The 256,144-nt window shown below is 47.6% G+C and overlaps 4 protein-coding genes, 87 non-coding genes and 2 pseudogenes across 91 annotated transcripts; 6 read left to right on the plus strand and 87 right to left on the minus strand.

Moving 5' to 3' along the window:
• The first annotated feature begins 11,097 nt into the window (after nucleotides 1-11,097).
• Nucleotides 11,098-11,883, plus strand: LOC135903176 (ubiquitin-conjugating enzyme E2 Z pseudogene; annotated as a pseudogene).
• Nucleotides 11,884-40,655: 28,772 nt separating this feature from the next.
• TRNAA-CGC (transfer RNA alanine (anticodon CGC)) lies at nucleotides 40,656-40,727 on the plus strand. Its single transcript has one exon. It is a non-coding gene; the product is annotated as a tRNA-Ala (tRNA).
• Nucleotides 40,728-43,585: 2,858 nt separating this feature from the next.
• Nucleotides 43,586-43,657, plus strand: TRNAA-CGC (transfer RNA alanine (anticodon CGC)). Its single transcript has one exon. It is a non-coding gene; the product is annotated as a tRNA-Ala (tRNA).
• Nucleotides 43,658-60,074: 16,417 nt separating this feature from the next.
• LOC135903194 (somatomedin-B and thrombospondin type-1 domain-containing protein-like) lies at nucleotides 60,075-78,906 on the plus strand. Its single transcript, XM_065433596.2, has 4 exons — nucleotides 60,075-60,503; nucleotides 70,326-70,520; nucleotides 72,602-72,731; nucleotides 75,974-78,906. Exons 1-4 carry the CDS (start codon nucleotides 60,197-60,199, stop codon nucleotides 76,245-76,247), a joined length of 906 nt encoding a protein of 301 aa, XP_065289668.1. The 5' UTR covers nucleotides 60,075-60,196; the 3' UTR covers nucleotides 76,248-78,906.
• On the plus strand, nucleotides 64,371-64,445 carry TRNAP-CGG (transfer RNA proline (anticodon CGG)). Its single transcript has one exon. It is a non-coding gene; the product is annotated as a tRNA-Pro (tRNA).
• A 7,983-nt stretch (nucleotides 78,907-86,889) lies between the features above and the next one.
• Nucleotides 86,890-86,961, minus strand: TRNAA-CGC (transfer RNA alanine (anticodon CGC)). The gene has a single exon. It is a non-coding gene; the product is annotated as a tRNA-Ala (tRNA).
• Nucleotides 86,962-87,260: 299 nt separating this feature from the next.
• Nucleotides 87,261-87,332, minus strand: TRNAA-CGC (transfer RNA alanine (anticodon CGC)). Its single transcript has one exon. It is a non-coding gene; the product is annotated as a tRNA-Ala (tRNA).
• Nucleotides 87,333-87,631: 299 nt separating this feature from the next.
• On the minus strand, nucleotides 87,632-87,703 carry TRNAA-CGC (transfer RNA alanine (anticodon CGC)). Its single transcript has one exon. It is a non-coding gene; the product is annotated as a tRNA-Ala (tRNA).
• Nucleotides 87,704-88,002: 299 nt separating this feature from the next.
• TRNAA-CGC (transfer RNA alanine (anticodon CGC)) lies at nucleotides 88,003-88,074 on the minus strand. The gene has a single exon. It is a non-coding gene; the product is annotated as a tRNA-Ala (tRNA).
• A 299-nt stretch (nucleotides 88,075-88,373) lies between these two features.
• TRNAA-CGC (transfer RNA alanine (anticodon CGC)) lies at nucleotides 88,374-88,445 on the minus strand. The gene has a single exon. It is a non-coding gene; the product is annotated as a tRNA-Ala (tRNA).
• Nucleotides 88,446-88,744: 299 nt separating this feature from the next.
• Nucleotides 88,745-88,816, minus strand: TRNAA-CGC (transfer RNA alanine (anticodon CGC)). Its single transcript has one exon. It is a non-coding gene; the product is annotated as a tRNA-Ala (tRNA).
• A 298-nt stretch (nucleotides 88,817-89,114) lies between these two features.
• TRNAA-CGC (transfer RNA alanine (anticodon CGC)) lies at nucleotides 89,115-89,186 on the minus strand. The gene has a single exon. It is a non-coding gene; the product is annotated as a tRNA-Ala (tRNA).
• A 299-nt stretch (nucleotides 89,187-89,485) lies between these two features.
• On the minus strand, nucleotides 89,486-89,557 carry TRNAA-CGC (transfer RNA alanine (anticodon CGC)). The gene has a single exon. It is a non-coding gene; the product is annotated as a tRNA-Ala (tRNA).
• Nucleotides 89,558-89,856: 299 nt separating this feature from the next.
• On the minus strand, nucleotides 89,857-89,928 carry TRNAA-CGC (transfer RNA alanine (anticodon CGC)). Its single transcript has one exon. It is a non-coding gene; the product is annotated as a tRNA-Ala (tRNA).
• A 298-nt stretch (nucleotides 89,929-90,226) lies between these two features.
• Nucleotides 90,227-90,298, minus strand: TRNAA-CGC (transfer RNA alanine (anticodon CGC)). The gene has a single exon. It is a non-coding gene; the product is annotated as a tRNA-Ala (tRNA).
• Nucleotides 90,299-90,414: 116 nt separating this feature from the next.
• LOC135903175 (uncharacterized) lies at nucleotides 90,415-91,680 on the minus strand. The gene has a single exon (XM_065433576.1). The coding sequence runs from the start codon at nucleotides 91,624-91,626 to the stop codon at nucleotides 90,415-90,417; it is 1,212 nt and encodes a 403-aa protein (XP_065289648.1). The 5' UTR covers nucleotides 91,627-91,680.
• A 2,357-nt stretch (nucleotides 91,681-94,037) lies between these two features.
• On the minus strand, nucleotides 94,038-95,015 carry LOC135903174 (uncharacterized). The gene has a single exon (XM_065433575.2). The coding sequence runs from the start codon at nucleotides 95,013-95,015 to the stop codon at nucleotides 94,038-94,040; it is 978 nt and encodes a 325-aa protein (XP_065289647.1).
• A 552-nt stretch (nucleotides 95,016-95,567) lies between these two features.
• TRNAA-CGC (transfer RNA alanine (anticodon CGC)) lies at nucleotides 95,568-95,639 on the minus strand. The gene has a single exon. It is a non-coding gene; the product is annotated as a tRNA-Ala (tRNA).
• A 299-nt stretch (nucleotides 95,640-95,938) lies between these two features.
• On the minus strand, nucleotides 95,939-96,010 carry TRNAA-CGC (transfer RNA alanine (anticodon CGC)). The gene has a single exon. It is a non-coding gene; the product is annotated as a tRNA-Ala (tRNA).
• A 299-nt stretch (nucleotides 96,011-96,309) lies between these two features.
• TRNAA-CGC (transfer RNA alanine (anticodon CGC)) lies at nucleotides 96,310-96,381 on the minus strand. The gene has a single exon. It is a non-coding gene; the product is annotated as a tRNA-Ala (tRNA).
• A 299-nt stretch (nucleotides 96,382-96,680) lies between these two features.
• Nucleotides 96,681-96,752, minus strand: TRNAA-CGC (transfer RNA alanine (anticodon CGC)). The gene has a single exon. It is a non-coding gene; the product is annotated as a tRNA-Ala (tRNA).
• Nucleotides 96,753-97,050: 298 nt separating this feature from the next.
• TRNAA-CGC (transfer RNA alanine (anticodon CGC)) lies at nucleotides 97,051-97,122 on the minus strand. The gene has a single exon. It is a non-coding gene; the product is annotated as a tRNA-Ala (tRNA).
• Nucleotides 97,123-97,421: 299 nt separating this feature from the next.
• On the minus strand, nucleotides 97,422-97,493 carry TRNAA-CGC (transfer RNA alanine (anticodon CGC)). Its single transcript has one exon. It is a non-coding gene; the product is annotated as a tRNA-Ala (tRNA).
• A 299-nt stretch (nucleotides 97,494-97,792) lies between these two features.
• TRNAA-CGC (transfer RNA alanine (anticodon CGC)) lies at nucleotides 97,793-97,864 on the minus strand. Its single transcript has one exon. It is a non-coding gene; the product is annotated as a tRNA-Ala (tRNA).
• A 298-nt stretch (nucleotides 97,865-98,162) lies between these two features.
• TRNAA-CGC (transfer RNA alanine (anticodon CGC)) lies at nucleotides 98,163-98,234 on the minus strand. The gene has a single exon. It is a non-coding gene; the product is annotated as a tRNA-Ala (tRNA).
• A 298-nt stretch (nucleotides 98,235-98,532) lies between these two features.
• On the minus strand, nucleotides 98,533-98,604 carry TRNAA-CGC (transfer RNA alanine (anticodon CGC)). The gene has a single exon. It is a non-coding gene; the product is annotated as a tRNA-Ala (tRNA).
• A 299-nt stretch (nucleotides 98,605-98,903) lies between these two features.
• On the minus strand, nucleotides 98,904-98,975 carry TRNAA-CGC (transfer RNA alanine (anticodon CGC)). The gene has a single exon. It is a non-coding gene; the product is annotated as a tRNA-Ala (tRNA).
• Nucleotides 98,976-99,274: 299 nt separating this feature from the next.
• On the minus strand, nucleotides 99,275-99,346 carry TRNAA-CGC (transfer RNA alanine (anticodon CGC)). The gene has a single exon. It is a non-coding gene; the product is annotated as a tRNA-Ala (tRNA).
• Nucleotides 99,347-99,645: 299 nt separating this feature from the next.
• TRNAA-CGC (transfer RNA alanine (anticodon CGC)) lies at nucleotides 99,646-99,717 on the minus strand. The gene has a single exon. It is a non-coding gene; the product is annotated as a tRNA-Ala (tRNA).
• A 669-nt stretch (nucleotides 99,718-100,386) lies between these two features.
• Nucleotides 100,387-100,458, minus strand: TRNAA-CGC (transfer RNA alanine (anticodon CGC)). Its single transcript has one exon. It is a non-coding gene; the product is annotated as a tRNA-Ala (tRNA).
• A 298-nt stretch (nucleotides 100,459-100,756) lies between these two features.
• On the minus strand, nucleotides 100,757-100,828 carry TRNAA-CGC (transfer RNA alanine (anticodon CGC)). The gene has a single exon. It is a non-coding gene; the product is annotated as a tRNA-Ala (tRNA).
• Nucleotides 100,829-101,497: 669 nt separating this feature from the next.
• Nucleotides 101,498-101,569, minus strand: TRNAA-CGC (transfer RNA alanine (anticodon CGC)). Its single transcript has one exon. It is a non-coding gene; the product is annotated as a tRNA-Ala (tRNA).
• Nucleotides 101,570-101,868: 299 nt separating this feature from the next.
• Nucleotides 101,869-101,940, minus strand: TRNAA-CGC (transfer RNA alanine (anticodon CGC)). The gene has a single exon. It is a non-coding gene; the product is annotated as a tRNA-Ala (tRNA).
• Nucleotides 101,941-102,238: 298 nt separating this feature from the next.
• TRNAA-CGC (transfer RNA alanine (anticodon CGC)) lies at nucleotides 102,239-102,310 on the minus strand. Its single transcript has one exon. It is a non-coding gene; the product is annotated as a tRNA-Ala (tRNA).
• Nucleotides 102,311-102,608: 298 nt separating this feature from the next.
• On the minus strand, nucleotides 102,609-102,680 carry TRNAA-CGC (transfer RNA alanine (anticodon CGC)). Its single transcript has one exon. It is a non-coding gene; the product is annotated as a tRNA-Ala (tRNA).
• A 299-nt stretch (nucleotides 102,681-102,979) lies between these two features.
• On the minus strand, nucleotides 102,980-103,051 carry TRNAA-CGC (transfer RNA alanine (anticodon CGC)). The gene has a single exon. It is a non-coding gene; the product is annotated as a tRNA-Ala (tRNA).
• A 298-nt stretch (nucleotides 103,052-103,349) lies between these two features.
• Nucleotides 103,350-103,421, minus strand: TRNAA-CGC (transfer RNA alanine (anticodon CGC)). Its single transcript has one exon. It is a non-coding gene; the product is annotated as a tRNA-Ala (tRNA).
• Nucleotides 103,422-103,719: 298 nt separating this feature from the next.
• Nucleotides 103,720-103,791, minus strand: TRNAA-CGC (transfer RNA alanine (anticodon CGC)). The gene has a single exon. It is a non-coding gene; the product is annotated as a tRNA-Ala (tRNA).
• Nucleotides 103,792-104,090: 299 nt separating this feature from the next.
• TRNAA-CGC (transfer RNA alanine (anticodon CGC)) lies at nucleotides 104,091-104,162 on the minus strand. Its single transcript has one exon. It is a non-coding gene; the product is annotated as a tRNA-Ala (tRNA).
• Nucleotides 104,163-104,461: 299 nt separating this feature from the next.
• TRNAA-CGC (transfer RNA alanine (anticodon CGC)) lies at nucleotides 104,462-104,533 on the minus strand. The gene has a single exon. It is a non-coding gene; the product is annotated as a tRNA-Ala (tRNA).
• Nucleotides 104,534-104,831: 298 nt separating this feature from the next.
• On the minus strand, nucleotides 104,832-104,903 carry TRNAA-CGC (transfer RNA alanine (anticodon CGC)). The gene has a single exon. It is a non-coding gene; the product is annotated as a tRNA-Ala (tRNA).
• A 298-nt stretch (nucleotides 104,904-105,201) lies between these two features.
• TRNAA-CGC (transfer RNA alanine (anticodon CGC)) lies at nucleotides 105,202-105,273 on the minus strand. The gene has a single exon. It is a non-coding gene; the product is annotated as a tRNA-Ala (tRNA).
• A 299-nt stretch (nucleotides 105,274-105,572) lies between these two features.
• Nucleotides 105,573-105,644, minus strand: TRNAA-CGC (transfer RNA alanine (anticodon CGC)). The gene has a single exon. It is a non-coding gene; the product is annotated as a tRNA-Ala (tRNA).
• Nucleotides 105,645-105,943: 299 nt separating this feature from the next.
• TRNAA-CGC (transfer RNA alanine (anticodon CGC)) lies at nucleotides 105,944-106,015 on the minus strand. The gene has a single exon. It is a non-coding gene; the product is annotated as a tRNA-Ala (tRNA).
• A 298-nt stretch (nucleotides 106,016-106,313) lies between these two features.
• On the minus strand, nucleotides 106,314-106,385 carry TRNAA-CGC (transfer RNA alanine (anticodon CGC)). The gene has a single exon. It is a non-coding gene; the product is annotated as a tRNA-Ala (tRNA).
• A 299-nt stretch (nucleotides 106,386-106,684) lies between these two features.
• TRNAA-CGC (transfer RNA alanine (anticodon CGC)) lies at nucleotides 106,685-106,756 on the minus strand. The gene has a single exon. It is a non-coding gene; the product is annotated as a tRNA-Ala (tRNA).
• Nucleotides 106,757-107,055: 299 nt separating this feature from the next.
• Nucleotides 107,056-107,127, minus strand: TRNAA-CGC (transfer RNA alanine (anticodon CGC)). The gene has a single exon. It is a non-coding gene; the product is annotated as a tRNA-Ala (tRNA).
• Nucleotides 107,128-107,426: 299 nt separating this feature from the next.
• Nucleotides 107,427-107,498, minus strand: TRNAA-CGC (transfer RNA alanine (anticodon CGC)). The gene has a single exon. It is a non-coding gene; the product is annotated as a tRNA-Ala (tRNA).
• A 298-nt stretch (nucleotides 107,499-107,796) lies between these two features.
• On the minus strand, nucleotides 107,797-107,868 carry TRNAA-CGC (transfer RNA alanine (anticodon CGC)). The gene has a single exon. It is a non-coding gene; the product is annotated as a tRNA-Ala (tRNA).
• A 298-nt stretch (nucleotides 107,869-108,166) lies between these two features.
• Nucleotides 108,167-108,238, minus strand: TRNAA-CGC (transfer RNA alanine (anticodon CGC)). The gene has a single exon. It is a non-coding gene; the product is annotated as a tRNA-Ala (tRNA).
• Nucleotides 108,239-108,537: 299 nt separating this feature from the next.
• Nucleotides 108,538-108,609, minus strand: TRNAA-CGC (transfer RNA alanine (anticodon CGC)). Its single transcript has one exon. It is a non-coding gene; the product is annotated as a tRNA-Ala (tRNA).
• A 299-nt stretch (nucleotides 108,610-108,908) lies between these two features.
• TRNAA-CGC (transfer RNA alanine (anticodon CGC)) lies at nucleotides 108,909-108,980 on the minus strand. The gene has a single exon. It is a non-coding gene; the product is annotated as a tRNA-Ala (tRNA).
• A 299-nt stretch (nucleotides 108,981-109,279) lies between these two features.
• TRNAA-CGC (transfer RNA alanine (anticodon CGC)) lies at nucleotides 109,280-109,351 on the minus strand. The gene has a single exon. It is a non-coding gene; the product is annotated as a tRNA-Ala (tRNA).
• Nucleotides 109,352-109,649: 298 nt separating this feature from the next.
• On the minus strand, nucleotides 109,650-109,721 carry TRNAA-CGC (transfer RNA alanine (anticodon CGC)). The gene has a single exon. It is a non-coding gene; the product is annotated as a tRNA-Ala (tRNA).
• A 298-nt stretch (nucleotides 109,722-110,019) lies between these two features.
• Nucleotides 110,020-110,091, minus strand: TRNAA-CGC (transfer RNA alanine (anticodon CGC)). Its single transcript has one exon. It is a non-coding gene; the product is annotated as a tRNA-Ala (tRNA).
• Nucleotides 110,092-110,390: 299 nt separating this feature from the next.
• TRNAA-CGC (transfer RNA alanine (anticodon CGC)) lies at nucleotides 110,391-110,462 on the minus strand. Its single transcript has one exon. It is a non-coding gene; the product is annotated as a tRNA-Ala (tRNA).
• A 299-nt stretch (nucleotides 110,463-110,761) lies between these two features.
• TRNAA-CGC (transfer RNA alanine (anticodon CGC)) lies at nucleotides 110,762-110,833 on the minus strand. Its single transcript has one exon. It is a non-coding gene; the product is annotated as a tRNA-Ala (tRNA).
• Nucleotides 110,834-111,132: 299 nt separating this feature from the next.
• TRNAA-CGC (transfer RNA alanine (anticodon CGC)) lies at nucleotides 111,133-111,204 on the minus strand. The gene has a single exon. It is a non-coding gene; the product is annotated as a tRNA-Ala (tRNA).
• Nucleotides 111,205-111,873: 669 nt separating this feature from the next.
• Nucleotides 111,874-111,945, minus strand: TRNAA-CGC (transfer RNA alanine (anticodon CGC)). The gene has a single exon. It is a non-coding gene; the product is annotated as a tRNA-Ala (tRNA).
• A 5,162-nt stretch (nucleotides 111,946-117,107) lies between these two features.
• On the minus strand, nucleotides 117,108-117,179 carry TRNAA-CGC (transfer RNA alanine (anticodon CGC)). Its single transcript has one exon. It is a non-coding gene; the product is annotated as a tRNA-Ala (tRNA).
• Nucleotides 117,180-127,005: 9,826 nt separating this feature from the next.
• On the minus strand, nucleotides 127,006-127,077 carry TRNAA-CGC (transfer RNA alanine (anticodon CGC)). The gene has a single exon. It is a non-coding gene; the product is annotated as a tRNA-Ala (tRNA).
• Nucleotides 127,078-136,370: 9,293 nt separating this feature from the next.
• On the minus strand, nucleotides 136,371-136,442 carry TRNAA-CGC (transfer RNA alanine (anticodon CGC)). The gene has a single exon. It is a non-coding gene; the product is annotated as a tRNA-Ala (tRNA).
• A 5,188-nt stretch (nucleotides 136,443-141,630) lies between these two features.
• TRNAA-CGC (transfer RNA alanine (anticodon CGC)) lies at nucleotides 141,631-141,702 on the minus strand. Its single transcript has one exon. It is a non-coding gene; the product is annotated as a tRNA-Ala (tRNA).
• A 297-nt stretch (nucleotides 141,703-141,999) lies between these two features.
• Nucleotides 142,000-142,071, minus strand: TRNAA-UGC (transfer RNA alanine (anticodon UGC)). Its single transcript has one exon. It is a non-coding gene; the product is annotated as a tRNA-Ala (tRNA).
• A 297-nt stretch (nucleotides 142,072-142,368) lies between these two features.
• Nucleotides 142,369-142,440, minus strand: TRNAA-UGC (transfer RNA alanine (anticodon UGC)). Its single transcript has one exon. It is a non-coding gene; the product is annotated as a tRNA-Ala (tRNA).
• Nucleotides 142,441-142,736: 296 nt separating this feature from the next.
• TRNAA-UGC (transfer RNA alanine (anticodon UGC)) lies at nucleotides 142,737-142,808 on the minus strand. The gene has a single exon. It is a non-coding gene; the product is annotated as a tRNA-Ala (tRNA).
• A 296-nt stretch (nucleotides 142,809-143,104) lies between these two features.
• TRNAA-UGC (transfer RNA alanine (anticodon UGC)) lies at nucleotides 143,105-143,176 on the minus strand. Its single transcript has one exon. It is a non-coding gene; the product is annotated as a tRNA-Ala (tRNA).
• A 5,429-nt stretch (nucleotides 143,177-148,605) lies between these two features.
• Nucleotides 148,606-148,677, minus strand: TRNAA-UGC (transfer RNA alanine (anticodon UGC)). Its single transcript has one exon. It is a non-coding gene; the product is annotated as a tRNA-Ala (tRNA).
• A 296-nt stretch (nucleotides 148,678-148,973) lies between these two features.
• TRNAA-UGC (transfer RNA alanine (anticodon UGC)) lies at nucleotides 148,974-149,046 on the minus strand. Its single transcript has one exon. It is a non-coding gene; the product is annotated as a tRNA-Ala (tRNA).
• A 292-nt stretch (nucleotides 149,047-149,338) lies between these two features.
• TRNAA-UGC (transfer RNA alanine (anticodon UGC)) lies at nucleotides 149,339-149,410 on the minus strand. The gene has a single exon. It is a non-coding gene; the product is annotated as a tRNA-Ala (tRNA).
• Nucleotides 149,411-151,816: 2,406 nt separating this feature from the next.
• On the minus strand, nucleotides 151,817-153,012 carry LOC135903173 (uncharacterized; annotated as a pseudogene).
• Nucleotides 153,013-153,370: 358 nt separating this feature from the next.
• Nucleotides 153,371-153,442, minus strand: TRNAA-UGC (transfer RNA alanine (anticodon UGC)). Its single transcript has one exon. It is a non-coding gene; the product is annotated as a tRNA-Ala (tRNA).
• Nucleotides 153,443-166,527: 13,085 nt separating this feature from the next.
• Nucleotides 166,528-166,599, minus strand: TRNAA-UGC (transfer RNA alanine (anticodon UGC)). Its single transcript has one exon. It is a non-coding gene; the product is annotated as a tRNA-Ala (tRNA).
• A 298-nt stretch (nucleotides 166,600-166,897) lies between these two features.
• Nucleotides 166,898-166,969, minus strand: TRNAA-UGC (transfer RNA alanine (anticodon UGC)). The gene has a single exon. It is a non-coding gene; the product is annotated as a tRNA-Ala (tRNA).
• Nucleotides 166,970-172,658: 5,689 nt separating this feature from the next.
• On the minus strand, nucleotides 172,659-172,730 carry TRNAA-CGC (transfer RNA alanine (anticodon CGC)). Its single transcript has one exon. It is a non-coding gene; the product is annotated as a tRNA-Ala (tRNA).
• Nucleotides 172,731-178,285: 5,555 nt separating this feature from the next.
• On the minus strand, nucleotides 178,286-178,357 carry TRNAA-UGC (transfer RNA alanine (anticodon UGC)). The gene has a single exon. It is a non-coding gene; the product is annotated as a tRNA-Ala (tRNA).
• A 306-nt stretch (nucleotides 178,358-178,663) lies between these two features.
• Nucleotides 178,664-178,735, minus strand: TRNAA-UGC (transfer RNA alanine (anticodon UGC)). Its single transcript has one exon. It is a non-coding gene; the product is annotated as a tRNA-Ala (tRNA).
• Nucleotides 178,736-183,263: 4,528 nt separating this feature from the next.
• Nucleotides 183,264-184,268, plus strand: LOC135903172 (uncharacterized). The gene has a single exon (XM_065433574.1). It carries the CDS (start codon nucleotides 183,264-183,266, stop codon nucleotides 184,266-184,268), a length of 1,005 nt encoding a protein of 334 aa, XP_065289646.1.
• A 323-nt stretch (nucleotides 184,269-184,591) lies between these two features.
• On the minus strand, nucleotides 184,592-184,663 carry TRNAA-CGC (transfer RNA alanine (anticodon CGC)). The gene has a single exon. It is a non-coding gene; the product is annotated as a tRNA-Ala (tRNA).
• A 19,040-nt stretch (nucleotides 184,664-203,703) lies between these two features.
• TRNAA-CGC (transfer RNA alanine (anticodon CGC)) lies at nucleotides 203,704-203,775 on the minus strand. Its single transcript has one exon. It is a non-coding gene; the product is annotated as a tRNA-Ala (tRNA).
• Nucleotides 203,776-204,075: 300 nt separating this feature from the next.
• TRNAA-CGC (transfer RNA alanine (anticodon CGC)) lies at nucleotides 204,076-204,147 on the minus strand. Its single transcript has one exon. It is a non-coding gene; the product is annotated as a tRNA-Ala (tRNA).
• Nucleotides 204,148-209,752: 5,605 nt separating this feature from the next.
• Nucleotides 209,753-209,824, minus strand: TRNAA-UGC (transfer RNA alanine (anticodon UGC)). The gene has a single exon. It is a non-coding gene; the product is annotated as a tRNA-Ala (tRNA).
• A 2,048-nt stretch (nucleotides 209,825-211,872) lies between these two features.
• TRNAA-CGC (transfer RNA alanine (anticodon CGC)) lies at nucleotides 211,873-211,944 on the minus strand. Its single transcript has one exon. It is a non-coding gene; the product is annotated as a tRNA-Ala (tRNA).
• A 5,166-nt stretch (nucleotides 211,945-217,110) lies between these two features.
• On the minus strand, nucleotides 217,111-217,182 carry TRNAA-CGC (transfer RNA alanine (anticodon CGC)). The gene has a single exon. It is a non-coding gene; the product is annotated as a tRNA-Ala (tRNA).
• A 300-nt stretch (nucleotides 217,183-217,482) lies between these two features.
• On the minus strand, nucleotides 217,483-217,554 carry TRNAA-CGC (transfer RNA alanine (anticodon CGC)). The gene has a single exon. It is a non-coding gene; the product is annotated as a tRNA-Ala (tRNA).
• Nucleotides 217,555-227,795: 10,241 nt separating this feature from the next.
• On the minus strand, nucleotides 227,796-227,867 carry TRNAA-UGC (transfer RNA alanine (anticodon UGC)). Its single transcript has one exon. It is a non-coding gene; the product is annotated as a tRNA-Ala (tRNA).
• A 5,197-nt stretch (nucleotides 227,868-233,064) lies between these two features.
• TRNAA-CGC (transfer RNA alanine (anticodon CGC)) lies at nucleotides 233,065-233,136 on the minus strand. Its single transcript has one exon. It is a non-coding gene; the product is annotated as a tRNA-Ala (tRNA).
• A 303-nt stretch (nucleotides 233,137-233,439) lies between these two features.
• On the minus strand, nucleotides 233,440-233,511 carry TRNAA-CGC (transfer RNA alanine (anticodon CGC)). Its single transcript has one exon. It is a non-coding gene; the product is annotated as a tRNA-Ala (tRNA).
• A 303-nt stretch (nucleotides 233,512-233,814) lies between these two features.
• TRNAA-CGC (transfer RNA alanine (anticodon CGC)) lies at nucleotides 233,815-233,886 on the minus strand. Its single transcript has one exon. It is a non-coding gene; the product is annotated as a tRNA-Ala (tRNA).
• A 296-nt stretch (nucleotides 233,887-234,182) lies between these two features.
• TRNAA-CGC (transfer RNA alanine (anticodon CGC)) lies at nucleotides 234,183-234,254 on the minus strand. Its single transcript has one exon. It is a non-coding gene; the product is annotated as a tRNA-Ala (tRNA).
• Nucleotides 234,255-239,436: 5,182 nt separating this feature from the next.
• TRNAA-CGC (transfer RNA alanine (anticodon CGC)) lies at nucleotides 239,437-239,508 on the minus strand. Its single transcript has one exon. It is a non-coding gene; the product is annotated as a tRNA-Ala (tRNA).
• A 6,147-nt stretch (nucleotides 239,509-245,655) lies between these two features.
• On the minus strand, nucleotides 245,656-245,727 carry TRNAA-CGC (transfer RNA alanine (anticodon CGC)). The gene has a single exon. It is a non-coding gene; the product is annotated as a tRNA-Ala (tRNA).
• A 305-nt stretch (nucleotides 245,728-246,032) lies between these two features.
• On the minus strand, nucleotides 246,033-246,104 carry TRNAA-UGC (transfer RNA alanine (anticodon UGC)). The gene has a single exon. It is a non-coding gene; the product is annotated as a tRNA-Ala (tRNA).
• Between the last annotated feature and the right edge of the window lie 10,040 nt (nucleotides 246,105-256,144).

Here is a 256,144-nt window from a genome sequence, read left to right on the forward strand (position 1 = left end):
TCTGCTACGAACCAAAAAGGCGCGCGCTAGCACGTGACCACGGCGCTGCGGCCACTAGGAGGGTCGACTCTCCCGAATCGTGGCAGGCGACAGAGAAAGCGGCTAAGTTCAGAAGAAGTCGTTACTTTTAGATCATTTAGGGGCTGACGCCCCCCGTTCCTTGCTTGCAGTCCGCATTCCTTGCTCGCGCACGCGAGATTGAACCACGTTTGCCGGCTCACCCTCGCACGCTTTCAATCGCCCATACAGCATACGGCGCGCCGAGGCTTTTATCACCCTTGCATTTTATACAGAACCTCACGGCGACGGCGACGGTGACTGCAAAAATGCGCCTGGAGTGTCCATATAACTGATATCGCAATAAAAATTTGAGGTCGCTTAAGCTTCGCCTTTAAGGGAAGAACGCTCCCTGACTGCTTTTCACGCTTCCCGCCAAATGCAGCTTATGTAACCGTAATGTTTACCGGAAAACGCTGGCAGCGAACGCCAAGCACGAAGGTGAACTTTCTGGTAGAAAAGTATAGCCTCTTGCGTGGGCCGATTTCCTGTTATTCTTTCGCACTGTTATTATTTCAGTCTGGGAAGATCTAACATAAAAGGTGTGCGCTGCCGGTGTTTTGTTTTTATGACATATATATTCTCAACATTTATAGTAACCCCATGCTACATAAAAACAAATTCAAGAACCTGTTCCAGAAAACACTCAGACTTGCTGGAGAAAATCCGGTAGTTATAGGAGGAGACTTTAATGCCCCACACACCACGTGGGGATACTTATATACCAGAGCAAAAGGAAGGGACTTATGGAACGACTCGCAAGAATTAGGCCTCACGCTCGTCACAGACCCCGCCACTCCAACCAGAGTAGGCACGGCGCTAAACAGGGACACAACCCCAGACCTAACTTTTACCAAGAATATTGAAAAGGCGACGTGGCACAACACACTGGAAGATTTGGGTAGTGACCACCGCATATTGGAGTTACACGTCAGAGAAGGGCCGAATAGACCCAAGGAACGACAAATCAAATTAGTAGACTGGGAACTGTTTCGTAGAACGCGAGAGAAGACACAACAACGATCAATCGCAGACATAGAACAATGGACTAAGGAGCTCAGTGATGACGTCAAAGCTGCCACAAAAATAGCACCACCTGAATCTAACTTGGATAAATGCGCCAGCAGACTTCTCCACATGTGGGAAGCTAAGCAGTCTCTTCAGAATAGACTTAGCGGTCAGAAGCATAACAGAAAGTTAAGAAAGCGCATAGCATGACATGACATGACAAGAACTTTATTTGAGTCCTGAGGGACTGAGACCTCGGGGAGCCAAACCGAAGGCTCCCGAAGATCAAGTCGGTGGCTCCGCCCACGATGGAACCGGGAGATCAAGTCCCGCGGCAATGTCGTGGGCCCTCTGGACAGCCTGGAGTTGGATGTTGAGATTGCTGCTCTTGAGAGAGTCCTGCCATTGTTCTTTCGTGATGGGTGGAGAGGCGTTAAGGGCTGGGCACAGCCAGAGCATGTGGTCAAAGGAGCATGAGTCATGACCACATTTGGGACACGACTGTGAGTGTTCAGGATCTATCCTGTGAAGAGACCGAGGAGTGGGAAATGTACGGGTTTGCAGGAGTCTTAGTGTGGTAGCCTGGGGTTTGTTCAATTTGGGGTGAGGGGGTGGAAATGTCCTCCTGCCTAGTTGATAATGAGAAACAATTTCGTGGAATGTACTTAATGGATCTTTGTGGATGTTGACCTCGTTCCAAGCCTGGCTACCCGCGACAGCGCGGTGCGTGAAATCGCGCGCTCTCCGGTGGGCCTGCTCGTTAGGATTACATCCAAGCGGGTTAATTGAGCTATCTAGATGGGCTGGGAACCACGAGATTTGGTATCCTCCTTCGGTACTCTCCCTAGTCCTTTGTAGTGCTTTGATGACAATACTGTACGCCTGTTCAGATATGAGGGCGGACGAGAAGGATCTAACCGCGGTGCGCGAATCCGAGAAGATGATAGCGGGAACTTTTGAGCTGTGAAAAGCCAGAGCGATCGCCGCTTCCTCCGCCACATGGGCAAACTTAGTATAAACAGAGGCTGCATTGACCAGGTTGCCCCCCGCGTCTACTACCGAGACAGCGAACTTATCCCCACTGTCATATCTGGCAGCATCGACAAAGAGGGCATCTAGCTTCTGCTGATTGATCTTTTTAAGGATGGACTTGGCTCTCGCGAATCTTCTGCCTTGGTTATGCACTGGGTGGATGTTTCGCGGGACGGGGTCAACCGTGATGTGAGCTCTGGTTTCCCGGGTCAAGCTAACTTTGGTCGCCGGTTCATGTCTGGGTTGGATTCCTGCTTCTTCTAAAATCTTAATCCCTGGCTTAGTGGATGAAAGTCTCATAATCTGAGCCGCTGTGTGAGCTTCTATTAGCTCATCGATGGTGTTATGCAGTCCTAGCTCCAGCAGCTTCTCAGTGCTTGTGGACTGCGGAAGGCCGAGCACGCGCTTGAGGCCGGTTCTGATTAGGGAGTCGAGCTTGGCCTTTTCCGCTTTACCCCAATAAGGTACGGCGCGATGTAGGTGACATGACTCAGGAAGAATGCCTGATAAGCTCTGAGCAAATTATCCTCTTTAAGACCGCCTCTTCGATTGGAGACGCGGGCTACAAGTCTTAGGACATTACTAGCCTGTCCAGTGAGCCTGTTGAGGGCCGTCGAGTTACAGCCCTTGGCATCAATGAGGAGACCTAGTATCTTGACCGAGTCCTTCCTCGGTATGGGATGCCCATTTTTAGCTCGAATTTCTACCGGCAGAGTTTCCAGAGGCGCAAGATTTCTGACTCCCTGTCTGGACTGGCGGTATAACAGTAGCTCTGATTTAGCGGGGGAAAGTTCAAGGCCCGTGTTTGAAAGAAAATCTTCGGTAGCCTCCAACGCGCTTTGCAACGAGTGTTCGAGCATGGATAGCGATCCGTCCGGCGCCCAGATCGTAATATCATCCGCATAAATGGCGTGACCCACGTTCGGAATTGCAGCGAGGCGAGTGGAGAGTTTGTGCATGGCTATATTAAATAGGAGTGGGGAGAGGACTGAGCCCTGCGGGGTGCCGCAGGTGCCTAGTTCGTAGGGTCCTCCCGTGACCATGCCTAGTCGAAGGTGTGCCTTGCGATCAGCGAGGAAGGATCTGGTGTAATCATGAAACCGCTGGCCCAGGTTGAGAGACGAAATCTCTGTCAGGATGTGTTTATGCTCGACCCTGTCGAATGCCTTGGAGAGGTCCAGTGCGAGGATCCCTCTCACGTCGCGAGTAGGGTTATTAAAGATTGCTTTCTTAAGCAAAAGCATAGCGTCCTGCGTGGACAACGCCTGTCTAAAGCCGATTAGGTTGTGTCTAAATAGCTCCTTGTTTTCAATATGTTCAGCGCATAGCACTCCTCAACAAAAAAATAGAAGAACATGCTAAGCAATTGACCAAACAACAATGGGACGAGATATGTAATTTCATGGACGGACAATTAAGCACCGGCAAAACCTGACACATGCTCAGATTCCTGCTTGACCATGACAATAACAAGAAAAATCACATGCAAGCCATTAATAAGTTAATACACGCGTATGAGGGTACAGAAGAGGAATTTCTCAATGAATTACAGCAGAAATACTTAAAACAGGCACCCCCTTGCATCTATCCTAGCTACAACGGGAATACAAACGCAAAATTAGACGAGGAACTCACGGAGGCAGAAATCCGCGCGGCCCTACAAAAGTTAAATACCAAATCTGCCCCAGGCCCGGACGGTATAACCAACAAGACTCTCAGGAAACTGGATGATTAATCGATAGCCAAATTAACAGAATACATAAACGAGTGTTGGGTAAAGGGAGAAGTGCCAGCTCAATGGAAGAAAGCGACGATAACGCTTATTCCAAAACCTGGTAAGAAGCTTGAGATTGACAACCTCAGACCAATCTCCCTAACATCCTGCGTCGGAAAATTAATGGAACATGTAATTTTAAACAGACTAGACAACTTCTTAGAAGATAATAACATATACCCAGATACAATGATAGGATTTCGCAAAAATCTTTCGACACAAGATGCGATGCTCCAACTTAAGCATCAGATAATCGATTATAACACGCGCTCGACAAGGGCCATCTTGGGCCTTGATCTTAAAAAAGCTTTCGATAATGCCAACCACGCAACCATATTGGAAAACATCGAACGAATAGGACTAGTACAAAGGACGTATAACTACATCAAGAGCTTCCTATCAGATAGGAAAGCAGTCATCTCCGTCGGAGGGCTCAAGTCGCCCGAGATCGACATAGGGGGGCCGGCACGCCGCAAGGCGCTGTCATCTCGCCGATGCTGTTTAATCTCGTCTTGATGGGACTCCCCGAAAAATTAAATCACATAGAGTCCCTGAATCACACAATCTACGCGGACGATATTACTATCTGGACCTGTGATGGCAGCGACGGATCAATAGAACAACGACTCCAGACTGCAATTAACACAGTAGAGGAACACCTCATAGGAACAGGCCTCACATGCTCTGCAGAGAAATCTGAACTTCTATTGTACCGCCCCACACTTAGAGGCAGGCCTCCCAGAGGATACGACAGAAACAAGGCTCATGAGGAAATCAAGCTACACACCAAGAACGGGCGGAATGTCCCAATAGTCAACCAGCTCAAAGTGCTGGGTCTGGTAATCGAGAACAAAGGCACAAATAGGGAAACCGCAATGAAGTTAGACACAAAGGTAACAAACACCATGAGATTAATCAAACGAATTACTAACAAGCACCAAGGTATGAAGGAAGAAAGTATCATACGGCTGATACAATCATTCGTAATCAGTCAGATCACATACATAGCAGCCTTCCACAATTGGTTTGCAGCTGAAAAGCGTAAAATTAACAACATGATAAAAAAAGCATACAAACTAGCGCTAGGGATTCCCATCAGTACGAGCACGGATCTCTTGCTAAAGTTAGGACTCCACAACACACTGGACGAACTCATAGAAGCACAACAAACATCTCAAGCAGAGCGACTAACCAAAACCAAAACGGGACGGCATATACTAAGCAAACTAGGAATGAATTATCACAATCTATACGGGGAAAAGATGACGATAACGAGAGAAATTCGTGACAAACTCCTAGTACCAAATATACCCAAGAACATGCATCCAGGTTACAACGACGGCAGACGCAAGAGTAGAGCAGAGAAAATTATCCGAAGCTTTGGGTCAGACGACATAGCAACCTTCGTAGACGCGGCTGAATACCCAGACAGAAATAGCTATGTAGCAGTAATCGTAGATCACACCCAAAAACCCCTTACAAGCGTATCAGTTAATACCAAACGTTCCGAGACCGCAGAGGAGGTAGCCATTGCACTAGCATTGGTCTCCACGAATGCTCAGTACATCATTAGCGATTCTCAAGCGGCCATTAGAAATTATGCAAAAGGTAGGATCTCTCCTGAGGCATGGCATATCATCAGAGTCAATGAAGCAACGTTCTCCAATGCAGAGAAGAACGGCAGGTAATTGATCTGGTTCCCAGCGCATACGACTCCAGACATTCCCGCAGTCAACCTCAACGAGGTAGCACACCGCGAAGCTCGAGGTCTTACTCGCCGAGCTGAGCGAAGAGTGACTTCCATCGCTCAGGAGAACGCGGAGGAGGAAATCTGGAGAGAAAAAGACATATTAACAAGATTTAGTGACATTACCAAATTCTATCAAAATCGGAGGCGAGTATTACCACCGCCTCACACTAAACTGAACAGAGCTGAGTCCGTTACTTGGAGGCGACTACAAACAGAAACTTATACGAGTCCCGTGCAACTAAAAACTTTCTACCCCGATATATACGAGAGCGATATGTGCAAGCTATGCAAGTCTGTTAGAGCCACCCTTCAACACATGTTGTGGGGATGTGAAATATATCAAAATAAAATGGCAGTCTCCCCAGAAAATCTACGGGCGCGGTGGTCGGCCGTGCTGCTCAGCTCAGAACTCCAAGACCAACTTTGGGCCGTCCAGCGAGCCAAGGAAGCCACACAGGAGCAGCAGCTCCCAGTGGCCATCTAGGCGGCCCCAGGCCCGGGCCTCTCAATCGCCGGATTCCAAATAAAGTTATCGCATCGCATTGCTCAGCTCGGACCTGCAGCACCAACTCTGGGCCGTGCAGCGAGCTGAGGAAGCCTCCAAGGGCCAACAACTCTTGGCCGAAACCTAGGTGGGTTACAGGCCAAACCCACGAATACGCAGGGCACTGAATAAAGTTATTGGAATGAATGAATGAATGAATGAATGAATGAATGAATGAATGAATGAATGAATGAATGAATTCGTGGGGTGTTATTCTCAAAATTCCCAGGAATAACTTTGCAAAGAATGAAAAACGACGTATAAGCAACTTGGGTGACTGAAGAGTGGTTGGGTATGCGTTATCCTGAAGGCGTTTTGCCGAAACAACGGTAGACGCTGGACGCAGGACGCCGACGTCGTTTTTAGTGCGACGCGGGGCCCTTAACGCTGTCTCTAAAAAGGCCTAGTCATAGAGAAACGCAGTCAACAAGAGCGGACCCCCACGTAGAGCCCAGCGGCCGAATTGGCTGTAGCGAAGCAAGCAGATTGGATTAACATCTTCCGATCTTGGTTTTAGGCGCGCGCGTTTTGAACTCTACCTAGCACGCGTTACGCCGGCTGCGCTAAACTTGGTGGCATATACTTTTTTTTGCTTCTGTTGCTCAAGCGTGCGCGGTCTTATTACCGAAGCGTATTATTATTTAGTAAGAATGATTGCGAACCCTCTTTACAAGCCTCCGTCGAATCTGTACCACATCCAATTTCATAGAGTAGACGCATGATACCTTGTAAATGAAGAGATGTTTATTTTGCTCTATATAAATGCTCGCTCCGGGATTTTCGTGCGTTTTTCCAACGTTGTGGCACCAGGTAAGCAGTGGTAGTTCCCGTACGAAGCTCCACCGGACGCCATCAGTTGAGAAAGTAAATTACAAGCATGTGTCATTTCGGTATTTAGCCCTTGTAGGAATAGTGCGTGTAGATGGGAAACGTGTGAAAGTGGCCGAATATGGGCGGCCTCACAAACCAAAAGCATTCGGTTCTACATTCGCATGGCGTAGGAGATACCCGACTCGTTCGAAACAATACCATAAAACATGTGAAGATCTGATTTCCAAGCATTCCCCATCCCCGAGCATTATTTCCTGCACTTTAAGAGCACAAGTGCACCGGCGACTACACGTTTCCAGAGGAACTTGTCCTCAGCCGACGCGGTAGGGTACACTGCATACGCTTTCAGCCAGCCCATCCTAGACACTCGCAGAATGCCTTCTATTCGCACTCAACACACATGCGTGGGTGCAAAGCCTGTTTTCAGTCGTTCAGAAGACAGAATTTTCCAGTTCGTGGCTTTTGAGCTCCTCGGCGTCATTGTATGCGTCTTCTGCCGGCGCAAGCAACACACTCGCGTTATCACTCTTGGCAATCGCTAGTCGCGCTTTCGACAAGCGGGAGTGCTGAAAGAAGCCATATGTTGTTGCGGGGCCATTAAAAGCGGTACAAACTTGTCTCAGTAAATTCAGTACACGCCAAACTGTCACGACGGTGGAGATGCTTTTTGCTAACTGCGTCACAACACCCGACGTGGCGAGTGTGCCTCAAAAATATCCCAAAAAGTAACGAATTTAATTACAGTAACGTTGGGGCTCAGATTATGCGTCGCGAACTTGTCCCAGTAAGATTAAGTACACGCGAAACTAACTGCGTCACACTGCCAAGCTGCTTTTCGCTAACTGTGTCACAAAGCCAGATGCGGCGAGCGTGCCCAAAAACTACCGAAACGAGTTAAAATAATGTTGGCTTCATAGAAAGCGTCGCGAACATATCCCAGTAGGAGCCATAAACTCGGATTAACTACGCCAGGATGGCCGAGCTGTTTTTCTATAACTGCGCCACAAGTCTTGGTTGCGTGCTGTGAAAGCCAAGAGTGCTTGAAACGTGTCAGTGACTGTCAAACAGAATTTCTCCCCTCGCCGTTCTCCAATAGTGCAGTGGTGGCATGATGATATGCGGAAGGTACGCAGGAAAACGCCGGCGGCCCAACACACAGGCTACATCCAGAAGAAACGGCTTGCCGAGCAGGCGAACTTCACATGCGCAGCCGTCCTCGCTCGCTTCGCTGACGTGTCTGACGCATGACGCATGCACCTGGCGCGTCTGACGTGCCGTCAGCTTGTTAGGTGCTAACAAGCTAACAGCTTGTTAGCTGTTAGCTTGTTAGATAGGCGCTCTGTCCCGTCTCCTTCCTTGTGTCGTGTGTGTTTTCGCGCCTAGTAGCCAAGATGAGTTGTTGGTAGGTTATGCAAGAAAAATAAGTCGCAATGTATAAGTTCATTTAGACGCAGGATTTTCTAGCTTTAGCGAGAAAGAAGACAAAAAATAAAATGTCTGTAAATTCATTTCACATTTTTTTTTTTCTGATGCTTGCGTCAGCTAACGGATGGGGTTACCCTTAGTCGTGACGTCTTTCCTGCTGCCAGTTTTCGCCGAGTGTCCTCTCTTGCTGAATTTCTTTCACTATTGCCTGGTTTCGCAAACCTGACCTTCAAGCTATCCCAAGGTCAATTCGTTCGCGTCTCACCTCGCGCGCCATCGAGGCGCAACTCCCGCAACGACGCTGGTGGCGCTCCTCATCCGTTATAGCTTCAGTTACTGTATATGGCTCCATGTGTTAGCCATATGCAGTAACTCTAGTTACAGTCATGGAGAAAGGAAATAATAGGAGGGAGCATGCCGCAACGCGTTTGAAGCCGATGTGGTGGCCCAACACGTGGTGAGGTTAAACATGGCAGGCCTCTCCGAAAGGTGTGCGGCGTTGCTATACACTGCTGACTGCTTTTGCGGTAGGTGTGCGCTGCGGTTCGTGTTGCTGTAAATTGCATAGTAATGTCTGTTGTCATTTCAGAAGCTAAGCACGCATATCCTTCATTTCTAAAGGGAGGCTAAAAACTGCTTTGTAAACTGGTCAGTTCTCATGCGCTGGACAAAGTAAAATTTAGTTTATGAGTGGGAGTGCACCTTTTTCTTTTTTTCTTTCGCCGATACATGTTATAAGTTCTATCCGTCGTGGCTGCTCAGTGGCTGGAGTTTTGGGCTGCTGAGCACGAGATCGCGAGATCGAATTCCGACCACCGCGGGCGCATTTCAAAGGGGGCGAAAGGCGAAAGCACCCGTGTACTTACATTTAGGTGCACGTTAAAGAACTTCGGGTGGCCCGAATCGTTCCGGAGTCCTTCACTACGGCGTGCCTCATAGTGAGATCGTGGTTTTAGCGCGTAAAACCCTATAATTCTTTGTAATGAGATCGTATGCCTCCAACGACCTACCACCATAACACTTGTTAGTGTTCGCAGTACGCAGTGTTCGAAGCAGGGCCAGTGCACATGAACAAAGCGGAGACCGCATCACCGTATATGGGTCTCAAAGTCCAAAAGCTGGAACAAGCGCTGTTTGCAGTTGCTGCTGTTTTTCATGGGAGCTTGATGAAGTGAAAATTTAGCGCGTTTCAAGAGAAGACAGCATAGCACGTACGTGGTAAATGCAACTCACCGTTTCTCGCACGAGTCAGTGTCTTCCAATGCAAATAAATAATGCTCGCATGACAGGGAAAAGTACACACGGGCAAGGCCTCGGCCAAAAATGTGACGAACACATATCGATTATCATCGCCCACAATGGTCTGTTTAATGCGGCAGGAGTATACCTGCAGCCTCAATGCGCTGACGTTGGATTGGGAACCTTTCACAACTCGCCCAAAGTGCGGAACACATGCCTTGAAGGAAACGACCGGAGCGGAACAAACATTCAGAGAAAATTGTGACCACAGATACACGCACAGCAGCTGAGCAGCGACGGAGGCCTCCATAGTTAGCAGCTCCCGGCCGAGTGCGCACCGAATGAAAACAACCGCCAACCAGACGTCACGGCAAATCTCGAATTTGCTCCGTGTTCTCGACGCAGCGGGTCCGTCTTAGGCCACCAGCGTTCGCTTGCCAAGTCTGGCTGCATGACGTAATGCTCCCTCGTAGCTCCTTCCTTCATCCATGGTTACAGCGCGCTGAGACGCCAGGTTACGGCGCAGCTGCCAGGGCTGCTGCTTTTACTGCTACACAGCAGCTTTTGGATCGGGTGCTGCGTCGCGCCACGTCTCCCCCGTGTATTGATAGAACAGTCTGACTAAATATTGATATCGCTGTCAATGCTTCGCCATGCTGGCGCAACTTCCCACTCATTTTTGTTTACGGGGGTATGAGCCATTGCTTAAGGGTAAAAGTCATTCATTGTGTTACGTGCCGGACAAATTTCTCGTTGGGTAGTTATAGAAATGCTTACGCATTAAATAGCAGAGGTGATGCGACAATGTGTGTGCGTACCTATATCGTAAAGATGACCACCGATTAGGGCACTTAATATGTTCGTACGTCTGTTCAAGTTCTGTGTTACCTCTCTGTCGTGTGGTAAACAGCTCAGCTAGTCATCCAGTTCCAGAGTGGAATGGCTTATGACTTTTCTCCAGATATTGCGTCACTACTCCCAGTTACGTGGAAGTGAAATTTTCACGCGAACACCGAGCGCCATTTCAACATTTTTCACGAAACCATGCTTTGTTTCACCTGTCCTTGCCTCTATGTCGTTTTGTTTTGGTCAATATCATTTCGGCCATCGTTGTCTCGACGGCAGGCTTACATTACAACTGCGCGCGATTTCTATTCCAGTAGCACTGATTTATAATTTGCATAAACATTAGATTTTGAGTTTCAATATTCCCCCCTAATTAATTAAATTCTCCTCTATATTACCGCCCAATTCACAGCAAATGCCCAGTTGCGGTTCCGTGCTAATGTTTCGGTGCATTTCTAAGTTAATCATTATCATTATCAGCGAACTCGCGCTCGTGCCAACCTATTCGGAATTGGTCCCCATCCGCCACGGCAGTTTAGGGCCACGTCAGCCCCTCTCCAGGCAGGCAGCTAGGGTCGACCGCGCCGAAAGATGACGTCGTGGTGGAACGTCAACGAGAATCCTAGCCAGCAGTGCCTGGAGAGGGTAAAGCGTGATCTTGCCGAATTCCACGCTGACCCGGCGCCGGGAGTGTTCATGGCGCCCGACGAGAAGGACATGACTACCGTTCACGCCGTCGTGGTGGGCGCCGCAGGCACGTCGTACGAGGGAGGCTTCTTCCACCTGCTCATCAAGTGCACCAACCAGTACCCGATGTCGCCGCCTCGTGTGCGCTTCATGACCACCGACGGAGGACGCGTGACGTTCAACCCGCACATCTCGTACGGCGGCCACATCTGCCTCAGCCTGCTGGGCACCATAGTCGGGCCGCCCTGGACACCCGCGCACAGCCTGTCCTCGGTTGCCGTGTCCATCCAGTCGATGCTGGACGACAGCGTCGGAAACGTCGACGGCGGATTAGACGCTCTCGAGCACATCATGTTTGGCTACTGGAATCCGGGCAGTGCAAAGGCCATGCGCTACCAGACACTCCGGGTGGCCGTTTGCAATACCATCGAGTCTTGCCTCGCGGACAACTGCCCCTTCCCGCCATCTCTGCGATATCAGTTGCTCGTCAGCTTCACGGAGAACTACGGCAAGTACGAAGAGGTGGCCAAAGCGGAGCTGGCCCGCAACCAGGGTGGGGTGCTTGCCTGGCTCGGCTTCGAAAACAAGTACGAGGTGCTGCTGGCGAGGCTGCAGAACCTTAGAAAAATGGTCGAAGCGCACAACAATGCCGCCACGAACGCTGCTCCTGATGCGCTTAAAGACCGCTAAACCCTTCTCGTCTGCACAGCTGTGAAATCGAAGGCGGGGCTTTTCAAGGATGCGCAGCGTGCCACAAAATTTTCATCGTGCTGACGTTACCCAGTGATTTTGGTATAGAATAAAGAAATTGCTCTTCCAGAGTGCAATTTTTCAGTGTCCGCACCAGAGGTTTCCCTGCTAAAATCTGTATTCACAAACAATATTTCCGGTACCCGTACTTTAGCAACCATATATGCTGGGTGAACTGGTCGATGTTGAACTTCTTTTTCTGAACTATTTCGTGCAGCTACTTGACCAAAGGCGAAGTACCAATTTGGTTTGATTTATTTTATAAGCTTAACTTTAATCACCAGAAACTATGCAACTGCACTAGAAAATATTTTACTGTGATGCTGTTAGTGTGGCTAGAGAGGTTATGTACGTTTCATGGGACGTCTCGAAATACAAAGTTTCGCGAAGCCTTATGCAAAGTAAATGGCAAACATGTTACGCGTGATGTGCAAAGCAAATTCTTATGTGTATGGCTTAATTAAAGGCTCAATGAAAATTCCTTTTGGCGTCTCCAAGCAAATGCTCGCAAGCTAGCGGCCGCGCGGAGAAACAGTTGATCAAGGTTCAAGTTTCAAACGAGAGGGAGTCTCCTGTTACGGCATGCGGTGAGTGCCTCGTTGTTCTCAAATCGTCGTTCTCAGACGCTGTTCAACAATACGCGTTCAACAATACAAGGCGCGACGATGAGTGTGAGGCTATTATCGGTTATCTTACAGCAACCTGCTGCTGCGAAGCAAGAGGTGTGCCCTAGCGTGGACCAGGCGTCACGCACTGCTGGCGTATACGGAGCAAGCGTTGACGTGATGAGAAGCACCTCGAGCGGCGTCACAGGCGTTGCACTTCGATGGTGCGCGAGATGCAGTTGAAGGAATACCGTCGGCATTCGTAGCTTGAAGTCGCTCTCTGCGCCTGTCAGACCTACACCTCCTAGGAAGTGTGGCTGAGACCACCGTATGCACGTTTGTGGTAAAAAATGGCTGTGGCTTAGCTAAGGTTAAGCCCAGGATGCGAAGCATACTAGCCTTTATTTTAGTTGTTGAACCACTGTTTAGCCTGGTGAACTGCTGTTGCTTGGCTATATTTGGTTCGGTTAGACGAAGAAACAACTCATGCAGGCTAGCGCACGAGCTGAGACCCGGCCATGTAGCTACGCGGCCGCAAGCGAGCGCATGAGTTGAGCCTCCGCTTTTGCAGCTGTTATGACATCATATGGTAGCTACGCGGCCGCGCGCGGCGCAGCAAGGAAGAGCGTGGTTGTGCGGCTAGTATGCTTCGCATAACAGACAGCTGCTCAGTTTGCAGGAACGCTTATCTCGCGCATAGCCGCGCTGAGACGCCAACACAGTGGAAGCCAGAACGCTGTCCCGGCTGCGTTCTGGCTAAGCACAGTATGACAGAGTCCATTTGCCGTTTTCAAGCGAAGCCTGTATTGTTTCACAAGTTTCAGTGACGATGTAGTCACGCAAAAACTTGAACGACGCTTAAGCTTCGCCTTTAAGAGTGGAAGGCGATAGCATTCAAAGATCCTCCACTGCTCACGCTTCCCGGCAACTGGAGCGTATGTAGCCGTAATGTTTACCTGGGAACGCTTGCCGCGAACGCTATGCACGAAGGCGAGCTTTGTGGTGGAACCACGGCCTCTTGCGAGGGCCGCGATGCGGTTTATGATGCGGCGGAGACGAGCGCCAGGCTGAAGTTTATGCAAGGAACCGGACGCGCCGCACCATGCCACCTCGCCCCCCCCCCCCCCCCCCCCGAAGTACGGTTTACTACACCGTGGTTTACTAGAATACAGTTGAGTGGGACGAATAGCTCGGACGAGACGTTCATTTGAGGAATCGCCAGCCATTTGTGCGCAGGCGCGAGTAAGAGCGGGCGCGAGAGTGAAAATCTGGGGGCTTTTGCTAACTCTGCCTAGGCACTACGGAGGAGGTTTCTTAGCGCGCGTTGTATTTGTTTGTCCCCAGACGTGCCGGCATTGCGGAGTGCTCAGCCGCTGTAGGAAGCTTCTAGGCCGCTGGCTGCCGCGCGGTGAGGCAGTGGGCGCAGACGCTCCTTCGTGATCGCTGTGTCTGAAGGGCAATATTATAACTTGTCTTGTATAAATCGCGGGTCGCTTTTTTCGTCGCGACTATAGATCGGATTTTTTTTTACAAGCACTGCTCCAGGAAGGCACATGTAACCGGCAAACGGAGGCCTCAGGAGAGCGCCTGAGGTTATAATAAAGCAGGCGACGCAGGATCTCCAGGGCACCCAAGGGGTAGCGGGGTGATCAAAGGTGGAAGCAGGGCGACCCGTGGGTTGGCGCCGCGGAGGCCGAAGCGTGCAAGGGAGGTGTTCGCATAAAAAAATTGGCTGTCCGCTATCGCGGACAGCCGATCTTATCCACCCCTGGCACGCGCCGGCCTCGTGGAGCTCCAACCCACGGACTAGTTAGGGTTCTAGCTTTGGTGTCCCCGTTGCCGCTTTGGTGTCCTGGAGGCGCCGCTAATAATTCGAAATAATGACACGTTGTTACAATTAGTAAAAGACACTATTGAATATATATAGTTACGCCCAGCCGCCAACTTGTGACGCTAAGTTCAGCACTATTGCGCCCGCGACTTTTTCAATATATGCGGCCCGGGCTCTACTACGGTCGCTGCTGCTCCCACACAAACATCTGTGATGTTATTTACAAGGTACATCGCTGGAAGGCGCGATAAAGCTATGATCCGCCACGACTGACTTAGCACGAGCGCCGCAGGCGCGAGACAGTCTGTCCAAAACAGCGGTCGCCAAATCGGGCGTAATTACCCGCTGCTTCACCTATTTTACAGCGCCGGCAGCCAGCGTCCGAGCGTAAACAAACTCGACCCCACTACACAATGCCGGCACGCCTAGGGACGAACAACTAGAATACACGCTAGGAAACGCTAGGAAATACACGCTAGGAATACACGCTAGGAAACACGCTAGATTTAAGGAGCAAAAGCCGCCAAATTTTCTCTCTCACGCTCGCGCTTACTCGCGCCTGCGCACGAATGGCTGGCTATCCCTCAAATGAACGTCTCGGTAGGCGGCGCTTGCTTTGCGGTGGGGTGCGCGACGACGAAAAATACTGCGGTGGCGCTGCGATCGAAGTGGGCCGCATCAAGGTCGCGCTGTTGGAAACTGCTGGCGATACTTGTCGGAAGGGTCACTCTCACTACTACGCGCGCTTCTATATGCGCTCAAACTTCTCGAACGGTGTTTATAATTGCATATCACATGTATTTATGCCTTACGCATAGACAGTTTTTTTTCCTCTTCTTTAGTTGATTTTTTTTATGACGCTCGGAGATTGCGGCCGCAGTGTCGGCTTTCTTTCTACATATGTTATTTTACGGTTCCCTTTGGAGAAGAAATATTTTTCTCTTTCTTGAACAGCATCTATGTATCCTGTGTATTTTTGCGCACACAGTTTTTCATCAGTAGGTCTTGCGAAACGCAGACGGAAAAGCTTATGTAAACTTCCTGCTTGCCGCTTCAAACAAATGAATAAATAAAACAAAAACCCCCTCCGGCGCTCTGTACTCAGATTTACAAGAAGCATTCTTTACAAAAACTAAAGAAAGGTGCCAGTGCAACATTCCATTCATGTCTTCGTCTTCCTTGCGTAACACAACGCGGAGTAGTTAGTACGGTTTTTTTTTATATTGCGGTCGGACCTCGGGCGCCAAAAACAGGTTTAGATAGCCATTATATATGCTAATATTTGACCTGTACACCATGTGAAGTATTTTGTCCGGTCCATGCTTAACAGCAATGACAACAACAACAAAGGCTGCGCGGTAGCCTAATTAGCGGGTACATATTGGATATGGCGTTTGCCTACTAAACTCGAGCTCATGGTTTCAAACTAGGTCGCCGGATTCCATGGGAACGAAATGGAAAAAACACTCGTATACATCTTTTGAGATGCACGTTAAGGAAACCCAAGTGGCAACAGCTATACAGGGTAGCTCCTAATCATATCGTAAGAAGTAAAACGCAAGAATTTTGTTTAATTAAAGAAAGGTAGGTGCGTCCTTCGGCTTTTTTCTATGGGTGTAAACGAAAGAAATTATTCTCGAGTCTGATATCAGAAAAAAAAAGAACATGTTACGCTTACCGCATATTTCATACCTAAATGTAATGCCATTCCCAACTCTACGTCCGCGCTACTAAGCAGCTTCTGTATTAAAAGCGGCTGCTTTATGCTATCCGGGGCACTGTCATAAGGACAATAATGAAGCAATTGAAGGAACAGCATGTCTCACATACATGTAGAGACATCTGTAGATTTGCTGTCTTCGTTGACGAAGAAAAGTGCAGTACCACATTGGGCACCAACTTTTAAAGGGTTGCACATGGTGGTACTGTGAAAAAAATGTTTTCCTTGCCTGAATCAAGTTAGCACATTTACAGGTTGCCCCAAAACGGGGTATTCACGTTGCATGTCAGCTAGGAATTTCTTCAGTGGAACCGATTATCACCCGTTAATTCTCTCAGGATCTGGTGCGCCTTTGCGCCACAGCCACGACTTTCCAGTGGCGCAACCATTCGGAATAAAAGTCCCCACTTGCATTGGTCCCTCATCTTCGAGACCTCAAAATTACCGCTGTGCATTACATTCGAACGGAAATGGCTATTCGATAATGTTTATTAGCGAATTCTAAAGTCGAATACGATCTGAATAACAAATATCGTTGCATTAGAATATATGTTTCTACTTCATTTCTCCTGCTAGCTGGCACGTTGAAGGAGACGGCCTGACAAGCGACGGAGATAACATCGGTAAAGACTACCCGGTCTCCCCGATTTAGTCTGAGCACATCGCAATATCTTTTCCCTAACACTGTTTGTTCAGATTAACATCAAATAATTGCCGTGATTCCTTTTCTCGGAAAGTCAACTGGCTCACCTTGGGCAACTGGAACTTTTAAAGTAAACGCGCTTATTCCGGGTCGTGAGTTCTCACTTTTTCAATCAGTGCAGTTAGAATATTTGTCAATTTTTCTCTTATATATATATGTCGTGGATATATAATCTTATGCACCCTTAGATTTACCCAGAAGTGAATAGGTCATCTCAATTTCAATTCAATCTTTATTTTCTCTTAGACGAAGAAGGAGATAGGACTTAAAGCTCGCAAGCTTAACGGAGGTCCTGCCCCCTTTATGAACTTGGCAGTACAATACACAAGCAGATATTGTCATTTTTCCAAATAAACAGTGAAACAACATAACAAAACACTTTGTAAAAAGCAGCGCTGTGCATTGCAGCACAAACACAGGCATTAGAAAAAAACTGGTTACGGGGAAACGAAATAAACGGTGTAGATTTAAACTGAGTGCGATATCGTTACATAATTTTGTTAAGAAAAAATTCCTTAATAGCATCACATGAATGCTCAAAGGTGTCAAGCAATTCTGTGTATAACTTCTTTAATAATACTGGAAGAGTATAAAAAGGAGACTGCTCTGTATAACATGACCTAGGTGTCGGCACTAACCAAATTTCTTTATGTCTAGTCTGCAGGATATGCGTGTTTATCTCAAGTTTTGCCAGATAACAGATATAATGTTCATCACTTCGTGAGGAGCGTTTATAGATCATTAAAAGTCTACAAATGTATAAACTGTAGATTGGCCGGATTTCATGTTTTAAAAAAACAAGTCATGTGTGGGAGAACAGTAAGATAGACCAGCAATGTATCTTACAGCTTCTTTTGAAGAAGGTGAAGCTTGGATAAATTTGTGACACCCGTAGTCCCCCAAACGGTACAACACAATTGTAAGAGCGAGAACTAAGCAGTTGTATAGCAACAGCCAAAACTTGACAGGAAGAATACCGCCCAGGTGCAACATAACACCTTAAAAGGACGTCTTGTTGGGCGAGTTGGTCACAATTCATCTTGGCTACTAGGCGCCAAAACACACACGACACAAGGAAGGGGACAGGACAGAGCGCCACTTACAACTGTTTTTATTCGGAGGTTTAAAAACAGTTGTAAGTGGCGCTCTGTCCTGTCCCCTTCCTTGTGTCGTGTGTGTTTTCGCGCCTAGTAGCCAAGATGAACATAACACCGACAGCCGAAGACACTTTTGTCTAATATAGTCAATATCGTCATTCGAAGTCAAATGCTTTGAAAACATAACGTCAAGGATTCTAACAGAATATACTATTTCAATAGTATCAGAGCATAAGGATACGTTTAACGGCGTAGAAATTACTTTTCTTTTTGGAAAGTACAATATTATTTTCGCTTTTTAGAATTAATCTTCAAACTATTTTATTTTGACCATGTATTTAATGCATTTAGTGCATTGATTGCTTTCTCTTCAATCACACTTTTTGGTCTTCGGGATATGAACACCGAAGTGTCTTATCCGTCTGCATCTCTTCGCGCCACGCATCTCTTCACACCATGTGGTTTTATGTCATATAATATTGTTTTCTCCGATCATTGTCTCTGATCAATATTCCGCCTACATGATGCGTGCGTAAAATGACGTGATATCAGCAACGTTTTCTTACGTAGCGTCTCCTTGCAAATAGGCGGCATCTGTGGCAAAAATTAGGTGTTACCTTTAGAAAACATTGTTCAAACAGCAGTTCACCTAGGTAAAGCTACAGTTGGTACCGGGCGACAGGAACCACGGGCACAGCTAAGCAAGAAAACCATATAAAATGTTACTGCAAAGACTTTCTGCGAGAAAAGCTGCGCGTCCGCCAGCGCCCACGCAACGAACGCGCGTTCGCTAGCAGACGACGCACTTGACAACAGCAAAATTAAAGACGTCATGTTGTATAACGCATGCCTCAAATATCTATACGTAAGAAACTCGTGTCAATATAAATTTGCAGTTCAAAGAAAGCAGCATTTTAAGAGCGCCCGCAGCGATATCTTCTTGAATATGCCGCGAAGCGCGTCTCCGCCCCAATCCAGTAGTTAAAGCTTCTTAAACTTCGTAAAGTAGTAACACTCTCCACCCCAGCCTTCACTCATCCTCGTTTCTCCTCTTTTCACGCTCCCTCCCAAAACGTGGCGCCGCCTACACTGCTCGAGCGCAGCAACGGCGCTAACATGTGCTCCTCGCCACTCTGTAGCTTCTCGAGTAAAAATGGCGCTGATGCATGATGCGATGGCCCACGTGATGCTATTCGGCCAATAGCGACGCGGCGTCGGCCTCGGCCAGAGCGCGCGAGGAGGAGGCGGCATTCTTCAAAGCGTGGCACTACATTCCGATGTTTAAGGGGTTTTAAACCCAGTTCGCTCGGGGCGCCCTCACAATTTTTTTCCACACGCGGTGCCTCAGCGGGAGAGCGTCATTCGGCCTACTCGACTATAGTCAAGTACACTCTACCCCAAGGCACCCATCGCGCCGGTGTGCACAATATGACGAACGCCGTGGCCGGTTTGTGTGTGTGAAGGGATTTGTTTGAGTTTTCGAGTGACAGAATTATGTTTTCGAGTATATTCAAATTACAATGCGAGAGCTATCATGTGTGTAGGTTGTGTGCAAGTCATAGTTTACAATTTTTCAACGTATTTTAGCTCGGATATTGAATTAGTTCAGTCAATTCGTGGCATCATATGGAAGGCTTGGGTATACCTGGTTCGAAAATACTTTTACCGATGCGACGTCCGACGTGGGACACCAGATTTTCTGCAACGCGGTTTCCTTAACGCTTTCCTGTTAAAACGCAGTTTCTCTCAGAGCACAGCAGCTGTGGGAAAGGGCAGCTTGATAAGGTGACAGTTGCGCCGATGCCGGATCGTGAGTCATTAGGAAGTATTTCAGGTGCATATATAGAGGAGCGCGCTCACGCCACGCGCGCAACCAAACGGAGTCCAATTCTCTTCCGCCCTGGTGGGAAAGGGCAGGACAGGGGGTCGCGCGAGCTGCGCCGGCTTCGTTTCCATTCAGTTAATTCACAGAAAATGGATGGGATGGCCACGCATTGTGTGTTCCCCCGAGGAACTGGCAGCCTTCGACGAGTGGTGTCGAGAACTCGCCCGTGAGTGGGCTCGTCGTCGGCGCGCCGACCCAGCCGTCAAGACCTGCATATAGTCCGACGCAGCGTGAGCGCGCGCACACGTTACGTCACGTTCGCGAGAACAACAGCTTCTATACTTCCACCGACGGTTCGACGCAGTGGCGCTACGAACGTGACTGCATGGAAGCGGCCAACGCGCTTCGATGTGCTCGGCGTCAAACAAAGCTCGCCCACGCGCCGACAACGTGGGTCTATAAATGCACCTTTAGAGCCGCCCGAGCCCAGGCGATACGACAGCAACGAGAACCTCGCGAGCTGAGGGAGCGGGAGGCCGAAGCAATGCGGCACCGTTACCTAGGCGGCCCATGCAGTAGCTGATAAACATAAGCACGTGCTTGAGCTCCAACACTAGCACGCCGTCGTCGACACTCCATCGCGTTCGTGCCATTGTGATCCTTCCTTTGTTGTCTTGTCGTCGTCATACTTCTGGCACGTTCACTCAGTTGTCAACGCTGCGTTATCATTTCGTCTTCATTACGCCACTGCCATCCAGTCGTCTTAGTCATACCGTCCTCATCGTTGTACTGTTACTATCGGCGACGTCTTCATAGATCGCCATGTCTACGTAGACGTTCCCTCATTGTCAATCTGTCGTAGCGATATCAACGCTTTCTTGCGATAAAAAATATGCAGAGCGTTTAAGGTAAATTGAGCCAACTATTAATGAAGTTTGGAGGACGCTTAGTCTTGGCCTTTAATAATGAGACGCGAAAGCATTCACAAATCCCTGACTGCTTTTTATGCGAAGCATATTACGAGGGCTCAACCCAGCTCCTCAGGCGCGGCGGTGACCATGAAATCACGTGACACCGTGACGTCACGACAGAGGAGAAGTGGCTTTGGCTCAACTCTTGCAAGACGGGCTGGGTGGGAATCGAACCAGGGTCTCCGGAGTGTGGGACGGAGACGCTACCACTGAGCCACGAGTACGATGCTTCAAAGCGGTACAAAAGCGCCTCTAGTGAATGCGGTGTTGCCTTAGAAACGAGCTGTTTCTAAGGCTCAGGCGTGCGACGCTTGCTCAGGCGCACATTTCGTTGCCGCGCCGAACGCTGCGTTGCTCGACGCTCACCGCGTCCAATGCGGGGCGCGTAGTCGCTGGCGGGTCGACGGGAACGCTGTCGCGTTCCACTCTTGAAGGCGAAGCAGGGTAACGCATGAGTTGTTTCTTCGTCTAGCCGAACCAAATATAGCCAAGGAACAGCAGTTCACCAGGCTAAACAGTGGTTCAACAACTAAAATAAAGGCTAGTATGCTTCGCATCCTGGGCTTAACCTTAGCTAAGCCACAGCCATTTTTACAGTTCCCGGCAAATGCAGCCTATTTACCCGTATTATGTTTACCAGGAAACGCTTGCGACGAACGCTATTTACGAAGACGAGCTTTCTGGTAAAAACGCGGCCTCTTGCGCGGGCCGATCTGCTGCTGTTGTTTCGCATCTTAAGTATTTCTTTATGAGAAGATCGAACATAAACTCCGAGGAATAACTTTGTAAAAAATGAAAGCTCTGGCAGTCTGAGCAACTTTGATGATAGAAGAGAGGTTGGGGATGCGGGGTTCGCATCGATTTCATAGTGAAACGATGGTTGGCGCTGGACCGGAACGCCGACACCGCATTTTGCGCGAAACGGGGCCGTCAACTCTGTCACCTTAATAAACGTTTACTCTGCGAAACAACGAGAAAATGTTCTTTCTTCGCCCTATAGGTGGGCGGCTCTCTCAATTCTGAAAGCCGTTGGGTAATGCCGCGGACTTCGCTGATTATCCAGGCTCTGTGCCGTCACCATTGCCTCCCAAGTTTCTTCGATGGCGTGTAACGGTTCGGAAGCCTCATCTTGTTTTTGTTTTTTTCATGCGGTGTGGGCACACCAGCACCATGTGTCGAAGGGTGTCCGGTACGCGTATTTCGAATATCCAGAAAGTACAACGCATGGCAACCGCAGCACCACGCTATTGGATTACGAGCCTGCGGGACGCCGTGATGTCACTCCTAGCAACGGCGCCAAGCGATAACTCTCGTTCCCGGTGTTCTCCTGTTCACGCGTGCGTCTATTATGCGAAGCATATTACGAGGGCTCAACCCAGCTCCTCAGGCGCGGCGGTGACCATGAAATCACGTGACACCGTGACGTCACGACAGAGGAGAAGTGGCTTTGGCTCAACTCTTGCAAGACGGGCTGGGTGGGAATCGAACCAGGGTCTCCGGAGTGTGGGACGGAGACGCTACCACTGAGCCACGAGTACAACGCTTCAAAGCGGTACAAAAGCGCCTCTAGTGAATGCGGTGTTGCCTTAGAAACGCGCTGTTTCTAAGGCGTGCGTCTCTTGCTCAGGCGCACATTTCGTTGCCGCGCCGAACGCTGCTTTGCTCGACGCTCACCGCGTCCAATGCGGGGCGCGTAGTCGCTGCCCTGTAGCCCATTGTCTTACACCCCTTGGCGGGTCGACGGGAACGCTGTCGCGTTCCACTCTTGAAGGCGAAGAAGTAATGCATGAGTTGTTTCTTCGTCTAGCCGAACCAAAGATAGCCAAGCAACAGCAGTTCACCAGGCTAAACAGTGGTTCAACAACTAAAATAAAGGCTAGTATGCTTCGCATCCTGGGCTTAACCTTACCTAAGCCACAGCCATTTTTTTTGTCGTACCACGGAGGAAGGAAACTAAGGAGAGGCCCTGACGTCACTCTTTGTGAAGCAAAAGTGAAGCCGGAAGTTGGCGTTGCTCATGGCGATGCTCTGCCTTTTGTGCCACCCTCCTCTCTTGTTTACATCTTTCGCGAAACCACGCCGCGCTGCGCGTGGTTTCGCGCGCGGAGCGCTCGCGCTCGCGCAACATCCGGCAGAGCACGGTGCAGGTAACACAGCGCAACAAGACACGGTGACTAACGCAAACCCGCCCACACAGCGCCTTTGCCACGGCACGAAACCTACCAGAGCAACACGTGTGAGCGCTCAAACAACGCCGCCATTGGGGCCCAAAAGGCGTGGCCATACAGCAAAAAAAAAAATTAAAAAGCAGCAAAAAAATGAGAACCTACCACGTCATTTCCGCCACACTTTTCTCCTAGCGTGCGGAGGGGGTAGGGCCTCTCCTTAGTTTCCTTCCTCCGTGTGTCGTACCAACATCCTTCACGTGACCTGATCCTAGGTGCCTAGGGACAGCATCGTTTAGGGATTTTTGAGAAGGCGCGATGCTGGCGCCGAGCGATGCCGTGGCGTGTTCGTCCTCGGCGTGATCATTCTCTGGACCGCGTGTTGTTCAACATTGCTCATGTGATTGTACGTGCGTTGCTTGTGTGTTAGTTGTAGGTTCTGTGTTACTTGGCTGAAAGCCGTGAGTAGTAGCGGTGCAGCACGGCGGCTTTGGCCTAGGTGAGCTCTGGCAGTACAGAATCTGCAGTTGTGTGACCCGTGCTTTCTTGAGAACCCGAAGGTGGTGACAATTTAAATATCGAAGTGGCCTAGGGCTTCGGCAGCGAAGTTCTGCGAACCGCCAAGTGGCGTCGCCGTGTCCGACTTTGCTTAACGGATATCGAGGGATGTGCTGCTCGCTGCAAGTCATGTAAATGCAACTGCATCGACCGCCCAGTGTTTAGCGCTGAATGTGTGTTTGGTGTGCTGTGCTTGAAACGAGTGGTGCAGCCGTGCAGCGGGGGTGGTGGAGGAACAGAGCGGCTTAGGGGCTCCGTTTGCGCGTTCACAGACATGTGCTCCCATCTTCGTCTCATTAGCGGCTGTCGAGGCATTGGGGTGTGCTAGCTCCTTGCCTAGTGTGAAGTGTACGACGCTAACACACAGTATGTTCATGTTTTTCCGCGCCATATGTCATTTGCATGACGGCTGAATTGAAAACGAGACATATGTCTGTGTTCTTTGCGTTTTTATGTTGTGAATTACTTTCTGTTGTGGAAGTTCTGAGAGTCTTATTACGCAAGGAGTGCGAACATAAACATAAGCACATATGTGTGTCTGAAATTTTGAATTATCCATAATACCCATTACGACTAATAAGTTGGCTACACGGCCTGTGTGAATCAGCCACCGTATGTTGCGACGTTCTTCCGTGTGGTAGACGGATGCATGGTGTGCTTTTATTGCTGTACTGTTGTAAAAACCATTGGTTCATTCACTCAATACAAATGTACGGCTTCATCACCGCAGTACATTTTAGTTACGTGGTAAAGCATACTAAATGTGGGAGGCGGCCGCTATGGGCCAGCATAGTATCTCCACTTAGGTGACCTGAGAGGCGGCGGGTGCGCGAGTGTGTAGTTAAAGAACTCTTATTATGTCCAGTGAGAGCGGCCACTTTTCACTTTTAGTATGCTTCACCGCAGTACACTGCTTAGGCTTCACCTCGAAATATTAGTGTATTGCGAGAAAGAATCGTAAAAAGCCTAATTATGCAAGGTTTCTTTTGTAGCTTGCTACACCGCAATACAGGGATGTAAATAAGCATCGTGCAGTAAAGCATACTAAGAGTGGAAAGGGCACATAGGTTTACACTGTGCTCATTATTTTCAATTGTGACATAATTTGCAAGTGCATCTGTGCTCATGGTAAGCTTCATTGACAATTCTTCATACATTACAAATTTATATTGCAGGGAAGCTTACTAAAGCACATTCGCCATTATGGTATGTGTTATTCACCTTCAGTGCAGGAGCACAATGCGGATTCTTGCCCCTGATTTTGGCTCGACTGCACATGCTGTTTGACAATTGATTCATTGTTGAAATGTGCACTGGTACTTTACTCTAAACTGGAGGGCTCAAGTTGATATGAAAGCACAATTGTTATTAAGGGGACAAGATGTTGCTGAGATGGTTGCAGCACATCCTTTCTTTTTCTTCCAGGCACCTTTTCTACTTGAAGCTTCCGTTGCAGTGTTTCGAGCCTCTTTGAGCCAGCACATAGTGTACATAATAATTGGACACTGATTGGGAACATCACCTAAGTTCATGCCTATCTATAGTAAAAAAATGTAGCACGACCAGACAAAATTGAAGAAGGGGGTGGGCTGCAGCAATACTAAGTGTTAAATGGTGCTTTATCCTTTCCCTTGAGGGTTCTGTTTTTGTGCTTTTTATGTAGCCTCCGCAGTAACCACGGGAGTGCCGAACTTGAGCTTGTTGGTTTCAAGTCTCATGGTTGTTACTAACAGAACAGTGTGTTAAACGAACAAGGGCTTCGAGGCACCCGTTCACCTTGCTTGCCTCATGGTGCTGCTTCATAAGCACCGTGAGCATCCAGGCCAACTAGGAAGGGAGGTTTGTAGTAATCGCTTCTGAACTGTATTGCCGCCAAACCAACAGTGCTCTCAATGACAGCTTTTGGACAGTGGAATGCTTGCACCCAGCAAAGTCGTAAGAAGGAAACAAGTGGGCTTTTGAAGCTGGCGGCGTTACTGAAGGGGCTTTGCCCATCTGCCCTCTTTATGGATACACAAAGATGATTTCCTCTTTAAAAGGGATGGTTTCAGAGGTCGTTACATGGCAACAGTGTTTGGTGTTTAGTAGCTTGTCTTTGCCCACTGTTAATAATCTGTTCTTTCTCCAGTGCCCCTGTGAAGTGCCTACTTTTTGGACACAATATGCTCTCCATGCATGCATGCATTTTTAGCTTGTAAAAATGTCTATTACCCCTTGCCTCAGGCTGGTCCTTGCTGATGCCACCCAAGAAGGCATTGGGGAGTATGGCAATGTGCACTTACAAAACACTGTTGACACCAGTGAAACCAAATTAATGGAGCTGCTCTTTTTTTTGTCCACTCCATCCTTGTTAGTTACAATGAGCAATGTCCGAACAGAAGGCATATGTAGTTGGTCGTGCATAGCCTGCGCACCAAGACTTGTTGGCATGTTATCACCTTAGCACAGTGTTTATATGTAAAAACCTCCTGATGTGTTGATGACTTTCCTCTCTTTATCACACTTTGCTTGATGAAGCCAGCAAGTGGGTCAACCAGATGTTCAACAGGCTTCCCGCTAGTTTTCCCAGAGTCTCTTTAACAGGGTGCTGCCAGGGTGCTGCTCCTAGATATCTGTTTGCTTGACCTTGCACTGCACATCAACCACGGCCACACCTGCTAAACCTATAGCATGCGATCAAAAAAGTGTTGTACATCATGTTGCTCCAAACTCGTGACATGTGCTACAAGGCCTTGAGGAACACCCTCATTTATTTAGGCCCTCATCATACTGCATGAAGCTTCGCATGATAAGTGCGACGATTAACATCTGCTGGTTTTTCACTGTTATTCCTGTCCGGCTTGCTGAAAGCTATCCTGAGTGTTTCAAAAGCAAAGGACCGCTGCTGGACAAGAAGTGCTTAAAACAAGGATTGCTATGACCACATATGTCACACGAAATGAAGAAGGCCACTGAGTATACAGGCGGTTTACTTCATATCCAACAAGCTTGGTTTTCCCTTTGCTAGTGAGTAAACTCAACTTGCCCCGAATAGATGGCCTCTGACAAACTTTGTGCCAGATGCTGTGCCCGCTGCAAAACTGAATATGTGTATGAGATCCTGACACCCTGCAGCGGCTTCTACACTGGGCAAACAGGCTACTATAAGAACGACTGTCTTTACTAATATGCTAATAACATGACAACGGGCAAAAATTTGGCCATTAATTGGACGTAACTGCGGGTGCAAGCCACTCTTCCACCAGATGTGTCTTTTTCACAGAAACTGGAGCTATACAAATGTAGATGAAAACAATGATGTTTGAAAGTAGTAGAGTTGAACTATATTCTGCACAAGCAGTGCTACCTGCAGCACTGGTACCTTATAGCCACAATTCATGGCTGTACCACCGTGCAAAGGCACTATTCTTGAATTATTAACATTTATTATATTTATGGTGGCCATATATTGCAATTACATATCATCCACATTGTGTGCAATATGGTTAAATGCCAATTATGATAGCCATTCCTAATCTGAAATGCAACAAAAGAGCAAATATAGGCAACAAATTGTAGTTCAAAAAGACAACCCGTTCACAGGATAAGTGACAGACTTCCTTTTATTGAACAAAAGTCACATGTCACCAGCAGTGGGTAGCAAACTTGCAAGCTTGGGTGACAGAGGCAAAACTTGGCAAAATGCTACACTCATACTCAAATGTAAAACGGCCTATGACACAAAAAATGACATTATATTGTACTGAATGAAAGGGCAAGACTTCATCCTAGAAGACATTATGGCACCATATAATTGACATCGTGTAAAAGATGTTAACACGCCCTCCCCATAAAAAGAGAAACACTGAAAACATGCCTTAAAAGACAATGTGCAGTGTCTGAAAGCAAAAAAAACAACCCAAAAAAGGTTTCGCTAAGTCTTTCCATGATTAAAATTGTCAAACTGTCTTGTCACTTCTTAATGGATCTGCATTGTGTACTAGGGTGTTCTGATAAGGCAGTTTCAGCAAGTGTATTGGAAAGCAATGTTCCCAGTCTGTGTCCAATATTTCGAATTCAAAGCGGGTCAGGCTGCCTTTCAAAGATGTACATTTTAGTTTATAAAACAGAAAAAGGCAAACAAAATTGCTGTGCTTTAGAAATTCACTTAAAGCAGTGCTTTTAAAGTATTAGCTTCCATAATTCCATTATAACAGCTTCCCACCTCTAACATTTTTTATCCCAGTTGTAAAAAGATGGGAATTTCTTTCTGAACAGAACTTTTTAAACTATATTTAACAGGCGAACCAAATACATCATAAAAGTGGCACTTCGCATCTGCAACAACTTCAATGTACTTGAAATTCAGCATATTGGGACATGGAGGAAGCCATAAAAATGCAAGAACGGCCCGAGAGAGTTCTCTGCAATTAGGTGAAGAAATTGCCACATACCTACAACATTTATTGATATCTAGAGTGAACTTTAACATCCAACACAATATAGGCTCTTTCGGGACTGTTTATAACGTTTTGTGCCAGCGCACATACGTTAAAACACTATTCAGCGCTTTCACGCCATGTCGATGTATGCCGAATCGCATTAACAGGACGTGAGCAGCACAGTAATCGCAAGGGCGTTTTGTTTCCTCTTGAGGGCATCGCGCTGCGTATCATTAGTAGTAGTGGTGGAATACGACTCCATCTCACAGGTTCAGATCTTGTCGGCATGGGTTTCGCCCAGCGATCCTCGCAGCGTAAACTCGCACCGGCGTAGGTCCCGATTCCTATCAACCGGCAGGGCGCAGAGGGCGCTTCGATGGATGGGACGGAAAGTCGCATCACCCTCGGCTCGCGACCACGCCAGCACACAGTTACGCCAGTTTCACGTATCCGCGTCTGCGTGCCAGCCACGACAAAACGCTGGCCACGGCGTTGGCCATGACCCACAACAAGCTACGCGAAACCGCTGGTGATGAGAGTACGTTGTTAGGCATGACGCCACGGCGCGTCCCCGCAGCCGGCAGCCAATAGCGTGGCGCTGCGGTTGCCATGCGTTGTCCCTTCTGGATGTTCGAAATACGCGTCCGGTACATCACCAAATCGTCATAGGTATGACAATTTTGTGGGGTACATCCTTTACATGATCCTTCAACGGACATATGTGTTCGTTTGTACTCTGCTAAGGGTGAAGACCTTATGCTTGATTAATTTTGGATGTGATAGTGTATATTATCTTCTCCAGTCGGTAGCGTTGAAATATTACGGCGTAGTTGATGGGAATGTACTCCACCATCGTCGCTATCCGGAGCCTATGCGGCAGAAAATCCCGGCTGGTAAGTTTTCGCTGGCAGCATATGCTGCTTCGTTTCCTGCCAGGTGTTCGTGAGCTGCGGTTCCAGTAAAGAAACTATGGAAATATGGAAGGAGCCCAATATGATGTATGTCAGAATGAGTCACTTTCACTATTGTCACAATAAAACTGAGCAAACCAATAGAACAAAACTTGGTGCACATAGGAGGTGTGCAGCTACGTGCATCAGCGTCATGAGCAAAACCTGGTACACAATTTATAAAACATTCAATAGGCTATTTTCATCTAGGCGTATTAATATTGCAAAAGCAGTCTGTCTTGCTAATAGTATTGCACCGTAAAAGCACAGTTACAATCGCTAATTTGCCTTCACCATCGGTTCATTGCAACAGAGGGAGAGTTTGTGAAATTTTCTCAGTTTTTGTGGCCATCTTTTTAGTTAGCTCTTTCGTTTGCTCTCCTTTATGCAAAATCACTTGTTTTCTGGGTATATGTAGTTTCATGTGTGTCCGAACGACCACAGTTCTTAAAATAGTTATTCCTTCTCTTATATCACTAATAAATGTTATTTGCAATAAGAAATCCACGCACCGGCCTTGAGCAGAAGTAGAACAGGGTCATTTGAATGAAGATAAAGTAGCATAAGGACAAAAAAGAAAACACAAGTTCTAACACATGAATCAGCGGTGCACTAAACATTTCACGCGGAGAAATTGCTTGATAATACACCTAAGAAAGTAAGTGAAAATGGACGAATGTGCTCGTATGATAAACAGTACCTATGTGTCACTAGTGTGGCCTTTTACCGCCATACGTCACAACAGTTCATTGTTGAGCACTATAAACTATTTTCCACATTTATTTCCAACTGACTCTAGATTCCAAAATTTTTCTTGTCGGCATTAGCAAGTTTTCCCTGAGCGTCTTGGGTCACTTCACGAATGAAATTTATAGTTATAGTTCGATATTATATTTAAACCAAATTTTACATATTAATAAGAAAAGCACTCTGGAGCCAAATTATTTTATGCAGTATGCTAATTTCACGTGCTATAGCCGTGATGAATGTTTTCCTTGTGGTCATGTGTAAAGTGTTTATTTCCACATCTTGAAGTCATTATTGGCCTCGTGCGCTAGAAATGGCGGCGCTCCCGTGACGTCCGACCTCAAACCCCTAAATCAAATAAATGTAGCGCCATCTCATCTCTCCTCCTCCTGCATCGGTGTTGGCTCCCCCTAGGCGCTGCGGAACTCGCAGGCGCTCTCCGAAGACGGTCTCCGTGTTCTCCGCGCGTTTCTCTTCAACATCAAGTAAGCGGCGAGAACACAAAGCGCGAAGCTATATAGCAGTCGACACTCTTTGTAGGCATCGCAGATCGCTTTCAAGGTACGGTTCCCGCGCCGGTGTCACCGCCGGAGTACGTTTGGTCGCGGTTCTTAACGGTTCAGCCCGGATGGATGAGACGCTGAAGACCGGTAACTGCTTGTAATGATCGGAAAGGTGATGTTCGCTTACATTCAGGCCAAGCAAAGACAACGCCGTGGAATGTATGATTGAGTCGACAAAAGGCACGTTCGTTCGAAGACGACTTGATTGATGTCGGGCCCGAAAGTTGCAAATAAACGCAGCGGGAACATGCGGCACTTAGGAGAGCGAAAAACTGATGAAGCCGCATACAACAAGCGGCAGCACACGAGATTAGTGATGAGCGAAGAATCGCTCGCTTTCTTCACAGAGCCGGGACCGTTGCGTTGGGTTATTGGTTATTGGAATTATTGGAAGTCAGACCTTCCTCCTTGCCGCGTCTCGCTTGGCAGATGGATTACGAAATAGCCGCTTGCCGTCCCTTTCACTTGTGCTGCACCCGAAGGCACAGCAACGCGGCATCGCAATGACGAAACTAGGCTACAAAAGCACAAAGGAGGCGCGAAACGCGGTGCCTGCGTACGCCGCTCGCAATGGTTCGCACCGCGATGGCGGCCGCAGCAAAAACAAGCAAGAAAAAAAGCGCGCGAGAGCACGTGACGGCGTTCGGCCAATGGGAGGGTAGAGCGTCGAGGGAAATCGCAGGGGACGAGGACGGCGGCAATCTTCAAAGGATAGCGCTACTTTTGATTTTTATTGAGAGTATTTATTCAGAGGGAGGACACGCCTTCGACGGCTGCTACGCTCCGGGTGGAAAGTTTCACCCTTCATGCATTTGCTTGCACTATGAGTGTGTGCTCGCGTAGCGTGGTGCTCTCCGTTTACCATGTGTATTTGTTTCTTATTGTTAGTTTTATTATTGCCCGAATTATAAGCACAACAAACTTATATATTAAATGCATGTTCCAAATAACCGCCCGATATGATCACCCAGTGGCTCTGACGTAGTTATCCTTAGCTCTAGGTCGCTGATTCGAGCTCCTCCGCGGCGGCCGCATTTCGATTGCGCGTGATGCAAACGCGCTCTTATGTACTTGTGCTCCGTTTCATACATAAGTGCAAGGCTGTGGAGGCCAGAGATACTTTTTGCAGTGGCTGCATTCGCACTTAGAAATAGTTCGGTGGCTCCTGGCCGATCTTTATAATAATGGTCCTTATATAAGGTAAGTTCTGAACGAAAACAAGACTTTACCCTTCAATGCAGAGAAACAATGCGCTCATTTGGCTGCTAATACGTTGTTTTATATCGAATCTCTTCTCGGTGTTTTTTTATTTGCATCCCGTCGCGGCAGCCTCACATGCATGCTCGCACGATCAAACGCCGCTGGCTCCCAGCGAAGCATAGACGGAACTCACGGAGTGACAAATTTTGAAGACCGCACTATTTTCGTAGCTTCGACAGCGTTGCACCTCATATATGAAACGGAGTATAGATTTACGTGCACGGTAACAACATCATGTGGTCAGAATTAGTCCGGTCTTCCACTGCGTGCTTGATAATTATGCGGTAGTTTTGGCACTTAAAATCTCAGAACATATTTTCTTTATAGTTTTTTTTCTGTTTCTGTTTTTAATATGACCCCTATCTCTCGCGAACAGGGACGCGATCCCGTCAATCAGTTATAAGACATCGCGCCGAGCGAGCAAATGAGAGTTTACGCAGCTTCGAGAATAATGCACTATAGGAGGGCTCCAGGGCAAACTTTTGCGCTTACAAAGCTACGTTGGAGCATAATTCTAATTTCACACTTCGCTCGTAATTCCATACAATTGAGGTTGCAAATATAAAACATTTTCTGACAAGGAAAGTGTCGTTACTTTATTAAGTATCGGTTTACATTGAAAATTAGTGGGACGCCACGCGCTTTTTTCCCAATCGTCAAGCATGCTTCGCACTATTTTCTTGAAAATAATTTTCATTATTTTTAACAGTATTATGTTGTTAATATAATACTAGTTCTTTTCAACGCACTTTCCAACTTCGGGAAACCATGCGGGAAACATTACTTTATCGGCATAATAATAATAATAATATTAATAATAATAATAATAATGATAATAATATGTTAAATTATGCAGAAAAGCTTGTGCATTTATACGTCGCCCCCGCCCCCTATTTTCTGTCTGTGTTTAGTGCTCCTGCGACTTATTCGGTCAAGTTCCAGCAAAGCTAAACTTATGAATTTTCTTGTTTTACTTCTAAATAGTTATGACCCGCTTACGGAGCAAAATGTATTGGAAAGGGCGACATAATAAAACGTTGTCGCCTGTTCTTGTTACGCGATAGCACTAATTATCATCGCCGGATGAATCTAGGCCGGGGAATGTGCACGCTGGCCGCGTTAGCAGCAAGTAAAGAAATGGTTACCTTGAGCCGACTAACATACAGGCGCGAGCTGTGTCACGGTGGAAGTAATCCATTTTAATTAAAAATTATGTGAACGTCGGTACTGCAGCAGAAGTCTTTAATTTTGTTTTGCTCACTAATTTTGTCCGCCTTTGTATCAAGCGTTCTAGACCACATTTTGCTGGAATTCTGCTAAAACAGTACATTGATCACCTTTGTGAGCCATCGCCTAGTTTCTTGAGAACGGCATCAAACTTCTTATGTAATTCGCTTAACGCGTTAGGCAGCAACAAAATCGCAATGCCTGTGGTAAATGCACTGGGCGACCGAACACACACGCATGCACAGACAAACACACACCTGCACTATGCGGTCAAAAAAAGGGCCGACGAACCATTATTAGTGCACCACGAAAGCGGAACAGGAATGGCGAGAAGCCAACGCCGTACACGTACGTGTGCACACTGATGACTAGCTGACGACACCAGGAGCAATCTACACTGAGCCTGACGATGACGACTGCTTGGCTCGGCTTCGGAGGGAATAGCGTCTTGGAACATTCCATACATCCTGGTCGAAAGAACCTGAAGACCCGCATTTCAAAAACTCGATCACGCCAGGTCGTCCTACAGTTTCAAGTAGCGGCAGCGGAGTCCTCCATGCAGTGCCATCGCTCGCGAGAAGAAGCTGCTCAAAGGCCTAGGGGCTAATAGACCGTGAGACTTTATTCTTAGGTGCTGCTGTGTGGATACATTCTGCTGTAAAATATTTTCTAGAATTTATTAGCAGTACATGGAGGTATAGTGAAGCAAATAGAAAATATATTGTCCACACAAAGTGGTTAAAGCAGGAGGAGGGGGAGTCCTGCGTCAATTCCACCATTTTCGTATTCACGGATTGCTGCGCCACATTGCGCTAAACGGAGGGGAAAATGGCGGAAATTGCGCCACTTTTATGCTTTGCCTCCGGCAGGCGTCAGCAAAAGATCGCCAGCGCAGCGCAGAACGCTGGGGCGTTGGTCTCGGTCATGAGGAAAGAACAGATGAGGTGCCTGAACGAGGCGGCCGCGCCGACGACTTTTTCTATCGTGATTTACGTCTCGGTTGTTAGCGCGGCACGCTGGCCTCCTCAAACATGGGGCTTCTCCTCAGCAGAATCGCTAGTGAATTATCCCCTATATCCCTGTGGACCAGTTTAAACGTTTGGCGAGTTTTCTGGGAAGAAACCTTAGGTATAACCTCCTTGAATAACTAAGCTTACTAGCCCAAAAACAAGAAAGGGGCTGAAAGATGGAATGGCACACTGTGGTATAAATATTGAAAACAGGGATCAGGTGCCTCAGAAAGGCTGACCAATGTTTCGATAGGAGGACCTATCTTCGTCAAAGGCGGCCTCGTCATCCTCGGGCATGGTAGTATTAAAGGGTTAGTGCAGAGACGTCACGTGCGGGTGTTGTCGCTGGCGGCTGGTTTTAAAGAGAGTGACTTCAGAGGAAACGAGCGCTGTCGTCCGACTTCTGTGAGCTTTGTTCGAACAAAGCTCACAGAGAGAAGAGCCCACAGAAGAAGCCTGTGCTTGTTCCGGTAAAGGTAGGGAAACGGTTAAACATGATTTGTTACAATGCGAAGATATCTGCCAACTGTATGTTTAGGCTCCTCTGACCTCCCTTAAGCCTTTGGGTTTAAGCATAGCAGGGGGAAGTAAACATTCCATCTATAGATATTACCAAGAACTGATTGGACGTTTGTGGCAGAAAAGTAGGGAGACCGCAAACAACGGAGCAGTACAAAAACAAAGTTCCCAGTAGTGGTTGAAAAAGTTTGATACTGGAAATTATATGTTTGTTCTCCTTCTAAAATACAGGTAGGACATTAGAAAAAATATGAACAAGAGCTTGGTCGCGCAGCCCACTACCCCGTTTGAGAGGGGACGCTCATAGCATCCATCCATGCATCCCTCCTCTAACGAGTGGCAAAGCGAAGCCAGTCACGAGCAGAATCTTGGTTTTAGTTAGTCGGTAATGAACTGTATTTGTTGGAGAAAGGACGTCTCACGCTAGAGACAACAAGGCGACCAGATTAATCCAGCCCGAGACATTCCTTCTTCGACCAGAGAAGTCCCTCTGTTGAAACCTTTGCTCTAGCCTGAAACATATATTCCTTGTTTGACTAGTATAAGTCAACAATTGGCGGATACCAATTGGCAACCTATGACAAATAGACAAACACATGTTCAAAGGGTGCGAACGTCTTGTGCACCCCGCAATGAAGCACAACGGCGTTTTACTTGCATGTAACACAGATTTCCTTTCCAACTACCTTACTTTTTACGAGCCTTTTATAATTGCAGAGCATGTTTGCTCAGATAGAATCAGTGCTGTAGTGCAGATAATTTGAAGCTGACACAGCTTTGCTCCGTTATATCTGTTTCAATTGTTCTGGCTGCTGTTCTACCAGTCCTGTCTGTGCAAATGCATAATGGTGCTTTGAGTACGCAGCCCTATTCAGAAGAAACGTACAGGCTCTCCCACAGAAAGCGTGCTGAAGCTTTACATCTGGGTGCAAACGAGTACTTTATACGTGAATGGGGACTGCTATGGGATCTGGCCGTTAAATAAGAGTGATATGCCGTGGGAAGTGCTATTTAAATGTAATCCACTGCCCAGAGAACAACACGATGAGAGACTGAGACATTTTCTCTACTCCTGAGAAAAGTGCCTCCGCCAAACAGGGAAAATAATAATTTGATTATATTTGTTAGATTGGTAATATAATAAGTGTATTTTTCTTTATCGATCCATGTGCCTCATCAATTTTTGGTTTTAATGACCTGCAGCTTCTCTCAAGGGCACTTACTAGCCTTGCAGGCACTGCTGACCGCTTGCATTCTTGTGAACTTGTCTTTCGAGCATTAGGAAGTGGATGACAGCTTGGCAGCCGAAGGTTTGGAAACAGGGATCCTGCGATAAGTGAAACGAAAAGATGCCAAAGATGACAAACTGTGACAATCGGCTCATGCACAAATGGAACACGTGTGCGTGTGAATTTTTGTTTAAAATCAGCGATGGCCTTATTTCATCCCGGAGGTGATTGTTCCACGATTGGGCCACGTGTGGCCAACACGCGGCAAAAATCCTTGGTGCCGAAACGCGCGGCTATACAGCGACCGAGGTAATGCAGCAGGGCGAAGTGTTCGCGCGGCAGTATTCGTGCGGACGAAACACTTTCAGCGTGCGCGGGAGATGGGCGGGCGGCTGCTCCGTGGACGGCCGCCTTACCTCGAGCCTCGAACTCCGAAATCTAATATTTCGGCCTGTGTTCTTCCGTTTCCGCCTGTGTAGGCTCGTTTCCCGGCACGCAGCATTTGGATACGGGCTCGCCGCACGTGGCCCAGTCGTGGAACGACGCATCTCGGGGGCAACACAAGGTCATCGCTGATTTGACGAAATCACGCGCGCGCGTAATCCTATGACTAATGAACCCATCGCCGCACAGAGTCGTCCTAAACAAATCACCTTAATTTGACCGAAAATGCTCCAATGTGGAAATGATAAAACTCCTAATGTGGCCTCCAGAACGTCCCAGCCATATGGTATCAAAGTGGGCATATTGGGGTAGCTAGTTTGTATACATGGTCTTGAATATTTCGCTACGCGTGTTCGAGTAAAGATTTTGCGCTCACCGCTGCGCTGTTCTTGCTCATATATTGCAGAACAATCGCATTTCGGAGTCGACTTCGTTTAGAATTACACTTGGCAGAGTTCATTACCTGGTTTTTAAGACAAGTGCAAATTTGCCTGCGCTTATGAAGATACGACCTGCTGCGCGATGGCGCAATTATAAATTTGCGTCGCCCTCTGTCGTCATCTGCAGAAAGCAGCGTTTCAGGGAGGGATGTCGCCTCTTCCAGGCATAGAGTTTGGTACAATAATTCTCCCAGGAGCGGGCAACACGGGCAGCCCACACTGAAACGCTGCTTTCTGAACATAACGACAGGTGGCGGCACAAGTTTATGCTCGCGCCGTCGCGGCGGCAGCTCGCTTCTCCATAAGCGCTGGCAAATTTGCAGTTTTTTCCTCAAAAGGCAGGCAATTAACGGTGCCTAGTGTTATACTAAACGTAATCGACTCCAAAATGCGATCGTTGTGCAAAATTTGAGCGAAAACAGTGCGTCGGTGAGCGCAAAATCTTTCTTTTTTTCAGACGCGCGCAGCGAAATATTTAGGACCCTGTATAACTAAAGAAATGCCCACAAAGGTGCAGTTTTATTGTACGCCCATTTACACATTTACATATGGGAATGCATTACAGCGCAAGCGACAAACGTGTTTACTGTGTATCTCCTTCTCGCCATTCTCAAATCTCGCCAGCCTTCCAGAAGCCAAGCACTCTCGAGAACCGTACAAACACTATTCCTTTTCAGGTTCACAACTCGCTTAGCAACATGCACCGTCTTCGGAAATGTATGTCCTGTTTGACGCCCAGCAACCATAATGACAGGCAAATTCTTGCGTATTTGCTGCTATATTACGTTTCTGCAGCTAAGGTAGTGTTTTCTCGAACTCGTTGCCGAGCACTACGGAACTTTCAGCAGATGAGATGGAACACGAACGCGTCTAAAAATGTATACGTAAACTCGGCAGCCACGAATACGAGTGCGCTAAGCATTTACACTGTAATGTGCACCTTACATGACGTGCACGCTTAGAGTTACCAGCCATCCCGAATTTATTGGGACAGTCCGGATTTCTTAGTACTTTTCCCGTTTTTTCTATTAGACCTGTTCGATCTCCTAATCTTTCACAGCGCCTCTCTCTGTATGGTTAGCCGTTTTAGCCAGGCAACTACTACACCTTTTTTTTTTAATTGCGACAGGGTAGGACTAAACAAACATTCTGGCATTTGAAGGATCGGTGACCTCCGGTGACCTCCCTCCCCCCTCCCCCGCTTCAAATCTCGTTCCGACTTCGTCTACAAGAGTGTTGACAATCCTATAGCAAATCTAGTCATACAAGTAAATATACGTTTGCATAAGCAATACTCAAGATTCGTCTTCGCTTGAACACCACTGTCTGCAAGTTGTGAATTTGTGCCACTCCAAGCGGGAAAATTCATGCTAAGCTTATTTGATTCCGATGCTTTGGGCTTTGGGCGATGCTTTGAGCCGAGACGCTCAACTTCTGGGGTCTTACGTGCCAAAACCACGATCTTACTATGAGACACACCGTAGTGGAGGACTCCGCAATAATTCTGACCACCTGTGGTTCTTTAACGTTTACTTAAATAAGCAAAGTATAGGCGAGCGTTTTTGCATTTAACCGCCATCAGAATGCAGCCACCGCGGCTGTGATTGAACCCGCTACCTGAAGCTCAGTAGCGCAACTTCATAGTCACTGGGATGCGGTCGCAGGTATGAACTACAACGACGTTACAAGCAGCCGCGATATAGGAGAGGTTGGTGCCAGTAGGTAGCCCTGGCTACCACTTTTCGCTTAGCAACGAAAAATATTTTCACAACACTTGTAACAAAATTCGGCACAAAAAAAAATCAAAAACCAGTCAGTCAGCACTATAACAACGTTCTGTACATCAGTCTAGGGACCAACAGATAATGAACTTGTATAAATTTGCACGTGTAAACACACGTGCTTCGATTGTGCGATGACACATAAAGAAGTTCAATTTCGCAACTGATAATGATATGGTTTTATTAAACGATGTATGGTTCGTTGGCCTATTAAAGGTAATGGAGTTGGGGAATTCGGAGATGAGAACAGTGCCAGCTACCCAACAATGCTTCCTCGCACGGTTACACCATGCGAAGATAGCCACATTCCGCAGAAAATGGAAACAGTGCTAGCCATAGATTTTCACAGACGAGAGTACAGACCGTAAGTATACCCATACGTAACATACTGCATAGGCTTTGGATAAATTAACAGGACCTGGCGGGATGGCGTCGCACAGCTATGCACGAGATCGCGGTATTAAATCCCGGCAGCGACGGCCATATTTCGATGGGGGCGAAATGCAAAAACGCCCGTGTATCCTGCATTGGGCGCTCGTTAAGGAACATGGATTGATCAAAGCTAATCTGAGCCTTCCACTATGGGGAACCAGCGCTGGAGTTTTCACGACCCCTACAGCGCCGCCCTGGCGGTCAGAACGTTCCCAACTCAAAACCCGAGTCCGGAACAGTGGGAGAGGATGCTATCCAGCGGCATCCTGAAAGTCCAACAAGGACTAGTAAGGCGTGTACGCAGGGCAGCTATCCTCAGCGAAGCCCTGGACTCAGGGAACCGACCCTGGAGAGAAGATGGAAGACTCCGTCTGAAGCCGCAAAAATCACTGCAAAATAGAGCAAATAAACGTTTTTCATCATCATCATCATCCCGCGGACGAAAATTGCTACTGGTAGTGGCGTTGCGTGCGCTGAAAGTCGAAGGAAAACAAAAGGACGCCAACGATACTGTTGCGTATACAAGTGCCGCAACTGCGTGGGGATGAGGGAGGATGTATCCTTCTGCCTCTTTCCATCTAAACCCTATACGAACAAGAACGGAAGCGCCTTTGGATCCAAGCATTCAGGCCAGCGGTGTAAGTTCCTGTCTTGTCGCCCTGTCAAGCCGTGTCGGGCTGGTTTCTAAATCGAATTTCGCGTGTGTGCTTGGTTTATCCGATATTGAAGACGGTCAGCCGTGGCAGCCAGTATGAAACAGCAGAATGTGCAGTCGGCATTTCGTCGGAAACAAAATTAGCAATAGCATGCACCATCCGGCATATGTACCAACAATTTTTCCTTCGCAATACCACCGCCAAGCCCCTTCCAATGCCACCGCACGAAGCGAACGATACGAAAAGTAAATATTATCCATTCATTGCCAAGAATTATGTGGGAGGGAAGCTGCCTTGTAATACGAGTTGCGTGCGCATATTGCCGGCGCACGCACGTCTAAGCCGCCTATGTGTTTTCTAAAATGCGCATGCGGAGGAGGACTCGGCGCTGAGATGCATGCGGTAAATTTATGTAAGTAGTGCTAAATGTAGCCAGCGTTGTTACGGATCCAGCAGCGGAGCACTCAAACCCTTGCTTGCGCGAGTCAGCTGATGCGATAAAGCTTTCTTCTCCATTGACTGCTGTGACGAAGTAACATCAGATTTTTTTATGCCTAGCCAGAGAAATATGGAAAGTCTTCAGGCCAACTAATACTTCCGAAACCATAGCGCAGCACGACCGGAGCCATAGCGGCTAGATTTGCGAGGCAGGCTGCCCCGCACGCATGGCAATGGCACACGCGCAACCATTAAAGAAACACACGTGCTCGCCGCGATGCACTGTGAAAAATATGTAAAGCTCAAAAAGCTTCTTTCGTCATTTCTTCACTTGATGGCGCTAGCTTCTTTACGAAAACTGTCCACTCGAAGCGGCGCGAAAATGGAAACATATACGAACTATAATACGGCCGCGCACGTGTGTGTCGTCTGGTCGAACGGCTGAGATATGCTGCGTTTCGTCGTCAGGCGGCGTGCAACGCACTCTTTTCGACGCACCGCCTATCCAGCGCTGGTTCCCCATATGGCGTGCCTCACAATAAGGTTGTGGTTCTGGCACGTAACACCCCCCCAATTAAAAAACAATCTAACAAGCATATACTTACATTATACATATATCTTGAAGTGGACACTTAATTTTAATATAGATCTAAGATATTCGTGTTTCCTACAAAAAAAAAAGAAGTTTTAAAGTGACAAGTGCTTTTCTTAAAGCCCCGTTATTGGCGAGGGGCCAAGTACCTTTTAGGGTGAATGGTCGTCGATCTATAGATATCCCGATACCTACAACTCATTACTCCTTAGCGCCGCAAACGAAAGCGACCGTCATTAATTAATTAATTTATTTATTAATTTATTTATTTATTTTCCGTTGTTTTGCATCAGCTTGTGCACGTCAAGCATAGTCAACATTATCGTGCTAGTGACAGCTTCTACCGTGAGTCGGGCCACTTGGATTGTATTGAGATTCCGTCACGCAATCGGAAGTGTGACACATAATGAAAGCGCATTGGCACATGCTCAGATAATATGAGCGATTGGACATCGCTTCGTCTTTACCAATAGCCGTGGGTCTGTAGTGATACCTGAATTGACAATAATGGGAAAGCTTGCACGTCCCGGGGGTGTAGCTCAGTGGTAGAGCGCTCGCTTCGCATGTGAGAAGTCCCGGGTTCAAACCCCGGCACCTCCACAATATATTTTTTTACTTTTTTTTTCATTCACCTTGTTAGGGTCCACTCGGCAGACTTTCTAAGGGCGCCTAAACAGGCATGCTTAGTTGAAAAGCTGTATCTTCTTGAGAACTTGAAACTTGAAAATCATAGCTGCTCGTGCACGTTAGGTGGGGTTCTTTTTTTTTCTTCTGGTCATATCAGGAACACGTGGCTAACACTACCAGGATTAGTTCTAGTCGGCAAACGTAAATACCCCATAAGATGGACGGGAAAATGGCGCCGCGGTAGTTCGTTTGGTAAGAGCATCGCAGGCGTATTGCGAACACGTGGGTTCGTATCCCACCTGCGGCCAGTTGTTTATTCATCCGCTTTCATTGCGATAAGTTTATAATTTCTATATTTCAATGGGTAAGTGCCAGTAATTTCCTCTATGTTGTCCTTGGTGTGTTTTGTTTGTTGGCTTCTGATGCTATCATTAATAAAACCGGGCCGCTCGGTTCCCGTTCTTGCCGCTCAGTACACTTTATACATACCAATATATATAAATACCCAATAAAGCGGAGGGGAAAACGGCGCCGCGGTAGATCAGTTGGTTAGAGCATCGCACGCGTAATGCGAAGACGTGAAGCAAAGACGAAGTTGTGATACTACATATATATATATATATATATATATATATTATTTATTTATTTATTTATTTATTTAACAGTGTCCTTACAGGCCTCGTATGAGGCATTGGGTAAGGGGGGCGTTACAATAAGATTAACAGAGTATATAGAACATATAAAAACATAATAGACATACATTATTAATTGACAGTGAAAAACTATATGCCTATCTTATACAAGTATTAAAAGCATTGTACAACATAAGAAGGTCTGGAGTGTACATATTAGAAAAGAACAAACGATACAGTTTGTTTAATGAACAATGAAAAATAATGTTGCCACTCTAGTACAAATACTAAACAATACTAAAGAATACAAGAATAATAAGCGAAATGAGCTCATAAACAAGAGAGCACATAACTGGAAAAAAAAGGAAAAAAGCATCGTGCACTTTATTGAAGTTATGCGGTGGAATATGAAATGGTGAGCTGGCGGAATTTATCGGGATTAGGTTCGGAGACGATGAAATCAGGAAGAGCGTTCCACAATCGAATGTCACGAGGAAGCGCCGACCAGTTGAATGCATGCGTGTTCCCGTAGATGCGTGTGAAGCTGAGGTGATTATGTAATCTGTGAGATGTGAAAGGTGCGACTTCAAGCCATAAAGAAGATTTTCTATCCGCATGAACGTACTTGTGAAATAATGATATGAGTGCAAAATGGCGTCGAGTACTTAGTGGCTGAAGTGAAATATGAAGTTTTATGTGTGAGATGCTTGAATTGTAAGTGTAGGTACGCGATATAAGCCTGGCGGCCCTATTTTGAATTGATTCTAATAAGCTGATTGGGTTGTTATGATGAGGTGACCAGATTGGGGAGGCAAATTCGAGCTGGGGGCGAACAAACGTCTGATAAGCTAGCTTACGGATGTTACAGGGCGAATTACGTAGATTTCGGCGTAAGTACCCCAGTGATTTTGAAGCATTAGCACATATAGTAGTAATGTGATGGGCCCAGGAAAGGCTTGGTGTGAGATTAATGCCTAAGTATTTCTAGGAAGTAGCTACAGAAATTGGCTTATTATTTACGTTATATTGGAAGGAAGAGATTGAGTGTTTACGGGTGAAAGACATTACTTTGCATTTAGACGAATTAAGATTCATTAACCAAGTGTTACACCAATCGAACATGAGATGAAGGTCGTTTTGAAGAATGAGGTGGTCATCGGGGCTGGTTATAGGGCGGTAAATAATGCAGTAATCTGCGAATATTCGCACTCGGGATGTTAAGTTATTAGGAAGATCGTTAATGTATATTAAGAATAGCAGCGGCCCAAGAACGCTACCTTGTGGCACGCCGGAAGTGACATAGGAAAGGGGGGAAGAAAGGTTGTTAACGATAGTAAATTGTCGGCGATTAGAAAGAAAGTTCCGGAGCCAAGTTAGTGTCAGTGAATCCAATTTTAGTGCATTTAACTTTGAAATTAGGCGGCAATGGGCTACGCGATAAAACGCCTTGGAAAAGTCAAGGAATATGCTATCAATCTGTACATTATGGTCCATGTGTAAATGCAGGTCAGTCGTGAATTCTAGAAGCTGTGTCTCACATGACAAACCCTTCCTGAACCCGTGCTGATTAGTGAAAAAAAAAGTTGTTTGATTCCAGATGGTTGTATATATGAGAAGCTATTATATGTTCGAGCATTTTACAACAAATACACGTGAGCGAAATTGGCCGGTAGTTATCTGGTGAGTATCTGTCACCGTTTTTGAATATGGGAACTACTTTGGTAGTCTTCCGATCTGACGGGAGCGCTCCTGAAGTTAGTGACTGTTTGAGAATGGGATGTAGTATTTTGCTAGAAGTCATAACAGTGTTCTTTAGTATTTTGGAATTAATCCCATCGACGCCACAAGAATTAGATAACTTAAGGTTGTTTATAAGAGATACAATGCCGTCGATAGTAATGTCGATGGGTGTCATGTACTGATAGTCTAAATCGGGAACGTCAGGTAGGGTGGAGCGATCTTCAGTACTAAATATAGATGAAAAATGTATGTTGAAGCATGAAGGACATTCATTGTCTGGAAGGGGCACATAGTCGCTATCATGTAAAAAAATGTGATTACTGTCGCGGTTCGGAGAGATAATTTGCCAGAACTTTTTAGGGTTGGATTTGAGAAGAGATGGAAGGTCATGTGAAAAATATTTATCTTTAGCAGCGGATAACGCCTGAATTGACAATAATGGGAACGCTTGTACGTCTTGGGGGTGTAGCTCAGTGGTAGAGCGCTCGCTTCGCATGTGAGAAGTCCCGGGTTCAAACCCCGGCACCTCCACAATATATTTTTTTACTTTTTTTTCATTCACCTTGTTAGGGTCCGCTCGGCAGACTTTCTAAGGGCGCCTAAACAGGCATGCTTAGTTGAAAAGCTGTATCTTCTTGAGAACTTGAAACTTGAAAATCATAGCTGCTCGTGCACGTTAGGTGGGGTTCTTTTTTTTCTTCTGGTCATATCAGGAACACGTGGCTAACACTACCAGGATTAGTTCTAGTAGGCAAACGTAAATACCCCATAAGATGGACGGGAAAATGGCGCCGCGGTAGTTCGTTTGGTAAGAGCATCGCAGGCGTATTGCGAACACGTGGGTTCGTATCCCACCTGCGGCCAGTTGTTTATTCATCCGCATTCATTGCGATAAGTTTATAATTTCTATATTTCCATGGGTAAGTGCAAGTAATTTCCTCTATGTTGGCCTTGGTGTTGTTGGCTTATTATGCTAACATTAATAAAACCAGGCCACTCGGTTCCCGTTCTTCCCGTTCAGTATACTTTATACATACAACTATATGTAAATACTCAATAAAGCGGAGGGAAAAACGGCGCCGCGGTAGATCAATTGGTTAGAGCATCGCACGTGTAATGTGAAGACGTGAGGCAAAGACGAAGTTGTGATATCATACATATATATATATATATATATATATATATATATATATATGTGTGTGTGTGTGTGTGTGTGGGTGTGTGTGTGTGTGTGTGTGTGTGTGTGTGTGTGTGTGTGTGTGTGTGTGTGTGTGTGTGAATGAAGAGGAGGGTTACAGAGCGGCTCGATCTTTGTTAATCACAACCACAGAAAGGCAACAGACAATTAATGAAGCCAAGGAAGCCATAGGGGCACTTATACCCCTGTGACACCGGTTGTTTTAATGTCATTAGATGCGAATGACATTCGGTGACACGAATACCATTCTACCCGTGGTGGTGCTACAGAGGAAAAATTGAAGTCTATCGGTCATGATACCAATGGCGATCATTTCAAAAAAGTTACTGCGAAAGGAGACGCTGGAAACAGACATGCACACTGGCGCCCTATTGTTTACAGTATGGCCGACTACTAACGTGATGGAGGCCAGAACCAGCCAGATAAGGCCGGTTCTCCCATATCTCCATGTTGGTCGCAGGTTCGAATGCCTTAATCAACTTCGCCGTAATTACCACCAAATGTCGTGGGTTCGACACTCATGAAAGTCGAGAGTTCGACTCACTTCATAGCCAGCTGGTCCGACTCTTGACCGTCACGATGTCATTTGGAATCGACCCTGCAGATATTGTGATGGAGGCGAGATGTAGGCGAAGGATATATTTACAAAATATTTACAAAACAGCAAGGGCAGGAGGAGATGACTGACCCGGCCAACTTGCAAGCGACCTCACCGTGTCCATTGTTCTTCCCAAACTCGGGTTCATCCATGTATCAATCGCCCCGTAACATCACCCCCCGGCAGCGGAAGCGCCGCCCTGGTGCTTGCTACGAAGGTGGGGAGCTAGAAGGACAATATGGCTTCAGCCGGGAAACGTGAACATCCGTTGGTAGCAAGGAGGTCCAAGAAGCAGGGTATAGTGTCGTAATTGATGTCACCGAGTTCAGGCAGAACCTTGTAGGGTCCGGTGTAACATATGGGAGAAGCTTCTTTTATAAGCCATCGTGGCGGCATGGCGACCATCGGAGGATCAGAGAGTCAGGCATGAAGTGCACACTGTGTCGGCTATCGTAACGGGACTTTTTGTAGTCTTGCGAAGCACGGAGTCGGTCGTGGGCAATTTCGCGAGCTGCACGGGCTCCACCAACGACATCACTGGCATATCAGTCGGCGAGTGAGGAGCCGACGGAAGGAGAGTCTCGAATGGAATTGCAGGGTGTCGGCCAAACAGTAAATAAAATGGGGAATATCCGGCGGTGTCATGCCCTGACGAATCCTACGCAAAGCTAACAAAGGGTATTGTGCTGTCCCAGTCATGGTGATCAAGTGAAACAAACATGGCCAACATCTCAGTCAGCGTTCGGTTCAGGTGCTCGGTCAGTCCATTCATCTGTGAATGATGAGCGGTCGTGAGCTCATGTTCAGTGAAGCAGGCTACCACTCGTGAGAGGAAGTACTTCCCACGATCGGTGAGGAGCTGCTGAAGGGCGCCGTGATGTAGAATTACGTCGTGAAGGAGAAAGTCAGCGACGTCTGTGGAACATCTTGTTGGCAATGCCCGGGTTATTGCGAAGCGCATGGCGTAATCTATCGTGACCGGAACCCATTTACTTCCCGAGATGGACGTAGGGAAAGGGCCTAGAAGATCAAGGCCTATGCGGAAGAATGGCTCTTCACGGACATCCACCGGTTGTACCTGGTCTGCAGGCAGCGCTGAAGCAGCGCTGCCTGAAACAAGCAGCGACTTACCTGCGCACAGAGCGGTACATGCCTGGCCGGAATAACCGATGCCGGGCGTCTGTGCTCGAGACATCTAGGAGAATGACAGTTTGTACGTCGTGAGGCACGTGAAGAACGCTGGAGCGTAGATGACGAGGTAGGACAAGCAGGAGCGCTTGGCCATATGAGCTGAGATTACGACGATACAGAACGTTGTTGCGTAGCTTGAACAGGCGCACAGAATGATCAGGCGACGAAGCACTTAGACGGTCGATGATGAGCCGTAAAGGCGTGTCATCGCTCTTTGGTGGGTATATCATCCAAAGCAAGGATGGACATACGCAGGCGTCGTAGTCAGGGTCAGCGAGGTCGTGAGCATCGACAGGGTGGCGGGACAAGCAATCTGCGTCTTGGTGCAATCAAGCAGATTTATAGTGCACAGCAAACGAGTATTCTTGGAGCTGTAGTGCTCAGCAGTCGAGACGCCCAGACGGATCCTTGATCCACGAGAGCCAGCAAAGGGCATGATTATCTGTAAGCACAGAAAAATTTCGGCCAGACAAGTAAGGTCTAAATTTGGTGACAGCCCACACTAAAGCCAGGCGCTCGCGTTGAGAGATGGAAAAGTTCCGTTCTGACAATGAAAGAAAGTGACTGGCATAGGCAATGGCACGTTCCTTGCCCTGCTGTTATTGCCCAAGGAGAGCCCCAATTACATGACCACTGGCATTGCTGCGAAGTTCTGTAGGCGATGAGGGGTCGAAATAGGCCAGTATTTGTGGTGTAGTCAGAACATGGCTTAGGGCAGAAAACGAAGCTGCATATGAGGGTCCCCACATCAAAGGGACGTCCTTCTTCAAGAATTGTTCTTGTCTGTTGGCTGCCTAAACGTCAGTAGTTTTCATTGGACGACAAGAAATATTTTGAGCAGGAGTTAAAGCCTGCTAAATACCTTCGCAACTGGTGCCTGTGTGTAGCACCCGCGACAGACAATAACAGCAAAACTCTTCAAAATAGTCACCGCTTGTGTCTGTCTTTCTCCATGTGGGCTGTGCAAAAATATTATGTCTTATAATGGAACAGAAACAAACATTTCGATTATCTTCCCAAATTTCGAGCGTTCGCGCAACCATATAGTTAACACACATCGAAGTGTCTTCTGCACAAACCCCACGTATAAACGTCGCGCATTGCTAATACAGGCGCAAGAAGGTCGCCCTTGATCCGTGATAGAAAGCAATACCCTTCAATGGCCGGTTACTTGTCGCTTTCGCCTCGCAGCTAGCGTTGCCAACCGGACAAGCGGCAGGAAACTGCGCTGCTTGACACCCGGCCTCTCCGAGTTTTCCGTTTTTATTTATTGATCATTCTCTTTTACGTCTTCATGAAGGAAAGTAAAAAAAAATGTTCTTTACGAAAGACTGAAGGCCTGTTTCTGAGATCTGAAAAAAAGTTTTTGATAGCAGAAACCCTTTTGACTTTTGCCAATAACTCAGCCAGTATTTCATCCTTAGCTCCTTAATTTCTCGAGGAAATACATACTTTAAATATAGGAAAGGTAACGAAGCCGGTTTGAGCTAGTTTGCCCCGGTCTGCTACTCTATAGGGGATGTTGGAAAGTGCACAAAGTGCTCAAGGAAGTGTTATGAAGAGGAAGATATAAGAGGGGATGGAGGGGCGCGCATATAAAGTTACTACGTCACACAGTGGTTTCCTCAATTTTTTTGTTTGATTCGATTCTTTCCATATAGACCGCACCAGCCACTATCGCAGGTACTCATGGCAGTCGCCAAACACATATTACAGAGCCTCAGGCACTTCGGTGTATACACCGTTCGAGGTGTCTGTTCGACCGATGAGATTCGCTTATAGCCTTGAGTGACTGAGGCGCCGTCCAGGTGAATTCGACGCGGCATGCTTGTTTGGATTTTCTTGGCTTCGATTCGGTGGCAGATCTATCGATGATCTGGTTGAGCCCAGTGAACTACTGATCGCTGCTAAATTGCATGTGCACATGTCATTATGGGTTAGATGAGCGGAGACTACGATAGCATACATATCGTGTGGCTGTTAATGGCGAATATGAAATAGAGTTTATATAGTTTGCTAAGAAACTATGGGACGACAGCAAACCAATTTGCTTGGATTCGTGTATTTAGGTTATGTTGCGAGCTCTGCTTATATAAGCGTTTTCTCAAACTTTAAATAGACAAAATGACCACGCGCGCATCCGTCCATGCGTTAGCGCGTGTATTCGTGCGCACGTGGGTGCGTGGTTGTGTGCGTGTACCCGCTTGTGTTAGTTTTCTGTAGCACAGTGTTGTGAACCACCATTATTTGCTGCAATTTCTGTGGAACAACTAGTTGGTTAGCTCCCCGTGTTGTTCACTTTTTTGCGCAGCATAAGTATGCTTGTGTATTTGTGTGTTCATTAGGCCGGCCATAACGCTGCGCATCTTCCTATTTTTTTATGTTACTGTAGTTGTGACAACCTCAGAATAAAAGATTACATGCGCGCTGACCAATTCAAATACAATTTGCGTCAACGCGCCAGCTAATTAAGTTCGCTGATTTGTGACGTGAGGCAATTTTGTGTTTAAACAGGCATTTTTCGCACTCTACAGGTCCATCTATTTCTAACTGAATTTAGGATGAAATATGGGCGTCCTGGCAACCTTTACGGGCAATCCTGATGCCACTGCTCAGCCCAAGGTATTCCTTTAGGTTGAAACAACGAGCCTTTATTTTCCAATTACCCTAACACTTACATTAGCTGGGCAAAGTCCAGCTTGCTTAAGGTTAGCTGCGAACTTCCGCTTGCTCAACTCTCTTTGAGAGGTGAGAGGCATGTGCATGGCTTCGTTCAGGTGGAGGCTGTACTGAATTAGGTTGTACTGAAATTTAGGTTAGACTCCACGGTATCAATGAACTAAACAACGGCAACAAGTGTATGGTGAGCACATTAAAATTGTGCTAATGCTAAGTTTCCTACATAAAGGAGCAGGCATCGTTGCAGTATATTCAAACTGAGCCATAGACGCGGCATGCTCTAATTGTATTTGTCTCTAAAATAAGCCAAACAGAAAGGAAATTGTCATAAATGTAACTTTAAATTTGCCTAATTTGTTGCCTTCTTTAGATATCCAGTTGTCTCTTTACAATGGTTCTCTAATGTTTGTCACTCGAAGCATCTTCCAAGCGATCGCATTATGACAGCTGCTCTGCACACAACCAGTGATGCAGCTAACTGTTCTCTATCCCAAACAAGTTAAGCAACCCCGCAGCTACAAGGGAGGCGCCCCACAACCCCGCGCTCCGAAAATACGTTCGTCCAGCCGCCAGGCGGCGTGCCCTTTGAAAGGCGGGCTTAATGTCCTCGGCCAGCCTTTAATCATAGTAATTAAGCGCAAGTGTCGAGGCGGTAGAATGCCCTTGAAGATGTCCGCTCTCGCCTCATCGGGCAGCGCGACCAAGGTCACGGAATGTGACGCTTCGACCAAACGTTTGTGCGCTCCAAACTGATCGAGTACTGCGAAGACTACCTCGAACCAAGCAGCCATTGAGAAAATACTAACTAGCTGATAAAACAGGGAAAACGCCTGCTCGAAATGCTTAGCTTCTTGCATGCGCGGATCGCTTCACTGCACCGCAAACAAACGGTGTAGTCAAAAAGCGGCGACACTGAATCACTGTCGTTCGCAGAAGGAGTCGGCGAAGCTATGCTCGAGCCGGAAATTACTCAAGCAGCTTGGCTCCGCGTGGGCGCAGCCGTAGTTAAAAGTGTTTCGCGGCTCTCCTCGGCCTGTTTGCGTCTTCGTGTGATGCACTATGCGCGGAGCTCTGGATAATTGAGGCTCCGAAAGTAGAAGCGCGAACCCAAATAACTGCATTGAGGGAGCCTCTGCGGAAGTGCGCTACATACCGGCTAGCCGACACGTCGTCGTCCACGAGAGAAAACAAAATTTGGTTGACTGGTGGGGTCGGTCTAAGCGCCGTGCACTCCTAATTTTGTAAAAGGGGTTACTAAGTGCCTAGCGCCGGTAATTTGCCTTAGATAGAGCTCAATTTCTCTCTTGCAAGTGGCCTCCGTATGGAGGGGCGAAACGTGTTGAAAGAATATACAATTTAAATTTACGACAAACTTCATGCTCTTATTATTGAGAAGCGATATCAATGTGGAACAAAACGAAACAATGGCCGTTGGTTCGAGCCAAAGCCGCAGGGTCCTCGTGGCGTGGCCTTATATTTAAACGGCTGACATAGATAATCGTGCATTTGGGATGCGCTAAAAGCCGGAGGCACCTCCCGGACAACTTCAACAACCTATTTTCTCCGTCCGCCAAAGCCACTCCTAAAGCGCTAAGTTCTTGATCCCACCTGTCCTTCTCTGTAATGTGTTTTTTCTCATTCTTTGTCGGACACTGCTGCGTTCTGTTTTGCATCTTCACAGAGCCGTGGTTACTTGTTTTACAACTTAAGGATGCAGCCCCACCTAGTGCTTACATTTTATGCAAGCTACAGTGCAACCAAGGACACTTCGATCTCTACTTCAAACGTACTATTGCATTCACGTACATTTTCGTATAGCGTTGGGGATTATTCTTCGCTTTCCATGTTAATCTGCATGTTGCTATACCACATACAGTGATTAGGTGCTTCCTTTCATACCTTTTGGTAAGCTGCGGTTCATGAATGGGTTTTGGCCAAATATGGCCAAGCTTGTTTTTATCATTTATCCATTTCTATCATGAATATGGGCGTAATATTTCGCTCGTACTCTCTTTTCTAAAGGTATAAGGGGGGCGAGCTATAGACTTCCCCCTCCCCCCACCGAAAAATAAAAATAGCTTTGAGGGTATATGTTTTCAGCGTGCTAAGGCATAACAACAATGATTACACCGTTAGTCGACTTTACCATGCGTATTCGAAGTATTCACTGGGCCTATTGAATTATAGCTCTGCGTTTCCAAAAAAAGTAATGTTCATATCCACGGCTCCTGAAGTGACTGCTGGGCCGATATCTTACTTACGCTCCGCTCCTAATTTCCTCGCACTCCAGACCACCACAGTCCATCTTCATCCAACAAGTTATCACGAAGGTTTAGCTGATCAGTGTTTCCATAAGTAGACCAGGAGGTGGTGCACTAACTTTTCGGTCCGTCAATTCGGCTTTTCGGGGAAGTGCCTCTATGTAGCGAGTAGTTTCGCATACTGTGGGCATCGTGAATGACGAAATTTGAAATATCGCCTGTACTTTTGTGAGTAAAAATACAGGCTTAGGGGCATTTAACAATACAATACAGGGGCACTTAACTGAACTGGCGCAAGGCAGCTTCAAGACAGGGAAAATCAAACGCACTCCTATATCACCGTATCGTTGCACCAGTTCATGGCGTCATGAGCATCCAGCCGCGAAAACTGGAATAATCATGACATAAAATGTACGGCTGGTCTAGTTGGCTCGGGATCACAAGGTTGCAAGAAAGCGTGGCAAAGAGAGGCAAAAATGTACTGCCGCGTGCAAAAATTACAGGGTATCTCCCATTAATGATTGTTTATGGTGCAGTCCTATGACTTAACACACACCCAATTAAACACAACAACGGCATTCATAGCTGATGCAAAAAATGTAGATCAATACCGAACTTTTGCATGCGATAATACGTAGGGAGCTGATTGCTCCTCCCTCCGCAAAAGTACACTAAGCATGATTCCTCGATCAAGGCGTTTTTCATCTGCACCTGCGAATGTAAATTGAAATTAAGGCCTGCAGTACGAAACTGGGCATGGAGAGCTCTTCAGTGCACGCGTCCATTTCAGTTCGTGCCTCTGAATCATGAAGAAAGTACGTTCTTTATTTTTTTCGACGACCCTGTGGTCCCGATTTTCTCGTTTATGGGTGTTTGTCTGTGTTTGTTTCTGCATTGTTCTTGCGCACCGCAAGTACTTAGAATTATGTACCCGCCATCTTCTCGTCACCTCCCTGCCGTTCTTCTCGGTTTAGGACCCGCCTGAGCGTCCCACCACAACTTCCCCGACCCACAACGAGGGTGCAGGAAGATGCCCCCTGCCTCGCCCTTCTTCCCTGTTTACAAGACGAGTACGAGCCGTCCGCCGGAGTGTATAGCTGGCGCGCTGCGATGCGCGACGCATCCAGAAGCGTCTCGACCCAGCTTGGCCGTCGTGCCGACGGCCGCCAGTGTAAACACGAAACTGCCGAGCATCGAGGGAGAAGAGTCCGCGAAAGACGTCTTAAGATGCTCCCCCCCCCACCCCCACCCATATAAGGGCACAAAGCAAAGCCTGTAGTACGACATGGCAGTGTGGGGACTGCCTGAGCTGGGCAAGGCACGCGTAACATCTCTCGCCGCTGCCGGCGGCGCATTCGAGCGTTCTTCCTTCCGGCGCCGCGAGAGGAAAATGGCCCCGTCTGTGGCGCGCATATGTGGGCGTGCTTAGAGGCGCCTGCTCTGCGTGCGAGAAGAACCGGCGGCCAGATGAGGCCACGCGTTCGCGCGTCCCTCTGGCGTGTATCTTGTTACTCTTTGCTTTGTGGGCGCTTTCCTGCGGCGCGCGTCTCTTTTGAGCCCTCCACTCGATGCGGCGTTCGTGCCGTTCGCGTCCTCCTCCTTTCCGTGCTGCCGTCGCTTTCTACTCCCCTCCGTTGTTCACGCTGCAGCTCCACCCTCCGTTTACGTGACGCCTTCCAAGCATCCTTCAAAACCATTCCGCCGCCTTTGTTCATCTGCACCTTTGCTCTTCGATACCAAGCCGCTACTCGTCCCGAGAAGAGCTCGTCCTTTTTTTCTGATTCGCGTCTGTGGTGAAAGTGTGGCCCCATAGTAAAAGTCTTTCCGCAGCTCAGCGCAGCGGGGATGCCCCTTCAATGGCGTCGAGTTCCCAATGCACATAAGCGTTTTTGTTACGTGCCATCGGATAACACTTGGGAGCGAAAATTTAAGTGATTAGAAGATTCCACAATGATCGACAAGGGCTCGAAATTGCTGTGCACGAAGGAACATGCGAATGCTTCGCCCACCACGTGGAGTTCTTTTTTTTAAGCATGAAGTTATTTCAGCTCCCGTTGTCGGTGACGTTCAAGTGACCTTGAGCCAAAAGCCAGAGCCGTTATCCAGGCAAGTGACGTCGTTTAGAAAAAGTTTTCAGCATGAGACGATACGAGCACCGAGCTATAATCACGGCACAATAAAGCGAGATCATCCCAGCAACCAGTCAAAACTTAAGAAAACATGGTCTCTGGCCCCCAACCCTTTGTAAAGGACTGCATTACATATGGTAGTTACTGACTAAACAAGTTACAAAAAAGACTGCTTCCAAGTTCTTCCTAATGTTCAGTCACAATATCACTCAGGCTGTAAATTCTAGTACGCTGAACATCTTTTTGTCACTTCCAACAGTGACATTCAAAACGCGTATGCAGGGCACCATACGTGAAGGTATGCCCGCTTCATCGTAATCTTTTGGCGACGAGACAGGGGTTGCCTGTACGGTCCGTGAGCTCCTCAGCTCGGGTTTCGCGTCGCCTGAGTGATGGCATCACGCTGCGTGGCGCCTCATTCACGGGCTTGTCTTCTAGATCGGCAGTACGCTCTGTCTTCCTGACGCGTTTCGCTGAATGTCGTGCCTCCTTCAGCCGGTTTTCTTCTTCTAGCTGGGTGGCGTCCATGTGGACCAGTGCACAGTGTAGCGTGGTGCGGTGTTGTGCGGCGTGGTGTGGTGTGTTGCACCATTGCGAACATGCACTTCACGCTTTTTAAAATTGTCGCTAGTATCATATCAAAGCAATCAGCTTTGCCCGCTGCCATTTAATGCTTACATGTACTCTCAAATACGGGAGCGCCATTAATTCTTTTTCTGCGGTTTGCAACAACTCCGTGTTTTTCTGTGTCTCTTATTTTGCGACGATGCTCTATTGGATAATTATAAAACTATTTACATACGCCAGCGACTTACTATGGCCACTGTAGACTGAGCACAGGTGTTATCACCGCTATAAGGGGACGTTGTAAAGAGAACGGCATAGTAAGTGTACGTTGGGAGCGGACAGTTTGGAGAAGTATAAACTTTTGCACAGCGAAGCGTTTGAATGTGTTTTGCGAAATCTATCACGCAGGTATATAGTGACACGGTCCAGTACTTGTAATTGAGCAGTTTGTCGCTTGCAACTGCAAAACACTGCCGCGTCATCATTTACCTGCATGTCTTTGTTCGCACAAAACGACAGTATCTTGTATGCAGGCAGTGCATCGTTAATGTCTCATGATTCAAAAGCATATCCGATTTTGGTGATCAACTGGGCTGAATATGCGATGCCTTCCTTGTGGTGACTTCTTCACAGGCCGTTTCTTCGACCCCTGCTACTGAATACTTCACATTAGCGATTTTAAACAAAATAGTGATTTTGATGTACATAATAAAAGGTTTTACAATTTCGTAATCAATGTTCATGACTTCTCAATTCTTACTCACTTACGGTTTGCATATTAAAATTAATACCAATTTCCGGATATCTTCAGTCAAGGTCGCGTCGAAGTGTATCTGCCTCTATACATGCTACGTTGAAAAAAGAAGATTGAATTAGGAAATGCTATGGTCGAACGGCGCACTTATGACGCCGAAGGACCCCGTTGTGTTCCCGTCAAGCTAATATTCTAGACACCTTTCATGGTTGTTGCACGGCTGACAACAGTTGAGGAAGGGAGGGAGGAGCACCCATTTTTATGCAAGTCATGGCCGCAACCGGAGGCACTTCGCTTGGTCCGTGCTTTTAACATTGTCTCTAAATTATTGTTTACAATTGAGAATAGCTGTTGAATTGAATAACAAGCAACATTTTACGCGGACCCCATCACCCCGAATGCTTGAGCACAGGGGTCTGGCTAGGCCACTAAACAAGTCTCATGTCCCGTGGCCTGTTCTGCTGTCTTTGCAGTGTACCTGCCCGGATTTCCGGCCTCAATCTTGTCTTGGAGAACTGGCCTCATTTAATTGGCCATATATAAACTTACACTGGGTAAGCTACATCGTTTACCCAGACGCTACAACTAGTTTTGGACGTCGCCGTTGTTTATTGACAACGCGATGCATCTCGTTAGTTATGTTCAATGTTAACAAACTTCTACACGATTATCTGCCGCTATGTTCGTCGATTAACTAAAAGCAGCATAGGGCAACGTGTTTGGTAGTGAGGACGATAACACCGTACTTGAGGTTCTTCAAACGGCTGGCCTTGGTAGACGAGTGCAACGTGAGACTCGCAAGTACTTAGGTATGCGATCTTCGCGAACACAGAAGATGCCATAGCTATTCAACAATACGCGCATGGTGGCACACACTCTTCTGTGTTGTACTTATCAGTGTCGCAGAATGCCCACCAAGTGCGATAAAGTTGTCAATATACGGCTGTAATATCCATGTCTCCGATTGTACAGCTTGAGCAAGCCCTCAATATCATTCTACCTAAGCGAACAAGCAATCAAAATCTTGCCGTTGAAAGGCGCACCTCATGGACACATTTGAGATTATACTTCCTGATGGACAAAAAACTCATGTCTGGATGCAGATATTTCTAGGCGTAATCATTATACGTGACCTCTGTTGCAGTGCTATGTGTCGCACATGAAATAAAAGATGCAAGACACGATGATACATTTCTACAGCACGATTTTTCTTGGGTATCTATGCAGAGCTTGCCTTTAATGAACAATACCTGCAAAACTAACATCCGTTCCATCGAATGCGCTCAAGACCCAAAGCTAAGGGTTCTTCTCGGGTTACAAATGTGTGCGATCACCAGGAAAAACCATTGTAATTGCGCTCATGACTACCTAGTCAGGATTCACATAGGTAAGGGCGCACTCAGAAACACACAGGCACCTTGCACGCGCCATTTCTCACCATGTCGCCTCCAGCCCGAAAGAGGGACCATGTGCCTACTTTCGTGAACTGATATTGCCTTATCGCTAGTACCTTCAAACAGACCATGCAGCTACAGCGAGAGCTCCGGTTCTTCCTTGATGATTGGGTCATCCACAAGTTCGACTGACAGTATACCAGATATTTGGACGAAAGTACAACACGCATCACCAGCTCTCTAGCAGCTCTCTCTGCTCTTGCTGTAAAAGGTAGACAAAAGCCGTGCACATTAAGCTGTACACTGTTACTGCAATCATCGGGAACGAGCCCGCGAAATCAGTTCTTTTTTTTTTTTTGCAAAAGACACCCCTGTAACGTTCAGTGCTTTCAACCGCACAACATCGGCAGCTGCGGCCGAAAAAGGGTCAGGACACCAGTGAACTTAAGCCATGTTGGCGTTTTAAGCCAATCTGAGGGGTCGTACACAAGCTGTTAACCTTAACAGGCGAAGCTGTTAACCAAGCTGTGCCTGTCAACCAATCACACCTGGCGAGATGGCGAATTCGACATACGGCGCAGTTTTGCTGCGTCCGGAACCAGTAACACCGATGGCGCGATACGGGTTCGTGCATTCAGTCGCCACTATGTCGCGACTAATTATGCAGGTTCTATACCAGCTCTGTTACTTGCTGCAACTCTACGTGCAGCTCTGTACGGCTGCAGTACAAACCGCGGTTTATTATTTTTTGTAAATTTTTACGAGTTGCGTTTGTTCTTTGCACTACCTTCGCGATTGACACACGAGAACGCCTAGATACACGTCAAAAAACTGGGTTGACTCGGAAAAAAATGTTTTGCATTAAGAAAGGGGCGCTATAACGTAAAACTATTCCAATTTTTTCTATTCCAGTACTGCAATCAGCCCACCGCGATTGGTCAAAAACTCTTTTGGACCACCCCCACTTCACCTGTCTGTCACGCGACGTCACGAAAACCGCGATAGCTCCCCATCTCATATGACGTGCACACAGTGATTACGCATAACTTGACCAAAAAAATAGTTATTTCTGATTCCACGCCTTTCTGCCATTAGCCCTCGGCTATTGGTCAAAAGTTTTCGGGCTGCACCCAGTTCACCTGCCTCTCACGCGACGTCACAAAACTGCAATAACTTACTGCGTCAATGTGAGGCGTACGCGTTAAAGATGTATTAAACTGCCGAACAAAACTGAATTTTCTTCTGAATAGCCGCAGGCTGCCCCGTTCCGAACTGAATAAAAGATGGCTGCCGCCGATCGCTCCGGCACTGGACTTGCCCCTGCCGGAGAGGATGGGTTTATTTGCATGTATTAAAACATTTTGCGTGGCCGTGTAACGTTTTCGAGGACTTTCGGCACGTTTCCGACCTCGTTCTGCCGAGTCTTCTTTGCTGAGGATCCTCTTTAGCGTCATTCTTAAGCTTCCGTTGCATGCCGCTGCGATTGTCGACAAGCCACCGCAAGCTACGTAAGAGAAAGAGGACCAATCGCAGACGCCGGTACCACCCTCTTCATCCGGTTATAGATATTCCGAGCAGTGGCTCGGCCCCATCGAATTCCTCTCCACTTGAGCATGCTCCTCGCCTCTTGTGAGCCAATTAGATAGGACAAGCCGCTCAGTGCAGGCTATGTTATTCGTTTTTCAAGCAAACAAAAGTGACCTCCTATGAACGAGGGGAGCATTTGATTGGTTTGCGCAGACAACCCTGTGGGTGACCGCCCGGTGCTTGCATCGGCGGTCACGCAAGTTTGACGTCAGAAGATTGGAACAAAAAGATATTGGAATAGTTTTGCGTTATACGGCCCAGGTGTTTAGCTTGGATACGAAAGATACCGGCAATTTTACGAGCGTGAATGAATTGGGAACAATAAAGAACATAAAGAACAATAAAGAACATTTTTCATGTCCCCGGACTGTCGTACAGTTTGACAAAGATTGCGCCTCCGGTAATCTGCATTTTGACAACAGGAGGAGACGACTGGCCAGGGCTCGTATGTATGCATTTAGCTGCTGCGGACTACGCATGCAGTCATGATTGTAAACATATCTTGCTATGTTGTGGCAAGTACACGTATTAAAAAAGGCGTAGTTTCACTGAAAATATCGTTCTTAGTATGTAAAGCATAACAAAATATTCTCAACAAGTTTCAGATTCATTGAAGTGAAAAGCACGTAGGCGCTTTGGGCGCAAAATTTTAATTTCGTCTATTTTTTGTGGTCTGAATTACAAATTTAGTTAGCAATAAACTAATAGAATAATAGCATAGCAAAGTGGGCAGAGATTGATGTATATATCGCGCATATCCGGGGTCTGTCAGCTTCGAAAAACGAATGGTTGCGAGAGGCAACAGGGAAATTTTAATGGCACCGAAACAATATTATCTACAGATTCCTCCCACGCAAACACTGTCACAACGGGTTACACAGTAATAAGGTGAAATACAACCATCGCCCGGTTAGAGAAAAAGAAGAAAGAGAAAAACTCGCCGTCGTGTACCGCTTGCACCGAGGAAACTCACGTGGCGAATTGGAGTCCGCGTTAGCACCCCGCCATAAGGAGAAAATAATGCGGCGTATAAATTATCTGCAGCCCTAACGTTCCGTGTGTGCTTTCGGTTGAAAGCCTTATATCCCTGTCGAAAAATAGGTCAACCGTAAGACTTCAACTGAGTATTTTCTGCATTTATTCAGCACGTCGCTCGCCAAAGGAAGGGGAAGCCAGAAGGCGCTCAACGGCGGCGCGGTCACGTGTTCAAAGATGGCAGTGCGGGAGCTTAAAGTGAGCCTTCCTGCTCTCAATAAACTTAGTTGCGAGTGATGCTCTTTTCTGTCCTGTTCTTGCATCCTATTCTTTTTGGGTCCTATTGCACCAATAATAAGTGCCAACCAGCTAACCCAGCTAAACGTACTGAAATTTTCACGCATTGATTGATTGATTGATTGATTCATTGATTGATTTGCCTCGTCACAGTACAGCGTAAAAGGAGGCGGAGGGAAAAGCCATTCAAGCGAAGGCTTGAGGGACCCTTCGCTCCCTTTGTCAACAGTGACAGCAGCTAAAAGACAGCACAATATCGCAGCAGTGTTCTTTAAACTGACGCATTGTTTTAAAAAGACCAAGCCATAAAAGGAAACTGAGAAAACAGCTTATATATAGGTTATACAACAAAGGAAATAATTGTTTTGCATTGTTAAATACATTGTTTCTCGTACCCGAAAACTTGACTTATCCGCGTTCGTCTAACGGTAGTCTACTCTACAACAGCCGCCTTCGACATGGCGCTGCATGCAATAAAAAGGGCACATCGAGTGTGAAGAAAGTGTGCTTCGCTCTTTCCAGATAAGTTCCTGGCGATGACTGACGGAAGAACACAATAAGCGTGATGAGAGGCTCCTTGCGGCAGCAGGATAATCCAATATTCCATAACAATAATAGGAAAAATACGATTAAACTGTCATCTAAGCGAACAGTCACCCTTGATCTGAACATAGCTCCTGGTGATTATCGCGCTCTCCTTTCTCATCTTTGACCCCTTCATTTACGTGCCACAGATATTTGGAGGTGAAACTACCATGTACTTCTGCAACGATTTACTTTACAGGCTTTTTTAAATCTGCAGTCACGTGAGTCTGAGAAAAAATTGTTCCCCGGCTAGCTTTCTTTCCTTGCTCACGCCTCTCTCCGAATGCGAATGCATTGTTGATGGGCGGTCCGGACCTACGCGCGTGACACAGGCTTTCGACGGATTTTGGGAAACCGTACGGGCGACCCTCAGACTTTTGTCCCTACACGAGCGCACTAATGGCCCCGTCGCTGTACCAGCCCCACCCCCCACAACCCCCCTACCCGCTGTGAACCACACGAGGCGCACACTGGCACACGCAAAACACCCCCGCAGCGGCGAGGAGCTCCCCTCCTCTACGCCACCGCGGTTCCCTCCTTCTTGGTGGCCAGCTGTAGCAAAAAAGCATAGAGAGGGATGGCACAGCAGGCCTCGAGACCTGCGTGGAGACCCCCCCCCCCCCCCCCCGTGTAAGTACCCCCTCCAGTTACGCCCTCTCTCCAGCCAGTGCGCACGAACGAATAGGCGAGAATGAGGAGGAAGAGGTGAAGGAGGAGGGCGATCGACGTCTTCCAGGCGACGACAATCCCGCGACCACACACCCGCCGACTTGGCCGCGAGGCGCAGACGTCGAGAAGCCGGAGCCAGGAAACGCACACAAGCAGTAGCGCCGACAGGGCCACAGCGAAAGCAGGATGACACGCGTATCGAGTGGGCTCGGGCCGGCCCTCGGCTTCTGGCTGCTGCTGCTTTGCGTCCAGGCTGTGCGGGCTGCCCCGGAGCGCAGGCACCACGGCGACGGCTCGTGCCGGGCCGCGGGCCTGTGCTGCCCCGGGCGCGACGCGTCGTGCGTGGTGCGCAAGATGATGTCGCACTCGTCCATCGCCGCCACCGGCGGACCCAACGCCCTGGTCGAGGAGCGAGACGAGCAGTCCTGCTACTGCGACCACGCCTGCATGCAGCTCGGAGACTGCTGCCACGACTTCAAGGAGTCCTGTGGAGGTGAGAGCACTTTCTCTGCAACCACGCGTACAATTCCGTCACTGCTCGGTTTTACGCCCCGACGCTTATATTAACCGTCGCAGAGCACTGAACGACATCGTTTTAGAAGGGTTACGATTTCTTAGTTTTCATTAGTGCGCCTAGAACACACGAGTTGCCAAGTCGCTCGGCTACCGGAGGTAGCCTGCTTCATTGGAACCAAAGGCTTTAATATTGCTCAATAAAATAAATGTAGAAACAGTGGCGTACTGCAAGGAAACAGACATACTTCTAAGATGAGTGAAGGCATACGGATGTCAGATGTGCTGCCGTTGGTATACGCAGTGATGCAGTCATTTTTGACGTGTACCATTCTTCCACCAATATTCTTTCTCCACTTGAAATACGCCCTTTGAGGCACGCGCTTTCCTATTGCAGTACACGCCTTCAGGCAAAAAGGACTCTCCGCTCGCAAGGGCGAAAATATTGAAATAATGAGAATGGCAACAGCCCGTAGAAATAGTCTAGATGTACAACTGCGACTGTCTTTTCCTTTATAACGCACCTTCAGGACATTCCCTGTCATAATAAAAATTGGCAAGCAGGTTCGATTCACTGAAATGCGCAGCGCAGTTCTTGCTTGCGCGCGAGTGTGCGAGCGTTTGTAGAGCCCCCGTAACATTTCCGTACAGATTACTCCTCAGTGAAATTATCAATTTATTTATGAAGGGAAAGAGTGCCTGTCATTGCAAAATACGGGAAGCAGGTCAATTAAATAAAGGTGCTACTGTAAAGCACGCTTGTTTGCGTTAGTGCAAGTAATACATTTCGAGAAATGCATGCTGTGGCTTCTATAAAAAGTATTGTTAAACCTCAGATCAATCAAGTGCGCCTTTGTGCTGATTAACATTTTCAATCAGGCACGCAATGTACGCTTTATACCAAAATGATTCAAAATGACCTCAAATATCCGAAAATTGAAACTAAATATTTCGAGCAGATCTAGAATGTGAAGTTACCTGTTCTAGATTTCACTTCAGCATATTTGCCTGGATGTACCCGTTACTTTCAATGCAAGACGGTTCTCCAGGAGACCATTAGCGCACTCTTTGCCTCCAGCTGTTCAAGCTAAGACATTTCGTTCTGCTATGTGGTCGCTTATCAACTTTGTACCGATAGGAACGTCGTTCTGATATTCAAGCTCTGCGAACGCCACTCAAAAGCACATAATCAGTTGGCCGCTGTTCAAATTCGTATTGGGGACAGCGCGTTTATCTATGCAATTTTTTTTAGCGGATATCGGTTGGCACTATATCTCCAGAGCACATAGCACGAGATCTCTCACGGAAAGTACACATAAACCTGGAACCCATGTGCTTCTCACGCCAAAAATCGTGTTATGCTAGATAGTTTTAGATTTAGGGCCAAAAGACGTTTGCGCTTCACTTGCATACGTAAGCTACTTGAGTCCCAGCAATACCCAAGCGTACTTTGGGTCCTTGGGTACTCAAACCGCTTGTGTTCCCAATCTAAAGCTCTCTTCTACGTTTTTTGTTATTTTCTTTCTCTGCTTTCTACGTTTACCCTCAACCCCTCTTTAATAAATTTGTTTAAAGAGACATAAAGCGTGTACTAAATTAGGCTGTATATTAAGTTACACTTTACGAGGAAACGAGAGATCCTGAAATAAAGAAAAGTGAAAACAATATACGACTGGCGAATATATCCTTGTGTTGGCGCACTGCAATACGAGGATGTCATAGATATTTATAGCGCATGCATAAGGGTTCAGCTAACTGCTTGTCGATAAAGAAGAAAGACTACACTGCATTTTCAAAGGACAAAATACTTATCCTAGTAAGTTTCGAGAACTTTCCTACTGCGAAAATGATTCAAACAGGGAAAAGGGCTCTGTAATCCATAACGTCACACTAGTGCGAAATAACATTTAAAAAAAACAGAAGTTGGGCGTTAAGCTCATCCACACAAATTTATTCACCCCTCCTCTTTCCCCAAGTAAATCACAGTAGCATGTTGATAGAATTTTCCTAGCAGTTTAACTTCATTTAACGTTGCGCTTTAGTGTTGAATATGCCATTTGAAGGGGAGAAACTAGTAGAAATGGGGAGGCGTTTGCAGCCGCATCCCGCCTGAGGTCGCCTCATAATTGACTCAAATTTTTCTTACGAACAATTCTAGCGTAAGTGGTTGATCGTGAATATGGGCCTAGTCCGGCATGGGAACTACAATGCACCGCGACAATTCAGTCTGGCGGTGCGCCGGTGAGGGCAACATAAAAGCAACGTTCGGGACTGCGATTTATTCACTTCCATGGTCCTTGCTCCTTCATCGGTTTGTAGCCCCCTTCAAGTTGTTCGCTTCCAGCTCGCCACCTAATTGAAGATACGAGAATGAGAGCACGGTGGTGTTTGGCAATACAAGGGTTGAAGTGAGTGAAGAAGCACTATTTAATTGCCCTAACAGACGGTTTTCTTCAGTATAGCTAACTTATTCTGTAAGAGTTTTAAAAGGCAGAAAGGGGAGAGGACAGTAGGGAACCGTCCTTCTGAGCCACGAATTGCGACGACTGTTGATAAAGAGTTATGAAGCTACGCAATTACATAGTAACACGGTGGAGGCTGTGGATCAAAAAAAATATTTCAACACATAAAACGAACGTTTAGGAAATTTCTCTTACGTACTTATATTAAGAAACAGCGTAATTTTTTTGGACATATTTACTACCAGATATCCCCCTCTTTACTCGAGACAAACCAAATTTTTATTGAAAGCAGGCTTGATGCAATTGATCAGTACTGGGCATTCTCTCGCAACCCAAAGCAACCCATTATAACAACATTTATCACGAGCAAGACGTCGAACGAGCAGCCAAACATCGTACTGTCTCGCTATAGACATTATGGCACAATCTTTTGTGCACACTAACATCGGGTACCTAATTTCACTAATTTTCTCATTTACGCTAGGAAACAGGTTCATTTGTGATTTCCGCTATGTTCCACTTTCTTATTTCGTAGCCATTAACTTAAGAAACAAAGAGAAGTTGAGTGTGCATATGCGTGCATAATGACTAACGACGTCTCAAGGAAAGCAAGGTAATGAAGTCCGGGCCCGTGTTCACACACACACACATACGCAAAACTCTATTGTTATAATTATCAGAAAGGAAAATTTTCAGTCCATCCTGATGCTGAACATATCAGCGAATGCGACAGGCCAATGGCAAAGGGCGCTACGAACGAGAAGTTTTGTAATTCAGCAGCTGTATGGTCACCTTGCCCAGGCAATGCATCAGTGCTGATCGCCTGTGTCAACCGAAGACTGCTAAGTGCACCGGCGACAATCTTCGCCCACCTGCAGCTGCTAGCCTCGCTGGCATTCATACAGCAAATTTTACTTTTAACTTGAACCAAGCAGGCGGTATTACCATTGTCCTACGCAAATAATGGTATATTTTCCTTTGCTCTGTCACCCGACTCGGTGACTGAGCAGCTATGTCATTATTCTGCCGTGAACGAGGTCCGAGGTTCAAATCCCCACTCCGGCGGTCGCTTTCCATGGGGCGAAATGCAAGCCTCGCATATACTTTCACTTTGCTGCACTTGAAAGAAACTCTGGCGACTAAACTTATTCCCGAGCCGTCGCCTGCAACACCCATTCTATACCTCTGTGCAGTTGCGAGAAGTTAAAGCACACAAGCTCATTCCTTTCTTTACCGAAACCACAATTATAATAATTAAAAACAGTCACGTAATTCAAATGTACACGCACGCACTCGCTAATACACTTAACAAGAATAAAGGGAAAATCAGACATCCACCCGTTCGTAGCAATTGCTACAAAGGAAACCCTAGCCGCTAGCTAGCCGCCTGGTTAGCTCAGATGGTAGAGCGGCTGCCCCGGAAAAGCGGTGGTCCCGGGTTCGAGTCCCGGACCAGGACGAATTTTTCTTCAACTATGAGGCTTTTCTTTCGAGGAACCCGTTTGGGTTTCCTTTATAGCAATTGCTACGAACGGGTGGATGTCTGATTTTCCCTTTATTCATTACTTCTCTCCACCTTGCGGGTTTCCGCAGAACTATACTACGTCATACACTTAACATATAGGCTTAGGGTCTTTAAAGAGCTGTTTTGTGCCGTGCAATATAAGTGAATTGACAGTAGCTTGTTAGGTAAGGAAATACAGCGTTGGGTGCTGTACTTTGAAGTTCGTCATTATGACAATCTGAAGTTATTAGTCAAGTGTCATAGCGCCCAAGTTTCGGCTCCAAAATGTATAAAACTAACGAGAAGCGAAGAAACCAGACAAAGAGCTACTCATTGTTCCAACTTCTTTTGCAGTGCCCGCCTGCCCCGTTTATTCGTCTTTTAACGCGATAGCGTTAAGGAGCTCGTGTCGCAGAAAAGCCGGTGTCATCGGCGTCGGGTGTCGGCGTCGGCGGCGTTGACCGTGAGCGATAAATCACGGCAGGCTCTTCATAAATAAAAAGCAACTTCCAAGATTGGCCCGGTGGGAATCGAACCCAGGTCTCCGGAGTGTGAGACAGAGACGCTACCACTCAGCCACGAGTTCGATGCTTCCAAGCGGTGCAAACGCGCCTCTAGTGAATGCGGTGTTGCCTTCGAAACCAGCCGTGGAAAGTTATACTGCGGTGTATATCGGTAATTATGAACATGTAACGTACAGAAGTCACAATTACACGAGTTGCGAAGTGCGTTTCCGCTGCATTTCTTTTGCGCTTTCCGCACACGCAGAGCCATCTTGCGGCAAACACAGAAGACCCCCTCCTCTCAATGTACGGCGCTGCCCCGACAGGAGGCGCGCCGCGCGCGCATTGGGACCGCTGCCAGGCGCGTCGCGGGACTCCCTCTCCCCTGACGACGCTTCGCCGTGCTTCCGGTTTAGATTACTATCTCTCTGCCCGTGCCGATCACGACGTTTGGCGTGATCGTTCGCGTAGATCGTTTTCCCTCCGAGACACCGAGTTCTTTGGTTCGTTTCGTTCGCTCAGGCGCACGTTTCGTTGTCGCGCCGAACGCTGCGTTGCTCGACGTTCACCGCGTGATAGGTGGGCGCTAAGTCCGATGCGGGGCGCATCGTAAGTGATTGCTGTGCGTAGCGCATTGTCTTATACCCCTTGGCGGGTCGACGGGAACGCTGTCGCGTCCCACTCTTGAAGGCGAAGCTTAAGCGTCCTCCAATTTTTTCTACAGCATATATATATATATATATATATATATATATATATATATATATATATATATATATATATATATATATATATATATATATCTTTAACGTTTCACTTAATGTCAGTTTACACTGCGTCACAATATGACCATCCCTTGCACTGCCTCCCATGTGCCAAGACTGTCAAAAAAGAATAAATATTCGTGAGCACGAAGCCAGCTGACAATGTTTCGCCTAGACTAATTATCTACCATATATGCTATATATGCCGTCGCTGCAACTACACATGATTTTGTTAAGCCTGTAATTTTCAAGCATGAGTACATATCAAGCAAGATTATCACTACTTGCTGATATTTGCGTCTGACCACGAAGAGTGTGTAGATTTGCTGAAAAAACGTATATGAGCAAGAACTGAACTATTATAACAATTAAGGACTTACTAATTGACCCGCTGAACAATCTACTACGTAGCCACGAGTTAGCTCTTCCCAGCGTAAATCACAATGTTGAGCTACCAAGCCGAGCGCTGATGCCTACGCCTCAGAATGAAACGATACGGTGGACGTTGCACGGTTACACGGGCCTTTCAACTTTCGTGCACGCTTCGCAGAAGTCAGTGCACAACACCGAACACGTGGGCACGTTTCTAATAACGGGATGTTGACAGCGAAGGCAAAGACCCGCTTTAATTTCTGTCCGAGCAGCTTCGTTCGGAACCTGCCGTTTACGTAAGACAAGGTCTTTGCGTTTCAAGGGCACAGCCAGATAGAGATCGTGAAGGAATCTCGCCCTCGCCGAGAGAGAGTCACGCTCGGCCGAGCTTACATGCCTCCCGGAGCACAAAGGAATTACAGCCCGCCGGCTCACCAAGCCGTCATTAGAACAGCCGCGGAGGGGCCGAAGTCTCCGGCGCAACGCGGGGCAGAGTTCACTGACTGGCGACGCGAGCTTGCTTCAAGGCCAGATGCTTCGGCGCACAGGGCGGAGGCATTTCCCTGCGGCACCACAGTTCGTTCACATAACGGGCGCCGTTTGTGGGGGGTTGCGGCGACCCAGTACACCCCCGCTTGCGTCGGATCGCGAGATATTCGCGTGTCGCGTGTCTGGCATGGCTCCAACTAAGTGTACTATGCACGCCGGAGAAAGAAGGGAACGCGGGGTGCCAGAAGGGTTCAACGACTGATGACCCCGGATGGTCTGTAGCCGCAGCGTCAGCAGTAGCAGGGAAGGACCGTGACGGCAGGGGTGTCGGGGAGCACGTGCTCCAATGGCGTCACGGGTGGGCGAGGGGAGTCTTCGGCTTCCCTAGCACGGAGATCTGCAAAGAGTCGCTTCTCGCTTCGTAAAGTTGGGGTCAACGTACAAGGCGCAGTCGTAGAAATAGCAGTAGTAGCAGCAGTAGTAGTAGCAACAGTAGTAATTGGTTGCTCGTTTTATAAATGAATCGGTAAATAAATAATAAACAAGTAGGCCTCATACATTCATGCACAGTTCTTGTTCAACATCTGCTGTTCAGCATCAGTTTATGCAGACCGGACAGTAACAAGAAATATCTCTTTATTATTGTTAGCTAGCTTGTGTTCAACATTTCAGCAGGGGCAGAATGAGTGTTGGTTTATGTTAACAAAAGGTGAGGGAAAACCGATCGCTTCACGCTCGTTAAAAGTCACCATTAAAGCTTTTGCTGGAGCAAATAAATAGAGTCCCGTAAGCAACAATGTCTGCGTTAATGTTTCTGGCAACTACACACCGAAAACTTCTGCACGGTAGCTATCATACAATGGGTAGGTGTTTACGAAAGAGACAGACCACGCACTCAGCGCTATCATGTGCCTGACAGTGCCAATTAAAACACGGCGCTATATCTTAACTGGCACCATGGTAAAGCACATTCTAAGCTGTTTCTCACTGGCAGATAGACGCAATACGATAATCACGTGGTGTAGCAATTATTGCTCATTCAGTTTGAGTAGAAACAGCCTGTTTGTTCCGGTACATAATGGGGCCCGTTGCTGTGAACGCAGCGATGTTTCTAACAATGCGATCAGTGAACATAACTTTAATTCTCATAAAATGTGAAAATTCAGCAAGTGTAACGTAATGTGCTCACTACTCTAGTGCTGAACTTCGTGTGATAGAATCCAAGTGGCTGCAGTTCGGCCAATACATTTCGAAGCAGCCCGTCACAACTGTGAGACGAAAAACGCTTGGTTGGAGCGAGCAAAGCCTTTGGGCAAAAACGCCCGCACACCCAACATAAAAAATGAAAGACGACACTGGTCAGAGCGCTGTCAGCACTTCCCGGTCATATGCAATGCCTCCAGAACAAGAAGACACCGCGCTGCCTTCGCTGGGACCCTCACGTTCTTTCTTCCTTGCCGTGTAAGCCACCTTGCGATCAGGATCAGTACGACGTAAGAGTGAAGATGCCCACGAAGTAACAGGGCAGCACCAGAAAAAGAGAACCAGAATATGTTTTCAATGTATGCCCCAATTCGCTCCCTCACCGTTCCAAATGAGGTTGTGCTAATTTATTTCCGAACCAGACCGGAGAAAGTGTTCCTGTCTCGTTTGGATAGCCCTCCGACTGACGCTTGCTCTAGCGGTGCTACTTGGACCATTGAACTATGCACCGCTGATGCTGCGATTTCTCACGAAGCATCCAAGGCGGAGTCTTTAGAAATGCGACTAATAAATGTTGCTGTGGTGCGGCTTAGAAAAAAGAAATCGAGACTTCGTGTTTTTTTGTAATCCGCACGTGATGATAGCCAATCGCCAGGAAGTGCTTAGGAGTCAAGAACGATGTACAAAATCACTTTGACGCGTTCGTGCGTTACGTGAACGAGCGCTTTAAATCGTTTCGAGAATCGACCTTCCGCGAGTAGGCGCAACCTGAAAGAGTCAGAATTCCTCATGCGTTCCATGTCAGCGTATTTAGACGTTTCGGTACAAAGCACTGAGGCTTCGGCTAGTTAGTACATGCATACAGCGCGTAGAACGAGGAATGTGTTTCACAAGTACACGCTAAGTGTCTTGAGAGGCCAGTAACGCGGGTATTCTGCGTGCATTTGCGGGCTTCACTCACGCTCAGAAAAAACACTTCTACGTAGCACGTATTTAGCAACAGAAAGCTCTTACCGGAGTGTTTCATGTCACTCTACAATTTTCTCATTGACACTTTTCATTTACTTGTAATATTTGAGAAGTTGACTAATTATTGAAGACTAATTAACTAATTAGGTGGAATGGAAAGAATAGTTTGAATATCTCCAAGCCAAGGCAAACAACATCACCAGTGTTCTGTCCAGCTATGTTGCATTTGCATATATTAAAGAGCTGACTAAATTTAGCTGGGACACCCTGTATAGCCATTCTTTGAGCGGCATTACGAGCTCTGATTGCAACTGTATCGTGTTCAGAGACTACGACTGATCGACTCGCCCATAGCAGATCTATCTGTCTATATTCGCATGGCTGGCGAAGCTGCACACAAATTTAATTTAGGATAGCAAATAGACGAACGAATCTCATTTAGCTCACAGTATTCGCGACAAATCTTTGACTTTACGGGATGGGGACCAACCCCGGTTAAACAAAAAAAGATCTGCGTTTGACCACAAACAGAAAAAAATGATTTTTTTTAAATTAAATAATGTTTCTTCAAGAGAAAGTAATTATTTGTAATAAAAATATAAGTTTACCGTTCTTTATTTGTTTTTTTTACATTTGTTTGTTGCAGTGTGCGACAGCGGCACGCTCGACATGAAGCATGTATCTTGGTTTTTCACAACATTAAAACGAGTCCGATACAAATACAATTGTCAGTGCAGAACAACCGGATTCCTGGACGTAGAGTCCCGCCAAGGAGGACCTCACTGCTCTCGAGCTTCTCGTCAGAATGGCGAACATACTTTTATTCCTTGGAATCATGCCAACCCCTCTCCCACCCCTCCCCCCCAAAAAAAAGAATAATACTAACCCTACGCAGGCCACGAGCCACCGCACTCTTTAATAAGGACGCATCCATTAATTTCGCCATACCGCGCCTACTGAAATGAAGCGTTTTGACGCGTTCGTGCATGACAGTGAGTCCTTCGACCGTTCCAAGGTGCCAGTATTTTTCAAAATTCTGATCTTCAAGCTTTCGAAAAAGGCATTCTCGAACTCTCCTATCACCTAGTCACATAATTACACTTCGATGCTAGTGGCCTGACACGCGTGATGTAGTGGGTGTCTATGTCTCCTTTGTATCTCCTTTGTATCTCCCTCGGCGTCAACTGTAAACATTCAGGTTCACCAAATGACGAAGGTCGTAGTATGCTGCATGAAGTCGCACTAACCCACAGTCAATGACACGGTTAGCTGCCAGTGCGCCTCCATGAGTTGAACGCCAGAAGGAAAATTAAATTGGGCGCATAGAAAAATTGCCACTGATAGGAGCTGAACCCATGAATTCCCAATCGGGACGTGCGATGCTTTACGGCCGAGGCTATCCTCTCGCGCATTTCCTTGGGTATTTGGGCATGTCTGCTTATACTGGCCTTGGGTGTGTTAGCCAGCGCCGCTAACGACGATCGTTGCCGATGTGGCGTCTCCCACCAATTGTGTGTTCCGCTCGTTTTCTCACAGTGACGGACTGCCGGATGTCCGAGTGGGGCCCGTGGTCCGAGTGTGACACCGAGTGCGGATCCGGAGGCATGGGTCGCGAGCGCACCGTGCTGGAGCAGCCGCGGAATGGGGGCCTGTCCTGCGGCGAGCTGCGCCAAAGGCGCGGCTGCTACGGCCACCGGTGCAACAGCAAGCCACAGGACAAGATCCACAGAGGTAGGTTACGTTGCAAGCGGCTGGCCAGGAGCAGCCATTATAGCTGAGCTCTTTCTCGAGACACAGATCTGCTTAGGGATGCTGTTTCGCTGAAATCTAGAGAAACTGATTACTTGGGTTTCTCCGCATTGCCAGTGCGCTCTTAGAAAGTTTGCACCCTTTGGAGTGTATATTTGCCATACGACAGTAATCGTCATCTGCCGTGCCCCCATTTCCTTTTTTGAAAACGCTGCGCTCGTTACTTTCCTGTCGGGAATGCTATGCCATGCTGATAACGCGCATGCCGTTCGTTACTGGAAAGTACCGGGCTCGCCGCGTTAAAGAAAGGAAAAGACAGATGACGATTATCGTTGTGTGATAAGTATGCACCCCAAAGGGTGCAACTGTGTTTAGAGTGCAAGTACACTTACAAGCTTCCACGTACATAACAGGCCGTTTTTGCAAGCGTTTTTTGGTAGGAACGATCGATATAACACCCCGCAAGCGATATGTTTGGACGACTCGTGTGATAATAATGACAAGAGACTGTACTCGTATGTCTCGGTCGTTAGCGTATGCGGTATCTCGGGGAGCGACAGGCCGTACCTATAACAGTTCCGTGCACGAGTCATCCCGTCGTTCCTTGGATATGACGCATGCGTATTTATTAACAGACTGCGTTGAGCAGCGCGCCTTTTCCGGCCCTAATAACGAAGTACGGCAGGAAGCTTTTGTGTGCCTCCCGTTGTTGCAAGGCCCGACGCGATGCCCGTCAGCGAGGGTGCTTCCCTCGAGCTCCGTCACGCGCACGCGGAAGGGAGCGAGAGTATACTGCCGCGATGTGACGCCGCGCGCAGTGCGTGGCGTTGTGTATGACGGAGCTGTCCTGTCAGGGTGCGCAAGTGCTCGCACGTTGCTGGAGGCGTAAGAGCGTCCTCTTGGAAGCGGGTGTCTCCGCATAGGTGCCTGCTTCGTGTCTCGCGTCAAGAGCGGTTCGCGGCGCCTGACAGCATCGGGGGTCACACCAATGGTGCCTGTGGAGGTCAACGCCCTCCACCCCTGCCTCCTTCGAGGCAAACTTTGTCGCTCGATATAACACTGGAGCGCGGACGCACGTGCAGTCGATCCAGCAATTCACATGGAAGCGCCATTTCTGACCTTGTTTCTTTCTTTTTTTTTTGCGGCACCCGTGCTACTTTTGCAGACGTAGCGCGAGGTGCATTCCATAAGCCTAATGTGCACGCAGTCTGCTCGAGTATTGCAACCTCGTCACATAGATGTAGGCAAAGACGTCCGCACAAGTCCGCCAACTTCCGTTAATGTTAACGGCGCATAAATAGAGGCAAGGCCGGGATAACCTAAAACTATTCCCGTATGTTTTTATCCAAATCTGGAACCCCAGGTGGTCAAAATTTCCAGAGTCTGCCTCTACGGTGTGCCTCATAATCAGATCGTCGTTTTGGCACGTAAAATCCCATAATTATTATTTTCTAAAATCTGCCATCAGTCGACTATCAGAGATAGGTCAATATTGGTCGGGTCCAGCCCATATGGACTGGCATCGTGCCCATATGGGTGGAGCCTGAGCCATTTAGGTTGAAGTAGAAAAACGCTAAAGCAATATTTGTATAGCCATCATCTGTGGTATGTGCATGAGGACGTCCAAGTCACAAAGTAGTCCGTTCGTGAAGCAGCGGGTCATCTCTAGCTGGGTTAGCCCAAGCCATCCCAAGTGCAAGACAATACCACAACTAACGGCATGCATGCGTCCTGTACCGTCCACATCAAAATTAAATTCTCGCATATTACGTGACGAAACCACGATATAATTATGAGGCATCATGACACATTGTCAGCTCTATAAGTTCTTAAGATGCACCGCAGGTCCTCTCATTACCAGTGGCTTGCTAGCAAGAGAAGCTAGATGATACTTTTCGATTATAATTTCCCGACGCGTTATACTGCTTTGGCGTTCACTTGATGTTACACCGTGCATTTCGTTTCCTCACTGGGCGCGGCCTCGGGAGACAGTGATTTCCTTGAAGAATACGCCTGCGCGTGTTGCAGCCTAACTGCCATTCTTTTTTATCTTTCTGTTTCAGAAACGGCACTGCTGCTTCCCGTGACGTTCTCTCCATTACGTTCTATGAACGACTCGTACGACATCCGACAGAACCTAAAGTACTTGCCCAAGAGTGAGCTGAGCAAGGAGAACAACACCACCGCGAAACCGTAAGCGATCGCCTGAACCCGTGCTCTGGGCCCATACTCATGAACACAACTTGCGTTAGAAATGTTCGTAGGAGAAAATTTCACCTGATCCTTATGCTATGCATCTTATTAGCGAAGACGTCAGCGCTTCTTTTTGCATTCACCTTGCCTAGTTTCTGAAGAGCCTTTTCAGCCTTGCCCAATTAGCCACGCCTCATTGTCTAGACCCAATCTTCTCTATTTCTGTACTGGCTGGTATCTCCGAAGAAGCCGACCTCATTTACAGCTAAGATTTCTTTGCCTCTTCCTTCGACTTTCTTACTGCCGCTGCGGTCTGGCACAGTGCGTCGGGGGGTGTTTCAAAGGGTGTGTATATGACACAGAGTTTGGGTACGGGCTAGTTGGTAATCCATTGCAAACATGTCATGTCTGTATATGACAGGAGCAAGACAGAGAGTAAAGGCGAAAGGAGAAACTTGTTAGACCCTACCGCGTCGAATGTGCACAGTGCCCTCTAGAGCTCCCCAGACGTCGCCAATTAGCCTCTTGACAGCTGCCATTATCTGTGACTTGAGCCCAAACCCTCAGCCACGTCCCCCTTTACACTTCCCCCTTTCAATAAAGTTTATCGCCACCACCATCTGTGACTCCCCTCAGAAGCATTGCAAAAACTACAGCGCTTCCCTTTCTACTAACGTGCGAGTCCAGAAGGGACATAGAAAAAACTGTAGAGAGGAGGGAGGGGAAGAGATACTTCCCATACAAGGGGGGGGGGGGTGACGTGAGAAGCCAAGGAAACGCTGCTGCTATAAGACAGTGGTTGCGGAGAAACTGCATAGGCTGAAGTTCAAGGGTACGGTACAGTACATTCCTGCTAATTCTGAAAAATAAACACCATGCAAATATGTCAAGCGGACAAATTACACAGGGCATACAGAAGCAGAACGACATTAATTAAAGTGCACCGCTGGGTCCAGGCGACATTACGGAAGTGGTCGACCGTCAAATCAACACTTGTGTGCTCCCCGCGGTAGCTTTGTAGCTATGGTATTGATAGAGGACGCGGATTAGATCCAGAACGCGGCAGCCGCATTTCAACGGGGGTGAAATAGAAAACGCACGTGCACCTAGAATTTGGGACATATTAAAGAGCATCACAGGGTCAAAATTAATACGGAGACCTCCACTACGGCGTGCCTCATAATCCCATTGTGGTTTTGACACGTACAGCCCTATAATCGAATTCAAGTTTAAAACTTCTGCCACGATACGATGTGCTGTGTGAGGCAATTACAATGCTCAACCGTCTCAATATGGCGCACCACAACGCCTCAAGCAAACATCTCTCCCTGTGTGTTCTCTGTACGACACAGAAAAACAGCAGTGGTACACGCAAGGTAACGTTTAACATCAGTTCACCATTCTCGTGTTAGACAAACGTTGAAGAAATCAAACTTTCGCCGTCAACATTACCGCTAATTATCGCCAATCAAAGCAACCAGCGTAGAAAGCTTCGCTTACACATATTACCGCAGTTCGTGGGATCTGCATATTTTTGTTTTATTCTGGGGCCTTGTAGCGTAAAACCATTCCAATATGTTTTATTCCAATCTCCTGACGTCAAATTTACGTAACTGCCGACGCAAGCATCGAGCGGTCACCGGCAAAGTTGTATGAACAAACCAATAAAACGATTTCCTTGTTCATAGGATGTCATGTTTATTTGCTTTAAGAACGAATAACATTGCCTACACTGCGCGGCTTGTCTCATTCTATTGGCTGACAAGAGGCGAGGAGCCCGCTCAAGTGGAAAGGAATTCGATGGGGCCGAGCCACTGCACTGAATATCTATAACCGGATGAAGAGGGTGGTGTCGGCGCCTGCGATTGGTCTGTTTTCCCGTAGTTAGCTTGCTGTGGTTGATCGAAAATCGTGGCGGCATGGAACGGAAGCTTATGAATGGCACTAAAACTGATCCTCAGCAAAGTAGAGTTGGCAGGACGCGGTCGTAAACGTGCCGAAAGTGTTCGAAAAACGTCGCACGGTTTTCGTGACGTCGCGTGGCAGACAGGCAAAGTGAGGGTTGCCCCCAAAAAATGTTTTTACCAATCGCGGAGGGCTTATTGCAGAATTGAAATAGAAAAGTTTGGAATAGTTTTACGTTACAGCGACTCTGGTAGAAATTACGGAAATATCTGCGCGACAATAAGCAAACATGCCACAGGTTGAGAATGAGAGTTATCGCGCATGTGCAATGATTACAAGTATAACATTGAAGTTTTGCGAATATTTGGTGCTGTAATTATTCTTCTGCGTCGTAGAGGTTTTCATGGCAGTGGGAGAAACTTGGCAGAATAGCTGCAAGACTATGTTCAAGACGTATTTGTTCACGCCACCTGCGCCGAATTGGAGGATGTTGCGGCAAAATTTACTGCGTGACAGAAACATGATGTTATGCTGAAGACGCGGCTGTCTATTTGAGGTCACTGCTGGACTTTGAAGTTCCTCATGATAGCGCCTGGCGAATAGTAGCCGAATGGCTCCGGATTGATATTACAACCTGTTCCCTGTAATATATATGTATGGAAAAAGGAGGGTGGCGGAGAGTTGCCCAGCCCTTGGATTATCAGCGGCCACTCGTTGTTGGCATCACTGTTCATCTCTTCAAACCACAATAGAGGCTTTGTCGGCTTTAAGTAGCTCGACCAGCAAAGTATGCGTAATCTCGACGCCTTTAGGAACATTCAATTTTGTTTCAGTTCATGTGTATAGAGAACAAGTGAGAAAAATTTGCCTTTAGGCTGTTCTTCTTGTAATGTTGTTTGCTAATTGATAGAATCCTGGCCGAATATGGCCGGCTGTACAATTCGTGAAAAATGAACTCCAGCAGCTCAGAAATTTAAAATAAAGAGAATGATAGAAATAAAAAGATAGTGAACGGGAAACACGCAGAACAGTCACCAATACCATACAGCAGAAGACAATTTCCCTCTCATCAACATGCTTATGCGCAGTCAGAGCCTGACGTTATCGGCAACACGTGAACGTCCACTCACAGCTCACGTCACCAGAATATATTTTATTTCATTTATTTTCATTTATTTTCACCTTAAAGGCCCGGAGGCATTACATAAGGGAGGGCTAATGGAGTTGCTATCAGTACAGTCAAGTAACAAAAAACGCTTGCGTCCACTTGAGAAATGAAGGGTCGAGAGACGGCGTAAGTGCGTTACAAGAGTCCCTTTTTCCTACCGCCCACGCAGATACGTGGTGCTGTTCGAGGTGACCAAGTCCCGGAAGGCCTGTGAGAACCTGGAATCGTTCAGCGCGCTGCGTGAAGGCCAGCGCTTGTGCGTGTCTTGCGAGGTGACAGCCATGCGCAAGCACCTGGGCCACCGCTGCACGGGACACGGCCTGGATGACCGCACGTCGCGGTTCGCGGCCCTCGGCCACTTGCACTGCCACGGCCGCTGGCAGCGCATCGAGCGCACCGACCGCTGTGCGGTAGGACGGCAGCCGGACTTCATCTTCGTCTAGTCAGCTCCCCCCGCTTTCTCACTCCGAGGCAGAGCGGCACACGAAAGGCCGGCACATGGGTAGCCTTTGAGCAAGGCACTGTTTTAGTGTTGTGTATGTCTTTATTGTGACATTGTGCCGACGCCAACAAGATTTGACTCGTTGCCCAGTTGAAAAAAGATGACAGAGTGAGTCGCAAAAGCCATCAGAAAAGCGCCCTTTCCCGCAATTCACTATTGCCAAGAACATGGCGGCTAGCGTCCGTCAAAATAGCAATTACTTGTCCGACGTGTGGTCCGTTGCTTTTTCTTTGCGCAATTAGCTATGATGGGAAAGAATATACGTACAGATACATGAAACTAAAATGTACTAGCAGCCTATTATACAGGATTTCGGCAGTGCGCCGGCCGGAATAAGTTGGGAAATGTGAAATGCGGGAAAGCCAGCTTGGCATTCTTCTAAAGCTTCGGTTTATTTCCCAGCTCGATTGCCTTTTGGGAACGACCAAATTCTTTGTCATGTTATGCCTTTTCGCAAAAAAGCTACAATGTTCGACAGGGTATACACTGTGGCGATGACAGGAAGAGACCACACTGCAAAAATTTCTCTTTTGAGTACAGTTGTGCTTCGACAATTATGACAGAATCTTTTGTCAGCACAGAAAAAAAATGTGGTAGGCATTTCTAGTGGACGAGGAGAAATGAAGTCTCGGTGTGCGATGGAGGCGTCGCTAACTCGAAAGTCTCCGAATGCGAATTCCTGCCTGAAAGCAATGCGCTTTGCCTTGTTCTCACATCATATATGCAATTAATTTGTTCGCTCGTTACACACAGATCCAAGGACATGCCATTGCTGACGCTGCTTTCGTGCGGTCGTGTATTTGCTCCGGTGGCCAGTAGTGACAGACAACGACGGAGTGGCAACCTACGGAATTTGTAGTCCTTTGGTATTGCGTATGTGCTTGGAAAGTCTAAAGAGTGGGGCAGCGCATTTCCTTTTTTGTCTTTCTAGTGAGGGTTAACAGTTGTGGTGCTACTGCCGACGTTCACTAATACAGCGTGCTCACGAAGGATGCCTATAAGACTCTAAATTTTAATGATACACGCAGATCCGCTGTGCTCTAGAATGGTCGTCAGGCTATTTATTCACCTGTCGTCAATAGGTTGAGTTCTGCGTCTGTGTGCGCCTTATTACAATGAGTAGGATTGCACGACGAATATCGTGGCACGAAGGATGACCGCGATGGTATGATGGCACCACATAACTGTTGAAAATCGGTAATGCCAGCTTCGGTAATCGTAATCGCTAATGGCTGTTTACAGGATGCCGCAATTTGGCGTAATTTATCGGGAGACATTAGGAACAATGTGAAGATTTCTAACTTGCACAAGGGGCCAATGCCACGGCGAACGACATAGCTCTAACTCTAACAATATTACCTCGCACTACCATTACAACGCCCACGTCTTTGGATATGGGAGAAGAACATAAACGTTCTTTTTTTTTCTTTTAGGATAAGTCGTGTTTTCTCTTTGTACTGCTTGCAACTGTTTGTGCACACGCTAGTGCTTCTTTTGCAACACATTAAGGAACACATCGGCCTGGACTTTTATTGCCACAGAGTATCTGCCTGACCACAGCGTTTCATTTGACCACCCTCGTTAATCACTAGACGACTGCCGCTGATTTGCACTTGTGCGTACTTCACTTTGTTTCTTTTTATATGACATCGCATTTTGGGCAAATTTAGCTGACTCTCTTGGTGTAAGCGGGCAGCTGCTGTATGCCGTTCCCAACATAAGATCATGTCGACGTCGTATTCTACAACGAATATTTTTCAACTTTCACCGAGAGTGGGCCACGAGCTATCAAGCCTACATCATGAAAACCAAAGCTGCATTTATGTGAGAGTATTCATCATACGTTTCCCGCGTTGAGGCATGTTTCTGGAAAATAATACTTTGCTGCCACATGATATAAAGCATTCGCTACTGCGCATCGCATCTCCAAGTACTCAGACTCAAGCTTTCGTCTTAAGACAGTGCGTTTAGCTGCCTTCTTCCACGCTTATGTAGGTGCCTGCGCCGACGGACAATGCCAGGAATTTCTCACCGCAGCATTCATATCTTCCAGTTATACTCACAACGCAATCTCGAAGCAAATGTAAATTCCTTCCATCAAATTTGTTTCACTTAAGCATCCACGTGAAAAGTCATTGAAATGATCTGACTGCGCCAGCATCACACTTCTCAAGGATAAATTATGCTTGGCAATTAACTTTTGCAACCTAAGGCGTTTCGGCAGATATGTAGAAACGTATTATTCAATCTCTGATCTCGATTTGTGTAGTCCGCGTGAAACTACTTATGGTGACGTTGCTAAAAAAGAAATCTACTGCCACTGACGTTTCTCAGAAATGCTTTCTAGTGCAACATGAGTAGAACTTTACTGCTTAGCAGCATAATTAGATGCGTTAAACATAATCGACGAGAATTTCAGCTTCTAGTTTGCCTGGACCGGAAATCGATGGCACTTTCTCTCAGAATCTTGAAGCTGCGATAGTTTTACACAACATGTTCTCATGTTCCATTCAACATGCTACTTATTGCACCTTTTTACATTTGTTGATAGAAGGTAGGTCCTTAGGCTAGCGAGTGCCAATAAATATTTTTACCATTTCCGTGAGTCAACTTTCTCGTGTGGGCTTTCTTATGTGAAAGCAGTGACTCCTTCCTCCAGGAAGTAAAGGTAAGTGTGCCATCATAAGTGTTTAATAGGTACTTAAATTTCCTGCGTCCGTTAAGGCGGGAGGAAAATACGCAATTTTTTTAGACGTTGTGTAAATGAAAAGCATAGCACTTGACATCAGCCAGAAAAATAACAGAAAGAAAAGCAAAGCCTTTTCATCCACATCATCATACACGCAGCCCAAATACACGGAGACGTAGTAAAAGGAACATCACAAAGTTAAAGAACTGGCGAATAACATGAATCACTGAGTCGAGCTTATCGACGATAATTCATCAAACACAACTAATAGAAACACTACTGCGCTGTTTCCAGCAAAACAATGTAGAAAAGGCTGCGAAGCGAGCGTTCTACGAATGAGCTACACCCCCGGAATGATAAACGGAGTCATGTGTGGACGATTTATTGTTGCGCATAGCCAGCAGCCACTAAAAAGTGGAAAAAGCTTCCTTTCGTTCAGGCTTGTTGCAACACACCTGATGTGCCTGCAGTCGTCCTAAGTGTTGTCGTTCAAGAAACGGCGCTTTTGGCGACGTGGAGGCGTGGAAGCCAGCGCGAGAAATGGAAATATTACTTGTTTCTGTGGAATCGACGTAGTATCGTTTTTCGAAATAATTTAATTATTTTCTTTGTTTTGCGAAATAAAGGGATAAAAAAATTATACACCACACAGGAGGTGCCGGGGTTTGCACCCGGGACTTCCCACATGCGAAGCGAGCGCTCTACCACTGAGCTACTTTTTTTTTCTTTATTGCCGGTGATTGACCCGGATAAAAATACACATTCACAAATAATCAAAAGGCGCACTCACAATATGTTATAAACGACCGCAGAACCTGTGCGGCTGCGCTTGTGCTAAAATTTCGTTATCGCCAATAACAATTCCACACGTGGCAACCACTCTGGGATGCACTCCAGCAACTTTTGTTCCTCTACAAAGTTCCGTATGCTTTCTTTGAAATACTGGCGAGCCGCTCGTGCATCGAGATCGGTGTGCCTTACCGACATTCTACATTTCCAAATACTATGCAGGGCAATAAGCATGATCACATCAAATGGGGTACCACCATCACTTTCTATTGGCAAGTAGCGAATCCCATACGCATCTAGGGGGAAATCTTTTTTGATTGTGCGCTGGAGCACATCCTAGAGGAAAACGGCATCCCAACAATGCAGAAAAACATTTTCAATTGTCTCCTCCTGCCTGCAAATTGTACAATGAGTGCCCCAAGAAACAATGAAACCTCTTTCAGCCAGCCACGGTTTGACAGTCAGCGTTCCGGAGTGCAATTTAAAAAACAACGTCTTAGCGCCTGACGGTACTAGCATCGCCTTAACGCGCTTCAGAACATTGTGCCTATGGCTAGCTCTGTAGAGAGACCGATATAAAGGCACGGGAAGAACAACATCACACAGGTCCTTGTACAGTTTTTTTGCGGTTGACGTCACTCAAATATTGAAGTGAAAAACGCTCTGACAAAAACCTGCATGAAACCACAACTTAACGTAGAACACCATAAACACCCTCTGGCAAACTGCCCGTTGAGACAACCATTTCGGGCAAATGTTTGCCCAGGCGAAGTTGGCAGACAGTGTATAAAAACAGGTTTTTTGCGTCTCTGAAGAAAAAAAAGCGATTGACTACCTGTCTCAAAAACAAATGTGACAATCCAAGTCCCCCATTTCGAACTCGAAGAAACAAATTGGTGCGACTTGATCTCTCCCAAGACGATACCCACACAAACACTGCGAACACCCGGTGAATTTTTTGGATGTTTACCCTTGAGCAATGCAAGACTTGGAGGATGTACCAAAGTTTGCTCACTAAAAATATGTTGCAAATTGTGGCTCTGGAAAACATAGACCAATTCCAGCCATTCCATTTGTTTACCCTGTCCCGAAGGTTATCCACTTCACTCCTCCAGTACGACTCACTGTCTTTGTAGCATTGAAGGGGCACACCCAAGTATTTCACCAGAGTCGTAACGAAACTCATGTTGGCAAAAGTATCTGGGGCCCCACGCCAATCCCTGTGCCACAATCCCAGGCACTTACCCCAGTTTACCGCGCTGCCGCTTACAGCACAAAAACGTTTAACGCATTTGACAGCCTGCGTTATACTGTCCGAATCAGTTGTTGACCAGCTTGTTGACAATAAGCCGCGTCGAGCAGTCCCAGTACGCCATGGCAACTCCCTCTCTAATTATTCTACCCAAATTCACATAATCTATAATGCACAAAAGAATGTCATGAGGCACCTGGTCAAACGCTTTCTCGAGATCAATTTGGAGCATTGCCACTCGTGCACCCATAGCATCGCAACATTCGAGGATACTCCGTGCTACGTGTATATTTGAGAAGATAGTTCGGCCTTTGATGCCACACGTTTGATGCGGCCCCACAAGCTTCGCAATGACAGTCTCCAACCTCTTTGCTAAGATTGAATCTTATAGTCACCGCTAGTGAGACAAATTGGGCGGTAAGAAGTTACTCTTCGCAATGCAACGGGATCTTCTGACTTGGGTATAAGAATAGTGTGGGAAGATGAGAAGGACGGGGGTAGTACTTTGAGCTGGAATGCTTCGTTATATACATCCGCTAAGGCTGGTGATATCGCACCTTTGAAATATTTATAAAAGGCTGAGGTTAGACGATCAGGGCCAGTGGACTTCCCCGGATGCATACTTTCAATAGCACTTTTCACTTCCTCTTCCGAAATTGGTTCCTCCAATATTTCTTTCGTACTTTCATCTAGCCTTGGCATCAACGACAAAAAGTCCTTTTTAAAACGATCAATGTCGACTGCGCAGTAAGTGAATAAACCACTGTAGTGCTCGAAAAAAGCACGCTCGCAATCTTCTGCTGCGCTGCTAACTTTTCCGCAATATTCGATCTCCGCTATCTGATTGCGGCGCGCATGCCACTTTTCTGAGCCTAACGATCTTTTCGACGGTACTTCTCCCATTATCAGCCTTTCAGCCCTTGCCCGCACCAAAGCACCGCGGTATCTTTCGATATCGAACTGTTCTAATTTATGTTTCAGTGCGCGAATATCGTCCATGAACATGCCGGACATCCTACATTCCTCACTGATCAATTTTTCTAAATTCCTGCGCATCTGTTTTTCTTCTGCTCCTTTTTCTCTGCATATAGCGCTCGCATGCTCTAAAGCCTTGGTTTTAACCGCCTGCTTGAAGTTCTCCCATTTTTCACCAGATGTCGTGTTATCAACAGCATTCATTTCTTCAACTTGCTTCGTTACATCCATGTAGACATTTCGTCGCTTAGTAATTTCGAATTAAATTTCTATAGTTGCCACTCAAAGCCCTTTTTCTTTTCTTTCGTGCTTGCTACTAAAAAGCTGACCAAACAGTGATCACTGAATGAAAGTGCGCTCACATAGTACTCCTTACAAACGGGTATCAAATCAAGGCTCACATACACTCTGTAAAGACGGGCGTGGCTGGCTGCCTGAAAGTGGGTGTACTGCGTAGTCCTCCCACCACCGAGACATTCAGCCACGTCTTCCAAACCATCGTCCCTTGTCATATCGCTTAGGGCAATGGTGCTTGCATCCTTGTACGGTCGGGCGCTAGTTTTATCACGGGCTGAAAGAACGCAGTTAAAATCACCGGCAATAATGAGGAGCCTATTACACTGGGTATACCGTTTTAGCTGATCGAAAAATCTGCGTCTTTCCTCAGCGACAGTCGGCGCGTACAAACAAATAACACGTCATTCCAGTGACGATAATAAAAAATCGCAGACAATAAGCCGACCTGACGGGCATGACGTCACAGCTTCTATTTTTGCTCCAAGACTATGTCGGATGAACAAAGCGCACCCGGAAGAAGTTCCCACAGCATGGCTCACTATAACACAGTATCGAGCTAAGAATTCACGCACCATGCCCCCGGTTTCGTCATCGCCCTCAACTTTCGTCTCCTGTACTGCTAGAATGTCCAGGTCATGTTCGCTAACTATTCGATAGAGTTGACTTTGCTTCCTCCTTGAGGCAAGCCCATGTACGTTTAAAGTGGCCACACGAAATGACCTATCCATAGACATCATTGCGAGGCGGTGAAAACCCGGGGGCATGACGCTCACCTCACTACTGCGCTTTTTTCCTGGGCGCCTTGTCACGGTGCAGTCCTCAGGGAGGCAAAAGCGGCGTTTCCGCCGTCTTGCGCTCCGTCGAAGTGTTCGGCCGAAGCCGATGGGAAAGACGCCGCACGGGAGTCGTTTTCGCAGGCGGCTCGTCCGTTGCGACGGCGCTTGGCCCCTTCTCCTTTTCGCCTGCTTCGTGGGGCCGCTTTGCGGTCGCACTGGCACTGTCGCTATCGATGCCTGTCATCGGCACTCCCTCGGGAGTAGTCTCTACAGCCCCGCCGGAAAACGTGTGGCCGGTACTACTTGGAGCAGCTTTCTTACTCCGGTCCTCCACGGCTTCATGCAGAAGCCTGGCTTCAGGCTTACCTGGAGCTTCAAGGAGGGCGTCCTGTGGAGTGTTCGGGGTACCCTCTTGGGTAGTCGGGTTTCGGCGCATTCCTGCTGTTTCCTCGGAGTCTGCCTCATCCATAAGGTGGTCCAATGCATCGTTTGCCTGCACTGGTCCGGTCACGCTGGCGTACGTATTTGGGCAATCTGCGTCCTCATGGCCGAAACGGCGACAACGACTGCAGCGAGGCACTTTGCAGTCCCGACGTATGTGCCCGGTGCTCTTGCAGCGCAGACAGAGCGGAGCGCGGCCTGGAACAACGACGAGAGTCAGCTCTCCGGCTATCTTGAGCTGGTATGGAATGTCGTCGACTTTGACATCGCCATGCAATTGCAGTCCAACTGAGCGAGTCGTCGAGCCCTTTTCAGTGACGCCTTGCACACGCCACTTCTCCCGCGTCACCTCCAACACTTTCCCGTAGGGTGTCAGGGCCACACGAATGCATTCGTCGGTCACGCCGTGCAGCAACCAGTGTAGCTTCAAGCGAACCTTCCGGTTGTTGGGATCGATGCGCAAACATGGGCGATGCTTTACCTTCACGTTGACAGCGGTGAGCAATTTCTGAGCGGCGTCAGCACTCGTCATTGTTACAGCCCACACGTGGTTCATCTGATACGCCCCCAACGCCAAAACGTCGGGGAGGCCAAAGTGTCCCGGTAGTCTTCGACACGGTAGGGCCGAGCTCTTGGGTCGCCGTGCATGAAAACGGTGTTCGCGATTATGCGTCCGGATGGCAGATTGGGCAGAATTACCTGATAATCTTCGGCAGTAGAAGCAAAAAACCTGTTACCGCGGCCCGCCTGGGCCGCCGAAACCGCTCCGTGGGAGCAAGCCATCCCGCGACCGTTTCGCTTGAAAGCCGGAAGTGGAATGATACTGCGCCAGGGGGCGGACACTTCGTATACATCCCATTGGCCGTTTTCGAGCAGACGCTCTTTCGACGCTAGCGCCAAGGTCCCCTTCAGTTACGGCCCTAACCAACGGGCGACGCATTAAGCAAAATGGCGGCGCACATGATTGTTTACGTTGTCATGGCAACAGCAACAGCAGCGGCGCGGCACCTCCTCTCCCAAACGTTTTTTTTCCTTTTTGTTTTTATTATGCCGACCCGCTCCACTCCCTTTCCCCCTTTCCCCCATACCGCGCGCGCCGCTCACTTTTTTTGTTTTTACCCGTAAGCGGCGCGTTTTTTCTTCTTTTTATTGCGCGCTTGTTACCGCGTGCCACGCGCCAGCTCGCAAGCAATGCGCGCGCTACGCCACGCATTGGCATTGCTTGCGAGCTGGCGCGTGGTGCACCGTGGGCTATGCGTTGGCAGGCACGCAGTCTTGCCCATACATATATTATACCAGCATGTGCCGGAACATAAAAAAAATTCCACTTCCAGCACAACAGATGTTTAGTCTCGCTTTATTGACTTCGTTTCCGAAAAGCGATTTTTCTTACAACGTGGTGTGATACACGCTCAAAAAACGAGCAAAAGTGAGAGGTGCATGACATATACAAGAGTACTAAAGACAAAAGTTCACAGATGGTGAAATAACAAAAGAAAGCGCTAGAAAACGCGAAGGCCATTTCATGTACACACATATAAAAACAAGATATTTATATAACGTCTTCAAGACCTAAATGTAGACGAGCTCCTGATATGTGCACTAAGATATTGCACAAAATTGGACGACGTGTATGACATAGTCATGACAACTATAAAAAGGGAAAACTCACTAGTAATGGCAAAAACAATGACACGCAAAATACCTGAAAGATAGAATAAAATGCTAACATGGTTTGATTGAGAGCCATACCGAAAGAAAGCTTACTTATAAATCTGCACGAAAGTATATGAAATGCTTGACATGTTCATTACTGCTGAACAAATTGAAAAAACATGGCAGAAAAAAATAACATTGTACTAAAAACTGAAACACACATTATCACATTTTGCACTTGGCCACAACTTGAGTAACGGTGGCAAGGCGAACAAAAGATAGTCGGCTTTTGCAGCAACACATAGAAAACATTCGCAGAAAGGCTTATTCCTCAATCAAAGACCAGGTAAAACAAGCCAACACGACTTTTCTTTCTACCCGAATGCAATGCTTAGCAATAAAATGACGTCACTTAATGCACTAAGTCGTACCTACTGGCCTCTCCCTTGTATAATAAACACGAACTGCAAAAATCTGCATGCAGGACACTTGCAATGCTCATGCTTTCCAGAGGAAAAAAAAAGCGTATCATGCCTACACATGAAGATTGTTCGCGCGGTTTTCCCATAGGGCGTTACTGAGATAGTACACAAACACTAACAGTAATTTTTCAGCTGTTAGTTGGTTTGTAGAACGCGATACACAGAAAAAGCACTGAGGGCAGTATGGAAAGCTGGGCAAGTTACTGAAGTTGCAGAATGAGACTTGGCACAGAAAAACACAAGTCACAGACCAGGTGACAATGAGGAGGAACATCTATTTGTCAGCTTTCTCTACCGGGAAGAGGCAAGTGTAGCACAATCAAGGCGCAACGACGTCCGGAGCCTCATGGAGTACACAAATGGACAGGGCTGTGTTCGTGTACATGCGCCTTCTGATGTCCTTGGGTCTGAGCGCTCACCTGTTGTCTTTAGGCACCCGGAACAACCTTGCAGAAATTGTTTTTGAGGAATTTGTGCACCACTGCACGATGCACGAGCGGTACGAGTCGTGAAACGGGTGAAACATCGCGGAGCACAAGCACACAGGTACCGAGGACCGCAGAACTGACGAAACTAACCACGTCGGTCAACGCACAGCAGCGCACGCATCTCGATGACAGTAGATAACAAAAATAAAGCGTTACGTAGCGGACTAAGCAGCAGCCAGGCCGGCGGGGATGGCACGGCGGCGCGGGCGCGTAGACAGTCGAAGGTGAGGGAGTTGAGAGGGTGTTACGAGAGAGGGCGTAGGGAGAGGAGTTGAGCGGGGGGAAGGGCTTGGCCACCTGGATCGGCGCGCGTGCGCGCGACGATCTACGAGGCCATGCAAGGGAAACGGATTTTCGCGTCGCCCGTTACAGAGATGGCGCCAATTTCCTGTGCCACCGGAACCGGGGAGTGTCCACCCCCTGACTGCGCTACACCCCCGGAACGATAAACGCAGTCTTGTGTGGACCATTTATTGTTCTTCACATCCAGCAGCCACTAGAAAGCGGAAAAATCTTCCTTTCGATCAGGCTTGTTGCTACACACCTGATGTGGCTGCAGTCATCCTAAGCGTTGTCGTGAAAGAAACGGCGCTTGTGGCGACGTGTAGGCATGGAAGCCAGCGCGAGAAATGCAAGTATTGCTTGTTTACGTGGAATTGACGTAGTATCGTTTATTTAAATAGCTGGACTGCTTACTAAGCGTTGCGAAGTGATAAAAAATTTCATTATACACCACACTGGAGGTGCCGGGGTTTGAACCCGGGACTTCTCACATGCGAAGCGAGCGCTCTACCACTGAGCTACACCCCCGGAACAATAAACGCAGTCTTGTGTGGACCATTTATCGTTCTTCACATCCAGCAGCCACTAGAAAGCGGAAAAAGCTTCCTTTCGATCAGGCTCGTTGCTACACACCTGATGTGGCTGCAGTCATCCTAAGCGTTGTCGTGAAAGAAACGGCACTTGTAGCGACGTGTAGGCATGGAAGCCAGCGCGAGAAATGCAAGTATTGCTTGTTTACGTGGAATTGACGTAGTATCGTTTATTTAAATAGTTGAACTGCTTACTAAGCGTTGCGAAGTGATAAAAAATTTCATCATACTCCACACTGGAGGTGCCAGGGTTTGAACCCGGGACTTCTCACATGCGAAGCGAGCGCTCTACCACTGAGCTCCACCCCCGGAACAATAAACGCAGTCTTGTGTGGACCATTTATTGTTCTTCACATCCAGCAGCCACTAGAAAGCGGAAAAAGCTTCCTTTCGATCAGGCTTGTTGCTACACACCTGATGTGGCTGCAGTCATCCTAAGCGTTGTCGTGAAAGAAACGGCACTTGTAGCGACGTGTAGGCATGGAAGCCAGCGCGAGAAATGCAAGTATTGCTTGTTTACGTGGAATTGACGTAGTATCGTTTATTTAAATAGTTGAACTGCTTACTAAGCGTTGCGAAGTGATAAAAAATTTCATCATACACCACACTGGAGGTGCCAGGGTTTGAACCCGGGACTTCTCACATGCGAAGCGAGCGCTCTACCACTGAGCTACACCCCCGGAACAATAAACGCAGTCTTGTGTGGACCATTTATTGTTCTTCACATCCAGCAGCCACTAGAAAGCGGAAAAAGCTTCCTTTCGATCAGGCTCGTTGCTACACACCTGATGTGGCTGCAGTCATCCTAAGCGTTGTCGTGAAAGAAACGGCACTTGTAGCGACGTGTAGGCATGGAAGCCAGCGCGAGAAATGCAAGTATTGCTTGTTTACGTGGAATTGACGTAGTATCGTTTATTTAAATAGCTGGACTCCTTACTAAGCGTTCCGAAGTGATAAAAAATTTCATTATACACCACACTGGAGGTGCATGGGTTTGAACCCGGGACTTCTCACTTGCGAAGCGAGCGCTCTACCACTGAGCTACACCCCCGGAACAATAAACGCAGTCTTGTGTGGACCATTTATCGTTCTTCACATCCAGCCCCCACTAGAAAGCGGAAAAAGCTTCCTTTCGATCAGGCTTGTTGCTACACACCTGATGTGGCTGCAGTCATCCTAAGCGTTGTCGTGAAAGAAACGGCGCTTGTGGCGACGTGTAGGCATGGAAGCCAGCGCGAGAAATGCAAGTATTGCTTGTTTACGTGGAATTGACGTAGTATCGTTTATTTAAATAGCTGGACTGCTTACTAAGCGTTGCGAAGTGATAAAAAATTTCATCATACTCCACACTGGAGGTGCCAGGGTTTGAACCCGGGACTTCTCACATGCGAAGCGAGCGCTCTACCACTGAGCAACACCCCCGGAACAATAAACGCAGTCTTGTGTGGACCATTTATCGTTCTTCACATCCAGCAGCCACTAGGAAGCGGAAAAATCTTCCTTTCGATCAGGCTTGTTGCTACACACCTGATGTGGCTGCAGTCATCCTAAGCGTTGTCGAGAAAGAAACGGCGCTTGTGGCGACGTGTAGGCATGGAAGCCAGCGCGAGAAATGCAAGTATTGCTTGTTTACGTGGAATTGACGTAGTATCGTTTATTTAAATAGTTGAACTGCTTACTAAGCGTTGCGAAGTGATAAAAAATTTCATCATACTCCACACTGGAGGTGCCAGGGTTTGAACCCGGGACTTCTCACATGCGAAGCGAGCGCTCTACCACTGAGCTACACCCCCGGAACAATAAACGCAGTCTTGTGTGGACCATTTATTGTTCTTCACATTCAGCAGCCACTAGAAAGCGGAAAAAGCTTCCTTTCGATCAGGCTTGTTGCTACACACCTGATGTGGCTGCAGTCATCCTAAGCGTTGTCGTGGAAGAAACGGCGCTTCAGCGACGTGTAGGCATGGAAGCCAGCGCGAGAAATGCAAGTATTGCTTGTTTACGTGGAATTGACGTAGTATCGTTTATTTAAATAGTTGAACTGCTTACTAAGCGTTGCGAAGTGATAAAAAATTTCATCATACACCACACTGGAGGTGCCAGGGTATGAACCCGGGACTTCTCACATGCGAAGCGAGCGCTCTACCACTGAGCTACACCCCCGGAACAATAAACGCAGTCTTGTGTGGACCATTTATCGTTCTTCACATCCAGCAGCCACTAGAAAGCGGAAAAAGCTTCCTTTCGATCAGGCTCGTTGCTACACACCTGATGTGGCTGCAGTCATCCTAAGCGTTGTCGTGAAAGAAACGGCACTTGTAGCGACATGTAGGCATGCAAGCCAGCGCGAGAAATGCAAGTATTGCTTGTTTACGTGGAATTGACGTAGTATCGTTTATTTAAATAGTTGAACTGCTTACTAAGCGTTGCGAAGTGATAAAAAATTTCATCATACACCACACTGGAGGTGCCAGGGTTTGAACCCGGGACTTCTCACATGCGAAGCGAGCGCTCTACCACTGAGCTACACCCCCGGAACAATAAACGCAGTCTTGTGTGGACCATTTATCGTTCTTCACATCCAGCAGCCACTAGGAAGCGGAAAAATCTTCCTTTCGATCAGGCTTGTTGCTACACACCTGATGTGGCTGCAGTCATCCTAAGCGTTGTCGAGAAAGAAACGGCGCTTGTGGCGACGTGTAGGCATGGAAGCCAGCGCGAGAAATGCAAGTATTGCTTGTTTACGTGGAATTGACGTAGTATCGTTTATTTAAATAGCTGGACTGCTTACTAAGCGTTGCGAAGTGATAAAAAATTTCATTATACACCACACTGGAGGTGCCGGGGTTTGAACCCGGCACTTCTCACATGCGAAGCGAGCGCTCTACCACTGAGCTACACCCCCGGAACAATAAACGCAGTCTTGTGTGGACCATTTATTGTTCTTCACATCCAGCAGCCACTAGAAAGCGGAAAAATCTTCCTTTCGATCAGGCTTGTTGCTACACACCTGATGTGGCTGCAGTCATCCTAAGCGTTGTCGTGAAAGAAACGGCGCTTCAGCGACGTGTAGGCATGGAAGCCAGCGCGAGAAATGCAAGTATTGCTTGTTTACGTGGAATTGACGTAGTATCGTTTATTTAAATAGCTGGACTGCTTACTAAGCGTTGCGAAGTGATAAAAAATTTCATTATACACCACACTGGAGGTGCCGGGGTTTGAACCCGGGACTTCTCACATGCGAAGCGAGCGCTCTACCACTGAGCTACACCCCCAGTTTTTTTTTTTCTTTATTGCCGGACAATCACAGATACAGGACATTGACCACACTTAAGTAAGAACAAAACAAAGTCTTACATAGTCATTACATATACTTCTTGAAAATCTCGTGTCAAAAACACTTTAAGGTCACCAGGGTATCCAGTACAGGTAACCACTCTGGTGGTTCAGCCTGAGATTTATACACGTCTCTTATTTGTGAAACACTTTCAATAAAATATTGTCTGGCTGGTTTGGCGTCCACATCAGCATTTCGTACGGCCATTCGTGTTTTCCATATGCTGTGTAGGCTCAGCGTCATGATCATGTCATAGGGCACGTCGTTTTCATTTTCAACTGGGAGAAAGCGGATACCGTAGGGTGATATGGGGAGCTCTTTTTTCAGTGTTCTCTGTAAAACATCCCAGTGGAATATTGCATCCCTGCACTCTAAGAAAATGTGTTCGATTGTCTCAGGCTTTGAACAAATGAGACAATTAACTGACCATGGCACGAACAGTCCTCTCTCTTGCAGCCACGGTTTGACAGGCAAGGTATTGGTATGGAGCTGAAAGAAGAACGTCTTAACTGAGGAGCGGACTGCCATTCTTTTAACACGTTTCAACACGTCTCCTTCCGAGCCTACACAATACATGGCACGATATATGGGCACTGGCAACATAATATCAATCAGATCCCTGTATAAACGCTTTTTTGGTACATTACTTAGGTACTCCATTGAGAATCTCACTTTTAGCATTCGAAAAGACACAACGACCTCACGAAGAAAGCCGCGAATACCCCCTTTTTTTGTGACATTTGATACAACATATTCAGGAATTACATCACTCATTCGCAATTGTAAAATTGTTCGCAAAAATCCGTTATTTTGGTCGCGCAAAAAAATAAATCTTGACACAACTTGTTTGAGAAATAAATGACATAAACTGAGTCCGCCGCTTCGGACTGATCGAAATAAATTACTTCTGCGGCATCTTTCCCACGTTGAACGCCACACGAACACTGCAAAGACTCTGTGCAACTTCTGCACGTTGGTACGAGACATACAAAGTACTTGAAGTACATACCACACTTTCGCGACTAAAAACACATTGCAAACTGTAGCACGCGCGAAAACGGAGAAATCTCGCCCACCCCATTTATCGGTTTGCTCCCTAACACGTTTGGTTTCCTCGTTCCAGTATTGCGTGGTATCGCGATAATGTTCTATGGGCACTCCGAGATATTTGACAGGTGTCACGGTCCATTTCATGTTAGCAAAATAATCTAATGTGTTTTCCCACGGCCCATGCCAGAAGCCTAAACATTTGTTCCAATTTATCATACTGCCTGTTAGCGAGCAAAAAAGTTCTGCTTCTTTAACGGTCTCCTTAACGCTTTCCTTATCGCCACAGAAGACTGCTATGTCGTCAGCATAACACAGTATTTTAACTTCACTTGCGAGTAATTTGAAACCATGTATTGTGTCATTATTAAGAATTTTTAAGCAGAAAGGTTCGAGAAAAATTGCAAACAATAATGATGATAATGGACACCCTTGCCGAATACTACACTGAACTTTGAAACTTTCGCTGATACTTTTGTTTACGATTATGCTAGCTGAACTATGAGTGTAACACATTTTCACACCAGTCGCAATAACAGATCCAACATTAATATATTCCAAAAGACTAAATAGAATTTGATGTGATACACGATCGAAAGCTTTTTCTAGATCAAGCTGTAACATTGCTACCCGTTCTGAAAAGTCATCGCAGTATTCAAGTATACTTCTGGTAACGTGAATGTTAGTAAATATCGAGCGTCCCCTGATCCCACATGTCTGGTGGGGTCCTACCAAAACTGTGATCACGGTTTGTAATCTTTTTGCCAGTACTTTCATATATATTTTGTAATCTACATTGCTTAAGCTTATCGGTCGATAGGATGAGACCGATAGAAATTTGACTGGGTCATCTGTCTTGGGTATTAATACAACGTGTGAACAGTTGAAAGATAGGGGCACTGCATTTTCATTATATGCTTCGGTTATTACATGATGCAGGGCTTTTGCCAGATCTACTTTAAATACTTTGTAAAAACAACTGCTTAAACCATCCGGGCCTGGAGATTTGCCTACTGATAACTCATCAATTGCGTCTTCAATTTCGCGTACGGTGATATCTGCTTCAAGGCGGGTCTTCACGTCATCATCTAACCTTGGCATTAAGTGAAGGTACTCATGTTCAAAGCCACTTGCAATATCAATGTTATGTCCTAAAAGATTTTTAAAGTACTCTACAAAAGCAAGTTCAATTATCTGTTTGTCTTTTGTAATAACGCCCTCGTACTGTATTTCTTTTATTTCATTTCTGACGGCATAACTTTTCTCATCCGCTAGCGAGCGCTTAGTAGGCGTTTCTCCCAACCACAGTCTTTCGCCACGAGCGCGAACAATGGCTCCCTTGTATCTTTCGACATCTATTGCTTCCAGTTTGTTTTTGACATCTTTAATTTCATTATTTAATGCCCCTGGTTGTGCGCTTTCTGCGTTCAGCAAATAGTCTAATTGACTACGGAGCACATTTTCTTCGTTTCTTTCACTGCGGCGTAGTGCGCATGCCCTCTCGATTGCAATGATCTTAATCTCTTGTTTGAACAGCTCCCATTCAGCGATAAAACTATCCGTTTTAGCCAGTAGTCTTTCTATGCATTCTTTTGATTTGCTCACAAAGCTATCATTGTCCAGTAGCTTATCATTAAACTTCCAAAGTGTCCAACTGAATGACGACCCTTTGTGCTTTGCTCCTAAGGAAACCATAACCAAACTGTGATCACTGAAAGAAACATGTTTTACGTTATAATCTTGGCACAGTGGCACTATATTTGCAGATACATATAATCTGTCCAAGCGTGCATGGCTTGTGCGTTGGAAATGAGTGAACTGTGGCGGTTTTCCGCCAGCTGCAATATGACCAATATCTTCTAGGCAGTGATCCTGAACTATTGCGCTTAATTTCATGGCACTATTATCGCGTACCGGTTCGTTCTTTATTCTATCAGCAGAAGCACACACACAGTTAAAATCACCAAGCATTAGAATCACTCTTTCACAGTTTAAAAAGGATCCAAGGCTTTCAAAAAAAGCTGAGCGCTCGGTTTCTCTGTTAGGCGCGTACAAACATATTGCCCGCCACTTCAAAGCAGAGAAAAGAAAATCACACACAACTAACCGTCCAGTTTTACACACAGTCACGGTCTCTACTACAATTCCCAGGGAGCTGCGTAGCAACAAGGCACACCCTCCGGACGAACCTACTGCGTGACATACGCATACATAGTAGCGTCCAGTAAAAGGTTCTACCATGCGATCTGTTTGATCTTGGCTTTCGACTTTAGTTTCTTGAATTGCTACGATGTCAAGGTCATTTTCCAGTAAAAGACGACTTACTTGGTACTGTCGACGCCTTGCAGAAAGGCCCCGCACGTTTAACGTGCCTATGCTAAGCGGTGCGTCAAGTTTTACTGCCATTTATGAGAATAATCAAACAGGTCGCATGGCGCTCACCTTGTTCTGTGCGAGGCTGGAAATTTTGACTGGAGGCTTTTCTATCTTCAGTTGCCACGTGGAAACACACCATGAGTGCCTCAGAAAGAAGGAACTGGAGTACCAGCCCCTTAGCTTGTCCTCGCCCACCTTTAACATGTGTAGCGTCGGAACCAGGAGGCTGACCCGGGCTTCACTGAAACAGGGGGCTACCTGCCCCCCGGAAAATGACGGTCCGGTGGTACGTTGGGCTTTGGCTTGAAGCTCGTGCGGCGTCCTTGGGCCGCTTTAGTGGGTGGCTCGCTGGCAGTGGGCTCGTTTGAGGCCGCGTTCGCTGCTGCTGTTTCCTCGCGTGTTCTCTTCCCTGCACTGGTCCTCCAATCCTTCATGTTGACATCTTCGGATTTTTCTAGAGGCATTGACTGACTCTTGGTGGGTTTTTTCCCTGAACTGTTGGACGCGCTGGCATTCGTCGCGGGAGGCAGCGCAGGTTGTACAACTTGCTCACCGTTATCCTCTTCCTCTTTGTTCACCTTGGGTGAATGCGACGAAGGGGGCGTTTCCTCTTGTTCGGGTTCTCTGGTCTTGCTAGTAGAAACATCCTCAGCTTCCGATTCGTCCATTTGTAGCTCTGCGTTATCGTCCCACGCAGATCGGCCTGTGACCTTCGCATAAGTCTTCACGCACTCTTCCTCAGCGTGGCCAAAACGTCTGCATAACGCACACCGAGGAACACGACATTCGCGTCGTATGTGGCCAGTCCCTTTACACCTTAGGCAGAGTGGAGCTCTTCCAGCCACCACGACCAATGTCAGGTCGCCTGCCACTCGTAGTTGATGTGGGATGTCTTCCTTCGTGTAGCCTGCCTTGAGCTGAAGACTGATAATACGCGTAGTAGAGCCTTTGTCCGACAACCCTTCCGTTCGCCATCGCTCTCTTGCGACTTCGGTGACTTTTCCGTAGGGTGCAAACGCGGTCCGTATGTCCTCGTCGTCCACATAGTGAAGGACCCAATGCAGCTTTAGTCGAACATCTTGGTTGTTTGGATCTACGACGAGACAACGGCGCTCCTTCACGGTCACTTCAGTTGCAGAAAGCAACCTATTCTTAGCCTCCGTAGTCCTCAGCGTGACCGCCCACACATGGTTCATTTGGTATGCCCCTAACGCTTCAACGTCAGGGAGCATTGCCAAAGCACCCAGTGCATCACGAATATCTTCGACACGGTAGGGCCTTCCACGAACATCCGCATGAAAAAATACAGTGTTTAAAACAATACGACCGGTTGGTAGAGCAGGTAAAATAATTTCATAATCCTGGTTGGCATTGGCTGCATTCCGGTTTCCACGGCTAGACATAGCCGCTGACACCGCCTCAGAGGAGCGAAACATTCCTCGACCGTTCACGGCGGTGGCCGGAAGTGGAATCGAGCTACACCCCCAGAACAATAAACGCAGTCTTGTGTGGACCGTTTATTGTTCTTCACATCCAGCAGCCACTAGAAAGCGGAAAAATCTTCCTTTCGATCAGGCTTGTTGCTACACACCTGATGTGGCTGCAGTCATCCTAAGCGTTGTCGTGAAAGCAACGGCGCTTCAGCGACGTGTAGGCATGGAAGCCAGCGCGAGAAATGCAAGTATTGCTTGTTTACGTGGAATTGACGTAGTATCGTTTATTTAAATAGCTGGACTGCTTACTAAGCGTTGCGAAGTGATAAAAAATTTCATTATACACCACACTGGATGCGCCGGGGTTTGAACCCGGGACTTCTCACATGCGAAGCGAGCGCTCTACCACTGAGCTACACCCCCGGAACAATAAACGCAGTCTTGTGTGGACCATTTATCGTTCTTCACATCCAGCAGCCACTAGAAAGCGGAAAAAGCTTCCTTTCGATCAGGCTCGTTGCTACACACCTGATGTGGCTGCAGTCATCCTAAGCGTTGTCGTGAAAGAAACGGCACTTGTAGCGACGTGTAGGCATGGAAGCCAGCGCGAGAAATGCAAGTATTGCTTGTTTACGTGGAATTGACGTAGTATCGTTTATTTAAATAGTTGAACTGCTTACTAAGCGTTGCGAAGTGATAAAAAATTTCATCATACTCCACACTGGAGGTGCCAGGGTTTGAACCCGGGACTTCTCACATGCGAAGCGAGCGCGCTACCACTGAGCTACACCCCCGGAACAATAAACGCAGTCTTGTTTGGACCATTTATCGTTCTTCACATCCAGCAGCCACTAGAAAGCGGAAAAAGCTTCCTTTCGATCAGGCTCGTTGCTACACACCTGATGTGGCTGCAGTCATCCTAAGCGTTGTCGTGAAAGAAACGGCACTTGTAGCGACGTGTAGGCATGGAAGCCAGCGCGAGAAATGCAAGTATTGCTTGTTTACGTGGAATTGACGTAGTATCGTTTATTTAAATAGCTGGACTCCTTACTAAGCGTTGCGAAGTGATAAAAAATTTCATTATACACCACACTGGAGGTGCCGGGGTTTGAACCCGGGACTTCTCACATGCGAAGCGAGCGCTCTACCACTGAGCTACACCCCCGGAACAATAAACGCAGTCTTGTGTGGACCATTTATCGTTCTTCACATCCAGCAGCCACTAGAAAGCGGAAAAAGCTTCCTTTCGATCAGGCTTGTTGCTACACACCTGATGTGGCTCCAGTCATCCTAAGCGTTGTCGTGAAAGAAACGGCGCTTGTGGCGACGTGTAGGCATGGAAGCCAGCGCGAGAAATGCAAGTATTGCTTGTTTACGTGGAATTGACGTAGTATCGTTTATTTAAATAGCTGGACTGCTTACTAAGCGTTGCGAAGTGATAAAAAATTTCATTATACACCACACTGGCGGTGCCGGGGTTTGAACCCGGGACTTCTCACATGCGAAGCGAGCGCTCTACCACTGAGCTACACCCCCGGAACAATAAACGCAGTCTTGTGTGGACCATTTATCGTTCTTCACATCCAGCAGCCACTAGAAAGCGGAAAAAGCTTCCTTTCGATCAGGCTCGTTGCAACACACCTGATGTGGCTGCAGTCATCCTAAGCGTTGTCGTGAAAGAAACGGCGCTTCAGCGACGTGTAGGCATGGAAGCCAGCGCGGGAAATTCAAGTATTGCTTGTTTACGTGGAATTGACGTAGTATCGTTTATTTAAATAGTTGAACTGCTTACTAAGCGTTGCGAAGTGATAAAAAATTTCATCATACACCACACTGGAGGTGCCGGGGTTTGAACCCGGGACTTCTCACATGCGAAGCGAGCGCTCTACCACTGAGCTACACCCCCGGAACAATAAACGCAGTCTTGTGTGGACCATTTATCGTTCTTCACATCCAGCAGCCACTAGAAAGCGGAAAAAGCTTCCTTTCGATCAGGCTCGTTGCTACGCACCTGATGTGGCTGCAGTCATCCTAAGCGTTGTCGTGAAAGAAACGGCACTTGTAGCGACGTGTAGGCATGGAAGCCAGCGCGAGAAATGCAAGTATTGCTTGTTTACGTGGAATTGACGTAGTATCGTTTATTTAAATAGTTGAACTGCTTACTAAGCGTTGCGAAGTGATAAAAAATTTCATCATACTCCACACTGGAGGTGCCAGGGTTTGAACCCGGGACTTCTCACATGCGAAGCGAGCGCTCTACCACTGAGCTACACCCCCGGAACAATAAACGCAGTCTTGTGTGGACCATTTATTGTTCTTCACATCCAGCAGCCACTAGAAAGCGGAAAAAGCTTCCTTTCGATCAGGCTTGTTGCTACACACCTGATGTGGCTGCAGTCATCCTAAGCGTTGTCGTGAAAGAAACGGCACTTGTAGCGACGTGTAGGCATGGAAGCCAGCGCGAGCAATGCAAGTATTGCTTGTTTACGTGGAATTGACGTAGTATCGTTTATTTAAATAGTTGAACTGCTTACTAAGCGTTGCGAAGTGATAAAAAATTTCATTATACACCACACTGGAGGTGCCGGGGTTTGAACCCGGGACTTCTCACATGCGAAGCGAGCGCTCTACCACTGAGCTACACCCCCAGAACAATAAACGCAGTCTTTTGTGGACCGTTTATTGTTCTTCACATCCAGCAGCCACTAGAAAGCGGAAAAATCTTCCTTTCGATCAGGCTTGTTGCTACACACCTGATGTGGCTGCAGTCATCCTAAGCGTTGTCGTGAAAGAAACGGCGCTTCAGCGACGTGTAGGCATGGAAGCCAGCGCGAGAAATGCAAGTATTGCTTGTTTACGTGGAATTGACGTAGTATCGTTTATTTAAATAGCTGGACTGCTTACTAAGCGTTGCGAAGTGATAAAAAATTTCATTATACACCACACTGGAGGTGCCGGGGTTTGAACCCGGGACTTCTCACATGCGAAGCGAGCGCTCTACCACTGAGCTACATCCCCAGAACAATAAACGCAGTCTTGTGTGGATCATTTATTGTTCTTCACATCCAGCAGCCACTAGAAAGCGGAAAAATCTTCCTTTCGATCAGGCTTGTTGCTACACACCTGATGTGGCTGCAGTCATCCTAAGCGTTGTCGTGAAAGAAACGGCGCTTCAGCGACGTGTAGGCATGGAAGCCAGCGCGAGAAATGCAAGTATTGCTTGTTTACGTGGAATTGACGTAGTATCGTTTATTTAAATAGCTGGACTGCTTACTAAGCGTTGCGAAGTGATAAAAAATTTCATTATACACCACACTGGATGTGCCGGGGTTTGAACCCGGGACTTCTCACATGCGAAGTGAGCGCTCTACCACTGAGCTACACCCCCGGAACAATAAACGCAGTCTTGTGTGGACCATTTATCGTTCTTCACATCCAGCAGCCACTAGAAAGCGGAAAAAGCTTCCTTTCGATCAGGCTCGTTGCTACACACCTGATGTGGCTGCAGTCATCCTAAGCGTTGTCGTGAAAGAAACGGCACATGTAGCGACGTGTAGGCATGGAAGCCAGCGCGAGAAATGCAAGTATTGCTTGTTTACGTGGAATTGACGTAGTATCGTTTATTTAAATAGCTGGACTCCTTACTAAGCGTTGCGAAGTGATAAAAAATTTCATTATACACCACACTGGAGGTGCCGGGGTTTGAACCCGGGACTTCTCACATGCGAAGCGAGCGCTCTACCACTGAGCTACACCCCCGGAACAATAAACGCAGTCTTGTGTGGACCATTTATCGTTCTTCACATCCAGCAGCCACTAGAAAGCGGAAAAAGCTTCCTTTCGATCAGGCTCGTTGCTACACACCTGATGTGGCTGCAGTCATCCTAAGCGTTGTCGTGAAAGAAACGGCACTTGTAGCGACGTGTAGGCATGGAAGCCAGCGCGAGAAATGCAAGTATTGCTTGTTTACGTGGAATTGACGTAGTATCGTTTATTTAAATAGTTGAACTGCTTACTAAGCGTTGCGAAGTGATAAAAAATTTCATCATACACCACACTGCAGGTGCCGGGGTTTGAACCCGGGACTTCTCACATGCGAAGCGAGCGCTCTACCACTGAGCTACACCCCCGGAACAATAAACGCAGTCTTGTGTGGACCATTTATCGTTCTTCACATCCAGCAGCCACTAGAAAGCGGAAAAAGCTTCCTTTCGATCAGGCTCGTTGCTACACACCTGATGTGGCTGCAGTCATCCTAAGCGTTGTCGTGAAAGAAACGGCACTTGTAGCGACGTGTAGGCATGGAAGCCAGCGCGAGAAATGCAAGTATTGCTTGTTTACGTGGAATTGACGTAGTATCGTTTATTTAAATAGTTGAACTGCTTACTAAGCGTTGCGAAGTGATAAAAAATTTCATCATACTCCACACTGGAGGTGCCAGGGTTTGAACCCGGGACTTCTCACATGCGAAGTGAGCGCTCTACCACTGAGCTACACCCCCGGAACAATAAACGCAGTCTTGTGTGGATCATTTATTGTTCTTCACATCCAGCAGCCACTAGAAAGCGGAAAAAGCTTCCTTTCGATCAGGCTTGTTGCTACACACCTGATGTGGCTGCAGTCATCCTAAGCCTTGTCGTGAAAGAAACGGCGCTTCAGCGACGTGTAGGCATGGAAGCCAGCGCGAGAAATGCAAGTATTGCTTGTTCACGTGGAATTGACGTAGTATCGTTTATTTAAATAGTTGAACTGCTTACTAAGCGTTGCGAAGTGATAAAAAATTTCATCATACACCACACTGGAGGTGCCAGGGTATGAACCCGAGACTTCTCACATGCGAAGCGAGCGCTCTACCACTGAGCTACACCCCCGGAACAATAAACGCAGTCTTGTGTGGACCATTTATCGTTCTTCACATCCAGCAGCCACTAGAAAGCGGAAAAAGCTTCCTTTCGATCAGGCTCGTTGCTACACACCTGATGTGGCTGCAGTCATCCTAAGCGTTGTCGTGAAAGAAACGGCACTTGTAGCGACATGTAGGCATGCAAGCCAGCGCGAGAAATTCAAGTATTGCTTGTTTACGTGGAATTGACGTAGTATCGTTTATTTAAATAGCTGGACTGCTTACTAAGCGTTGCGAAGTGATAAAAAATTTCATTATACACCACACTGGAGGTGCCGGGGTTTGAATCCGGGACTTCTCACATGCGAAGCGAGCGCTCTACCACTGAGCTACACCCCCGGAACAATAAACGCAGTCTTGTGTGGACCATTTATTGTTCTTCACATCCAGCAGCCACTAGAAAGCGGAAAAATCTTCCTTTCGATCAGGCTTGTTGCTACACACCTGATGTGGCTGCAGTCATCCTAAGCGTTGTCGTGAAAGAAACGGCGCTTCAGCGACGTGTAGGCATGGAAGCCAGCGCGAGAAATGCAAGTATTGCTTGTTTACGTGGAATTGACGTAGTATCGTTTATTTAAATAGCTGGACTGCCTACTAAGCGTTGCGAAGTGATAAAAAATTTCATTATACACCACACTGGAGGTGCCGGGGTTTGAACCCGGGACTTCTCACATGCGAAGCGAGCGCTCTACCACTGAGCTACACCCCCAGAACAATAACCGCAGTCTTGTGTGGACCGTTTATTGTTCTTCACATCCAGCAGCCACTAGAAAGCGGAAAAATCTTCCTTTCGATCAGGCTTGTTGCTACACACCTGATGTGGCTGCAGTCATCCTAAGCGTTGTCGTGAAAGAAACGGCGCTTCAGCGACGTGTAGGCATGGAAGCCAGCGCGAGAAATGCAAGTATTGCTTGTTTACGTGGAATTGACGTAGTATCGTTTATTTAAATAGCTGGACTGCTTACTAAGCGTTGCGAAGTGATAAAAAATTTCATTATACACCACACTGGATGTGCCGTGGTTTGAACCCGGGACTTCTCACATGCGAAGCGAGCGCTCTACCACTGAGCTACGCCCCCGGAACAATAAACGCAGTCTTGTGTGGACCATTTATCGTTCTTCACATCCAGCAGCCACTAGAAAGCGGAAAAAGCTTCCTTTCGATCAGGCTCGTTGCTACACACCTGATGTGGCTGCAGTCATCCTAAGCGTTGTCGTGAAAGAAACGGCACTTGTAGCGACGTGTAGGCATGGAAGCCAGCGCGAGAAATGCAAGTATTGCTTGTTTACGTGGAATTGACGTAGTATCGTTTATTTAAATAGCTGGACTCCTTACTAAGCGTTGCGAAGTGATAAAAAATTTCATTATACACCACACTGGAGGTGCCGGGGTTTGAACCCGGGACTTCTCACATGCGAAGCGAGCGCTCTACCACTGAGCTACACCCCCGGAACAATAAACGCAGTCTTGTGTGGACCATTTATCGTTCTTCAAATCCAGCAGCCACTAGAAAGCGGAAAAAGCTTCCTTTCGATCAGGCTTGTTGCTACACACCTGATGTGGCTGCAGTCATCCTAAGCGTTGTCGTGAAAGAAACGGCACTTGTAGCGACGTGTAGGCATGGAAGCCAGCGCGAGAAATGCAAGTATTGCTTGTTTACGTGGAATTGACGTAGTATCGTTTATTTAAATAGTTGAACTGCTTACTAAGCGTTGCGAAGTGATAAAAAATTTCATCATACTCCACACTGGAGGTGCCAGGGTTTGAACCCGGGACTTCTCACATGCGAAGCGAGCGCTCTACCACTGAGCTACACCCCCGGAACAATAAACGCAGTCTTGTGTGGATCATTTATTGTTCTTCACATCCAGCAGCCACTAGAAAGCGGAAAAAGCTTCCTTTCGATCAGGCTTGTTGCTACACACCTGATGTGACTGCAGTCATCCTAAGCCTTGTCGTGAAAGAAACGGCGCTTCAGCGACGTGTAGGCATGGAAGCCAGCGCGAGAAATGCAAGTATTGCTTGTTCACGTGGAATTGACGTAGTATCGTTTATTTAAATAGTTGAACTGCTTACTAAGCGTTGCGAAGTGATAAAAAATTTCATCATACACCACACTGGAGGTGCCAGGGTATGAACCCGGGACTTCTCACATGCGAAGCGAGCGCTCTACCACTGAGCTACACCCCCGGAACAATAAACGCAGTCTTGTGTGGACCATTTATCGTTCTTCACATCCAGCAGCCACTAGAAAGCGGAAAAAGCTTCCTTTCGATCAGGCTCGTTGCTACACACCTGATGTGGCTGCAGTCATCCTAAGCCTTGTCGTGAAAGAAACGGCGCTTCAGCGACGTGTAGGCATGGAAGCCAGCGCGAGAAATGCAAGTATTGCTTGTTCACGTGGAATTGACGTAGTATCGTTTATTTAAATAGTTGAACTGCTTACTAAGCGTTGCGAAGTGATAAAAAATTTCATCATACACCACACTGGAGGTGCCAGGGTATGAACCCGGGACTTCTCACATGCGAAGCGAGCGCTCTACCACTGAGCTACACCCCCGGAACAATAAACGCAGTCTTGTGTGGACCATTTATCGTTCTTCACATCCAGCAGCCACTAGAAAGCGGAAAAAGCTTCCTTTCGATCAGGCTCGTTGCTACACACCTGATGTGGCTGCAGTCATCCTAAGCGTTGTCGTGAAAGAAACGGCACTTGTAGCGACATGTAGGCATGCAAGCCAGCGCGAGAAATTCAAGTATTGCTTGTTTACGTGGAATTGACGTAGTATCGTTTATTTAAATAGCTGGACTGCTTACTAAGCGTTGCGAAGTGATAAAAAATTTCATTATACACCACACTGGAGGTGCCGGGGTTTGAATCCGGGACTTCTCACATGCGAAGCGAGCGCTCTACCACTGAGCTACACCCCCGGAACAATAACCGCAGTCTTGTGTGGACCGTTTATTGTTCTTCACATCCAGCAGCCACTAGAAAGCGGAAAAATCTTCCTTTCGATCAGGCTTGTTGCTACACACCTGATGTGGCTGCAGTCATCCTAAGCGTTGTCGTGAAAGAAACGGCGCTTCAGCGACGTGTAGGCATGGAAGCCAGCGCGAGAAATGCAAGTATTGCTTGTTTACGTGGAATTGACGTAGTATCGTTTATTTAAATAGCTGGACTGCTTACTAAGCGTTGCGAAGTGATAAAAAATTTCATTATACACCACACTGGATGTGCCGGGGTTTGAACCCGGGACTTCTCACATGCGAAGCGAGCGCTCTACCACTGAGCTACGCCCCCGGAACAATAAACGCAGTCTTGTGTGGACCATTTATCGTTCTTCACATCCAGCAGCCACTAGAAAGCGGAAAAAGCTTCCTTTCGATCAGGCTCGTTGCTACACACCTGATGTGGCTGCAGTCATCCTAAGCGTTGTCGTGAAAAAACGGCACTTGTAGCGACGTGTAGGCATGGAAGCCAGCGCGAGAAATGCAAGTATTGCTTGTTTACGTGGAATTGACGTAGTATCGTTTATTTAAATAGCTGGACTCCTTACTAAGCGTTGCGAAGTGATAAAAAATTTCATTATACACCACACTGGAGGTGCCGGGGTTTGAACCCGGGACTTCTCACATGCGAAGCGAGCGCTCTACCACTGAGCTACACCCCCGGAACAATAAACGCAGTCTTGTGTGGACCATTTATCGTTCTTCAAATCCAGCAGCCACTAGAAAGCGGAAAAAGCTTCCTTTCGATCAGGCTTGTTGCTACACACCTGATGTGGCTGCAGTCATCCTAAGCGTTGTCGTGAAAGAAACGGCGCTTGTGGCGACGTGTAGGCATGGAAGCCAGCGCGAGAAATGCAAGTATTGCTTGTTTACGTGGAATTGACGTAGTATCGTTTATTTAAATAGCTGGACTGCTTACTAAGCGTTGCGAAGTGATAAAAAATTTCATTATACTCCACACTGGAGGTGCCGGGGTTTGAACCCGGGACTTCTCACATGCGAAGCGAGCGCTCTACCACTGAGCTACACCCCCGGAACAATAAACGCAGTCTTGTGTGGACCATTTATCGTTCTTCACATCCAGCAGCCACTAGAAAGCGGAAAAATCTTCCTTTCGATCAGGCTTGTTGCTACACACCTGATGTGGCTGCAGTCATCCTAAGCGTTGTCGAGAAAGAAACGGCGCTTGTGGCGACGTGTAGGCATGGAAGCCAGCGCGAGAAATGCAAGTATTGCTTGTTTACGTGGAATTGACGTAGTATCGTTTATTTAAATAGCTGGACTGCTTACTAAGCGTTGCGAAGTGATAAAAAATTTCATTATACACCACACTGGAGGTGCCGGGGTTTGAACCCGGGACTTCTCACATGCGAAGCGAGCGCTCTACCACTGAGCTACAACCCCGGAACAATAAACGCAGTCTTGTGTGGACCATTTATTGTTCTTCACATCCAGCAGCCACTAGAAAGCGGAAAAATCTTCCTTTCGATCAGGCTTGTTGCTACACACCTGATGTGGCTGCAGTCATCCTAAGCGTTGTCGTGAAAGAAACGGCGCTTCAGCGACGTGTAGGCATGGAAGCCAGCGCGAGAAATGCAAGTATTGCTTGTTTACGTGGAATTGACGTAGTATCGTTTATTTAAATAGCTGGACTGCTTACTAAGCGTTGCGAAGTGATAAAAAATTTCATTATACACCACACTGGAGGTGCCGGGGTTTGAACCCGGGACTTCTCACATGCGAAGCGAGCGCTCTACCACTGACCTACACCCCCAGAACAATAAACGCAGTCTTGTGTGGACCATTTATTGTTCTTCACATCCAGCAGCCACTAGAAAGCGGAAAAATCTTCCTTTCGATCAGGCTTGTTGCTACACACCTGATGTGGCTGCAGTCATCCTAAGCGTTGTCGTGAAAGAAACGGCGCTTCAGCGACGTGTAGGCATGGAAGCCAGTGCGAGAAATGCAAGTATTGCTTGTTTACGTGGAATTGACGTAGTATCGTTTATTTAAATAGCTGGACTGCTTACTAAGCGTTGCGAAGTGATAAAAAATTTCATTATACACCACACTGGATGTGCCGGGGTTTGAACCCGGGACTTCTCACATGCGAAGCGAGCGCTCTACCACTGAGCTACACCCCCGGAACAATAAACGCAGTCTTGTGTGGACCATTTATCGTTCTTCACATCCAGCAGCCACTAGAAAGCGGAAAAAGTTTCCTTTCGATCAGGCTCGTTGCTACACACCTGATGTGGCTGCATTCATCCTAAGCGTTGTCGTGAAAGAAACGGCACTTGTAGCGACGTGTAGGCATGGAAGCCAGCGCGAGAAATGCAAGTATTGCTTGTTTACGTGGAATTGACGTAGTATCGTTTATTTAAATAGTTGAACTGCTTACTAAGCGTTGCGAAGTGATAAAAAATTTCATCATACTCCACACTGGAGGTGCCAGGGTTTGAACCCGGGACTTCTCACATGCGAAGCGAGCGCTCTACCACTGAGCTACACCCCCGGAACAATAAACGCAGTCTTGTGTGGACCATTTATTGTTCTTCACATCCAGCAGCCACTAGAAAGCGGAAAAAGCTTCCTTTCGATCAGGCTTGTTGCTACACACCTGATGTGGCTGCAGTCATCCTAAGCGTTGTCGTGAAAGAAACGGCACTTGTAGCGACGTGTAGGCATGGAAGCCAGCGCGAGAAATGCAAGTATTGCTTGTTTACGTGGAATTGACGTAGTATCGTTTATTTAAATAGTTGAACTGCTTACTAAGCGTTGCGAAGTGATAAAAAATTTCATCATACTCCACACTGGAGGTGCCAGGGTTTGAACCCGGGACTTCTCACGTGCGAAGCGAGCGCTCTACCACTGAGCTACACCCCCGGAACAATAAACGCAGTCTTGTGTGGACCATTTATTGTTCTTCACATCCAGCAGCCACTAGAAAGCGGAAAAAGCTTCCTTTCGATCAGGCTTGTTGCTACACACCTGATGTGGCTGCTGTCATCCTAAGCGTTGTCGTGAAAGAAACGGCGCTTCAGCGACGTGTAGGCATGGAAGCCAGCGCGAGAAATGCAAGTATTGCTTGTTTACGTGGAATTGACGTAGTATCGTTTATTTAAATAGTTGAACTGCTTACTAAGCGTTGCGAAGTGATAAAAAATTTCATCATACACCACACTGGAGGTGCCAGGGTTTGAACCCGGGACTTCTCACATGCGAAGCGAGCGCTCTACCACTGAGCTACACCCCCGGAACAATAAACGCAGTCTTGTGTGGACCATTTATCGTTCTTCACATCCAGCAGCCACTAGAAAGCGGAAAAATCTTCCTTTCGATCAGGCTTGTTGCTACACACCTGATGTGGCTGCAGTCATCCTAAGCGTTGTCGAGAAAGAAACGGCGCTTGTGGCGACGTGTAGGCATGGAAGCCAGCGCGAGAAATGCAAGTATTGCTTGTTTACGTGGAATTGACGTAGTATCGTTTATTTAAATAGCTGGACTGCTTACTAAGCGTTGCGAAGTGATAAAAAATTTCATTATACACCACACTGGAGGTGCCGGGGTTTGAACCCGGGACTTCTCACATGCGAAGCGAGCGCTCTACCACTGAGCTACACCCCCGGAACAATAAGCGCAGTCTTGTGTGGACCATTTATCGTTCTTCACATCCAGCAGCCACTAGAAAGCGGAAAAATCTTCCTTTCGATCAGGCTTGTTGCTACACACCTGATGTGGCTGCAGTCATCCTAAGCGTTGTCGAGAAAGAAACGGCGCTTGTGGCGACGTGTAGGCATGGAAGCCAGCGCGAGAAATGCAAGTATTGCTTGTTTACGTGGAATTGACGTAGTATCGTTTATTTAAATAGTTGAACTGCTTACTAAGCGTTGCGAAGTGATAAAAAATTTCATCATACACCACACTGGAGGTGCCAGGGTTTGAACCCGGGACTTCTCACATGCGAAGCGAGCGCTCTACCACTGAGCTACACCCCCGGAACAATAAACGCAGTCTTGTGTGGACCATTTATCGTTCTTCACATCCAGCAGCCACTAGAAAGCGGAAAAATCTTCCTTTCGATCAGGCTTGTTGCTACACACCTGATGTGGCTGCAGTCATCCTAAGCGTTGTCGAGAAAGAAACGGCGCTTGTGGCGACGTGTAGGCATGGAAGCCAGCGCGAGAAATGCAAGTATTGCTTGTTTACGTGGAATTGACGTAGTATCGTTTATTTAAATAGCTGGACTGCTTACTAAGCGTTGCGAAGTGATAAAAAATTTCATTATACACCACACTGGAGGCGCCGGGGTTTGAACCCGGGACTTCTCACATGCGAAGCGAGCGCTCTACCACTGAGCTACAACCCCGGAACAATAAACGCAGTCTTGTGTGGACCATTTATTGTTCTTCACATCCAGCAGCCACTAGAAAGCGGAAAAATCTTCCTTTCGATCAGGCTTGTTGCTACACACCTGATGTGGCTGCAGTCATCCTAAGCGTTGTCGTGAAAGAAACGGCGCTTCAGCGACGTGTAGGCATGGAAGCCAGCGCGAGAAATGAAAGTATTGCTTGTTTACGTGGAAATGACGTAGTATCGTTTATTTAAATTGCTGGACTGCTTACTAAGCGTTGCGAAGTGATAAAAAATTTCATTATACACCACACTGGAGGTGCCGGGGTTTGAACCCGGAACTTCTCACATGCGAAGCGAGCGCTCTACCACTGAGCTACACCCCCAGAACAATAAACGCAGTCTTGTGTGGACCATTTATTGTTCTTCACATCCAGCAGCCACTAGAAAGCGGAAAAATCTTCCTTTCGATCAGGCTTGTTGCTACACACCTGATGTGGCTGCAGTCATCCTAAGCGTTGTCGTGAAAGAAACGGCGCTTCAGCGACGTGTAGGCATGGAAGCCAGCGCGAGAAATGCAAGTATTGCTTGTTTACGTGGAATTGACGTAGTATCGTTTATTTAAATAGCTGGACTGCTTACTAAGCGTTGCGAAGTGATAAAAAATTTCATTATACACCACACTGGATGTGCCGGGGTTTGAACCCGGGACTTCTCACATGCGAAGCGAGCGCTCTACCACTGAGCTACACCCCCGGAACAATAAACGCAGTCTTGTGTGGACCATTTATCGTTCTTCACATCCAGCAGCCACTAGAAAGCGGAAAAAGCTTCCTTTCGATCAGGCTCGTTCCTACACACCTGATGTGGCTGCATTCATCCTAAGCGTTGTCGTGAAAGAAACGGCACTTGTAGCGACGTGTAGGCATGGAAGCCAGCGCGAGAAATGCAAGTATTGCTTGTTTACGTGGAATTGACGTAGTATCGTTTATTTAAATAGTTGAACTGCTTACTAAGCGTTGCGAAGTGATAAAAAATTTCATCATACACCACACTGGAGGTGCCAGGGTTTGAACCCGGGACTTCTCACATGCGAAGCGAGCGCTCTACCACTGAGCTACACCCCCGGAACAATAAACGCAGTCTTGTGTGGACCATTTATCGTTCTTCACATCCAGCAGCCACTAGAAAGCGGAAAAAGCTTCCTTTCGATCAGGCTCGTTGCTACACACCTGATGTGGCTGCATTCATCCTAAGCGTTGTCGTGAAAGAAACGGCACTTGTAGCGACGTGTAGGCATGGAAGCCAGCGCGAGAAATGCAAGTATTGCTTGTTTACGTGGAATTGACGTAGTATCGTTTATTTAAATAGTTGAACTGCTTACTAAGCGTTGCGAAGTGATAAAAAATTTCATCATACTCCACACTGGAGGTGCCAGGGTTTGAACCCGGGACTTCTCACATGCGAAGCGAGCGCTCTACCACTGAGCTACACCCCCGGAACAATAAACGCAGTCTTGTGTGGACCATTTATTGTTCTTCACATCCAGCAGCCACTAGAAAGCGGAAAAAGCTTCCTTTCGATCAGGCTTGTTGCTACACACCTGATGTGGCTGCAGTCATCCTAAGCGTTGTCGTGAAAGAAACGGCACTTGTAGCGACGTGTAGGCATGGAAGCCAGCGCGAGAAATGCAAGTATTGCTTGTTTACGTGGAATTGACGTAGTATCGTTTATTTAAATAGTTGAACTGCTTACTAAGCGTTGCGAAGTGATAAAAAATTTCATCATACTCCACACTGGAGGTGCCAGGGTTTGAACCCGGGACTTCTCACATGCGAAGCGAGCGCTCTACCACTGAGCTACACCCCCGGAACAATAAACGCAGTCTTGTGTGGACCATTTATTTTTCTTCACATCCAGCAGCCACTAGAAAGCGGAAAAAGCTTCCTTCCGATCAGGCTTGTTGCTACACACCTGATGTGGCTGCAGTCATCCTAAGCGTTGTCGTGAAAGAAACGGCGCTTCAGCGACGTGTAGGCATGGAAGCCAGCGCGAGAAATGCAAGTATTGCTTGTTTACGTGGAATTGACGTAGTATCGTTTATTTAAATAGTTGAACTGCTTACTAAGCGTTGCGAAGTGATAAAAAATTTCATCATACACCACACTGGAGGTGCCAGGGTTTGAACCCGGGACTTCTCACATGCGAAGCGAGCGCTCTACCACTGAGCTACACCCCCGGAACAATAAACGCAGTCTTGTGTGGACCATTTATTGTTCTTCACATCCAGCAGCCACTAGAAAGCGGAAAAATCTTCCTTTCGATCAGGCTTGTTGCTACACACCTGATGTGGCTGCAGTCATCCTAAGCGTTGTCGTGAAAGAAACGGCGCTTCAGCGACGTGTAGGCATGGAAGCCAGCGCGAGAAATGCAAGTATTGCTTGTTTACGTGGAATTGACGTAGTATCGTTTATTTAAATAGCTGGACTGCTTACTAAGCGTTGCGAAGTGATAAAAAATTTCATTATACACCACACTGGATGTGCCGGGGTTTGAACCCGGGACTTCTCACATGCGAAGCGAGCGCTCTACCACTGAGCTACACCCCCGGAACAATAAACGCAGTCTTGTGTGGACCATTTATCGTTCTTCACATCCAGCAGCCACTAGAAAGCGGAAAAAGCTTCTTTTCGATCAGGCCCGTTGCTACACACCTGATGTGGCTGCAGTCATCCTAAGCGTTGTCGTGAAAGAAACGGCACTTGTAGCGACGTGTAGGCATGGAAGCCAGTGCGAGAAATGCAAGTATTGCTTGTTTACGTGGAATTGACGTAGTATCGTTTATTTAAATAGTTGGACTGCTTACTAAGTGTTGCGAAGTGATAAAAAATTTCATTATACACCACACTGGAGGTGCCAGGGTTTGAACCCGGGACTTCTCACATGCGAAGCGAGCGCTCTACCACTGAGCTACACCCCCGGAACAATAAGCGCAGTCTTGTGTGGACCATTTATCGTTCTTCACATCCAGCAGCCTCTAAAAAGCGGAAAAAGCTTCCTTTCGATCAGGCTTGTTGCTACACACCTGATGTGGCTGCAGTCATCCTAAGCGTTGTCGTCAAAGCAACGGCGCTTGTGGCGACGTGTAGGCATGGAAGCCAGCGCGAGAAATGCAAGTATTGCTTGTTTACGTGGAATTGACGTAGTATCGTTTATTTATATAGCTGGACTGCTTACTAAGCGTTGCGAAGTGATAAAAAATTTCATTATACACCACACTGGATGTGCCGGGGTTTGAACCCGGGACTTCTCACATGCGAAGCGAGCGCTCTACCGCTGAGCTACACCCCCGGAACAATAAACGCAGTCTTGTGTGGACCATTTATCGTTCTTCACATCCAGCAGCCACTAGAAAGCGGAAAAAGCTTCTTTTCGATCAGGCCCGTTGCTACACGCCTGATGTGGCTGCAGTCATCCTAAGCGTTGTCGTCAAAGAAACGGCGCTTGTGGCGACGTGTAGGCATGGAAGCCAGCGCGAGAAATGCAAGTATTGCTTGTTTACGTGGAATTGACGTAGTATCGTTTATTTAAATAGTTGGACTGCTTACTAAGCGTTGCGAAGTGATAAAAAATTTCATTATACACTACAATTGAGGTGCCGGGGTTTGAACCCGAGACTTCTCACATGCGAAGCGAGCGCTCTACCACTGAGCTACACCCCCGGAACAACAAACGCAGTCTTGTGTGGACCATTTATTGTTCTTCACATCCAGCAGCCACTAGAAAGCGGAAAAAGCTTCCTTTCGATCAGGCTTGTTGCTACACACCTGATGTGGCTGCAGTCATCCTAAGCATTGTCGTCAAAGAAAGGCGCTTGTGGCGACGTGTAGGCATGGAAGCCAGCGCGAGAAATGCAAGTATTGGTTGTTTACGTGGAATTGACGTAGTATCGTTTATTTAAATAGTTGAACTGCTTACTAAGCGTTGCGAAGTGATAAAAAATTTCATTATACACCACACTGGAGGTGCCGGGGTTTTAACCCTGGGCTTCTCACATGCGAAGTGAGCGCTCTACCACTGAGCTACACGCCCGGAACAACAAACGCAGTTTTGTGTGGACCATTTATTGTTCTTCACATCCAGCAGCCACTAGAGAGCGGGAAAAGCTTCCTTTCGATCAGGCTTGTTTGTACACACCTGATGTGGCTGCAGTCATCCTAAGCGTTGTCGTGAAAGAAACGGCGCTTGTGGCGACGTGTATGCATGGAAGCGAGCGAGAGAAATGCAAGTATTGCGTGTTTACGTGTAATTGACGTAGTATCATTTATTTAAATAGTTGAACTGCTTACTAAGCGTTGCGAAGTGATAAAAAATTTCATTATACACCACACTGGAGGTGCCGGGGTTTGAACCCGGGACTTCTCACATGCGAAGCGAGCGCTCTACCACTGAGCTACACCCCCCTTCTTTTTTTTATTGCCGGTCTTCGACACAGTATACGACAAAAGTACACAAAATATATAGTGCGCCAGAATGTACAAGTGGCCTAACTGCCACGGAGGCCTGGCGTTGTCATATTTAAAATTCCCGGAGCTCTACCAAAGGCTCCAGCCTTGACAGCCACTCAGGAACATCTGTTTGCGCTTTTAGAGTCTCCAGGAATCTGTGTATGCCTTCGCGAAAATACATACGTGTTGGTCGCGCGTCCGGATCAGAAAAATAGCCAACCATTCGGGAGCGCCATATACTGTGGAGGCCCATCAGCATAATCTGGTCGAAGGGGACGCCATCCTCATTATCGGTTGGCAGGTACCGGATCCCTTGAGAGTCTAGCGGTAATTCTTTTTTAATGGTTCTTTGGAGAACGTCCCAGAAAAATACCCCTTGCCAGCAATGAAGAAAAACGTGGTCGATTGTCTCACGCTGCTTGCATATAAGGCAGTGGGAACCCCACGGTAGAAATAAACCCCGTTCCTCTAGAAATGACTTAACAGATAAAGTTCCAGTGTGTAACTTGAAAAAGAAAGAGTGGGCTCCCGGCGACACCTTCATTTTTTTAACTCTTTTTAAAACATTGCCACTTGGGCCTCCAGAGTGCATGGTCCTGTACAAGGGCACTGGAAACAGCGCGTCACAAACATCCCTATACAATGTTTTCCTTTTAACGCTACTCAAATACTGCATCGAAAAACGTACACTTAGAAATTTGACACTTTGAACAATTTCTCTAAAGCAACCACAAACACTTCTTGAAATACATTGCGTTGTAACAACATACTCAGGCAAAACTTCCCCGAGTCTTTGTTGACACACGGTGCGCAGGAATGGATCTCTAACATCATGGAAAAATAAAAACCTGTTTACAATCTGTCGCACAAACAAATGCCCCAGTCCTAAACTACCGGCCTTCACCTGCCGAAACAAGTTCGTGCGGCTGCCCCTCTCCCATGTGGACGCCCAAACAAAGCAAATACACGGTGCAGCTTCTGCACGTTTACTCGGGAACAATGTAGCACTTGCATTGCATACCACAACTTACTAATAAAAAAAAGATTGCACACCGTGGCTCTTGCGAAGACAGATAGATGAGCGCTTATCCATTTGTTCGCTTTTTCTCGCGTCTCTTGCAGCTGCGCTCGCCAGTACGGATCAGTGTCTCTATAAAATTGCAGCGGCACCCCCAAGTACTTCGGAGGCGTTGTTACCCAAGCCACGCTGGCAAAAGTGACTGGGGTTGAAGGCTATTCTCCGTGCCGAAATCCCAGGCACTTCTCCCAATTCACCCGACTTCCGGTTAGCTCACTGAAGCACTGCGCCCTTTCAATTGTTTTACTAACACTTTCCTTGTCGCTGCAAAGAACTGCAACATCGTCTGCATACGCAAGCAATTTCACTTCGGTTGCTTGTACTCTAAATCCATGAATTTCATCGCTTTGTAGTATGTTCAGACACAGTGCCTCAATATATATATCAAACAACAGAGGGCTGAGGGGGCAACCTTGGCGCACCAACCGTCGTACGTTCATGGGGGCCCCCAGCATCTTATTAACAAGTAGCCTCGTAGTGCAGTTTAGGTACGCCAAGCTCACTCCCTCCCGGATGACCGAACCTATATTGATGTAGTCCAGGATGCAAAACAAAACACAATGTGACACACAATCAAATGCCTTTTCCAAATCTAATTGTAGTAGTGCGACACGTGCATATGTGGCGTCACAGCATTCGAGTACACGCCTCGCCTTTTGAATGTTGTAAACGATGGAACGGTCTTTGATCCCACACGTTTGATGAGGGCCAACTATTTCGCCTATAACACTCTGTAATCTGCTGGCAAGAACCTTCATGCAGATTTTGTAGTCTATGTTTGTCAGAGCGATAGGTCTGTATGACGATACCTGCTTAAGCTTATCTGCTTTGTCGGTTTTCGGAATAAGTACAGTGTGTGAAGTTCCAAACGACACAGGTAAAACATTTATTTCATATGCCTCATTGAACACCGCAGTCAACAATGGAGCTAGTTGTTGCTTGAAAGTTTTGTAGAACGCTGCACTCAAGCCATCAGGCCCAGGCCATTTACCAAGGTTTAAATTATCTATTGCACGCTCTACTTCCTGCTCGCTAGTGGCCGTGCCCAGTCTTGCTTTTTGTTCCTTGTCTAGTCGTGGCATCGCCCACAGATACGATTTTTTAAACCGGTCCAGGTCGACATTACGCAAATCGAACAATGCCTGGTAATACTCAAAGAAAGCTTGCCCGATTTCTCTATTATCTGTTGCGGTGCGACCCGCCCATTGTACCTCACTGACATGGTTCCTTCTTGCGTGCGCTTTTTCCATCCCTAGCGCCCGTTTTGTGGGCGTCTCCGCCACGGCTAGATGTTCAGCTCTCGCGCGCACAAGCGCTCCACGATCTTCTTCATTAATTTCTAGTTTTTGTTTTATTTTCCTAAAGTCGTCCATGTATAATCCCGGTGCCTTGCACTCAAGAGCTAATAATTTTTCTAGCATATACTTTAACTGCGTTTCATTTAGTTTTTCTTGGTACCGTATGCAGCTCGCCCTTTCAATTCCTTTTATTTTGATCTGCTGCTTGCACAGTTCCCATTCCTGGCCCAATTCATGTGTTCCCCCTCCAGTGACTTCACTAATTTCTTCCTCCGCTCCCTTAGCGAATTCTTGATCATTGAGCAGTTTGCTGTTTAACTTCCAAAGATCCCACTGAAAACACCTGCTTCGCTTTTTTGCACCAATAACCCATTGAACCATGCAGTGATCGGAGAAGGGCGCGGGCACTACGTCATAGCCATGACACTTTGGGACCAAACATGCAGTCACGTAAATCCTGTCGAGTCGGGCGTGTCTGGTTCCTTGGAAATTAGTGTACTTAACTGGACACCTGCTCACCAGGCATTCTCCCACGTCCTCTAAAGTAAATTCATCAATTAATTGAATAAGAACGGCAGTACTACTATCCCTGAAAGTACGCGTACTAGTTTTGTCATCGGCGCTCAGAACACAATTGAAGGCACCCAACAGAATGAGCTGCCTTCCCGTGTTCAGGTGTTGCTTAATAAATTCAAAAAAGACAGTCGTCTCGTCAACTGCGGTGGGTGCATATATACAGACAGCGCGCCATTCAGTAGCACAAAAAACGAAATCGCAGACAAGCCCTCGTCCTGAAGGAAGTGAAACATGCGACTGAATAATTAGACCAGGCAGTTTTTTGACAAACATGACACACCCGGCAGAAGTACGAACTGCGTGACTGACAATGGCGTAAAACCTGGACGTGAAACGCTGCACCATGCTCTCAGTCTCTTCTTCCCCTTCGACCTTTGTTTCTTGTAGACCAAGCATATCGATATCTTGGTCAGTTAGAAGGCGCAGCACATGACTGCTTTTTCTTTGTGGCTAAACCTCGTGCATTTAGACTGGCAACTTTAAGCGTGAGTACGGAAGCCATTTTGCTGCGGTGATAAGAGGCCGAGAGCATGGTGCTTACCTCTCGCGTCCAGCACGTCGCTAGACGGTTTTGTTGGTGCCGGGGTCACCTTTTTGGCAAGGTAGGCCTAGCTGCAAGTCCTGCTTTTTGGCGACTCTCGTTTCCGACCTCACATTTGGCTTTGTTTTGAAGAGTGTTCGTCTCCCTTGTGTCGTTTTCGTCGGTGGCTCCTCGCTGCTAGCGGCCGCCGCCTGGTCCTTTTCATCGCCGCGTTTGGTGTGCGTACGTTTCGCTGTGGCGGTGACCCTCAACGCTCGGCCGCCGCTCTTGTCGAGGGGCTCCTGGCTGTTCCCTGGTTCAGACACGTCCGGCTCTGGTGCTCCCTCGGCACCAGTCGCCCTCCCGTCTTCTTTTCCTTCGTAGCGTATCGTTGCCGTTTCTGTGCTTTCCTTGGTTATCGTTTCTTTTCCTTCTTCCTCAGTCACCGAAGTCTTTGCAGTCACTGCAGGCTTCTCGCATTGCCCGGCTCCTTTTGCAGCTGCTTCCGCTTCGTCAACGTCCATGATGTGGTCCGGCGAATCTACCGCCATGGCAGTTCCTGTAGCAACTGCGTACGTCCGTACGCACTCCTCCTCACCGTGGCCAAAACGTCTACATTTCGAACACCTTGGTATCTTGCATTCTCGCCGTACGTGGCCCGTGCCGCGGGAGCGCAAGCACTGCATAGGCCGTCCAGGCACGACTACGAGGGCCAGCTCTCCTGCAACTCTTATCTGATGCGGCAGGTCCTCGATCTTAATACCAGGCTTCATCTTTAGGAGCACGGTTCTCGTGGTTGAACCCTTTTCGTGGACGCCTTGAACCCGCCAGCGCTCACGGGTCACATGAGTGACCTTCCCAAACGCCGCAAGCGCCGTCCGAATGTCGTCGTCGGCCACGCCATGAAGCATCCAGTGGAGTCGAAGCTTCACCTGTTGGTCCTCTGGGTCCAGTACAAGGCACCGGCGCCCCTTGACGTTCTGCTCCTTGAAGGCGAGAAGCCACTTCATTGCTTCCGTGCTGCCTAAAGTCACCGCCCAGACGTGGTTTATTTGGTACGCCCCCAAAGCCACCACGTCAGGGAGTGTCCCGGTCTTGGTCAGCGCGTCTCGGAAATCTTCGACTATAAACGGTCGCACTCGTGGGTCTCCGTGCAAAAAAACCGTGTTCAAAACAACACGTCCGGTGGGCAGAGTTGGCAAAATAATGTGATACTCGCTATCTTGAACTTCTTCAGGCCTGTTTCCGCGGCCGCCGAAGGCCGCCAACGCCGCTCCGCTGAAGCTCATGATTCGCCGTCCGTCACGCTCGGTGGCCGGAAGTAGAATGGACTGAGCTACACCCCCGGAACAATAAACGGAGTCTTGTGTGGACGATTTATTGCTCTTCACATCCAGCAGCCACTAGAAAGTGGAAAAAGCTTCCTTTCGACCAGGCTTGTTTCTACACACCTGATGTGCCTGCAGTCATCCTTAGTGTTGTCGTGAAAGAAACGGCGCTTGTGGCGACGTGGAGGCGTGGAAGCAAGCGCGAGAAATGCGAGTACTGCTTGTTTATGTGGAGTTGACGTAGTATCGTTTTTTTAAATAGTTGAATTGCTTACTAAGCGTTGCGAAGTGATTAAAAATTTCATTATACACAACACTGGAGGCGCCGGGGTTTGAACCCGGGACTTCTCACATGCGAAGCGAGCGCTCTACCACTGAGCTACGCCCCTTTTTTTTCTTTATTGCCTGTTTGCAGCACAAACCAAGAACACATTCAAATGCTAAAACATGTCAACCACACTTTGGCTAACATTATATATTAAAATCGCTTCAGCTTGATCAGTTCATCAAGAATTGCCACCCACTCGGGAGGCTCACTCTGGGCACGATATATTTCCCAAATATACGCGACACTTTCGATGAAGTTTATTCTCGACGGACGGTTATCGACATCCGAGTGTCGCACTGCCATTCTCCTTTTCCACAGACTGTGGAGGTCACGGAGCATAAACATATTGTACGGAACTCTTCCTTCGTTATCGGTTGGCAAATATCGAATACCAAGAGGTGTAATCGGTATTTCTTTTTTAAGTGTACGTTGCAAGACATCCCAATGAAATATTGGATCCCAGCAATCGATGAAAACGTGTTGAATGGTCTCTGGCTTTTTACAAAGTAAGCAGTTTACTGTCGATGGCACATATATTCCTTTTTCGTCTAACCATATTTTTACGGGTAGCGTGTTTGCGTGTAGCTTAAAGAAAAACGTTTTTTGAGAGGATCTAACTGGCATTTTTTTCACCCGTTTCAGTACATCATCTGCTTGGCCTCCCCAGTTTACAGACCTGTACAATGGTATTTGGAACATTGTATCAACTAAGTCTTTATACAGTGTTTTTCTTATCACAGAGCACAGATATTCCATGGAAAACCGCACACGCAACATACGAAGTGAATCAACCACTTCGCGCAGATATCCCCTAATACTTCCTCCCTTCACATCACTGGAAAACGCGACACAATTTGTCTGATAAACAAATTCGACAGACCAAGCCCACCACTTCGAGCTGAACGAAACAAATTGGTTCTGCTTATCCTCTCCCAACTGGAAGCCCATATGAATGCGGCAAAAACGCGATGCATTTTTTTCACACTTGAATGACACATTGATAACACTTGCATAATATACCACACTTTCGCTACTAAAAAGAGATTGCACACAGAAGCACGTCCAAACATTGACAAATCTCGGCCAAGCCAACCCTTTGATTTTTCACTCATTCTATCAGCTTCATCAGACCAGTACTGTGCGGTATAATTATAGTGCTCGAGCGGCACACCCAAGTACATAGTTGGCGTTGTTGACCACCGGATGTTTGCAAAGTGAGCTGGTATAATGTCCCAATGACCGTGCCATATACCGATGCTTTTTTGCCAATTGATCTGGGATCCAGATTGTTCACAGCACTTCTTTACAAGACGTACAACTTCAAGTACGCTATCACGATCCTCGCAGAAGACTGCGATATCATCAGCGTATGCCAGTACCTTGACTTCAGAAAGCTGTAGACGAAATCCTCGGACGTTGTCATTGCGTATCACTGCTAAACAGAAAGGCTCGAGGTACAATGCAAAAAGCAATGGACTTAGTGGACACCCTTGTCTAAGGGAAGATCTGAGTGACAGCTTCTCGCTGAGGGACTTATTAATTATAATCTGTGTCGTGCATTGGTCGTACGCCATTTTGACGCCATCTAAGATTACTTTCCCTACGTTAACATATTCCAAAACAAAAAGAAGAGCATCGTTGGACACACGGTCGAAGGCTTTCGCCAGGTCGAGTTGCAACAAAGCGACGCGTCTAGCGAAGACGTCGCAACACTCTAGAACGCTTCGCGCTACGTGGCTGTTTTTAGTAATAGCACGGCCTTTTATGCCGCAAGTTTGATGCGGACCGGCAAGATTTGTAATGACTGTTTGAAGTCTCTTTGCCAATACCTTCATGAGTATTAACGCGACAGCGTTAAAGGGAAGCTGAAAGGTTTTCCCGAAAAAATGAGTGAACATCTGTACATAATGGTTTTCAACCCTCCGAATTCGAATATCGTATCGAAATTGAGCGAAAGAAAGCGCAAATATATTTTATTTCGACGAAAATTGCAGCAGCGGACACGCCCAGCTCGCGCGTCTCGTTTCCGTCTGTGATTGGTCGGTGCGCCTCACGACGTCAACTCTGCCGCTGCCGACCGCTGCCGCTAAACATGAAGCGCGGTTCCAGGTAGTTTGGTGCTGTTTTTCTGAGACGGTAATGGAAAATTTAGAGAGTCTGCGTTTTTCTGAGGAGTTCGGCGTTACTCCTTGCATATACGAGCCGATTGCGAAGAGCCGGCCTCTCGAAGAAGCAAACGATGCTGGTGCGAGCAGTGCTTTCGACGCGAACGAAAGCAAAGTCTTGGGGTCTCCTCGTGTTGGAAATGCTCTTTGGTGAGTATGTTTTTTGCAAAGCGATCTAGTGATCTCGCCGATGTTTCGCCAATCTAGTGAGCTAGTTTTCGGTCAAACAGCTGTAGTGTTGTATTCCTGCATGCCTCCTCGTGGAACGTAAGCGGGGATGCGATCGTCGGCATTTGTGCGCTGTCCAAAGCTGTCGGCCAACTACAAAGATGGTTTAAACGCGTGAAAAGCTTCCCGGTTCATGCAGTACGTTTAGTGACCTTCATCTGTTGACTACCACTCACGTTGACTACCACTCACGTTGATCACCACTCACGTTGACTACCACGCATGTTGACTACCACTCTGCATACACGCAGACGCACCAACAAAGGAATACAGGGTCGATCGAAGCAGATTACGATGGCACGCACGCAGAAACACGCGCTGTCAGGCATGGTCGCGGACGCTGCGAAGGAAAGAAGCAGAGTTGACGTCACAACACCGCGGTTTCCCGTCTCCGCTCCGCTCGCTCACTCGAAAGAGGGCGGAGCTACAGCGCAATTTCAACCGACGATTACGTCGCTCCTAATAGAAAAGAACCCAAATTTTACCTAAATGGTTTATAAGGTTCCCGCATCCGTATATGAGCCTCTTAATGAATTCGACAGACTCTTCAGCTTCCCTTTAAGGAGCTCGTGTCGCAGAAAAGCCGGTATCGTCGGCATCGGTGTCGGCGGCGTTGGCCGTGAGCGATTAATCCCAGCAAGCACCTCATTGAATAAAAAACAACTTGCAAGATGGGCTGGGTGGGAATCGAACCAGGGTCTCCGGAGTGTGAGACGGAGACGCTACCATTCAGTCACGAGTTTGATGCTTCAAAGCGGTACAAAAGCGCCTCTAGTGAATGCGGTGTTGCCTTAGAAACGAGCTGTTTCTTAAGGCTCAGGCGTGCGTCGCTTGCTCAGGCGCACATTTCGTTGCCACGCCGAACGCTGGGTTGCTCGACGCTCACCGCGTCCGATGCGGGGCGCGTATTCGCTGCGCCGTAGCCCCTTGTCTTACACCCCTTGGCGTGTCGATGGGAACGCTGTCGCAAAGCTTAAGCGTCCTCCAATTTTTTTATAATCGGTATTTGTAAGGTTAATTGGCCTGTATGCCCCAACCGATAAAAGCGCCTTGTGGTCATCTGTTTTCGGTATAAAACCATGTGTGCATTTCTGACAGAAGGTGGCAGTCGCTTATATTTATGTGCCTCAGAGTATACATGCTCCAACACTTGAGCAAGCCCAGGTGCAAATGCCTTATAAAAGGCGGCTCCTAAGCCATCGGGACCCGGTGATTTGCCTGCAGGAAGTTCTTCGATCGCGTGTTCTATTTCTCGGACGCTTATCGGTTCCTCGAGACTGGCTTTTGCGTCGTCATCAACACGCGGCATAAAATTCACGAAACTTGCTTCAAATTCAGCTCCCACGTGGATTGGGACGCCGAACAACTTGCGGTAGTGTTCAGTAAAGGCCTGTTCAATCTTATTCGAGTCGGAAGTAACCTCATCCCGATAATTAATCTGTCTTATTTCATTTTTCCTTGCGTGCCTCTTTTCATCGGCAATGGCGTGTTTGTTCAGCGTTCTATCAACCCAGTCTTTCCGTCTGTGCCCGAATAACTGCTGCTCTATATTTTTCCGTGTCAATAGCTTCCATCGCGTTTTTAACTGTTCTGATTTCACCACTAAATTTTCCAGGTTCCGCACTGTCCATAAAAATCAGAAAACTTAGTTCCTTCTGGAGCTCATTTTCTTTCGTTTTTTCATTGTGTCTTCTAACAGTTCCTACTTCAATCGCAACCATTTTCACGCGAACCTTAAAGTCTTCCCATACTACTGCCAGTGGCGTAGCCAGAAATTTCGTTCGGGGGGGGGGGGGGCTCACGTTGCAGCTTGGCCTCCTCCTGAAGAGGAAGCTTTATCTCGGATGCTCCTATCTAAATACATGTAGAAGGTGAATTAGTTTTTCTCGGCAACCACTGCACAACATTTGATCAGGTTTGTTGCATTTAAAAGAAAAACTTAAGTTCTACTGTCTTCTGGTTTAGAATTTTTTTACTTAGGTTGTCAACTTTTTATTAAAAATTGGCACAAATCTCAAATTTTCAGGAAACTAAACTATCATGTTTAAAACTCTAACTCAAAAATGAAATATAATATCGCAATTCTGTGAATCTCATCTAATAGTGCATCTACAGCGGACAAAATTGATATGTTACAAATGAATCTCAAACAATTTAGCACTATCGAAATACAGCTTTTGCAGAACCCTTGTGCACCACGTAACTAATTCACGTAAGATACAAATGGACACACCGAATTTGTCCGCTTTGACTCTTATAATAGATGCCATTTGAAGAACCACGATATCTGTTTTTGATGAAGAGCTTTCAGTTTGTAAACGAAGTGCGTCTATTTTTTCGCACTTTCATATTTTTAAAAATATTTTAAACAAGATTCAGGCCCTGAATCAAACTTCCGCTTCCAACAGATACTAGAAGTTAACTCTTTCAAATTCAACAAAGTTCATCAAAAGTGATCCAGTGGTTATCTAAGAAAAGCGTTTCTGCGTTTTACATTTATTTGAATAGACCGCGTCGGAGTTGGGCCCGAGCTAAAGCTTCCTCTTAAACAATTTGTCGAGAGATCAAATACATGAATAAAGACTGCATTGCCATTGCCAAAGATGCTGCAAGCGAATTCTTGAACGCTACGCACTTTCAAAACAAGCAATATATGTAATTTTAAGATAAAAAGATATACTCGTATGTGCCAGAAATTGTGCTCAAGATAACTGATATCAATGCTTCCATGTTTTTTTTGTCTATTTAATAAGTAAAGAAAATATCACACGAACCTTAGAACTATATTAGTTCGAAATAAGCAAAGATGTTTATGCCACTGATATGAAAAATGTAAAGGCCATGAAATTAACAAGCTGAGGACAAACATGTTAATGAAACTTTGTCATTCAACAGCCTTGTTTACATTTTTGTACATATGCAACGGCCAGTGAAAGATCTCAATGACGTTGTCATTTATTCCAATGTATTACGCAGGAGCAGCATTCACCGGTCGTGTGTCGTGAGCAATTGCACCGAAATTATTGTCCCAACAGAGAAGAGAGCACCTGTATAAAGCCGTTCTACAAAATATACGAGGGCGAGTCAAATGAAAGTGAGCCAATGCAAATATATGACAAACGGGGTACTTAATTTAAAAGTAGTCTTCATGAGCATTTAGACATTTATCCCATTGAATAACGAGTCGGGTGATTCCCATCTCATAAAACTCCTTAGGTTGCTGCTTCAACAAATCTGCAACTGACTCTTTCACGGCATCGACCGACGCGAATCTGTTTCCCTTAAGCTGTTTTTTGCATTTGCCCCAAAAGGTTGAAGTCGCAAGGCGACAGATCTTAGCTCTATGGCGCATGTTGCAGCGTTTCTCACTTGAACTTTGCCAGTTTTGTATTAACCACATCAGCGACGTGGGGACGGGCACTGTGGAAAAATTAAAAATTAAATTAGGGGGTTATACGTGTCAAAACCACTTTATGATTATGAGGCACGCCGTAGGGGAGCACTCCGGAAATTTCGACCACCTGGGGTTCCTTAACGTGCACCTAAATCTAAGTACACGGGTGTTTTCGCATTTCGCCCCCATCGAAATGCTGCCGCCGTGGCCGGGATTCGATTCCGGGACCTCGTGCTCAGCAGCCCAACACTATAGCCAGTTCGTGGAACAAGATGACCCCATTCGTCAATTTTCCACGTCGTTTTTTCTTGATTGCCCCGCGCAGCCGATCCGGCGTTTCACAATATCGGAAACGATCGATAGCCTCTCCGGCTTTAGAAAATTCTATCAGTAATAGCCCCTGACAATCGAAAAAAACATAGTAAACAACACCTTTCCGGCGGAAATGACGGCCTTTGCTTTTTTGGGGGGCGGTGAATTCGAATGTTTCCACTGTAAGCTTTTAAGAGGCTCAATCGGTCCTCACGAATAAAAAACAAAGTAGAAAAATAAATAAGAATGTAGTTACCCTGGCTGGCTTTAGTGTCTTGACATGGATGCTTTGGCGTACGTGAAAAAAGATGTCGTGGGATCGAATCCCGGCCACGTCGGCCGCATTTCGATGGGGGCGAAATGCGAGAACACCGGTGTATTAATATTTAGGTGCACTTTGAAGAACCCCAGGTGGTCGAAATTTCCAGAGACCCCACTACGGCGTGCCCCATAATCAGAAAGTAATTTTGGCACGTAAAACCACATAATTAAGTTTTTTTATTTTTTTTATGCGACATGACGGCAAAAATGAACCACCACAATGCTTCGTCTCATCGTATCTCGCTGCGTGTTTTGTCAACTTCTCTGAAAGTGTGTTGATTTGGCTTGTCTCGTTGTATGTTCCGATCTAAGACTTTAGAAAAGTCAATGCACCTTTGGCGTCAAATGTTTATAACAACATTAAGCCCACAATGTTTCGGAATTCAAAATCTAAAGTACGACTTTGGAAATATCAATGCACCTTTCGCATGAAACGTTTATTAGAACTATATACCCATAAAGTGTCAGAATTGAGATCCAAGCGCTCCCGATTCCGCGGCCTCAGCAAGATGGCGCGACAAGCCCGCCCGCCGCGCCTTTGGAACTTTCTGCTCGGATGGAGCTCTTTGCGTTACGATATGTGACTCCCGGTGCATGGGCTGTTGCCGCGAAATGCAGCCCGATTTCTCAATGTTCGCGCTAAAATGTTTTTTTTTTCGAGCGTCAAAAGGACATTCTAGAAAAAATCGAGCATGATTTCCGGCGCCGTGGGTTGCTTTGGCCGGCGGCGCATGGAGAGCACGAAAAAATTTCGGGGGGGGGGCTGAAGCCCCATAAGCCCCCCCCCCCCCTGGCTACGCCCCTGACTACTGCCCAAGGTACACTCTCATTGCTCAACATGCTTTGAATTTCGTGTTTTACATCGTTTATAAATTTGTCACCACTTAGGTGTTTTTCGTTGAATTTCCGAAGTGTCCAATCGAACCGCTGCTTTTTTGGCTTGGCACCGAGTGCAAACCACACTATACTGTGATCGCTAAAGGACACTGGCTTCACGACATAGTTATCGCATAGAGGCACAAGATTTAACGAGATGTAAGCTCTGTCAAGTCGTGCTTGGCTGCCTCGTTGATAGTGTGTAAATTGCCGCTGCAAAGTACTGGCCAAAATGCGACCAACGTCTTCTATGTAGTAGTCATTTACTAAGGCGTTCAATATCACTGCACTCTTGTCCCGTGGGAATTTACGTTTAGCACGATCTTCTGCATGACACAAACAATTAAAGTCACCAAGAAAGATGATGTACTTGTCTCAACGAAGGTACTCTTCTAGATTCGAGAAAAAACGACATCTTTCATTGATATTATTTGGCGCATACACACATATAATCCTCCATTGTGATCCATTAAAAGAAAAATCAAGAACAATAAAACGCCCGCTTTCGCTCACAGTAACCATATCTTCATTTATACCAATACCCTTTCGAACCAAGACAGCGCATCCACCAGACGCGCCGATAGCGTGACATGTGCATATGTTATAATATGTTCTGAAAGGTGTTACCATTTTGTTTGTTTGCTCCTCGCTTTCAACTTTCGTTTCTTGTATAGCTATAATATCGAGATCATTTTCAACGCATAGTCGGCTGAGCTGGTACTGCCTCCGTCTTGAAGCGAGGCCGCGTACATTAATAGTAGGAACTCGTATTCCCCTCTTCAAATCCATTGTTAATAAGCGGGAAAGGTAGGCATAAAAGAAAACCGTATATAATCACACGTAGTACTTCTAGGTATACTTACGTTACGTCTACAAGTGCTGACGGACAGAGCAGCTGTTTCGCGACACATTGAAGTGCAGTCCACAAAATACCTTCCTTGAGCAGCGGCTGACCTCCCCGACCCTTCGGTTGCATTGGGCTCTCGCAAGCTCGCGTCTGAGTGCCTTTGCAGGCACAAGTCCCTACGGCTACTTTGGCGTTGGCGCCGCCGGTCTGTTGTCCGGCGGGATATTCGGCGTCGGCCGTAATGACGGCCGGCGCGTTACCACCGATTTTGGCGGTGGTTCCTCGCTGTTCGGTTTGCCAGTTTGCCCACCGTCGCTTGTTGATTCTTCGCGTGTTCGTTTCCCGACCGCCACAACAGCATTGGTAACGTCCATCGCTTCGTTGTCAGATGATGCCATAGTCGAGACGGCAGGCGTTTGTTTGGCCGCGATGTCCTGCTTATGAACGGCGACGGCCGAGCCCTTGCTCACAGGGCGCGTAGGCGTTCCTCGCACACCTACCGCTCCGGCAGTCGCTTGCCCCTGCGGTTTCGGTGGTTGTATCGCTATGACCTTCACCTCGTTGGCGCTCCCGGCAGAGGCTTCCTCGGCATCCACTTCGTCCATAAGAAGTTCTGCGCTTTCATCTGCAGCCGTCGGCCCCATCACGTTTGCGTATGTCCTCACGCACTGCGACTCGTCGTGGCCGTGACGACGACAACGGGCACAGCGCGGGACGTGGTAGTCGCGTCGGGTGTGTCCTGTGTTGCGGCAACGAAGGCAGAGCGGTGCTCTTCCAGGAATCACCACGAGAGCTTCCTCACCGGCTATCCGTAAGAGATGAGCCACGTCGTCCGCCCCAAAGCCCTTCCTCGGCATCAGGATGACCAGGCGCGTTGAAGAACCTTTATCCTGAAGGCCGTGCACCCGCCACCGCTCTCTTGCCACATCCGTGACTCGGCCGTAAGGCGCCAGGGCTTCACGAATGTCCTCGTCCGGCACGTTGTGTAACATTCAGTGTAGCTTGAGGTGCATTGCTTGATTTCCAGGGTTGACGACGATGCATGGTCTATCCTTCACCTTCAACTCCTTTGCCCACAGCAGTTCTTTCACTTCGTCACTACTTTTGAAAGTCACGGCCCACACATGACTCATTCGATACGCCCCTAGGGCGACAACGTCCGACAGCAACTTCATGCTCGACAGCATGTCACGGAAGTTTTCCGCCCGGTATGGCCTTGCACGCATATCAGCATGCAAAAATAAAGTATTCGTACCAAGTCGCCCTGTTGGTAGTTGAGGCAGTAGCACCTGATAATCAGGATCCTCGTTGACAAAAAACCTAGAACCGCGGCCCTGCTAGGCCGCTGATGCCGGTCCGACGGAGCTCATGACAGCCACGTCTGTACACTATAGTGGCCGGATGTCGACTCAGGCCACGGGGGCGCTTTCACTGAGCTACACCTCCGGAACAATAAACGCAGTCTTGTGTGGACAATTTATTGTTCTTCGCAATCAGCGGCCACTAGAAAGTGGAAAAAGCTTCCTCTCGACCAGGCTTCTTTCTACACACCTGATGTGCCTGCAGTCATCCTGAGCGTTGTCGTCAAAGAAACGGCGCTTGGGCGACGTGTAGGCGTGGAAGCCAGCGCGAGAAATGCGAGTACTGCTTGTTTATGTGGAATTGACCTAGTATCGTTTTTTTAAACAGTTGAAGTGCTTACTAAGCGTTGCGAAGTGATAAAAAATTTCATTATACACCACAGTGGAGGTGCTGGGGTTTGAACCCGGGACTTCTCACATGCGAAGCGAGTGCTCTACCACTGAGCTACGCCCCCGGAACAATAAACGGAGTCTTCCCGTACAAAAATGAGTGTTGATTAAACATTGATATATTGTTGGGGAATTGTTGAAACAATGGACTTCAACAAATTTTTAAGAGCAATTGAGTTCACTCAACCCTTGCACAACAATATTACCGTTGACTGCTCTCAATAAACAATTTATTGGGTAATTTGTGTTGATTTTTCTAGTTGTTCTTTTGTTGTGTAGCAGTTGAGTCCAGTATACAATAATTAGGACTCGCATATGAAGACATTCCAAACATGTTTTGCGATGCGTTCCAACCTCATTCCTGTCACCTTGCGGCAGGTAGGTTCTTCTTTCGCCTCGCTTTCATTAATAGAAAAATTATGTGTGACCGATGGGGTGGAATCGAACGTCGGCCGTCGAGCCCTGTACTCTAACCAATAGGCCACGAGCGCGCGCATACTCCTCTCATTCGTAAGCGAGTAAGCTCTGAAATTCTTGGCGTGTGCACCGCCTGCCACTTCCTGGTGCTGTCGCTACAGCTGGCGCTTTGAACCGCCTATCTCCGGGACCGCCGCACTTTCGTAACCATTTTCGCTACGTAAAAACTGCAACGTTAGACTAGATTCATCACCGCCCAAGTTCATAACGGTTTATTTCTTCGCCGGTGTACAAATGCCATCGTCGTTTTAACATACACTAGATGACATAACCATTGGTACGATCCGAAATGAGCACGTTTTGTGGAGCAGAAGAGTGCGAAATTCACTTGCCAACACGGTGACTACGCGCATGTGGAGTTCCCCAAAAGTAGACACGGCGGCATCGCGGCCGGCGATAAGACAGGTGCCGACAGGCGACGACGCTACCTTCGAGCATCGGACGCAGTGTGGGAACCGTAGGATGCAAGCGCGCACACGCTACAAACATACACGGGTGAGGTCTTCGAATTTCCTGTGACGTACCCTCTGTCCGTAAAGCAAATATAGTTTTTGTCCAATGTCCGTGGTAATAGAGTTCAAAGAATGAACGCGCTTTGAGATCGCAGCGCGCAGCCGCTATAACCATTGATTTCAAAGAGCTTCAGATTCAGCAACAGCCGCAACAGTATCACAGCTAATCGCTGTATCTGCGGCTGCTCCCGTTTCTCGCCTTGCAAGAAGCACGCGATTTATTTGAGCCTCGCCGAACTGTCGTCCTTTCATGTTCCAAGCCTGCAGGTCTCGTATGTTCAGTCAAGAACACCAAAGGGAAATGAAAAAAATACAGGTAACGAACGGACTCTTATTGTACCTTACTTGTCACCTTGTCAACTGCAAAAACGCTACAAACTATTTTAAAAGCTTTATTTTTGTAAAAGTAGCAAAACTAGTAGTAATTTTTATTTATAGGTGGCGCGACAAACGTTAGGATAGCGTTCGGGTGTGTATGTGTGCACGCAAACGGGCGCAATCGAGCGTCGTTTTGCGCACACTTTTGCAACAGTACACATGGTTACCGCTAGTTTCGTAGTCACATTTTTTGGTCGTAGTATTTATTGTTTACGCTATAAATTCGGTAGTTCTCAAAAATTTATGAAAGTTAATTGATGAAAAATTATTGTTAATCAATTAGTGGTTCTTAAGTGCTGTTATTTTGTGTTTGAAAGGTTTTTATAACTGAATACGATAGCGAAGCCATGTGAAGCTGTGAACGGCTTTCGGACTCAGTTATTCGGCTGCAGTTGTGCGGTGGTTCACGGCTCGTGCGTCTTGATGAAAGTATTTTCTTTTCGGACATCATGACGCACATTTTAGTGAAATGCTTTAACGACGATAAGTGGGACGTTTATCTGGTGAAGTGCTTGGCTCACCCAACAACTAGTCGTCTAGTGATGTGCGAGCCTGACGGTTTTGATGAGTTTCGCGGCAGTGGCCATGATGCCTGTTGGAGAGAAGGCACCCCGAAACAGTCGCAGCCGCATTTCTGAAGATAGGTAAGTAATCTCGTTTTCTTGGGCACGAAGCCTTCTTTTCAATTTTGACATTGACGAGCTTGAAATTTTAAGCACACCGTTCACTTTGTTGAAGCAAACCGCATGCCCCGGAGTAAATGCGCGCGATACTAACTCTCGCTGCCGCCGTCACTTCGTTTGAAACAATGGTAGGCGAAGAGTCAGCGGCGCCCCATGTGCGTAAAATTGCATTGCTTCATTTGTTCCTGTCTAATAACGTTTCCTTCATTTGTATGAGAGAACACAATTGGAACACAAGGATCGGCTTCTCTGCGCAGTGATAATTTTGTACAGTGGCCACGTCATTTTAGAGCGCAGCTCTTTGGCGTCCGTTCCTGGGTTTCGCGTCGTCGTCGGCGTTGTTGTCGTCGGCCTCGTAACCAGCTAGCCGACGAATCTGCTGCTCCGCCGCCGCGCATGCGCGCTGTCGGCTCTCCGGGCGAGGGAGGATGATGGAAGGGAGGAGGAGAGACTGTGGAGGAGGGCTGGCTACACAAATGGCTCTTTGGCGTCCGTTCCTGGGTTTCGCGTCGTCGGCCTCGTAACCAGCTCGCCGACGAATCTGCTCCGCCACCGCGCATGCGCGCTGTCGGCTCTCCGGGCGAGGGAGGATGATGGAAGGGAGGAGGAGAGACTGTGGAGGAGGGCTGGCTACACAAATGGCTCTTTGGGTTCCTGGCTTTCGCGTCGTCGTCGGCGTTATCGTCGGCCTCGTAACCAGTCCACCCCCCTTTCATCCCCCCAGCGCTAGCAGCGACCGACTGATACCGCTTTCGTGAGTCCGCTACCGCACTCACGAAAGACGTCGTGCACTTCCTGCAACTCGCATTAACCGTCCATCGATCCACACCGATGTTAGTAGTGGGGGACTTTAATATTGACATAAAGAGAAACAGCAATTTCCTAACACTTATGCGGGAGAACATCCCGTTCCTCTCGCTCGTAACGCGTCCCACGGCTGTGACAACCTCGCGAGGCACTTGTATAGATCTCGTCTTTGAGAATCAAGCATTGGTGTACCAAGTCGAACATATATCAGTCTATTTCTCCGACCACAAAGCTTCCTTCATGACTGTCAAGAACTGTTAGTGGAGTCTTTGTTAAAGGAATACGTGTGAAAAATAAAAAAAAATTCTGTGATAGCGCATACATGTGTTGCTCGATTTCTTTGCCTCAATCTATCGAAAAGGTGAAACAGCTTATTTGCTGCGCTCAAATTTCGCATTAGGAAGTAACGTAATCGTCGGTAATTTTTTTATTGGGGGTTCACGTATCCCGTCTAAGCGCTTGTTATCGCGTTCCGATACGTGAGGTATGTAGGCAGGCACTACGAGTTTAGGAGGACCGCGACAAATAATCGTGCAGCAGGTGTGCAGCTGTGCTACGCTTGTACCACACTCGTACCGGAAGGCAGTGTTGCACTTCACGCTTACGCATTTCGTAACTATGGCGGCCTCCGTGGCAACTTGGGGCTCGAGGTCGTGGATACGATCCCTGCAGCGGCCGCATTCCAAAGGAGTGGAATGCAAAAACGCTCGTGCATTGTGCATTGTATGCACGTAAAAATTTCCAGGAAGTCAAAATTAATACGGAGTCCCCAACTACGACATGCCTCATAATCAGATCGTGGGTTTGGCATGTGGAACATCAGAATTTTTTTTTTCCGTAGTGGCTCATCGTATACAATACGGTTAGTGTGTGTGATCACCTTTTGTGCCGTAGCGGTTAAGCGCGCCTCGATTTAGGTTGCGGCTAATGATGCGGCGCACCGCGAAATATATTTCGCCTCTCTGGGATTTTCGGAGAACGGCCACCCGATTAGTCACAGCTTCCGCGCGGTGACTGTACACGGATACACAGCGCAAATGAACAGAGGTGTGGTGACGTGGTCAAAGAACACAGCCGCCGATGGGCTCACCTTATCGTCTATCACCGCCAAAACTACCGCAGTAAGCATCTTTATCTAGCGCGGCGGTTTGCCGTTGAAAGCGTACTGTACAATTTTAATAAGCGATAACCGAAACATGCCACCGTTCTCTGCTGCCTCTTTGAGTTGGACCGATCCGAATATGCGTTGTTTCCAGAAGTGAAAGGAGCGCCAATCGGCGAGTTGTCGCCTCGAGCTAAGCGTCGCACTCGAGCACCGTTTGCGCGGTGGGGTGGTCCAGGGACCCAGAAGACTCCAAACTCACATGCCATGAATAAAGTTTTAGAGCGCAGCTCTTTGGCGTCCGTTCCTGGGTTTCGCGTCGGCGTTGTCGTCGGCCTCGTAACCAGCTCCGCCCCCCTTTCATCCCCCCAGCGCTAGCAGCGACCGACTGATACCGCTGGATGCCGCTGACGCCGCTAGAGAGTCAAGATAACGTGACTGCATAGAACACCGTCGCCGCCATGCAGAAAGAGGAGGAAAGGGTCCCCCCCCCTGGTTCTTAGCGCTGCGGAAGCGAGGGTATCATATTGTTTGTGTCGGCATCGGCGGCGTTGTCCCTGAAACCAACTCCGCAGCTGGGGTTGACTCACTATCGGCGTCAGCGGCATCAGTCAGTCGCTGCTATCTCTTCCCTCCTCCCTTTATCGTGTTGTCCGCTTGCTGCACGCGCTTCTTTCTGCCCCCATCGTTTGCCGCTGGGTGTACACGCCGCCCCCCTCCCACCCCTTCCTGCGAGTCTCCGGTTGTCAAAGCGCCGGCTCGAACTTTGAAGTTGGCGAACTGTGCGCCGCAAAGTTGCCCAACGGCTTGCTGGTAGTAGCTGCCTACTTCGCCCCTACCGCACTCACGAAAGACGTCGTGCACTTCCTGCAACTCGCATTAACCGTCCATCGATCCACACCGATGTTAGTAGTGGGGGACTTTAATGTTGACATAAAGACAAACAGCAATTTCCTAACACTTATGCGGGAGAACATCCCGTTCCTCTCGCTCGTAACGCGTCCCACGGCTGTGACAACCTCGCGAGGCACTTGTATAGATCTCGTCTTTGAGAATCAAGCATTGGTGTACCAAGTCGAACATATATCAGTCTATTTCTCCGACCACAAAGCTTCCTTCATGACTGTCAAGAACTGTTAGTGGAGTCTTTGTTAAAGGAATACGTGTGAAAAATAAAAAAAATTCTGTGATAGCGCATACATGTGTTGCCTCAATCTATCGAAAAGGTGAAACAGCTTATTTGCTGCGCTCAAATTTCGCATTAGGAAGTAACGTAATCGTCGGTAATTTTTTTCTGTCTGTCTGTCTGAAGAGTGGCGCGTGCATGAAGCTAGCTCCCTGCGCGGACGCTACCGCGCAAAACGCGCAAGGGCGTGTACGCGACGTTCTGCACACACATCGCGCGGGATGATCGGAGCCACGCCGGAGCGGCTAGCTTCAAAGAAGCGGTACGTGTTCTCACTCGTACAGGCACGCTCACGCTCGCATCGCTCTCGGCGTATGTTTAGGTCATTCCTTCTACTGGACTTCTACCCAAAGATGGGCTATGCACGGTCGCGTGGTCTTTGGTTCTGCGAGAGAGCCGGGAATATTTTCCCCACTGTGAAACATCGCTGTGCGTGTTTTAGCTAACATTTACCATAGCAACCCATTCCTACCTTTTCTCGACGGCACTCGTAAAGAGTCGCAAATTTTTACTTGCCAGTATAGTGTGTACGTCTATTTCGTGCTTAGTTATGTGCAGTGTGTGGCAGATTCTTAATCCGCGTAATCTCATTTTCTGTCCACATTCCCTTCTCACAGGTTACGTATGCAGTTAATTCCCAGATGCTAAAGTGTTCTACGCCAAAAGCACCTTGGCGTCGTGCAAGAGAAACCCGTTGATATGTGGCTGATTCACTAGCAAGCTCGCATCTCTGTTGCCAATCTCCATCAAGTGGGATTTTCAACTTTTTTTTGTGTTGCTCTGTGGTGTACTAGCTGCCGCATGGACGCTGTGAAGGCTTACTTTCGATTTGCTCTGGCGTTTAGTAGTAAAGGATGGGCTACCTTTTGAGGGGAAGCATTTACTTTTGTTTGTTAGAATGTTTACCAGCCTAAACAAGTGATACGTGGGTACTGTAAACAGCAGCACGAACAGAGGCGGACGACGAAATAGGTAGGAGCACACACGATCGCAAGCTCTACTAAATGTTTGCTTTTGATGACAAAGGTATTAAACACACTGGTCAACTTGGCAAAGGTAAAAATCCGTGCGTGCGTGGCAGAAACAGCCACGTGCGACAAGAAAAAATATGAAAAAGCAATGTCATGTAGAATAAACGTGCGTGAAAAACGAGAACTATCGGTCAAATCTATTGAAAACGCGAAAGATTTGTCCGTTAAGTGATACTACCCAACGGGAAATACTCTTTTGAGAACAACTTTTTCCCACTAAGGGCAACAGATAACTTGGTTATGCAATTGTTTCATTTGTGATCAATAAATATTGCTTCTGGAACTCCTCTGGTGTTGCGGTATAGAGCAGAAAGAACGATTGTTTCATCACAAAGACCACAACACAAAAGGACTTATGGTAGCATTATTTATTGATCACGAAGAAATATTCATAAGCAAGATTTCTGTGACCCTTAGTGGGAAAGAGTTGCTACAGTACTTCTCGTTACTATCGCTTACAGGAGAAACCTTTCAGTTTTCTTGTTTTTGTTAGTTTTTGACGCACATGTTTATTCTACAGGACGTATTTCGGTCCTTTTTTGTTGTGCCGGGCTGTGTATGCTGCGCATCCATGGCTTTTTCTTTGTGAAGTTGGCCAGTATGTTTAAAATCTTCGTCTTCACGAATAAACTTCTACTTGAGTCAGCGTTCATGTGTGTTCCTACCTTAATTCCTCCTTCTCGTCTCTGTTTGGGTGGTTGTGAAATATAAATGTACACCGAATTGGCGAAGTGTCCATAGAATTGATACATGAAGTTATTTGCGCTATTTCAGGAAGAACGCTATAGGGTCTTATCTTCTCTATGTTTTTGACACTGAGTACATTTTTCTAGTTCAATTTCAAGGAGTCCCCTGAGGAAGCCAATAAGAGTGATGGTAACTTCCTTTGTGTGTAAGATTTATGAAATTCATCCATTCAAGGCATGACATGGCACATGCCTGATTGTAGGTTGCAAGCATTCGTAGTAAGATCTACTTTCCGGTTCTCATGACGCTTCTTTGTACTGCGCTGCATTCTCCAGGCACATGAACCTTTTTATGCTCTAAGTGCATCCGTTCTTTTTCTATATGTTGGAGCGAAAATTGTAAACTTAAATATGCATATATATCATTTTCCTTGTAATCTTTTTCAATATGGGTGCGCTGCAGCTCCCTGTGTCTTTCAGTTACTGCTTTGTCCCAATTTTTATGCAAACTTTATGTATTTTATGCAGCAAAATTCTAGTGCTATTTTAATAACATTTTATTTGCGAAATTGAGGTAATTGGTGTTTCGTATATGATTTATTTGCGTTTTTCACTGTGTCAGCAATCGGGCTGTCGAGTCATTGGAACCTTTTCTCATACTGTAAGACTATTTCTGGGGTGCTTGATACTGAAAGTGCAGGTGACCATTTATTTGGCTGTTTGTAATTGTGTTAGCCATGTGTTACTACCAATTTTTCGTGCTAAATAATTATTTTTTCTCTTATCGTTCAAGGTATTAGCCTTTCCTTATCTCTTTATTGACTGAGGTAGCACTTAGTTGCTGGGTATAGGAAAAAAGGCCCCAAAAAGTGTTTTAATTAGCTTTGTGCAAGTCCAGAAAGTTTACCTGAAAATGAGCTCACTAAATTGAGGAAATGCCACTAACGAACTCCTCTGTTCCCCAAATTAACATAATCAAATGGTGTACTGTTTGTTCTTGGCTTGTGCCAGGGAGATAAGCTGCTTTCATTACACAAAAGCTTTACAAGTTTATTTCTGAAGAAAGAAATCCTGGCTTGTCAGAAACACGATTCAGGTGTTCATCATGCCCGACAACTTTCTAAATGATGTCTCGTCAAATAATATCTAAGTTGAGTGATGTTATTTTATAAAATAATTGGGCAACATGAAAATATATATATCTCGAATACAAAGCTCAGGCAAGTCTACTTTGGTACTTCATTAAATTTTAATCGCGGTAAAAGACGTGTGCTAAAGGTTGTATACGTTTACGTGAAGTCATTTGTTTCAAGTTGGTTATTTTGCCTTCTCACAGTCAGCCGTAGTTCTTCCTGTGATGTGTTAGTGTGCGCAACATTTTAATGTAACATATTCAGATGTCTTTTGTGTATTCACATGCAAGCAGCTCCAAGTGTTCATCTGTTCAAAGTTGGTTGTTACAAGGGTATGCTTAAGCCCTGCCTTTTGAGTCGCTTTGCCTTCTACTCATAAACTTAAGTCGACAGTGAAGAGCACAATGATCGTTTCGATTGGATTCATATGTATAGGTTATTTCAGATGTATTTACACTGCTAGAGTGCTGTAGGTACTAGCCTGTGTCTCCAGGTTCGATGTAGTGGTGCCTTATGTACTGTAATAATGTTTCACGTGCACGCATCTTTAGTGTAAATAAAGGTACTTCATGTTGATCAGTCTCTCCTTTGATTTTGTTTGTGTTTGGGAAAGTTATGAGCAGGCACCGGGGCATGCAAGTGTGAATAGCGAAGCAATTTCAATATATGAATAAAAATACACTAGCCCAACGAAACGTCAATCATATTTCAATGGCGACTTCTGAAATGTCAATGGCATCTCAACTGTGCCGCAATATGCTTTTCAATGCTGTGGCAATAATAACCCAACAACAGTTCAACAGAACCACCACAACGTTAGTTCAACGCAGAATCAATGGTAACTGAACAACCATTCAACAAAACGAACACAACGGGCCGTTTAAGCACAATGGACTTTCAATGGTAACTTAACAATTATTCAACATTGAGGTACCGAATGGTGTTTCAATTTGATTTCAGTGGCCAATATTCAAGAGTGCTCAACACTCAACCCAACAATTCTCCAACGTATTCTCAATTATTCCTCAATAAAAATTCAACATTGACCAAAAATATTTCCATGCGTTCTCTAATTTTTTTGTATGGGTTGTGTGGACCATTTATTGTTGTTCACATCCAGCAGCCACTAGAAAGTGGAAAAAGCTCCCTTTCGATCAGGCTTGTTGCTACACACCTGATGCACAGTCTTCCTGAGCGTTGTCGTGAAAAAAACGGCGCTTGTGGCGACGTGGATGCCAGCGCGAGGAATGCAAGTATTGCCTGTTTATGTGGAGTTGACGTAGTATCGTTCTTTTAAATAGTTGAATTCCTCACTAAGTGTTGCAAAATAAAGTGATAAAAAAAAATCAATTATGCACCACACTGGAGGTGCCGGGGTTTGAACCCGGGACTTCTCACATGCGAAGCGAGCGCTCTACCACTGAGCTACACCCCCCTTTTTTTATTTATGGCCGCTTTTCAATATAACATCGTACATATGAATTTCACACTCGTGACACAAATGCAAGCTTCTTGCAAGAGAAAAAGAAAGCAAGAAACAAAAAAGCGCTACAAAGCCGTCTATGCGCATAGGACTGACGTTGTCAAATTAAAATTTCTTCATGACTGTCAGAGGTTCGAGCCTCGACAGCCAATCCGGTACACACTCTTGCATTTTCTGCATTTCAATAAATAAAGACATAGACTCTCTGAAATATATACGCGCTGGCAGAGCGTCGGCGTCGCAATGGTACCCGGCCATGCGAGCTCGCCATATAGAGTGGAGGGCATTCAGCATAATAAGATCATACGGTACAACGTCTTCATCCTTAACTGGCAGATACCTGATCCCTTGGGGGTCTACCGGTAACTCCTTTTTCAGCTTCGCTTTAACACGTCCCAAAGGAAAACAGCCGCCCAGCAATGCAAGAAAACGTGATCAATGGTCTCCGGCTTCTGACAGATCAAGCAGTGGGATCCCCACGGCACAAGACAGCCTCGTTCTTCCACAAACGTTTTAACAGAGAGCGTTCCTGTGTGGAGCTTAAAAAAGAAGGTTTTAACCCCTGGTGGCACCTGCATTCGTTTCACCCGTTTAAGGACGTCTTGTCCTGGCCCTCCACTGTGTATGGTTCTGTATAACGGCACTGGGAACACAGTGTCGCACACATCATTATACAGTTTTTTCCTTTTAACTTCAAACAGATAATCATTTGAAAAACGAACTGAAAGGAAACGCACAGTGTCAGCCACTTCCTTAAAATAACCACGAAGTGTTCCGGTCATGCTTGCCGTACTAACAACATATGCAGGCAATGCGTCGCTCAACCTGAGCTGACATACGGTGCGCAAAAAAGGATCGCGCACATCGCGAAAAAACAAAAAGCGGTTGACAAGCTGTCGAACAAAAAGATGCGCCAAACCCAGCCCCCCTTCCTTCACGTGCCTGAACAGATTTGTTCGGCTACACCTTTCCCAGGTAGAGCCCCAGATAAAAACCGCGAACACTCTGTGCAGCTTTTGCACGTTTACCCTTGAACTGTAGAACGTCTGCATGACATACCACAACTTCGTAATAAAAAACATGTTACACATCGTTGCCTTAGCGAAAATGGACAGGTTGATGCCTTTCCACCTTTCTGCCTTTTCTCTAGTTTCTTTTGTTTGGTTCATCCAGTATTCATCACTATTTTTGTAACTGTCCATGGGAACACCTAGATATCTGGTCGGGGTTCTTATCCAGCTCACATATGCTAAGTTGTCAGGGGCCGAAGCCCACTCTCCGTGCCACAAACCAAGCGACTTGCCCCAGTTCACTCTACTGCCCGTAACATCGCAAAAATTTTTCACCACCCTTATCGTTTCCGTCACACTTTGTTTGCCTGTACAACACACTGCGATGTCATCTGCATATGCCAAGAGCTTGACTTCTGTGCCTGCCAAATTATAACCGCGTATTTGATCATTTTCAATTATGGCCAAACACATAGTTTATATGTAAATTCCAAACAAAAGAGGACTGAGGGGGAAGCCCTGACGCACAGAACGCATGACGTTAATGGGGGCCCCCAATGATTTATTCACAATTAAGCGTGTTGTGCAGTTCTGATACGCCAACGCCACTCCCTCAGCGATGATGGAACCAATATTAACGTGATGTAAAATAGAAAACAAAATACCATGCGAGACACAATCAAAGGCTTTCTCGAGGTCGAGCTGAAGCACTGCGACTCCGCCCAAGGTGACGTCGCAGCACTCGAGCACGCACCGCATCGTGTGAATATTCGAAAAAATCGACCTTTTTTTGATCCCACACGTTTGGTGATCTGTGACAATTTCCTTTATTACACTTTGAAGTCTGGCTGCCAAAACCTTCATGAAAATTTTATAATCTACATTGGTTAAAGATATCGGCCTGTAAGATGTCACTAGCCTAAGTTTCTCCACTTAATCACTCTTAGGCAGGAGTATGGTATGCGCTTTGCCAAAAGAAGGTGGCAAAGCTTTGTTCTCATACGCATCATTAAACAGCCGTGCTAGCAACGGTGACAGTTCCTTCTTGAAAGCTTTATATAAACAAGCGCCCAGGCCGTCAGCTCCAGGTGATTTGCCTTGGTTCAAATCCTCAATTGCCTTTTCAACTTCGCTTTCTGTTATTTTCCCTTCTAATCGTTCTTTTGTGTCGTCACTCAATCGCGGCATGCGACAGAGGAAGACGTTTTTGAACTCGTCTACATTCGCTTCGTGAAACGCAAAGAGGGACTGGTAATACTCTAAAAACGCTTGACCTATACTCTTACTGTCGTCAGCAGTTGTGCCATTCCATAGAATCTTATCGACGTGATTCCTTCGACCTTGCGCTTTTTCAAGTCCAAGCGCCCTTTTAGTGGGCGTCTTTCCAGCTACTAATGCATTTGTTCTGGCGCGCACAATCGAACCTTGATACCGTTCTTTGTCGAGCTGCTCGATTTTTTCTTTAATGGTTCGCACATCTTGTGTACACGCCCCTGGCTCTTCGCACTCAAGCGCTATCAGCTGCTTAAGTGTCTTTCGCAAGCTCTTTTCTTTCATTTCCTTCTCAAACTGTAAGCAGCTCGATCTTTCACAGGCTTTCATTTTTACGTTTTGTTTGAACCCTTCCCATTTCTCTGCTGTTGTTTGACTATTTTCCTCACAAACCTCCCTAACGGCCTCATGTACTGCCTCTACAAATGGTTGGTCTTTTAGTAGTAACGCGTTCATTTTCCATAGGTCCCAATCAAAAGATTCTCTCTTCCTCTCCGTGCCTATGTTACATTTCACCAAGCAGTGATCTGAAAATGATACTGGTGCCACAGAATAACTATGGCACTTTGGAATCATGTCTTGCGATATGTACATGCGGTCTAACCTCGCGTGACTGATACCTTGAAATCGCGTGTACATTACGTCCCGCTCCCCCTCCAGACACTCGCAAACATCGTCCAGTTCATTTTCACTTCTTAGTTTAGTCAACACACTGCTGCTTCTATCACGAATACCGGCATTATTCGCTCTATCCCGAGCACTCAAAACACAATTAAAATCCCCGAACAAAATCATGCACTTATCGCTGCAAATATACTGAAAGAGGTTCTCAAAAAATAGGGTGCGCTCTTCTACAGAATTCGGCGCATATATGCACATGACTCGATATTCAATTTCACGATAAACAAAATCACAAAAAACAATCCTTCCAGACTGGCATGAAAATACACTTTGAACAACAAGATCAGGCAACTTCTTTACAAACATAACACAACCGGCGGACGTCCCTACCGCGTGACTCACGACCGCATAATATCTAGTAGTGAAACGCCGCACCATGCTCCCGGTCTCCTCCTCTCCGTCAAACTTGGTCTCCTGGAAGGCTAGTACGTCTATGCCTTGGCCAGTAACCAACCGTAGGAGCTGACTTTGCCTACGACTAGCCGCCAACCCTCTCAAGTTTAATGTGGCGATAGTAAGTGACGGTAAGAGAGCCATCTTAACTAAGGAAAAAAAAAGTAGGCCCGGAGCATGGTGCTTACCCTTCACGACTAGCCCTCGGCTAGCCGCCTCCCGGACCTTCCGGCTTGCTGGCGTTGGTCACTGACCCCACTTTGACAACAGGCTTTTTTTTCAGGCGGAATATTAGGTTTTGGTTTGAAGCCCATCCGCTTCCCATGAGGCGCCTTCGGTGGTGGCCCCTCGTTGGTGCTGGTTGCACTACCGTCCCGGTCCTTCGTCGCGTCGTGGGGGCGCTTGACTGGGGCACCGAGAGTGGCAGTCTGCTCACCGTCGTTGGTGTCCTCGTCCTGCAGCATTGCTGTCGTGTCGTCATCGGGTGCCTCGTCGTTAACGCCCCCCGTAGCATGACCCACTGAAGACAGGACCTGTACCGTCGTGCTCGTTTTCTCGCCAGCCTCAGCCACCGTGCCTTCAGTGCCGACGGTCGATGTCCCACTGACTGTCGCTGTCGGAACCAGGTCGCCGGTTCCTTTGGCGGCGTCCTCTGTCTCGACCACGTCCATAACGTGCTCTGCAGCAACGTCATTCGCTGCTGGTCCTGTCACGGCTGCATACGATTTGACGCAGTCAGCATCAACGTGGCCAAAACGCCTGCACCTTGAACAGCGGGGAACTTTACAATCTCGGCGGACGTGTCCCGTGCATTGGCAGCGCAGACACTGCATGGGCCTTCCGGGAACGACCACCAATGCTAGCTCTCCGCCGACACACACCTGATGAGGCAGGTCTTCCAGTTTTACGCCGCTGTTCAGCTTCAGGAGGACGGTCCGGGTAGTAGAGGTCTTGTCTCCCATGCCTTGGACACGCCACCGCTCTCGGGGCACCTCTTCCACCTTGCCAAATGCTGCGAACGCCGTCCGGATGTCCTCATCGGAAACGCCGTGCAGCAGCCAGTGAACCCTATGCTTCACCTGCTGGTCTTGCGGGTCAACAATGACGCACCGTCGTCCCTTCACTTGCATTTCCTTCATGGCCAGCAGGCGTTTTGTGGCAGTCGCATCATTGAGAGTCACCGCCCAGACGTGGTTAATTTGATACGCCCCTATGCATACCACGTCAGGTAGCAGGCCCGTCGGCAATAGGACGTCCCTGACGTCTTCAACCTTGTAGGGTCTCGCACGTACATCCCCGTGTAAAAACACGGTGTTGATCGTTACTCGTCCTTTCGGCAGTTGCGGCAAAATAAACGGGTACTCCTTGTCTTCGTCGGTAAGCCTGTTTCTGCGGCCAAAAGTGGCAGCTGTCGCTGCTCCACTGGAGCCCATGATTCTGCTGACCGCTCAGCTCGGCTGCCGGAAGCAGAATGACTGAGCTACACCCCCGGAACAATAAACGGAGTCTTGTGTGAACCATTATTGTTGTTCACATCCAGCAGCCATAGAAAGTGAAAAAAGCTTCCTTTCGATCAGGCTTGTTGCTGCACACCTGATGTGCCTGCAGTCATCCTGAGCGTTGTCGTGAAAAAAACGCCGCCTGTGGCGACGCGGAAGCCAGCGCGAGAAATGCAAGTATTGCTTGTTTATGTGGAATTGACGTAGTATCGTTCTTTTAAATAGTTGAATTGCTTACTAAGTGTTGCGAAATAAAGTGATAAAAAATTCAATCATAAACCACACTGGAGGTGCCGGGGTTTGAACCCGGGACTTCTCACATGCGAAGCGAGCGCTCTACCACTGAGCTACACCCCCGGAACGATAAACGGAGTCTTGTGTGGACCATTTATTGTTCTTCACATGCAGCAGCCACTAGAAAGTGGAAAAAGCTTCCTTTCGATCAGGCTTGTTGCTACACACCTGATGTGCCTGCAGTCATCCTAAGCGTTGTCGTGAAAAAAAACGACGCTTTTGGCGACGTGGACGCCAGCGCGAGAAATTCAAGTATTGCTTGTTTATGTGGAATTGAAGTAGTATCGTTCTTTTAAACAGTTGAATTGCTTACTAAGTGTTGCGAAATAAAGTGATAAAAAATTCAATCATAAACCACACTGGAGGTGCCGGGGTTTGAACCGGGGCCCTCTCACATGCAAAGCGAGCGCTCTACCACTGAGCTACACCCCCGGAACGATAAACGGGGTCTTGTGAGGACCATTTATTGTTCTTCACATCCAGCAGCCACTAGAAAGTGGAAAAAGCTTCCTTTCGATCAGGCTTGTTGCTACACACCTGATGTGCCTGCAGTCATCCTAAGCGTTGTCGTGAAAAAAAACGGCGCTTGCGGCGACGTGGATGCCAGCGCGAGAAATGCAAGTATTGCTTGTTTATGTGGAATTGACGTAGTATCGTTTTTTTAAATAGTTGAATTGCTTACTAAGTGTTGCGAAATAAAGTTATAAAAAATTCAATGATACACCACAATGGAGGTGCCTGGGTTTGAAGCCGGGCCTTCTCACATGCAAAGCGAGCGCTCTACCACTGAGCTACACCCCCGGAACGATAAACGGAGTCTTGTGAAGACCATTTATTGTTCTTCACATCCAGCAGCTACTAGAAAGTGGAAAAAGCTTCCTTTCGATCAGGCTTGTTGCTACACACCTGATGTGCCTGCAATCATCTTAAGCGTTGTCATGAAAAAAACGACGCTTGTAGCGACGTGGACGCCAGCGCGAGAAATTCAAGTATTGCTTGTTTATGTGGAATTGAAGTAGTATCGTTCTTTTAAACAGTTGAATTGCTTACTAAGTGTTGCGAAATAAAGTGATAAAAAATTCAATCATAAACCACACTGGAGGTGCCGGGGTTTGAACCCGGGCCTTCTCACATGCAAAGCGAGCGCTCTACCACTGAGCTACACCCCCGGAACGATAAACGGAGTCTTGTGAGGACCATTTATTGTTCTTCACATCCAGCAGCTACTAGAAAGTGGAAAAAGCTTCCTTTCGATCAGGCTTGTTGCTACACACCTGATGTGCCTGCAGTCATCTTAAGCGTTGTCGTGAAAAAAACGGCGCTTGTGGCGACGTGGATGCCAGCGCGAGAAATGCAAGTATTGCTTGTTTATGTGGAATTGACGTAGTATCGTTTTTTTAAATAGTTGAATTGCTTACTAAGTGTTGCGAAATAAAGTGATAAAAAATTCAATTATACACCACAATGGAGGTGCCGGGGTTTGAACCCGGGACTTCTCACATGCAAAGCGAGCGCTCTACCACTGAGCTACACCCCCTTTTTTTTTAATTTAATGCCAGTTTTTGACATAACACTGAATATACAAATACTACACACATGTCAGGGATACAAGCTTGCGGGAAAAAAAAGGAAAAAAAAATTACGATAATGCCGACTGTCCGTACGGGACCGGCGTCGTCCAATTAAAATTCCTTCATGGCTGTCAGTGCTTCTAGCCTCGACAGCCAATCCGGTGGACATTCTTGCAATTTCTGTATATCAACGAACCGCGACATACATTCTCTGAAATATATGTGAACCGGGCGGGCGTCGGCATCGCAATGGTACCCTGCCATGCGAGCCCGCCATATACAGTGGAGTGCATTCAACATAATAAAGTCGTATGGGACTCCCTCTTCATCCTTAATTGGCAGATACCGTATACCTTGGGGGTTTACAGGTAATTCTTTCTTCAATGTTCGCTTCAAGACGTCCCAGAGGAACACAGCCGCCCAGCAGTGCAAGAACACGTGATCGATGGTTTCGGGCTTCTTGCAGATCAAGCAGTGTGATCCCCAGGGCACAAGAAAGCCTCGCTCTTCCATAAATTTCTTCACGGAAAGTGTTCCAGTGTGGAGCTTAAAAAAGAAGGTTTTAACACCTGGTGGCACCTGCATGGGTTTCACCCGTTTAAGGACGTCTTGTCCTGGCCCTCCACTGTATATGGCTCTGTATAAGGGCACTGGGAACACAATGTCGCACACATCATTATACAGTTTTTTTCCTTTTCACTTCAAACAGATAATCATTTGAAAAACGAACTGACAGGAAACGCACGCTGTCGACCACTTCCTTAAGATAACCTCGAAGTTTTCCAGTCATGCTTGCCGTACTAACAACATACGCCGGCAACGCGTCGCTCAACCTGAGTTGACATACGGTGCGCAGAAAAGGATCGCGCACATCTCGAAAAAACAAAAAGCGGTTGACAAGTTGACGAACAAAAAGATGTGCCAAGCCAACACCCCCGTCCTTCACTCTTCTAAACAAATTGGTTCGGCTAGCCCTCTCCCATGCTGATCCCCAGATGAAGACAGCAAAAACTCTGTGCAGCCTTTGCACATTTGCCCTGGAACAATGTAACACTTGCATAACATAATATAACTTCGCTATAAAAAACATGTTACAAATTGTTGCCCTTGAAAAAATAGACTGGTTAGTGCTTGTCCATCTGTCCGCTTTTTCTTTCGTTTCATTAGTTCGGTTCCTCCAGTACTCATCGCTGCTTTTCTAACTGTCGAGGGGAACGCGCAGATACTTCGTCGGAGTTTTCACCCAGTTGACATTGGCGAAGTATTCCGGTGCCGAAAACCACTCCCCGTGCCACAGCCCGAGGAATTTGCCCCAATTGACTTTGCTGCCCGTGACGTCACAGAAATGTTTCACTACAGCAATTGTTTCAGTCACACTTGGTTCGTCTGTGCAACACACTGCAACGTCATCAGCATACGCTAGCAGCTTCACTTCGGATTCTGCTAATCTAAAACCACGTATATTGTTATTTGCGGTAATGGCCACACACATTGCTTCTATGTATATAGCAAATAACAGAGGACTGAGGGACAGCCTAGTGCACTGACCGCATGATTTTAATGGGGGCCCCCAGAGACTTATTAACAATTAACCTTGTAGTGCAGTTCTGGTACGCCAAGGCCACACCCTCAGTGATGATGCTACCTACATTAACATGATCCAATATGGAGAACAAAATAACGTGAGCGACGCAATCGAACGCTTTCTCAAGATCAAGCTGAAGAACTGCAACGGCGCCACCGGTGACGTCACAGCACTCGAGCACACACCGCATCTTATGGATGTTAGAAAAAATTGTTCGCCCTTTGATTCCACAAGTCTGATGGTCTGCAATGATTTCCTTTATGACGCTTTGAAGTCTGGTCGCTAAAATCTTCATAAATATCTTGTAATCCACATTTGTTAGTGATATGGGCCTATAGGATGATACGAATCTCAGTTTATCTAATTTAACCTTTTTTCGGAATTAGAATGGTGTGCGCTTTCCCAAAAGAAGGTGGCAATGATTTCTGCTCGTACGCTTCATTAAATACTTCTACTAATAAAGGGGCCAGTTCTCTTTTCAATGTCTTATATAGGGCGGCGCTGAGTCCATCTGGTCCCGGTGACTTGCCCAAGTTTAAATCGTCGATTGCCTTTTCGACTTCCCTCTCCGTTATTTTCCCTTCTAATCGCTCCTTAGCTTCATCACTCAAACGCGGCATGCGGTGCAGAAAGTCTGCTTTGAAACCCTCTAAATTCGCTTCCTGAAATGCAAAGAGCGACTGATAGTACTGGAAGAAGGCGTGTGCTATGCTCTCGTTGTCGTCAACAACAGCTCCATTCATTAAAAGGTGATCGACATGGTTTCGTCGTCCGTGTGCCTTCTCTAAACCGAGCGCCCTTTTAGTGGGCGTCTCCCCTGCCGCTAGTGCATCTGCTCGTGCTCGCACTATGGCACCTTGATAGCGTTCCTTGTCAAACAGTTCAAGCTTTTCCTTGACGCACCGCACATCGTCTTTGTAAAGACCAGGCTCTTTGCACTCAAGCGTTATCAGCTGCTGAAGTAGCGTTCGCAAACCCTTTTCTTTAGATTCCCTCTCAAATTTGAGGCAGCTTCACCTTTCTAATGCTTTCATTTTAACTTTTTGTTTAAGACATTCCCACTTTTCTGCTATTGTATCAGCCGCATCTTCGCGTATTTCATTAACCTCATCCCGTACTGCCTTTACAAAAGATGCATCATTTAATAACAAGTCATTGAGTTTCCATAGGTACCAATTAAAAGCATGTTCCGTTTTCCTTATACCTATGTTACATTTTACCAGGCAGTGATCCGAAAATGACACGGGTACAACGCAATAACCGTGGCATCTTGGAATCATGTCCAACGAAATGTACAGCCTCCCTGATTTTTAATAATATAGCGCGAGCGTCGACTGAACTGCTGGTGAGCGCTTTAAAACGGCGATAAGCGTGCAAAAAGAGCGTGCAACAAGGCGAGTGCAACAAGGCAACAAGGCTCGTGCGCGAACTCTCGCCTTGTTGCACGCTTATCGCCGTTATAAGCAGTTATAAGCAGTTCAGTCGACGCTCGCGCTATATTATTAAAAATCAGGGAGGCTGTACATGCGATCCAGTCGCGCATGACTACTGCCTTGAAAACGCGTAAATGTCACTTGACGCCCCCCTTCCAGACATTGAAAAACATCATCAAGTTCATTTTCATTAACTAATTTTGACAAAACATCACTACTTCTATCACGCACACCGGCATTGTTGGCTCGGTCTCTAGCACTCAACACACAATTGAAGTCCCCTAATAAGACAACGCGCTTATTACAGCAAACATATTGTGAAAGGTTCGAAAAAAAGAGGACACGCTCGTCTACAGAATTCGGAGCATAAACGATATGACGCGAAACTCAAAGTCAGAGATCGTAAAGTCACATAAAACAATCCTTCCAGCCAGACAGGACCAGACACTTTGAATATGTAAACCCGGCAGCTTCTTCACCAAAAGAATGCACCCCCCGGAGGTGCCTACCGCATGACTGACCACCACAAAATACCTAGTCGTGAATCGTCGCACCATGCTCCTGGTCTCCTCCTCTCCGTCAACCTTGGTTTCCTGGACGGCTAGTACGTCTATGTCATGGTCCGTTACCAACCGTAGGACCTGACATTGCCTACGACTAGCCGCCAACCCTCGCACATTTAGTGTGGCAATACTAAGAGACGGTATTTCAGCCATCTTCATCTAGCGAGAAAAGTAGGCCCGGAGCATGGTGCTTACCCTTCACGACCAGCCCTTGGCTAGCCGCCTCCGGGGCCATCCGGCTTCCCGGCGTTGTTTGTCGTCGACACTTTGAGCACAGGCTTTCTTTCAGGCGGCACATTCGGCTTTGGTTTGAAGCTCATCCGCCTCCCCTGGGGCGTCTTTGTCGGTGGTCCCTCGGTGGTGCTGGCCGCACCCTCGCCCTGGTCCTTGGTCTGGTCGTGGGGGCGTTTGACCGGGCCGCCAAGAGTCTCAGTCCGGTCGCCGTCTTTCACGGCCTCGTCCTGCTGCATTGTCGTCATACCGTTGTCGGGCGGGTCTTCACTAAGGGTTCCCGTCGCAGGGTTCCCGTCGCAGGGTCCACAGCAGTCGCGCCCTGCGCATTCCCACTCCGCTTCTCAGTACCTTGAGCAACCGTGCCTTCTGCGCCGACGGTCGACGTCTCGCTGACTGCCGCTGTCGGTACCAGGTCTCCGATGCCTGTAGCGGCGTCCTCCGTCTCGACCACGTCCATGACGTGCTCTGCGGCCACGTCGTTCACTGCTAGGCCTGTCACGGCTGCGTAGGATTTGACGCAGTCGGCGTCAACATGACCGAACCGTCTGCAGCGAGAACAGCGCGGAACTTTACACTCCCGGCGGACGTGCCCCGTGCCTTGGCAGCGCAGACACTGCATGGGTCGACCAGGCACGACCACCAAGGCCAGCTCTCCGCCGACGCGGACCTGATGAGGAATGTCTTCCATTTTCACGCCGCTTTTCAGCTTTAGAAGCACAGTCCTGGTTGTCGACGTCTTGTCAACCAGGCCATGGACGCGCCACCTTTCCCGGCTTACCTCCTCCACCTTGCCGAAAGCCATGAACGCCGTCCGTATGTCCTCGTCTGCAACGCCATAGAGCAGCCAGTGAAGCCTAAGCTTCACCTGCTGGTCTTGCGGGTCCACGATGACACATCGTCTTCCCTTCACTTGCAGTTCTTTAAGGGCCATGAGGCGCTTCGTCGCAGTGGCGTCAGACAGGGTCACCGCCCAGACGTGGTTTATCTGGTACGCCCCTATGTATACCACGTCCGGCAGCAGTCCCGTCGGCTGTAGGGCGTCTCTAAAATCTTCTACCTTGTAAGGTCTGGCGCGTACATCACCGTGTAAAAACACGGTGTTAAATGCAATTCGTCCTTTCGGCAGCTGAGGCAAAATAAACGGATAATCCTTATCGTCGTCGGTGATCCTGTTTCCGCGACCAAAAGCGGCCGCTGTCGCTGCCCCGGAAGAGGCCATGACCCTACGATCCGAACACCTCGGCTGCCGGATGCAGAATGACTGAGCTACACCCCCGGAACTATAAACGGAGTCTTGTGTGGACCATTTATTGTTCTCCACATCCAGCAACCGCTAGAAAGTGGAAAAAGCTTCCTTTCGATCAGGCATGTTGCTACACACCTGATGTGCGGGCAGTCATACTAAGCGTTGTCGTGAAAAAAACGGCGCTTGTGGCGACGTGGAGGCGTGGAAGCCAGCGAGAGAAATACAAGTATTGCTTGTTTATGTGGAATTGACGTAGTATCGTTCTTTTAAATAGTTGAATTGCTTACTAAGTGTTGCGAAATAAAGTGATAAAAAATTCAATTATACACCACACTGGAGGTGCCGGGGTTAGAACCCGGGACTTCTCCCATGCAAAGCGAGCGCTCTACCACTGAGCTACACCCCCGGAACGATAAACGGAGTCTTGTGTGGACCATTTATTGTTCTTCACATCCAGCAGCCACTAGAAAGTGGAAAAAGCTTCCTTTCGATCAGGCTTGTTGCTACACACCTGATGTGCCTGCAGTCATCCTAAGCGTTGTCGTGAAAAAAACGACGCTTTTGGCGACGTGGACGCCAGCGCGAGAAATTCAAGTATTGCTTGTTTATGTGGAATTGACGTAGTATCGTTCTTTTAAATAGTTGAATTGCTTACTAAGTGTTGCGAAATAAAGTGATAAAGAATTCAATCATAAACCACACTGGAGGTGCCGGGGTTTGAACCCGGGACTTCTCACAATGCAAAGCGAGCGCTCTACCACTGAGCAACACCCCCGGAACGATAAACGGAGTCTTGTGAGGACCATTTATTGTTCTTCACATCCAGCAGCCACTAGAAAGTGGAAAAAGCTCCCTTTCGATCAGGCTTGTTGCTACACACCTGATGTACAGTCTTCCTGAGCGTTGTCGTGAAAAAAACGGCGCTTGTGGCGACGTGGATGCCAGCGCGAGAAATGCAAGTATTGCTTGTTTATGTGGAATTGACGTAGTATCGTTTTTTTAAATAGTTGAATTGCTTACTAAGTGTTGCGAAATAAAGTGATAAAAAATTCAATTATACACCACAATGGAGGTGCCGGGGTTTGAACCCGGGACTTCTCACATGCAAAGCGAGCGCTCTACCACTGAGCTACACCCCCTTTTTTTTATTTATTACCGGTTTTCAATATAACATCGCACATATGAATTTCACACTAATGACACAGATGCAAGCCTCTTGCAAGAGAAAAAGGAAGACGAAACAAAAAAGCGCTAGACAGCCGTCCATCCTCATAGGACTGACGTTGTTAAATTAAAAGTTCTTCATGACTGTCAGAGGTTCGAGCCTCGACAGCCAATCCGGTACACACTCTTGCATTTTGTGCATTTCAATGAATGAGGACATACACTCTCTGAAATACATACGCGCTGGCCGAGCGTCGGTGTCGCAATGGTACCCGGCCATGCGAGCTCGCCATATAGAGTGGAGGGCATTCAACATAATAAGATCATACGACACTCCGTCTTCATCTTTAATTGGCAGATACCTGAACCCTTGGGGGTCCACCGGTAACTCCTTTTTCAGCGTTCGCTTTAAAACGTCCCATAAGGAAACCGCCGCCCAGCAATGCAAGAAAACATGATCAATGGTCTCCGGCTTCTGACAAATCAAGCAGTGGGATCCCCACGGCACAAAACAGCCTCGTTCTTCGACAAAAGTCTTCACAGAGAGCGTTCCTGTGTGGAGCTTAAAACAGAAGGTTTTAACACCTGGTGGTACCTGCATTCGTTTCACCCGTTTAAGGACGTCTTGTCCTGGCCCTCCACTGTATATGGCTCTGTATAACGGCACAGGAAACACAATGTCGCACACATCTTTATACAGTGTTTTCCTTTTCACGTGACACAGATAATAGTTTGAAAAACGAACTGAAAGGAAACGCACACTGTCGGCCACTTCCTTAAAATAACCACGCAGTGTTCCGGTCATAATTGCCGTACTGACAACATATGCAGGCAATGCATCGCTCAACCTGAGCTGACATACGGTGCGCAAAAACGGATCGCGCACATCGCGAAAAAACAAAAAGCGGTTGACAAGCTGTCGAACAAAAAGATGCGCCAAGCCCAGCCCCCCTTCCTTCACGTGCCTGAACAGATTTGTTCGGCTACACCTTTCCCAGGTAGAGCCCCAGATAAAAACCGCGAACACTCTGTGCAGCTTTTGCACGTTTACCCTTGAACAGTACAACGTCTGCATGACATACCACAACTTCGTAATAACTGCTGCTCTGTATCGCTCTTCGTCGATAACTTCAAGCTCGCGTCTTACTTTCTTTACGTTTTCAGCTAATAGATCGTGACCCGCATTTTCTGCGCTTGACAGATATTCTAGCTGTCTTTGCAGCTCTCTTTGTTTCTGTAATTTATCGTGCTGAAGGCTGCTTCCTCTTTCTATTGCAATGAACTTAACTTGAATCTTAAATTCCTCCCATGTGGCAGTAAAATATTCATCCTCATTTGTCATCAACTCTGTTATCTTTTCCTTAACTCTTCGCACAAATGGTTCATCATCAAGCAGCTTTTCGTTGAATTTCCACATGTTCCAGTTGAATCGTGTTCTTTTAACTTTTTCCCCAATCGAGAAGCTTACCAAGCTATGGTCCGTGAACGATTGCGGTGCGACGTTATAACTATTACAAAGGGTGATCAAGACGTCAGAAACATACACTCTGTCCAGCCTTGCTCGGCTATTTCGCTGAATGTGCGTGTACTGCGGAATGATACCATCAGTGAGGACTAGGCCCACATCTTCTAAGTTGTGGTTTTCAATTAGTCTGCTCAAAAGGAGAGCACTTTTATCGCGAACCCTTTCCCTTTTTAGTCGGTCTTCCGGAGAACACACACAGTTAAAATCACCAAGAAATATGACGAAGCGATCACATTTTAGATATTGCTCGATAGATTCAAAAAACAAAAATCGATCATTCACATTGTTTGGCGCATAAACGCATACGAGCCGCCACAAATCGTGAGAAAAAGAAAAATCTACAATAAGCAAGCGGCCAGTTTCAGAAACAGTTACACTTTCTTCAATGATACCAGCACTCTTCCGTATTAACAACGCACATCCGCCTGATGTGCCATTCGCATGGCACACGTACACATTGTAATGCGCCGTGAAAGGCGTCACCATGCGATTGGTCTGCTCTTGGGTTTCTACCTTAGTTTCTTGTAAGGCAACTACATCGAGTTCCTTCTCCATACACAAGCGGCTAAGTTGATATTGCCTCCTTCGCGCTCCAAGGCCACGAACATTTAACGTGGCAACTCTCAGTGCTCTCTCTAGTTTCCCCGCCATTTATCTGCAAAAGCAAGCCGATCGCACGGTGCCGCTAAAGAACAAGCGATCCGGACACACTGTAGAAAAAAAATGCATGCATAACTTTTGCACTGAAAACCGCTCGATCCACACGCGTACCTTTAGAGCGTACGCGAAGCCCGATTCCAAAAAGGACGCCATGTCTTCACGACGTTAGTCCGGGCGCCCCGGTAGGCGCCGGGTCCTACTTAGGCGGCTTTGCCGCTGGTCGTCTGTCCGGCGGGATGTTTGGCTTCAGGGGCACGGGCATACGACGACCCGCCTGCGCTTTTGGCGGTGGCTCGTCTTTGGCCCCGTTGTCAAGGTTGCTGTCCAGGTTGCCGGTCGAGTCCCTCGCTCTTTTCATAGCCGCACTGCTTGCACTCGATTCTTCGACGCCCATCAAGGGAGTTGCCGGTCCGTGCACCGTGGCGGTCTCCTCGGCAGCGGTGGATTTTGCGGCCGATTCTTCTTTGGCTCCTTCGTCGCATGCCCTTTGCACTGCATCTTTCGGGCCCGTAGGCAGCACATTTACCACCTTCGTGGATTTAGCCGCCGGCACAGAAGGTGTTGCGACTGTGTCCGCCGGTGGTACTAGCACGCGGGAAGCCTCATCAACGTCAGCCTCGTCCATTAACAGGTCAGCCACGTCCTCTCGGAAAGCAGGTCCTGCGACGGATGCGTAAGTCTTAACACATTCCGTATCCTGGTGGCCGTAGCGACGGCATACTGCACATCTCGGGACGCGGCAGTCACGTCGGACATGTCCGGTGTTTCGGCACTTCAGGCAAAGGGGTGCTCTGCCCGGTACCACAACTATAGGGTCTGCTCACCAGCTACACGAAGTTGATGGGGCAGGTCTTCTATGGTCATACCCGTCTTCAGAACCAGGGACACCACCCGTGTCGACGATGCTTTATCTTGAACTCCTTGAACACGCCACTTTTCATGGAAAACGTCCGTGACCTTTCCGAACGGTAACAGGGCTGTCCGTATATCCTCGTCCGACACGTTATGAAGCATCCAATGCAGCTTCAGCCGCACGGCCTGATTGGCTGGATCAACGACAATGCACCGATGTTCATTCACCTTGAGGTTCTTGGTGCTGGAAAGCCTTTTCACGCCTTCGTCGCTCTTGAAAGTAACCGCCCAAACGTGGCTCATCTGATACGCGCCTAGGGCGATGACATCAGCAAGTAGGCCTAAGCTAGCCAATGCATCTCGGAAATGTTCCACACGATACGGCCTGGCACGCACATCCGCATGCAGAAAAACTGTATTTAAAACTATCCGACCTGTCGGCAATTGAGGCAGCAAAACTTGGTATTCCGGGTCTTCTGAGGCAAAACTCCTGGTACCGCGGCCCTGCTGGGCCGCTGAAGCCGCTCCTACGGAGCTCATGATCGGCACGTCCGCTCGCTAGCGCGGCAGAAAGCCGAATCCTGAGCTACACCCCCGGAACAATAAACGGAGTCTTGTGTGGACCATTTATTGTTCTTCACATCCAGCAGCCACTAAAAAGTGGAAAAAACTTCCTTTCGATCAGTCTTGTTGCTACACACCTGATGTGCCTGCAGTCATCCTAAGCGTTGTCGTGAAAGAAACGGCGCTTGTGGCGACGTGGAGGGGTGGAAGCCAGCGCGAGAAATGCAAGTACTGCTTGTTTATGTGGAATTGACGTAGTATGGTTTTTTTTTAAATAGTTGAATTGCTTACTAAGAGTTGCGAAATAAAGTTATAAAAAACTCAAACACCACACTGGAGGTGCCGGGGCTAGAACCCGGGACTTCTCACATGCAAAGCGAGCGCTCTACCACTGAGCTACACCCCCCCCTTTTTTTTTCTGACAATGCACAATTAACAAATACAAAACATTTTTAAAGAACATACATGCCATCAGTCCTATAAGGACTGGCGTTGTCTAATTAAAATTCTTTCAGTGCTGTCAGAGGTTCTATCCTCGGCAGCCATTCGGGTACACATTCTTGTATTTTCTTTATTTCAATGAAACGAGACATGCTTTCGCGGAAATACGTACGCGCAGGCCTAGCGTCCGGGTCGCAATAGTACCCAGACATCCTTGCACGCCATAAACTATGGAGGCCCTTGAGCATTATTAGGTCGAAGGGAACCCCATCGTCATTCGTTACCGCTAAGTACCTGATGCCATGCGGTTTTAACAGTAACTCCTTCTTCATTGTTCTTTGTAGGACTTCCCAGGAGAACACTCCGGCCCAGCAATGCAAAAAGACATGGTCTATTGTTTCTGGTTGCTTGGAAATCAAGCAGTGCGAGCCCCAGGGTACAAGAAAGCCACGTTCTTCCATGAATGTCTTCACTTAGAGTGTTCCTGTGTGTAATTTAAAAAAGAATGTCTTTACCCCAGTAGGCACCTCCATATTTCTCACTCGCTTAAGGGCATCCAGTCCTGATCTTCCACTGTACAGCGCTCTGTACAATGGCACTGGAAATACAATATCGCAAATATCTTTATACAATGTTTTCCTTTTAACGTTACATAAATACTCAAATGCTTTCTTCAACTGGGCGGCGATGTGTCCACTCATTACGGAGTAATCGGCCCCTGTGTCGACTAAGGCAGTGACTGCGTGGCTGTCGAGAAGCACGTCGAGGTCGGTTGTTCTTTGTCTGGCATTGCAGTTAGGTCTTGGCGTTGGATCACGGCTGCGTCGTGTTGAACTGAGGTTGGAACGTCGCGTCGTCAAGTCGTCTTTCGTCGGTGTAGTTTTGGCTTCCAGACTTCGTCGGGACGGCGGCGTGTCGTTATGTCGTCGAGATGGTCTCTTCGTCGTCTTCGTCGGCGGCGGAGGATCTTCGTCAGTTCGACGAACAGCAACCGCACCTCCATCGGTTGCTGCTTTTAGTTTTCCGGGTATGGGATCGCAGAGCGGCCCCGGGCTGGGCCAGTGTATGGACGGCGCTGCGGCGACAGGTAGCGGCCTGGTGACGGCGAACGGGACGGTCGTCGAGAGTTCCACTGAGTGGCGGCTAGGTAATCGGCAATGTCACGTGGGCGCTCCCCAAGCTGTGGACGCGGCGCGTTGACGGCGAACCCTCTCAGTCCCATGTCGCGGTATGGGCATCGGCGGTACACATGGCCGGCTTCTCCGCAGTGATAGCAGAGCGGGCGGTGGTCGGGGGCTCGCCAAATGTCCGTCTTCCTCGTAGAGGTGCGCTGGGCGACGGGTGGGCGCGCTGGCGGCGGTGGCGGTGGACGACGGAATTGCGGTGTTGCAGGACCTTGGCGCGGTCGCGCAGGGGGGCCTTGACGGCGGGCGACGGCGGCGGCGTAGGTCATTACTTCCGGCTGCGGTGGTTCTGGTTGCACCTCAGGAACTCCAAGGGATCGGTGCACCTGTTCCTTCACGATGTCGGCGATAGAGGCCACTTGAGGCTGCGACGAAGGCAGGACCTTGCGCAGTTCTTCGCGCACAATGGCCCTGATGGTCTCTTGAAGGTCGTCCGAACCTAGTCCTTGGATGGCATACTGCGGCGTGTGCCCCTGGCGGTTATATTGCCGGGTGCGCATCTCCAGAGTTTTCTCGATCGTCGATGCCTCTGCAGAAAACTCAGCCACAGTCTTCGGTGGGTTACGAATAAGTCCGGCGAAAAGGTCTTGCTTGACGCCGCGCATCAGGAAGCGAACTTTTTTCTCCTCCGACATTTCCGGGTCGGCGTGCCGGAAAAGACGGGCCATCTCCTCCGTGAAGATTGTGATCGTCTCGTTTAGCAGCTGCACTCTGGTTTCTAGTAGAGCTTGGGCTCGCTCTTTTCGCACGACGCTTGTAAACGTGTGCAAGCCGCTTCGGAAAAGGTCCCACGTGGTTAAGGTGGCTTCCCGATTCTCGAACCACGTCCTGGCGGCGTCTTCCAATGCGAAATAGACATGCCGCAGCTTGTCGTCGCTGTCCCAACTGTTAAACTTAGCGACCCTCTCATACGTTTCGAGCCAGGTTTCCGGGTCCTCGAATGTTGATCCGCGGAACGTCGGAGGTTCCCTGGGCTGCTGCAGCACGATGGGGGATGCTGGGGCTGCCATTGGGGTTGCCTTGTCCACAATCTTCTTGGTCTTCTCAGGTAGAAGTCCGTGCTCCGAGGGCAGCTGTTGAAGACGGCGGCTTGCTCGATGTTCCGGGACGGTGCTGGTGTTGTCTTTGCGGTCCGGGCTTGTATTACGGTTTGTCGGGGGCGTCCGGTACATGGACGTAAAGCACCTCCACCAGATGTCACGTGGTAGTGACGGCGAAGAAAGAAGCAGTACTGTGGAATACAAAACTAGCTTTTATTGGGCGAACCTGTGCCCACAAAACAGGCTACACTTATAGCACAACGAAAGCGGCGAACACAGTCGGCGATCGTCGAAAATCTGATCAGCGGGTCAAACGCGTCGGCTTTTATAGAGCAGTCGTCGAATGTTCCAGACTAATCGTTCGGACCCGCGTGCCTTCCACAAAGTTCTACACCATTCGCGTTACGCGATGAAATCAGATAACACGAGGTTCGGCGACAACAGACAGCCGGGTAGAAGCATCGATAACTTTCCAGAAACATCGGATACATTCAGGCGCGTCCCTCGCTGTGCGATTACAGTTGTTAAGTGGCGAAACGTGGTCGCCCGATCGTGGTCGCCTGGAAACGTGGTCGCCCGGTCGCCCGATCACGTGCCGGAACAGATTGGTTCGGCTACTCCTTTCCCAGGTAGAGCCCCAGATAAAAACCGCGAACACTCTGTGCAACCTTTGCACGTTTACCCTTGAACAGTACAACGTTTGCATGACGTACCACAACTTCGTGATAAAAAAGATGTTACACACAGTTTTTTTTTATTCGAAAGCATGCCCTTAGGCATAATACAAAAGATGTTAAAAATACATGAACAGATTCGACTCGTGCAAAAAATCTAGAAGTGAACGATGATGGGGTCCATGAATCCAACGTTCAAGGTCGGGTGGGCGGCCAGGCCGAAGGCCTGTTGCCCGGAGATGGCGGAGACGGCTTAGATGAAGCCCTGGGCACGTCCATAATAGGTGTGTTACTGTCACATTTTGGATTCCTGTGTTGCAAAATGGGCACGATGAGCCGTAAGGACCATGGTATTGTTGTGGCCAGAGAGCGGTCACAGACGGGGTGAGCGCGACCCCGACACGTAGCCTCCTTAACGTAACCTCCTCTCGGCGGGTTAACCCGCCAGGGAGGTCTGACCCACACGGAGGTATGAGAGCTCGTGTGGTACGTCGGAGGTTTTCCTTTTCCCGGATCAGTCGTCCACAGGCGTCTTCAGGAAAATGTGGAAGTGGGTATGTTGTAATCTGTGGGTGGGTTGCCATATCTGCTTCAAGGAGACCCGGCAGGGCTGCTCGAGGCACCCACTGGACGCGTATGAGGATATTCGTAGTGGCAGCAGGACGGTGAATGCTATCTGACAATAGGGTGGACCGAGATACCCTACGTATGTCGTGGATGGCTTGAGTCGAGTCTGTGCGAATGATGAGTTGAGAGTATCGAGCATCTTGAACAGCAGGTAGCAACGCGGCCAAGCCGTCTCGTATGGCAGCAAGCTCGGCAAGGTAGGCCGGTGGTGCAGGATCGGCAACATACGAGCACGTTTGGCCTGCCTCTGGTATCAATGGACACACGAGAGCTGTGTGAATCATGGTGCCATTAACACTGGCATCAGTGTATGCTACAAGAGTCGTATCGTCTTGGTTGTCATCGGCGCGATGAAGGCGGGAAATATGGGCATTCGCCTGACGAGGAACCGGGCTATACAGACGACCAAGAGGCTTATTGTCACTTAATTGTACCCTTTCCCACGGAGCTACATCGGGTCTCGTAGATGCTGGATTGTCTATTTCGTGCCCCATGTACCGGGCCAGTGAAGCAGCCGAGCCGAAATATGATGGCTTTAGGGCGCGCGCGCACCGACGTTGGTGTACGAGGTCGTCAATAGTGTTGAGTTGGGACTCAGCCTGTAGAGTTGGCAACGGAGTGAGACGTGGTAATCCCGTTATGGCCCGCATAGCTTCATTATTAATGGCCTCAAGGCGAGCCCATTGTGCCTTCGTGAGATGATGAAACTGGGCTCTGTAGACGAGTCGTGGTTGCAATACAGAACGGACCAGAAGGCGAGCCATGTTGGTGCTCGCTCCACCAGATTTCTTCGCAATCCGACGTATCAACTGTATCGTTTCTGCGGCCTGTTGCTTTGCATTCTTGACCCATGGTCCCGCAGATCCGGAGGAATCCATTTCAAGGCCGAGTACACGGAGAGTTGCAGCCTCGTGTAATGGTTGCTGATTCAGAGTTAACTGAAGAGGCCGGAGTGCCAGTAGACGGCGCCCATACTTGTTCGCTACTGACATGTACGTCGTCTTGTCCTTGGAAATGTCAAGGCCTATCTGAGCACACCAGTTGTGCGTCATGTTCAGGGCCTCTTGGAGCGCTTGTTCTTGGTGGCAGATTTCAGGATAAACTGACCAGACAGTGATGTCATCCGCGTACATTATCTACTGTGCGTTATATATCGTGGCTAGCTTCCAGGCTAGTGGAAGGAGAGCAATATTAAAAAGGACTGGTGCGAGCACAGATCCTTGTGGGACACCCCGATGTGCGACGAACTGACCTACTGCTTGGCCAGCCAGGCGAATGGAGAAGGTGCGAGCGCACAGGAAGGCTTCGACGAATGTGCAGACACGGCTAGGGAAGTGAAGCCAATGGAGAATTCCGACAATTGCTTCGTGACTCACATGGTCGTATGCTTTACGAATATCCATTGCCAGAATCGTGCGAATTCTTCGGGAGCGGCCTCCGATGAGAACCATAGAAGATAGGTGCGCAAGGCCATCCTCTGCGCCTAGATGAGCACGGAACCCGATTTGGCCAGGATGATAGCATGAGCACCGCTCGAGCCACCATGTAATACGTGTCGCGAGCATACGCTCCATCAGCTTGCCTAACGTTGAGGTTAGTGCTATTGGGCGCATATGAGCGATATTATCTTGGGGTTTTCCGGGTTTGGGAATAGGGACCATTTCTGCATGCCGCCAAGAATTGGGAATCACTCCTGTAGCCCAAGCTTCGTTTATGGCCCCCAACAGCACTTCGAGAACCTTGCCTTCCGTGTTTTTATAAAGTTCATACGGTATGCCATCCGGTCCTGGTGCCTTGCATGGCTTCGACAGGTCGATTGCCGCTAAAAATTCCGCCATAGTGAAAGGAGCTTGTATACCCTCGATGTCAGAGAGCGTAGGTGGCGTGCCTGCGTCCGCAGGAAGGCAGTTTTGAACAACGAAGGGAGGCGGTGCTGTGTCCAAAGCCGGAAAAAAGGTGTGGGCGACAGTTTCTGCGAATACTGCTGGTGTCTGGCCCGATGCTAACAGGGCGCAGGCTGCGGGCTCTGGAGGGCGCCGACCACGTTCCATTACTCGGAAGGTGCGCCAAATGGAGGCATTGGACGACGAAGGTCCGAGAGAAGAGCACCAGTCCATCCAGCGGCCACGTTCTAAGCGGTGTTCATGGCGCCGAGCTACTGCAGTAAGGCGTTGGGCCTCTAAGCGAAGGGTATTTGATGCAGGGTCACGTTCTGATGCAAGTTCTGCTTGGCGGCGCGACGCCCAGAGGCGCAGAAGTTGCAAATCAGGAGCGGTTCGGGATTCATCAACCCACGACGTACGTGTCGCCTCAACCAATGCCGCCTTAAGACAATGGGACGGGTCAACCATGAAGTTGGATACATTGCTTTCTGATACCACCCTGTATCGATCCCAGTCCACCACTCGACATAGGCGGCGGAGGCGGCTTGTTCCGCCCGAAGATAAGCCAAGGTGAATCGGATGATGGTCGCTACCCCAGCAGTCGGGTTCACATGACCACGAGATGGTCGTCCTTCCTAGCCACCAAGATAAGTCCGGTGAGTGTGGCGGTGGTCTCGCCGACGAGTAGGCACTGACACATTATTAAGGAGAGTGAATTGGGCGTCCGTAAATGTGTCCAGCACACATGTACCACGCGCACTGGAAATAGCGTATCCCCATGTGGTGTGGGGCGCGTTAAAATCTCCTGCGACCATAATGGGGCAACCAGGATGTTTCTGTCGTAGGTGCGCCAGCCAGCCGAGACACAACCGAGCCGCACGACCGCTGTAAGGCCGGGCATAGTATGAAACGATGATAACGTCCGTGCGTTGGAGACGAACCAATACGGCCACGACTTCTTGCCATAGAGTACACCACCGTGAAAGATCAACACGAGTCTGATGAAGAGTGCATCTTACATACGCTGCAGCCTTTCCTGGAGGGACGTCGGGAGTAGCACTCCTACGATCCAACATTGAAGGCGATGAGTATGCCACAAATCCTGGAATGGGTGGCAGGCCGTTGGATTCTTGAAGTAGTAGAGCCCAAGCACGCAGCTTCCCATATCTGAGACGCTGACGCAGCTCTCCGACCTTCCCCGCGATGCCGCGACAGTTCCACTGTAAGATGCCTTCTGGCACTCTTGAAGACGTAGCAGCCATCATAGATTAAGATTGGCCAGTAGAACCGAGGTGAGATGCTGGAGCTGTTGCGCAACGAAGCGCAAGAGTTCTTGGGGTGAAAGAGGCTTCGACACAGATGCCGGGTTAGCCATATGAGCAGGACTAGACGACGACGGCGAATGCGACGGCCGCGCTCCGTCATGACGACGCCGGAGCACTGTACGGCGGTCCTTGAGACGTTGGATCTCCCTTTCAAGGTTGGCGAGGCGAGCGTCGATCTCGAACTCTTCGTCTGCCAAAGGAAGCGGCGTGTCTTCTATCGATTGAGATGCCCGTTGCGGCCGTGAAGTGGACGACCGAACAGCTGCGCTATAGGAACGAGTGGCAGCATCACTTGTCTCTGTACATGCTTCTGTCACCTGGCTAGCATCCTCTTCCAGCGAGGCCAGAACGGCGTAACGGTTGTACACAGGGACTTGTTGCATTGATGAATCTCGAGGGGTCCTTGCTGGCTGTCGAGAATGGCGTTGCCGAGCCTTCTTAGTGGCCTTCAACTTCGTAGGACACGTCGTGGAAGTGATGTCATGATCGTTTGTTTGGCATAGGCCGCATCTAAACGATGCCGACGGTTCAGGCTCCATGGTGTCGTCCTTAGGTGGGTAGGGGCAGGATGATTTCATGTGTCCCTGTCTAAAGCAAGAGTAGGAGTACACAACGGAAGGCTTGAACGGACGCGGGCGCAGTACGCAGCCGTAATACAGGATACGTTCAGGTGGGGAATTAGGACCTTGAAGCGTGATTAGGCACGTACGACCGCTGCCTAGGTAGCGAGCAGCCACGACCTTGTGCGTGGGACACGATAGTTCCTGCAGGAGCCTCTCGGGTTCTTCGTCAAGGTCAACGCCATTAACCACGTAGCGTCTTAAATCTGTACCACTGGCGAGGTACGCCTGGACTGGAAGGACACACTCTTCTGAGACTTGTATTTGTTGCAGTTCTTCGAGTTTATAAACTAGTGCCATAGCAGACACCCATACTGAGAACGTATTAGTGGGTTTGTGTAGAGCAAAACCTTGAAATCGGGAAGTCTCGAGGCAGGCGTCCAGGGCCGCTTGAATGATACGATTGTGCAGAGTGGACATGTCATATCTAGCACGAGGCTTGATAACCACTTTGTACCACGACGTCGTTGGCGACTCCGGAGACGTGCGTGTCGGTCGTGCAGGCAGGCCTTGTGATGAGCGAGGTCTTTTCGGGGCTGCTGGAGCTACATTTTCATCCGATGGGAGGCCAGTAGCTTCCTTCATCCTCTTGGCTGAGGTGTGCGCCACGACAGCAGGGCTGTTCTGCTCCATGTTGGTGGTATCCATGCTCAGGGTGCCGCCTTCACCCGTTGCACTTGTCCCCACGGAGGAGACGTCCCTGGCTTGGATGGCAGTTGCATCGGTAATGTTCCGCTCCCTCGACGCAGCGGACAGCAGCTTGGATGCTCCGCGCCGGCGCGGCGAGTGCCGTGGGGGCACTCGCACTCGTGAAGCCACACAAGAACTCGAGTTCGACGGCGCAGCAGGAGGGTGTAGATGACGACGTACCTTGTAGATAGGCGCCAGTAGTAATTACGAACCGCCAAAGCGGTCCATAAACAACAGAGTTCCAGTAGCGGGGAAAAGAAACCAGCAAACGGGGCGAAAATCCGGAGCTACGGAAAAACACGTCCGTGCGGAACGAGCGCTGGAAACGCCCCCAGCCCGGTACTTCCCAGTCACGTTACCTTACACACAGTTGCTTTTGCGAAAATCGACAGCTTGATGCCTTTCCACCTGTCTGCTTTTTCTCTTGTTTCTTTTGCTTGGTTCGTCCAGTATTCGTCGCTATTTTTGTAACTGCCCATGGGGACACCTAAGTACTTGGTCGGGGTTTTTATCCAGCTCACATTTGCAAAAAGGTCCGAGGCCGAAGACCACTCTCCGTGCCACAAACCGAGGGACTTTCCCCAGTTCACTCTACTGCCCGTCACATCACAAAAATTTTTCACTACCCTTATTGTTTCCGTCACACTTTCTTTGCTTGTACAACATACCGCGATGTCATCTGCATATGCCAAGAGTTTGATTTGTGTGGCTGCCAAGCTATACCCGCATGTTTGCTCATTCTCAGTTATTGCCAAACACATAGTTTCTATGTAAATGTCAAACAAAAGAGAACTGAGAGGGCAGCCCTGACGCACAGAACGCTTGATGTTAATGGGGGCCCCCAATGATTTATTCACAAGTAAGCGTGTTGTGCAGTTTTGGTACGCCAACGCCACTCCCTCAGTGATGATGGAACCAACATTAACGTAATCCAAAATGGCAAAAACAATATCATGAGAGACACAATCAAACGCTTTCTCGAGGTCCAGCTGGAGCACCGCGACTCCACCCGAGGTGGCGTCACAGCCCTCCAGCCCGCACCGCATCGTGTGAATATTCGGAAAAATGGACCTTCCTTTAATACCACACGTTTGGTGATCTGCCACTATGTCATTTATGACGCTTTGAAGTCTGGCAGCCAAAACTTTCATAAAAACCTTATAATCAACATTGGTTAAAGATATTCGCCTGTAAGATGTTACTAGCCTAAGATTCTCCACTTGGTCACTCTTAGGAATGAGTATGGTATGAGCTTTTCCAAAAGAAGACCGCAAAGTGTTGTTATCATACGCATCATTAAACAGCTTTGTTAGTAACGGCGACAGTTCTTTCTTAAAAGCTTTATATAAACAAGCGCCCAGACCGTCCGGTCCAGGTGATTTGCCTTGGTTCAAATCATCAATCGCTTTCTCAACTTCACGTTCTGTTATTTTAAATTCCAATCGTTGTTTTGTATCGTCACTCACTCGCGGCATCCGAGATAGAAAGGCACTTCTGAACTCGTCTATATTCACTTCTTGAAACGCAACGAGTGACTGATAATACTCTCGAAACGCTCGGCCTATGCTCCTACTATCGTCGGCAACTGTGCCGTTCCATAAAATTCTGTCGACATGATTCCGTCGAGCTTGCGCTTTTTCGAGTCCCAGCGCTTGTTTAGTGGGCGTCTCTCCAGCTACTAATGCATTTGCTCTTGCTCGCACAATCGCACCTTGATACCGTCCCTTGTCAAGCTGCTCGATTTTTCTTTTAATGGCTCCTACATCTTGCTTATACGTCCCAGGCTCTTCGCACTCAAGCGCTATCAGCTGCTTAAGTGTCTTTCGTAAGCCCCTTTCTTTCATTTCCTTCTCAAATCGTAAGCACCTCGATCTTTCTAAAGCTTTCATTTTTACGTTTTGTTTGAAGTATTCCCATTTCTCTGCTATTGTTTCACTGTTTTCTTCACTTACTTTCCTGACGGCCTCAAGTACTGCCTCTACAAATGGCTCCTCTTTTAGTAGTAAGGCATTCATTTTCCATAGTTCCCAATTAAAATCTTGTTTCTTCCTCTCCGTGCCTATATGACATTTCACAATGCAGTGATCTGAAAACGATACTGGTGCCACCGAATAACTATGGCACTTTGGAATTATGTCTTGCGATACGTATATGCGGTCTAGCCGCGCATGACTACTACCTTGGCATCGTGTGTACATGACTTCCCGCTCCCCCTCCAGGCACTCACAGACATGGTCCAGTTCATTATCACTAATTAGCTTAGTCAACACACTACTGCTTTTTTCGCGAATACCACCATTATTGACTCTATCCCGAGCCCTCAAAACACAATTGAAATCCCCCAACAAAACCATGCACTTATCAGTGCTAATATACTGAAAAATGTTCGCAAAAAAAAATGGCTGTGGCTTAGGTAAGGTTAAGCCCAGGATGCGAAGCATACTAGCCTTTATTTTAGTTGTTGAACCACTGTTTAGCCTGGTGAACTGCTGTTGCTTGGCTATATTTGGTTCGGCTAGACGAAGAAACAACTCATGCATTACTTCTTCGCCTTCAAGAGTGGAACGCGACAGCGTTCCCGTCGACCCGCCAAGGGGTGTAAGACAATGGGCTACAGGGCAGCGACTACGCGCCCCGCATTGGACGCGGTGAGCGTCGAGCAAAGCAGCGTTCGGCGCGGCAACGAAATGTGCGCCTGAGCAAGAGACGCACGCCTTAGAAACAGCGCGTTTCTAAGGCAACACCGCATTCACTAGAGGCGCTTTTGTACCGCTTTGAAGCGTTGTACTCGTGGCTCAGTGGTAGCGTCTCCGTCCCACACTCCGGAGACCCTGGTTCGATTCCCACCCAGCCCGTCTTGCAAGAGTTGAGCCAAAGCCACTTCTCCTCTGTCGTGACGTCACGGTGTCACGTGATTTCATGGTCACCGCCGCGCCTGAGGAGCTGGGTTGAGCCCTCGTAATATGCTTCGCATAAAAATGAAGCGCGTTCTTCCACAGCATTCGGTGCATATATGCACATGACTCTGAATTGCAATTCACGAAAAAAAAACACACAATACGATCCTTCCGGTTTGACATGAAAATACATTTTTAACAACAAGGCCAGGCAACTTCTTAACAAACAGGACACAACCGGCGGACGTCCCTACCGCATGGCTCACGACCGCATAATATCGTCATGAAACGCCGCACCATGCTCCCGGTCTCCTCCTCTCCGTCAACCTTTGTCTCCTGGAGAGCTAGAACGTCTAGGTCTTGGTCAGCGGCCAACCGTAGGACTTGGCTTTCCCTACGCTTGGCCGCCAACCCTCTCACGTTTAGTGTGGCAATAGTGAGCGACGGATTAGGAGCCATTATGAACCAAAGTATGAGATAGACCCGGAGCATGGTGCTTACCTTTCACGACCAGCCCTCGGCTAGCCGCCTCCGGGACCACCCGTCTTCCCGGCGTTATTCTTTTGCTGTGCTTTGTCACCAGGCTTTCTCTCGGGCGGAACATTTGGCTTCGGCTTGAAGACCGACCGCCTCCCAAGAGGCGTCTTCGCTGGCGGCCCGTCACTTGTGCTGGATGCCGCGCTGTCCTTGTCTCCGCCCTCGTCACGGGGGCGCTTGGAGGTGGCACCGAGACTAGCCGCCCGGTCCCCGTCGTTTGCACCCTCGCCCTGTTGCATCGCTGACTCAGTGTCCTCGCGTTCGCCTTCATTAACACTTGCCTTCACAGGGTCTTCGTCCCTCTCGACACGTGCAGGCCCAGTCACCTGCTCAGCACCCTCGACTACCTTGGCTTGAGCGACCTCCGGTACCGTCGTGGCATTTGTCGTCAATGAAGGCACTTGCACACCGGCTCCCTTAGCAGCTTCTTCTGTCTCGACTGCGTCCATGACGTGCTCTGCAGCAACATCACTCGCTGCTGGTCCTGTCACGGCCGCGTAAGATTTAACGCAGTCAGCGTCGACGTGGCCGAACCGTCTGCATCTCGAACAGCGGGGGACTTTGCAATCACGGCGTACGTGTCCTGTCCCTTGGCAGCGCAGGCACTGCATGGGCCGCCCAGGTACGACCACCAATGCCAGCTCTCCGCCGACGCGGACCTGGTGAGGCAGGTCTTCCACTTTAATGCCGCTTCTCAGCTTCAGTAGCACGGTCCGGGTGGTCCAGGTCTTGTCTCCCATGCCTTGGACGCGCCAACGCTCCCTGCTCACCTCTTCTACCTTGCCGAAGGTTGTGAATGCCGCGCGGACGTCCTCGTCGGAAACACCGTACAGCAGCCAGTGAAGCCGCAGTTTCGCCAGCTGGTCCTGCGGGTCGACGATGACACATCGACGCCCTTTCACCTGAAGCTCTTTCAGGGCCAGCAGGCGTTTTGTTTCAGCTGCGTCACTGAGGGTCACGGCCCACACGTGATTGACCTGGTAGGCCCCGAGGCACAAAACTTCCGCCAGCAGGCTTGTGGCGTAAGCGCATCCCGAAAATCCTCGACCTTGTACGGCCTCGCTCTTACATCACCGTGTAAAAAGACGGTGTTGAGAACAATTCGCCTTTTGGCAGTTGGGGCAAAATAAACTGGTAGTCCCTTTCATCGTCGTTGCTGAACCTGTTTCCGCGACCCAAAGTGACCGTTGTCGCCGCCCCGCTTGAGGCCATGATTAAAGGATCCGATCAGCTCGGCTGCCGGAAGCAGAAAACTGAGATACACCCCCGGAACAATAAACCGAGTCTTGTGTGGACCATTTATTGTTCTTCACATCCAGCAGCCACTAAAAAGTGGAAAAATGTTCCTTTCGTTCAGGCTTGTTGCTACACAACTGATGTGCCTGTAGTGATCCTAAGCGTTGTCGTGAAAGAAACGGCGCTTGTGGCGACGTGGAGGCGTGGAAGCCAGCGCGAGAAATGCAAGTATTGCTTGTTTATGTGGAATTGACGTAGTATCGTTTTTTTTAAATAGTTGAATTGCTTACTAAGTGTTGCGAAGTAAAGTGATAAAAAATTCAATTATACACCACACTGGAGGTGCCGGGGCTTGAACCCGGGACTTCTCACATGCAAAGTGAGCGTTCTACCACTGAGCGACACCCCCGGAACAACAAAGGGAGTCTTGTGTGGACCATTTATTGTTCTTCACATCCAGGAGCCACTAGAAAGTGGAAAAAGCTTCCATTCGATCAGTCTTGTTCTACACACCTGTTGTGCCTGCAGTCATCCTAAGCGTTGTCGTGAAAGAAACGGCGCTTGTGGCGACGTGGGGGCCTGGAAGCTAGCGCGAGAAATGCAAGTATTGCATGTTTATGTGGAATTGACGTAGTATCGTTTATTTAAATAGTTGAACTGCTTACTAAGCGTTGCGAAGTGATAAAAAATTCAATTATACACCACACTGGAGGTGCCGGGGCTTGAACCCGGGACTTCTCACATGCAAAGCGAGCGCTCTACCACTGAGCTACACCCACGGAACAATAAACGGAGTCTCGTGTAGACCATTTATTGTTCTTCACATCCAGCAGCCAATAAAAAGTGGAAAAAGCTTTCTTTCGATCAGGCTTGTTGCTACACGCCTCATGTGCCTGCAGTCATCCTAAGCGTTGTCGTGAAAGAAACGGCGCTTGTGGCGACGTGGAGGCGTGGAAGCCAGCGCGAGAAATGCAAGTATTCCTTGTTTATGTGGAATTGACGTAGTATCGTTTTTTTTAAATAGTTGAATTGCTTACTAAGTGTTGCGAAGTAAAGTGATAAAAAATTCAATTATACACCACACTGGAGATGCCGGGGCTTGAACCCGGGACTTCTCATATGCAAAGCGAGCGCTCTACCACTGAGCTAAACCCGCCCTTTTTTTTTTCTTTGTTACCTGTTTTACACACAACGCACGTACAAAAAAGGTAACACGTTTGCTCTTAGTAGAACATTCCACGCGTTAGAGTTAAAAACAGAAAGAGGTAGTTGTACTATGGTAAAAACACCGGCTGCATTCTGGGTAATGCAGCTTGGTTAAAGGAACCGAACTGTGGCCAATTTGTCTAATATGGGTAGCCACGCTGGTTGCTCCCCCTTGGCTTTATGTGTGTTACGTAGGTGCAGCATGTTTTCCACGAAATATTCTTGAGCAGAACGAGGTTGGAGAGCTTCATGCCTTACATCCATTCTTGTCTTCCAGGCACTGTGCATGCAGAGCAACATTATTGTGTCACACGGCACGTCTCCCGTCACTTCAAAAGGCAGAAAGCGGATACCGAATGGTGTCAGAGGGAATTCTTTTTTGATTGTTCTTTGTAGGATATCCCACAAGAACACCGAGTCCCAACAATCTAGAAATATATGGTCTATATTTTCCGGTTTATTGCATATACCGCAATCGGTACTCCATGGTACAAACAAACCCTTCTCTCTTAGCCATCGTTTTACGGGAAGCGTGCCGCTGTGCACAAGAAAGAAGAAAGATTTGGTAGAAGGCCTGATAGGCATTCTTTTTATGCGTTTCAAGACATTGCGTTCAGGCCCTAGAGCGTATGTTGAGCGGTATACGGGCACGGGGCACAAAATATCCACGAGGTCTTTATACAATTTCTGCCGGCCGACTACAGACAAATATTCAAGTGAGAAGTGGGCTTTGAGCAAACGAAAAGCGCTTACCACTTCGCGCATATATCCTTTCACTACTTGTGGCGTCCCACATGATGTAACAATGAACTCAGATAAGGCATTGTGTAGTTGGACGTGTATAACAGTTTGTAGAAATGCATTCCTTTGGTCGCCTAGGAAGATAAACCTTGAGACTACTTGTCTTAAAAACAAATTACACAAACCAAGACCTCCGTTGTTCACGGAATGAAATAAGTTTAACCTGCTTGTACGTTCCCATCCCGATCCCCAAACAAACATTGCGAATATCCTGTGCAATTTTTGGACACACATCCTAGACATACGTAACACTTGCAACATATAGAACACTTTAGCCACGAGGAATGAGTTACACACAGTTGCACGCGCAAACATTGAGAGATTCCGTCCTCTCCAGTTTCTTGTTTGCTCGTTTGCCCGATCAGTATCTGCTGTCCACTGCTCGGTCGTGTCGCGGTAATGTTCGAGTGGTACGCCGAGGTAAGTAGCAGGTGTCTCGGTGAAATTTATAGTGTCCAAAATTTCTGGCGTAGATTTCCATTCACCATGCCAAAAACCTAAGCATTTTTGCCATCATATTGCACTTCCTGTAAGGCTGCAGAAAGTTCTTGCGGTACGCATAGCTTCCTGAATACTTTCTTTATCAGTGCAGAATACTGCGATATCGTCAGCATCGGATAAGACCTTTATTTCACGTGATAAGAGCCGGAAACCACGTATGTTTTTATTCATCATTAGGTTTAAACACCGCGGTTCGAAGTAAATTGCAAATAGCAATGAACTGACAGGGCATCCCTGTTTTACACCAGAGTATGCTGTAATGCTTTCGGTTAATTTTTTATTAATAATTAGTTTTGAAGAACAGCCAGTGTAGGCCATTTTTACTCCATCATAAATGATGTTACCTACGTTGATGTGTTCTAAGAGGGAGAAAAGAATGCTGTGGGTTACCTTATCGAAAGCTTTTTCTAAGTAGAGTTGAATCATGGCTACCCGTCCGTGCATTAGGTCACATAGTTCCAATATACTTCTGGTCATATGAATATTCGTGAGAATGGTTCTCCCTTTGATTCCAGAAGTTTGATGTTCACCGACCAAGTTTGTAATCACAGACTGAAGTCGCTTAGCTATAACTTTCATAAAAACCTTATAATCCGTGTTAGTTAGACTTATGGGTCGGTATGCTTCGAGTGACAATAATTTTACAGGGTCTTTGGTCATTGGTAGTAGTACGACATGGCTTCTTTTAAATGACGGAGGCAGCATCTTAGATTCATAAGCTTCTTCTATAACTCTGAGGAGCATTTTTGCCATTTGATGCCTAAAGTATTTATAAAAAGCGGCAACAAGCCCGTCGGGCCCCGGAGCTTTACCTGTAGGCAAGTCATCTATTGCATTTTCCAGTTCACTAATACTTATTGGTCTTTGAAGTTGTGTTTTCACTTCATCTTCTAATCGTGGCATTAATTTCAGAAAATGGGTCTCAAAGCCCTCTCGCACATTCGCTACGCAGCCTAGCAAGTTTCTGAAACGTTGCACTAGCGCTCGTTCGATAACCTTTTGGTCTGTGGAAAGCGCACCTTGGTAGCGCAGCTGTTATTGCATTTCTCGTAGCGTAGCTTCTTTCGTCGCTTAATACTCGCTTGGTAGGTGTTTCGCCCATCCAGAGCCGCTCGGCACGCGACCTTATCATCGCACCTTGATATTTTTCCGTATCAATATTCTCGAGTTGCCTTTTGACTTCTTTAACTTTGTTTGCAAGCAGGCGAGGAACAGTACTTTCCGCATTTGAGAGATAGTCTAAAGTACGCTGCAACTCGGTTTCTTTCTGTCTTGCCTTGTAGCGCACGACACTAGCTCTTTCGATTGCGCTCATCTTAAGTTCACACTTAAAGTGCTCCCACAACTCGACAGGGCTGATGAAGTCGTTTTCCTGCATTTCTTTAATTTTTGCCGTTATTACTTCGATAAAGATTTCGCCTTGCAGGAGGCTATCATTGAATTTCCAGAGGCCCCAATTAAAGGTGCTCGTTTTACGCTTTGTGCCTATTGTAACAGTTACTAAGCTATGATCGCTAAGGCTTACGTGCTTAACGGCATATGTTTTGCAAAAAGATAAGAGGCTTGCTGTCAGATACACTCGGTCATGTCGGGCGTGGCTTGTGCCTTGGAAATGCGTGAACTGAACTCGCTTTTCTCGCAGTACATCGCCTATATCAATTAGGTCGTATTCCTGAACGATTGCGCTAAGTTGCAATGCGCTCTTATCATGTATCGGTACGTTCTTGGCGTTGTCTTCAGCCATGCATACACAATTGAAGTCTCCTAATAGTAACACATTTCTTTCGCATTTCAAGAAGGTTTCGATGTAACGGAAAAAATCTAAACGCTCACTAGCTTTGTTTGGTGCATAAATTCAAATAATTCGCCATAGTGCCTCTTTAACATGAAAATCGCAAACTACTAACCGACCACTTTCAGAAGCGATGACAGATTGCTCTACAATTCCGACGGAGTTACGCAAGAAAATTGCGCACCCCCCTGATTTACCCACGGCGTGGCACACACAGACATTATATCTTGACCGAAAGATTTCCACCATCTCATCAGTTTGTTCCTCGCTTTCGATTTTTGTTTCCTGGATAGCTAGAATGTCGAAATCATTTTCTAATAACAGGCGGCTCAGTTGAAGTTGCCGCCTTCGGGCTCCGAAGCCGCGTACGTTTAGTGTTGCAACATGAAGGGCTATTCCAGGATTAACGGCCATTGTAAATAATGTTTACACAAACCGACACAAGATACTGTTCAGATGAGTGGAAACTTACAACGCTAGACCAGTGACCACTGCTGTCTTTGCTGCACCCGATGCAGCCCGTCGCTTGGTTGAGTTGCCATCCGTGATTGTCCATTGTAGATGTAAGTCTTTCACCGGTCCCGCAACGAAGTGTTTAGCCGAACCATGCTCCCGCTAATGCGGGGGCACAGACGGCGTTGGTTTCCTGTCTGGTGGCACAGTAGGTTTTGGCTTGAAGTTAGACCTACGGGTGGACGCTGTTTTGGAGGGAGATCCTTCTGCACACTTTGAGTCAGAGCGCTGGTCGTCGCTGCTCGCTTTTTCTCGCGGGCGCTTAGTAACTGCCGCAGCCGGCATTCCCATAGTGACGTCGGTGCACGTTTCTCCCTTCTTGCCTTCCCGTGTTTCGCTGGGCCCAGGCTCTTTGGCGGTAGTTACGCTTACGGTATCGTTTGCAGGGGCAAGCTTTTGCGGTTGTTCCTCAGTGGCACTCTGACGTTTCTGCGCTTCGTCTACATCGGGGGGCGTGGCCTCAGGCGTCTTGTCCTTGCTGGGATGTGTTTCGCTTGCTGCTGCTGTCTCTTAGGCGTCGACCTGATCCATCAGGTGTTCGTCTAATATGTCACTACGACCCGGCCCAGTGACGTTCGCGTAGCTGCGCACGCACTGGGACTCTTCGTGGCCGTAGCGGTGACACAGCCCACAGCGCGGCACGCGACATTCGCGACGTATATGGCCAGTACAATGACACCGGAGGCAAAGCGGAGGCCTTCCTGGCACGATGTCTAGAGCATGATCTTCCCCTACTCGCACCTGGTGCGGCAGGCCTTCGACTGACATCCCTGCCTTCAAATGCAACGACACTAGGCGTGTATGTGACCCCTTGTCGTTGCAACCGGTAACACGCCATTTTTCTCTGGAGATTTCGGTCACGGTTCCGAATGGTGCCAGGGCTGCTTTGACGTCTTCATCGGGCGCGGTGTGGAGAAGCCAGTACAACTTCATGCTCACATCTTGGTTGCAGGAGTCAATCACAGCACAACGGTGGTCTTTCACGCTAAAAGCATCGGTAGACAAAAGTTTCTTCTTGCATTGAATGTCTTTGAAGGTGATGGCCCAGACGTGGTTCATTTGGTAGGCCCCGAGGGCAACCACTTCCGACATGAGCTAATGGCGGACTAGTGCATCGCGAAAACGCTCGACGCGATAAGGCCTTGCCTTTAAGTCACCGTATAAGAACACAGTAGTAAATACAGTAGTTCCTGATGGCAGCTGTGGCAAAACAAGTTGATAATCCTGTTGGGTCGTTTCCGAAAACCTGATTCCGCGGCCCGAACGGGCCGCAACAGCCGCTCCTGCGGAAGTCGACATTCCACGACCGTACCGGACAGAAGCCGGAAGTAGAATCACTGAGCTGCACCACCGGAACAATAAACGTAGTCTTGTGTGGACCGTTTATTGTTCTTCACATCCAGCAGCCACTAGAAAGCGGAAAAAGCTTCCTTTCAATCAGGCTTGTTGCTACACACCTGATGTGGCTGCAGTCATCCTAAGCGTTGTCGTGAAAGAAACGGCGCTTGTGGCGACGTGTAGGCGTGGAAGCCAGCGCGAGAAATGCGAGTATTGCTTGTTTAAGTGGAATTGACGTAGTAACGTTTATTTAAATTGTTGAATTGCTTACTGAGTGTTGCGAAATACAGTGATAAAAAACCAATTATACACCACTCTGGAGGTGCCGGGGTTTTAACCCGGGACTTCTCACAAGCGAAGCGAGCGCTCTACCACTGAGCTACACCCCCGGAACAATAAACGCAGTCTTGTGTGGACCGTTTATTGTTCTTCACATCCAGCAGCCACTCGAAAGCGGAAAAAGCTTCCTTTCTATCAGGCTTGTTGCTACACACCTGATGTGGCTGCAGTCATCCTAAGCGTTGTCGTGAAAGAAACGGCGTTGTGACGACATGTAGGCGTGGAAGCCAGCGCGAGAAATGCAAGTATTGCTTGTTTAAGTGGAATTGACGTAGTATCGTTTATTTAAATAGTTGGATTGCTTACTAAGTGTTGCGAAATAAAGTGATAAAAAATAAATTATACACCACACTCGAGGTGCCGGGGTTTGAACCCGGGACTTCTCACCTGCGAAGCGAGCGCTGTACCACTGAGCTACACCCCCCCTTTTTTTATTTATTGCCGGTCTTCGACATTGTACAAAGAAAATAATACAGAACACCATTACAATACACAATTAACAAATACAAAACATTTTGAAAGGATATACATGCCATCAGTCCTATAAGGACTGGCGTTGTCGAATTAAAATTCTTTCAATGCTGTCAGAGGTTCTATCCTACACAGCCATTCCGGTACACATTCTTGTATTTTCTTTATTTCAATGAAACGAGACATGCTTTCGCGGAAATACGTACGCGCAGGCGTAGCGTCCGGGTCGCAGTAGTACCCAGACATCCTTGCACGCCATAAACTGTGAAGACCCTTGAGCATTATTAGGTCGAAGGGGACCCCGTCGTCATTCGTTACCGCTAAGTACCTGATGCCATGCGGATTTAACGGTAACTCCTTCTTCATTGTTCTTTGTAGGACATCCCAGAAGAACACTCCGGCCCAGGAATGCAAAAAGACATGGTCTATTGTTTCTGGTTGCTTGCAAATCAAGCAGTGCGAGCCCCAGGGTACAAGAAAGCCACGTTCTTCCATGAATGTCTTCACTGAGAGTGTTCCTGTGTGTAATTTAAAAAAGAATGTCTTTACCCCAGTAGGGACCTCCATATTCTTCACTCGCTTAAGGACATCCAGTCCTGATCTTCCACTGTATAGCGCTCTGTACAATGGCACTAGAAATACAATATCGCAAATATCTTTATACAATGTTTTCTTTTTAACGTTACATAAATACTCAAAAGAAAAACGCACAGACAGAAAGCGCACACTATCTGCAACTTCTTTTAGATAGCCACGAAGCGTTCCGGGCATACTATCTGTGCTAACAATAAGTGCCGGCAAAGCACCTCTCAACCTCAGTTGGCATACAGTGCGCAGAAACGGATCACGCACATCCCGAAAAAACAAAAACCTGTTCACAAGCTGGCCTACAAAAAGATGCGCCAAGCCCAGCCCCCCTTTCTTCACGTGCCGGAACAGATTGGTTCGGCTACTCCTTTGCCAGGTAGAGCCCCAGATAAAAACCGCGAACACTCTGTGCAACCTTTGCACGTTTACCCTTTAACAGTACAACGTTTGCATGACGTACCACAACTTCGTGATAAAAAACATGTTACACACAGTTGCTTTTGCGAAAATCGACAGGTTGATGCCTTTCCACCTGTCTCCTTTTTCTCTTGTTTCTTTTGCTTGGTTCGTCCAGTATTCGTCGCTATTTTTGTAACTGCCCATGGGGACACCTAAGTACTTGGTCGGGGTTTTCATCCAGCTCACATTTGCAAAATGGTCCGAGGCCGAAGACCACTCTCCGTGCCACAAACCGAGGGACTTTCCCCAGTTCACTCAACTGCCCATCACATCACAAAAATTTTTCACTACCCTTATTGTTTCCGTCACACTTTCTTTGCTTGTACAACATACCGCGATGTCATCTGCATATGCCAAGGGTTTGATTTGTGTGGCTGCCAAGCTATACCCGCGTGTTTGCTCATTCTCATTTATTGCCAAACACATAGTTTCTACGTAAATGTCAAACAAAAGAGAACTGAGAGGGCAGCCCTGACGCACAGAACGCATGATGTTAATGGGGGCCCCCAATGATTTATTCACAATTAAGCGTGTTGTGCAGTTCTGGTACGCCAACGCCACTCCCTCAGTGATGATGGAACCAACATTAACGTAATCCAAAATGGCAAACACAATATCATGAGAGACACAATCAAACGCTTTCTCGAGGTCCAGCTGGAGCACCGCGACTCCACCCGAGGTGGCGTCACAGCCCTCCAGCACGCACCGCATCGTGTGAATATTCGGAAAAATGGACCTTCCCTTAATACCACACGTTTGGTGATCTGCCACTATGTCATTTATGACGCTTTGAAGTCTGGCAGCCAAAACTTTCATAAAAACCTTATAATCAACATTGGTTAAAGATATTGGCCTGTAAGATGTTACTAGCCTAAGATTCTCCACTTGGTCACTCTTAGGGATGAGTATGGTATGAGCTTTTCCAAAAGAAGGCGGCAAAGTTTTGTTATCATACGCATCATTAAACAGCTCTGTTAGTAACGGCGACAGTTCTTTCTTAAAAGCTTTATATAAACACGCGCCCAGACCGTCCGGCCCAGGTGATTTGCCTTGGTTCAAATCATCAATCGCTTTCTCAACTTCACGTTCTGTTATTTTAAATTCCAATCGTTGTTTTGTATCGTCACTCACGCGCGGCATCCGAGATAGAAAGGCCCTTCTGAGCTCGTCTATATTCACTTCTTGAAACGCAAAGAGTGACTGATAATACTCTCGAAACGCTCGGCCTATGCTCTTACTATCGTCGGCAACTGTGCCGTTCCATAAAATTCTGTCGACATGATTCCGTCGAGCTTGCGCTTTTTCGAGTCCCAGCGCCCGTTTAGTGGGCGTCTCTCCAGCTACTAATGCATTTGCTCTTGCTCGCACAACCGCACCTTAATACCGTTCCTTGTCAAGCTGCTCGATTTTTCCTTTAATGGCTCCTACATCTTGCTTATACGTCCCAGGCTCTTCGCACTCCAGCGCTATCAGCTGCTCAAGTGTCTTTCGTAAGCCCCTTTCTTTCATTTCCTTCTCAAATCGTAAGCCGCTCGATCTTTCTAAAGCTTTCATTTTTACGTTTTGTTTGAAGTATTCCCATTTCTCTGCTATTGTTTGACTGTTTTCTTCACATACTTTCCTGACGGCCTCACGTACTGCCTCTACAAATGGCTCGTCTTTTAGTAGTAAGGCATTCATTTTCCATAGTTCCCAATTAAAATCTTGTTTCTTCCTCTCCGTGCCTATATGACATTTCACAATGCAGTGATCCGAAAACGATACTGGTGCCACCGAATAACTATGGCACTTTGGAATTATGTCTTGCGATACGTATATGCGGTCTAGCCGCGCATGACTACTACCTTGGCATCATGTGTACATGACTTCCCGCTCCCCCTCCAGGCACTCACAGACATCGTCCAGTTCATTATCACTAATTAGCTTAGTCAACGCACTACTGCTTTTATCGCGAATACCAGCATTATTGACTCTATCCCGGGCCCTCAAAACACAATTGAAATCCCCCAACAAAACCATGCACTTATCAGTGCTAATATACTGAAAAAGGTTCGCAAAAAATGAAGCGCGTTCTTCCACAGCATTCGGTGTATATATGCACATGACTCTGAGTTCCAATTCACGAAAAACAAAATCACAAAAAACGATCCTTCCGGTTTGACATGAAAATACATTTTTAACAACAAGGCCAGGCAACTTCTTAACAAACAGGACACAACCGGCGCACGTCCCTACCGCATGGCTCACGACCGCATAATGTCGTCATGAAATGCTGCACCATGCTCCCGGTCTCCTCCTCTCCGTCAACCTTTGTCTCCTGGACAGCTAGAACGTCTAGGTCTTGGTCAGCGGCCAACCGTAGGACTTGGCTTTGCCTACGCTTGGCCGCCAACCCTCTCACGTTTAGTGTGGCAATAGTGAGCAACGGATTAGGAGCCATTATGAACCAAAGCATGAGATAGACCCGGAGCATGGTGCTTACCTTTCACGACCAGCCCTCGGCTAGCCGCCTCCGGGACCACCCGTCTTCCCGGCGTTATTCTTTTGCTGTGCTTTGTCACCAGGCTTTCCCTCGGGCGGAACATTTGGCTTCGGCTTGTAGACCGACCGCCCCCAAGAGGCGTCTTCGCTGGTGGCCCGTCACTTGTGCTGGATGCCGCGCGGTCCTTGTCTCCGCCCTCGTCACGGGGGCGCTTGGAGGTGGCACCGAGACTAGCCGCCCGGTCCCCGTCGTTTGCATCCTCGCCCTGTTGCATCGCTGACTCAGTGTCCTCGCGTTCGCCTTTATTAACACTTGCCTTCACAGGGTCTTCGTCCCTCTCGACACGTGCAGGCCCAGTCACCTGCTCAGCACCCTCGACTACCTTGGCTTGAGTGACCTCCGGTACCGTCGTGGCATTTGTCGTCAATGAAGGCACTTGCACACCGGCTCCCTTAGCAGCTTCTTCTGTCTCGAATGCGTCCATGACGTGCTCTGCAGCAACATCACTCGCTGCTGGTCCTGTCACGGCCGCGTAAGATTTAACGCAGTCAGCGTCGACGTGGCCGAACCGTCTGCATCTCGAACACCGGGGGACTTTGCAATCACGGCGTACGTGTCCTGTCCCTTGGCAGCGCAGGCACTGCATGGGCCGACCAGGTACGACCACCAATGCCAGCTCTCCGCCGACGCGGACCTGGTGAGGCAGGTCTTCCACTTTAATGCCGCTTCTCAGCTTCAGTAGCACGGTCCGGGTGGTCCAGGTCTTATCTCGCATGCCTTGGACGCGCCAACGCTCCCTGCTCACCTCTTCTACCTTGCCGAAGGTTGTGAATGCCGCCCGGACGTCCTCGTCGGAAACACCGTACAGCAGCCAGTGAAGCCGAAGTTTCGCCAGCTGGTCCTGCGGGTCGACGATGACACATCGATGCCCTTTCACCTGAAGCTCTTTCAGGGCCAGCAGGCGTTTTGTTGCAGCTGCGTCACTGAGGGTCACGGCCCAGACGTGATTGACCTGGTAGGCCCCGAGGCACACAACTTCCGGCAGCGGGCTTGTGGGCATAAGCGCATCCCGAAAATCCTCGACCTTGTACGGCCTCGCTCTTACATCACCGTGTAAAAAGACGGTGTTGAGAACAATTCGTCCTTTTGGCAGTTGGGGCAAAATAAACTGATAGTCCCTTTCATCGTCGTTGCTGAACCTGTTTCCGCGACCCAAAGTGACCGCTGTCGCCGCCCCGCTTGAGGCCATGATTCAACGATCCGATCAGCTCGGCTGCCGGAAGCAGAAAACAACTGAGCTACACCCGCAGAACAATAAACGGAGTCTTGTGTGGACCATTTATTGTTCTTCACATCCAGCAGCCACTAAAAAGTGGAAAAAAGCTTCCTTTCGATCAGGCTTGTTGCTACACACCTGATGTGCCTGCAGTCATCCTAAGCGTTGTCGTGAAAGAAACGGCGCTTGTGGAGGCGTGGAAGCCAGCGCGAGAAATGCAAGTATTGCATGTTTATGTGGAATTGACGTAGTATCCTTTTTTTAAATAGTTGAATTGCTTACTAAGTGTTGCGAAATAAAGTGATAAAAAATTCAATTATACACCACACTGGAGGTGCCGGGGCTTGAACCCGGGACGTCTCACGTGCAAAGCGAGCGCTCTACCACTGAGCTACACCCCCGGAACAATAAACGGAGTCTCGTGTGGACCATTCATTGTTCTTCACATCCAGCAGCCACTGGAAAGTGGAAAAAGCTTGCTTTCGATCAGGCTTGTTGCTACACACCTGATGTGCCTGCAGTCATCCTAGGCGTTGTCGCGAAAGAAACGGCGCTTGTGGCGACGTGGAGGCGTGGAAGCCAGCGCGAGAAATGCAAGTATTCCTTGTTTATGTGGAATTGACGTAGTATCGTATTTTTTTAAATAGTTGAATTGCTTACTAAGTGTTGCGAAATAAAGTGATAAAAAATTCAATTATACACCACACTGGAGGTGCCGGGGCTTGAACCCGGGACTTCTCACATGCAAAGCGAGCGCTCTACCACTGAGCTAAACCCCCCTTTTTTTTCTTTATTACCTGTTTTACACACAACGCACGTACAAAAAAGGTAACACGTTTGCTCTTAGTAGAACATTCCACGCGTTAGAGTTAAAAACAGAAAGAGGTAGTTGTACTATGGTAAAAACACCGGCTGCATTCTGGGTAATGCAGCTTGGTTAAAGGAACTGAACTGTGGCCAATTTGTCTAATATGGGTAGCCACGCTGGTTGCTCCCCCTTGGGTTTATGTGTGTCACGTAGGTGCAGGATGTTTTCCACGAAATATTCTTGAGCAGAACGAGGTTGGAGAGCTTCATGCCTTACATCCATTCTTGTCTTCCAGACACTGTGCATGCAGAGCAACATTATTGTGTCACACGGCACGTCTCCCGTCACTTCAAAATGCAGAAAGCGGATACCGAATGGTGTCAGAGGGAATTCTTTTTTGATTGTTCTTTGTTGGATATCCCACAAGAACACCGAGTCCCAACAATCTAGAAATATATGGTCTATAGTTTCCAGTTTATGGCATATACCGCAATCGGTACTCCATGGTACAAACAAACCCTTCTCTCTTAGCCATGGTTTTACGGGAAGGGTGCCGCTGTGCACAAGAAAGAAGAAAGATTTGGTAGAAGGCCTGATAGGCATTCTTTTTATGCGTTTCAAGACATTGCGTTCAGGCCCTAGAGCGTATGTTGAGCGGTATACGGGCACGGGGCACAAAATATCCACGAGGTCTTTATACAATTTCTGCCGGCCGACTACAGACAAATATTCAAGTGAGAAGTGGGCTTTGAGCAAACGAAAAGCGCTTACCACTTCGCGCATATATCCTTTCACTACTTGTGGCGTCCCACATGATGTAACAATGAACTCAGATAAGGCATTGTGTAGTTGGACGTGTATAACAGTTTGTAGAAATGCATTCCTTTGGTCACCTAGGAAGATAAACCTTGAGACTACTTGTCTTAAAAACAAATTACACAAACTAAGACCTCCGTTATTCACGGAATGAAATAAGTTTAACCTGCTTGTACGTTCCCATCCCGATCCCCAAACAAACATTGCGAATATCCTGTGCAATTTTTGGACACACATCCTAGACATACGTAATACTTGTAACATATAGAACACTTTAGCCACGAGGAATGAGTTACACACAGTTGCACGCGCAAACATTGATAGATTCCGTCCTCCCCAGTTTCTTGTTTGCTCGTTTGCCCGATCAGTATCTGCTGTCCACTGCGCGGTCGTGTCGCGGTAATGTTCGAGTGGTACGCCGAGGTAAGTAGCAGGTGTCTCACTGAAATTTATAGTGTCAAAAATTTCTGGCGTAGATTCCCATTCACCATGCCAAAAACCTAAGCATTTTTGCCAGCTTATTGCACTTCCTGTAAGGCTGCAGAAAGTTCTTGCGGTACGCATAGCTTCCTGAATACTTTCCTTATCAGTGCAGAATACCGCGATATCGTCAGCATAGGATAAGACCTTTATTTCACGTGATAAGAGCCGGAAACCACGTATCTTTTTATTCATCATTAGGTTTAAACACCGCGGTTCGAGGTAAATTGCAAATAGCAATGAACTGACAGGGCATCCCTGTTTTACACCAGAGTATACTGTAATGCTTTCGGTTGATTTTTTATTAATAATTAGTTTTGAAGAACAGCCAGTGTAGGCCATTTTTACTCCATCATAAATGATGGTACCTACGTTGATGTGTTCTAAGAGGGAGAAAAGAATGCTGTGGGTTACCTTATCGAAAGCTTTTTCTAAGTAGAGTTGAATCATGGCTACCCGTCCGTGCATTAGGTCACATAGTTCCAATATACTTCTGGTCACATGAATATTCGTGAGTATGGTTCTCCCTTTGATTCCACAAGTTTGATGTTAACCGACCAAGTGTGTAATCATAGACTGAAGTCGCTTAGCTATAACTTTCATAAAAACCTTATAATCCGTGTTAGTTAGACTTGTGGGTCGGTATGCTTCGGGTGACAATAATTTTACAGGGTCTTTGGTCATTGGTAGTAGTACGACATGGCTTCTTTTAAATGACGGAGGCAGCATCTTAGATTCATAAGCTTCATCTATAACTCTGAGGAGCAATTTTGGCATTTGATGCCTAAAGTATTTATAAAAAATTGGAGGACGCTTAAGCTTCGCCTTCAAGAGTGGAACGCGACAGCGTTTCCGTCGACCCGCCAAGGGGTGTAAGACAATGGGCTACAGGACAGCCATCACTTACAAGGCGCCCCGCATCGGACGCGGTGAGCGTCGAGCCATATGGTCGAGCAACGCGGCGTTCGGCACAGCAACGAAACGTGCGCCTGAGCAAGCGGAACGAACCGAAGAACTCGGTATCTCGTAGGGGGAAATGAATGATGCACGCCAGCCAAACGTCGTGATCGGCACGGGCAGAGAGATAGAGAGATAGCGATCTAAAGACAGGAAGGACGCTGGATTCTGCCGAGGGAGCAAGGCGAAGCGTTGTCAGGGGAGAGAGAGTCCGGGCAACGACCTCCCTCGCACCGGTCCTTCCACAGCTCCAATGCGGGCGTGGCGCGCCATCTGTTGAGGCAGCGCCCTACATGGAGAGGAGGGGGTCTTCTGTGTTTGCCGCAAGATGGCTCTACGTGTGCGGAAAGCGCAGAAGAAATGCAGCGGAAACGCACTTCGCTACTCTTGTAATTGCGACTTCTGTAAGTTACATGTTAATAATTACCTGTATACACTGCAGTATAACTTTCCACGGCTCGTTTCGAAGGCAACACCGCATTCACTACAGGCGCGTTTGTACCGCTTGGAAGCATCAAATTCGTGGCTGAGTGGTAGCGTCTCCATCTCACACTCCGGAGACCCTGGTTCGATTCCCACCCAGCCCATCTTGGAAGTTGCTTTTTATTTATGAAGTACCTGCCGTTATTTATCGCTCACGGTCAACGCCGCGGACGCCGACACCCGACGCCGACGACACCGGCTTTTCTGCGACACGAGCTCCTTAACGCTATCGCGTTAAAAGCGGCAACAAGCCCGTCGGGCCCCGGAGCTTTACCTGTAGGCAAGTCATCTATTGCATTTTCCAGTTCACTAATACTTATTGGTCTTTGAAGTTGTGTTTTTACTTCATCTTCTAATCGTGGCATTAATTTCAGAAAATGGGTCTCAAAGCCCTCTCGCACATTCGCTCCGCAGCCTAGCAAGTTTCTGAAACGTTGCACTAGCGCTCGTTCGATAACCTTTTGGTCTGTGGAAAGCGCACTTTGGTAGCGCAGCTGTTATTGCATTTCTCGTAGCGTAGCTTCTTTCGTCGCTCAATACTCGCTTGGTAGGTGTTTCGCCCATCCAGAGCCGCTCGGCACGCGACCTTATCATCGCACCTTGATATTTTTCCGTATCAATATTCTCGAGTTGCCTTTTGACTTCTTTAACTTGTCGGGCCCTTGGCCCTCTCTGCAGCGCGCACGGGGGAAGCCTTTGAATCGCGCGCCACAACGGCACTCGTCGCATGGAGCATGCGCGTCGATCGCGGTAGCGTAAGAACTCGCGTGGGGACTGCCGGGAAGGCGGCTGCCCGATAAGAAGGCAGCGGAGACGACTCTCGGGGCTTTTTGCGGGCGCGGGCTTGGGGAGGCGCTGGTGGGGCGTGGCCTGTCTAGGTTTCTTTTACCGAGCGTGCTGCAGAGCAGGTGGAAAAGCGTCTTTGCATTGTGTCTGCATGAAAGAGTGTTGTTCTTCTTGTTGTTCGCTTTTGGGACTATCCGCGCGCCTGGTTCGGTGCTTGCTTGCTTTATGCGCTTTATGCATTCTGTTATCGCCCGAAAGATTGTGTTGGTTGATGGTTGGTAGCGGCCGTTCTTTCGTCGCTCCCTTTCGCTTGTATATTTGGTTGCCTCGCTGTTTTGCAGCTTGCCTCTTTGCTTTTGCTGCCTTTTGCTGCTTTGCTTCTTTGCTGCCTGCTTCCTTGCCTTGTTGTTTTCTGCTATTGGCCGCGAGGCTGCGGTAATATTGAGTGTTACATTCTAGCGTAAATTAAAGCGGTTTTTGTTCCTTGCGCCTTTGGTCCTCTGTCGTGCTGGTCGCGGCTCGCGGACCCCCTGAGCGAAGGCTGAGGGGCCTTCATCTGGCACCCAACGTGGTTTTCTTCTTTCTCGTTGTTTTTCTGTTTGTTCTGGAGTACGCTTCCGCACCGCAGGGACCACGAGCACGGGAACGAGGGAACCGCCCCCATCTCGAGGCAGCTGGAACTCGCCCCCTAGGCCTACTTGTTTCGCTCCGACATCGGGTCCCACAGCTCCTGCATCTGTACCCAAACCCTCTGACCGGCGTAAGCTCACTGAACGTTTATTCGACCTCCCGCTTTCCTTGCGCCCCGCTATTCCGCGCAATCCTGCTTCCGCAGAACCGCTTGACCATTCCGTCGGACCGCTTTGCCCGCCCAATTTGAACACCAAAGATGCACCGCCGGCATTTTAATGCACCTACGTTCGGGTAAAGTCAAGAAGAGCGCGGTTGAAAATCATCCTCGCAAACCCATTACTACAATGCCCGATAAGAAGGACCAGGGTGCGCCCGCACAAGATATGTGCAACATTATTGCCCAGCTGACCGCGCTGCTCGAGCATCAGACAAACATAACTCCAGAAGCCAGTTTCCATTTGCGGCTCGCTGTGCCTACATATGAAGGGCACACAGATACGAAATCGGTGGCGGACTTCCTTCAGGAAATGGAAGATTACCGCAATGCGCAAGCCATTACGGATGACGTTCTTCTTCAGCGCGTTTTGCCCGTCGCCCTGACTGGGTCCGCCGCCCGCTGGCGTCGTCGCCAGTCCTTCCAAAGTTGGGCGCACTTTGAGCAGCTACTGCGAGCAGAATTCCTCCCCCCCGACTACGTTGTGCGCATGAAAGACGAGCTTCGCGCCCGTAGTCAGGCGGAGGAGGAAAGCCTCCTCGAATACATACCGTCCTTTCAGGAGCTTTACGAGCGCGCAGATCCTTCAGCACCCGAAACGGAAAGATTCACCCGGGCAATCCGGCAAGCTCACCCTCGCTTCCAGGCTTATCTAAGGGGCCGCACCTTCTCTTCGCTCGACGATCTCGTTAAAGCGGCGTCCGATATTCAGGCGGCGATGTTGGCAGAGCTAACTTACCAGCCTCCACCCCCGCCTCAAGCCTCCCTCGAGCCGTCTTGCGCGTGGCACGGTTCTCAGATTGCAAGCCCGGGGAATATGGTACCGCCTCCAAGGGCGCTGGACCCATTCACTCACCGCACCTTTGCCACCCAGGTACCTTTCCGGCCTCCGGTCCCGGAACCTGTCACAACGTTGCGAGGCACTCGGGGCCGCAGCAGGCCTGTAGTGGCTGCCGCCCAATCAGGCGCAGCAGATACACGCAGGAGCATTCCAGTCTGCTTCCAGTGTGGAGGACGAGGCCACTACAAGAGCCAGTGCCCGAGCCCCCCTGGCTCGGGCACTGGCTACGGAAAGGTGCCAGCTCCAGGGAAAGGTGCCAGCTCCAGGCAAAGGTGCCAGGGAAGCCGGAAGTAGAATCACTGAGCTGCACCACCGGAACAATAACCGCAGTCTTGTGTGGACCGTTTATTGTTCTTCACATCCAGCAGCCAATAGAAAGCGGCAAAAGCTTCCTTTCGATCAGGCTTGTTGCTACACACCTGATGTGGCTGCAGTCATCCTAAGCGTTGTCGTGAAAGAAACGGCGCTTGTGGCGATGTGGAGGCGTGGAAGCCAGCGCGAGAAATGCGAGTATTGCTTGTATAAGTGGAATTGACGTAGTAACGTTTATTTAAATTGTTGAACTGCTTACTGAGTGTTGCGAAATAAAGTGATAAAAAATCAATTATACACCACTCTGGAAGTGCCGGGATTTGAACCCGGGACTTCTCACATGCGAAGCGAGCGCTCTACCACTGAGCTACACCCCCGGAACAATAAACGCAGTCTTGTGTGGACCGTTTATGGTTCTTCACATCCAGCAGCCACTAGAAAGCGGAAAAAGCTTCCTTTCGATCAGGCTTGTTGCTACACACCTGATGTGGCTGCAGTCATCCTAAGCGTTGTCGTGAAAGAAACGGCGTTGTGGTGATGTGTAGGCGTGGAAGCCAGCGCGAGAAATGCAAGTATTGCTTGTTTAAGTGGAATTGACGTAGTATCGTTTATTTAAATAGTTGGATTGCTTACTAAGTGTTGCGAAATAAAGTGATTAGAAATAAATTATACACCACACTGGAGGTGCCGGGGTTTGAACCCGGGACTTCTGACATGCGAAGCGAGCGCTCCATCAGTGAGCTACACCCCCCTTTTTTTTATTTATTGCCGGTCTTCGACATTGTACAAAGAAAATCATACAGAACACAATTACAATACACACTTAACAAATACAAAACATTTTGAAAGGATATACATGCCATCAGTCCTATAAGGACTGGCGTTGTCGAATTAAAATTCTTTCAATGCTGTCAGAGGTTCTATCCTACACAGCCATTCGGGTACACATTCTTGTATTTTCTTTATTTCAATGAAACGAGACATGCTTTCGCGGAAATACGTACGCGCAGGCCTAGCGTCCGGGTCGCAGTAGTACCCAGACATCCTTGCACGCCATAAAGTGTGAAGGCCCTTGAGCATTATTAGGTCGAAGGGGACCCCGTCGTCATTCGTTACCGCTAAGTACCTGATGCCATGCGGATTTAACGGTAACTCCTTCTTCATTGTTCTTTGTAGGACATCCCAGAAGAACACTCCGGCCCAGCAATGCAAAAAGACATGGTCTATTGTTTCTGGTTGCTTGCAAATCGAGCAGTGAGAGCCCCAGGGTAGAAGACAGCCACGTTCTTCCTTGAATGTCTTCACTGAGAATGTTCCTGTGTGTTATTTAAAAAAGAATGTCTTTACCCCAGTAGGCACCTCCATATTTTTCACTCGCTTAAGGACATCCAGTCCTGATCTTCCACTCTATAGCGCTCTATACAATGGCACTAGAAATACAATATCGCAAATATCTTTATACAATGTTTTCTTTTTAACGTTACATAAATACTCAAAAGAAAAACGCACAGACAGAAAGCGCACACTATCTGCAACTTTTTTTAGATAGCCACGAAGCGTTCCGGGCATACTATCTGTGCTAACAATAAGTGCCGGCAAAGCACCTCTCAACCTGAGTTGGCATACAGTCCGCAGAAACGGATCACGCACATCCCGAAAAAACAAAAATCTGTTCACAAGCTGGCGTACAAAAAGATGCGCCAAGCCCAGCCCCCCTTTCTTCACGTGCCGGAACAGGTTGGTTCGGCTACTCCTATCCCAGGTAGAGCCCGAGATAAAAACCGCGAACACTCTGTGCAACCTTTGCACGTTTACCCTTTAACAGTACAACGTTTGCATGACTTACCACAACTTCGTGATAAAAAACATGTTACACACAGTTGCTTTTGCGAAAACCGACAGGTTGATGCCTTTCCACCTGTCTGCTTTTTCTCTTGTTTCTCTGGCTTGGTTCGTCCAGTATTCGTCACTATTTTTGTAACTTCCCATGGGGACACCTAAGTACTTGGTCGGGGTTTTTATCCAGCTCACATTTGCAAAATGGTCCGGGGCCGAGGACCACTCTCCGTGCCACAAACCGAGGGACTATCCCCAGTTCACTCTACTGCCCGTCACATCACAAAAATTTTTCACTACCCTTATTGTTTCCGTCACACTTTCTTTGCTTGTACAACACACATGTCATCTGCATATGCCAAGAGCTTGATTTGTGTGGCTGCCAAGCTATAGCCGTGTATTTGCTCATTCTCAGTTATTGCCAAACACATAGTTTCTATGTAAATGTCAAACAAAAGAGGACTGAGAGGGCAGCCCTGACGCACAGAACGCATGACGTTATTGGGGGCCCCCAATGATTTATTCACAATTAAGCGTGTTGTGCAGTTCTGGTACGCCAACGCCACTCTCTCAGTGATGATGGAACCAACATTAACGTAATCCAAAATGGCAAACAAAATATCATGAGAGACACAATCTAACGCTTTCTCGAGGTCCAGCTGGAGCACCGCGACTCCACCCGAGGTGGCGTCACAGCACTCCACACTCTAAGAAAAAAGAGAGTAAAAAGTAATCCCGGCAACTTGACTCTCTTTTTTCTTCCGAAGACCCACTTTTACGCGAGTAGAGTCAGAAAACAAGAGTAAAGATTTGCGCATGGGTCGTTTGACTCTCAATAGCACGCGAAGAGTCGTCGTGGAAAATCGCCATTCCTCTGATATTTGAGATGAGTCTGGCGAGAGAAAGATTTTAATGCAGGAGAAGAAATACCAGATAAACTCTTCTGTTTTAGGCAGGCCCTCGGGTTCCTGTCCTGGTTGTAATGCGGTGTATCATTCTTTCATCCTTGTCATGTTGTGCAATTACTTCGAACTCCATATATTGATTTTACTTGACCATGTTTGTTGATACCTCGCACGCTTAAGCGATAGCTGGTTTCCTATGCTAAGGAAGACCTGGATTTGCCACACTGGATTCTGACCATAAGTAAATCTAAAAAAAAGTATTGGCTACTAAAGAGAGCACAGCAACGAGATAACAAGTTCAGTAGGCGCCCTCAACAGTGTCGATTGTAAGTGTAATTCCGCGACTCAAAATTAAATATTGAAGACTTAAGTTGAAAACTCAAGATCTTGTTATGAGGCGCACGGTAATGGAAAGTTGCAGATTTATTTTCAGCAGCTTGGGTTATTTAACGTGTACGGAATCCATGGTATACGCGCATTTTCGCATTCTGACCCCGTTGGAATGTGACTGCCGCGGTTGTGGGTGGACCCGTCACCTCGAGCTCAGCAGCGCAACACAATAGCCACTGGGCTAGCGCAGTGCGTTGCGTTCCGCGACCAGAAACAAATATTAGTGTACGCAACACTGCTTTGGAACCCCCTAGAAATATAAAAACAACAACACAGCAGTTTCACCCCAATGCTGCATGAACCACTGCACGAACTATTGCACGAACCAAGGTTCGTAGTTTCATCGGCTGAATAAACTGCAGTAAACATTCGCTTACTCCTGAAATTAGCAAGCACTGGGTCACGCGCACGTGCAAACATCAACAGATCTCACTCAATGACGGCGAACACTCGCTGTCACAGCGTTGGCGTGATGAAGGGCGCGAGCAGAGCGGACCGAACGCTTCTGCTGCCTCTTCCTTCAAAGCGTTTCCGAAAATTTGCACTATCTGAGCACACCCTTACCCCCCCCCCCTCCACTCCCAGCTTTGGATCCATCGGAAATTATCTCCAAAACAGAGCGAGGGTGGCGCAAGACCGGGCTAGAGCAACGGCTAGAGGAGGAGAAGCGCGCTAAACTAGCGCCTCCCTCTCCCGGCTTGCGCGCGTTTTGTCACGTGACCTCCTTAGATACTTCACTTGGGGCGCCCATCCAGCCCGGCTCAGCCTCGAACACTTCCTTTAACGCGCACAGCCAACGGCGCGGGATGGGATCTTATCGCACTATACTTTATACGCAAGCTCGCGGTAAAACCGACAGATATATTTCGATGGTTGTGCCCATATAACTGCTATGGCAAAATTCGCAATAAACAGAAAATTTTACTGAGGACCATCAACGCTGCTTCTCCACGTCGTGATACAGCGGTGAACGATATTTCGGGAAAATGTGTTGCTAAATCTCCGTCAAACACTACGCTCGCATTTGGTGACAGCGGAACGCAGTCGCCAGAAATTGTGGAGGAAATACCGGAGTTCTGGCAGCTTCAGGTGCACTAGATTATTCAGTAACGTCGGCGGCTTTGTAGTTATACCTTACATCAGAGCAAACTGCACTCGACAGAGATCAAGGGCAGCCGCACCGTTATAGCTAAGCAAATTAAGAACAATTATGCTGCGTCTTCCCACTTTGAGCACGCTCCGACAGCCCAACGATAGATATTTCAAACGTAACCGCACTCGGACGAGCAAATTTTGCTTCTGCGAAGTGAACGTAGCGGGTATTTCAAGACGCGTGTTAAATTCACGGCTGTTTCATTCGTGAACATTACTTACGTGACGTAAAATTATCAGTGAGCAAAACAGTTTTTGTTTCAACGCAAGGAAAGAAAACCGAAACTAGTTGTGCGGATTCAAAGGATCCAAAGCCGAAACCGTCAATAGCATGACGCCATTTTTCAGTTGTGTTGCATCTCGCGCGAGTACGTTGTCGTCGAGTGGTGGTTCTGTATTCAATAGAGTGGTTCTGAAAGCGCTGCGTTAGGGGCGACTGCAACCATGCGTTGCGGCAAGTTACGGTGGGAACTTCTGTCCGTGCTGTGTGATTGCGACGAGGACGACTGCCGCCAGCAGCGGCGTGTCGCCGATTTCGTCTTTGCCGACATCGAGCAAGTGCAGCTCGCCGGAAGTGTTGCGTTTTGCACTGCATTTTCCTTGTGATGTGGGAGATCGCAACGCAGAGACGACCAGATGCATACGAAAGACTACCAGCGGAGAGTGACCTGTGCCATATTTCTCTTAACCTCTCAGGTAAGCATATCAGCTTTTGTTCCGAGTTTCCAAACGGCGCGTAATCGGCCCTTCCGGCACGGCTACATTTTGCGCCACGTTTCTCTTAGCAGATCACAGACGTTTCTTAGGCATGCCTGGGCGTATGTATGCGAAAATACTACTGGCAGACGGAAGTCCCAGGAGAGCATCTGAAATTATAGCAAAGCTGTACTGCCATAGATAAACACCGGTCTTAACGACTCCAATGACGAGTGGCCTGTCGCATCGAAAAATCCGTAGAATACCAAGTACTGCGTAACTTGAAGTGTAGAAACAATACTAGCACCAGTGTGACATTCGCTGGCGAAGACAGGTTGTCGAAAAAACAGTTGTCTATTCTGAAGATTTACTAGCGCTTTAGGTATATTACCGCAAATAATAAAAACGCTACCACGCTGTATGGCAGTGTCAGGCGATGTGGCAGCACAGATATTTTCGTAGCAGTAAGGCGGCTGCATGCACGAGCGAACAGACACAACCCTTTAAAAGCGCTGAAACATCACAAACTAAATGTGCATTTGGCGTCAAGTCGGAAACACATTGGCTTACAGTATAAGCCGATGTATAATGCTATTATCTTTTATGTCATCTTTATTTTCACGCTTGTAAATATTTAAAAGCATGAATTTGCTGCAACCTTTATATAGTAAATCCTACTAGGCGCACAAAGCCTGGCTGTGTTGTGTAGAGAATTTGTGCTATTCCTACTGGATTTTCTATTTTGAGTCCGGTGTTTTATGAAAAAGAGGGTCTTTTATTTGTAGTCTTATGTTAGTGTAGATATTTGGCAAGCAGAAATGAATTGATTGCAAAGTTCTTTCTGCCGGTGAGCTGCATATGAACCCAAGTTTATGCTGTCTTGGCTATTGTAAGGTGCATATAACAATTTTAACTATATGCAGCCGTAGCTAGTCGCTGTAGCGTATTTTGTAAAAGTAGAATGCTATGATTATATTACTGTTTTCATGCAGAAATACCTTTTTTTTCTTGTACCAAGAAACGCTCACATCATTGAATGAAATGAGGTGTGGTGTATTTTTCTACTAATTTAATAAAGGAAATTTCGTCTGCAGTGTATCAGAGATTAGTTTATTTTCTTTTACTAAACAATGCATTATCTCCTCTGCTACTGCTGTTGTTCTGTGTATCTTTGTAATTTTGAAATGTACTTTATTTTAGGTATTCAAGAAATGGCAACATCCAGAAGAAGACGCCATCTGATCCAGCACGTTATGGGTGAGACAGATCGTAGCAGGCACTTTTGCATATCTCATTAGCATATGATGCTATTTGTTTTAATTTTTGTGTTCACTTTCCTGGCCTTTTTCATTTCAGCATTATTGTGCAAAGGGTAATACTTTTACATCTAGATAGAGTAATCGTCCAAAAGAGAGAAACATGGCTGTAGGAAACGACACGCATAAGCCTCCTTTGTCCGTATCTCTATGTTGCGCAGTTACTCTGTCATTATCTACCAACAAGCACAAATTCTTCATCAGCTACATGTACTAATTCTCCGTTACAATTTAATTGATACAACATTGAAAGTACAGAGGTTCACAGGAAGACAGAGACTTGAAATTATAAGAGCCGTAGAACAAGGAGCATCGCTGGAGCCAATGTTTCGACAAAGAAAAGGAGATAAGTTTTTTTGCCAAACATTGGCTCCAGTAAAATTTCTTGTTCTATCACTATTTACGATTAAAAGACAGCATTAGTGATCTTGCTAAAGTATTATGCATTATGGAATAAAAATTTGCAGGGTTAAATGTCAGGAATGTGAAATTTCTTGTGCATTTTAATACTATAGCGAAAGCCAGAAAAACAAGATGTAGAAAATCATATTGTTATTTGTCACTACCCAGTTTGGCCAGCTTCATTCAGAGCTTGCACTTTGTTGCATTAACGACCACTGGAATTCATTAATTGAATTGCTTCGTGATTTACTTATATTCAGAGATATTGCACTTGTTTTAATGCAGCTTAACATAGTGCATGTAAAAATATACAATGACATTTTAAGAGGCTTGCAGTTGATTAGCAAATCACTTGATGGTATGAGCTCTGGTTACCATTGAGCTTCCACGCACAAATCGGATCCACATTTTTTTTCATTGCTTGGATTTTCATAAACATAAGTACCATTTCTTCTTTGTCGATGTTCTAGTTGTGTTGTAGGACCTCACTGTTTACATTTATTTGTATTGGTATCCATGTTACACAGACAGCTGAATTTTTCTTGTAAACTGTGACATGGTAGGACTATGAGCGTTTGTGCAAATTTGCTGCAGGTACACTCTGGTGGCTCCCGCCCCTGCATCCTACGACCACCGTGTCCTCACTATGTTCACTAGGGAGTTCGAAGCCTTTGGCGGCTCCTGCCACCACCCTGTCCTGGCTACGTCCACTAGGGAGTTGGCAGCCTTCGTGATGATGCCAAGTAGGCTGGAAGCCGACAGAAAGATTGAAGTAAATACATGTAATTAAGTGGCAAATTTTTGAGTGAAGTGGCTTGTAGCCACTCAGCAATGAAAGAATTAACTTCGAAGCAGTTTAGACTCCCTGCTATTGGTGCAAGAATGCTCAAGTCCATCCATTTTGCCTTAGCCGCCAAGAGGCTACGTGGATTAGACGAAATGCGATGCAAATTTTGAAACTAGTACGAGACCACTTGTACCATTTTTTTTCTTGCTTGACACAAAACTGCTTTGATAAAGCTTTAGCAATTTAAAAACAATACAGTGTACTTTCATACAAGTTATTGGGCATAAATTTACTAGGACTGCCTCAATAGTAACTATGCCAATAAACTTACACCAAAACTGACTTTTTTTCCTAGTTCATCCTCATCTCTGTGCACTGCTGCATAATTTATCTTCCTGAAACCAGTTTTTGCATGCAGGACAAGTCCTAAATATGTGGATTACATAAATTTGCAGCTTTTGCTGTAAGCGAGTTCTATGAAAATAAAGTTAATAGGCCATTTTGTCCAGTTTTAATGAGCCATAATAAACTGAGCAGTGGCTAATAAGCTGTTCAATTTTTGGTGTAAGGCCTCTCTTTATTGTCCTGAAAAATTTGGCCCCCTTAAGGAAGGAACCAATTTTTTGGCTATGCCTTTTATGATGCATAGTTTGGTGCGTTACATAAGTATTTCTTGAAATTAACATTTGTCCTATATTGAAGGGCCTCCAGTTTTTCGAAAAGAAATTTCAAGTGGTCGTGTGCCAGGTCGGGACAGCTCGCATGAAATAGCCTACTTATAGAAATAGCTTACAGAAAAACTTACAGAAATACTTACAGAAAAACCACGGCCATACCCGCCGTGGTTGCTCAGTGGCTATAGTGTTGGGCTGCTGAGCACGAGGTCGCAGGATTGAACCCCGGCCACGGCGGCCGCATTTCGAGGGGGGCGAAATGCGAAAACACCCGTGTACTTAGATTAAGGTGCACAATAAAGAACCTCAGGTGGTCAAACTTTCTGGTGTCCTCCACTACGGCGTGCCTCATAATCAGAAAGTGGTTTTGGCACGTAAAACCCCATTATTTGAATTTTTTTAGGGAGGGCCCAGTACACTTGACTTGATGTTAAGATACTATTATTGATCTAAAAAAGACGAATGAAACATTTCGTCCTATAAGCAGCTCTTCACATTCATTTACACTTTTGCACATCTGTATACCTCAAGTCTGGTGACTTGTGTCTGTTTTCATTGTCTGCTATGTGCCGATGGTAAACTTCAGGTTTGCTCTATGATGGAAAATAGTTTGTTGCTTATAGATATGGATCTGTGTTTTTCAGGTTGCCTCGAAATTTTACCCAAGCCGTGCCACACACTTGGGCCAGGCCTCTTGCAAACGACGTATAACCAGGCTCAACGCATGATGTCGAGTGAGTCTGGAGATCGAGGCAACCTGCTGTGCAACCAGCGTGCAACCTTTGGTGACCCTCAACATGTTACACCTATTTCACAGCTGCACTCAGCTTCCACCTATCCAAACCGCATCACCAGCTGTGGTCACTCATCGAACCATGGATGAATGTTGGGGTGGAGTGATTTGAAGACATTCTTTTTGTATCTTCAAATCCTTAGCAAATACTTGTGTTATTATAATTAATATGTGTCTTTAGTGCCTAGTTTTTATTGGTTCCTTTCTACTAGAATTCTCGCCATAGATTCCTGCTATTATAATGTATGTCTGTCTTTATGCTCAGTTTTTCATAGTTCTTTTGTACTTGTCTATGTAATCGATAGGTTCATACTTCTTGTTATACAGAAGGCTAAAATGCAAACTTACGGCATTTTTTTTCTTCCTTTTGATAATCTACAGCACTGCAAAGTGTTCAAGAAATGTAACCCAACGTGGGCTCTGGTGCAGGAAAAATTTAAGAGCAATATAGAGTACTTATTTCAAACACCCATTATTTTTGGAAAAGTAAAGAATATAGGAGCACAAAAAAGAAAATATTAAACTAGAGAAACGTGAGTTCCCCTCATAAGTCTGATAATAATGTGATTTCCCTTCACTGCGAAGATACCAGTAATATACTCGCATACAAGGTTTGAAACAAGGAAGCTATGACGCCCTTGGCATTTTTCAGTGCCTATTTGTCACACTGACAAATGTCAAAGGCATCGTAGGTTTCATGTACACATTGGTTGTGTTACACTTTTGAGTATTCCATTTCTCAAACACAAAGGTTTATAGTAGTGCTTTAAATAGCAAATGCATTTCCTAATTTATTAGTGCCAGAGGAACAGTACAGATCATGTAAAAATTATTATACAGGCTATATGTCCATGGATGCACGCTTCTGATGACTGTTACGTTTCGCCTATGACGCGCGGTGTAGCCGGCGCGGATTCAACGGACGCCGGGGCTTCGTTCAAAGCGGCGGACATTTTGGCCCGTTCGGAGCGGCCGCGACGCATCCCCGCCGAGCGCGTCCCGGCATGTTTCAGTGCCACGTGTCTTCGTGTTTGCGTGTGTGTGTGTGTGCCCACGCTTGTCAAAGCGCGGCAGCTGGGGAGAGGAGTTTCCCCAGTGTGAAGCGAGGAGGTCTGACCGGCGCCGGCCCGGCTGATGCGTCACCTCCTTGTCTCTACATGTCTCTCAGTCCGTCCGTGCCTCGCTGTCACGTGGTGTCATCTCGTGACCTTCCTTCTTGCCCGCGACGCCAAGAGTATAAGAGCAGCTGCCCCCGGACGCCAGGAGAGAGGCTCCGATTTCTTCTGTTGAGTAACGTGCTCTCCCGTCTCTCCACTTCGGTCGACCTGACCGGCCGCTCTTTGCGATGCTAGAATAAACAAGTTGTTCTGTTAGCAGTCGACTCATGCTTTGCCAGGACCTTCGGATGCTTCCAGTGGTGCCCCAGGCCGCCAGGCCAACGCTACCCTTGGGGCTTGCGACCCATTTGCAACAACGGGCGCCAGCATTCCGATTGCAATAACCGGTGTCAGCACTGAGGTTCCAACAGCTGGTGGCAGCGCTGAGATTCCAACAGCCGGTGCCATCGGTGCAGATCAAATATGACATAGCAGTGACATGGTGGTGGGATTGATGACTTTATTTCAGATTTAAATATTGGCTTCCAGGTCTGGGTTAGTCTCCTACACTGAATAGTCTAGGTCAGAGCCGATTTACTAGATAAAGTGAATTAAACTAGGAATTATAAACATCAAAAGATCTTGTTTAGAAAATTAATGTGACAATCAGCAAGGTTCTTTGGGCATTCATTTCCAAATTTTTAGGATATGTTTTATGACTGGTTTCATTATTGTGAGAACAAATATTTGTTTATTGTCACACTAGAGCTGGCTGCCCCCATTTGTATACAACCCCTTTACAGGCTAAAAATTCAGTGTGTTACCCTATTTACTCGCGTAATGATCGCACTTTATTGTAAAAAAATGGACTCAAATTCAGGGGTGCGATCATTACGCTGGGTAAATTTCCCACAAAAAGAAAAAAATATATCCTCTGGCATTTGCTACGGGATGACAACAGGTCAACAAAGAGGTTGCTGCCTCTGTATGTACTGCGGGACATAAAAAAAGAAGAAAAACATGATGGCCGCCAGAGCAAGCCGAACGCACTGAACACAATTTTTTTTCTTTTCGGGAGTACATTACCTGCATTCAAACAATTTCTTCCGTATCAGTAATGAATAATATCGGCAAGTTTGCGGCAATAACACAGCCATGTCCAAAATGAGGGGACAGGAACACATGGCGGGCATGCTGCGGAAACTGCAGCATTTGTCTTCCCCACTATCCTAATATGGCACGTTTCCGCTAAGGGTGGGCAAATATCTTAGCTGCGTTACAAACGTCGGCGAATGAATGGGGTACACTTCTAACGTATCAGTGTAAACGTGGCTGCTATCATTGCCGCTCGCGATTTGTTGCGTGCCCACAAGTGCAGACGAGAAGAAACGAAAGACGCCTTTTTTGTTGTTTTTGTTGATCACAACCATTACAAAGCCTACACATAATAAAGGCAAGTTTGGTTGTAGCTTTGTTTTTGTCATATAAGTGCGGAAAGTGATGAAAGGAATGAAATGGGGCATCTGCTTAAAAATGTTTGGTGCGTGCAGACTGCTTGGTTTGTCTTGAAGAGTTGTTCGCATAGCAGTTGACAGATGGTAAGCGCGATCATTATTAGCTAGACTTGGCACATGACATATCGCTGCGGCAAGTTTAGGGGGAAATCTTACACGAGAAATAAAAAAAATGAATTTTGACATCAGAATTTAGGGGTGCGATCATTATGCGAGTAAATACGGTATTAGGCTGTTTTTGGTTTTGCGCACTCAATGTTAAGGGATGCAAATGGTGACATACAACAGAATGCAAAAATGACTAATGAAGGCAAGCAGGGGGTGGGGATTTTTAGGCAGATGCGTGCGTGTGCTATTTATAAAGCTCCCCATGGTGTGCCTGAAGGCATTTTCTAACACTTTGGTAGAAAACACTGACACCCACTTATTAAGGGGAAATACTCCTCAAAACAACTTTTTTATATATTTGTACTAGAGATTTGAATATACTGTCATTCATAAAGTGTTTTATTAGATTGGAATTGTCATTGATTTTTGTGTAGCTGCTGTTCTTTAGTTTTGGTCCTACACAGTGGCAAAATATTCTTGTGCGCACTTTCCTGTGTATAAAATTTTCAGAAATAGCTTCATGCTGTATCTTATTTAGCTAGTTATATACTGCAAATGATGATACCTATCGAAACGGCTTGTACCATTACTGGAACTATGCAAAAAATATTAGGCCACATTAAACAATTTTACAGATTGCAATTTCAATTAGATATCAGTATTCTGCATATCTTGAAGAGTATGTATGCCAAATTTCGTTAGTATAGGATAATTATAAGTGCATAAGGTTATTCTCATGCTATTGTGAGAAAAAGTTTTTGAAGTATGTTCTATATTTTTTTTTTCGCAATGGCATGAGAAGTATGCAAGATTAGTAGGCAGGCCTGTCTGCCTGCCTACTAATCTTGCATACTTCTAGTAACTTTACATGCTGTTTGAATAGATATTGGCACTTTGCAGTCTACAAAGAGCTGAGTTAGCTGCAGCACACTGCTTTTTGTGAAAATTTAATACACAAGAAAGTGCCCGCAAATATGACTATGTATTTTGCTGTTGTGTAGGACATAACTCAAGAAGCAGCTAAACAAAAACTAATGGAATATATGAAATCTCCATGAAGAACTCTACAATTGGCTCTCTTTTCAAACCTCTAGTACAAATAAAAATATTTCGAGTAATATTCAATCAGCAAAATGTTCCCCTTGCTACAGTGACCTACAACATAGCGACGAAAGTTTAAGGGTAGACCTCTTGTCAAAGCGACTCTGGGCTGTCTTCCCAAGGGCTTCTGTTAAAGACTGCATTTTCCTGCATTTGTCAGGAGAGCAATACAAAAATGTTTGTGAATGTGGAATGGGTATTGGCACACTAACAGAAAAAAAGACAGTTCTGTGAAATGTAGACTTGATTATAACTTTGTTCGACATTTACATTCCGACTGCATATATTTATTTCGTGTTTTGTACTGAGTGTTTCAGCGGTGACTGCCGCTAATTATTGAACATAACTGCTTCATGACAGTGCGACTAACAGAAATTTATAGCAGTGGCAGGCATTAGAATTACAGTACACAATGACGTCTACTTTGTAAGAAGTCAGACTAGCACCAGTTCTTAGATACACATACCCAAAAGGTAATGATCAAATAGATTTCTCTTTCACACAGAATTGTCCCACAAGGCTTACAGAACTCATTGTTTGTCATCTTGTACAAGCAAATTATGCGCCAGATGTAATTTATGCTCAGTAAATACATAAATCAGTCATGCGAGGTGTCTCACTTTAGGTTGCAAGTTCGAACTTCTTTTAATCTTGCTTGTTTTTATTTTGTTTCCTTTGTGAGCATGAGTGAGTTGGTGACCTTGGCACATATTGTCAAAACTCGTTCTTCATCACTGGGAATCGCAAAATTTCATTTACACATGAAATTCCCAGTTACTGATATGTTAGGCTTCGAGCTTAATTCTCTTATCTTCCATGTGTTTATCTACCAAGTAGTTTTATCGTTCATTGAAACATATCCATGCAATGCAGCGTGGGCACCCAAATTATAAATATCTGTACTTGCTTTCTACCCTGCTCTGGTGTTTTCAAAACCTAGCATTGGTGCAATGGCCTGTCTGCACCTGCAGAAAAGTAGTGAAGTGGCTAAAGTTAAAGGTCAACAACATAATTAAGATACAAAGCAAAAATATAAGTTCGCAATTGTCCCCCATAACCAGAGTTTTGCTTAGAATTTTAAAAAATGGACATCCTGCTGGGGTGTGAGAGTTGCTTTAGGCACCAAGGGGACTACGTAGCACCTGTGCTAGTGTACAGAAAGCAAAAAAAAATCACTCCAGATTGGAGCGGCAGTGGAAAGTTAAGCACAGATGTTTTATTTCACGCACCATTAATGTGGCTTATCATCTGCTCCTGTTGTATGGGAACGCATACATTGGGAAGACAATCCTTTGCGCCATTGTTACCTTAGCGGGACACCAGAGAAAGGTAGAAATCGAGAACAGGTATTCACACTTGGTTGCACACAGTGTATTATCTGGAAGTGTTCCACTCTACAAAAGACTACTGTGATAGATAATCGTAATGACAAAGACAAAAGAATTAAAAGAGGTATGTGTCAGTCATCCGTCCATGACCTCCAATGTTTATAGAAACACTTCCTTCTGTATAGGTGCGAAATCTTAGGGAGGCTTTACTTAACTCAGGCATGCTTACTTAGTTAAAGATTGGAATAAGGGAAATCACAAGAACATTGTATGAGTGATTTGTAAATGTGGCACCTAATGTAACTTATTCATGTATGGGCTGAGGATAGATTACAGCCAGTGCATAATGTGCTCTTACAGAATGACTTGTGATGAGTAAAAGAAGCCTTCCTCACATCTTCCTCTTTGTTTCTTTTGGATCTTTGTGCACTATGTGTATTGTTACAGCTGCGTGCATGTAGCTGGGTATTTATGTGTTCTGCTTCCTTCCTTGTCCTCATAATTAATGCGCCATCTTTGCAGTAACAAAATACAGCTACCTGTGCTACTTATTTTTTCAACGTGTTTGCATTATGGAAAGTTTTGTATTAGCGGTTATTTCTACCTGTAAAATTGTCTGTGTCAGCTATTATACTTAGTCTTGCAAAAGTATGTTTCTCAACATAAATAAATGATCAGTATAAGTGTTGCTCTATTCATTTTTGTAATTTTGTCAGTTATGAAGATCTTATACACTGTTGCATGTTGTATGAGAGAATAAAATTGATGCACTACTTTTTAATGTGGTGTTTTTCAGATCAATTTTCATCTCACGCTAACATGCCCAAATTGTGTGGGAAAAAGTGCCAACAAGAGTACCATAAGGTAAGACAGCTGTTTTTACTGTTAGATTGGATTATCAATTGCCAACCAGTTGTTTTTAACAAGCATAGTATAATGCATAGATAATGTAATCTAAGTTGGAATGTTGTTTTTATTGCACTTCATTATATGGGTCTCCTTTGCACATAAGTGCAGCCTTTCTTATTTGTTATGTGTCGCTTTCTTGCTTAGAATGTTAAGTCGTAAGTTTAGAACAGGGAAATTGGTTGAACTTATAAATCTTTTGACATATTATAAGATGCTTGTGCGGTGGTGAGTTAAACTTCTACATGAGTTACATAATATATTGGGGTCTCATCAAGGTTCTGAGTGGCATTGCAGTGTCATGCATATGCAGCTGCAGGCTACATATTGGATTTTGCTTTTGTTACATTTTGCTTGGTTGGCTATTGATTGCAGTTTAATAGCAATGAGAACTGTCTTGCTTTCATAGTGATTCTGTGCTGACTGATACATTTGAATTTTCCAGAAGACAATAACAAAGATTGATGAAATTTTAACTTTTTCTTGCTAGCCTGCCATGTGCTTTTTGGCAAGCTTACTGTGGATTCCTTGTTATGCTATGTTGTCTTTTCACAGTAGTCTTCTTGAGAACTAGCCGTAGTCGTGTGTACTTACAGCGAGAGTTGTTGACACATTTTGAAAAGTGGCTCGACACTGCCATCCAAGAGTGAAACGACTTGCATGGATCAGTTGCTTTACTTTATTTGCAAGAGACCGGCACCACGCACTAAAGGTAACTTGACACACACTGCTGGAGTCATCAGACTCATCTAGAATAGTTACCTGAATCACTCTTGCAGTGTTCATGTGACACTTTATCTTGAGTCGTCTGACTCATCTAGAATTGTTAACCGACTCCCTTGTAACCCTTCTGAGAGGGTATAGGCGACTACTACAACAGAGTATGCATGACTATTGTGTGCTGAGTCACGAAAACACCTTCTATTGAGCACAGATAGTCTCGGGCCTCTCTGCCAAAAGAGAGTTCGGGTGTCTCCCACAAAGTGTCTCATATACGTGACGAGTCCAGACTCTTCGAAAAGAGTAAGGGATACTCTTTTTTCGAAAAAATGGACCTTCCCTTAATACCACACGTTTGGTGATCTGCCACTATATCATTTATGACGCTTTGAAGTCTGGCAGCCAAAACTTTCATAAAAACCTTATAATCAACACTGGTTAAAGATAGCCTGTAAGATGTTACTAGCCTAAGTTTCTCCACTTGGTCACTCTTAGGGATGAGTATGGTATGAGCTTTTTCAAAAGAAGGCGGCAAAGTTTTGTTATCATACGCATCATTAAACAGATCTGTTAGTAACGGCGACAGTTCTTTCTTAAAAGCTTTATATAAACACGCACCCAGACCGTCTGGTCCAGGTGATTTGCCTTGGTTAAAATCATCAATCGCTTTTTCAACTTCACGTTCTGTTATTTTCCATTCCAATCGTTTTTTTGTATCGTCACTCACTCGCGGCATCCGAGATAGAAAGGCCCTTCTGAACTCATCTATATTCACTTCTTGAAACGCAAAGAGTGACTGATAATACTCTAGAAACGCTCGGCCTATGCTCTTACTATCGTCGGCAACTGTGCCGTTCCATAAAATTCTGTCAACATGATTCCGTCGAGCTTGCGCTTTTTCGAGTCCCAGCGCCCGTTTAGTGGGCGTCCCTCCAGCTACTAATGCATTTGCTCTTGCTCGCACAATCGCACCTTGATACCGTTCCTTGTCAAGCTGCTCGATTTTTTCTTTAATGGCTCCTACATCTTGCTTATACGTCCCAGGCTCTTCGCACTCCAGCGCTATCAGCTGCTTAAGTGTCTTTCGTAAGCCCCTTTCTTTCATTTCCTTCTCAAATCGTAAGCAGCTCGATCTTTCTAAAGCTTTCATTTTTACGTTTTGCTTGAAGTATTCCCGTTTCTCTGTTATTGTTTCACTGTTTTCTTCACTTACTTTCCTGACGGCCTCACGTACTGCCTCTACAAATGGCTCGTCTTTTAGTAGTAAGGCATTCATTTTCCATAGTTCCCAATTAAAATCTTGTTTCTTCCTCTCCGTGCCTATATGACATTTCACAATGCAGTGATCTGAAAACGATACTGGTGCCACCGAATAACTATGGCACTTTGGAATTATTTCTTGCGATACGTATATGCGGTCGAACCGCGCATGACTACTACCTTGGAATCGTGTGTACATGACTTCCCGCTCCCCCTCCAGGCACTGACAGACATCGTCCAGTTCATTATCACTAATTAGCTTAGTCAACACACTACTGCTTTTATCGCGAATACCAGCATTATTGACTCTATCCCGAGCCCTCAAAACACAATTGAAATCCCCCAACAAAACCATGCACTTATCAGTGCTAATATACTGAAAAAGGTTCGCAAAAAAATGAAGCGCGTTCTTCCACAGCATTCGGTGCATATATGCACATGACTCTGACTTCCAATTCACGAAAAACAAAATCACAAAAAACGATCCTTCCGGTTTGACATGAAAATGCATTTTTAACAACAAGGCCAGGCAACTTCTTAACAAACAGGACACAACCGCCGGACGTCCCTACCGCATGGCTCACGACCGCATAATATGTAGTCATGAAACGCCGCACCATGCTCCCGGTCTCCTCCTCTCCGTCAACCTTTGTCTCCTGGACAGCTAGAACGTCTAGGTCTTGGTCAGCGGCCAACCGTAGGACTTGGCTTTGCCTACGCTTGGCCGCCAACCCTCTCACGTTTAGTGTGGCAATAGTGAGCGACGGATTAGGAGCCATTATGAACTAAAGTATGAGATAGACCCGGAGCATGGTGCATACCTTTCACGACCAGCCCTCGGCTAGCCGCCTCCGGGACCACCCGTCTTCCCGGCGTTATTCTTTTGCTGTGCTTTGTCACCAGGCTTTCCCTCGGGCGGAACATTTGGCTTCGGCTTGTAGACCGACCACCTCCCAAGAGGCGTCTTCGCTGGTGGCCCGTCACTTGTGCTGGATGCCGCGCGGTCCTTGTCTCCGCCCTCGTCACGGGGGCGCTTGGAGGTGGCACCGAGACTAGCCGCCCGGTCCCCGTCGTTTGCATCCTCGCCCTGTTGCATCGCTGACTCAGTCTCCTCGCATTCGCCTTCATTAGCACTTGCCTTCACAGGGTCTTCGTCCCTCTCGACACGTGCAGGCCCAGTCACCTGCTCAGCACCCTCGACTACCTTGGCTTGAGCGACCTCCGGTACCGTCGTGGCATTTGTCGTCAATGAAGGCACTTGCACACCGGCTCCCTTAGCAGCTTCTTCTGTCTCGACTGCGTCCATGACGTGCTCTGCAGCAACATCACTCGCTGCTGGTCCTGTCACGGCCGCGTAAGATTAAACGCAGTCAGCGTCGACGTGGCCGAACCGTCTGCATCTCGAACAGCGGGGGACTTTGCAATCACGGCGTACGTGTCCTGTCCCTTGGCAGCGCAAGCACTGCATGGGCCGCCCAGGTACGACCACCAATGCCAGCTCTCCGCCGACGCGGACCTGGTGAGGCAGGTCTTCCACTTTAATGCCGCTTCTCAGCTTCAGTAGCACGGTCCGGGTGGTCGAGGTCTTGTCTCCCATGCCTTGGACGCGCCAACGCTCCCTGCTCACCTCTTCTACCTTGCCGAAGGTTGTGAATGCCGCCAGGACGTCCTCGTCGGAAACATCGGACAGCAGCCAGTGAAGCCGGAGTTTCACCTGCTGGTCCTGCGGGTCGACGATGACACATCGACGCCCTTTCACCTGAAGCTCTTTCAGGGCCAGCAGGCGTTTTGTTGCAGCTGCGTCACTGAAGGTCACGGCCCAGACGTGATTGACCTGGTAGGCCCAGAGGCACACAACTTCCGGCAGCAAGCTTGTGGGCGTAAGCGCATCCCGAAAATCCTCGATCTTGTACGGCCTCGCTCTTACATCACCGTGTAAAAAGAAGGTGTTGAGAACAATTCGTCCTTTTGGCAGTTGGGGCAAAATAAACTGGTAGTCCCTTTCATCGTCGTTGCTGAACCTGTTTCCGCGGCCCAAAGTGACCGCTGTCACCGCCCGCTTGAGGCCATGATTCAACGATCCGATCAGCTCGGCTGCAGGAAGCAGAAAACGACTGAGCTACACCCCCGGAACAATAAACGCAGTCTTGTGTGGACCGTTTATTGTTCTTCACATCCAGCAGCCACTAAAAAGCGGAAAAAGCTTCCTTTCGATCAGGCTTGTTGCTACACACCTGATGTGGCTGCAGTCATCCTAAGCGTTGTCGTAAAAGAAACGGCGCTTGTGGCGACGTGTAGGCGTGGAAGCCTGCGCGAGAAATGCAAGTATTGCATGTTTAAGTGGAATTGACGTAGTATCGTTTACTTAAATAGTTGGATTGCTTACTAAGTGTTGCGAAATAAAGTGATAAAAAATCAATTATGCAACACTCTGGAGGTGCCGGGGTTTGAATCCGGGACTTCTCACATGCGAAGCGAGCGCTCTACCACTGAGCTACACCCCCGGAACAATAAACGGAGTCTTGTGTGGACCATTTATTGTTCTTCACATCCAGCAGCCACTAAAAAGCAGGAAAAGCTTCCTTTAGATCAGGCTTGTTGCTACACACCTGATGTGGCTGCAGTCATCCTAAGCGTTGTCGTGAAAGAAACGGCGCTTGTGGCGACGTGTAGGCGTGGAAGCCAGCGCGAGAAATGCAAGTATTGCATGTTTAAGTGGAATTGACGAAGTATCGTTTAAATAGTTGGATTGCTTACTAAGTGTTGCGAAATAAAGTGATAAAAAAATCAATTATACACCACTCTGGAGGTGCCGGGGTTTGAACCCGGGACTTCTCACTTGCGAAGCGAGCGCTCTACCACTGAGCTACACCACCGGTTTTTTTTTCTTTATTACCGTTTGCATGATACATACAAAATATACACACTTTACAAATGGTAAAAGTGCCACCAGTCTTTGGTGTGCACGTGGCTTTAAAAACGCCCAAGTTTAGCAAGCTCGTTCAATAATCTAATCCATTCTGGTTTTTCATTTTGAACATCGTATACTTCTTTTATGTAGCAGACACTTTCAATAAAATGTTCACGAGCACTTCGAGCATGTACATCCGCAAGTCTAACGGCCATGCGCGTGCGCCACAGGCTGTGCAACCCTAATAAAATAATCATGTCGTAAGGCACTCCTCGATCGTTTTCCGTTGGGAGAAAACGGATGCCGTAGGGTGTTATCGGCTAGTTTTTCTCTATGGTTCCCTGCAGGACATCCCAGTGAAACAAGGCGGCCCAGCAGTCTATGAATATTTGCTCAACTGTTTCTTGCTGATGGCATAGTAAACAGTCTAGAGACCAGGGAATAAAAATACCTCTTTCCCGAAGCCACGGTTTTACTGGTAGTGTATTGGAATGTAGTTGAAAAAAGAAAGACTTTGCCGACGGCCTGACAGGCATACGTTTTACCCTTTTCAGCACAATTCTTTCAGTACCTAAACTGAACATCGATCTGTACAGCGGTACTGGCAGTACTACATCAAATAGATCTATATACAGACGTTTCTTTAGGAACGTGACTGAGGTATTCCATTGAAAAGCGTACCTTCAGAAACCGAAATGCCCATATCACTTCTTTAAGAAATCCACTTGTAGAGCCACTGTTAACTACACAACTAGATATAATGAATTCAGGAAGAGCCGTACCTAGTCTCAGTTGCATCACATTAATGAGGAATGGGTCTTTTTGTTCTCTAAGAAACGCAAAACGAAACACTATCTGTTTCAAGAACAGATTTGCCAGTTCAAGCCCTCCTGTTTTGACGGATCGAAATAAAGTTGTTCGACTGGTTCGCTCCCACTTTGACCCCCATGCATACACTGCCAGTACCCTATGCAAACGCTGCACGTGCAATCTAGTCATAGACAATGCTTGCAATGCATAGCACACTTTTGCAACGGCAAATAAATTACATACCGTCGCGCGGGCAAACATTGAAAGACTACGGCCACCCCATTTAACTCTTTTTTCTTGCACTTTCTTTGTTTCGTCTTCCCAGAATCCCGCAGTCTCCTTGTAGTGCTCATGCGGCACCCCAAGATGCTTTGTCGGCGCAACGGTCCACATTCACAAAAATAGGTGGGGTGTTTTCCCATGTTCCATGCCATTTTCCTAGGCACTTATCAAAGTTTATGACGCTACCCATCTGTTTACAAAACGATAAAACGTCCGCTACCGCAGTTGCGACACTTTCCTTATCGCTACAGAACAAAGCAATATCATCCGCATATGTTAGCAGTTTTACTTCCGCTGACTGCAAACGAAAACCTGTAATACTGTTGTTATAAATTATTTTCCTGCAGAATGGTTCAAGGTATAACGCAAATAATAAAGGACTTAAAGGGCACCCCTGGCGCACACTTGAGCGTACGTGAAAGCTCTCACTTACATCCTTATTTATTATAATATTAACGGTACAGTTAGCATAACACATTCTAACTCCAGCTAAAAGCACCAAACCAACATTTATATATTCAAGAACTGCGAAAAGGATATTGTGGGATACACGATCAAACGCTTTTTGTAGGTCAAGCTGCAACATTGCTACATGCTTTCCCCACGCATCGCAACATTCTAGAATGGTTCGTGCGACATGAATATTTGTGTAGGTTGATCTACCTCTGATTCCGCATGTCTGATGTGGTCCTACAATTCGTGTTATAACTCGGTGTGACCTCTTTGCCAAGATTTTAGTAAATATTTTATAATCAACGTTAGTCAACGCTATTGGGCGGTAAGACCCTACTGACAGCAATTTCCCCTGGTCTTGTGTTTTGGGAATGAGCACTATATGCGACCGGCCAAAGGACGGGGGTGCACACCTTCGTTTATATGCTTCAACAATTACCTGATGCAAGATTACGCTCACATCTTTTTTGAAGGCTTTATAGAAGGCCGCTCCCAACCCGTCAGGTCCAGGAGACTTCCCTAGAGCTAAATCGTCAATGGCCTCTTCAACTTCTTTCTGGCTGAACGGTTCTTTCAGGCATTCGCGGTCAACATCATCTAGTTTTGTCATGCTAGTAAGGAACTCTTGTTCGAACTCTTCCGGGACATCGCAACTTCTTCGAAATAGTTCCCTATAGTGCTCTAAAAACGCTCTCTCTATTTTTGCTTGTTCGTCAGTGACTTCATTCTTATAACTTATTTTCCGTATTACGTTTTGCCTAGCGTAAGCCTTTTCATCTGCAAAGGCTCGCTTTGTGGGCGTTTCGCCGAGCCATAGCTTTTCAGCTCTTGCTCGGATAACCGCTTCTCTGTGCTTATCTTCGTCGATAAGCTCCAGTTGGCTTTTAAGTTCATTGATCTGCTTTGTGACTGTACCAGTCCTGTCGGCTTCCACTCTGTACATAATATCCAATTCTCGTTGTACTTCTTTCTGCTTTTTCCTTTCTTCGTATTTCATTACACTCGCTTTTTCTATTGCACAAATCTTTATTTCTTCTTTAAAAAGCTCCCACCGTTCTATCACGTCATCATGTCTCGCCAATAGCTGTTCGAACTTTTCCTTTACGCACTCTACAAATGATTCATTATGCAGCAGATTGTCATTAAATAACCATATTTTCCAACTAAAGCGCAAGGCTTCTTCATGCGTCCCAATTTTAACTGACACCAAACAATGGTTGCTGAATGACACATGTTTAACGGCATAACTATGGCTCGCCGCTACTAATGCAATGACACGTATACCCTGACCAGTCTCGCGTGGCTTGCACGCTGGTAGTGTGCAAAGACCGGCTGCGTCCCATTGGTTAATATATTTCCTGTATCTTCTAGATTATGATCTTGCACCATTGCAATCAAGCGAGAGGCACTCTTATCCCTTAGCGGGACATTTTTTACTGGATCAGCTGCTAAGCAAACAATTAAAATCTCCAAGCATATTTATTTGTCTTTCACATATCAGGTACTGCTCCAGCCGTTCAAAATACGCGTCTCGTTCATTTTCGGCATTCGGCGCATATAGGCAGATTATTCGCCAGCAAGACTCGGACAAAACAAAATCCACTAAAACAAATCTACCCACTTTGGCACACAAGCACGGTCTCAACAACTCTTCCTAAATTGTTTCTAATGAAAATGCCACATCCACCTGACTTGCCGAAAGCATGAGAAACACAAACATCGTACCTTGTTCGGAAAGGCCGCACCATGCGGTCAGTTTGTTCCTCGCTATCCATTTTCGTCTCTTGTACAGCTACTACATCCAAGTCGTTCTCCAAGAAAAGGCGACTTAGCTGATACTGTTTCTTTCTAGCATTTAAGCTTCGAACATTGATAGTCGCAATTTTTAGTGCTGTGCTGAGATTTCTCGTCATTTAATAAAATTACATATACGCCATGATGCATACCTCGTGAGCGCAGGCACACCAAAAACCCGCAGCTTATTTCCAAGTACCAAACCTATTGCCGATGCCAGCAATCCTCGAGCATCGGGTTCGGTTGCACGGCAGAAGGCTCCAATCATTGTCCATATTGGATAATTGATGTGCGTCGACGTAGTCCCCAAGGAACCACAGAGCGTCAATGCTCGCGGCTACGTTGACGGTTTCAACGCCGCTTTTCTGTCTGGTGGAACGTTGGATTGGGCTTCAATGACGCGCGTCGAGTCACCACCGTTTTTGTTGGTGGTTCCACAGACCCAACGACGTCTTGTCTGTCCACCTCGTCCGTTGAAGCTTCGCGTCCTCGTTTGCCGACTGCGCCTCCGGTGGATTGTACCGTGTCGTCCATGCTTTCCGTGTGTTGGCTCGCTGGATCCTTTGAAGGTTCGCCGTATTCTGTGCTCACACTTGTCTTTTCAGGCACTTCCCTGGCGTCGGGCTTTTCTACAAGTCTATGGTCTCCTTGCTGTTCATTTTCTTGTGGATAGGAGGGCGTGTCTGCTGGTCGCATCTCGTTTTGAGCCACTTGACTCGACGTTCTTGCAGCTTCTTCCGCGTCGGCTTCGTCCATGACAAGCTCTGCTGCGTCAGTTTTTCCAACCGGTCCTGTTACACTTGCGTACGCCTTTACACACGAACTCTCGACATGCGCAAAACGACGGCACCGAGCACATCGAGAGACACGGCAGTCGCGTCATATATGTCCCGCGGTGTGACACCGCAAACACACTGGTGCTCTTCCTGGTGCAATTAGCAACGCCAGTTCCCACCGACACGAAGCTGATGTGGCAGGTCGTCAACCTTGACGCCTGGATGGAGCTGAAAGCTCATCGTCCGCGTCGTCCTACTTTTCTCGTGGATGCCATTCACACGCCACTTTTCTTTCACAACATCTGTTACCTTCCCGAACATGGATAGTGCAGCACGTACATCTTCATCGGGAACATTGAAAAGCAGCCAGTGCAACATCAGGCGCACAGCTTGGTTCTTCCGGGTCAACAACAACACAGCGGCGACTCTTCACCTTCATTTCACCGATGGTCAGAGCCTTCTTCACCACTGAGCTACCACTGAGCACTGAGCTACCATGCACTGAGCTACCACTGAGCTACACCACCGGAACAATAAACGCAGTCTCGTGTGGACCGTTTATTGTTCTTCACATCCAGCAGTCACTAGAAAGTGCAAGAAGCTTCCTTTCGATCAGGCTTGTTGCTACACACTGATGTGCCTGCAGTCATCCTAAGCGTTGTCGTACCCGCCGTGGTTGCTCAGTGGCTATGGTGTTGGGCTGCTGAGCACGAGGTCGCGGGATCGAATCCCGGCCACGGCGGCCGCATTTCGATGGGGGCGAAATGCGAAAACACCCGTGTGCTTAGATTTAGGTGCACGTTAAAGAACCCCAGGCGGTCAAAATTTCCGGAGTCCTCCACTACGGCGTGCCTCATAATCAGAAAGTGGTTTTGGCACGTAAAACCCCAAATATTATTATTATTATTAAGCGTTGTCGTGAAAGAAACGGCGCTTGTGGCGACGTGGAGGCGCAGATGCCAGCGCGAGAAATGCAAGCATTGATTGTTTATGTGGAATTGACGCAGTATCGTTCTTTTACATAGTTGAATCGCTTACTAAGTGTTGCGAAATAAAGTGATAAAAAATTCAATTACACGCCACACTGGAGGTGCCGGGGTTTGAACCCGGGACTTCTCACATGCGAAGCGAGCGCTCTGCCACTGAGCTACATCCCGGAACAATAAACGGAGTCTTGTGTGGACGATTTATTGTTCTTCACATCCAGCAGCCACTAGAAATTGGAAAAAGCTTCCTTTCGATCAGGCTTGTTGCTACACACCTGATGTGCCTGCAGTCATCCTAAGCGTTGTCGTGAAAGAAAAGGCCCTTATGGCGATGTGGAGGTGTGGAAGCCAGCGCGAAAAATGCCAGTATTGCTTGTTTATGTGGAATTGACCTATTATCGTTCTTTTAAATTGTTGAATTGCTTACTAAGCGTAGCGAAGTGATAAAAAATTCAATTATACACCACACTAGAGGTGCCGGTGTTTGAACCCGGGACTTCTCACATGCAAAGCGAGCGCTCTACCACTGAGCTACACCCCCGGTTTTTTTTTTCTTTATTACCGTTTCCATGCTACATACAAAATATACGCACTTTACAAATGGTAAAAGTGCCACCAGTCTTTGGTGTGCACGTGTCCTTAAGAACGCCCAAGTTTAGCAAGCTCGTTCAATAATCTAATCCATTCTGGTTTTTCATTTTGAGCATCGTATACTTCTTTTATGCAACAGACACTTTGAATAAAATATTCACGAGCACTTCGAGCATGTACATCCGCAAGTCTAACGGCCATGCGCGTGCGCCACAGGCTGCGCAAACCTAATACAATAATCATGTCGTAAGGCACTCCTCCTTCGTTCTCCGTTGGGAGAAAACGGATGCCGTAGGGTGTTATCGGCTAGTTTTTCTCTATGGTTCCCTGCAGGACATCCCAGTGAAACAAGGCGGCCCAGCAGTCTATGAATATGTGCTCAACTGTTTCTTGCTGATGGCATAGTAAACAGTCTAGAGACCAGGGAATAAAAATACCTCTTTCCCGAAGCCACGGTTTTACTGGTAGTGTATTGGAATGTAGTTGAAAAAAGAAAGACTTTGCCGATGGCCTGACAGGCATACGTTTTACCCTTTTCAGCACAATTCTTTCAGTACCTAAACTGAACATCGATCTGTACAGCGGTACTGGCAGTACTGCATCAAATAGATCTATATACAGACGTTTCTTTAGGAACGTGACTGAGGTATTCCATTGAAAAGCGTACCTTCAGAAACCGAAATGCCCATATCACTTCTTTAAGAAATCCACTTGTAGAGCCACTGTTAACTACACAACTAGATATAATGAATTCAGGAAGAGCCGTACCTAGTCTCAGTTGCATCACATTAATGAGGAATGGGTCTTTTTGTTCTCTAAGAAACGCAAAACGAAACACTATCTGTTTCAAGAACAGATTTGCCAGTTCAAGCCCTCCTGTTTTGACGGATCGAAATAAAGTTGTTCGACTGGTTCGCTCCCACTTTGACCCCCATGCATACACTGCCAGTACCCTATGCAAACGCTGCACGTGCAATCTAGTCATAGACAATGCTTGCAATGCATAGCACACTTTTGCAACGGCAAATAAATTACATACCGTCGCGCGGGCAAACATTGAAAGACTACGGCCACCCCATTTAACTCTTTTTTCTTGCACTTTCTTTGTTTCGTCTTCCCAGAATCCCGCAGTCTCCTTGTAGTGCTCATGCGGCACCCCAAGATGCTTTGTCGGCGCAACGGTCCACATTCACAAAAATAGGTGGGGTGTTTTCCCATGTTCCATGCCATTTTCCTAGGCACTTATCAAAGTTTATGACGCTACCCATCTGTTTACAAAACGATAAAACGTCCGCTACCGCAGTTGCGACACTTTCCTTATCGCTACAGAACAAAGCAATATCATCCGCATATGTTAGCAGTTTTACTTCCGCTGACTGCAAACGAAAACCTGTAATACTGTTGTTATAAATAATTTTTTCTCCAGAATGGTTCAAGGTATAACGCAAATAATAAAGGACTTAAAGGGCACCCCTGGCGCACACTTGAGCGTACGTGAAAGCTCTCACTTACATCCTTATTTATCATAAGATTAGCGGTACAATTAGCATAACACATTCTAACTCCATCTAAAAGCACCAAACCAACATTTACATAATCAAGAACTGCGATAAGGATATTGTGGGATCACGATCAAACGCTTTTTGTAGGTCAAGCTGCAGCATTGCTACATGCTCGCCCCACCACTGAGCTACACCCCCGGAACAATAAACGGAGTCTTGTGTGGACCAATTATGGTTCTTCAGATCCACCAGCCACTAGAAAGTGGAAAAAGCTTACTTCCGATCACGCTTGTTGCTACACACCTGATGTGCCTGCAGTCATCCTAAGCGTTGTCGTGAAAGAAACGGCGCTTGTGGCGACGTGGAGGCGCGGATGCCAGCGCGAGAAATGCAAGTATTGATTGATTATGTGGAATTGATGCAGTATCGTTCTTTTACATAGTTGAATTGCTTACTAAGCGTTGCGAAGTGATAAAAAACTAAATATACACCACACTGGAGGTGCCGGGGTTTGAACCCGGGACTTCTCAGATGCGAAGCGAGCGCTCTACCACTGAGCTACACCCCCCCCCCCTTTTTTTATTTATTACCTGTTTTCAATATAACATCGCACATATGAATTTCACACTCGTGACACACATGCAAGCCTCTTGCAAGAGAAAACGGAAGACAAGAAACAAAAAGCGCTAGATAGCCGTCCATCCGCATAGGACTGACGTTGTTAAATTAAAATTCCTTAACAGCCTCGACAGCCAATCCGGTACACACTCTTGCATTTTCTGCATTTCAATAAATAGGGACATACACTCTCTGAAATATATACGCGCTGGCCGAGCGTCGGTGTCGCAATGTTACCCGGCCATGCGAGCTCGCCATATAGAGTGGAGGGCATTCAACATAATAAGATCATACGGTACTACGTCTTCATCTTTATTTGGCAGATCCCTTGGGGGTCCACGGGTAACTCCTTTTTCAGCGTTCGCTTTAAAACGTCCCATAAGAAAACCGCCGCCCAGCAATGCAAGAAAACATGATCAATGGTCTCCGGCTTCTGACAGATAAAGCAGTGGGATCCCCACGGCACAAGACAGCCTCGTTCTTCCACAAAAGTCTTCACAGAGGGCGTTCCTGTGTGGTGCTTAAAAAAGAAGGTTTTAACCCTTGGTGGCACGTACATTCGTTTCACCCGTTTCAGGACGTCTTGTCCTGGCCCTCCACTGTATATGGCTCTGTAAAACGGCACTGGGAACACAATGTCGGACACATCTTTATACAGTGTTTTCCTTTTCACGTGACACAGATAATCGTTCGAAAAACGAACTGAAAGGAAACGCACACTATCGGCCACTTCCTTAAAATAACCACGCAGTGTTCCGGTCATGCTTGCCGTACTAACAACATATGCAGGCAGTGCGTCGCTCAACCTGAGCTGACATACGGTGCGCAAAAAAGGATCGCGCACATCGCGAAAAAACAAAAAGCAGTTGAGAAGCTGTCGAACAAAAAGATGCGCCAAGCCCAGCCCCCCTTCCTTCGCGTGCCTGAACAGATTTGTTCGGCTACACCTTTCCCAGGTGGAGCCCCAGATAAAAACCGCCAAAACTCTGTGCAGCTTTTGCACGTTTACCCTAGAACAGTACAACGTCTGCATTACATACCACAGCTTCGTAATAAAAAACATTTTACACACCGTTGCCTTAGAGAAAATGGACAGGTTGATGCCTTTTCACCTTTCTGCCTTTTCTCTAGTTTCTTTTGTTTGGTTCATCCAGTATTCATCGCTATTTTTGTAACTGTCCATGGCAACACCTAGATATCTGGTCGGGGTTCTTATCCAGCTCACATTTGCAAAATTGTCAGGGGCCGAAGCCCACTCTCTGTGCCACAAACCAAGCGACTTGCCCCAGTTCACTCTACAGCCCGTCACATCGCAAAAATTTTTCAATACCCTTATCGTTTCCGTCACACTTTGTTTGCTTGTACAACACACTGCGATGTCATCTGCATATGCCAAGAGCTTGACTTCTGTGTCTGCCAAATTATTACCGCGTATTTGATCATTTTTAATTATGGCCAAACACATAGTTTCTATGTAAATTCCAAACAAAAGATGACTGAGGGGGCAGCCCTGACGCACAGAACGCATGACGTTAATGGGGGCCCCCAATGATTTATTCACAATTAAGCGTGTTGTGCAGTTCTGATACGCCAACGCAACTCCCTCAGCGATGATGGAACCAATAATAACGTGATCCAAAATAGAAAACAAAATACCATGCGAGACACAATCAAAGGCTTTCTCGAGATCGAGCTTAAGCACTGCGACTCCACCCAAGGTAACGTCGCAGCACTCGAGCACGCACCGCATCGTGTGAATATTCGAAAAAATCGACCTTCCTTTGATCCCACACGTTTGGTGATCTGCGACAATTTCCTTTATTACACTTTGAAGTCTGGCTGCCAAAACCTTCATGAAAATTTTATAATCTACATTGGTTAAAGATATCGGCCTATAAGATGTCACTAGCCTAAGTTTCTCCACTTGATCACTCTTAGGGAGGAGTATGGTCGGCGCTTTGCCAAAAGAAGGTGGCAAAGCTTGGTTCTCATACGCATCATTAAACAGCCGTGCTAGCGACGGTGACAGTTCCTTCTTGAAAGCTTTATATAAAGAAGCGCCCAGGCCGTCAGCTCCAGGTGCTTTGCCTTGATTCAAATGCTCAATTGCCTTTTCAACTTCGCTTTCTGTTATTTTCTCTTCTAATCGTTCTTTTGTGTCGTCACTCAATCGCGGCATGCGACCGAGGAAGACCTTTTTGAACTCGTCTACATTCGCTTCTTGAAACGCAAAGAGGGACTGGTAATATTCTAAAAACGCTTGGCCTATACTCTTACTGTCGTCGGCAGTTGTGCCATTCCACACAATCTTATCGACGTGATTCCTTCGACCTTGCGCTTTTTCAAGTCCAAGCACCCTTTTAATGGGCGTCTCTCCAGCTACTAATCCATTTGTTCTTGCGCGCACAATCGCACCTTGATACCGTTCTTTGTCGAGCTGCTCGATTTTTTCTTTAATGGTTCGCACATCTTGTTTATACGCCCCTGGCTATTCGCACTCAAACGCTATCAGCTGCTTAAGTGTCTTTCGCAAGCTCTTTTCTTTCAGTTCCTTCGCAAACTTTAAGCAGCTCGATCTTTCACAGGCTTTCATTTTTACGTTTTGTTTGAACCCTTCCCATTTTTCTGCTGTTGTTTGACTATTTTCCTCACAAACCTCCCTAACGGCCTCATGTACTGCCTCTACAAATGGTTGGTCTTTTAGTAGTAAGGCGTTCATTTTCCATAGGTCCCAATTAAAAGATTCTCTCTTCCTCTCCGTGCCTATGTTACATTTCACCAAGCAGTGATCTGAGAACGATACTGGTGCCACAGAATAACTATGGCACCTTGGAATCATGTCTTGCGATATGTACACGCGGTCTAACCTTGCGTGACTGATACCTTGAAATCGCGTGTACATTAATTCCCGCTCCCCCTCCAGACACTCGCAAACATCGTCCAGTTCATTTTCACTTATTAGTTTAGTCAACACACTGCTGCTTCTTTCACGAATACCGGCCTTATTGGCTCTATCCCGAGCACTCAAAACACAATTAAAATCCCCCAACAAAATCATGCACTTATCGCTGCAAATATACTGAAAAAGATTCTCAAAAAATAAGGTGCGCTCTTCTACAGAATTCGGCGCGTATATGCACATGACTCGAAATTCAATTTCACGATAAACAAAATCACAAAAAACAATCCTTCCAGACTGGCATGAAAATACACTTTGAACAACAAGATCAGGCAACTTCTTTACAAACAGAACACAACCGGCGGACGTCCCTACCGCGTGACTCACGACCCCATAATATCTAGTCGTGAAACGCCGTACCATGCTCCCGGTCTCCTCCTCTCCGTCAACCTTGGTCTCCTAGACGGCTAGTACGTCTATGTCTTGGTCAGTGACCAACCGTAGGACCTGACTTTGCCTACAACTAGCCGCCAACCCTCTCACGTATAATGTGGCGATAGTAAGTGACGGTAAGAGAGCCATCTTAACTAAGGAAAAAAGCAGGCCCGGAGCATGGTGCTTACCCTTCACGACTAGCCCTCGGCTAGCCGCCTCCGGGACCTTCCGGCTTGCTGGCATTGGTCACCGTCCCCACTTTGACAAAAGGCTTTTTTTCAGGCGGAATATTAGGTTTTGGTTTGAAGCCCATCCTCCTCCCATGAGGCGCCTTCGGCGGTGGCCCCTCGTTGGTGCTGGTTGCACTACCGTCCCGGACCTTCGTCGCGTTGTGGGGGCGCTTGACTGGGGCACCGAGAACTGCAGTCTGCTCACCGTCGTTGGTGTCCTCGGCCTTCAGCATTGCTGCCGTGTCGCCATCGGGTGCCTCGTCGTTAACGCCCCCCGTGACATGGCCCACTGAAGACAGGACCTGTACCGTCGTGCTCGTCTTCTCGCCAGCCTCAGCCACCGTGCCTTCTGCGTCGACGGTCGATGTCGGAGCCAGGTCTCCGGTTCCTTTGGCGGCGTCCTCCGTCTCGACCACGTCCATAACGTGCTCTGCAGCAACGTCACTCACTGATGGTCCTGTCACGGCTGCGTACGATTTGACTCAGTCAGCATCAACTTAGCCGAAACGCCTGCGCCTTGAACAGCGGGGAACTTTACAATCTAGGCGGACGTGTCCCGTGCATTGGCAGCGCAGACACTGCATGGGCCTCCCGGGAACGACCACCAATGCTAGCTCTCCGCCGACGCGCACCTGATGAGGCAGGTCTTCCAGTTTTACTGGAAGACCTGCTCTTCAGCTTCAGGAGCACGGTCTGGGTGGTAGAGGTCTTGTCTCCCATGCCTTGGACACGCCACCGCTCCCGGCTCACCTCTTCCACCTTGCCAAATGTTGCGAATGCCGTCCGGATATCCTCACCAGAAACGCCGTGCAGCAGCCAGTGAAGCCTAAGCTTCACCTGCTCGTCTTGTGGGTCAACAATGACGCACCGTCATCCCTTCACTTGCATTTCCTTCATGGCCAGCAGGCGTTTTGTGGCAGTCGCATCATTGAGAGTCACCGCCCAGACGTGGTTAATTTGATACGCCCCTATGCATACCACGTCAGGTAGCAGGCCCATCGGCAATAGGGCGTCCCTGAAGTCTTCAACCTTGTAGGGTCTCGCACGTACATCCCCGTGTAAAAACACGGTGTTGATCGTTACTCGTCCTTTCGGCAGTTGCGGCAAAATAAACGGGTACTCCTTGTCTTCGTCGGTAAGCCTGTTTCCGCGGCCAAAAGTGGCCGCTGTCGCTGATCCACTGGAACCCGTGATTCTGCTGACCGCTCAGCTCGGCTGCCGGAAGCAGAATGAGTGAGCTACACCCCCGGAACAATAAACGGAGTCTTGTGTGAATGATTTATTGTTCTTCACATCCAGCAGCCACTAGAAAGTGGAAAAAGCTTCCTTTCGATCAGGCTTGTTGCTACACACTTGATGTGCCTGCAGTCATCCTAAGCGTTGTCGTGAAAGAAACGGCGCTTGTGGCGACGTGAAGGCGTGGAAGCCAGCGCGAGAAATGCGAGCATTGTTTGTTTATGTGGAATTGACGTTGTAACGTTCTTTTAAATAGTTGAATTGCTTACTAAGTGTTCCGAAACACAGTCATACAAAATTCAATTATACACCACACTGGAGGTGCCGGGGTTTCAACCCGGGACTTCTCACATGCGAAGCGAGCGCTCTACCACTGAGCTACACCCCCGGAACAATAAACGGAGTCTTGTGTGGACGATTTATTGTTCTTCCCATCCTGCAGCCACTAGAAAGTGGAAAAAGCTTCCTTTCGATCAGGCTTGTTGCTACACACCTGATGTGCCTGCAGTCATCCTAAGCGTCATCGTTAAAGAAACGCTGCTCATTGAGACGTGGAGGCGGGGAAGCCGGCGGGAGAAATGCATTACTTCTTTACGTGGAGTTTACGTAGTATCGTTTTTTGAAACAATTGAAGTGCTTACAACGTGTTGCGAAATAAAGTGATAAAAATATGAATTAATCATCACACTGGAGGAGCCGGGGTTTGAACCCGAGACTTCTCACATGCGAAGCGAGCGCTCTACCACTGAGCTACACCCCCTTTTTTTTATTTATTTAATGCCGGTCTTCGACATAACACAGAAAATACAAATATTACACGCATCTCAGAAATCCAAAAAGCCCAAAGAAAAATTACAATAATGCCATCCGTCCGTAAAGGACCGGCGTTGTCAAATTAAAATTCCTTCATGGCTGTGAGAGCTTCTAGCCTCGACAGCCAATCCGGTGCACATTCTTGCATTTTTTTGTACCTCAACAAACCGCGACATACATTCTCTGAAATATATATGAACCGGCCGCGCGTCGGGATCACAGTGGTACCCAGCCATTCGAGCCCGCCATATACAGTGGAGAGCATTCAACATAATGAAGTCATATGGGACCCCGTCTTCATCCTTAATAGGCAGATACCTGATCCCTTGGGGGTTTACAGGTAATTCTTTCTTCAGGGTTCGCTTCAAGACGTCCCAGAAGAACACAGCAGCCCAACAGTGCAAGAACACATGATCTATGGTTTCGGGCTTCTTGCAGATCAAGCAGTGAGAACCCCACGGTACGAGACAGCCTCGTTCTTCCATAAACGTCTTTACGGACAGGGTTCCAGTGTGGAGCCTAAAAAAGAAGGATTTTACCCCTGGTGGCACCTGCATGCGTTTAACCCGTTTAAGGACGTCCTGTCCTGGCCCTCCACTGTACATGGCTCTGTATAACGGCACTGGGAAAATAATGTCACACACATCTTTATACATCGTTTTCCTTTTCACTTGACAGAGGTAATCACTTGAAAAATGAACAGTAAGAAAACGCACACTGTCTACCACTTCCTTAAAATAGCCGCGAAGTCTTCCGGTCATGGCGGCCGTACTGACAACATGTGTCGGCAATGCGTCGGTCAATCTGAGTTGACATACTGTGCGCAGAAAAGGATCGCGCACATCGCGGAAAAACAAAAATCAGTTTACTAGTTCTCGAACAAATAGATGCGCCAAACCCACACCCCCGTCCTTCAGTCTTTTGAACAAATTTGTTCGACTGCACCTTTCCCAGGTTGAACCCCAGATGAACACCGCAAACACTCTGTGCAGCTTTTGCACATTTACTCTAGAACAATATAACGCTTGTATAACGTAGTATAACATGGCGACTAAAAAGATGTTGCAAACTGTCGCTCTTGCAAAAACATACAGGTTAGTAGCTTTCCGTTTGTCTACTTTTTCTTTAATTTCACTTGTTTGGCTCCTCCAATATTCGTCACTGCTATTGTAACTGTCTAAAGGAATTCCGAGATACGTCTTGGGAGTTATCACCCAGGTCACATTCGCAAAATAGTCTGGTGCGGACAGCCAATCCCCAAGCCACAGCCCGAGGGATTTGCCCCAATTTATTCTGCTACCCGTGACTTCACAAAAGTGTTTGACTATAGATATTGCTTCGGTTACACTTGGTTTATCTATGCAACACACTGCGATGTCATCTGCATACGCAAGTAGTTTGACTTCTGTCGCTGCTAATCGAAAACCACGTATTTTGTCATTCTGATTAATTGCCACACACATGGCCTCTATATAAATAGCAAACAGAAGTGGGCTGAAGGGACAGCCTTGGCGCACTGAACGCATAATGGTAATGGGGGCCCCCAGTGACTTGTTTACAATTAATCTGGTTGTGCAATTCTTGTACGCCAAGGCCACGCCCTCAGTGATGAAGGAACCGACATTAACGTGATCCAAGATGGCAAACAAAATAACATGCGCGACACAATCGAAAGCTTTCTCGAGATCGAGCTGAAGAACTGCAACGCCACCTCCGGTGACGTCACAGCACTCGAAAACACATCGCATCTTATGAATGTTAGAAAAAATAGTTCGCCCTCTGATGCCACAGGTTTGGTGGTCTCCGACTATTTCTTTGATGACGCCTTGGAGTCTGGTAGCTAAAATCTTCATAAATAGCTTGTAATCAACATTTGTTAGGGATATTGGCCTATAGAATGACACTAATTTTAGTTTATCTATTTCATCAATCTTGGGTATTAGTATTGTGTGCGCTTTTCCAAAGGAAGGGAGCAAACATTTCTGCTGATACGCGCCATTGAATACATCTGCCAACAATGGAGCCAATTCTCTCTTAAATGCCTTACACCACCCAGCGCAGAGACCATCAGGTCCAGGCGACTTTCCCGGGTTCAAATCGTCGATTGCCTTTTCGACTTCCCCCTCAGTTATTTAGGGCTTCTAATCCTTCTTTGAAGTCATCACTTATTCGGGGCATGCGAGTAAGAAAATGCGCTTTAAAACCATCTACATTCGCTTCCTGATATGCAAAGAGCGACTGGTAATACTCGAAAATGGCTCGCCCAATGCTTTTATTGTCTTCAACGACAGTCCCGTTCATTAGAGTTTCGTCGATGTGGTTTCGCCGTCCGTGCGACTTCTCGAGACCCAGCGCCCTTTTAGTGGGCGTCTCCCCTGCCGCTAGCGCATGTGCACGCGCACGCACGATGGCGCCTTGATAACGCTCTTTGTCGAACTGTTCAAGTTTTTCCTTCATGTTTCGCACGTCGTCTTTGTACGTACCAGGCTCTCTACACTCAAGCGTTATGAGTTGCTCAAGCAGTCTTCTTAAGCCCTTTTCTTTCATTTCCGTCTCAAATTTTATGCTACTCGATCTATCTATGGCTTTAATTTGAACCTTCTGTTTAAAACATTCCCACTTCTCTGTTGTTGTTTCCGTTGCATCATCGAATATTACATTAACCGCATCCCTTACTGCTTTTTCAAACCCCTGATCATTTAGTAACAAGGCATTAATTTTCCACAGATCCCAATTAAAAGCATGTTTCGTTTTCGCTACTCCTATGTGACATTTTACAAAGCAGTGGTCCGAAAACGACACGGGCACTACACAATAACTATGGCATCTTGGAATCATGTCCAACGACATGTACATTTGATGCAGTCGTGCGTGACTACTGCCCTGAAAACGAGGAAAGGTCACTTCTCGCCCCCCTTCCAGGCACTCGTAAACATCATCAAGTTCATTTTCCGCTATTACTTTTGATAATACGCTACAGCTTTTGTCTCGCACACCGGCATTATTCACCCTATCTCAATTCACCCTATCTCAACACACAATTAAAGTCCCCTAACAACATAACGCGCTTCTCACAACGGACATACTGAGAAAGGTTCGAAAAAAACAAGACACGCTCCTCCACTGAATTCGGAGCATACACGCATATGACACGGAATTCAACCTCGCATATCAAAACATCACAAAAAACAATCCTTCCAGATTCGCAGGAAAATACACTTTGAATCTGCAGTCCAGGCAGCTTCTTAACGAACAGAATGCACCCCCCGGACGTGCCTATCGCATGGCTAACCATCGCAAAATATCTGTGCGTGAATCGTCGCACCATGCTCCCGGTCTGCTCCTCTCCGTCAACCTTAGTCTCTTGGACGGCTAGTACGTCTATGTTGTGGTCAGTGGCCAACAGTAGGACCAGGCTTTGCCTACGACTAGCCACCAACCCTCGCACGTTCAATGTGGCAATAATAAGGGTCTGTATTGCAGCCAGTTTCAACTAGCGGGAAAAGCAGGCCCGGAGCATGGTGCTTACCGTTCACGACTAGCCCTCAGCTAGCCGCCTCCGGGACCTCCCGGCTTGTTGGTGGCGTTAGGCGATGGCGTTTTGCCCGCAGGTTTCCTTTCAGGTGGTAGATTCGGCTTTGGCTTGTAGCCCACCCGCCTTCCTTGAGGCGCCTTGGCCGGCGGCCCCTCCCTTGTGCTCGTCGCATCGTCGTCCGTTTCTTTGGTCTCGTCGTGGGGGCGCTTGACGGGGGCACCGAGAGTCCCAGTCCGCTCACCGTCGGTGACATCCTTGTACTACAGCAATGCCGTCGTGTCGTTGTCGGGCGCCTCTTCGTTAACGCCCCCCGTAGGACGGCTCACTGCAGGGAGGTCCTGTACAGGCTTGTCCGCCTTATCGGCAGTCTCAGCTACTGAGCCTTCTGCGCCGGCAGTCGATGACCCGCTGAGTGACCCTGTCGAACCCACGTCTCCCGTTCCCATGGCGGCGTCCTCCGTTTCGACCACGTCCATGGCGTGCTCAGCCGCAACGTCACTCGCTGCTGGTCCTGTCACGGCGGCGTAGGATTTGACGCAGTCAGCGTCAACGTGGCCGAAACGTCTGCACCTGGAACAGCGCGGGACTTTGCACTCCCGGCGCACGTACCCCGTGTCTTGGCAGCGCAGGCACTGCATGGGTCGACCTGGCACGACCACCAAGGCCAACTCTCCACCGACGCGAACATGATGAGGAAGGTCCTCAACTTTGACGCCGTTCTTTAGCTTGAGGAGCACCGTCCGGGTGCTCGAAGTCTTGTCGCCCATGCCATCGACGCGCCACCGTTCCCGGCTCACCTCCTCCACCTTGCCGGAAGCCGCGAAAACAGTCCGGACGTCCTCCTCGGCAACGCCGTACAGCAGCCATTGAAGCCGAAGCTTCACCTGCTGGTCCTGTGGGTCCACGATGACGCACCGTCGTCCCTTCACTTGCAGTTCTTTGAAGGCCATAAGGCGTTTCGTCGCAGTGGCATCAGTCAGGGTCACCGCCCAGACGTGGTTGATCTGGTATGCCCCTATGCATACCACGTCCGGCATCAGTCCCGTCGGCAGTAGGGCGTCTCTAAAATCTTCGACCTTGTATGGTCTGGCACGTACATCACCGTGTAAAAACACGGTGTTAAATGCCACTCATCCTTTCGGCAGCTGAGGCAGAATAAACGGATAATCATTATCGTTGTCGGTGATCCTGTTTCCGCGACCAAAAGTGGCCGCTGTCGCTGCTCCACTGGAGCCCATGATTCTGTTGACCGCTCAGCTCGGCTGCCGGAAGCAGAATCGACCTCTCGGCCACGCTAACACTGTTCCACTGCCGTATGACGATTGCGTGCGCCTTTTGCCCACGCGCGTGCGTAAAGAAGCAAAACGCTCTGGCAGCGGTGGGATTCGAACCCACGCCTCCGAAGAGACTGGCGCCTTAAACCAGCGCCTTAGACCGCTCGTCCACGCTTTTTTTTTTCTTTATTGCCTGTCCTCGACATATCACAACACAAATTCCTAAATGATATAAACAAAGGCCAAAGAAGCAACCAGGAATGAATACACAAACGGAACAAAGAACAGTAATATCTACATTCGTTGCCGTGCGCTACTGTGGCACGACGTTGTCGGATTAAAATTCCTTTAGTGCTGTCAGGGGTTCAACCCTCGACAGCCACTCAGGAACAGGCTGTTGCAACTTCTGCACTTCGACATACCGTTGCATGCATTCACAAAAGTATAGACGCGCCGGTCAGGCATCCGGGTCCCAATGGTAACCCGACATTCTTGCGCGCCATAAACAGTGGAGACCCGTAAGCATGATCGGGTCGCACGGGAAACCTTCGTCGTCATATACTGGCAGAAACCTGATTCCGTGGGGATCTATAGGTAGCTCCTTTTTTAGAGTCCTTTGTAACACGTCCCAGAAGAAGACCCCTTCCCAACAGTGGATGAAGACATGATCTGTGCTTTCTGTTTTTTTACATATAAGGCAGTGGGTTCCCCATGGCATGTAGAACCCACGTTGTTCAAGAAAGATTTTAACAGGTAGAGTACCGGTGTGTAATTTAAAGAAGAACGATTTTGTGGCTGGTTCAACTGGCATTTTCTTCACCCTTTTCAATACATCTAGGCCTGGGCCTCCACTGTACGGGGCTCTGTACATGGGTACCAGCAAAACACTGTCACATAAATCATGATATAACTTTTTCCGTTTTACACTCCACAAATATGCACTAGAAAAACAAACACGCAAAAAGGAGACACTCTGAATTATTTCCCTAAAGAAACCACGAACTGGTCCTGGCATTATTTCGGTGCCTACAACGAATTCGGGAAGTGATCTTGACAACCTCATTTGGATAACGGTGCGTAGAAATGGGTCATTTGTGTCTCGAAAAAATAAGAACCTGTTTACTAGTTGACGCAAGAAGAGGTGCGCCAACCCCAATCCACCATCCTTCACGCGCCGGAAGAGATTATCTCGGCTACATCGCTCCCAGCTCGATGCCCACACGAAAACAGCGAACACGCGGTGCAGTTTCTGCACATTAATCCGAGAGCACTGTAGGACCTGCATTACGTACCAGATCTTTGTTACGAGAAACATGTTGCACGCTGTTGCTTTCGCGAACATTGACAGGTGGCCGGCGTTCCATCGGTCGGCTTTTTCTTTTATTTCTTTTGTCCGCTCCTTCCAGTACTCGCTACTGTCCTTGTAGGCATCAAGGGGTGCGCCAAGGTACTTAACTGGCGTCGTGACCCAGGTGACGTTAGAAAAGTGGTCTGGTGTGGACGCCCATCTCCCGTGCCAAAACCCCAAACGTTTCTGCCAGTTCACGAAGCTATTAGTGGCATTACCAAACTGTCTGACGATACTCGCAGCGTTCAATACACTTTGCGTATCTTTACAACATACAGCCACATCGTCAGCATATGCCAATAACTTCACCTCTGCTGCTTGGAGGCAAAATCCCTTAATGTATTCATTTTCAATGATGGCCTGACATAGCGTTTCCATGTAAACACAATACAGGAGTGGGCTGAGTGGACAACCCTGGCGAACGGAGCGCTTCACGTTAATGGGGGCCCCCAGCATTTGATTAATTATAAGTCTCGTATAGCAACTCCGGTACGCCATGGTCACCCCCTCAGTGATTAGGTGGCCAAAATTAACATGTTCAAGGATGGTGAGCAATATGTCGTGAGAAACGCAATCAAACGCTTTCTCCAAGTCAAGCTGGAGGATCGCAACTGCATCACACATGGCATCACAACACTCCAGCACAGACTTCAACTTATGAATGTTAGTGAAGATGGTTCTTCCGCGAATGCCACACGTCTGGTGTGGGCCGACTACTTCCTTAATGAGTGACTGCATACGCCGTGCCAGCACCTTCATCAGTATTTTGTAGTCGCAGTTAGTAAGCGCTATGGGTCTATAGGAGGAAAGTTGCTTGAGCTTCTCGGTCTCTTCTGTTTTAGGTATTAGTACTGTATGGGACTGGCCGAAGGATGGTGGAAATATTTTCATTTCGTATGCTTCATTGAAAACTGCAGTCAAGATAGGAGCTAAGTGGCTTGTGAACGATTTGTACCAAGCGGCGCAAAGACCGTCTGGACCTGGTGACCTGCCAGGGTTCAGGTCTTCGATGGCCTTTATCACTTCCTGTTCACTTATCTGTCCTTACAACGTTTCTTTAACGTCGCTCGACAGCTGTGGCATTCGCTGCAAAAATAAGTGCTTGAAACTTTGCATGTTGACGGGCCTGAATGCGAAAAGCTTTTCGAAATGTTCAAAGGAGGCACGCCCTACATTGTTCATATCAGTTACTACCACCCCGTTGTATTCGATGGCCTCAATCTGCTTGCGTCTGGAGTGCTTTTTTTGTAGTCCCAGGGCTCTTTTCGAAGGCATTTGCCCGCATGCTAGTCTTCCTGCTCTCGCCCGCACGAGCGCGCCCCGATAACGCTCTTCATCGAAAACCTCGAGCTTCTTAACAGCACGCATATCTTCTTGATAAGCGCCGGGTTGCATGCATTCGAGCGTCACAAATTTTTCCAGTAATGTTTTTAAATCCCTTCCTCTTGCCTTCTCTTCATATCGTAGTACGCTACTTCTTTCAATTGCCTTGATTTTAATAGTTTGTTTCAGCAGCTCCCATTCCTCGCCCAACTTCATAGAACTGTCTTTTCCAAAAGAATTCAGAGCATTCAATACCGTTTCGGTAAAAGTATCATCCCGTAGAAGCTCAGCATTCATTTTCCACAGTTCCCAGACGAATTCTTTTCGTTCTTTTTTGCGGCCCACCCTGCATTTTACCAGGAAGTGGTCAGAAAAGGATACGGCAGTAACTGCATAGCACTGGCATTTTTCTACTAAATGATATTATAGATAGATACGGTTTAATCGTGCATGACTTATTCCTTGGAAGTGGGTGTACCTCACTTCTCGGTCAGCCCCGAAACACTGAGCTATATCCTCTAATTCAAATTCGTGTATGATCTGCGCCATGATATCGCTGCTTTTATCGTAAATTACGCGTCGCGTAGACCTATCTTCGATGTTCAATACACAATTGAAGTCCCCAACACAGGCTATCATTTTGTGCGCAGAGAACTGGTGCTTCAAGTTCAAAAAGAAATTTACCCTTTCTTGCACCGTGTTAGGCGCATAAATGCACAGAACGCGCCATTGGACATCACAATAGCTGAAATCACAAACCACAAGTCGACCGGAAGAGCACGAGAAGTAACCGTCTATACGCAGGCCTGGAAGCTTCCTCACGAACAAGACACACCCCGCCGAAGTCCCTAAGGCATGGCTCACTACCGTATAATAGTTGTACGTGAACCTTTGCACCATGCTCCCGGTCTCCTCCTCGCCGTCTACTTTGGTTTCTTGCACTGCTAAAACGTCGAGGTCGTGGTCCACTAGCAGTCTATACACCTCACTCTCCTTTTGGCGGCCAGACCTCGAACGTTTAGCGTGCCGAGGCTAAGCGACGGGTTGGTAGCCATTACTGATTTAAACAGGAGGGGAGAAGGCCCAGAGCATGGTGCTCACCTTAACGTCTAGCTGACCGCTAGACGCCTCCGTGGCCATCCGGTGGCCGTCGTCCGAGTTCGTCTTTTGTCGGCTTCTGGGTGAGCCTACGGTCAGCCTCCAGGTTAGGTTTAGGCTTGAGGGTGGAGCGCCTGCCGGGTAGCGTCTTAGCGGGCGGCGCCTCGGAGTCACCGCTGGCCTTCCCGTCCACTTTCTCCTCCTGCTGCAGAGACCTCTTCACCGGTGCCGAGACGCTTTCGACGCGGGCGGTAGCAGGGGTCGCGTTGTCGTTTTCCGCTGCCTCCGTAGTATCAGTAGCCGGCTGGCGGCTCTCATTTTCTTTCTGGGCCACCCTGACGCTGATTAGTGCGGTTTCTGGCTCGTCGGAAGGAGGGACATTGTTCGGTCCTCCTTTAGTCAGAGTCGTCGTCCCGCTCGCTTCTGCCACCGCTTTGCCGCTTCCAGCTCCCTTGGCCGCTTCCTCGGCCTCCGTCACGTCCATCATGCGGTCTGATGTAAACGGCTCGCTCTGCGCCAAGCCCGCGGCTACTGCGTATGAACGTACACAGTCCGCGTCGTTGTGTCCGAAAAGCTTGCACCGGGAGAAACGGGGAACTTTACATTCTCGACGAACGTGACCAGAGCCCCGACAGCGCAGGCACTTCATGGGGTGACCTGGGGCTACGACCAGCGCAAGCTCGCCGGCGACGCGGATCTGGTGGGGCAGGTCGTCGACTTTCAGTCCAGCCTTCAGCTGGAGCAGCACCGCTCGGGTCGTCGAGCCCTTGTCAGAAACGCCATCCACTCGCCAGCGCTCCCGGGTTACTTCCATCACTTTTCCAAAGGAAGCCAGCGCAGTTTTTACGTCTTCATCATCCACACCATGAAGAAGCCAGTGAGGACGAAGCTTCACCTGCTGTTCTTTAGGGTCGATAACCAGGTAGCGACGCCCCTTGACCTGAAGTTCCTTCATTGCAGCCAGCTTTTGGGCCACCTCGGCTGTATTCATCGTCACCGCCCATACATGGTTGATTTGGTACGCTCCAAGGGCGACGACGCCAGAGAGCATACCAAGAGCTTGAAGCGCGTCCCGAAAATCCTCTACGCAAAACGGGCGAACACGAGTGTCGCCGTGCAAACAAACTCTGTTTAACACGATGCGTCCTGTAGGTAGCCGAGGCAAAATAATCTGGTAATCTTTACCTTCCGATGTCAAAAGCCTGTTGCCGCGGTTAACAGCCGCATATGCCGCTCCATTGGAGCCCATGATTCCGCGATCCGTTTAGCTCGGGAGCAGGAAGCAGAATGACTGAGCTACACCCCCGGAACAATAAACGCAGTCTTGTGTGGACCATTTATTGTTGCTCACATCCAGCAGCGACTAGAAAGTGGAAAAAGCTTCCTTTCGATCAGGCTTGTTGCTGCACACCTGATGTGGCTGCAGTCATCCTAAGCGTTGTCGAGAAAAAAACGGCGCTTGTGGCGACGTGGAGGCGTGGATGCCAGCGCGAGAAATGCAAGTATTGCTTGTTTATGTGGAATTGACGTAGTATCGTTCTTTTAAATAGTTGAATTGCTTACTAAGTGTTGCGAAATAAAGTGATAAAAAATTCAATTATACACCACACTGGAGGTGCCGGGGTTTGAACCCGGCACTTCTCACATGCAAAGCGAGCGCTCTACCCCTGAGCTACACCCCCTTTTTTTTATTTATTACCGGTTTTCAATATAACATCGCACATATGAATTTCACACTAATGACACAGATGCAAGCCTCTTGCAAGAGAAAAAGGAAGAGGAAACAAAAAAGCGCTAGACAGCCGTCCATCCTCATAGGACTGACGTTGTTAAATTAAAAGTCCTTCATGACTGTCAGAGGTTCGAGCCTCGACAGCCAATCCGGTACACAATCTTGCATTTTGTGCATTTCAATAAATGAAGACATACACTCTCTGAAATACATACGCGCTGGCCGAGCGTCGGTGTCGCAATGGTACCCGGCCATGCGAGCTCGCCATATAGAGTGGAGGGCATTCAACATAATAAGATCATACGGCACTCCGTCTTCATCTTTAATTGGCAGATACCTGATCCCTTGGGTGTCCACCGGTAACTCCTTTTTCAGCGTTCGCTTTAAAACGTCCCATAAGAAAACCGCCGCCCAGCAATGCAAGAAAACATGATCAATGGTCTCCGGCTTCTGACAGATCAAGCAGTGGGATCCCCACGGCACAAGACAGCCTCGTTCTTCGACAAAAGTCTTCACAGAGAGCGTTCCTGTGTGGAGCTTAAAAAAGAAGGTTTTAACACCTGGTGGCACCTGCATTCGTTTCACCCGTTTAAGGACGTCTTGTCCTGGCCCTCCACTGTATATGGCTCTGTATAACGGCACAGGAAACACAATGTCGCACACATCTTTATACAGTGTTTTCCTTTTCACGTGACACAGATAATCGTTTGAAAAACGAACTGAAAGGAAACGCACACTGTCCGCCACTTCCTTAAAATAACCACGCAGTGTTCCGGTCACGCTTGCCGTACTGACAACATATGCAGGCAATGCGTCGCTCAACCTGAGCTGACATACGGTGCGCAAAAAAGGATCGCGCACATCGCGAAAAAACAAAAAGCGGTTGACAAGCTGTCGAACAAAAAGATGCGCCAAGCCCAGCCCCCCTTCCTTCACGTGCCTGAACAGATTTGTTCGGCTACACCTTTCCCAGGTAGAGCCCCAGATAAAAACCGCGAACACTCTGTGCAGCTTTTGCACGTTTACCCTTGAACAGTACAACGTCTGCATGACATACCACAACTTCGTAATAAAAACCATGTTACACACCGTTGCCTTAGCGAAAATCGACAGGTTGATGCCTTTCCACCTGTCTGCTTTTTCTCTTGTTTCTTTTGCTTGGTTCGTCCAGTATTCATCGCTATTTTTGTAACTGCCCATGGGGACACCTAAGTACTTGGTCGGGGTTTTTATCCAGCTAACATTTGCAAAAAGGTCCGGGGCCGAAGACCACTCTCCGTGCCACAAACCGAGGGACTTTCCCCAGTTCACTCTACTGCCCGTCACATCACAAAAATTTTTCACTACCCTTATTGTTTCCGTCACACTTTCTTTGCTTGTACAACACACCGCGATGTCATCTGCATATGCCAAGAGCTTGATTTGTGTGGCTGCCAAGCTATACCCGCGTATTTGCTCATTCTCAGTTATTGCCAAACACATAGTTTCTATGTAAATGTCAAACAAAAGAGGACTGAGAGGGCAGCCCTGACGCACAGAACGCATGACGTTAATGGGGGCCCCCAATGATTTATTCACAATTAAGCGTGTTGTGCAGTTCTGGTACGCCAACGCCACTCCCTCAGTGATGATGGAACCAACATTAGCGTAATCCAAAATGGCAAACAAAATATCATGAGAGACACAATCAAACGCTTTCTCGAGGTCCAGCTGGAGCACCGCGACTCCACCCGAGGTGGCGTCACAGCACTCCAGCACGCACCGCATCGTGTGAATATTCGAAAAAATGGACCTTCCCTTAATACCACACGTTTGGTGATCTGCCACTATGTCATTTATGACGCTTTGAAGTCTGGCAGCCAAAACTTTCATAAAAACCTTATAATCAACATTGGTTAAAGATATTGGCCTGTAAGATGTTACTAGCCTAAGTTTCTCCACTTGGTCACTCTTAGGGATGAGTATGGTATGAGCTTTTCCAAAAGAACGCGGCAAAGTTTTGTTATCATACGCATCATTAAATAGCTCTGTTAGTAACGGCGACAGTTCTTTCTTAAAAGCTTTATATAAACACGCGCCCAGACCGTCCGGTCCAGGTGATTTGCCTTGGTTCAAATCATCAATCGCTTTTTCAACTTCACGTTCTGTTATTTTCCATTCCAATCGTTGTTTTGTATCGTCACTCAATCGCGGCATGCGAGATAGAAAGGCCCTTCTGAATTCGTCTATATTGACTTCTTGAAACGCAAAGAGTGACTGATAATACTCTCGAAACGCTTGGCCTATGCTCTTGCTATCGTCGGCAACTGTGCCGTTCCATAAAATGCTGTCGACATGATTTCGTCGAGCTTGCGCTTTTTCGAGTCCCAGCGCCCGTTTAGTGGGCGTCTTTCCAGCTACCAATGCATTTGCTCTTGCTCGCACAATCGCACCTTGATACCGTTCCTTGTCAAGCTGCTCGATTTTTTCTTTAATAGCTCCTACATCTTGCTTATACGTCCCAGGCTCTTCGCATTCCAGCGCTATCAGCTGCTTAAGAGTCTTTCGTAAGCCCCTTTCTTTCATTTCCTTCTCAAATCGTAAGCAGCTCGATCTTTCTAAAGCTATCATTTTTACGTTTTGTTTGAAGTATTCTCATTTCTCTGCTATTGTTTCACTATTTTCTTCACTTACTTTCCTGACTGCCTCACGTACTGCCTCTACAAATGGCTCGTCTTTTAGTAGTAAGGCATTCATTTTCCATAGTTCCCAATTAAAATCTTGTTTCTTCCTCTCCGTGCCTATATGACATTTCACAATGCAGTGATCTGAAAACGATACTGGTGCCACCAAATAACTATGGCACTTTGGAATTACGTCTTGCGATACGTATATGCGGTCTAACCGCGCATGACTACTACCTTGGAATCGTGTGTACATGACTTCCCGCTCCCCCTCCAGGCACTCACAGACATCGTCCAGTTCATTATCACTAATTAGCTTAGTCAACACACTACTGCTTTTATCGTGAATACCAGCATTATTGACTCTATCCCGAGCCCTCAAAACGCAATTGAAATCCCCCAACAAAACCATGCACTTATCAGTGCTAATATACTGGAAAAGGTTCGCGAAAAAAGAAGCACGTTCTTCCACAGCATTCGGTGCATATATGCACATGACTCTGAATTCTAATTCACGAAAATCAAAATCACAAAAAAACGATCCTTCCGGTTTGACATGAAAATACATTTTTAACAAGGCCAGGCAACTTCTTGACAAACAGTACACAACCGGCGGACGTCCCTACCGCATGGCTCACGACCGCATAGTATCTAGTCGTGAAACGCCGCACCATGCTCCCGGTCTCCTCCTCTCCGTCAACCTTTGTCTCCTGGACAGCTAGAACGTCTAGGTCTTGGTCAGTGGCCAACCGTAGGACTTGGCTTTGCCTACGCTTGGCCGCCAACCCTCTCACGTTTAGTGTGGCAATAGTGAGCGACGGATTAGGAGCCATTATGAACTAAAGTATGAGATAGACCCGGAGCATGGCGCTTACCTCTCACGACCAGCCCTCGGCTAGCCGCCTCCGGGACCGCCCGTCTTCCCGGCGTTATTCTTTTGCTGTGCTTTGTCACCAGGCTTTCTCTCGGGCGGAACATTTGGCTTCGGCTTGAAGACCGACCGCCTCCCAAGAGGCGTCTTCGCTGGTGGCCCGTCACTTGTGCTGGATGCCGCGCTGTCCTTGTCTCCGCCCTCGTCACGGGGGCGCTTGGAGGTGGCAGCGAGACTAGCCGCCCGGTCCCCGTCGTTTGCATCCTCGCCCTGTTGCATCGCTGATTCAGTCTCCTCGCGTTCGCCTTCATTAGCACTTGCCTTCACAGGCTCTTCGTCACTCTCGACACGTGCAGGCCCAGTCACCTGCTCAGCACCCTCGACTACCTTGGCTTGAGCGACCTCCGGTACCGTCGTGGCATTTGTCGTCAATGAAGGCACTTGCACACCGGCTCCCTTAGCAGCTTCTTCTGTCTCGACTGCGTACATGACGTGCTCTGCAGCAACATCACTCGCTGCTGGTCCTGTCACGGCCGCGTAAGATTGAACGCAATCAGCGTTGACGTGGCCGAACCGTCTGCATCTCGAACAGCGGGGGACTTTGCAATCACGGCGTACGTGTCCTGTCCCTTGGCAGCGCAGGCACTGCATGGGCCACCCAGGTACGACCACCAATGCCAGCTCTCCGCCGACGCGGACCTGGTGAGGCAGGTCTTCCACTTTAATGCCGCTTCTCAGCTTCAGTAGCACGGTCCGGGTGGTCGAGGTCTTGTCTCCCATGCCTTGGACGCGCCAACGCTCCCTGCTCACCTCTTCTACCTTGCCGAAGGTTGTGAATGCCGCCCAGACGTCCTCGTCGGAAACGCCGTACAGCAGCCAGTGAAGCCGGAGTTTCACCTGCTGGTCCTGCGGGTCGACGATGACACATCGACGCCCTTTCACCTGAAGCTCTTTCAGGGCCAACAGGCGTTTTGTTGCAGCTGCGTCACTGAGGGTCACGGCCCAGACGTGATTGACCTGGTAGGCCCCGAGGCACACAACTTCCGGCAGCAGGCTTGTGGGCGTAAGCGCATACCGAAAATCCTCGACCTTATACGGCCTCGCTCTTACATCACCGTGTAAAAAGACGGTGTTGAGAACAATTCGTCCTTTTGGCAGTTGGGGCAAAATAAACTGGTAGTCCCTTTCGTCGTCGTTGCTGAACCTGTTTCCGCGGCCCAAAGTGACCGCTGTCGCCGCCCCGCTTGAGGCCATGATTCAACGATCCGATCAGCTCGGCTGTCGGAAGCAGAATGACTGAGCTACACCCCCGGAACAATAAACGCAGTCTTGTGTGGACCATTTATTGTTCTTCACATCCAGCAGCCACTAGAAAGTGGAAAAAGCTTCTTTTCGGTCAGGCTTGTTGCTGCACGCCTGATGTACCTGCAGTCATCCTAAGCGTTGTCGCGAAAAAAAAGCGCTTGTGGCGACGGGGAGGCGTGGATGCCAGCGCGAGAAATGCAAGTATTGCTTGTTTATGTGGAATTGACGTAGTATCGTTCTTTTAAATAGTTGAATTGCTTACTAAGTGTTGCAAAATAAAGTGATAAAAATTCAATTATACACCACACTGGAGGTGCCGGGGTTTGAACCCGGGACTTCTCACATGCGAAGCGAGCGCTCTACCACTGAGCTACACCCCCGGAAAAATAAACGCAGTCTTGTGTGGACCATTTATTGTTGCTCACATCCAGCAGATACTAGAAAGTGGAAAAAGCTTCTTTTCGATCACGCTTGTTGCTACCCACCTGATGTACCTGCAGTCATCCTAAGCCTCGTCGTGAAAAAAACGGCGCTTGTGGCGACGGGGAGGCGTGGATGCCAGCGCGAGAAATGCAAGTATTGCTTGTTTATGTGGAATTGACGTGGTATCGTTCTTTTAAATAGTTGAATTGCTTACTAAGTGTTGCGAAATAAAGTGATAAAAATTCAATTATACACCACACTGGAGGTGCCGGGGTTTGAACCCGGGACTTCTCACATGCGAAGCGAGCGCTCTACCACTGAGCTACACCCCCGGAACAATAAACGCAGTCTTGTGTGGACCATTTATTGTTGCTCACATCAAGCAGATACTAGAAAGTGGAAAAAGCTTCCTTTCGATCAGGCTTGTTGCTACCCACCTGATGTACCTGCAGTCATCCTAAGCCTTGTCGTGAAAAAAACGGCGCTTGTGGCGACGGGGAGGCGTGGATGCCAGCGCGAGAAATGCAAGTATTGCTTGTTTATGTGGAATTGACGTAGTATCGTTCTTTTAAATAGTTGAATTGCTTACTAAGTGTTGCGAAATAAAGTGATAAAAATTCAATTATACACCACACTGGAGGTGCCGGGGTTTGAACCCGGGACTTCTCACATGCGAAGCGAGCGCTCTACCACTGAGCTACACCCCCGGAACAATAAACGGTGTCTTGTGTGGACCATTTATTGTTGCTCACATCCAGCAGATACTAGAAAGTGGAAAAAGCTTCCTTTCGATCAGGCTTGTTGCTACCCACCTGATGTACCTGCAGTCATCCTAAGCGTTGTCGCGAAAAAAACGGCGCTTGTGGCGACGTGGAGGCCATTGCGAGAAATGCAAGTATCGCTTGTTTATGTGGAATCGACGTAGTATCGTTCTTTTAAATAATTGAATTGCTTACTAAGTGTTGCGATATAAAGTGATAAAAAATTCAATTATACACCACATTGGAGGTGCCGGGGTTTGAACCCGGGACTTCACACATGCGAAGCGAGCGCTCTACCACTGAGCTACTCCCCCCCCTTTTTTTTATTTATTGCCGGTCTTCGACATTGTACAAAGCACATAATAAAAAACACAATTACAATACACAATTAACAAATACAAAACATTTTGAAAGGATATACATGCCATCAGTCCTATAAGGACTGGCGTTGTCGAATTAAAATTCTTTCAATGCTGTCAGAGGTTCTATCCTAGACAGCCATTCGGGTACACATTCTTGTATTTTCTTTATTTCAATGAAACGAGACATGCTTTCGCGGAAATACGTACGCGCAGGCCTAGCGTCCGGGTCGCAGTAGTACCCAGACATCCTTGCACGCCATAAACTATGGAGGCCCTTGAGCATTATGAGGTCGAAGGGAACCCCGTCGTCATTCGTTACCGCTAAGTACCTGATGCCATGCGGATTTAACGGTAACTCCTTCTTCATTCTTCTTTGTAGGACATCCCAGAAGAACACTCCGGCCCAGCAATGCAAAAAGACATGGTCTATTGTTTCCGGTTGCTTGCAAATCAAGCAGTGCGAGCCCCAGGGTACAAGAAAGCCACGTTCTTCCATGAATGTCTTCACTGAGAGTGTTCCTGTGTGTAATTTAAAAAAGAATGTCTTTACCCCAGTAGGCACCTCCATATTTTTCACTCGCTTAAGGACATCCAGTCCTGATCTTCCACTGTATAGCGCTCTGTACAATGGCACTGGAAATACAATATCGCAAATATCTTTATACAATGTTTTCTTTTTTACGTTACATAAATACTCAAAAGAAAAACGCACAGAAACAAAGCGCACACTATCTGCAACTTCTTTAATATAGCCACGAAGCGTTCCGGGCATACTATCTGTACTAACAATAAGTGCCGGCAAAGCGCCTCTCAACCTGAGTTGGCATACAGTGCGCAGAAACGGATCACGCACATCCCGAAAAAACAAAAACCTGTTCACAAGCTGGCGTACAAAGAGATGCGCCAAGCCCAGCCCCCCTTTCTTCACGTGCCGGAACAGATTGGTTCGGCTACTCCTTTCCCAGGTAGAGCCCCAGATAAAAACCGCGAACACTCTGTGCAACCTTTGCACGTTTACCCTCGAACAGTACAACGTTTGCATGACGTACCACAACTTCGTGATAAAAAACATCTTACACACAGTTGCTTTTGCGAAAATCGACAGGTTGATGCCTTTCCACCTGTCTGCTTTTTCTCTTGTTTCTTTTGCTTGGTTCGTCCAGTATTCGTCGCTATTTTTGTAACTGCCCATGGGGACACCTAAGTACTTGGTCGGGGTTTTTATCCAGCTAACATTTGCAAAAAAGGCCGGGGCTGAAGACCACTCCCCGTGCCACAAACCGAGGGACTTTCCCCAGTTCACTCTACTGCCCGTCACATCGCAAAACTTTTTCACTACCCTTATCGTTTCCGTCACACTTTGTTTGCTTGTACAACACACTGCGATGTCATCTGCATATGCCAAGAGCTTGACTTCTGTGTCTGCCAAGCTGTAACCGCGTGTTTGATCATTTTCAATTATGGCCAAACACATAGTTTCTATGTACATCCCAAACAAAAGAGCACTGAGGGGGCAGCCCTGACGCACAGAACGCATGACGTTAATGGGGGCCCCCAATGATTTATTCACAATTAAGCGTGTTGTGCAGTTCTTGTACGCCAGCGCCACTCCCTCAGTGATTATGGAACCAACATTAACTTGATCGAACATGGCAAACAAAATATCATGAGAGACACAATCGAAGGCTTTTTCAAGGTCGAGCTGGAGCACTGCGACTCCGCCCGAGGTGACATCACAGCACACGAGCACGCACCGCATCGTGTGAATATTTGACAAAATCGACCTTCCTTTGATACCGCACGTTTGATGACCAGCAACTATTTCCTTTATGACGCTTTGAAGTCTGGCTGCCAAAACCTTCATAAAAATCTTATAATCAATATTGGTTAACGATATGGGCCTGTAAGATGTCACCAGCCTAAGAATTTCCACTTGATCACTCTTAGGGATGAGTATGGTATGCGCTTTGCCAAAGGAAGGTGGCAAAGCTTTGTTAACGTACGCATCATTAAACAGGTTTGTTAGCAACGGCGACAGTTCTTTCTTGAAAGCTTTATGTAAACAAGCGCCTAGGCCATCAGGTCCAGGCGATTTGCCTTGGTTCAAGCCATCAATCGCCTTTTGAACTTCGCTTTCTGTTATTTTCCCTTCTATTCGTTCTTTCGTGTCGTCACTCAATCGTGGCATGCGACCGAGAAAAACCTTTCTATACTCGTCTACATTCGCTTCTTGAAACGCATAGAGTGACTGATAATACTCTAGAAACGCTTGGCCTATGCTCTTACTGTCTTCAGCAATTGTGCCGTTCCATAGAATCTTGTCGACGTGATTCCTTCGGCCATGCGCTTTTTCAAGTCCAAGCGCCCTTTTCGTGGGCGTCTCCCCAGCTACTATTGCATTTACTCTTGCGCGCACAATCGCTCCTTCATACCGTTCCTTGTCAAGCTGCTCGAGTTTTTCTTTAATGGTTCGCACGTCTTCTTTATACGCCCCAGGCTCTTCGCACTCAAGCGCTATCAGCTGCTTAAGTGTCTTTCGTAAGCCCTTTTCTTTCATTTCCTTCTCATATTTTAAGCAGCTCGATCTTTCTAAAGCTTTCATTTTTACGTTTTGTTTGAAGCATTCCCATTTCTCTGCTATTGTTTCACCATTTTCCTCACTTACTTTCCTGACGGCCTCATGCACTGCCTCTACAAATGGCTCGTCTTTTAGTAATAAGGCATTCATTTTCCATAGGTCCCAATTAAAGTCTTCTTTCTTCCTATCCGTGCCTATATGACATTTCACCAAGCAGTGATCTGTAAACGATACTGGTGTCACAGAATAACTATGGAACTTTGGAATCATGCCTTGCGATACGTATATGCGGTCTAACCGCGCATGACTACTACCTTGAAATCGCGTGTACATGACTTCACGCTCCCCCTCCAGGCACTCACAGACATCGTCGAGTTCATTATCCCTAATTAGCTTTGTCAACACACAACTGCTTTTATCGCGAATACCAGCATTATTGACTCTATCCCGAGCCCTCAAAACACAATTGAAATCCCCCAACGAAACCATGCACTTATCAGTGCTAACATACTGGAAAAGGTTCGCAAAAAATGAGGCGCGCTCTTCCACAGCATTCGGTGCATATATGCACATGACTCTGAATTCAAGGTCACGAAAACAAAAATCACAAAAAACAATCCTTCCGGATTGACATGAAAATACATTTTTAACAACAAGGCCAGGCAACTTCTTAACAAACAGAACAAAACCGGCGGACGTCCCTACTGCGTGGCTCACGACCGCATAAAATCTAGTCGTGAAACGCCGCACCATGCTCCCGGTCTCATCCTCTCCGTCAACCTTTGTCTCCTGGACAGCTAGAACGTCAAGGTCGTGGTCAGTGGCCAGCCGTAGGACTTGACTTTGCCTACGCCTAGCCGCCAACCCTCTTACGTTTAGTGTTGCAATAGCGAGTGACGGATTAGAAGCCATGCTGAACTAAAGTATAAGGCAGGCCCGGAGCATGGTGCTTACCTTTCACGACCAGCCCTCGGCTAGCCGCCTCCGGGACCGCCGGTCTTCCCGGTGGTGTTCGTCTGCTGCACTTTTTCACAAGGCCTTCTCTCGAGCGGAACATTTGGCTTCGGCTTGAAGACCGACCGCCTCCCTTGAGGCGCCTTCGCCGGCGGCCCGTCACTAGTGCTGGATGCTGTGTTGTTCTTGTCTCCGGCCTCGTCACGGGGGCGCTTGTATGTGGCACCGAGACCAGCGGCCCGGTCCCCTTCGTCAGCGTACTCGCCCTGTTGCATCGCTGACTCGTCGTCGTCCCGTTCAGCTTCACTAGCGCCTGCCTTCGCAGGATCTTTGTCCTTGTCAACACTTGCAGGCCCAGTAACCTGCTCAGCGACTTGGACGACCTTGGCGTCAGCGACCTCCGGCACCGTCGTGGTACTTGTCTTCGCTGGGGGCAATTGTTCTCCGGCTCCCTTGGCAGCGTCTTCGGTCTCAACTGCATCCATAACGTGTGCTGCCGCCTCTTCACTCGCGACTGTGCTAGTCGCAGTTGCGTATGTCTTGACGCAGTCGGCATCGACGTGCCCGAAGCGTCTGCAACGCGAGCAGCGCGGAACCTTACAGTCCCGCCTGACGTGTCCCGTGCCTTGGCAGCGTAGGCATTGCATCGGACGACCGGGTACCACCCCCAAGGCCAGCTCCCCTGCAACGCGTATCTGGTGAGGAATATCTTCCACTTTCAGTCCGCCCTTCAGCTTGAGAAGAACGGTCCTCGTGGTCGAACATTTCTCCGCAACGCCTTGAACACGCCACTTCTCCCGGCTCACCTCAACCACCTTGCCGAAGGCCGCCAACGCAGTCCGCACATCTTCGTCTTCCACACCGTGTAGCAACCAGTGAAGCCGAAGCTTCACCTGCTGGTCCTGAGGGTCGACGATAACACATCGCCGCCCCTTAACCTGTATCTCTTTGAAGGCCAACAGTCGCTTTGTTGCAGCAGCATCATCGAGGGTCACTGCCCAGACATGATTCACTTGGTACGCCCCAAGGCACATAACTTCCGGTAGCAGGCCCGTGGGCGCTAGAGCATCCCTAAAGTCCTCGACCTTATACGGCCTCGCTCGTACGTCACCATGCAGAAACACGGTGTTGTTAACAATTCGTCCTTTTGGCAGCTGAGGCAAAATAAACTGGTAGTCGGTTTCTTCGTCGTTGCTAAACCTGTTTCCACGGCCAAAAGTGGCCGCTGTCGCTGCTCCACTGGAGCCCATGATTCCGCTGACCGCTCAGCTCGGCTGCCGGAAGCAGAATGACTGAGCTACTCCCCCGGAACAATAAACGCACTCTTGTGTGGACCATTTATTGTTCTTCACATCCAGCAGCCACTACAAAGAGGAAAAAGCTTCCTTTCGATCAGGCTTGTTGCTGCACGCCTGATGTACCTGCAGTCATCCTAAGCGTTGTCGTGAAAAAAACGGCGCTTGTGGCGACGTGGATGCCAGCGCGAGAAATGCAAGTATTGCTTGTTTATGTGGAATCGACGTAGTATCGTAATTTTAAATAGTTGAATTGCTTACTAAGTGTTGCGAAATAAAGTGATAAAAATTCAATTATACACCACACTGGAGGTGCCGGGGTTTGAACCCGGGACTTCTCACATGCGAAGCGAGCGCTCCACCACTGAGCTACACCCCCGGAACAATAAACGCAGTCTTGTGTGGACCATTTATTGTTCTTCACATCCAGCAGCCACTAGAAAGTGGAAAAAGCTTCTTTTCGGTCAGGCTTGTTGCTGCACGCCTGATGTACCTGCAGTCATCCTAAGCGTTGTCGCGAAAAAAACGGCGCTTCTGGCGACGGGGAGGCGTGGATGCCAGCGCGAGAAATGGAAGTATTGCTTGTTTATGTGGAATTGACGTAGTATCGATGATGATGATGATGATGATTGGAGTTTAATGGCGCAAGGGCATCTAAGGGCAAAGAGCGCCAGGACATATGTTTTTGTTTAGTAAAATTGTGGGTTTGGTGCTGTGACTTAAAATGGAGGCTGTATAGAGGCCTACACGTAAGAGAAATCTATAAATACTGGTGGATGAATTCTAAAATTATAGGTTATAGGGACACATGGTAAATTGTTGCGGATTGCCCGAGTCCCTTGCTGTACAATTCTTGCCTACGCAAGAAGTGCAAGAGCTCGGACATACTTATGTGCATCAGACTGTACTTCACCTGTGAGGCACAGTCTGATGGTTAGCATGGAATGAGATGATATCTAGAAAGTTAGCTTGAGCAAGATAATTAAGCACTCTTTTAAAGTTAAAAAGTGCATCTTCTGATAAGAACATCGAGGGATGGGGTGGTATATGGTGTGTGTAGAGTTCCTTAAAATGAGCTAATCGCTCTCGGTGAAGTTCGGGACATTGAATGAGGATATGTAGGACGGTTAAGATCTCACCGCAGCGTGTGCACGTCGGGGGGTCAGTTGCAGTCAATAGGTGTTTGTGTGTGCCATAAGTGTGTCCTATTCTGAGTCGTGCTAGGGTGACTTCCGTGTGCCTGTCAAGCTTCAGTCGGAAAGGTTTGCTTAATCGCGGTTTAAGCAGGTGCAGCTTATTTTCCACTTGCTTGTCCCACTCAGCTTGCCAATGGTCATGAAGCACCTTTCGTACAGCAGGTTTCATATCTACACCAGGTACCCAGCTTACATCAATAATATCCCGATGAGCCGCTTGTCCAGCATTCTTGTCTGCCATTTCATTGCCTGCAATCCCAGAGTGTCCTGGCACCCAGCATACAACAAGAGCTAGGTTTTGTTTATATGCTAGGTGAATGTGTTTAATGAGCATGTTTAATACAGGGTTTCGGCTTGTTTTGCCACAGGACAGGGCTGTGACAACACTTAAGGAATCTGTGTATATTATGGACTTTTGTACCTTGTGCTGCACTATGTATTCAACAGTGATCAGGATACCGTACGCTTCGGCTGTAAAAATGCTGCTATGCTTATGTAAGGTTTTAGCGTTGGAGAAGTTTGGGCCATGGGCTGCACATGATACTGAAGTTGCCGACTTCGAAGCATCAGTGAAAAATGCCGTTGATCTATACTTGTCTTCAAGGGCCAAGAAATGTTGCTGGATGAGGGCACTTGGACAGCTCTTTTTGTTCAGTTCTCTAAAGGACAAGTCACAGGTAACTGTACATTGTTCCCAGGGTGGAATAGGTTCAGCATTGTCGCTTTCCTGTAGATCTGTGAAAAGTACTCCGAGTTCTTCCGCAACAGATATTACTGCCAACGGGAACGGTGGGGCGTGTGAAGGCCTGTTTAAGTACAACTGGTTTGTGGACTGATCACTTATGAGTGCTTTGCATGGGTGGTGTTTTAGTGACATGATTCTTATTGCATAGGTGACTCCCAGATATGTACGTTGATAATGCAGCGGCCACTGATCCGATTCTGCGTATAGACTTTGGACGGGGCTCGTCCTAAAGGCACCAAGAGCTAGGCGGATACCTAAGTGATACACAGGATCGAGTTGCTTAAGTGTTGTGTTTGAAGCAGACTGGTAAACAATACATCCGTAGTCTATGCGTGACAACACAAGGCTTTTAAAAAGAGATAGGAGGCAATACCTATCTGTTCCCCACGACTGATGGGATAAAATCTTTAAAAGGTTCATGGTTTTAAGACATTTCAGCTTCAACTGTTTTATATGCTGCGTGAAGGTTAGCTTACTATCGAATGTTATACCAAGAAATTTTTGTTCTTTTCTATTTACCAGGTTTCTCCCATGCATCGTAATGCAAGGGTCAGGAGATACCCCTCTACGTCTGGAAAACAGCACACAGGAAGTCTTTTCTGCATTGAATGTAAACCCGTTTTCGTCTGCCCATTTCGTGAGCCGGTTAACACTCAACTGTATCTGGCGTTCACATATGGACAGGTTGCAAGATTTAAAGCTGATTTGGATGTCGTCCACATAGACAGAGTAAGACACCATTGATGGTATAACAGAGCGGAGAGAGTTCATTTTGATTATAAAAAGTGTGCAGCTTAGCACTCCTCCCTGTGGTACACCGTTTTCTTGAATAAAAGTGCGCGATAGTACATTGCCAATTCTAACGTGGAATTTTCTTTCAGATAAGTAATTTTGCAAAATATTTAGCATACTACCACAAATTCCATAGGAAGACAGGTCTTGCAGAATACCGTATCGCCAGGCAGTATCATATGCCTTCTCAAGATCAAAGAATATAGATAGACAGTATTGGCCATGTACAAATGCATCACGTATATATGATTCAAGGAGAACTAGATTATCGGTAGTAGACCTCGCTCTTCGGAAGCCAGATTGGCGAGGGTCCAGTATACCATTATATTCCAAAAAGAAGACAAGGCGTCGGTTAATCATCTTTTCAAATACTTTGAGTAAGCAGCTAGTGAGTGCAATTGGTCTGTAACTGTTAACTAAGGAAGGGTCTTTGCCATGTTTGAGTATTGGTAGAACTATTGCTTCTTTCCAAGATGAAGGTATATGACCAGGAGCAAATATCTTATTGTAAAGGCCTAAAAGGCAGTTTAGGGTCTCATAAGGCAGATTGTTGATTATTTCATAAGTTATTGCGTCAGAACCTGGAGCCGAGCTACCACAAGAGCCTAGGGCAAGCTTGAGTTCATGGAACGTTAATGGTCTATTGTACCCTTCTGATGACTTTTTTGGACGCAGAGGAATATTTTCAGCTATTCTTTTATGGTTTAGGAAATTTTCGGAATAATTTTCTGAACTTGATACTCTCTGAAAGTGCTCGCCAAGAGTGTTTGCTTGATCTTCTACTGAATCACCAGAACCAGTGACGAGAGGAAAAGGATTTGGACGTTGTCCTTTCAGTTTGCGTACTCTGTTATATACTTTGCTAACATCCGTGTACGAGTTTATTGAGGATATGTAGCACGTCCAGCTTTCTCTTTTGGATATTCGGCGGATACGGCGTCCATTTGCTTTGCAGCGCTTAAATTCTATTAGATTTTCTGTGGTTGGGTAGCGTGAAAATTTACTCCATGCTTTGTTCTGACGTTTCTTTGCAGTTTCGCAGTCCTTGTTCCACCACGGTTTTGCATTTACTCTATCTGTGCAGGATTGAGGTATGCAGTTTCGAGCGGAAGAGAGGATGTGTTCAGTGATGTAGCTAGCCAGTTCTTCTACACCTAGATGGTCCACTTCTTCTAGGCACAGTTTACTTATGTTTCTAAATTTTGACCAGTCTGCTGAATGAAGTCTCCATTTTGGGGGGTAAGCTGGTCCATCGTGCCAGTTTGTTGTTTCTAGAAGTGTCGGGAAATGATCGCTCCCATATGGATTAGTGATAACTCTCCATTCCAGGTGTGGGAGAAGTGATGCTGACCCTATGGCTAAATCTATACATGAATACGTGTTGTGTGTAGGACTGTAGAAAGTTGGCTCTGTCTTGTTAAAGAGACAGGCTCCAGAAGAAAGAAGGAAGTTCTCTATTGCCCGTCCTCTCGCATCACATCTTGGATCACCCCAAAATGGGCTGTGAGCATTAAAATCTCCAATTACTATATAGGGTTCAGGAAGCTGGTCAATCAGCTTTTCAAATTCTGCAATGTCTAACCGCTCATCAGGCGATATATATAGGGAGCAAATCGTTATAAGATGATTGAACAATATAGCCCGAACAGCCACTGCTTCAAATGAACTCTGGAGTGATACATGCTGGCATGCTACTGACTTTTGGGCTATGATTGCCACACCACCTGAAGAAGAATTGCCATTATTTCTGTCTTTACGGAAAATTATGTACTGTTTTAAAAAGTTCTGGTGTGTAGACTTTAAATGTGTTTCTTGAACACAGAACAGTCGTGGCTGGTATTCCTCTAGTAGATCTTTGACATCATCTAGATTGCGAAAGAGGCCCCTGGCATTCCACTGAATTATTTGTGGAGCCATTTTGAGGAAGATTTTTGTTGACTGTGTTCAAGAACACGTGGTAAAGATAGATGGATATGTAAACAAGAGCGGTAACCGTTTAGGTTACCGGTCCCTTTCTTTGTGCAGTTACAGGTATTTTATCTCTTTTAGCGCGCTCTTGGGAGCGCTGATCTTTCGGCGTCGATGACGCCAAGGATTTCTGATCGACCTCCATAACCTTCTCGGAGGCGCTGGAGGATCGTGAATTAGGCGCTGAAACTCGCGTCCCAGGCCGTGGAGTTCGGTTTAGCTTTGGAGCCTGCGGAACCGAAGTCTGCAGGCCCACCTTCGATGTTGATGGAGCAGCATCTGCTGCTGCCACCTGAGGGGCAGGCGGAGTGATTACCGGACCACTATTAGTGACCGCGGTAGACTCCCGAGGTATTTGTGACGCTGCCCCCCGTCGCGCCACCTCGGAATAGCTTGTGTGATCTAAGTACGAAAGACGTTTCCTTGCTTCGTGAAATGTAATGTTTTCTTTGACCTTTAATGCAATGATTTCTTTTTCTTTCTTCCATTTAGGGCACGTTCTAGAGTAGGCTGGATGGCTTCCATCGCAGTTCACGCAATGTGGAGATGAGTCGCAAGTGTCTGTTGGATGATTGTTCGAGCTGCATTTCGCGTAAGTCTGTCTTCCTCGGCATGTCTGGGATCCATGTCCATACCTCTGGCACTTAAAGCACCGTCGGGGATTTGGAATGTACGGCCTTACACGTACTTTGATATAGCCTGCATCCACTGTACTAGGCAACACACTGGTACCAAAGGTTAGTACAATGTGCTTTGTTCGAAGTTGTTCGTTATTCCTGCGGATTAGAATCCGTTCTACCTTGATGACATTTTGATCCTGAAAACCTTCAAGCAGCTCTTCATTGCTAAGGTCCATGAAGTCGTCTTCAGAGATGACTCCACGGCTCGTGTTCATGGTTCGATGTGCGGACACAGTGACCGCTACATCGCCTATGCATTTCAGGTCATTCATTTTCTCATGTTGGATTTTATCTTTCAATTCAAGGAGTAGGTCTCCATTAGACATCTTTGTGGCTTTATAGCCAGGTCCTATCGTGCTTGCAAGGCATTTCGCCACCAAGAAGGGGGAGAATTTGCGCACGCTTGTGTTGCTTTCACTGTGTATGACATGGTACTTAGGGAAATGTTCCTCATTGCTCTTCAAAACGAATTGGAAGCTTGCATCGGTGCGCCCTCTTTTCAGAGGGCGATCAAGGGATAGTGGTTTACTTGAAGCCATATAGGGGTCTTGAGTTCGGCAGCAGCGCCAACCGCCCACCACCGAGCCCAACATGGGGACGGAGCAGATCCTATGTGTAAGACAAGCCCTCGCCAGTTGTACGGTGCTGCTATAACCCAATCTGGAGTACCCAAGGTTGGCCACCCACACAAGGTTAACCCTCGCTGCCAGGAAATTTGGAAGTGAACAGAAGAGACGAGAAGACAGGAAAGATTGAAAGGAAGAGAAAAAGACGCAGAATGGAGAGGGGGATAGGAAAAGGCAACTGCCGATTTCCCCCGGGTGGGTCAGTCCGGGGGTGCCGTCTATGTGAAGCCGAGGCCAAAGGGGTGTGTTGCCTCCGCCGGGGGGCCTTAAAGGTCCAAACACCCAGCATTGGCTCAACCCCCAGGATCCCCTTTTCCCCAGACACGGCTAAGCCGCGCACGGCTACACGCGGGAGGGTCCAACCCTCATGTGCTCGGGTCCGTGGTGTCGCAACACACCAAACGCCTGCTTGCGCAGACGCCCCTGCGGGGGATTGACGTAGTATCGTAATTTTAAATAGTTGAATTGCTTACTAAGTGTTGCGAAATAAAGTGATAAAAATTAAATTATACACCACACTGGAGGTGCCGGGGTTTGAACCCGGGACTTCTCACATGCGAAGCGAGCGCTCTACCACTGAGCTACACCCCCGGAACAATAAACGCAGTCTTGTGTAGACCATTTATTGTTCTTCACATCCAGCAGCCACTAGAAAGTGGAACAAGCTTCCTTTCGATCAGGCTTGTTGCTGCACGCCTGATGTACCTGCAGTCATCCTAAGCGTTGTCGCGAAAAAAACGGCGCTTCTGGCGACGTGGAGGCGTGGATGCCAGCGCGAGAAATGCAAGTATTGCTTGTTTATGTGGAATTGACGTAGTATCGTAATTTTAAATAGTTGAATTGCTTACTAAGTGTTGCGAAATAAAGTGATAAAAAAATTCAATTATACGCCACACTGGAGGTGCCGGGGTTTGAACCCGGGACTTCTCACATGCAATGCGTGCGCTCTACCACTGAGCTACACCCCCCCTTTTTTTTTGATTTATTGCCGGTCTTCGACATTACTCAGACGGTACAGTTAGCGCACACTTATATATCACAAATTCCAAACATTGAAGGAAACGAAAACAACAAGGGAAGGTGCGTAAGGAAAGAAACCGCACAATAGAGCCGTCTGTCCATATTGGACTGGCTTTGTCAAACTAAAATTCCTTCATGGCTGTCAGGGGTTCTAGCCTCGACAGCCAATCCGGTACACTTCCTTCCATTTTCTGCATTTCAATAAATCGCGACATAGATTCTTTGAAGTAAACATGAGCTGGCCTAGCGTCAGGATCGCAATAGTACCCTGCCATACGAGCCCGCCATATACAGTGCAGAGCATTCAACATAACAAAGTCATAGGGAACCCCGTCATCATCTTTAATGGCAAGATACCTAATGCCTTGGGGGTACACCGGTAGCTCTTTCTTCAGGGTACGCTTTAAGACGTCCCAGAAGAAAACTGCCGCCCAGCAATTGTTACGAACTTGTACCGCTGCACCACGATTACGGCTTTGTGGTCCCGTAGCGCTCGTCACCCGTTTCGTGACAGAGCGTTGGTAGCGAAGACTCCGAGCCTGGCGTCAATGAGAATAACAAAAGGGACTTTATACATTATATACAGGACATGAACGGGTCGGCACTGGGGCCGAGTGCTCACAACAAACGCGACTGTTCTCGCACGACGACGTCCGGCGAAAACGCGTGACACATCTCACCCCAGTCGGGAGCGACACTGTCTCCCGGTGGGTCGGCGGATCCTGTTTTTCAGGCAGCGCGTCGCTGCTTTTATAATCCCCGAGGAACCATTGTCACTCAAACGGCCCAATACAAAGTCAGCACACGACGGTCGTCCGAGGGGTCCAACCAGCGACCGCGCTGGCCACCCGGTTCAAAGTTCGCGCGCGCGGAGACCTCCATGCAAAAGGAGGTGCGGCGCCGGGCTGTCTGGCACACGCCGACACGTCCGAACACGCTGCTCGCCGAGGCTTCTCCCGCAGGACACCGCTGCCTGACGGCTCACCATCTTGCCTTGTGAAGGGAGAATTAGGGCGCTCGCAGGATAGATTCTGCATCTTGCAGATTCGGAATCCGGGCTTGTGGTAATGGCACAACACAATGTAGGAAAACGTGATCTATATTTTCGGGCTTCTTGCATATCAAGCAGTGCGACCCCCAAGGTACGAGACAACCCCTTTCCACCAGAAACGTCTTCACGGAGAGCGTTCCTGTGTGTAGCTTAAAGAAGAAGGTTTTACACCTGGTGGCACCTGCATGCGTTTTACTCGTTTAAGTACGTCTTGTCCTGGCCCTCCACTGTATATGGCTCTGTATAAGGGCACTGGGAACACAATGTCGCATACATCTTTATACAATGCTTTCCTTTTCACTTCACAAAGGTAATCATTTGTAAAACGAACAGAAAGGAAGCGTACACTGTCGACCACTTCCTTAAAATATCCACGCAGCTTTCCCATCATGCTTACCGTGCTAACAACATGTGCCGGCAAAGCGTTACTCAACCTTAGCTGGCATACGGTGCGCAGAAATGGATCGCGCACATCGCGAAAAAACAAAAATCGGTTAACAACTTGACGAACAAAAAGGTGCGCCAGGCCCACACCCCCATCCTTCACTCTTTTGAACAAATTTGTTCGGCTGCACCGTTCCCATGTTGATCCCCAGATGAAAACCGCAAACACTCTGTGCAGCCTTTGCACATTTACTCTAGAACAATACAGTGTTTGCAAGACGTAATATACCTTAGTAATAAAAAACATGTTACAAACTGTCGCTCTTGCAAACATGGACAGGTTATTACCTTTCCATTTATCTACTTTTTCTTTCAGTTCTTTGGTTTGGTTCCTCCAGTATTCGTCGCTGCTATTGTACCTGTATAGGGGAACACCCAGATACCTTGTCGGAGTTCTCACCCAGTTCACGTTCGCGAAATAGTCGGGTGCAGAAAACCAGTCCCCGTGCCACAGCCCTAGCGATTTGCCCCAGTTTATTCTGCTGCCCGTTACGGCACAGAAATGCTTAACTACAGATATTGTTTCCATTACACTCGGTTTGTCAGTACAACACACTGCAATGTCATCCGCATATGCGAGCAACTTCACTTCGGTCGCTGCCAATCTGAAGCCCCGTATTCCGTCATTTTCATTAATTGCTACACACATTGCTTCTACGTAGATAGCAAATAACAGCGGGCTGAGGGGGCAGCCTTGGCGCACTGAACGCATGATGTTAATGGGTGCCCCCAGAGACTTGTTAACAATTAATCTTGTTGTGCAGTTGTGGTACGCCAAGGCCACGCCCTCAGTGATGATGGAACCGACATTAACATGATCTAAGATGGCAAACAAAATAACGTGAGCGACACAATCGAACGCTTTCTCTAGGTCGAGCTGAAGTACTGCAACACAGCCGCCCGTGACGTCACAGCACTCGAGCACACATCGCATCTTATGTATGTTTGAAAAATAGATCGCCCTTTGATGCCACAGGTTTGATGGTCTGCGACTATTTCCTTGATGACGCCTTGAAGCCTGCTAGCCAAAACTTTCATAAATATTTTATAATCGATGTTTCTTAGTGAAATCGGTCTGTAGGATGACACGAATCTGAGTTTGTCTATTTGGTCGCTCTTCGGGATTAAAATGGTGTGCGTTTTTCCAAAGGAAGGTGGTAATGATTTCTTTTCGTATGCGTCATTAAATACATGCGCAAGCAAAGGCGCCAGCTCTCTTTTAAAAGCTTTGTATAGACCCGCGCTGAGTCCATCAGGTCCCGGCGATTTACCCAAGTTCAAATCGTCTATTGCTTTTTCAACTTCTCTCTCCATTATTTCTTCCTCTAATCGCTGTTTTACGTCATCGCTCAAACGTGGCATGCGATGCAGAAAACCTGCTTTAAAACCCTCAACATTCGCTTCCTGAAATGCGAAGAGCGACTGATAGTACTCAAAGAAGGCGCGCTGAATGCTATCACTGTCTTCAATGACATTCCCATTCACTAAAATTTGGTCGACATGGTTTCGTCGTCCATACGCCTTCTCTAAACCGAGCGCCCTTTTCGTGGGCGTCTCCCCTGCCGCTAGTGCTTCTGCTCGTGCCCGCACGATGGCTCCTTGATAGCGTTCCTTGTCAAATAGTTCAAGTTTTTCTTTGACGTTTCGCACATCGTCTTTGTACGCACCAGGCTCTTTGCACTCAAGCGTTAGCAGCTGCCCAAGCAGTGTTCTTAAACCCTTTTCTTTCATTTCCTTCTCGAATTTTATACAACTGGATCTTTCTATCGCTTTCATTTTAATCTTTTGCTTAAAACATTCCCACTTCTCGACGATTGTTCCCGCAGCATCACATTGAACTTCATTAATTGCATCCCGTACTACCTGTAAAAAGGGCTGGTCATTTAGTAACAAGGCATTCATTTTCCACATATCCCAGTTAAATACATGTCTCCTTTTCATTATACCTACGTTACATTTCACCAGGCAGTGATCTGAAAACGACACTGGTACTACACAGTAACCATGGCATCTTGGGATTGTATCCAATGAAATGTACATTCGGTCTAAGCGCGCATGGCTGCTGCCCTGAAAACGTGTAAAAGTAACTTGACGCGCCCCTTCCAGACATTCATAAACATCATCGAGTTCATTTTCATTAATTAAATTTGATAACACTTCACTGCTTCGGTCACGCACACCTGAATTATTTACTCTGTCTCCAGCACTCAACACACAATTAAAGTCACCTAACAGGAACACGCGCATATTACAACATACATATTGTGTAAGGTTCGAGAAAAAACGGACACGCTCATCTACTGAATTCGGCGCATATACGCATATGACGCGGAGCTCAGCATCACACATAACAATATCACAGAGAACAATCCTTCCTGACTGACACGAAAAAATACTTTGGATCTGCAGTCCAGGCAGCTTTTTCACAAGAAGAACGCACCCTCCAGCCGTGCCTACCGCATGGCTAACCACCACAAAATACCTAGGCGTGAAACGTCGCACCATGCTCCCGGTCTGCTCTTCTCCTTCAACCTTAGTTTCCTGGACGGCTAGTACGTCTATGTCGTGGTCAGTGACCAACCGTAGGACCTGACTTTGCCTACGACTAGCCGCCAGCCCTCTCACGTTTAATGTGGCAATCCTAAGGGACGGTATTTGAGCCATCTTGATCTAAAAGAAAAGTAGGCCCGGAGCATGGTGCTTACCGCTCACGACTAGCCATCGGCTAGCCGCCTCCGGGACCTCCCGGCTTGTTGGTGTCCTTTGGCGTGGGCGCTTTGTCGACAGGCTTCTTTTCAGGCGGTATGTTGGGCTTTGGCTTGAATCCCATCCGCCTCCCATGAGGCGTCTTCGTCGGCGGTCCCTCACTGGTGCTGGTTGCCCGATCCTCACGGTCCTTCGTCTGGTCGTGGGTGCGCTTGACGGAGGCAGCAAGAGCACCAGTACGGTCGTCGTTGGTGACGCCCTCGTCCTGCTGCATTGCGGTCGCGTCGTCAGGTGCGTCTTCACTGACGCTTCCCGTCGCTTGCCCCTCAGTCGTGGCGACCTGCTCAGCCCTACTCGGTTTCTGGGTAGCCTCAGCCGCCTTTTCGTCTACCTCCAGAGTCGTCGTCCCACTAGTTGTGGCTGTCGACACCATGTCACCGGTTCCTTTAGCCGCGTCCTCCGCCTCGGCCACGTCCATCACGTGCTCTGCCGCCCCGTCAATAGCTGGTGGGCCTGTCACAGCGGCATAAGACTTGACGCATTCAGCGTCGACGTGGCCGAAACGTCTGCACCGGGAACAGCGGGGGACTCTGCACTCTCGGCGGACGTGTCCCGTGCCGTGACAGCGAAGGCACTGCATCGGTCGACCAGGAACGACGACCAAGGCCAACTCACCGCCGACGCGGATCTGATGAGGAAGGTCCTCAACCTTCACGTTGCCCTTCAGTTTGAGAAGGGTCCTGGTCGTTGAGGTCTTGCTCCCCATGCCTTCCACGCGCCACCGCTCACGGCTCACCTCCTCCACCTTGCCGAAAGCCGCGAACGCCGTCCGGACGTCCTCGTCGGCAACGCCGTACAGCAACCAGTGAAGTCTAATCTTCACCTGCTGGTCCTGCGGGTCAACGATGAGGCACCGTCGTCCCTTTACTTGCAGTTCCTTGAGGGCAAGCAGCCTTTTCGTTGCAGTCGCATCGCAGAGGGTCACTGCCCAGACGTGGTTGATTTGGTACGCCCCTATGCATACCACGTCCGGAAGCAGTCCCGTCGGAAGAAGGGCGTCCCTGAAATCTTCCACCTTATACGGTCTCGCACGTACATCACCGTGCAAAAACACGGTGTTAATCACCACTTGTCCTTTAGGCAGTTGCGGCATAATAAACGCATAATCCTTATCATCGGCGAGCCTGTTTCCGCGGCCAAAAGTGGCCGCTGTCGCTGCTCCACTGGAGCCCATGATTCTGCTGACCGCTCAGCTCGGCTGCCGGAAGCAGAATGACTGAGCTACACCCTTTTTTTTTATTTAATGCCGGTCTTTGACATAACCCAGAAAATACAAATATTACACGCATCTCAGAAATCCAAAAAGGCGAAAAAAAATTACAATAATGCCATCCGTCCGTATAGGACCGGCGTTGTCCAATTAAAATTCCTTCATGGCTGTGAGAGCTTCTAGCCTCGACAGCCAATCCGGTGGACATTCTTGCATTTTCTGTACATCAACAAACCGCGACATAGATTCTCTGAAATATATATGAACCGGCCGCGCGTCGGGATCACAGTGGTACCCAGCCATTCGCGCCCGCCATATACACTGGAGAGCATTCAACATAATGAAGTCATATGGGACCCCGTCTTCATCCTTAATAGGCAGATACCTGATCCCTTGAGGGTTTACAGGTAATTCTTTCTTCACGGTTCGCTTCAAGACGTCCCAGAAGAACACAGCAGCCCAACAATGCAAGAACACATGATCGATGGTTTCGGGCTTCTTGCAGATCAAGCAGTGAGTACCCCAGGCTACGAGACAGCCTCGTTCTTTCATAAACGTCTTTACGGACAGGGTTCCAGTGTGGAGCCTAAAAAAGAAGGATTTTACCCCTGGTGGCACCTGCATGCGTTTAACCCGTTTAAGGACGTCCTGTCCTCGCCCTCCACTGTACATGGCTCTGTACAACGGCACTGGGAAAACAATGTCACACACATCTTTATACAGCGTTTTCCTTTTCACTTGACACAGGTAATCACTTGAAAAATGAACAGTAAGAAAACGCACACTGTCTACCACTTCCTTAAAATAGCCGCGAAGTCTTCCGGTCATGGCGGCCGTACTGACAACATGTGTCGGCAATGCGTCGGTCAATCTGAGTTGACATACTGTGCGCAGAAAAGGATCGCGCACATCGCGGAAAAACAAAAATCAGTTTACTAGTTCTCGAACAAATAGATGCGCCAAACCCACACCCCCGTCCTTCAGTCTTCTGAACAGATTTGTTCGACTGCACCTTTCCCAGGTTGAACCCCAGATGAACACCGCAAACACTCTGTGCAGCTTTTGCACATTTACTCTAGAACAATATAACGCTTGTGTAACGTAGTATAACTTGGCGACTAAAAAGATTTTACAAACTGTCGCTGTTGCAAAAACAGACAGGTTAGTAGCTTTCCATTTGTCTACTTTTTCTTTAATTTCACTTGTTTGGTTCCTCCTATATTCATCACTGCTATTGTAACTGTCTAAGGGAATTCCGAGATACGTCTTGGGAGTTTTCACCCAGGTCACATTCGCAAAATAGTCTGGTGCGGACAGCCAATCCCCATGCCACAGCCCGAGAGATTTGCCCCAATTTATTCTGCTACCCGTGACTTCACAGAAGTGTTTGACTATAGATATTGCTTCGGTTACACTCGGTTTATCTATGCAACACACTGCGATGCCATCTGCATACGCAAGTAGTTTGACTTCTGTCGCTGCTAATCTAAAACCACGTATTTGGTCATTTTCATTTATTCCCACACACATGGCCTCTATATAAATAGCAAACAGAAGTGGACTGAGGGGACAGCCTTGGCGCACTGAACGCATAATGGTAATGGGGGCCCCCAGTGACTTGTTTACAATTAATCTGGTTGTGCAATTTTTGTACGCCAACGGCCACGCCCTCAGTGATGATGGAACCGACATTAACATGATCCAAGATGGCAAACAAAATAACATGCGCGACACAATCGAAAGCTTTCTCGAGATCGAGCTGAAGAACTGCAACGCCACCTCCGGTGACGTCACAGCACTCGAGAACACATCGCATCTTATGAATGTTAGAAAAAATAGTTCGCCCTCTGATGCCACAGGTTTGATGGTCTCCTACTATTTCTTTGATGACGCCTTGGAGTCTGGTAGCTAAAATCTTCATAAATATCTTGTAATCAACATTTGTTAGGGATATTGGCCTATAGAATGACACTAATTTTAGTTTATCTATTTCATCACTCTTGGATATTAGTACGGTGTGCGCTTTTCCAAAGGAAGAGGGCAAACATTCCTGTTGATACGCGCCATTGAATACATCTGCCAACAATGGAGCCAATTCTCTCTTAAATGCCTTATACCACCCAGCGCAGAGACCATCAGGTCCAGGCGACTTTCCCGGGTTCAAATCGTCGATTGCCTTTTCGACTTCCCCCTCATGTATTTTGGCTTCTAATCCTTCTTTGAAATCATCACTTATTCGCGGCATGCGAGTAAGAAAATGCGCTTTAAAACCATCTACATTCGCTTCCTGATATGCAAAGAGCGACTGGTAATACTCGGAAAAGGCACTCCCAATGCTCTCATTGTCTTCAACGACAGTCCCGTTCATTAGAATTTCATCGATGTGGTTTCGCCGTCCGTGCGCCTTCTCAAGACCCAGTGCCCTTTTAGTGGGCGTCTCCCCTGCCGCTAGTGCATGTGCTCGCGCACGCACGATGGCGCCTTGATAACGCTCTTTGTCGAACTGTTCAAGTTTTTCCTTGATGTTTCGCACGTCGTCTTTGTACTGTGGGGACTGCGTAGCCCATTTCGTTGCAGCGCCATAGCACAGCACGTTTTGGGCATAGGAACCCAGCGCGGCGAGCTCGCTTTTGAACTTCGCGCGCGCGGTCCACCGCTTTCCCCCTCTCTCATTCCTCCGAGGGCGCCGAACGGCACTTGTTGCCGTCCGCCCCCGAACGGTCCAGGGGCTCACCCGATTGGTCTGTTTGGGCGGGAACCCGCGTTCCCTCTCTCCTGGCGACTCAAGTCGACCGAGGAGCGGCAACGCGGGGAGAAGCTCTCGGACAGCGAAACGGTGCGTACTGACTTCCCATTCTCCCGGTCATCCCTTTGGTTGGCCGGTCTCGCCGAAGGTCCTCGACCCGAGGCGGTTGCGTACCTATTCGCTGCTCCTGTTCTGAAGGCTACGCCAAAGAGACGCGGCTCACTTGACGTGCGCGGTCGTACTGCGCCGAGTCGCCCTCGGAGGCTACCCCGAGCTGAAAGAACGTTGCCCTGGTAGCACGGTCGTTGGGAGCCATCCTCCCGTATAGCGGCGTGCTACCGCGTTTTGAGATAGCTGAGTGTCACCCCTTGACTTGCGGGAGCTTCGGCTCATGAGCCCCGCGCCGAAACGGGTGTATACAGATATCCGAAACGCCAAGGTGGTCGTACAATAAACGCCTTCCTTGTACTCTGGGCCTTCTCCTTGCGGCGCTCTGTTTCGCTCCCATAGGAGACAGAACGAGCGTCCGCTTCGGGCACACGCTACACACGCGGCTGAGCTGATCGTCCCCCTGAGGGGCTCGGATCCTCGGACCCGCGCGGTGGTCTAGGTGACTCCCGGCGGAGCACCGCTATATAGGTGGAGACCACAAAGTGGCGCCCAACGTGGGGCCAAGGGCTCATTAAGCCTTTGGCCGCTTGATAGCCGAGCCAGAACGCTTTAACGATCAGGCTCGCCGCGTCAGGTCTGGTATCAAGAGTGGCCCTTTGCTGCTTTCCGCTTTCGGACGACCCTCTGCCAAGTACCGAACGAGCGTCCACTTCGGGCACACGAAAAACACGCAGCTGAGCGTATCGTTCCTGCGGGATCGGATCCTCGGCGCGCGTGGTGGTCTGTAGGTGGACCCTTAAGGAACACCACGTGAAAGAGACCACGAAGTGTCGCCTGCAACACATGCGGCTGAGCGTATCGGTCCCTTTGGGCTCGGATCCTCGGCATGCGTGGTGGTCTGGGTTGTTCCCATAGGAACACCACGTGAGAGAGATCACAAAGTGGCGCATAAGTTCGTTTGCTGGCAGAATCCTTCTCGCGCACGCTCGCTGCAGCCCACATTCGGGTTGAAAAGACAGCGTGGTGCTACGCTATCGCTCCCACTGGAGTGGACGTAGCACGTTTGGGAACGGAGCCTTGCTTCCCCCAAATTGTGCATGTTGCCACAACTGCCCTAACGGCTCCCTGCGGAGCTAACAGCAGTTCGTCGCCAGCTTGTAGCGTTGGCTACAGCACATTGCTGAGTTAGTCGCCTTTGCGATTTGACTTGTGTCAGTTCCGCTAGCCACTGCGGCCCCTTTGCTGCTTTCCGCTATCGGACGACTCTGCAAAGTACCGAACGAGCGTCCACTTCGGGCACACGAAAAACACGCAGCTGAGCGTATCGTTCCTGCGGGATCGGATCCTCGGCGCGCGTGGTGGTCTATAGGTGGACCCTTAAGGAACACCACGTGAGAGAGACCACGAAGTGTCGCCTGCAACACACGCGGCTGAGCGTATCGGTCCCTTTGGGCTCGGATCCTCGGCAGGCGTGGTGGTCTAGGTTGTTCCCACAGGAACACCACGAGAGAGAGATCACAAAGTGGCGCATAAGTTCGTTTGCTGGCAGAATCCTCGCGCACGCTCGCTGCAGCCCACATTGGGGTTGAAAAGACAGCGTGGTGCTACGCTATCGCTCCCACTGGAGCGGACGTAGCACGTTTGTGAACGGAGCCTTGCT

This window comes from Dermacentor albipictus, chromosome 2 (assembly GCF_038994185.2).
Source record: "Dermacentor albipictus isolate Rhodes 1998 colony chromosome 2, USDA_Dalb.pri_finalv2, whole genome shotgun sequence".
NCBI classification, from domain to species: Eukaryota; Metazoa; Arthropoda; class Arachnida; order Ixodida; family Ixodidae; genus Dermacentor; species Dermacentor albipictus.

What these genes read in the sequence shown, in the direction of transcription:
- LOC135903172 (XM_065433574.1), top strand. Translation starts at nt 183,264, where the DNA reads ATGCCCGATAAGAAGGACCAGGGTGCGCCCGCACAAGATATGTGCAAC.
- LOC135903175 (XM_065433576.1), bottom strand. Translation starts at nt 91,626, where the DNA reads ATGATAAATTGGAACAAATGTTTAGGCTTCTGGCATGGGCCGTGGGAA.
- LOC135903194 (XM_065433596.2), top strand. Translation starts at nt 60,197, where the DNA reads ATGACACGCGTATCGAGTGGGCTCGGGCCGGCCCTCGGCTTCTGGCTG. An exon ending in CTTCAAGGAGTCCTGTGGAG is followed by an intron (nt 60,504 to 70,325) that starts GTGAGAGCACTT and finishes GTTTTCTCACAG; the next exon opens with TGACGGACTGCCGGATGTCC. An exon ending in ACAGGACAAGATCCACAGAG is followed by an intron (nt 70,521 to 72,601) that starts GTAGGTTACGTT and finishes TTTCTGTTTCAG; the next exon opens with AAACGGCACTGCTGCTTCCC.
- LOC135903174 (XM_065433575.2), bottom strand. Translation starts at nt 95,015, where the DNA reads ATGCTCCCTGACGTTGAAGCGTTAGGGGCATACCAAATGAACCATGTG.